This window comes from Diadema setosum, chromosome 4 (assembly GCF_964275005.1).
Source record: "Diadema setosum chromosome 4, eeDiaSeto1, whole genome shotgun sequence".
In the NCBI taxonomy this organism is placed as follows: Eukaryota; Metazoa; Echinodermata; class Echinoidea; order Diadematoida; family Diadematidae; genus Diadema; species Diadema setosum.
Window position 1 is genome coordinate 20,256,432 of NC_092688.1, and position 270,777 is coordinate 20,527,208.

At 37.2% G+C, this 270,777-nt stretch overlaps 6 protein-coding genes across 6 annotated transcripts; 2 read left to right on the plus strand and 4 right to left on the minus strand.

The window, feature by feature from the left end:
- The first annotated feature begins 55,247 nt into the window (after nt 1–55,247).
- On the plus strand, nt 55,248–78,982 carry LOC140227688 (estrogen-related receptor gamma-like). Its single transcript, XM_072308103.1, has 5 exons — nt 55,248–55,578; nt 68,022–68,279; nt 72,137–72,407; nt 74,527–74,711; nt 78,738–78,982. Exons 1-5 carry the CDS (start codon nt 55,248–55,250, stop codon nt 78,980–78,982), a joined length of 1,290 nt encoding a protein of 429 aa, XP_072164204.1.
- A 10,530-nt stretch (nt 78,983–89,512) lies between these two features.
- Nucleotides 89,513–127,922, minus strand: LOC140226992 (xanthine dehydrogenase/oxidase-like). Its single transcript, XM_072307429.1, has 33 exons — nt 127,848–127,922; nt 121,418–121,529; nt 120,464–120,521; nt 119,994–120,087; nt 119,290–119,398; nt 118,448–118,636; nt 117,659–117,692; nt 115,063–115,136; nt 113,629–113,770; nt 113,079–113,246; nt 111,033–111,109; nt 110,322–110,421; nt 109,325–109,431; nt 108,626–108,816; nt 107,997–108,162; nt 107,555–107,644; nt 106,135–106,252; nt 105,713–105,764; nt 104,671–104,800; nt 104,228–104,347; nt 103,285–103,506; nt 102,260–102,393; nt 101,147–101,321; nt 98,196–98,387; nt 97,397–97,542; nt 96,690–96,771; nt 94,858–95,082; nt 93,977–94,051; nt 93,177–93,229; nt 92,171–92,351; nt 91,773–91,961; nt 90,313–90,480; nt 89,513–89,771 (listed from the first exon to the last, which is right to left on the minus strand). Exons 2-33 carry the CDS (start codon nt 121,475–121,477, stop codon nt 89,721–89,723), a joined length of 3,972 nt encoding a protein of 1,323 aa, XP_072163530.1. The 5' UTR covers nt 121,478–121,529; nt 127,848–127,922; the 3' UTR covers nt 89,513–89,720.
- An 8,493-nt stretch (nt 127,923–136,415) lies between these two features.
- Nucleotides 136,416–152,556, plus strand: LOC140227689 (unconventional myosin-XIX-like). Its single transcript, XM_072308104.1, has 19 exons — nt 136,416–136,529; nt 137,138–137,246; nt 137,843–137,991; nt 138,959–139,072; nt 139,638–139,699; nt 140,591–140,664; nt 141,450–141,519; nt 142,118–142,220; nt 143,084–143,281; nt 143,867–143,948; nt 145,033–145,219; nt 146,906–147,095; nt 147,854–147,964; nt 148,831–149,007; nt 149,638–149,730; nt 150,418–150,477; nt 151,178–151,356; nt 151,976–152,174; nt 152,551–152,556. Exons 1-19 carry the CDS (start codon nt 136,416–136,418, stop codon nt 152,554–152,556), a joined length of 2,277 nt encoding a protein of 758 aa, XP_072164205.1.
- Nucleotides 152,557–165,814: 13,258 nt separating this feature from the next.
- Nucleotides 165,815–174,331, minus strand: LOC140227690 (cathepsin D-like). Its single transcript, XM_072308105.1, has 9 exons — nt 174,120–174,331; nt 173,557–173,698; nt 172,614–172,737; nt 171,719–171,837; nt 170,210–170,409; nt 169,624–169,746; nt 168,619–168,757; nt 167,545–167,643; nt 165,815–165,964 (listed from the first exon to the last, which is right to left on the minus strand). The coding sequence occupies exons 1-9, from the start codon at nt 174,329–174,331 to the stop codon at nt 165,815–165,817; spliced, it is 1,308 nt and encodes a 435-aa protein (XP_072164206.1).
- Nucleotides 174,332–180,130: 5,799 nt separating this feature from the next.
- LOC140227692 (renin-like) lies at nt 180,131–188,845 on the minus strand. The gene is made up of 8 exons (XM_072308106.1): nt 188,714–188,845; nt 187,305–187,428; nt 185,474–185,592; nt 184,549–184,748; nt 183,117–183,242; nt 182,436–182,574; nt 181,254–181,352; nt 180,131–180,280 (listed from the first exon to the last, which is right to left on the minus strand). The coding sequence occupies exons 1-8, from the start codon at nt 188,843–188,845 to the stop codon at nt 180,131–180,133; spliced, it is 1,089 nt and encodes a 362-aa protein (XP_072164207.1).
- A 7,314-nt stretch (nt 188,846–196,159) lies between these two features.
- LOC140227693 (uncharacterized) lies at nt 196,160–205,634 on the minus strand. The gene is made up of 5 exons (XM_072308107.1): nt 205,433–205,634; nt 199,989–200,099; nt 198,851–198,959; nt 197,264–198,380; nt 196,160–196,309 (listed from the first exon to the last, which is right to left on the minus strand). Exons 1-5 carry the CDS (start codon nt 205,632–205,634, stop codon nt 196,160–196,162), a joined length of 1,689 nt encoding a protein of 562 aa, XP_072164208.1.
- Nucleotides 205,635–270,777: the final 65,143 nt, after the last annotated feature.

Here is a 270,777-nt window from a genome sequence, read left to right on the forward strand (position 1 = left end):
AAACTGGCTTTGAAATGACTGTTTATCATAAAACAAACAAATCCTAACAAAAGTAGGGTACCCACCTCTGCAGGACCATGCACACTTTTACTTTGTTTACTTTGTTTTTGGATACTTATAGACATTTCAAAATCTTTATCAAATAAACTTTGAATTCCTCTTAGAATTGTATGCTCGTTAATACTTCATAAATGGTTTCTAATTATCTCAAAAAAAGTTAAAATCTGAAACCCCATCTCGACAAAATCTATACCATCCCTTTAAACTATAAGTTGGTTCAGGATTCTATACATGCATAACGGGTGACCTTTAGGAGTTTTTGTGCACGTATCTACATGCATAAAATTCTATCAATTTGAAATCAATCATTCTAACATCCCTCTAAATGTTATCAATAAAATCCCTTTTTTAAACAATGAATTTAACAGCTATAGGATCTGACAGAAATCAATTCTTTATGTATTTTTCAATTCATTATACCTGATTACATTGCATCCTTGAAAGTCCTACTGCTATAATAGGCCTACACATGTTTTTTTTTTTTTTTTTTTTTTTTTTAAGATGACAGTAATAACTATGAGCATCAATTCATTAAATAATTTAAGAGATATAACTCTAAATTAGATGGTCCCAATATATCGATGGCTATATAATTATGAGAAGAAAGTAAAAATAAAGAAATATCAAAAGTCCTAGGGATCAAAACTATCACACCTTTTGTATAGAGATTTGTATTCATAAGTCTTCTTATAGCATGAAACTCCAAGAAAGAAAGAAAGAAAGAAAGAAAGAAAGAAAGAAAGAAAGAAAAACGAACAAACTTCAAAAAACAGGGAAGTTAGATTTCCTAGTTCAGATTAAGTTTTAAAAGAGATTATCAGTTTGGAACCAGGGTTCATGAACTCATTAATAATGAATTATAACAATTCAATATTCCTAAAAAAGTGAAAGCAGTCACTCACACCCATACACACATCTATATAAGGCATACTAATAGCACATTCTAGATAAAGGGTTTTGAATGCACTCTACTTCAGTGTTTTTCAAAATCACAATCATTTTCCCCTAACTTTAGAATAGGTAGGAAATGTTGTCACCACCTCACAACTTTCCACTTTTTTTTTTCATATAGGTCATATTCGATTAATTTGCAGTTACAGTTGAGCACCTAAGGAGACTTTTGAGGCTGTGACATCATTATTATATTTCAGTTCTGTAATTTGTCCATGTGACTGTAACAGAATTGTTGTGAAATGGTAACATGCCACGACTATGATATATTATCTTCCCTATATACTTTTGTGGTTGTAATGAGACTTGATTCTGTTCACTATGAATGTATCACCAGTGGAAGATTTGATAACTTACTTTGGTTTTGGTCATGCAATCTATGCAGATGATACTCAACTCTATGCTACAGGAAAACAAGGGGATTGGCCAATGATTATTCCAAAACTGGAGAAATGTTTGCGTGCAATAGCTGATTGGTCTTCAGTAAACAGCCTTTCAATCAATGAAGAAAAAACTGAATTGCTTCATATATGTTCACGTTTCAGGAAAAGGAGTTTGCTTCCTCCGATAACTTTCAATGATTTTATTCTTCGTCCTACTAGATGTGCACGCAATTTAGGGGTTCTTTTTGATGATCAACTGACTTTGACTGATCATATCAACAGTATATGTCGTACAGCGTCATTTGGACTACATAGAATTGGTTCAATTAGACGCTATCTTGATCAATGTGCGACTGAACGACTTATACATGCTTTTGTAATGAGTAGAATTGATAATTGTAATGGATTGTTATATGGTTTGTCAGATTCAATGTTAGGTAGACTACAGCGAATTCAAAATTCACCTGCAAGATTGGTTACCCAAACTCACACATATGACTCTATTTCTTCGATATTACACAAGTTGCACTGGTTGCCAGTCAAAGATAGGTTAGTTTATAAGTTACTTGTAATTGCATATAAATGTCAACATCAGTTAGCTCCTCATTATTTGCAACAGCTCCTCCAAGAATATCAACCTTCCAGACAACTTCGCTCAAGCACCAAACAATTGTTAAAACCGGTTCATGTATCGACTAAGTCATACGGTCAACGATCATTTCAATATTCAATACCTCAACTTTGGAATCAGCTCCCCAATGATATCAGAGAATGTTCATCATTAGATCAGTTCAAGTCTTTATTGAAGTCTCATTTGTTTGTAAAGTAACCATTGCTCTAGCTGTAAATTGTTTAATGATGTGTTTTAAGTTGATATATATGTAATTTTCTACTTTGTATTGTGTGTTCTTACACATGTATAATCTGTCTTTTCTCATTTCTAAAAGCGCTTAGAGACTTGAATGTAATTTGCGCTCTATAAAAATGATTTATTATTATTATTATTATTGATCCTCACCAAAATTTTGCTTGATGTTACTTTATAGTCACGGTGAACGTGGTTTGGATTTTCACTTCAACAAGAGTTGATGACAAAAACAAAGAACTCAATACCTCCAGACTCTTCGTCAACAATTCATAACTCCTGTACAATTTTCTCCTGAAACGTAAGAGTGATGCCATCTCCTACAGAGATGAAAGAAACAGGTAACCGATTACTTCTGTGTCTAACTTTAATGAATGGACGCTCAACACATACACATTTTTTGTTTTCAAATGGTATATATATACCATTCAAAGGTAATATAAAAGTGGTTACTGTTGTATATAAAAGCAACATGATTTGGACACAAGTAATAAAAGAATTATATCCTTCCTGTGTACAATTTTTTCTTTCACATACAATTATGTAAGTGGAATCACACACAGGCAAACACATGCACACTCTATATAGCGCTCCTTCCCCTTTCACTGAAATATAATTTTGGAAGTGGAAGAAGTCACACGCTCTTCCGAGCTTGACGGAGAAATACTCTACTCTCGACCAGCTAGAAAATTACTCGATTTGATACTTAAATGAATGATGTGGATTTAAATGCAGACTAATGACATTCAATTCATAGTTTTTCATATTTCTCAAAATTAAGAAAACATCTGTAACAATGTAGGCTACAATATAGGACAACATGTCAGAGGGAAACACAAGACAAATTTATGTCTACTTTTCATAGTTTATTTAAATTCTCATCATGAGAAATAACATGCCCAATTCTCTTTCCTTTGTCTTTATAATATTATACAATTAAATTTGTCCCCTTTTTTTTCTGAGAGAGCTTGTATCATCTTTCCAGCGAATGTCCAATCACAATGCCATCGTTGGTCATGGGATTTTGCAGTAAATCTATTTCCAAGAAGGGGTGCTCTCACATACTTCTTACATCAATAAAACCCATTTTCCAGTTTGCTTTTCTTCACAGGAATAAAACAAATTTTGTTTGGCAATAAAAAGTAATACTGCTAAGAGTCTAATAGAGATTAAAAATTGAGCATAGTACATAGATTTGAAACTCCAAAGTTTATTGCTAAATTTTCATTTTGAGCATGTGAGCATTTGGATGATGGGAGGGGGCTTGTAAGCAAAGAGAGAAAAAGAAAGGACTTGAATAGCAACAAGTAAAAGAGGAAAAGTCTTATCAAGGTGCTTTACAAATAATTCAAAAAGTTCAGCAGAAGTACTCGTATGAAACATACCAACATACGAAAGTAAGGTGCAGCAAGTATATGTGTTTTCAAACGTTTAAAAAAAGTAACGTGGCACAAAATATGTTTGTAGTTGATACTAATTGGGACACATCTTGATCACAATTAGGATTGACGAATGTAGTTGATTAAATTGTATTGCAGCATCTTGGGATATAAACATACATATTGTATATAATAACAATTTCTCCTTGCACCAAATAAATAACATCTTGTCGACTTCTGTTTGTATGATCAAAATACAATATATACATTATACCATGTTTACATGCATTTTTTGCCTTTTTTCACCTTCCATTTTGTGATCAATTTCACCAACTGTTGTTCACCAAACACTGATTTATTGTTCAAGAAAGCAAGATAGTCCTCTATAAAGCAAGATAGTCCTATATAACAGGCACTTCGCATGTTCATACTTTGACTACCATGATGAATGTGAGTGACTGTTTTCAGCAAACATTTGTTGTTTGAGAAAGCACAATAGTCCGAAAAATTGCCACTGCAAATGTTCCACTATGACCGCACGTTTCTTGGAAGATAAATGCATGAGAACTTGACGACTTGAGTCAAAATCAACGTTCTATATGCCCTCTCCATTTATTACCTACTGTTTAAGAAGACAAGATATAGAAAAACCTATGGAAATAAAGTATAAAAATCCCTTTGCTCTATGGTATACACAAAGCATCAAACACATACCTTAGTAGATGTGTATATACCAAAAGAAATGGAAGTGCATTTCATTCTATTGGCACACAGTCATAAAATATACATGTACTGTCATATTCTTTTAGATTTTTTAATTTTTTTTTGTATTAAAGATTTGTACTGCTCTAAAAGGTTATGCTAAAATGAGTTACTGTAAGATCATATGGTAAAGTGTGTACAGGTACAAATCAAACTACATCTCTACAGCAATCTACAGGAATATTTGCACCAAGACAAAAAGAAATGCATTCTCAGGAATCATTACTACTAAAGTTTCAATCTACACATAAAAACATCAATGTATCAAGTGCCTTTACTTTCTGTATATAATGAGTGCATGCAATTTCATGTAAAAAGTACATTGGACAATAGATTTTGTACAATACATAAAAAACATGCGTACGTATTAAAAGGCCCAGCCGATACATATATTTACAACTACACTGTACACCCTGCGTCAGTCCATGGAAGAATGAATTCAATAACAGTACTGTAGTTTGCACATATAAAATCTATCGGCCTTCAATAGATTGCCATTATGTAAACTGTGAAAATATAAACAGGCACATACACTAGTATCAAATATGCTTTATATTATTGACGACAATAAATGCATCTGAGTGGTTATACATCATAATCTACTTCATTTCTCCCTGTGTGAAATCAAATTTGGTATCATATCCATATCACCATAAGTGAAAGACTATACTCGTTGCCAAGCAACTGCTTTGATCAAGAAGCAAGTGACTATAGTTCAAGCCATTTTACAGTAAGGCAGACATGCTATGAACTGAGCCACCCTGCCATCACATTTTAACCCTAACTTACCTGGGCTATTTGGCGAGCTTGAATTCCTGGGGGGGGGGGGGGGGGGCCATTATGGCCCCCCCCCTTCAGATCTCGGCCGTTGATCGCGCGATCGCCGCAAAATTTTGCATGAACATAAAGCCGGATGTAATCTACAAGACTGTTGAGTTAAATTTTCAAAAAATTTGCATTTTCTATTTTAAATCAATTAATTATGCAAATATATGCAAAAAATTCATTTTTGTCTGTAATTGGCGTATAAAAGCTTATGGAATGCTGATTTTTAGTGTAAATATTCCTAGTGACATTCCAAACATTTGTGCGTAAAAAATTTCAGTATCAAAATTAATTTCTTATGTTTTTTATTGTTTTATCAATTCTTTACGTATTTCTTTGTTTTTTCAAACTTTTGTTTTTGTTGTTTTTTCAGCAGAATTTGTCACACACATTTTTTGAAGCATAATTATACTAAAATTTCAGCAATTAAGATTAAAAATATGAATCTTTATATGAATTAATTGAAAAAACACAATTTGTATTGACTTTGTACACAAAATCACGTTTTTGAGCAATTTTGGGGTTGACGAAAGTTTTTTGAAGGGGTGAGGTTTCAGAACGGTATGCCTGGGCGCGACAAATTTGGTCTCAAAAGTTGCGCGAGACTTGAAATTAAAAAGTCAGCTAACGGCGCGGTCAAAAAGTTTTGCGCACCAGAATGGTCGCGGAATTCATCAAGGGGGGGGGGGGCATTATGGCCCCCCAGGTAAGTTAGGGTTAAGTGGGAGCACTTTACTGTCTCACTGCAGCTTCATTATTCAGCTATACATCACAATTCACGACCAAACATCCTTTGTGACATCACTATGAGGGGTGCACGAACTCTCCATAATGTTTATACTTGTCTTGTAAGATGATGAGAAATCGAACATGGAATTTCAGAGTGTGTGGTAGGTGGACAAGAATTTGGCTTGTTTGTTTGTTTGCACAGTAATGCAGACACATTTCTGCATTTATTTCAAAATGAATGTTTTCAACAATAACATGATATAAATGAAATATAATCAATGGACAAATTCAACAAACAAATAATACAGAGTACATGAATATATGATACACACTTTAAATGATATACAGCAAGATTTATTATTTTTTGGGGGGCATATGCCTGCTCCTTTTGAGGCGTTAGAAACTGAAAGTACATCACAAAATAATTTTTCCGAGTTAAATAATATTATCATGCCAAGGAATTTGGTTTCATCTTTCTTAGTAAGGATAATACCAACAATTACAAGAACATTATCATGGGCAAAATTTAATGGGCAGTGTTATATGATTTACAGATACAAAATTAATTTTGTCGACATTTGATGGTTCTCCACGCAGAACACTCATCTAACAAACACTGATACCTCAATAGCATAAAATGAAACAATCAAATTAACCATTCACAATCCTATAAGCCCCAATTAGGTAACAACATAAAATGCTACCATGATGTCTCTCTTGGGATTCATGTGGTGTGAAGTGCGCATGGTTCACAAAATGTACAGTGCACTCGATCCTGGAAGCGAACACCGTTATAACAAAATTTCAGATACAACAAAGTAAAATTCAGGATCCAAACATATCATCTAGATATCTTCATAAACTTAATTTGTTCAGATTTAATGAAATTTTGATGTGAACGAAAGAAAACTGCCAGTCCTGAGGACTTAGCTTCGTTATGATGGGAGTCACCGGCACGTACATCACACGTGCCCTGCATAGAAGTCTACAATGGACCAAAGGCGAGCAAGGAGATACGTAGATGGGTTGATGCCAGCAGACGTCTCCTCCTGCGCCTCGGGCGTGTCCATCATGGCGAGTACAAGCTGACGGAGGTGAGCTTTGAGACCTTCCATGTACCGACTCAGGTCCGCATACACCTCCCTGTCCCCCTGGAGGGTGTCACGTGATGGGAAGCTGTCAGTAAAGGCATTATTGAGCTGTTGACTAGAGGTTTGTCCTCCACCGGGTGTAGCTGAACTAGTTGATTTCCCAGCTGCCTGGAAGGAGGGCTGGTCATTAAATCAGATGGGTTAGACATTCTATGTCATCATTTCTCAGGATAACCAAACTTTTTAAGCTGATCATGATTTTTATATGCTACTTAATTAACACAGAACTCTGGCATTGTCAGTTTCAGGCTACATCACTCATTCCGTGACCCCAGTAGTACTGATGCAGAACATAGTTTGAATACATCCGTTCAGTTTTTATTGTTTGTGGCTACAGATACAAATAGTTATCAATATTCTTTTACTCTACTCATCTTTTTTTCAAACATAGCATCCACTAAATGTATCATCTAATGCAGGAAGAGGAACTGAATGATAATATGACAGGAAGTTATGACATTTTGAAGTTTTGCTAATTTCTGCAAAACAGTTCTTGTAGAGTGGATATAAATATGCAAACGAGCAGGCTAATTATATCATACTCTCACAATTTTCCATTTAACATGTAAAAAAAAAATTGACGGAAATTCAATGTTTCTGTAATTGAAGTCTGAGTCATGTTATTCCTGGTTGAATAACTTAATTCAGAAAAGTGACCAGCTTGATAAACCAGGATTTGAGCCTCATGCATAACTGCATTTGAATGAAAAATTGGATATTTCAAAACTTTATGTACAAACTATATATGGCAAGTTGTGAGGGGATGACATTTTGCCATTTGCATATTCATATATTGACTGTTCAAGAACTGTTTCCTGAAATATTATCGAAACTATGAAATGTCTTAACTTTCTTATTTTTTACCTGATTTTGATCATAATTTTACCATTGAACTCGTATATTTTACTCTTTCTCATCTGACTAACTTAAATCTGGACTGGATTTCCCCTTTAAAGGGATGGTACAGTATTGATGGAGATTAGAATTGGGCTTTTAACTTTTTGCGAGATACCAAGAAAACACAATATGAAATGGTACAGAGCATACCATTTTAAGAGGAATTCAAAGTTTATTTGATGAAAATAGATTTGGAATGATTGAAACATCCAAAAATAAAGTAAAACAAAGCGATCGTAATAAAATGTGGGTCCCACACATTATTAGAACCGCTCTATTCTGGATATCTCAGCCATTTCAAAACCAATTTTCACCAAATAAATGTTGAATTCCTCATGGAATCACATGCTCTTTCATATTTCATAAGAGGTTTCTCGTTATCTCGCCAAAAAATGTTGAAACCTGAAATTAGGTCTCAACCAAAACTATACGATCCCTTTAAGGGTTTAATAACTCACCTTGTTCTTCCTCATCTTAGGCTGTTCCAAGTTCATGGAGGGATCCACTCCACCTTGGACTCTAGTGTGGAGGTCTTGTGTCTTGATGTAGCTCTGCAACAAGAACATCAGAGTCACCACAAACGTCTCCAGCTCCTCCGGGGGGATGGACGAACCACTGTTGTTGCTGCTGCTGTCCCCAGGGGTACTAAAGAAGAGACAGTTGGAGTGATTCCCTTCACTGTTTACTGGTATGATGTAATTGCAGTCTGGAGCTGGCTGCGCTAATCTTGGTCTCTCACAGTCTGGAACAAGGTGTGCTGATGCTGGACAGACAAACAGACAAACAGACATAGTATATATACGTGTATATAATATATATAGTGGGATGATGCTGATACTCGTTCCACACGCCTCTCTGTCATCTTTGGAAGAATATAATCAAAACAATAATGAAGACAGAAGATGTTGCAGGATGCCGGCTGGTGGAAGTTTTCGACCTTGGGTCGATCTTCTTCAGCTTTATTGTCTGTTTATACGAAATGAAATACATGTTTTGAGCATGCCAGATCATATTATGGAGTAATGAGCATAATATATTGAGTACAATTTGTACTCAATGTATCATGTTCATTACAAACTGACAGAATCTTACCTTCTCCATTTTCCAGGTCGTGGAAAGGTGATCCAAGTCCCTCTAAAGCAATCTTCATTTCGTTTGTCAAAGAAGGAAAGTCCATCACAGATTTTCCCTCCTTGTTTTTCATTGACACCAGCCTCTGGCCTATATTGTGTGCAAGACATAAACATACTTGATTATGAAATATATGACCCGCTACAACAAAAAGGTCCTAAAGTCGCGCACGGTCGAAGCTGTGAAAATCGAGTTTTGAAGTCAGAGCATTAAAATTGGTCAAAACTTACGATTTTCTGATTTTGATACATCATTGGAGTCTAACATGCATTCTATCATCTGTCGAAATTTTGAAGCAAAATGATCAAAGGAAAGATAAAAAATAGCTTTTTTCTAAGCCATGTTTTTTGGCGTTTCAACGAAGCAGAACCTGGTTCGAAAAATACGATTGAGCGCCACAGATAGGTTCCGCCCCTAACAACGACCAAAGTGATCTCATTGGTCAGTTTGCTGCTTGCTGCTAACCGAAGCGTGAAGCTCGCACACTGCCCAGTCGACTGGTGCGTGCGGGCGGGGTGCGCTATGATCAGCCGCTTCTCACATCCTGGTCACTGATTGGTTGGTGAGGAGACCGCCGACGCTGATGTGCTTGAATGAACTGTTCGGGGGTTGCTAGGGCTTACCTTCTATTGTCCAGAGGTGAAAACTGACTTGCGTGTCCCTTGATCGCGATTGCGTCGAAAGGAAGACTTTTAGGGTGCTTTTCTCGAAACAGTGATTTTCCAGACGTCTCGACATGCTCTCTTTTAAACGTCGATATCTCCGCAGCCGATTATTTTTATAAAATGTGTTATATATCAATTTAAAGCAGAAAGATTAGGGGATTATATCATGCAATTTTCAAATAAACGACCTCGCCCGACTTTAGGATCATTTTGTTGTAGCGGGTCACATATGGTTTCATCCTTTTCTGGCTGTTGTGACTACAGATTATAAACAATATTATAAACACAAGAGTACTGGTCTCCACGAACAAATGGTACATTTGAATTCATTTCACACTGCTGTGAACAAACAAGGAGTTTGAAAAAACAGATTCTTATTACAATTCACCCTTAACCCGTTGAAGACTAGTCCCGAGTATACTTGGGCAGGTGTCCATAGGAAATGCATGTCTTGCAGCCCATCATTAGCCCATCTTCAATGGGTTTATAAGTGCCATTCACATATGACATTCCCAGATACGCCCTTTCCAGTTTAACCATACATAAGTCAATATCCTAATGTCATTTTATAGACCTATAATTAGCATCTTTTGGATGTGATATATGCATGAATCAATGCAACTCACCAGTGCAATTATCTGCAGTAAACTACCCACAAACTGGACAAGGCACTGTCAACAGATAAATGGTACATAGACTGTTTTGTACTATTTGAACTGGTCTGAAATCAAGACTAGATTTCAGTCAAACTTTCACTCACCTCCTACAGCAACTAGCAGCTTGACAACATCCACATGATTGTTGTCTACAGCATCATGGAGGACAGTGGTACCACATTCTGGACTGAGATAGAGATCTAACTTGGGAACATCGGTTTTTGATCCTGAAACAGAGAGATAATTTTTCCTCTTGATTTTCTTTGTTTTTTTAACACTTCAAAAAAAGCTTTATTACATATCCTGACTTAAAAATATTTTCCTCTCACATTCTTCTTTTTTAAAGATCAGTTAACATACAAGTTAAGAGCCACATCTAATTAAACAACTGTATTGTACAAACTGATTTTCCCTCAAAATTTTTATGCTGCATCACATTACAAATTCGAGTTATACCCTTCAAATTATATATGCAGTGATAGAGTGGATCTTCATTAATTGTGAAATTGAACAATATTTCATATGAAGGCTTTCCATCTTTATGACAAATTTGTACCAAATCAAAGGGATATAGTGCACTTAGCTTGTCTGTTTATGGAGAACTTTTATATATTCATAAATGTCATCACAGTAGGGCCTATTGTGTTCGAATCACAAGACAAATGTGGGTGAACAAGTGATTGTTACAAAAATGGGGAATGAATAATATTGTTATTTCTAAACTGCAGAAAATCTTTTCTCCAGTCACCTGATGTCAATATATCAGGACGGAAATTGAGCAGCTCCTGAACGCATTGGATGTTGCCATGGTTACATGCTTCATGAAGTGGAGTCCATCCAGCATGGTCCCGGGCATTGACATCGATGTTTGGAGATGTCAGGAGCTGACGTACTTTGTCCACATGATTCTTGATACAGGCTACATGGAGAGGAGTTTCACCTGATGGAATAGAAAGTTCAGCAAGTTTGGATATCAGACCACTTTACCAACTCAGGAAAAACAAATCCACTTATAAATATAAGTATGAGTGATCATATTTACTACAACTTTATATGCAGTAGAATCAATTGATAGTTGGACGTTAGCAAATAGAATGTCCATTATGCTTGATGATGCTCACCAGAAAACAAGGTTTTATCTCATTAAACATAAGGGAGAAATGACAATATCTAACCATATAGCTGTTCACATACTTTATTAAAACTATAAATATTATAATATTATATTTTATATTTGTGATACAAAATCTTACAGGAATGGATATAGAGAACTTATTCTATTAAGACATGATTATCATAACCTAAAAACTTACTTTGTTGTAGAGATTACCCAAGGTAAAAGTAAGAGAATCAAACTGATCATTGCATGGTCAAAATATTCATTGAAATATCAGAAACATTTATTGTATGACAATCTCAGCATAATGCTTATTGTGTCTTTTTCCCTACAATCCATTAGACTTGTTACAGAATCTCTAAATGTTGCTCACTAATCTACACAGTCGACAGACTTTGGTGAATAAGTCACTGTATACATCAATCCCCTCATAAATGCTTCAGTGTCTCCAATTCAGGTAGAGGCATTAGATTTTAGATTTAGATTTTATTTATTTCATATCCAGCAAAAGTGCAATTACAGTAAAATATTTACACATACAAGATTACATAAATTCAGTTTTGAGATTGGAATACAGGAAAATACTCTGAACCGAAGAAGAATAAATTAATGTTATGACTTTTAGAATCAATACTGTTAAAAATCATATGGAGGAGATTGCTAAAAAGCAGGGCTTGTAATTTGCATAAATAGCAGCTAATCACTGAACTAATGAAATAAAGCAAATTGCCAAAAATGGATGAGAAATGACAAAACACACGCACAAAAACACAAACACACACAAACATGAGGTAGCTCTCTTGTAAAAGAAGGGTAACCTTCAAAGAAATATATACAGGAAGAGGCATAAACAAGACTAGGAAGGAGGTGAAGGACAAGAAGTTGAAGGGTATCAATACACATGCACACGACACACAAGATGTATACCTGCCAACATTTCAAGATGAAATATCTTACTCCTGGATTACAAAAATCTTATTTTATATGCAAACTGAAGTTAAAAATCTTACTTTCGGTCAAATCTTCAGAAAACGCACATGAAAGGTATATCTAAATATTTAAAAAAAATCTGATTTCTCTGACAGAAAATCTGATTTTGCTATTTTTAACATAAAAAATATTACTGAATCTGATAAAATCTTACTAGTTGGCAAGTATGAAGATGAGAGGGCTGATGAAGTATTAAAGGAGCAATATAGACAGAGGACTGTGTTTTGAGACGATAAACGATTTTGATGAAGAGAAAAATAAAAGGACTTGATTTTAGGGATTACAAAAGTGTAACTCTTCTGCTATACAGGAATTTATTTTAAAAAAAATGAATTGTTGCGTTGAGGAAAGTAGTTTACTCCATAGCACACTACTTTGACCACCATTTTTATTTGTCAGTTACCGGTACTCACCTTTCATATTCTTACGATTGACATTCATCTTCTTCTTTGGTGTAGTCTCCAGTTTTTCTGGTTGCTGAGAGCTTACATTGACAAGAGTGAAATCATATCACTTTAATATCAGTCTGAGTGTTGGATATTTTGTCACACTTTTGGTATCAACTTTTACTGCAAAACAAGTAAACTGAATTGGTTTAATTAGGCCCCCACACTCTTTCATAATTTTTTACTGGGAAAAACTCTAAAGAATCCAGAAATTTCACTCTTTGCTCAAATTTCAATACGATAGCAGTTTAAATGATATAAAGAGAAATATATTCTTGTTCGTTGTTCATTACTAGCCTACAGGTTCATGAATGATGAAAATGGGTCATAAGAAAATTATTTTGGGTATTTGGGAACACACAGTCTTTCTACTTGTGTCAAAACATGTTACAGTGGATTGGAATTTGCAGTTGCATTATTGTTAGGAAGATTACTAATTATTAATGGGAGACTACTCATGACCATGTACTGCACAGCAATGCTTTTCTGTAGAAATATTCTGTTCAGCTATGTAATTACTTACATCTGTGCTCCATGCAAGTTGGTCAGGCTTGTTTGGATAACAAATAACCAGGGAAAAATAAGCCTACCTGGGTTGTTTTACAGGAGTTGGTACGAGGTCCATCTGTTCATCTTGTATGTCTAGTACTGACAAGAGATAATTAATTGGCCAAAATGATGTAATGTTGCTTTTAACTGAGAATCTACTGAATCTAAATAGTACTGTTTTAATGATACTGATTTAAGCATTGTTTATTTAATTCCTAGCCTTTTGTTGGAAGACAAATTATTCAATGATATCCAAAGCTCATGCTCTGAATTCCTTTTTTCTTCTCTTCTTTCTGTGTCAATAAGTGATGATCGTAGGATAAATAACATGAGAATGTGGATTCAATGTGAGAGTACAGAATGTTCTCAAGCTGATGAAATTTCAGGATCTGAACAAACAAACAAACAAACAAACAAACAAAAACAAACAAACAAACAAACAAAAACAAACAAACAAACAAGGAGGAATGATACCTCCCAATTTGATGCAACCTTTTAGCTCAAACAAATGTTGTTAAAGGGATGGAATAGTTTTGGTTGAGATGAGGGACGCAGATTTTAACTTTACACAAGATAATTAGAAACAACTTATAAAATTAAAGAGCAGACAATTCTAATAGGAATTCAAGGCTTATTTGATGAAAATGGGTTTTGAAATGGCTGAGAAATCCACAAACACAGTAAAACAAGGTGGTCTCAATAAAAGATGGGACCCACCTTTTATGATGACCTCTTTGTTTTTGAATATCTCAGCAAGATTTCAAAATCAATTTTAATCAAATAAATTTTGATTTCCTCTTAGAATATTATGCTCTTTCATGTTTTATAAGAGGCTTCTAATTTCTCACAAAAAGTTGGAATCTTGAAGCCCCATTACCACTAAAACTATACTGTCCCTTTCAGGGAGAATGATACCAAACATATCTGGATTGAGTGAATGTAGCAATATCAGTAAAACACATCAGCAAAATTTGAGGGAAATCTGACCATCCATTCAAAAGTTTGGAATTTTAAAGTTTTGGTACTGCCATCGCATTCTGCAGTGGCATAACTTAAACTTCCCTAATATATGTTCTACTCCTGTTGCGTGCATTCACTCAATCTACATACACTTTGTTGGTATCATTCCAATATAAGAATCAGATGTAGAGTGCTCTGTTACACAGAAGTTTTACCTGCTTCATTTTCTTGGTGACCCAAAGATGGTCCAGTTCCCTCTAAAGCAGACCTCATGTCAGCTGTCAAGGGGAAGTCCCAGACAGTCTCTCCCTCGCTGTTTTTCATTGACACTAACCTCTGACCTATGTACAGGACAGAAATTAGATCCAATCAAAATATTCTCTCTTCTGTGCAGGTTGAATTTGAATACCAAATAGTAACCCTGCAGAATAATGATCCTCATGTAAAGAAACAGTACATTTGGGTCTATTTCACATTGCTTGGAACAAGTAAAGTGAAACCCAGGTTTCCATTAATTCCATTCAATCATCAGTACTACACTTGCAGAAATCCCTAAAGTTTTCCAGCGTAGCTGCACAGCACTTAAAAGAAATCACTATCCTATTTTCACTGCGATTTATTAACATCCGTCACACTTTGATAGATACATGAATCATTCATATAGTGATAAGTTCAAATGAGGAACTACTTTTACTTAAAGACCTCAGAATCAAGGTGCCATACAGAAGATTGAAATAGAGAGTATTTTTTATCAGTATGACATGGCCTGAAATCAAGAAGAGATTTTTTAATCAAACTTTCACTCACCTCCTACAGCAACTAGCAACTTGACAACATCCACATGGTTGTTGTCTACAGCATCATGAAGGACAGTGGTACCACATCCTGGACTGAGATAGAGATCTAGCTTTGGAACATTGGTTTTTGATCCTGAAATAAAGAGGATTTCTCCTTTCAATTTCCTCCCTTTCACACTATCAGAGAGTTATATTAAAATTCTCGGTAAACTTAAAAAAATATCTTGAATACCTCTAATTCAAAAAATCAGCTATCACAGAGCTTTTATCATATCTTCTTTTTAACACTTTCAAAAAGCATAATTTGAAATCACAACCTGAAAATATTTTCCTCTTACATCTCTTATTTGTAGAAAAAAAAATCAGGTTGTATTCAAGCTTATCAACAAAATATATATGCATATCTGTCATCCCTAAATACATTCATAAAGAAGCATACTGCATCACAGTATCATCCGGGGTATGAAGAGCTATAGGCCCTACCCTAAATTCTGACACAACAGATCTTTATTAAATGAACACTTGAAAAATTCCCTGTTAATGCACAGTTTTTACCTTCACACCAAACTCTAACCAACATTGACAGGATGCACTGCACTCTGCTCATCTGTTTACTGAAAACCTAAACTTATGTTAGGGCATAAATGTCATGTATGCGTGATCTTGCGATTTTTTTCACAAAATAAAATAAGGTCGAGACTCTGAACTTGACAAAATTTTCTCTTCTCTCACCTGATGCCAGTGTATCAGGATGGAAATTGAGCAGCTCCTGTACACATTTGATGTTGCCATAGTTACATGCTTCATGAAGTGGGGTCCATCCAGCATAGTCCCGGGCATTGACATCGATGTTTGGAGATGTCAGGAGCTGACGTACTTTGTCCACATCATTCTTGATACAGGCTACATGCAGAGGAGTTTCACCTGATGGAATAGAAAGTTCAGCAAGTCTTGGTGATGATTAGGGAACAAGATTTTTGTTATTTTTTTTTACATAATTCAGGAAGGGCAATAATTAACCCACAGTTTTTCAAATAGTACAGCTAGTATTATAAAATTTCTTGAGAATGTTAGATAAAAACCTTTCATACATGGATTATTGCAAATGAGAAAAGTACTTTGGGAAAGAGATCTTATAAGGTAAAAGTTAGAGAATCAAAAGTAATCATTGGTCAAATCAATCATATCATAAACTTTTACTATATGAAAAAAAAAAATTCTTTTTTTGCACACCTTTTTTCGAAGAATCCATGAGACTTAATTGTTACAGAATCTGTGAATTTTGCTGATTGTTCTAAACAGTCAATGGACTTTGGTAAATACATGTCAGCTCAAACAAGGAAAATGCTGCGCTCTGTAATATATATTGGTATATCATCCATTCTTGGAGCATAATGGAATACAAAGTTCCTCTACAAATCAAATACCTAAAATGCTTCAGTTTCATCAAAGATGGAAGAGATATTATAATGTTGAAGAAAGCAGGTTGATCACTTCATTGCTTCATTATATTGAAAAGTCCCTTACCTTTCCTGTTCCTGCGCGTGACATTCATGTTCTTCTTTGGTGTAGTCTGGGATCTTTCTTTTTGCTGGCTGCTTATAGTGACAAAAAAATGAAATTGAGTTTATGAATATAAGAACGACCCAAGTCCAATTTTTGGCCAAATTCAGTTTGGCATGGGAAATTGTAGCTTAATATGCATGGATTCATCTTGTGTGTAAATGATAAGTCCTAATTACCCCCGGAAGTGCCTGAAATAAATGAGTTAAATCTTATATGAATGTAAGAATGAAGGACTTGGGTCATTCTTACATTCATATTATAGCGCCCTCTCTCGTCCTTCTCTCTTCTCTATAGCAGAATATCATGTATATGAATCAAAGAACGACCCAAGTCCATATGAATCAAAGAACGACCCACGTCCATCACACAAAATGGCGTCTCCACAATTAGTGTTAATGTTAATTGTCATAATAATATATGTTTTAATTTGTATATACAATGTTGCCTTCCCATCACAGTTAAATAGAATATTATTGGACAAACCAAAAAGATATGAAGTTTTTTTTAGTTTACTCGAAATGGTCTTCCATGGACTTGGGTCGTTCTTATATTCATATACTCAATTGTATCACTCAAACATATAAATGCTAATATAATGGCAGGTAATTCAAAATACAGAGAATTTGTTTTTTTTTTTTCTAGTTTGTTGCTTAGTTCTGGCTCTTATGTGCCGTGTCATGGATGATTGAAATGGGTCCTACAAAAAGATTTTGAGTATCTGGGAAAGCATCTCTTCCTACTCTTGACAAAAACAAATAATATAACTCAACTGGATATTGAAGACACACTACTGTAAGAGAAATCACTAAATTTATAAGTTGTTATCACAATATCAACTAATGTTTAAAGATATAGCATTGTCTTGATGGAAATATCTGAACAGCTGTGTAATCATTTACATCTCTGCCCCCACCCCCCAATAAAAAAAGGTTGATGAGGCATGTGCAAGTATTTCCTTGAGGTATGTTTAAATAACAAAAAGAAAAAACCACACAAACATGGAAACGCAAGCCTACCTGCACAGTTTTGGAGGAGCTGGTATGGGATCCATCTGTTCATCTTGTATGTCTAGCACTAAAGAGAGACAATTAATCAGATAGTATGATAAGCTATCATTTTTTTTTCTATCAAAATCAATGGAATTAAAGTGTACATTAAAATTCTTATGATATTGTTTAATTCCTCGCCTTCATTTTGAAAACAAGCTATTTCACCATTTCATTGGGTAACTATCAATTTCTCTTTCTCCTTTCTTCTAATACTCTAAGAGAAGAACAAAACTCAAATATATATGTGAATTGAAGGAATGCAGAAATATTAGCAGAATACATCAGCAAAGTTTGAGGAAAATTGGACAATTGCAAAATGTTATGAAAGTTTAGTTTAGATACAGCCATTGCTGCATGAGAAGACTAAAGCAGTACTTTGTGACAAGACATATGGACAATGCTATAAAGAAAATAAAATTCAACATATTTTCACTCTTTGACATAGAAAGGGACTTGACTTACATCTTTCACAAAATGGGGAACATTACCATAACATGTCATTAACGAGTTGAGGAATGTGCACTTTTCATAGTAAATAGAAATTTTATGGAATTCTCTTTATATTTACTTTATATTGTTACACAATGTGGTGTCTCAAGCTGTAGTAGTTTTCTCATCCAGCAATGGCTGCACCGAAACTTTAAAAATTCATAATCTTTCAAGAGATTGTGCGATTTCCTCAAACTTTGCTGATGTGTGTTACTACTCAATCAACATGTATATTTGGGTTTCATTCCCCTTTAAGTGATGTTTGGAGTATACAACATCATTATCACCTTGGATTTAATGTGAGAGTAAAGATGATCTAAAAATAATGGAGTTTTAAGATCTAAACTAGAAATGTCGCTAAGGCGACTGGTATGCCTCCGCCATAATGCATGATTCTCCTAATAGGTCTATAGTACATGTAGACAATGTGTGATTACATTTTCACAAAATTGGCAAAATATTAAAATGACAAGTTTGTCACAAATGTGTTGAATGTTCACCTTCCTTGACCTAGGTTTAATTGGATGAATAGGAGAGCATGTATTTGGGGATTTAAGGACTTTAACTTGACTTTGACCCATTCATAAGTTTCTGCATTGAGTAATTTTCAAGGTATGGAGAAAAAGTGCAATTTCTGTATTGAAAAGTTCATTGTTACCATTTTCATTTGGCCTTTGACCCTAAAATTCATAGGATAATCACTGTCAGACACAACATGCATAAATATGTAGTAAGTTTCAAGATAACTTGAGCCACTTCTGAGATATGGAGGAAAAGGTTAGTTCAGCACTTTCCCTTGATCTTTGACCTTTTGACCTTTGAGGCAAACAAAAAAAAAAAAAGAAGAAAAAAGAAAGCTTCCAGAGAATCTCTATTAGGTTATACATGCATACACCAACTGTAAAAAAATATAATAATCCTGCTGGCATTGCATAAATATGAGGGAAATAGTAAAATTTTGAAGTGTTGCCCTTGACCTTTGACCCCTGACCTTTGACCCATGAACCCTGAATTCTCTAGATAATCAGTGCCAGTCAGTACATGTAAATATACTATGTTCCATGAAGATACCTTGAACAATTTCCAAGATACGGAGAAAAAAGTGAAGTTTTCATATTTTTACTTGACCTTTTGACCTTTGACCTTTGACTTTATGACGCCAAACTTTCACCAGAGAATCTTAATTGGGTAATACTTGTATACACTAAGTTTCAAGAAAATATCTTCAGGCATTGCATGGATATGATGGAAATAGAGAAATTTTACGTATTTGACCTTGACCTTTTGACCTTTGAACTTGAGCATGTGCACCCAAAAGTTGATAGGCACAACTTCACCCCCTAATACACATACATGCCAAGTTTCATTAGGATACCTCAAAAGGTTTTTTAGTTACGCTGTCCACAAAATTCATTACGGACGGAAGGACGGATGGACGGACGGACTGACGGATGGACAACCCGAAAACATAATGCCTCCGGCACCACTTCGTGGCAGAGGCATAAAAACCTCAACAGCAATAACAACAAGGAGGAATGATTCCAGATAGGGTCCTTTATTGCGATTTCAAAGGTATTACTTCATCTGAAGTCGAGTGACAAGCTTTGACAAAAAAGAATGACAGGATTTACTTTCAAAAGTAAGAAAATGAACTTATCAAATCAACACCCTTTATTTCGCTACTGACCTGTAATTTGCTATTAAAATCAAGAGGACAGAATATTAACTTAATTATTCTCCAGACTACATAAGGATCGTCTTAAATGTACTTTGGCAATCTAGGGCAATATCAGTAAAGTTTTCAGATTACACACATTTAGTTCCCGCTTTAATATAATCTTCCAGCCCAAACAAAATAGGCCTACAGTCAAGGAAAACAGTCAGATGAGGAGTGCTTTCGACTGTTTCACAGAAGAAGAGACATTTCTTTACACAAAGTTTTTCAAAGCTTTACCTGCTTCATTTTCTTGGTTACCCGAAGATTGTCCAGTTCCCTCTAAAGCAGTCCTCACGTCTGCTGTCATGCAGAAGTCCCAGGCAGTCTTTCCCTCGCTGTTTTCCATTGACACCAACCTCTGACCTATGTACAGGACAGAAACAGATCCAAACCAAAACACTGGCCATTCAGACTGATCTGGTGCAGGTTGACTTGGCCGGAACACCAAATGGTAATACTGTAGCATAATGATCCCCATGAAGAAAAGGCATATTTGGGTTCATTTTATATAAATTGCCGGTAATGAGTAAAGTGAAATCCAAATTTGCATTCATTCAACCATCAGAACACCACTTGCAAAAATCCCCTAAGTTTTCCAGCTTAGCTGCACTATACTTAAAGAAAGCAATATCCTATTTTCACTGCGAATTATCAACATCTGTCAAACTTTGATTGATGCATGAATGATTAAGTAATAAGTTTTAATAAGGAAGTACTTTAACTTAAGACTTCAGAAGGTGCTATATACAGAAGATTGAAACAGAGAGTATTTTGTATCAGTATGACATGGCCTGAAATCAAGATGAGATTTTTGAATCAAACTTTCACTCACCTCCTACAGCAACCAGCAACTTGACAACATCCACATGGTTGTTGGCGACAGCATCATGAAGGACAGTAGTACCACATTTTGGACTGAGATAGAGATCTAGCTTTGGGACACTGGTTTTTGATCCTGAAACAGAAATTATATTTCCTTTCAATTTCCTTTTTTTAACACTTTCAAAGAGCTTAATTAAAAATCTCAACTTGCAAAACTAGAACTATCATTCCATGTGATTCCCCACCTAACACTGAGGGAGTTAGCTCAGCTAACAATGGTTACTTTGTATGCTTATTGAAAAACCAACAACAATTACCATGACAATGTATTGTTCAACATTGAATAAATGCATATTTTGCTCACTGATAATCACATGTGCCATATCTCAAGTCAAGTGCTCAAAACCTGAGTAAAGTAAATAAATCAACAATTTCTATGATTTTCATAAAAAAAATGCTGCTACCAGGCAACACAATGCTTGACAAAGTTTTCACAACTATATATCATAGCTGTCACATGTGCCAAATTTCAAGTCAAATGCTCAAAAGCTGAGGGAGTTAGGTGAGTTCACAATATCATTGTATGATTTTCATTCAAACTATGCTGTTACCATGGCAACACATTTTCCAACAATGACAAAAGGTCAATTTTGCAGAGCTCGGTAATATGGTGGTAATATGTGCCAAATTTGAAGCCAAATGCTAAAAAAAGAAAAGAAATGAGAGTTAACTGAATTCCAAATTTTTACGATTTCCAATCAAAATATACTGTTACCATCCCAACGCAACGTTCAACAATGACGAAAGATGAACTTTGCACATCTTTGTAATATAGCCATCACATGTGCCAAATTTCAAGCCAAATGCTGAAAGACTGAGGGAGTTAACAGAATCCACAGTATTTTTTTTTATGATTTTCATTGAAAATATGCTGTTACCATGGCAACACATTGTTCAACTATGACGGAAGAATAATTTGCACATGTATGTACTATAGCAGTCACATGTGCCAAATTTCAAGCCAAATGCTCAAAGACTCAGGGAGTTAGCTAATCCACAGTATTTTTGTATGATTTTCATTCAAAATATGCTGTTACCATGGCAACACATTCTTCACACCAATGACGAAAGATTAAGTTTGCACATCTTTGTACTATAGCGGTCACACGTGCCAAATTTCAAGCAAAATGCTCAAAGACTGAGGGAGCTAACTGAATCCATAGTATTTTTGTATGCTTTTTAGTGAAAAGATGCTGTTACCATGGCAACACATTGTTCAACAATGACGAAAGAATAAGTTTGCATACCTATGTACCATAGTAGTCACATGTGCCAAAATTCAAGGTAAATGCTGAAAGACTGAGGGTGTAAGCTGAGACCACAATGTTTCTGTATGCCTTTTAGTGAAAAAATGCTGTTACCATGACAACGCATTGTTCAATGATGACGAAAGATCATCACATCTACGTACTATAGCGGCCACATGAGCCAAATTTCAAGCCAAATGCTCACAGACTGAGGGAGATATCTGAATCCACAGTATTTTTGTATGATTTTCATTCAGAATATGCTGTTACCATGGCAACGCATTGTTCGACAATGACGGAAGAATAAATTTGCACATGTATGTCACATGTGCCAAATTTCAAGCCAAATGCTCAAAGACTCAGGGAGTTAGCTAATCCACAGTATTTTTGTATGATTTTTCATTCAAAATATGCTGGTACCATGGCAACACATTCTACACCAATGACGAAAGATTAAAAGCATGAATATATTTTTCCATTTACAGATGGAACAAAAACCCATCATTACTGCTTCAAAATAGTTCTAGAATGTGAGTTACGGAATACAACCAATGTAAAAATTTGAACCAGTATAATCGATGTTAAGTATTGTTAAATTTACGTAATGTGAACAATAGTTATAATAAAAATGTTTCCTGACTAAACCGTCTACAGTTACGGTTTAATGAGAAAAATAGTGATATCTCCTTATATTCTAGGCTTTATTGCGAAAATTTTATACAGTTTGATGTTTTGTGATACAACTGACCGACACACATGCATCAAAAGTGATATCTTGAACATCTTTTAAATTACTATTCCCAAAGGTAAACAAGACGTTTAAGTTTGCACATCTTTGTGCTATAGACCGATTCTGTGAGGCGATTTATGTATTATCGGCATGGGCAGCGCCATTACTGCTGTGTCCCCGCCTACCCCCCCCCCCCTCCCCCTCCCATCATTAGCATGCACACGGAATGAAAAACTGATGCATGGTTGTTTTAGCCAATAGGCGTCTCGTACTGAGTGCGCGAATGCTTGCTTAATGCGCGAACCTTTGTTACAAGTGCACATATACTCCTGTTACAAGTGCGTGATTAACATGTTGCCCGTGGGGTGGGGGAGAGGAGGGGGGTAGGCTGGGACACCGTAATTAGAGCTAATGGCTGCGCCCAGTTCCCACAAATTGTCTGCTGCCCTCAACGAACCCTAATCGGTTTATAGCGATCACATGTGCCAAATTTCAAGCAAAATGCTCAAAGACTGAGGGAGCTAACTGAATCCACAATATTTTTGTATGTTTTTTAGTGAAAAGATGCTGTTACCATGGCAACACATTGTTCAACAATGACAAAAGATTAAGTTTGCACATCTACGTACCATAGCAGTCACATGTGTCAAATTTCAAGCCATATGCTCAAAGACTGAGCGAGTTAGCTGAATCCACAATATTTTTGTATTCTTTTTAGTGAAAAAATGTTGTTACCATGGAAATGCATTGTTCAACATCGACAGAAGATGTGTTCTGCACATCTACATACTGTAGTGGTCACATGTGCTAAAATTCAAGTCAAATACTAAAAAAACTCAGGGAGTTAGGTCAATCCACACATTTTTGTATGATTGGTATAAAAAAAAACAAAAAAAAACTGCTGTTGCCATGGCAAGAGATTTATTCACAAACAAAAAAGGCATCCTGCACAACTACACATTACTCTGATCTTATATATGATCCCAAATTTCAATTGGATTGCTATAAAACTGAGAGTAGTTCGATCCACAATATTTTGTTAGATTTAAAAAAAAATTGCTGTTGCCATGGCAACAAATTATGCAATACTATTGACAAAGGTGTCTTGCACATCTACCTTTGATAGCGGTCACATATGCCAAATTTGGGGTCAATTGCTCAAAAAATGAGAGAGTAGCTCAATCCACAAGATTTTATTAAAATACACCGTTGCCATGGCATCGTATTGGCGATACTAACAAAAAGGTGTCTTGCACATCTATCTTTGATAGCAATCACATGTCCCAAATTTAGGGTCAATTGCTCAAAAAATAAGACAGAATTCGATCCACAACATTTTGTAAGATTTTTTTTTTAATTTGCCGTTGCCATGGCAACGCACTATGCAATACTAACGAAAAAGGTGTCTTGCACATCTTCCTTTGATAGTGGCCACACATGCCTTATTTGGGGTGATTTGCTAAAAAAATGAGAGAGTAATTTGATCCACAATTTTTAATGAAAATATGCCGTTGCCATGGCAACGCATTATGCAATACAAAAAAAAAAAGGCGTCTTGCACATCTACCTTCGATAGCGGTCACACATGCCAAATTTGGGGTCAATTGCTCAAAAAATAACAGAGTACTTCAATCCACAACATTTTGTAAGATTTTAAAAAAATGCAATACACTGTACTAACGAAAAAGGTGTCTTGCAAATCTTCCTTTGACAGTGGTCACACATGCCAAATTAGGAGTCAATTGCTCAAAAAATGAGAGAGTAGTTCGATCCACAAGTTTTTATGAAAATATGCCATTGCCATGGCAATGCATTATGCAATACCAACGAAAAAGGTGTCTTAATTGCACATCTACCTTTGATAGAGGTCACACATGCCAAATTTGGGGGTCAATTGCTCAAAAAATGAGAGAGTTTGATCCACAAGATTTTGCAATGGACCGACCGCCCGACCGCCCATCCGACCGACTGACCGGCCACCCGACCTCAGAGTGATTCCTATATCCCCCCATGTGTGGGTGGGGGTATGATTATGTTCACGTACAGTAAGATATTTTCTCTTTTTTGCCAGAAATTACATTACAGCAACAATTGAACTCTCATATAGAGAGTTTTTGAATTTTGAAGTAGAATTGCTGGGATGCAGCCAAACTTTATTAACTCTTTATGTGCCACGTTCGCATGTCCGACAACTTCGCATATTCTGCTCAACAAACAAAGCCGCCAAAACCGATTGATAAATCGCTAATCCCGCGGTACAATCAAAGCGTTTCTCGCGCTTTTGTTCCTCTCACACGGCTTGCATTCTATGTGGTGAATGACTATCAAGCGGTGTTCCCAACTAGATTTTGCATGTACACTTAAAGTTTCTGTCACTATTTTATGTGCAAAAGTCATTCTTTTACAGTAATGTAGCAACTGGTAATTCAAAGAAAAATTGAAAATAGAATTGTTATACATTGTATATGGAAGCAAAGTTTGGCATTCCTCTTTAACTTTGCTCACTATTATGTCCAGCTTAACAGAAATTTGTATAAGTTATACAGATTGGAAAAACAAAATTCTTTCTCTAAAGCATGACTATCTTCGTGTCTCAGAATAACGTGGCACACAGGGGGGTTTCCACCATGGCACATAAAGAGTTAATTGTAAAATTGAACTAGAAATGTCGATATGGCGATTGGTATGCCTCCGCCATAATGCATGATTCTCCTAATAGGTCTATAGCATGTATTTGGGGATTTGAGGATGTTTACTTGACTTTGACCCTTTTATAAGTTTATGCACTGAGTAATTTTCAAGGTATGGAGAAAAAGTGCAATTTCTGTATTGAATAGTAAACTGTTACCCATTTTCACACTGCCTTTGACCCTTAACCTTTGACCCTATGATCCTAAGATTCATAAGAGAAACACTGTCAGGCTGAACATGCATACAGTGTAAATACTGTATGTACTAAGTTTCAAGACAACTTGATCCATTTCTGAGAAATTGATTTTTGACCTTTTCTCCTTTGACCTTTTTGGCAAAAAAAAACCTCCCAGAGAATCTTTATTGGGTAATACATGTATACACCAAGTTTAAAAAAAATCCTGCAGGCATTGCATAAATATGATGGAAATAGTCAAATTTTGAAAAGCTGACCTGGCCTTTTACCCAATGACCCCCAAATTCCCTAGATAATCACTGCCAGTCAGTACTTGCATATATACTATGTTTCATGAAGATACCTTGAACCATTTCCAAGTGATAAAAGTGAAATGTTAACATTTTCACTTGACCTTTGACCTCATGACCCGAAACTCTCACCAGAGAATCTTAATTTGGTAGTACACGTATACACTAAGTTTCAAGAAAATATCTTCAGGCATTGCATGCATAGATATGGGGGAAATAGTGAAAAGTTGAGCATAATTGACCTTGAGCATGTGCACCCAAAAGTTGATAGGCACAACTTCACCCCCTCATACACATACATGCCAAGTTTCATTAAGATACCTCAAAAGGTTTTTTAGTTACGCTGTCCATAAAATTGATTACGGATGGATGACGGGCGGACAGACAGAAGAACAGACAACCTGAAACCATAATGCCTCTGGCACCACTTGGTGGCGGAGGCATAAACATTCCATATGTGGACTTTCATCATAATTCCCACCCACATTGAAAAGATGTAATGCACTTTGCTCATCTGTTTAAGAGATCTTCACTTACATTTTGTTCACAAATGTCAAGAAAGTATTGATTATCAAATGCAGTACAAACGTCGATGATCATGTGAGCTATAAGATCATAACATAAGAAACAAGGAAAAGCAGAAATTACGCGGTGCGTAATATATGTCCCCGCCGGAAGTAGCATTTAGTAGCAAAATGTACAATGTAGGTAAAAACTCAAGGTCAAAGGTCAAAGAAGTCAAAGGTCAAAATTCTGTGTAGAAGTTTTGAAGCCCTCACCTAGTGCCATCACATAAAGCAAACGGAAGTGAAATCAGGTTAGAAATGGCGAAGGAGTAGCATTTTGTAGCCAATGTACAATATAGGTAAAAAATCAAGGTCAAAGGTCAAAGAAGTCAAAGGTCAAAATTCTGTGTAGAGGTTTTGAAGCCCTCACCTAGTGCCATCACTTAAAGCAAACGGAATCGAAATCGGGTTAGAAATAGCGAAGGAGTAGCATCTTGAAGCAAAATGTACAGTATAGGTCAAAGGTCAAGGTCACAACTGAAATTCTGTGTAGAAGTTTCAAAGCTCCCATGTAGTGCTATCATATAAAGCAAACAGAATCAAAATTGGCTAATAAATGACAGTGAAGTAGCAAATTGAACATTTTGATCACATTCACACGGACGCACACACAGACAGACAGACGGACGGACGGACGGACACATGCACACACGTACGGAGCCCGTTTCATAGTCCCCTGCTCGAACTCGTTCGGCGGGGACAAAAAAATCTTTTCTTCTCTCACCTGATGCCAACAGGTCAGGACAGAAATTCAGCAGCTCCTGTACACATTCAATGTTGCCATAGTTACATGCTTCATGAAGTGGAGTCCATCCAGCATAGTCCCGGGCATTGACATCGATGTTTGGAGATGTCAGGAGCTGACGTACTTTGTCCACATCATTGTTGATACAGGCTACATGGAGAGGAGTTTCACCTGATGGAATAGAAAGTTCAGCAAGTCTTGGTGATGATTAGGGAACAAGATGTTTTTTTTTTTTTTAACATAATTCAGGAAGGGCAATAATTAACCCACAGTTTTTCAAACAGTAGAGTGATATGAAATTTCTTTAGAATGTTAGATAAAACCTTTTCATACATGATTATTGCAAATGAGAAAAGTACTTTGGGATAGAGATCTCATAGATCTCATAGGTAAAAGTTAGAGAATCAAAGGTAATCATTGGTCAAATCAATCATATCATAAACTTTTACTACATGATGAAAAACTTATTGTTGTTTCTCACACCTTCTTTCAAAGAATCCATGAGACTTTGCAACTGATTGAAAAACTGCCCTAATATATGACGAAAGAATTTCATGGATCCATGAGACTTGTTACAGAATCTGTCAAATTTGCTGATTGTTTGAAACAGTCAACGGACTTTGGTGAATACTAGGAAAATGCTGCGTTCTGTAATATATTGGTATATCATCCATTCTTGGAGCATAATGGAATACAGAGTTCCTCTATAAATCAAATACCTCTAATGCTTCACAGGGGCGGATCTAGCTTTTTATAAAGGAGGGGGGGGGGGGTGTCCCCCCTCCCACAGTAGGGAGAATTTTTGAAAATCTGTGTGTGAAAATGGCATTTTCTTGCATCTAAAACACCACTATTTTTGGTATAGAGGTCATTGCCATAAATAGAAAAAAAATAGAATTACAAGTTTTAAAAAAAAGATAAGATTAAAAAAACAAAATGGTCACCGGATTTTTTTTTTTTTTTTTTTTTGGGGGGGGGGGGGTTGCAACCCCCCAACGCCCCCTCTACATCCGCTTCTGCTTCAGTGTCAACTAAGGCAGATATATTGTAATGTTGAAGAAAGTAAGTTGATTACTTCATAGCTCAGAACATTGACTACTATTATATTGGTAGGTCCCTCACCTTTCCTATTCTTGCGCTTGACATTCATATTCTTCTTTGGTGTAGTCTGGGATCTTTCTGGTTGCTTGCTGCTTACAGTGACAAAAATAAAATCATATCACTCAAATATTTGTCTGAATATTGGATATTTAGCCTTAGTTTTGGTACCAATCTCTACAGTAAAACAAGGAAACTGCATTGGTATAATAAGGTCTATGCTCTCTCTTATCAAAGTTTTGTTTTGTTTAAATATCAAAAGAACTTTGCAATTTCAGGCTGTGCTCAAATTCTAATTCCATGACAGTGGATTCAAAACATTTACAGAGAAACATTTTCTAGTTTGTTGCTTAGTTTTGGCTTATAGGTTTATGGATGATGAAAATGTGTCCTAGATTATGATTTTGAGTATTTAAGAAAGTACTTTTTTTCTACTCTTTGCAGAAACAGATAATCGGCGAATCGGATATTGAAGATGAACTATTTTTAGGGAAATCACTAAATTTAAATAAAAGATTAAGAAGGACTTAATTATTATTACATTAATTAATGTCTAAATATTAAGGTACAGCATTGTCTCAATGGAAATATTTGTACCAACTGTGTAATCTTTTACATCTCTATTCCCCCCCCCCCTCTGCCCCCCACAAAAAAAAGAAGGTTGATCAGGCATGTGCTAGTATTTCCTAGAGGTATGTTTGGATAACAAAATATCATGGAAACACAAGCCTACCTGCATGGTTTTGGAGGAGTTGGTATGGGATCCATCAGTTCATCTTGTGTGTTTAGTACTGATGAGAGGCAATTGATCAGATAGTAAGATATTGCTTTTTTTCTAGCAAAATCTAATTTAAACAGTAAAGTTGTTATAATATTGCTTAATTAATTCCTCACCTTAATTTTGAAGACAAGCTATTTCATCATTTCATTAACTATCAATTTCAATTCCTCCCTTCTTCTTACACTCAAAGAGGAGAAAGAAACCCAAATATCATAAATTAACCCTAATCCCACCGGGTTTTTTGAGGGACTTGAAAACACCGGGGGGGCTTTTTGGCCCCCCCTTCAGATCTCGGATCGTGTGATCCTCGCGAAAATTTGCATTAAGGTAGAGGCTAATGTAATCTACAAGACTGTATAGTAAGATTTTTCAAATTTTAATTTATGTATTTCATATTAATTGAATTATGCTAATTTATGCAAAAATAATTTTTTTTTCCTATAAATAAAAAAATAAAGCTCCAAGACTTCTAATTTTTGGCGAACATATTCTTTTCAATATCCTCAACAATGATATTGAAGCAAAAATTCTGCTTCATAATTATTTCTTATGTATTTACTTGTTTCCTTACTTTTTGTTTTTGTTGGGTTTTTTCATCAAAATTTGTCGCAGAAACTTTTTACAGCATAATCAGGCTAAAATAAATCATTATCAGCCATTGAAAGTAAAAATATTTATTATTATATAAATTAATTGCAAAAACACAATTTACATTGGATTTGTACACAAAATCATGTTTTTGAGCAATTTTTGGGTCGACGAATTTTTAAAAGGGGCGTGGCTTCAAGACAGTATGCCCGGGAGCGACAAATTTGGTCTCAAAATTTGCGCGATACTTGAAAGAAAAAAGTCATAAAATGTTGCGGTGAGAGCATCACACGTTGCAAATAATCACGCGAAATGTCAAGGGGGGGGGGGGCCAAAATGCCCCCCGTGGGAATAGGGTTAAAGGAATGCAGCAATATCAGCAAAATACATCAGCAAAGTTTGAGGAAAATTGACAATTGACAAAAGTTATGAATGTTTGATGTTTTGATTCAGCCACTGCTGGATGAGAAGACTACATCAGTAGGCCTACTTTGTGACCCGTATGGAGAATGCTTTAAAAAAAAAAAAAAAAAAAAAAAAAAAAAAGTAAAGAACACATTTTCACTCTTCGACTTAGAAAGCCACTTGACTTACCTCTCTCAGAAAACGGGAAATTACCCTTTATGTCAGTAACAAGTTGATGGAATTCTTTTTATATTTTCTTTATCTCGTTCCACATATGTGGCATCTCAAACTGTAATGGTTTTCTCATCTAGCCATGGCTGCACTGAAACTTTAAAATTTAAAACCTTTCAAGAGATTCTGTGATTTCCTCAAAACTTGCAGATGTGTGTTACTACTCTTTCTGCATTCACTCAATCAACATGTATATTTGGGTTTCATTCCCCTTTAAGTGATGTTTGGAGTATACAACATCATTATCAGTTTGGATTCAATGTGAGAGTAAAGATGATCTAAAAATAATGGAGTTTTAAGATCTAAAGAACCTCAACAACAATAACAACAAGGAGGAACGATTCCAGATAGGGTCCTTTATTGCGATTCGAAAGTATTATTTCATCTGAAGTCAATTCACAAGCTTTGACAAAAAAAGAATCATGACAGGAATTACTTTCAATATTAAGAAAATGAACTAATCAAATTAACACCCTTTAATTCATTACTGACCTGTAATTTGCTAAATCAAGAGGACAGAATATCAACTTAATTTTTCTCCAGACTACATAAGGATCATTCTAAATGCACTTTGCAATCTAGAGTAATATCAGTAAAGTTTTCAGACTACACACATTTAGTTCCCGCTTTAATACAATCTTCCAGCCCAAACAAAGAAGGCCTACAGTCGAGGAAAACAGTCAGATGAGGAGTGCCTTCAGCTGCTTCACAGAAGAAGAGACATTTCTTTACACAAAGTTTTTCAAAGCTTTACCTGCTTCATTTTCTTGGTTACAGAAAGATGGTCCAGTTCCCTCTAAAGCAGACCTCATGTCAGCTCTCAAGAAGAAGTCCCAGACAGTCTCTCCCTTGCTGTTTTTCATTGACACTAACCTCTGACCTATGGATGTACAGGACAAAAATTAGATCCAAATTAAAATACTCTCCCTTCTGTGCAGGTTGAATTTGAATAAAAAATGGTAACACTGCAGAGTACACGTAATGATCCCCACAAAGAAACAGTTCATTTGGGTCTATTTCATATTGCTTGGAGCAAGTAAAGTGAGACCCAGATTTGCATTAATTCAATTCAGTCATCAGTAAAACACTTGCTGAAATCCCCAAAGTTTTCCAGCGTAGCTGCACAGCACTTAAAGGAAATCAATATCCTATTTTCACTGCAATTTATTAACATCTGTCACACTTTGAAAGATACATGAATGACTATATAGTGATAAGTTCAAATGAGGAACTACTTTTACTTAAGGACCTCAGAATTAAGGTGCCATACAGAAGATTGAAATAGAGAGCATTTTGTATCAGTATGACATGGCCTGAAATCAAGATGAGATTTTTTAATCAAACTTTCACTCACCTCCTACAGCAACCAGCAACTTGACAACATCAACATGGTTGTTGGCAACAGCATCATGGAGGACAGTGGTACCACATTTTGGACTGAGATAGAGATCTAACTTTGGGACACTGGTTTTTGATCCTGAAACAGAAATTATATTTCCTTTCAATTTCTTTCTTTTAACACTTTCAAAGAGCTTCACTAGAACTCTCCATTTGAAAAAAAAAAAATCATGATCATAAATTCCTGTCATTTAAAAAAATCAGCTATTGTACAGCTTATGAACTAAATCTACTTGTATATATCTGTCAATATCAAGCAAAATTATGTTCATGTACAGTGAGATATTCTCTCTTTTTTGCCAGAAATTACATTACAGCAACAATTTAACTCTCATATAAACAGTTTTTGAATTTTGAAGTAAAATTGCTGGGATACAGCCAATCTTTATAAATTGTAAAACTGAAACATTCCATATGTGGACTTTCATCATGATTACGAGCAATTCCCACCCACATTGAAAAGATGTCAAGAAAGTATTGATTATCAATGCAGGACAAACATAGATGATCATGTGAGCTATAAGATCGTGACTCTAAAGAAAAGAAAATCTTTTCTTCTCTCACCTGATGCCAACGTATCAGGACGGAAATTCAGCAGCTCCTGCACACATTCAATGTTGCCATAGTTACATGCTTTATGAAGTGGCGTCCATCCAGCATAGTCCCGGGCATTGACATCGATGTTTGGAGATGTCAAGAGCTGACATACTTTGGCCACATCATTGTTGATACAGGCTACATGTAGAGGAGTTTCACCTGATGAAATAGAAAGTTCAGCAAGTCTTGGTGATGATTAGGGAACAAGATTTTTTTAAAAACATAATTTAGGAAGGGCAATAATTAACCCCCAGTTTTTGAAACAGTAGAATAATATGAAATTTCTTGAGAATGTTAGATAAAACCTTTTCATACATGATTATTGCAAATGAGAAAAGTACTTTGGGATAGAGATCTCATAAGGTAAGAGTTAGAGAATCAAAAGTAATCATTGGTCAAATCAATCATATCATACACTTTTACTATATGAAAAAAAAAAAATTGTTTCTCACACCTTTCAAAGAATCCATGAGACTTTGCAACTGATTGCTAAACTTCCCTATGACGAAAGAATTTCATGAATCCATGAGACTTGTTACAGAATCTGTGAATTTTGCTGATTGTTCTAAACAGTCAATGGACTTTGGTGAATACATGTCAGCTCAAACAAGGAAAATGCTGCGTTCTGTAATATATTGGTATGTCATCCATTCTTGAAGCATGACGGAATACAGAGTTCCTCTATATATCAAATACCTATAATGCTAAGAGATATCATAATGTAATTTGAAGAGAGCAGGTTAATTGCTTCATAGCTCAGAACCTTGACTTTCATTATATTGAAAAGTTCCTTACCTTTCCTATTCTTGCAGCTGACATTCAAGTTCTTCTTTGGTGTAGTCTGGGATCTTTCTGGTTGCTTGCTGCTTACAGTGACAAAGATAAAATCATATCACTCAAATATTTGTCCGGATATTGGATATTTAGTCTCAAATTTGGTACCAATCTCTACAGTAAAACAAGGAAACTGCATTGGTATAATAAGGTCTATGCTCTCTCTCATCACAGTTTTGTTTTGTTGAAATATCCAAAGAATTTTGCAATTTCAGGCTGTGCTCAAATTGTAATTCCATGACAGCTGATTCAAAATATTTACAGAGAAATATTTTCTAGTTTGTTGCTTAGTTCTGGCTTATAGGTTCATGGATGATGAAAATGTGTCCAAGATTATGATTTTGAGTATTCATGAAAATATTTTTTTTTTCCTGCTCTTTGCAGAAACAGATAATATAGTGCATCAGATATTGAAGATGAACTATTTTTTTGGGAAATCACTACATTTCAAGGGAAGATTTGAAGCTTGACTTTCATGTTCCTCTTTGGAGTGGCTGAGAGGAGAAGAGGAGCATGTGATATGAAAATCTGATTCATTTATCACATCTGAGTAATTTGGAAACATGCTCTTTCAAGTTTTGAGCTCATTAGAATATAAGATGAATTAGAATATTCAGATCTTTTGGCATTCAATAAAGTCTTTTACCACTAGATTTTGTATGATGTCAATTGCTGTCATTTCCATTGACTTTTTTTTAAGGATATGTTACTAATTTCTACATGATAAGGCTAAGTTAGACTATATCTGTATATCCATATCTTTGTGCTGTGTAAAATAGGTGATGAATAATCATTCCCAAGTTATGAAATATTGTGTGAATGATAATAAAGGAAACCAAAACCCACAGAGAAATGTGGATTGAGAGAAAGCAGCAACATTAGTAGAACACATCAGTGAAAGCTTGAGGAAAATTGGACAATTGATGCAAAAGTTATGAATTTTTAAAGATTTGGTGTTGGAACCGCTGGATCAGGAGACTACAGAGTTCATGACGTCATGTGTGGACAATATAAAGAAAATATAAAGGGAATTCCACAAAAATCAATTTTTCATGAAAATTACACATTCCATTAACTTGATACTGATATATGATGATGATGATGATGAAACAGCATTTGTATGGCGCCATTTATCTGTTAGAAACATTCAAAGGCCCCCAGCTCCCAAAAAGTGTCACACATCATCCACAAAGTTGCCGGAAAAGATGAGTCTTCAGTGCAGACTTGAATGTATTGAGGCTGCTGCAATTCCGAAGCTGAACTGGTAGCGAGTTCCACAGACGTTATGTTAAATGTAGTATTATTTCCCCTGATTTCTGAAAGCGGTTAGTCAAGTGCTCTTTCATTATGCTAAAAAAGTGAAATCATGTTTAATTTTTTCTTTATATTTTCTTCATTGTCCACACATGATGCCATAAACTTAAGTAGTCTCCTCATCCAGTGGTTCCAATACCAAAACTTAAAAAATGCATAACTTTTGCATCGACTGTCCGATTTTCCTCAAACTTTCACTGATGTGTTCTACTATAAATGTTACTGCTTTCACTCAATCCACATTTCTCTTTGGATTTTGGTTTCCTTTAATATGAAGATAGATGAATGTAAGTAGTAAGGACTTGGTAAGATGTTGTTGAAAATGTGAAGAGTGCTGGAGCTACAACTACATCCATATGTGCTCCACTTTATACACACATAAGAAAAGTAAAGCATGAGCAAAAGTTTGGATGACTAGTTCCAGCAAACAAAACAGTCTTTCAGCAGACAACAGCATGCATTCAGGGGTCTCCTGGTGAAGGCTAACTGGGCTCTGATATTAAATTCACCCCAAAAATGAATAAACCTTATGAAAGAGAAAAACATTCCCTACAAAACAATACAAAAATGACAAAAATCAGCAAAAAAGATATGACATTTTAAAATTTCTTTTTTTTTTCAAAAAAACATTTCTTGACCAACACCGTCCTTATAAATAATTAAATCAGCAAGTTGATGATGTCATGCCCTCACAATTTCCTATTCATTTCATTTCATTTCATTTTCTTTTGAAGTTTTTTTTTTTAAGGTGGATCTCTTCTTTAAAGATTTTTAGTTGAAGGAATCAATGGATGCTGTGGAAGAGGAAGAATTAATACCTGATGGCCTTGGTTGCCAAACTTGCACCTGTCATTTCCTGTTCACTGATGGACTGAACAGGGTGTGGTGCAAAGTAGAAGTAGTAAGACACCTGGGGTTGTGCAGAATGGAATACAGAAAAAAATGCATTGGTTATTTTTTTCTTTTGAACTGCCTCCTCTGTCCTACTTTTAAAAGGCAATGTTATTTCTATGACTATTTAATTGTTCTAATGATGATAAATCCCTTTCTTTTATTATTATTTTTTCAACTGGGGTAATATTTTTTTCAACCCATATCGGGCCAACTACGGGATATTCCGTAGTTCGTCTGAACGCCAAAGGGGCCACATACAGAATATCCCGTAGTGAATAAAATGACATATGAATGACGTCATTCACTTCCGCTGAGTACTATGACTGTTCTATGCATTGAATGGCAGCATGTTATATACCATATTAAAGAGATTTTTTTTCTTCTTTCAGATGATATATAACTTGTCTATGTTTTTTTCATTGCTTGCTAATAAAGAGCGATTGTTTGGAGAGTTGTCTGTTTGTCGGCGTGTGTGCGCGAATGGCGCTGGGCCACTTGGGTGTTTGTATATACAGGTGCGTTGGCCCGATATGGGTTAACAATGTAGGGTTGAATAAAAAAAGAACAGGGTCTGGAAATAAGACATGTTAACTGTGAAAAGGCATGATAATTAATTTATGTACTTGTATGAAGTATGTATTCAATATCATTATTTATATTAATCAACAAAAAAAAAAACCCAACAACAAACAAACAAACAAACAAATAAACCCCAAATCTGGCATGATAAAAGATATGTCCAACTCTTAGTTGTTAAGCTCAAGTCAAAGAAAGAGGGCAGGCCACTATGTCATCCATCTAAAGAGTAACAGCTGAATTTCTTGATCTGAAGAAAAAAAAAAACCCCTACATTCTGAGTAGAGAGTAAACCAAATCTATACATAAGGAGTCAAACTCACATGATCAAGACAAACTTTAATTATAATTAATTAACTATATAAACACAGGACTTTATGTCAGTTATGAATTTATATTCAGACATTTATGCTTTTCAATGATTCATTTTGCTTGAATACACTTGAAAAGAAGCAGTAGAAAATCAAACAAGATACCCATTGCTTTGGTGTGAATTCTTCAAAAAATGCAAAGTGGGAGAAAACTCAGAACTTCAGAATGATAAGAAATAAAGACAATTTATTTCCAAATGTTCTCACAATCTACTGTATTTTACATAATATTATCACATTACAGATATTCCAGAACACACACACACACACACACAAACACACACAACAAAAGAAAACATGCTTGGGTCTTTAAGAGCAAAGTGTATCAATGTCTTGCATTTTCATGTCATGTTATATCAAGTATCTGCAGGACTCACAATCTTCTTCAAGGTGAGGGGCTGGTGAGCCCAAATGGCACTTGACTCTGCCACCAGCTGGTCACTGTAGGTCTGGAGGAAACTTTCGGCCACACCTTGGCACACCCAGCTGGGCTTCAGCAAGGACAGGAATGTCTCCAGGCACGCCTTGCTCTTAGGAATATCATCTGAAAACATAGAAAGAGAGTAAACTTTATATCAATCACAAGGTCTTGACCAAAGGCTAATGCGAGAACTTATATGTTACATAATGTTTGTGGTAGGTCGAAATCCTATAAAAATAAATACAATAAGAAGAGAAAGGAATGAGAACAAAGGTGAGGAAAGGAAGGGAAAATATAGTATATGAAAATGAAACTTAAAAGAGCAAAAAGAGTAATTCAGTAATCACTGAATGTTTGTGTAACAAAATACAATAGGCCCTAAATATCTTCAAATCACTCACTGGCCTTGAACATGGCATACTAATTTTTCTTGAATGAAAAATCTTTACACTAAAACAACAACATCATTTTATATGCAGTTTTGAGATGACAAGACAAAGGTTAAGAACAAATTTACTTTTATAAATCATACACACACCTACTCATGGGGATGATCCTGTTTCACTGACTGTAGTTTCAGGCCATATGTACAGTATAAGCCTACCAACTGGTGAAGAATTCATCCACATGGATGTGCTGAGTGGTGAAGAAAAAATCGGGAGTTTCATAGTGTCTTGTGTTAAGACTGGTACCATCTAGCCGATACCTGGAACCACCATTTATATAAATGCAACTGTTGTTAATTGTTTACTTTTTTTTTCACAAGACAGATGCTCTTTAACATAAATACTGTTACAATACCGGTACATCTGATGGATCTCAGTACTTTTCTTAATGAACCAGTGACTATCAGAGCTCGAACTTGAAAAGAAAATCTACACCCTCTGTTTTTTAAGGATACATCATGAACAGCAACTCACTCTGTTTGGCAATTGATGCCAATTTCTCAACGAAAGCCCTTTGATTTTCATCTCTCGTCTTGGTTGGATTACTGGCAGATCTCATTTCTCCAAGTCTCGAGAATATCTTGGCAGCCCTCTGGACAAGTGTGCCTATCAAATCAGCTACAGACATCTGCTTCAGGACAGAGAAACAAGCAACATTTCGAGCATTTTCCCATAGTTGAGGTGTTGAAGTCTAGTTTCTAGTAAAGCAAACAGTCGACTCTGCATAAGTGGATCTTGACGGGAGTGAGGAAAATGTATTGACTGAGGCAATATTCAACTTATGGGTATCCAGAGGAATAACATATTTAGTAGTATACTTGGGCGACTGTATCACACTACTTCTCAGGTGCTAACTGTTCAGGTAACCACTCACATATATGAATATTACTTGAAGGCATATAAAACACTTTGGACAATTTTCTTTCAGTGGACACTCTGAAATAGATCAGAGTTGTTCAAATGTTCATAATTGTGTTCTGCAAAGCAAAATGAAATACAACCATCTATTATATCAATATATTCAAATTTCATGTGAATTTCACACTTTCACATTCTTTTTTTAATAAGAAATTAAACTAGAATGAATTTAACTCTTGAAGTCAACATGTGTACCTTTGTTACACATTGAACAGATCTGTGATAAGACAAGGCAGCTGCTAAATTGTGTCTCGTACATCTAGGAAAGTACAAACTGCACATTTTACTGTGACACGGATGAGTACAATGCACTAATAAAGGGTATTTAGAAGAGTGACAAGGTAATAAAGGCAGTTTTGGGGTAATCAAGAAGCCAATGGCAATCTACATACAAAAAAAGAAAGATTAGTGCTTACCCAGTCCTGACACACGGCGGCCATTTGAACTGCATCCACAAAGAAACGTAGAAGCTCTTTCAGGTTGCTTGGAACATTGGAGGAAAACCTCTCTAAACCACAAGATGTCCACAGGACCTGGGTCAGGATACTTATGCAGGGATCATCAGTGGGTGCTGGACAAGCTGTATCATTATTCTCAGCCCTAAGAAGGATTCAGATTTCAAGCAACACAGAGTGTGATTAACATATCACAATATGCTTTGCGCATTAACCACTTGCAATCTTTAATACATTTTTTAGAGCATTCTTCTGTAAGGCTCAAGAAGTTGTCGACTTCTTTTCATTTTCTTTTTTTGGCACTATCTCTCTTGTGACATGATTTCTGCTTGACAGAAATAATGTGCTAACCTTTTTGGCAAATTTCAACCTTTCCCATTATTTTTTCCCCCCTGTTCTTTGCAAATTAGTGGCCCTGAACTTGCAATCTTACTTTAGGATCACCCATTTCCAGGATTTAACATCTCATAGCGATAACTCCATCAAATACATCTGTCTATAGTATATCTAGATCTGAATGTTACGATAATTATCAACATTTCTTGATATGAATGAGAATGCTAGGACAGACATAAATGCATAGTTCAGTCTTGAAGTCACAACAATCTATATTTCACACACACACACACACACTGTGTCTTACATAACATACCTACTAGAGCCGATTGCCAAGAAATTGTCCTCCATTACAGCAACCAGAAAGTGGAGAAGCTGCTCGGCCGTACTCTTGGCAACCATGACAGACTTTTCATTCTGGTTTCCAGGGGCTTCCTCTGTGATTTGGCTCCCTTCGAGTGCTTTCCTGGTAAAGCAAAAATAAAGGGGCTATAATTGTGAGCCAGATGCATCTTAGAATATCCACAACTATAAAAAGAATTCCACAAGTTTTATTCTTCTTTTTTTTTTTTGAAAAGTACACATTCCCTGGACTTGTTACTAATATATTTTACATGTATTAAAAGGGTTACAGTATTCCCCCTGCCTTCTGAAAGAGGCAAGTCAAGTATTCTTTTACTATGAAAAAGAACTTAAAATATTATGTATAATTTTCTTTATATTTTCTTTCAATCATTCTATGCATGTGACATCACACCTCAGGCTTCTAATCTAGCAATGATGGGTCTGAAAACATGAATTATTCATAACTTTAGAACGGATTGTCCGATTTTCCTCAAACTTTCACCGATATGTGTTCTACTAATATTGCTGCATTCACTCACTCCACAAACATATCAAAGTGAACTTGTTCTTTAATTCTCTCACCTTATTACACTGGCTAAGAATTCCCAGGGCTGGTTGCCACGTTTACCCTCACCAGAGGGCACCATAGCATTGAGATACAGTTTTTGCAGAGATGCGTGGCTGGCAGGTCTGTGCAGACACAAGACCTGATTCAAGGTGTGTACAGCCATGCCAGCGATAGTTTGATCATTACTCTGGGTGGAAGGAGGAGGAGCATAAAATATATGGGATATTAACCCTTTAGCAACTGAAGATTTGATCTATATATGATGGCCTGCTGTTCATTAAAAGGCACAGCAACATTACTCTTATCTTGACAACTTTCTAAATTATGTAAGATAGCTCAATGCATGTTTATTTTTGTCGATTATAAGTTATGCTTATCTGAAAGCCTATTAAGACTATACCAAGAGAATGACGTGTCACAGAAGTTAGTCTTACACACTTTCGTTGACTTTTGACATCTTTCTACTTATGTCATTATATATTCTATATGAAAACAATAAAAATGACAAAGCATAAAACTATTTAAAAAAAAGCAACCAGGTGGTTTTGGGCATTTTAGGGAATAATAAGACAGGTGGATTCGGGCGGTTCAGTTACTAATGGGTTAACTAAAGCTCATGCAGTTACACACTGCTTTGAACAGATAGTCTGTTGCTCTGTCTCTCTTGACAGATTTCTACTTCAGACTCATTATGGAGGTTCATCCTTGGCTACAAAGTATTTTTTTTTTCAAACCTCACCTGTAGGCCTACCTGCGTATCCATGTCATATACTGACTATGCTGCACTCTTCAGTGACAGTGTGACTGCACTGAATTATTAGAAGTTATAGGAAAATGATGCAGTATTGGTTGAGGAGTGTTTATGATAATTAAACCTAGATGCCTACAGTCATTTCTCATGTCAGGCACCCATCAAAGTCATTTCATGAAACAGATCACTTTCAAAAAATACAGTCTAGAATGAAAATAGTTCACAGAAATTGCCATTACCTCTGACGGAATAAGGTAAAAACATGTCCTCTCCTTGTTTCACAGGGAAAATGCTTCACATAATGTGATGACAAGGTAACAATTCTCAACAACCAAAAGCAGCACCCTTCAAAAAAAAAAAAGAAAAAAAAAGAAAAAGAAAAAAGAAAACTAGAAATGTCACTATGGTGACTGATGCCTCCGCCATAATGCATGATTCTCCCAATAGGTGTATAGTACAATGTCTTCACAATGTGTGATGACAGTTTCACATAACTGGCAAAATATTAATATGACAGGTTTGTCAGAAATGTCTTGAATGTTCACTTTCCTCAAACTGGGTTTGCTAATTGTCTGAGAGTGCAGGTACACATATTTGGGGAAATGAGGATTTTTACTTGACTTCTGACCGACCTGTTATAAGTTTATGCATTAAGTAATTTTCAAGGTATGAAGAAAGAGTGTAATTACAGTACAAAATAGATTAAAAAAAAAAATCTAAACCTGACCTTAGACCCTTAACCTTTGACCTTTGACCTTCTGGCTGGAAATTTCCCAGATAATCTTCATTAGGTAATACATGTATTTATTAAGTTTTAAAACTAATAATGCAAGCATTGCATATACTAGTATATGAGGGAAACAGTAAAATTTTGAGGAGTTGACCTTGACCTTTGACCCATGGCTATTGACCCATGACCCCTAAATTCCCTAGACAATCCCTGCCAGTCAGTACATGCATATGTACCAAGTTCCATGAAGATACATTGAACCATTTGCGAGAAAAGTGAAATTGCAACATTTTCACCTAACCTTGGACCAAGTTTGGTGAAAGCTGCTTCATCCAGTTTTGAGTTATCACATAAACAGACAAATAATTGCCCCATCATACTTTATACTTGGACCAAGTTTGGTAAAATTCCAGTCAATATTTCTCAAGTTATCGCGTAAATGAATGCGGACGGACAACCCGAAAACATAATGCCTCCGGCACCACTTCGTGGCGGAGGCATAAAAATACTCCTTAACTCCCTTTGAGCTCATGCTTGAATTCATTTCTCTCTTATCTATGCCGACACATTTCACTGCATCTATCGTTCTGTACTGTGGAAGAAATTGTCTGGTTTCCAGACCATCTGCCTGTACAAATTGCTTCCCAGAATATTAACACCTCAATTCTATCTACATAAGAAATAGTATTCTGAGCTGGATGGTCCTGCATACACTTCCAGCAAAGAACATGACCCATCAAGCACCTTTGCACAGCATGGGGCGTATTTTGTTAAAGGAACTTAAGTGGTGAAGGGTCTGGAAAACAAGGTACAGGCCGGGAAGAGACAGTCACAGAGTTCATACCTGGAGAACCTTCATCATGATGTGGTGGAGAATCTCTGGAGGAGGGTAAAACTCAGTGGAGATGGTGGAGGCAATGCAGGACAGGGCATCCTGCCACTGACTTTCCTCCAACACGCCCTCCACAAAGTTGTGGAGGTTGGAGTGATACGGCCTCGGGAAGACTTGAGGGTCAGTCCGCGAACACTATCAATGAAGAAAGACATCATCATTACAAAAGAAATGGGGAAAACTGTTTAATCCTTCAGGTCCAAGGAACCAAACTTCTGTACAACATACCATTATGATGATTTTACCACTTATTTGTACCGTTTCATGAGCTTGTAAGAAATAATATCGAATTCATTTCATTTAGTTAGACACTGCTTGTGCTCATATTCATGATTGCTTGTTTTGATTTCAGGATTTTAAAATGCCTCCTAACTCACAAATTTCTAACTGAATTTTAACCCGTTTAGGACGGTTTGATTTTGCTACAACACGCATTTCCCATAGACACCTGCCCGAGTATACTCGGGACTCGTCCTCAACGGTTTAAATGAGCCAGTACCCTTTTAAAAGAAATAAAGTTCTTGTTTTTCTTTCAATTAATTGAAAATGGCACATCTTTGTTAATCCTTTTCTGAATTTTGATTAGTCCCTTGTTATCTTCCTCTAGTTTGGAAGATAGATGAGGTAAAATTCAGATGTGTCAAAGAGTGAAACATTTATAATGTATGTGCATGTATGGGGAGGAGGGGGGGGGGGGGAAGAACTCACAGTCTTGTTTATTATGTGCAGTTTGATCATACACAGCAAACCTTTCTTTTCTTTGAGGCGGGAAGAATTCTTGTCAGCTGACAAGGGTAAGGGCATGCCTTTCTCTTGACTCCTCCCCCTTCAGGGTTACTGTAGGTCATTCCTCTGCTTGGACCATCATTCTCTGAGCGTGGAGTAACCATTTCTTGTGCGGGATTCACTGAAATGAATCATTTAATTAATTAAGAGTAATCATCCAAAACATGCAGAGCAACACATGACGGTTGAAACACTGGAAATACTGCTGCAATTTCAGTTTGGTCTTTACCCTGAAGGCCTTGTAATGTCATTATTATAGCCACGTGCCAGACATCAGAAATTTCCTCAAACATGAATAAAAGCAAACATTGTACAGGGGAAAAAAAATACATAAGACTAGATTAGATACAGCATGATAAAAAAAATCCTTTAATTTTTTTTTTTTTTACTTTCTAAACCTTAAATTGTGTAGTGAGTAATTGTTACAGATACAGTGGACAGCAACATGGCCGGTGGAACCGGGGTGGGGAGGCGTAGGGGCTTGGACCCCCATACTTTTTTTTGTGCACCATACAAAGGAATACATCTATAAGGTGTCATTACTTTGGGTCTCCACACTTTTTTTAACCCGGAAGTACGTAAGTGGCACTAAAAAGAAATAGAGATCTTGAAGTGTGAGCGCGGTAAGGTTATGTTTTTGCACTGAAGACCCTTTTTTTTTCTTTCCTTTTTTTTTTTTTTTTTTACTTGTCAGCCAAAGAAACCTGGAAGTGGAAGGGATCCCCGGAAGTGACCCCCCCCCCCCCCCCACACACACTTTTGAAAATGCTCCGCCAGCCCTGGCAAGCACACCTGACATTTAAGTTACTTATTGAAATACAATTTGTATTCATCATGTTTAGTTGATGAATTATGCTTCATCTTTTCCTGTCACACAAAGTTCCAAAAGGGCAGTGCAAGTTAACCCTCAAGTGACCCACCCAACCTTTAGCCAGAGTCCCAATTAAAAAAAAGAAACTCTTCTGAGGCCTATGTTAAAAATGCTGAATTATTATTCATCTTTTTATCCATTCATTTAAAATTCATTTTCGGTTATGGGCAAGTCCAAGATAAGGTCCCCTCAGAAGGCAAAATTTCATCTTTGCTCAATATTGACAAGTTTGGTATCATTTTGAAGCTTATGAGTTGAAGTTTTGATTTCCATGGAGGAAAAAATAATATTATGTAAATTTGTGCAAATTTCAAGGGCTTCATTTGCATAAATGTGAAATACAGCGTTACGTATGGGACATTCATTTAAAAATTCGTATTTATTCAAAGGAAAGCAAATGATATTTGATTAATATGTGGATATAAGAAGTTCATCAAATAGTTTAACTTGGTATGAAAATTTAGGGATTATGCAAATGATTATGCAAATTAGCTCGTGTCCTATCATGAGGGATGTCCCATATGTAACAAATTGAGGTCATTTTTTTTTAGGTTTTCTCTGAAATTCCTAAGGTTATTTGAATGCCCTTTTGGAAAGTTCTAATTTATTGTTTAGAGAAGTTAGATACCATAGAAAAAAGAAAAAACAGTAAAAGAAATATTTTTTATGAGGCAATTGAATAATGTTACGTATGGGACAAATGCGTTATGTATGGGACATCCTCATACATAATGCATGTGAATGCATGAAGCTAGCTGGGAGGGTCTCTCAGTACACAAATGGTCAATCATCCTGAAGAAAGCATCCCAACTTTGCAGCTACTTTTGAGTTATAGACACTTGAAACAATACATGTACTTGACTGAACAATTTTTAGAAAGGGGGAGGAGGAGATGGCAAAATACACAATGAAAATCAGCATTAAAGGGATGGTATAGTTTTTGTAGAAATGGGGATTCAGTTTTCAACATTTTACAAGATGATTGGAAACCAATTATAATGAATCATTAAAGAGCATACAATTCTAAGACTAGAGGAATTCAAAGTCTATTTGATGGAGATCCAATTTGAAATGGCTGAGATATCAAAAAAACAAACTTAAACAAACAAATAAAGTAAAATGAAGTGGTCCTAATAAAAAATGTGACCCACCTTTTGTTAGGACACCACGTTTCTGGATATCTCAGCCATTTCAAAACAGATTTTTGTCATGTTAACTTTGAATTCCTCTTAGAATTGTATGCTATTTAAATATGTCATAAAAGAAGTGCTAATTATCTTGTAAAAGTTAAAATCAGAATTCCCATCTGAACCAGAGAACTGTACAGTCCCTTTAAGTAGAGACCTCTGATAAAGGGTACTGAAACCAAATACACAAGCATATTGAAAAATTGCAGTTCAACTAAGAGTATATTGGGTGTTCATCACACAATGTACAGCTCTACATTGTAGCTGCATTGTATAACACATGTATGTGATGATAATGAAGATGTTAAACTACTTCAAATTAGTGTTTTTTGTATCATTTTTTTTTTCATTGCAAGTGATAAACAAATTGTCTTTACTAAGTTTTCAGTAGTAGCCATGACAAAAATCATGGGTATACGTACCGAGGTGTGACTCGAATCAATGACCTGATTGCTCAACAGACATCATATATCTACTCGATTACCGGGGTTCCACGCAGCAGGTATTACATATTTATTAAAATCAATATTTCTTGTGTCAAGTTGTCTTTTTATTGAAACTGAATGGCAAACTTCATCAATGGAAGCAAACACTTTGCTATTCTATTTTTTAGTAGTAACTATCCTGATAAAAATACAGGGCATACATACTCAGGTTGGTCATAAAAATATAGAATATGATTAAAGATTATGATGGTACAATGTAAATATTTGGGGAATATTGTGCCCTTGACAATCTGGATCAGTATTTGAGTAATTTCAACTGATTCTACCTCAATAATCATGCAAAAATTTGTTTATGGGTATTTTGCAAAATCACTTTGCAAAATACCCATAAACATGGTTCTCCACACACTAAACGAATGGGGGACAAAGGGCATGCATACTCAGGTTGGTCATAAAAATATAAAGATATGATTGAATATGATTATGATGGTAAACATTTGGGGAATATTGTTTCCTTGACAATCTGGATCAGGATTGAGTAGTTTCAACTAATTTTACTTCAATAACTATGCAAAATACCCATGAACATGGTTCTCCACACACTAAACGAATGGGGGACAAAGTGTCCCATACGTAACTGTCCATACGTAACACGTCATGTCTGTCTTTAATTAGAACCTGTAATTAGAGCTTTTTGCCTCATGACATGAAACTTACCTCTGATAATCTTGAGTGTTGTGACTTTCATCACAGTGAGTTACAAGTTGTAGAATGAAATACTTTCAGAGAGTTTTCAAGGTTGAAAAAAATGTTCAAAAAAACAAAATTTTTCTGGTCCCATAGTACCATACGTAACGGCACATATTTTCTCTTCTAGAATATAATTGTGAAGGTCATTTTTCTCAAATTTTTACATGATTATACTTCTCGTAGATATCAATCACCATGATAAAGTTCAATGTGATCAAAGGCCATTAACACTATTTTTCAGGTCATAAAAGTCTCTGAATGTCCCATACGTAACGCGCACGTTATCTTGGACTTGCCCTTACAACTTAAGTTAAACCAGTTTAGTTTCAACAGAGCAAGATGTGTATTCTAGTCTGAAGATGAACAAAATATACGGTTAATTCAAGAGCAAGTTGAAAAGACTTACCATGCACATCATGGGCTGAATCAGATGATGATTGGTTGGAGCAATCTGGTGGAAATGATACATTCTCTTCCTCCAGCCTGTCTGGGGTCATGTGGTCATCCTGGACATCTTGGTTATCCTGGACATCTTGGTCATCCTGGACATCTTGGTCATCTTGGACATCCCAGACACCTTGGTCATCCTGGACAACCCAGACACCTTGGTCATCCCGGACATCTTGGTCATACCAGACACCTTGGTCATCCCAGACATCTTGGTCATCCTGGACATCTTGGTCATCCCAGACACCTTGGTCATCCTGGACATCTTGGTCATCCTGAACAGCTTGGTCATCCGGAAGGGACATGGCGAATGATTCCTCTATGTACCTATTGTGCTGGCTACCCATTTCCTGGCTTTCTTCTTGAGTATCTGGCCGGTTATCTAACCAATCTTGCACTGTTGAGACTCCTCCATCTTGCACATTATGGTCAGCCGATATTTCCTGGTATTCGTAACTGCCATCTCCATGACTACTTGGGCTATCAGCATCTCCAACAGAAGTGTCTTCCTCACTGCTGTCTGATATTACAATACATTCTGGCTCGGGGAAATCATTACTCTGTGGAGCCAGACTTGGCAATGCTATACAATCATGATAATCATGCAAAGTCTTACTCTTATCCTCAGCATGTGATGTTGAAGCTCCTGCGTGGCAGATGTCCAGCCTTTCTTGGGAGTCTGATGCCTCAAAGAGTGGAGAGTATTCTAGTTTTACCTCCTCATTATATGATGGTCCATTACATGTGAAGTTATCTGGGTTGTAGCACAGATCCCCTTCATTATCTACATCCATCAGGGATTCTGGCTGTGACAAATTATTCATCCAGTCCTGTACTGTCTGTGGATCTTGATGCTGTGGTCCGTTGCCCTCTTCGCATCCAGGTGAAATCATATTTGAGCAGTTACCATAGTGAAAGTCATCATCTTCATTTGCTGCACCGTAACGTCCCGCACCATCATGATGATGCAAGTTCCCCCTCCTAGTTGGATCCATTTTCACTTCTCCACACGCAATTTGCACAACCATTCTAAGTAACGTTAACAGAAAAAGCTTCAGCTTCTGGCGGGGTTGCAAACCTTCTCAAAGAAAAACAACTTCAAAGAAGAAAAACATATCCCTGCATGCACATCAACAAACATGTTGTTATGACAACAATCACATTTTGGTTCAAAAATGGGAAAATTGCCTATCTATACCAAACATGATAAATTATGTTTCTGAAAAATAAATTTAAGTTGATAAAAATATACAAATAAATAATCTATATGAGACAAAGGTGCATTAAATCACAAAAACATGTTTATTGGCAGCTCTGATTAGAGAATGGGGAATCCCAAGACAATTCTCTATGTCACGTATGTCATACGTCAGATTGTAACTCACGAAGCGACCGCACCGAGACTCAACTCTGATCTGCTTATTAGATATTCCTCCGCTAAAGCCCGACCAGACGCCGTGCGAAGCACGGCGAGACACATACTAGTATTGAAATGCAGGAAACTTCCCTCGACTGGGAGCGGGGAATCCCCACACCATCAACTGTTTGGAGACGTTGAGGGCGGTTTTACAGAGCCGTTTACAGTGCTGTATAGAAAGAGTCTGGACAATTCGTAAATTTTTAGGTCTCACATTTGATCAAAAATTAACATGGAACACACACATAAACGATGTTGTTGACCGTTGCAAACCCCAAATGAATATCCTAAAGAGCCTGGCGGGAACTACACATCCAACTGGACCCCATGGAAGACCAGTTTAGTGTAGCTGAATATGGGCTATCCAGCCATCTTCACAGATGGAAAATGAACTACAACATGGGGTAACGCCTCTAAGACCCGTCTTACGGTGTATAGAGCACTGATTAGGTCTCTTCTCGACTATGGCTGTGAAGCCTATGAGTCCGCCTCAGAAAGCTCAAAAAACAAAACAAACAAAAAACACACACATATTGGATTCCATCCAATATCAGGCTCTTCGAGTATGTGCTGGTGCAGCTCCCGCCACATCTCTAGAATCCCTCCAAGTGGAAATGGGAGAACCCCCCTTATGCATCAGAAGAAAGATGCTGACTACAAAATACAATGCGTCTTTTACGAGAATCGCAAACCATCCGATATCCCAAAGCACACAGAACTGCTGGCAATACGAGTATATGATAGAGAAAAAAAATCATGTAAACCTTTTGGACTTAGACTTCAAAACGCAAATATCACAACAAAACTCGAACTCCTCACTCTCCCAGAAATCCCTTTCTGGCACTTAAGCGAAATCAAAATCTCCTTAGAGCTCACTGAGTGGCTCGATAAAGACGACAACCCCTTAACTCAAAAACAACGAAGCCTAGAACTGATCAATACCAAATGGAAACGGCAACTTCACATATTTACTGACGGATTCAAATTGCCAAATAAAGGCAATTCAGCTGCCGCCTCAGTCTACGTACCATCACTTCGCTATTCCCAATGCAAAAGATTACATGATCACACATCATCATATCGAGCAGAACTATCTGCTATCATCCTCGCCCTAACCTGGCTTGAGCAATTGGACCTTCACACAGGAGCTGTCATATTCAGCGATTAGCTGAGCTCACTTAAAGCCATCAAATCACAATCATACAACGACAACTTCATCACCGAAATCATGACAATTGCCACTCTTCTAGAATATAAAGGCAAGGACATCTCACTCGAATGGATTCCGTCACACTGTGGAATTCACGGCAATGAAGTCGCTGATTCCCGAGCTAATGAAGCCTTGAAGAAATCTATAGAAATTTACAATGATCTTAGTTTTTCTGAGATAAAGTCAGTTATTGCAACTAAGTATAAAACAGAATGGCAAAGTAAATAGAATAACTCAGCCTCCCTTTTAAAAACCATCTAACCATCCGTAAACTTTCAGCCATTCACAATAATGCCATCTTAGGCCTAGACAACATGAAATAATTATATATAGGCTGAGAATGGGCTGTCTCGGTCTGAACTCGGATTTAGGGAAAATAGAAAAACACCCCACAGGAAATTGCCCCTATTGCCCCACTTCTGAAACAGTTTAACATTTTCTAACAGAATGCCCAAAATATATAATAGAAAGAGCTATGTTAATGTTATTAATAACAATTAATTTGTGTAATCATAAGATTTGTATGGTTGGAAATAAAAAGTATACATATTATAATAAAATTTGAAATTGTTAATAAATATTGATAATTAAATCATAGGGAAAAAATAGAGATTATATAGTCTGGCAAAAATAGTCAAAAATTATGACTGATTGCCATTAAACCCAAAACAACAACAACAACAACAACAACAACAACTCGACGCCATGTCGTTGCCCAGCGTATTACGCGTTAGAGGGTTAGCGTGTACGCTCATACGTAATAATGAAACCCTACCAAATAAGGGGTAGTGAACAATGGGCACTGCGTATGAGCCATAGAGCTGTATTTACATATCGCTCTATTAGTCAGGTCGCTTAACGTCAAATTTTGAGATTACCGTTACACGGCGGATAAAAGCACCAAATTTGGAGAGATGACTCCTCAGGACCTACTCATTGACATTTGAGCAGGAGCCCTCTGCAAAATTTTTATTTTCATGGTATAAATGCTGAATTTCATTTTGCAGAAAATTTCGCGGAAATGAAACTTTCGCAAATTTCGCGAGGAGCTGATATCGCAAAATCAAAATGCGCGCGATTCTAAACAATGCATTTGATGCCAGTGGCAATTTGCGGAAGTTTCATGCTGCGAAAAAGACCGTCGGCTCCAAGTCACGAACATTTCATGTCGGGAAAATAACACCGTATTTATGTATCTGAGAGAGTAAAGTAACGAAAACGAGGTTCACATTTGTGGTACTTTTTTCATTTTTCATGGAGCTGGAAAACATGAACCCAATCTTGAATTCCATGATCAGCAAAGCATTTGAAACATTGAGGTGGTTGAATTAATTACCGATTTATGAAGAGAATAATGCTGTCGAGGTGTCACAGTGCACATGTAATGTACATTTGCCAGTTCAGAGTTATGTACATAAAGCATAGACCCGATATTAAAGGGGCTGCAGATCGTTTTCTAATGTTTTTTTTTTTTTTTTTGGGGGGGGGGGAGGGAAGGAGGGGGCTGCGGACCGTTGACGGGAGTGTTCAAGGGTCAGTGATCTCCCCCTCCCCTTACCATTAGAAAACGTTCTAAGCCCCTTTTATAAAGTAACTAAACTGGGAATAGGGACCTACACCACAATGTTACAACTCAACAGCATTTTCTCTTCATAAATCGGTAATTAATTCACCAACCTCCATGTTTCTAATGCTTTGTTGATTATGGAATTCAAGATAGAGTTCATGTTTTCCAGTTCCATGAAAATGAAAAAAGTACCACAAATGTGAACCTCGTTTTCGTTACTTTACTCTCTCAGATACATAAAAACGGTGTTATTTTTCCTGACATGAAATGTTCGTGACTTGGAGCCGACGACCTTTTTTCGCAGCATGAAACTTCCGCAAATTGCCACTGGCATCAAATGCATTGTTTAGAATCGCGCGCATTTTGATTTTGCGATATTAGCTCCTCTCGAAATTTACGAAAGTTTCATTCCCGCTAAATTTTCTGCAAAATGAAATTCAGCATTTATACCATGAAAATAAAAAATTTGCAGAGGGCTCCTACTCAAATATCAATGAGTAGGTCCTGAGGAGTCATCTCTCCAAATTTGGTGCTTTTATCCGCCGTGTAACGGTAATTTCACTAAGCGACCTGACTATTATGGTATGAGCGCACTTTGGTAACGACATGGCTCCGCAAATATCACGGGACCACTTTTGACCAATCACAGGCTTCAAAACGCGTAAGCCGAAAACCGAGTTGGCCAGACTCTCTTTATATACGGCACTGGCCGTTTACTTACGGCTCTGCCCTGCATGTATTGTCTTGAGATCAATGCAAATGAAAACGTATGTACCTGGTACCTCGTGTACCAGGTATGTACCTCAAATGGTTGCAGTTTTTGTGTGTATGTGTGTGTGTGTGTGTTTTCTAAAATGAGGCCCGACGCCGTGATGGGAACAATGACGTTGGTTCATTTTCAGGATGGGTGGGGGGGGGGGGGGCCTTTTATTGCCACTTCTCTACCAAAATGGGCTTAAAAGCAAAAACAATCAAACAAAAAACAAAAACAAAAAAGTCTTCACATTCTTGACAGTTTTGGCTGCCACTTCCCTCCCAAATTCGCCTGACAAGCAAAAAAACGAAATCAAACAGACAAACAAACAAGCAAACAAAAAGGGGCAACACAACAACAATACAAAAACACACAACCTCCCCCCCCCCCCAACAAACAAGCAATACCAGGGTCTTCACAGTTTTGGGTTCCATACACTTTTCTACCAAATCGGATTACAAATTAAACACACAAACAAACAAACAAATAAGTCATTTTCTGCAAAAAATGAGGGCGAGGCCCAAAAGGAAGACCCTATATTTTCTACAGAAGGGGGTGGGGGAGGGGCGGGCCCCCCGTGTGCCCCGGCCCTGCAGCAGTTTACTCTACATGTGAAAAATGTCATCATTCTTACTGATCAGACATCATCATCATCATCATCATCACCACCATCATCATCATCATCATCTTCTTTTTTCTTCTTTCCAACTCTCCTCCGCCCTAAAATATAATACTTTGATAGCATTTATACACTCGTCGCAGCAATAGTTATTGCTATCCGTGGCATTTCAAATATGTAAAAAAGAGCATTGGATAATAAAATATAAACATACCGATACAATATGTTACAAAATGAAAAATAATGAGACTATCATTGCGTCGAGTTTCTACTTACTTATGATTCACGTAATTGCATTCCAACACTCGTCACAACAATATTATTCAATAATGGAATTAATTATTACTGAATTATTGGTAAAGGGTCAAGCAAAATGCATTACATTTTGTATACCCATGGATACAAAATGCAAAGAATGCGGAACAAAGAAAAAATATGCTAGTACTTACATACAGTCTATTAGACATAATCAATGTCTGTACATAAGCCATACCTATAGAACATTACCCCCCCCCCCCCTCCCACCCAATCCTGTTTGGCACATGCTTCAAAATTTTTGAGCGGCGGGTTCGATCATCTAGCAAAGGAAATAAGACGGTTGTGACTCCATTCTCTTGAACCTCCTTGACCTCACTCAAGCACAGATACACAACAATGTCTGATTCGATACATTTTTTCATCAAAACATCATTATTAATTTTCTTTTTTGTTTTCGTTTTTATTTAGTGTTATCATTATTACTATTTATCGATTTTTCATCTCCCAGAAGATTTCATTTTCCTCTTTACGAAACGATTTTTGCGAAGAACACATTCATACTGGCCAACTTGTTGGAATTCTTTGAATTATGATATAGAATATGATTTAAACTGATATCAAAGTCCTAATTTCTATTGCAATTTTATGATCCTCTTTGCTTATTTTGTTACCCTTTCGAAGAACATGCGTACAGAATTCGGAATATATACTGTCACGTATTTTCTCATTTCTGTTGTCCTAAAACACTTACAGGGCTAGGACCGACTTTATTTATATCATTCTGCATCTGTTTTCTTATTCCCGTGTCCTTTAAACGCGTCCCATTATTTTTTCGATATACTTCTGTCGAAGATCGCTAGATCTGCTGTGCCTTTTTGTCCGTTGTGCTGTCTTCCTGTCATGTGAGTCTTGTTTCAATCTGTCTTGTCTCTTAGGTTTCCTTTATTAGTTTCATTTTTGTTCCAGTCTCGTTTAGTGATCATTTGCGCGTGCGTGTTTGTCTGTTTGTCACTCTGTCTTAGTGGGCTTTCAGACCTTTTTTTTTTCTTCAGATTTTTTTTGTTTTTTTTTTGTGCATTAACATTATTTCACTATTAACATTCTGTACCTGAGCGGCGCACATTCTACAAGCCTTGCCTTTTTGATAGTGGTTCCCTCCATTTTTTCGAAGTTATTAGCGTGTTGTTATTTCATATTTATTGCTTCAGTTTCGTGGTAACGCATAATTACTGCAAGATTCCACAGTTGTTTTACACTCCTCTCAGTTTACATTGTTTTACTTATGAAACCTTATTTTCTGTTACCAAAGAAAGTGAAATGTCTATGTTCTTTTCGAACGATGAAATAAAATTTGATTTGAATCTAATTGAACTGAAATATAGAGTGCGTGACAAAAAGTATTTTCTTGAAATTGAAGAATGAAAACTGCGTTAAGGTAATCAAACATGATTATAGAAGAAGAGAATTCGGACAAAGTAGCATTTTTCATTATTTCTACCTGCATTTAGTATCAAATAGGGGGAGATAATACGTTTCTGCTGGCATGCCAGTTACATTCAAAGCCTTAAAATCCTGAGTCCAGACTGACCTCCGTCAACCAGAATTCTGCATATACACGAAATAAGTATAAAAAGTAACAAACAACAAGCAAAGCCCTCATTTTTTTTTTTCACTGACGCGTATAACTGTGCACACATACTCACGAACTCCTGCGTTCTAAACGTTCACATGCACACACACATACACAAACTATCTGACCATACTCCAGTACTAACTGTAATCATCGAATAGATAATTTATTCTTTATTACTGCAACAATAAAGAATACACAATCTATTCGATAATTACAGTTAGTAATATAAGAGATATAACGTGTGTGTGTGTGTGTGTGTGGTGTGTGTGTGTGTGTGTGGTATTTGCGTATACTCTCATTGAGAAAATGTACTTAAATGAATATATATATATATATTGAAAGGGAAAAGTGATAGAAAAGAATGATTCATGATTGACAACTTTGAGCAAAGAAAAGATATATTTATGTACATACATACATATATATATATATATATATATATATATATATATATATATACAGATTGTATATATATATATATATATACATTATATATATATGCCTTGTAAGTATACATATCAATTCATGTTTCTATCTTTGTTATTCATTATAATTATATCGACAATATAGACCTAGTATTAATAATATCATAAGGTTATAATGTTTCCTCATTACATATAAACCTGTGCTGGACGCATGCGCGTTTACAAGGATTGTCGGGAGATGCGGGTTTGTGAGTGCCAAATAAGAATATTAGACGTCTCTGAGTACTTATTTTAATTCGAGACTCCGTGCGGTGAAGTTTACGAGTTTTACGCTGTCCATCAGTCGCGGTGAAATGGAAGCATCGGGAAATGGCAATGTTAATGAGGATTTGAGAGGAAGGGAAGTCAATGAAGATGCTGGCGGTTGCTCGATTTTAGGCAAGGATCATGAGGATGTCTCGATCCTTTCTGGCGCTGCACTGCCGCCAGTGCCGAATGTCGTTTCATCCGCAGGTAGTTCAGCCCAAGCCGCTGATGGCGGTCAGCATTGCCAGCCGTGTCTCGTATGCGGCGATCACGGCACGGGATTTCACTACAAAGCATTTTCCTGCGAGGCTTGCAAAGGTTTCTTCAAGAGAACCGTGCAAAAGAGTCTCACGTACACTTGCAAAGGATCGCCAAGTTCTGGCGAATCCTGTCTGGTCAATAAAGCGAACAGAAACAACTGTCAATTCTGACCGATTCCAGAAGTGCCTGTCCGTGGGCATGAGAACAGATGGTAAGGCATTGTCACTTTTTTATATTGTAGACTAAAATAAGAAAAAAAAATCAAACTCGGGATACTGTTATAAAGCTTACGTAACGAAAATTTTAGTTGCCCAAAAAGTTTAGTTCAATGCATTTCATAAATCGTCGAGGTTGTCCGTGGTCTGAGCCTGATGAAATCATGTAACGATTACTCAAACGCTCAAGTGTTTCATCAGTAGATTATAAAAGGCATTACAAACTAAGATATCGACAAAAGATGATCGAGATAAATGCAGGCGCCAAACATGAACTGAAAACAACCTTGACAAAGGACTATTTTAGATGGTAGAAATGTTAGTGCATTTTTTTAGCGAGATGACTTTTCCGTTATCTTGGTACAAATTTCCATCTTGTAAATGACAAAACACAGGATTGGATTATGACAGAATTTTTGATATTAAAAGAAAAACGCCAAATGATTTCTTGGACTAAACGAAATATTACGGTTTTTGAAAGAGTAACAGCTGTAAAATCATTACTGTTGCCACAGTTCAATCATATTTTTATAGCAATACTAGCTTTTTCAGCAAAGGTAAAGGAAATCCTATAAACTAAGTTTTCTTTCCAGTTTATATGGGAGAATAAGCCAGATAAAATTAGTAGAAACCAAGCCGGTTAGTACACGCGAGGGGGGGGGGGGGGTCTTAGGATGCAGATGTTGAGTATTTGAATAAGGGGTTAATATTTTTCAACTCATCCCATGAAATTGTAAATCCATTTTTGAAGTCCAATTCTGACTGGGCCTATGATATATTCATATCTAGGTTAACGGATTTATATGAGAAAATATACCGTTAGCCCTCACAAAAACAAATAGAAAAATTGAAAACCTTTGGTAACCAAAGGTATAACACAATCCATAAAAACTCGTAATAGATTATATAAATTAGCTTTGAAGAGTAAATCAGAATCTCAATATTCAAAATATCGTTTTATTGAAATAAGCTTACCTCAGTGATACGATTTCCAGAAATCTTTATTACTCACGGAAACTTGAACCACATTGATATAAATGCGCTTCGGAATGCAGTAAATATTTTATTAGGGAAAATTATCATAACGATAAAAGTAATTTATATGTTGATGATGAGCTGGTAAAAGATCCACTCAAAATCGCAGAAGAATTTAACACGTATTTTGTTGAGATGGGTCCTCCTCTTGCCTCTACCACAGATTCGGGAAATTATCTTTTTATTCGATACTTACCGTCAAATTCTCTCTTTCTTACGCCTACAAATCGTTATGAAATTACCAAAACAATCAAGGGACTTAAGACTAACCATTCTAAATGCTATGATGGGTTTAGTGTTAACCATGTTAAGCGGATAATAAACCACATAGCCGACCCATAATCTCATATTTTTAATTCATCGCTTTCTTCTGGTCAATTCCCAAACTCATTAAGGTTATGGCATTAAGTCAAGGTTATACCAATTCATAAGAAAGATGACTCATCTCAAATGAAGAATTCTTTGCTTCCTTCCCTATCAAAAGTTTTAGAAAAAATTGTATATACATAAAGACTTTATGGGTTTCTGAATGATAATGCATTATTAGTTCCTAATCACTTTGGTTTAGAAAAAGACATTCTACTGATTATGCAATTATTCAATTACATGATCAAATTATTGAATCGTTTTATGAAAAAAGGACATGCTATCGGGATTTTCATGGATCTGAGCAAGGTATTTGATACCATATAGATTATAATATTTATTGTACAAAATGCAGAAGTACGGTATAGGTGGCCAAGCTCTAAACTGCATGGTTTAAAGATTATTTACACAAGACAGCATATGTGTTTTATCAATCGACTGAATCCAACAAACAAAACGTCCTCTTGGTGTCCCACAAGGATCGATTTTAGGACCTTTGTTGTTTTTGGTATATATAAATTATTTAGTGCATTCATCTTCGTTTTTTTAACTTTATTTTGTTCGCAGATGACACGAGCATCTTCTTTTCTCATAAAAACCTAACACACACTGACTACATTTGTCAATTCAGAATTAATTAAATGTTTCAACAAATTATCACTGAATATTGAAAAAACGAATTCTGTTTTCTTTAGAAATAGCCATACACCAATGGATATGTTACACAGTTACACATTGATGATGAGCAATGTGGAATTGGATCAAAAGTCTTGTGTAAAATTTTTTTGGGTAACTATCGATTCTCACCTACCATGGTCCGATCATGGACACCGAGTTCATTCAACAATATCAACAAATATCGGGATCCTCTGGAAAGTAAGAAAATATCTTACCAACATACCCTGCAAATTCTTTATAATGCACTCATAATACCCCATATCACCTACTGTAATATTGTGTGGGGAAATTGCGGTGTTAACAAAATAAAATCGATATTGTTATTACAGAAACGTGCTGTAAGGCTAATTACCGGGTTCACACTACTTAGCACACACAGTAACTTTGTTTTATGATTTAAAGACTTGTAGAATTTCTGATATACATACATGGCAAACAGCAATATTTATGTATAGATATATTAATAATCAGCTCCCAGAATTGTTTAAAGACATGTATATTTCAAATTATAGTATTCATTCATATCCTACCCGTCATGCAAAAGATTATCATTTGGAAAACATAAACTCATTATAGCTCAAAATTCCATAAGACATCATGGTCCAGATGTATGGAACTCATTGAATGATCACCTTAAACTCAGTTCTTCTTTACAACGCTTTAAACCATCCTTGGCTGAAAGTGTTCTTCTCGCTATGTACCACTCGAATTAGAAATACGCTTTTGTTAGCTCCCAACTCCTGAACATTGTATCTCATCGTTTTCTTCTCTTCTCCTCTCTTCTCTTTTCTCTCTACTCTTCCTATTCGGGTCTCTTATTCTCGTTTTTTTTTCTTTTCGTCTTTATACATTCCACCTTGTGTTGTCCTTTTTGGTCAGAAGATCTATTGTTCTGCGTGTGTGTATTCCTTTCCTTTAGATTAAAAAAAAACAAACAAACAAAAAAACAAATTGCTACAAGCGCATGTATGTTCCGAGGCCGTTGTCCAAGTCAAGCGATTTGCTTATAGATAACGCTCTCCCCCCACTTCTACACTTAAAGATTAGTATAATGAGATTCATATATTATTTCACACGATAATATACGTGTAATGTTAAATCTTGTTTATATTTTCATGACTAGTCAAAAATATGTTTGATATTGTTATACTTATTTTCTGTTATGTACAAGCGGAGAAATAAAGCTTACTGGAACTGAAACTGAAAGATGTATTTTATGCCATGCCCCTGTTTTGTCGTGCAGAAGGATCTAATTCTGAGTTGTACTATGTTGACATTGAGACAATAAATATAATATTCCATGGAGGGCTAAAACATTTGGAAAGGAAAACCTTGATATGACACAGAGCTCAAAGGTCAATGTGGAAAGTCTTCGCATTTGAAATATACCTTATTTACAGGTATCCAATGAATGACATGGACGTGAAAGAAAATACTGTGATTGCATCTGACCTCGAAAAAATAACTTTTAGCAACGAGGAGGGAAATTTTAAGAGCCAATGGGATTTTCAGAAGCTTTTACATTGTCGATATTTTGAGCAAAATGTGGTCCACCAACTTCATCCTATTTGAAATCCCAATATAGATATAGACCATGTTCAGTGATGTTTTATATGTGTTTTCCTCATTTAGTCGGCATTGCTCAGTTATACTTACGAAAGAGCGTTACTTTGTTCAGAAAAGGATACAGTTTCCTTTTTTATTTATATGCCAAATCGCGGTAGAAATTACCGTTTCATGTTTCCAGCTGAATAATCAATACATTTTCTCGACAGATATGTTCATACCGTATCGTATTCGACTAATGTTGTTACTTTGATATCGGGGGGGGGGGGGAGGTGTTCAAAGTCTCTTTTAGATCGATTTTCTTTTCTTTTGCAAAACCGTGCAATTCGTTTGATTAGTAATAGACGTATCTTTCAGACATACAAGTCCAAACGTATACGTTTTGACTAATTTTGATGATGTGGACACACTTTTTTTTTTCCCTCGCTAGTTTTATATATTTATATATAAATAATATTTTGCCAAAGTTTCATGATATGCCCTACTTTCAAAATAAGAATGATACAATACAAAACAGATGTATAAATTGTATGTTTCCTAACTTTAAATCTCATCAGTGTTATGGAATGACATGCTGAATTAGATACAATATTGCCTAGAAGACTCTCAATATATACAAAAGGAACTATAGCTTCTTTCTTGTCCATAAGAAATGTATATCATAAATTTTCAGCTCCATTCAATGTAGGCCTGATATGTACCTTACTTCGACAACCCTCCTCCCTTCTTATAAGTCTTTTGTTCATTTTGCAGTTTTCTATCATTTGTATTCTATTAATGTAAAATGTAATGTAAATTTTTAGTTGTAAAGCTCGGGATCGGCTCAAGAAAGACGAACAGATAATCTCCCATGCACATACCACATACTAAAATTATTATTGTCATGATGTGTTTTGTCGCTTTTCAAAATGTTATAGTACTTTTGTCTCTATTGTTCCTATGTTTTATACCTGCTTTATAGTTCTGAAATTCTGTGTTTTATTATGATATATTTTTTTTAAATCAGATGTGCACATGAAATGAAATGAGATATTTCAACTAAGTCATGGTGTAGCTATGAGATTGCAAGCTTTGGTTCTCTCTGGTGATGTGTGTGGAGCGGAATCCTGGTCATTTGTAGCCGTTCATTATTTTATGCCTAAATCCCGACACGGGCAAAGAACAATTTACAAGATGAGATTACCAAAAATTCAAAAAGTAACGTCAAAACAAATATCCATTTTATTTTTTTATATTTTTTTTTTTATCTTGACAGTTGTTGATGACGCTTTTCTCTCCTTAATTTATTGACCTCCGTCCTCTGATGTTAAATTTTCATGCTAACATCATGAGTGAATTTCCGCCATTCATGTCTGTTATCAACATGGTCTCTCTAGTTGTGAAGGACATCAGCTCTCCTCAGAATGTCTTTGATTGTATCTTTGTATCTCAGATGAGGGCGTCCTGTACTGCGTGAGCCACCTTCAAGCTCTCCAAAAAAGAGTTCCTTGACAGGTCTGGCAGCTTCCATTCGCACAACATGACTAACCCATCGCAGTCGATTTTTAACGAGGGTGGTTTCAATGTCTAGTGTTTTGCCTGTTCCAATACTTCATCATTACTTTTTGTGACAAAGTGATCCCACTTGATGTGGAGAATAGACCTAATGTGACGTTGTTGAATGGTCCTGAGTTGCTTTATATGACGCCGATAAAGTGTCCATGTTTCACTCCCATATAGCAGTAAAGGGGTCACACACTGGTTATACACTTTAAGTTTTGTTTCGGAAGTCAAATCCCGGCACTGAAATACTCTCTGCCTTAATCTCCCCATTGCACATGATGCGGCTTGAATGCGTGCTTTGAGTTCTTCATCAACAAGCCAGAACAAATTGAATAGAGTCGGCAAAAAAGTTCACAAAAATTGTATACTACCATGGACTATGACCTCTGGAATAATTCCATCTGGGCCCGGACTCTTTCTCAGTTTTGTGTTCTTGAGTGCTGTTTCAAGTTCATCCATTGAAATAGGATCATCAAACTCATCAATGGTTGGAAGTTGATCTAACTTCACTGAGAATCTCCCAGTCGACATTTGTCGGTTGATTAAGTAGCTCGTCAAAGTGTTCAACCCATCTATCTTTGATGTCTTCAGGTGCAGACAGTAGCTCACCCTGCTTTGACTTGACCGGATGAACATTCTTCGATTTGGGACCATACACAGCATTAAGAGTTGCGTGAAACTCTCTGTGATTCTTTTCCTGAACATATCTCTCAGCCTCCTCTGCTTTCTGTTGAAACCACTTATTTTTCATTTTTCGAATTTCTTCTCTTAGTCCTTTTATGTCACCAGTTTTCCGTTTTCCTTTAAGAGTTTCTGATTCTCTTGCTCTTGATCATCAAACCAGTATTCACTCTTCCTCTTTTTCTTTTCAAAGATGCTATCTGCAGCATTCTGAAGTAGTAATTCTTTCAAATCATTCCAGGATGATTCACAGTCAGGGATTTTTTTCCTCTAAGAAGCTTTCTAACATAGATTTCTTTTTGTTATTTAGCTGGGTATCAGGTTTGCAGGAGGGTCTTGCATATTTCTTCCTTGACTTAATCACTATACTGCATTTACACAGCAATAGCCTGTGGTCTGTAAAGCAGTCTGCAGAAGGATTGACTTTGTCATCTGACACAGTCGTCTGACACCCGTTGTCCTGCAGAGCATTTGCACTGCAGACTAGTACTTCTGTGTGCACGTCTCTGGCTGTACACGTCTACGGCATTACGGTAGCAGTCTGCATGCATTAGGATCTTAGGAATACCTACGAAGCTTTCTAAGGGCCATTTTTGACAACCTAAAAAAGAAAAAAAAAATCCACGTACGTACGTAATAATACTGCGTATTATACGTAGTATTTATTACGTACGTACGCAGTATTATTAGGTACGTACGTATTATTTATTTTCCTGGAGAAGACCCAATGGATACACTCACATCCTGCGTTTTTTTTTTTTAACCAGAATACATTTTGTAGTTACTTTTCAATGTGAACTAGCCAAGCGAGTGAGCCCCCGCCCCCCAAGAATGCATTTCTTTCCTTTTCTATTTTTGTTTTCCTTCCCTTCCTTTTTTTTCTTTTTCTTATCCCTTCCCCCCCCCCTTTTTTGGGGGGGGGGGGGAGTAGAGGTTGAAGCATTTGCCGACAATTTTGAGGGGGAGCTACGTGGTGGTACCCCCTCTATAGCCACACCCCGATAAACAAGATTCCCGGGTTAGAACAATCCTGTTACTCGTCTTCATGAACGCGGATGCCCTATCGATACAGGCCTCATGTGATGAGACATACTCCTTCCCACCCCCGGGGGAGGGGGGGGGGGGTATTCATATATTACATGAAATGTATACACCAGAGCATATTTCATGAAGTCACAAGTTGAGACTGCTCTCAAAATATTACGGTTTCCAGGGGCGTAAACAGCGGGGGGATGGGTGCATCCCCCAAGAATTTCAGGTGTAAGGGGGGGGGGGGGTGGTGTGTACAATCATCCTCCAGGGTTTCACAATAGTTGGAATAATAATTGTTATATTTGATCATAATGAATTTGAATTCATTTTCCTGTAATTGTTATTCCTTATTCTCGTTCCTATTTGAATAAATCGTCACCTCATTATGATAATAAATACATATGCCCATTTTGTAATGTAACAGATCTATTTTAGGTGCGAAAGTGTTGCATAGTTTCTTTCCTGTATTTTCTGCTACGAAGATGTAAGTGGTAATCTCATTATCAATTATTGTATTTGGTAGTGTTTCCCGGAATATGCATTGGTTTCTAGATCCCAAGATGATGACTGGGAGGGGGATCACAATCATCATGCATCCCTTCACAATTTAAAAATACAATGGAAAATATTTTGCCGTTTCGGGGCGACAATATAAAGAATAGATCGATGTTTTAGCGAAAACTGTATTTATTTAGGAATAGCTGAAGTGTAAAAAGAGTCATACAAGAGTGTAAACCTATATATGGCAAAACGAATCGGTTATAACGAGTTCGGTTATAACGAGATTCCGGTTATAACGAGGACATTTTCGATGCATCAAGATAAAGAAAAACATAAGCAATTTAATCGGATACGACGAGATTCCATTTCTTGACCTGCCGCTTTCAAACACGCGACGAACGAAACATTGAAAAGTGAATTTACGCTATTCCCGTTTTACATTAGTCTGTGTATAGAACGCAGTAACACACTGCACAAGTGCCCGTCCTGCCTCGATCTCTACATAATCATGTACATCGTACCATCTGAAGCGGGAAGACTTGGAAACAAACGTGTTTCAGTCCCGCCGTTATCCTTCTTTACCGGCCATTATTAGTGACGAATAACGGGAGTACCGTTCCTTCCATGTTTCTTCTAAACCACATAACATAATCATAATCATTCCATCACTTCGCGAAGTTCCATTTCTTGACTTGGCGCTTTCAAACACGCGACAAACGGAACATTGAAAACCAAATTCACGCTATCCATGTCCCTCCCGTTTTGCAGAGAAGTTCATGTTTTCTTCTAAATCACGCGATAAGACACAGAAATAGGCCCTATACCATCCGATGTTCCTATTTAGTTATTGAATAAAATCATTTGATTTTGTTTTTCGCGAGATACGCGTGCGTGATATAAGGTCCGACCACAGGCTGCGCAACGAGAGAAAAAAAAAATACAACGCATTCAAGAACTTTTCATGTAGCGACACTCGTGGCCAAAATGGAAAATAATATTGGAATGCGTGTGCAACTCATCATTATAATTATCCTTTCCATTTTTAGTTCCGACTTCCAGTTGCTTTGCTGGCTAGTAACTATGAGTGTTGAAGATTAAAGCCGAAATTAGTAATGCAATCATAGCGATCTCCCCGGTTACAGTAGCGTAAAAATAGTTGAATAACGCATGTTAATCTACTTGAATCGGTGTATAGAAAAAGAAACAAACGCATTTAACAGTTTGAATAGATCTGGGATTGTTCATTATCATTGTAACAAAACATAATATAAATATGAGTGTGCATGATTAATGCCGAAATAATTAATGAAATCATCGCGATCCCGCCGGGTGACAGTATATAGCGTATAAAAATAGTTGAATAGCGCATGTTAATCGACTTAAATGAGTTGGTGTTCAGAGAAAGAAATAAACGCATTTAACAGTTTGAATAGATCTGGGTTTATTCATTATCATTTTCCACTGCATTTCACAATGAAGATTTTTCTTTCTTTCAGAATGGTCGACGAGGTACAGACTTGCTTAAAAGGATCACAACCTTCCAAATTCAACATTGTCGCATATTTTTCAAGAACGGTGTACAAAACGCGAAGAGATTTTCGGAAGAAAATAAAGAACGCATTTTGTAATCCCTTCGGGAGCAACGATCATACATTGTATTAATAGGATTGCAGCCGAAATGATTCATGAAATCATCCTATTCCCGCTGGGCACCAACAGCGTAACATACCTCGCAAGTTACGATAAACAACGCATGTATGTTACTCTATTTGCGCTGGTGTTTAGAAAAACTTAACAAGCGCATTTTTGATTATACAATCTGATTTTGTTCATTGTCAGTTTACACTGTACACTGTATTTCACAAACGAAAAAGCATTCATCTTGTGGAATGGTTCGATACAAGAGGAAGAGATAGGTGTAGAAAGAATCACGAATATGATCCTGCCGAGTAGACCTTCTTCTCAGGAACATAATGTGCAACTAGTATTATGCGAAGAGATTTTTGGAAGAAGAATAAAGAATTAAAGCATTTCAACACCTACTTTTTTCCGTCTTTTTTATGTATCAATTCACAAACAATTTCCCTTTATTGTCTCAATAATTACGATCCATAAACATAACAACGCAAAGGATGTTCTTGAGTTATGCGTACGGTTATAACGAGATACCGGTTATAACGAGGTAATATCGCCGGTCCCACGGACCTCGTTATAACGGTGTTTCACTGTATAATATTTTATTTTGGCTGAAACCTATATCGAAGTACAAACGTACTAGTCTGTCTCTCTCTGCTCTGTCTGCCGCCATTACTTAAATACTGCGTACGTACGTAATAAACAATAGGTACGTACGTAATGAACAATACGTACGTACGTAATAAATACTGCGTACGTACGTAATAAATACTACGTACGTACGTAATAATACTGCGTACGTACGCAATAAATACTACGTACTTACGTAATAATAATAGGTACGTACGTAATAATACTGCGTACGTACGCAATAATACTACGTACGTACGCAGTATTATTAGGTACGTACGTAGTATTTTTTTTTCTTTTTTTTTTTAGGTTGTCAAAAATGGCCCTTAGAAAGCTTCGTAGTATACAGACTGGCCTGATATAATTATATGCAGTATCTATATAACACGCACACACGTTGCTAAGGTAATCAGGGTTGTCTCCTCAAGAGTTGTGTTGATTTCCCATTTGATTGCTACCCACAATATCGAAGAGACGTGATCTTAAGTTACGCATCAAAAAAAAAAATAATAATATTGTCCTTGGACACAAGAAGATCGAGCGAAACCATTCAGTATGGTGAAATACTGCATTCACTTCAACAAAGCAGACAACAGATTCAAGAGGAATCCCTATAGAGCAAGGTCCGATGGACCAAAGATTTTAATGAATTTCATAGAACATGACATTGAGGATATTTGTGACAAAGACAAAACACCCAACATATCCAACACACACACACGCACGCGCGCGCGGGAGCATGGGCTCAAAATCTCAAAAGAATGTATTCTACGTCATGAGTAATTTGCCTCTGCGACAAGCGTACAAAGTTTAAAAAGCCCGTGTCGGGAAGTTGAGATGTTGTCCAGACGTAGTTGATGATAAGAACAAAATTAAAGCCCATACATGATTTGAAATAACATGTTAACAGTGTAGGCGCACTCGACTTCTGTATAATATACCAAAATACTAGTGCGCCTGCATATTATTTGTAATTATATCAGTAATGTAAGCGTGGAAGCAGTGTTATTTAGAAAGATATCTGCTTTGAACATGAAAGCTACGAATTTTGGGATGAACACCAAATACACAAAGAAACAGTATGCAAGCGGATTGGAGTAAGTCAACTTGAAAGTGAGCTGATAATTATTCCGGAATATAGTTGCAATCAATTTCTCATAAGCCATAATGACAGCCCCTTATACATAACCATTGCATAATTATAGGTACCAAGTAGACGACGTATTTCCGAGAAGTCGTATTGCGACGAATTTTCTGACTCCTGACACCATTGCGACGAATTTTCTGGGTGCGTTCGTGATGAGAGTTGTGGATGCATGTCATGGATGGCGAGAGTTCAAATTATGTTTTCACCCACACGCATATCTAATAGAATTCGTCGTAGAGGAGAGAAAATCAATTATTTTTAAGAGAAGAATCGAGTTCACTTTATTCGTATTTTTATTAAAAGAAGACATCACGTACTGATAAGACGAGCGTCAATACAACATCACACATGTAACTGCGAAACATTAAAAGGGCTAACACATCATGCGGTCTCGATCTACTAGCTCTTAGTCCAGTCAAGGAGGTACTAGGCGCCTAGTACCTCCTTGGTCCAATCTCGTAAAAGCAGAGCGTGAAGGGAATCCCTTTTCTCCTCTCGTAATTACAAAAACAGACGTTTATATACGATCTGGGATGTCGCGTGCCATAAAGCTGGGCGATCCAGTTATCATGCGAACGATGTGTAACTGGGTCATCCAGTTTCTCAAAGAAGGCAGAGGCGCGTGGATGTATAACTGGGTCATGACCGATATCTTTCTGAGATCAAGTCGGCCTGGTCTACATTCAAGCTTGGTAAAAGGAGGGCAATTTTAGAATCAAGGCGGACCGATCTAGTGAGTATGCAACTGGACCAGCTATTTGGTATCGGGCCGAACTAGTTCTATGGATAGAGAATCAGATCAGGGATGCATTATTAGATGAAACTGTAACAGTTCGAAACATGATGGTGCCAGCATTTAACAATCAAATCGAAGAGGTCAAACAGGGTTCGTAAATATACATGACGAAATATTCTAGGTGAATAGTGGTACACAACATACATTGTATGCAGCATTATTCTTCTTTCAAAAACCGTCACAATGCTTCCCTCTACAAAAAAAAAAAAAAAAATGATGGTCCCGATCATGGACAAAAATGAAAGAAATATCAAAGATAACTTTCGAACAGTTTTTTTTTTTCGTTGGATGTAGGTTCTGTGTTGAAAACTAAATAATATTAACATATTATTGACAATTAAGATGACCATGTCTGAATCGCAATTCGAGGTATGACTAGAATATCACAGAGGAATTTTTTTTTTCGACTTTTCGTTGACAATGCTGTAAGTTTTGTACACGCAAGGAGTACTTGCCTACCTAAATCAGTTCTCTCGAAACCAGCAACGAATCAATTGAGATCGGAAATAACATCATGGGGACTTAGCATGTTGTTATAAGATCCAAATCCTTGGGTAAAGAACTCACTCATTCTAGTATGAAATGCATGTGCTCTCCCTGTGGGCAGTTCATAATCTTGTAATAACTTAAGTCAAACCTGTCTTAGCGACTACCTGTCTATAGCGACCACTTGTCGTATACGACCACTAAAAACAATTCCCTCCGAGAGAAAAAGCATGTTAAAAAACTGTCTATAGCGGCCACTTGTCTATAATGGCCGCTTTTTCCCGTTTCTCTTGGGGTGGCCGCTATAGACGGATTTGACCTTATTACGATATATCTTAATACAGTTGTAAGGCCAGACAGAAGGCCCGGAGGCCAGAGAAAGACCAAGGAGCTTCACGTGGAGACACCATGTCCCGAAAAACCCTCCGCAAGCTCCTCTTGGCGCCAGCCCCGACCGGACGTGGAGCAGCCAGAAGTCGATACTGGCTCCAAGGGCGTTCTTTACTACCAGTCCCTGGATGCAGACGCGGCCGAGCCCTGGAAGCTTGCCATCCGCGAACTCATCCAAACGAGACCCGATTCCATTCCACAAGTCGGTAAAGGTATGTTTTGATACACAGGATGGTTTCGCTCGATTCTTTGGCAGTGGAGCTTTAGGGACTTTATACAGACGTTTAATGACGGCTTGTGCATAGCGTGGGGAGAATTAATGGCAAACGATTATAAAACAAATCCCTCGTTTTTCAGAGAAATCAAAACACAAGACTTCGTTATTGTATATGCTGTTGTTTGTTGTTTGTTTCTTTATTTTCTCATGATTTGCTTTGAAAGAAGAAACAAGAATCGAAAACGGATTCCCTTAAACTAAAACAAATCCCCCCAAGATTGGCATATGCATGATCATATATTTGGCTACGTGATTCGATGTCAGAACATATCGCAAACTAATTAGCTGAGAAGCGAAACATGAAGACCTCCTTACAACTGCAAGTTATAATTATGAATAAATTCTATTTCTCTCCATGTCTTCCATTGTTTTCCAATATGATTGTCATCAGGGATAAGTCTTTGTCTGCCCCATCTGGCTTTTGTTTTTGTTTTTGTTTTCATTTCTCATATTAAAGAAAAGAACATGTAGTACATTGTACTTTGCTTTGTGATTTACATCAAAGCTCGGGGTGGTTCTTGAAATCTTAAAACATATGCTTTTTGTGAGGAATTCAGTTCTTCATTATAGACGTGATGTGCCCATTACGTTTTCTCTTGGATCTCTCTGTGGCTAATGGAGCCTGGTTGGTCCTGCACAGTATGTTAAGTCAATGAAAATGTGAACATGTATAAAATGCATTGATTTTATATGTGCTGGCCACTTTTTTAATAGCTTAACTTAACTCTTAGCTTTACTCAGCTTACGAGATATTTCTCAGTAATCCACCCAAACTTGACCCAGTTGTACATTAGCAAGACCAATCAGGGTTAGCAATGTACCTCCGTAAAAAAAAAAAGAAAAAAGAAAAAAAAAAAGAAGTGGTGTCACGATAGGCAATGATATGGATTAGCGAGACTGGGTAATCTCTATTCATTGATAACTAGTGTCCAGGGCCCTGTTTCATACAGCTGTACGTAAAGTTACACATGACTTTACGAACAACTGGAATATGAAGTGCCAGTATGTGTGCCCATTTCGTTTTTCCTTACGTTTTAACAAAGTATGACTGTATGTCATTATTTCATCTACATTGGGGCGCAAATACACTTTCAACTAAAAATGTGTGTTAACATGTAAAGAATAATCATTACCATCTGCAAATTTCAACTTTAGCTATTGAAATTAACAATAATTAGTACACCCACTTGGCCTGCCATATTCAAGTCGTTAATAAAGTCGTAAAGTCGTGCGCAACGGCTTTATGAAACAGGGCCCAGGAATCTGTGCCAATCAACGTGGGGAAAAATAGCATGTGTGCCAATCGGCGAACAAAATACGGGAAAAACGTTAAGCTCGTTACTAGAAGCAAGCGTGTAAAATTACGGTTAACCATGACATTTGCTCCTGCGACAATTGCTCCCGTGAAATATCTGTAGGCTAAGCCCAACATAAAACCTACTCAAACACATAACCCTCACCCTAATCCTAATCCTCACATCAAAATAAACCGGAAACCCTATCACAACCCTAACCCTAACCCTAAGTCCTTGGAGAAAATAAGACCGGAGCAATTGTCGCAGGAGCAAATGTCGTGTCACCAAAATGACATATTTTTTTTTTTTTGTTAGAATAAAACATTTATGAATTGCAATTCGCCATGATCGAACCTAATTAGGCGCATATAATTAATTCTTAAATGTCGGATGAAAAGAGAGTAATGTGCAAGCGTATGACAAGGCACTACACTTGATGTGAACATCAGACACGTATTGCACGTTATACGTGTTATAGGTTCTATTCATTCGCTCTTTTGTAAATGCATTTTATGTGATTTACAAGTGGAGGGGATGTAACATAGGTCGACAATGTGCATTGTTATCCACTATTTTCTTCTTTATTTGGCGCAATATGTTTTGTACAGCGTCTGAGAACTAAAAATAGAAACGGCTTGATGCAAAACCTTTGCTTTACTGTCGGCGTCATAAAATGGTCGAAAAATTCCCTATGCCTTCTTTTTGCTTGCCGGTAAAGTATGCTGGCAGTGTCGATAACCAGCATCAATTATTTATGCAATGATATTTTTATGTGAATGGACCAGGGCTATGATCTCAGGGGCGGATCCAGGAATTCCGTATAAAAGGAGGGGGCACAAAAATAAATATTTCTGGTGCCACTTCCGGGATTAATCAGCTGACAACCCCAAAATAAAAAAAAAAAAAAATAAAAAGGCTCCCATTATTATCTTTTTTTTTTTTCATTTTCGTGCCATTTTCGGGTTTCATCGGCTGACAAGCAAAATGTTTTCTGGTGTCACTACAATCTTATATTATAGAGGAAGGGGCGCACGCGCGTCCTTTCATTTTTTTTTCTTTTTGTTTCTTTTATTTCTCAGAAAACTTAAAGGTGGGCGCACCCGGTGCGCCCCCGATCCGCCACTGTGATCTGGCATGCACGAGATCCTCAAGTGGCACATTCGTTGATTTTTTCTTTGTTGTTGTTCCTTTACTCGATCATATTTCTAACTTAGATATTGCACATCCTTTCAAAAAGTAAGTAGGCCTATGACGTTTTCAGTGTGACTTGCCTTAAGGCTCCGTCACAAACGCCTTTCCGAACTGCTAAGAACGCCGTGAGAACGATTTTTAGACTATTTCGTCAGATCTTCCGAATAAGGGTCTGTAGGAGACCAGCGTTCGTAGACCTTTCTTAAATCGTTCGTAAGTTCTTAGCCTGGTCGACGTTCATACGAACGACTCATAGCCTTCATTAAGAGGTTCGTAATCTGGTCGTAAGGAGTACGTATACAATTATTACAATTGTTGGCTATTAAGATAGGGAGCATGAAGCCAAACGCGCAAATTTCTAATCCTCATTCTGTTCATAGTGTAGGACGAAAGAAATATGGGACTTTCAACAGTCATACAACTGTCGACAGTACAAGGCAGTGCTGTTTTTTTCAATCGAAGAAAATATACAAAAAAAGTCGTAGGATCTTCTCACTAATGACCTGAGAAAGCCGTGAGCTGCACGCAATCTTGCGACAACAACAACAACAACAACAACGACAAAATCGTAAGATGGCCGCAAGCTTGACGTTATGACAACTCGAGGTATTCTTGTGAAAAAAAAACCTGTACGAACTCTAAGCCTTATGAATAACCAAAATCACTTCGTTTCTCAACTCCAGGTAAGTTGTTCTTACGAATTAAATGGTGTTAGTAGGCCTACGAACTTCTATGAACTCCTAAATTCGTACGAACAGGGAGATTTGTATACGAACCTTTGTGACCGTAGATTTAGTTACATAGATGTGTGGAAAGCGAGGAGAGGTCATCATAGCATTACATAGATCTTTTTGAAAGCGAGAATCGAGAGGTGAGCATTCATGCTAATTACAACTGCGCTTTTCCTCACTCTGTATGTAAGATCTTATTTCCAACCGAACACCCCTAATTCTCTTGCTTTGTGTTGTTTTTCATGTGTCTTGAGTTTTTTTCTTTATCATTACATAATTGTGATTCCTGTGTATAGTAATGTGATTGTGTGAGTATCAAAATCAGCATTAGTATACATGGCTGTCACTGTGATGTTTCATAGTACAAACAGTTGTATGTTTCAGTTGTTCCTGCGTGAAACTCGTGATTACACATTAGTCATAATGTTTGTTTGGGAAATTTTTGGTTGTGACAAAACGCACTTCCAGTGAAAGAGGTAGGATGCAAACGATGACACAACTTAAAACGATGATATAACTTGCTGGTACTATACTATTCACTTGCTTGCTTGTGAACACGTAATTGACCTCTTTAGATGACCCCGAAGCGTTGATATCCCGTACGTCGTCCGTAGCTGGAGCGGAGGAAGACTTCTTGGGCCCATCGACGGAACGCGCCGGCAGCCCGATGAAGTCCATCCGCGGTTTAAGTCAGCAGGACGTGATTCAGGCTGGATACAATGAGCTGATACTGATCATCGAGTGGGCTAAGGGCATCGGGAGGTTCCGCAGCCTCCTTCTGGAAGACCAAATGTGTCTACTAAAGTCCTCCTTCATGGACCTCCAGGTCATGAGGGTGGCATACAGGTACTACCGGGGTCGTTACGTCACAATGGAATAAAAGCAAATCAAAGTAGAGCACATTTTGTGAAAGTGTGTTCTTTGTTTTGCTTTGGTTTTTTTTTTCTTTTATAACGGACAATCAGTTGATTTGGTGGTGTTTTTTTTTTCTGGTTTGTTTTTGGATTTTTTTTCCGGTTTTGGTGCCACCATCGCTTGATGAGAAGATAACTTCACTTTGTAACGACACATGGAAAACGGCACAAGAAAATAATAAATTATAAGGACAGGTCAACAAAATTTCATTTTTTTTTTCAAAGGGGAAGTACATGACTTTGTTTCCTCGACTTCTAACTGACACACAGTATATTGCTAGTGTAAGAAAATAGCATAGTATTTTCGTTCTCTGCTTTCTGAAAGAGGTAAGTTGAATGTTCTTTTATTATACAACAAAAGTGAAGATATAATATGTTCGATTTTCTTTACTGATGTATTCTTGAAACTCACGTTACTTACGAAGTGGCATTTAATGCAATACATTATATAGCCTATATCATGAAATCCTTTCCCATTGTCTTGTGTGAAAGCTAAATTATTGAACGCATGGGCATTTTGAATTAACCTAATTTTGACTGTTTAACATGTATACAAATGCATATTCGCAGGCGTATAATGCCACGCCGAATTCTTCCTAACCACAATCTGAAACACTGTACATTCACATTGACAGAACATTACAATATCATATTATTCAAATACTCACCATTTGAGAACATGTGTATGTTATAGTTTTGTACACATATGCCTATTAGTAATAACATCGTTGCTGTGGTTTGAATTTTGTTTAATTTGTCTCCCGCTAACAAATGAAATTTGTAAGATCGCAACTGCTGATTTGTAATTTAACAAACATGTCGAAAAAAAAAAGAACCACGAAACTCGAACCTGTCATCTGCTGCTTTCTGGGCAGCGACACTACCACCTGGCTATATCCCTGGTTGCCGGCAGTGACACGATGAAATTGGAACATGTAACCACGCTCCAAAGACCGAGGAAAATTAAAGAAAATTCAAACCTCAATCTTCACCCCTCTACTTATTCCGTTTGTTTTGTTATCATTGTTATTTTTTTTTGGAGGGGCATCATCCAAATCAATGCCTCTCTATCCCTTTACTTATGACTGCAAAATGTAATGGTGACGATGTTGCGGAAAAGACTACACTATATATGGATTACTGATTGATCAAGGTCTACGTGTTTCCACACTTTGCATTGCCATGCACTTGTCGTTTGTTTTTTTCTTACTGCACCTACAGAAAACAGTGAACATATGCACCTATACATTACTGAGCAATGATTATCTCATGGAAAAAAAAGACAACTACAAGCTTAGAATGTTTACTCGAATGCGTTTTTGGGAATATTGCTTATTCTATATTATGCTGTACTTATGTAAACACATGATCCACTCTACAGTATGTTCTCCCCCCCCCCCCCAAAAAAAAAAAAATACAATCTGATTTTCACATTGCTAACACCCAATATGATTAAGCTGTCTAAACGCTACTTCAGGGTCTTGAAATATAACGTCTTAGCTCTATTTTGCAGAAAACCCTATCCAATTTGGTTAAGCGGACACAGAGTAATGTGAATTGTTGTAAAGCATGTCATAAGTCTGATTCTTTCAAGTTTAGCACTTGGATGCTCTTGGAAGTGCATATTAATGTGTGAACACAATAGAGAGAACTTGGAGAGAAGAGATTCTTGACATGCTCTAGAAAATTCCTCATTTCTCTTTGACTACTGAAGCAAATCGAATGGGGTTTTTTGTAAGATGTGGGCAATGATTTATAGTTTCATACCCTGAAATTGTATTTGGATTGATTCCCTATTTATAAAGTTATCGTTGAGGAGGGTACCGTTGTAATTTTTTTTTTCTGGGGGGGGGGGGACATACGGTACTGTCATTGCATGGAACGTAAGTTTAAACTTGAAGAGGAAAAATAAGCACACTAGATATTCGAGATATGATATCAGAACACTGATGATAATTTCAATATCTTTTCTACGTAACACCTGAAAATGAAAATAAAACATTGCTATCATAGTCGCAAAAAGCCTCCTTCCCTCTAAATTTCTCGTAAAGGTCAATAGACACATACCCGCTCATCCACTACACTGAGAAGTACACGCTGTCAGAGGCTGAAAGCAAGGAGCTGGGGTGGGGCGAGGCTTGCGAGGAAACCATCAGATTCTGCAGCACCCTCGTGGAACTGAAATTGGATCTTGTTGAATTCAGCATTTTGCAGGCATTGGTTCTCTGCTTTCCTGGTAAATGGATTTAAGTATCTCTATCATCCATGATCATCCGATATGAGAGGTTCAACTGTATATATATATATATATATATATATATGTGAATATATATATATATATATATATATATATATATATATATATGAATATGTGTGTATATATATATATATATATGAATATGTATATATATGAATATGTATATATATGAATATGTGTGTATATATATATATATATATATACACAGATCAGAACTATACTATAAAGTCTCTTGTGCCTACAATATCGATCCGTCACATATCGAAAGCGACGACATTGGCAGTGTTCTAAAATAATTATAAGTATTGATACACTATGATTTGGTTGTGTTTGGTACGTCAACATTACAGATTAAGTGGGCATTCTTGAAATGTGTGGACAGTGATGGATTCCTTGTATTAGTATGTTGTAAGCTAGATATATTATCAAAACATCATATGGAGCTAAAGATTTCTGCGACTGGGACGTTCAGAGGAAACAAATAAGCAAATAAACAAACCCCTGATCTGAGCATGAGCAAATTTGCTTATCAAAAGTGATCTATTTATATCTCGCGTCGTCTGAGTTTTCACTACGCGTTTTGGGCTATTTTTCAAAGAGCCGTGAGGAGGAGGAGAAAAAAGTCTGGCTATTTTTACGTCCGCTCATAAATCACGACGCAGAGAGCTACTTACTATTAATGCACTTATCATTTGAGGGCGCCATTTTATTTTTTTAAATGTTGCGTCCTCGCGTAATCTAAAGCTACTTTTTCAGCTCGACCCAGGGAAAAAGGAGAACGTCCAGCGCAATGGCATACGTCTTAAACGTCCGCGTCGTAAATCTAAAGCTCCCTAATAATGTTATGTCGACCGGTGTGTGGGGCTTTGCAAAGTATGCGAGTGTTTCATGCAGTGCTTGGCATTTTTTCAACGTTTAGTAGCTACTGGTCCTTTACTAACGTCTTTAGCGTAAGCTCAGGTCAAAGCTATGGCGACAGCTCATCATCAACTATGTGCAACAATATTGTTTGTATGCTCTTTCGCATTTCTGTTTGTGTATGTGCGTTTGGTAATAATAATAATAATAATAATGATAATAATAATAACGATAATAATGATAATAATAATAATAATAATAATAATAATAATAATAATAATAATAATAAAGAGAGAGGTGAAGCTATTGCCATCAAGCTGACTGAGCTGGTACAGCAGTTCTGGGAAGAAGGGTCAGTGCCGCATCACTTCAAGAATGTCAACATTGTGCATCTGTACCAGAACAAAGGGGACAGAGCTTTATGTGACAACCACAGTCAGAGGCATCTCACTGCTGAGCATCGCAGGAAATATCATGGCCCGTGTTGTTCTGAATCGCATTACACACCAACTGCTGGATGACGTGGTCTCTGAGAGCCAATGTGGATTTAGGAGCAACAGGGGACAATAGAGATGGTCTTCGCAGTATGGCAGCTACAAGAGAAGTGCCAAGAACAAAACCAGAGCCTCTACATCCTCTTCTTGGATCTGACGAAGGCTTTTTAACACTGTCAGCCGAGAGGGCCTGTGGGCTATCTTGGCCAAGGTAGGCTGCCCACCAAAGCTCGTCAGGATCATCCAGTCATTTCATGATATCCTTTCATGATGGCATGATGGCTCGCATTGTGGAAAACGGAGATCTCTCTGACCCATTCCCGGTCTCTAATGGCGTGAAGCACGGTTGTGTGATGGCTCCCACACTCTTCAGCCTTATGTTTGCTACCATGCTCTTCTGCGCCCTGTGCAGGTGTGACGCTAGTGTCACTATTCGCTACAGATTGCCGATTCTTTGACCTTCGACGTCTGAAGGCAAAAACGAAAGTCCTGAAGGCCCTTGTGAGACACTTCCTGTTTGCAGATGATTGTGCGCTTGCAGCACTGAATGAACCAGACCTGCAAGAACTTGCCACTTGTTTTGCAGAAGCAGCAAAAGCCTTCGGACTGACCATTAGCCTGCGAAAATCAGATGTGATGCTTCAGCCTGTACCTGGCCTGACACCTCCTGAGCCTCAGATCGAGATTGAGGGCACAACACTGAACGACGTGGAGAGCTTCACATACCTGGGAAGCTGCCTGTCTTCAAACTGTAGCGTGGAAAAGGAAGTCTCCAACAGGCTTGCAAAGCAGGAGCTTCGTTTGGCAGACTTTGGACACGTGTGTGGGGTGATCGAACTAGGCATCAGACTCTCTACCAAGCTGGCAGTCTACAAGGTAGTCGTCGTCACCTCTCTGCTCTGTGGCTGTGAGACGTGGACGCTGTACAGGAGGCAAATCCGTGCACTTGACCAGTTCTACCTCCGCTGCCTCCGACGAATCATGGGAATTTCCTGGCAGGACAGAGTCTCCAAAACCGAGGTGCTTCGCAGAGCCAAAAACGCCTGGGATCGAAGCCGTCATCATGAAGACCCAACTCCGGTGGTCGGACATGTAGTCCGAATGGATGATACGCGCCTACCAAAGACGATCTTCTTCTCCGAGCTGGCTTTTGGAGTAAGAAACCTTGAGAGGCCTCTGAAGCGGTACAAGGACAGCCTGAAAACTTCCCTTGATGCCTGCGGCATCTCCGCCCGTGGCTGGCAATCGCTTGCTTCCGACCGCACTGCCTGGCGTCCAGCTGTCCAAAAGGGTGTTAGCCTGTTCGAGAAAAAGCGCCTCAAGGGCCTGGACCAGAAGCGAAAAGCCCGTAAAGAGAGGATCCCGGACCCTACTTCTGCCGTGGCTTGCCCAACATGTGGCCGCGTCTGCGCGTCCGCCTTTGGGCTCCGTTCCCACCTCCGGCGTCACTGACGTCATTGTCAAACCCGACAGACTTCCATTATTATTATTATTATTATATGTTTGTGTATATGTGTTTGGTGATATACCTACCCTAGAGCATTGCAACCGTTAGGGACTTCAGAGCCACAAAGTGTCTCTTGAAGAGGCCTACCTATTGATGATATTTGGCAGCGACAACCGAGAAACATGCAGGTCTGTAATTATATCTGTTTTGAGGCAGGGAAACGTAGATAATGATTCTACTCATAACGTAAATATTTCGACTACAAAAATGTGATATTTAAGAAGTTTATTCACAGGGATGGAAGGTTGCGAATGCAGAGAAACGGCAAAATACAGGAAGCAAGTTATACTGTGAGCTTTGAAAATGACATTAATCAAGAACCTCAGTTACCACTGGTCCAGATCTCTTCTTGCTTCATGGCATGCTTATGTTAGCCTCGGATCCTTGTCAAAAATATGATGCCCGCAGATAAGCTTCACATGTAACCATGGCTGCTTACCATACACAAACCGTAGAATGATCCTTCCCCCGTTCGCACGATTCTTGGTTGACCTCGCCTTGTCTCGACTCATAGGCCTGAATTCACGAAGGTGGTACAAATGAAACCATGGTTTAAACCATGGACAAAAACCATGGAGCGCCAAGTGTCGCACGGAATATTTCGTTACGAAATTGGTCATTTTCGTCGACAAAATGACCGTTTCCTCAACGAAATTATCATTTCGTGGACGAAATGTTCATTTAGTTACAAAATGTTGTCATTTCGTTACAAAATAATCATTTCATCGACGAAATGACTGATTTCGTAACGAAATATTTCATGCGATACTTGGCGCTCCATGGTTTTTGTCCTTGGTTTAAACCATGGTTTCATTTTGTACCACCTTCGTGAATTCGGGCCATATAAAAGCAGTGTCGAGGCATGCGGGTTGCAAGTCCAAACTGATGGCATAAACAATCCAGAGGAGCAGCACTTTCAGGGACCTCGATTCAATACTTGGTTCCCACTGTAATGAATTGTGTGTGTGTGTTTAATTATAGAAATACGCTTGAAAATTGCAACAACGCGTTGCCGTGTAAGCTTGGAAAAACATGTTCATGAATGATGAATATCAACACACTGATGTTCATTTGTCATAAGTTTATGAATTCTCTTATTTGTTTCTTTATTCATGTAATTATTATTTTCATCTCTCTTTCATTCAGATGCCAACGGCCTAAAGGAGGTAGATCGCGTGAGGGCGCTGCAGAAATTTTACTTGGAATGCCTTCATAAGCATGAGCAATGTGCCTTCCCCGGGGATAACACGAGGTACGGCAAGCTGCTCATGCGCCTCCCAAGTCTCCGTAGAGTTAGCGCCAGATCCGTAGAGCAGTTCTTCCGCTTGAAGCTAGAAGGGAAGATCGACGTTTACGATTTGGTGAAGGAAATGATGAATTTTGGCATATAGATCAAGAAAAGGATTCCGCAATGCGAACTCCTGCTCGAATTGAATTTATTTGGCGTTCTAAATTTTTTTTTTTTTTTTTTTTCGGATTGCAAACATTATTTTGATCATGCGCAAAGTCACCTCAGATATCTTTTCGTAAAGTATGGCCCCACAATAATTCAAATTTCATGTCATTGCAAGACTTTACATCCAAACGTGTGTCATAAATGTAAAAATAATCATTCGTACAAAAAGAAACATTTAATGATAGAATTTTATGTCCGGGAAATGATTGGTATTCAGACTCTGAAATGTTTCTATTAATTATATTATATATATATATATATATATATATATATATATATATATATTATATTATTGAAATGCACGTTATTTGGCTACATAGTCTTACTTTAATTTACCTTTTGATCATTATGAACCCTTTATATGAAATATATATATATATATATATATATATATATGTATATATATATGTATATATATAGATGTATATATATATATATATATATATCCGAGAACCCTCGCGTAATTCTTGGTGTTGACTTTTTGTCTGTTTTTGTGTGGCATTGTAATTTAGCTTCATGTTATTTCCCTTGGAATTTGCATACCTGTACATGAATATGGCGTCATGACTAAACTTAGTTGAATTAAATTGAATTGAATTGAATTGAGTTTATTTCCACATGAAGCATTAAAACAACAGCATTATTCATAAAAAAGGAAATGCCGAACACACAAATGTAATGATAGTGGAGGCAAATCACAGAAAGCACACAATAGTCAATGAAATTCAAATAAAAACATAAAAAATATGAAGAGTACAGTAAAAGGAAAGGAAGGAAATATCTAACATCAATTTCATAGATTAAACTAAGTTTCAATTTCATCAAAAAATTGTGGTTTTTTTTAAATAAAGTCTCTTGAATTGATTTAAAGACTTACTACACATTATTACAAAGGAATGGACCATAAGAATAGAAAATTGGGACATTTTAATACGATTGAATGTGGCGGATGGATATAAAGGGCATTTTTAGTATTGCAATTATGAAATGATCAATTCCACACATGTACTCGTTAAATCAGGCAAACAATTATTGTTACATAATCTAATTTAGAAAGTAAGACCACTGGCAAATATTTGTACATATACACATGTGTATTATATATATTGAGTAGGTTGTCCACGTGTTGGCAAGATGATATATATATATATATATATATATATATATATATATATATATATATTCTATATACATATTATGTGTGTGTATTTTTTTTTTTGGTTGTTTTTTGCAAGTTGCTTTTTCCAGTGTCTAATTAGGTTGATAATTTCACTTTATTTGTTAGTTTGTATCTGTCTCTGTTCTGTAGCTTACCTTTTTAAAAAGAAAAAGAAAGTATTCCATAAGAGCTTTATTATTTCATTTATAGTTTTGTGGCTAAATACTGTTATGTCTTTTCTTTCTATTTACACCTTATGATTATATCTTTGATCATACCACTGTCGTAATCGCATACTTTTAGTTTGCACAAACATGAGATATTCGTTTTCTTTCATTTTGATCACCTTTTTAATAATCTGAAACGATAATGGACTACGATTTTAGCACTGGTATCAAAATGCTAGAAAACGGGTAATCAAATGATTAATGTCTTAGGCTGTTCAGATCTGTATCATTATGTTGTATGAGATAAGAATATCTGGATATCAAGTATGTAACACAATATGTGACTCGGATATTCATCGATCGCTATATTTGGACAAGTTTGAATCTTAATACATGTATTGTTGTCGTGTTTTTTTTAATTTGCTGATCCCCAACTGATCCGATTTAATTTGTATAAAGTGACCTATGAATTCACCGATTGTGAAACTATGACCTTGGCACTGATATTAAAATGTTAGGAAAACGGATAATCAAAAGAAGATGTCTTGAGCTGTTCAGTTCTTTATAATGATGCTATATGAGAGAAGAATATATGGATATTATCTTAACGTATAAACCACGACATGTGACACGGACATTCATGATCGCTAGTTGGACAAGTTTGAGTTCTAAACAGGATATTGATTTTTACTGCTCTTCAGTTGATCGAATATACCAGAGCTACCAAGTCTCCCTGATTCTGCAGGAGTCTCCATGAAAATGTCAAAATCTGTTCATGTCTAAATAAGAGAATATTAAAATCTCCCTGACTTTGGAATTATTTTCACCCATTGTAATACGTGTAACACACAGATATCTCCCTGATTGCTGTGTGGAATCTCCCTGATTTGGATGTTGGAATGTTGGCAGACCTGAATATATAGTGACACATAAATTCACCGATTGTGAACTCTGCAGCAAGATGTAATTCGATATGATTCCTGCACAGGAAATGGCAAAACAAAGTAATGCAGCAAGGTCGTTTGAAATTAGCACATTTAATTGAAAAAAGAAGAAAAAAAGATCTAAAGCGCTTTGGACAGGTTAACCTGTAGATCTGTTCAAAATATCAGCGAGATCAACTGAAACGAGCTTTTTTACACATTCTGTTGCAATTAATTATTTTGACTAGATACCTGATGATTTTCGGAAAGTAGTGATAACGATGTAAAAAACAACAGGTAAGACACTTGGAACGGGTGATACTTACGCTAAGAAATAAAAATAAAATGTTAATGTTGCTGTTATAATATACATATTGTGTATAATTTGTGGTTTTTGTGGTAAATGCAACTTCTGTCTCAGTGTCCATTCTGTATGTCCTGAACCTTTTGCGTTTGATGTGGGTGTACATCATTGTTCACATGAAGCTTACCATTTCATATTAGCGCTATTAATTACCCCCCCCCCCATGTCTTCGACTACATTCTGCAATCCGCAACACAGATGATGGCCAGGAGATAATTACTCCAAAGGCTAGTCTTTCTTTAGCGAAATTGCCTCTTGTCTATACGAAAGTAAGAGTGATGTAATATTATGCAACACGGACTCATTAACGTACATTTGCAAAAATAGGGCCTATCCTGCTGTGACCATCCATAAAGCCTGGGGTCTGAAAAGCATTACTGTCCATCAAATCTGGGAGTATTGTTCTGAGAAGAATCACCGGAAACAATTTGTACAAAACCTTAAAGGAACAGTTTACCATTGGGAGCAGTGATTTTAAAAATGATCAAGTTATCACATTTGATGCATGATTATGTGTAGGTCAGTTGTATCACAAAACATCATACCATATAAAAATTTCGCAATAAAACCTAAAATATAAGGAGATATTACTATTTTTCTCACTAAACCATAACTGTAGACGGTTCAGTCTAGAAAAACTGTTTTTTTTTTCAACAATAATAGTTCACATTTTGTATATTTGGCGATACTTAACTTTCATTATTCTGATTACTATTTTTACATTTGGTTGTTTCTACCCCTAACCCATATTTTAGAACTATTTTGAAGCACTAAAGCTGGGTTTTTGTTTCATCTGCAAATGGTAAATAGTGCCTTTAAGCGGCGTGATGCAGATAAAGTTTAAGAAGAAAAAAAATCTCTACTACGCTATGTGTAAAAGGAAAACAAGATAACACCTTGAAATAAATTTGCACAATGTCATGTGCGCACTCGATTGTCGTACGTGATTTTGTTCCACTGGCTTTTGATATTACCGAAGTTATCAGAGTTGAGACGTTATGGTAGATGTTAGTCAGGTATATAATCTATAACGTTGTGGGTAATATGAAAGTGAGTGAGCATCAATAAGGCGGGTGTAATGTGGATTTGAATAAAAATTTTTTTTAATGCAATTTACACAAAGGTTACCATAACGTTTAAACTAGAAATGTCGCTATGGCGACTGGTATGCCTCCGCCATAATGCATGATTCTCCTAATAGGTCTGCAGTACATGTGGACAATGTGTGATTACATTTTCACAAAATTGGAAAAATATCAAAATGACATGTCTGTCACAAATGTGTTGAATGTTCACCTTCCTTGACCTCGGCTTAATTGGATGAATGGGAGAGCATGTATTTGGGGACTTTAGGACTTTTACTTGACTTTGACCCTTTCATAAGTTTATGCATTGAGCAATTTTCAAGGTACGGAGAAAAAGTGCAATTTCTGTATTGAAATGGTAAATTGTTACTATTTTCATCCTTTGAGCCTAAAATTCTTAAGAGAATCACTGCCAGGCAGAACATGCATTAATATGTACTAAGTTTCAAGATAACTTGAGCCACTTCCGAGATAAGGAGGAAGAAGTAAAGTTCAGCACTTTCACTTGATCTTTGACCTTCGACCTTTTTGGCAAAAAACCAAAAACAAAACAAAAAAACAAAAAACACCATCCCAGAGAATCTCTGTTGGGTTATACATGCATACACCAAGTTAAAAAAAAAAAATAATCCTGCAGGCAGTGCATAAATATGAGAGAAATAGTAAAATTTTAAAGTGTAGCCCTTGACCTTTGACCCCTGACCTTTGACCCCATGAACCCAAAATTTCCTAGATAATCACTGCCAGTCAGTACATGCATATATAGTATGTTCCATGAAGATACCTTGAACCATTTCCAAGATATGGAGAAAAAAGTAAAATTTTAACATTTTTACTTGACCTTTTGACCTTTCACCTTTGACTTCAGGACCCTAAACTTTCACCAGAGAATCTTAATTGGGTAATACATGTATACACGAAGTTTCAAGAAAATATCTTCAGGCATTGCATAGATACAGGGGAAATAGTGAAATTTTGAGCATTTGACCTTGACCTTTTGACCTTTGACCTTGAGCATGTGCACCCAAAAGTTGATAGGCACAACTTCACCCCCTCATACATATACATGCCCAGTTTCATGAGGATACCTCCAAAGGTTTTTTAGTTACGCTGTCCACAAAATTCATTACGGACGGAAGGACGGACGGAAGGACGGACGGACGGACGGACGGACGGACGGACGGAAGGACGGACAACCCGAAAACATAATGCCTCCGGCACCACTTCGTGGCGGAGGCATAAAAAGATGAATGCAATCATCACTTTACGCATGTTCATGATTTTCACTCACCCTCCACCACAAACGCACACACACGTGAACACACACACATAGATATTCATTTGTATCATGACTGGATAGGCCCTATCTGATGATAAGATGATGCAACGAAGTATTGCCAACGTAAATACACACTCAAAAGCCGTGCTTTGGAAAAAAAGCAATAGTTCAGTGGTAATACACATCTTTCAATTAAAAATATAAAGCAAAACCAGCCTACGTCGTTTCATTGCTAATTTCCTTTCCTCTCCTCGACTTTTCAACATTTTTTCCTTTATTTCCCTTATCAATCGTATGTGGGCATGTTCTTTTTTCTTCAAAAATACAAATATCGTTCATTTGATCAATATTACCCAATGGTTTATTAGTTGTTCTTTTCCAATATCCTGTATTTTGATATATGTGAACAGATTGCCAATCTTAATAATTGTGCATTTGAAGTTAAACAAAAACTTGACAAGGCAAATTCCAAAGATTATTAACTTTTTCGCAAGAAAAAAATGTTCATAAGTTTACACCTCTAAAACGTAGTGACAAAACTTACATTGATTTTCTCCTGTAAACCAAAGAGAAATAACTTATCTTTTGTGTATATTAAATCATAAAATATTTTATATTGAAATTCGTGACGTAACTTGCAATCGACAGTAGACTTCCGCGGCCTAAGAAAAATCAATCTTATGTCTATTTCCTTTAAGTTATATTTAAAAAAAAAAAAACTTTTTTTTTTAAAAATGCTGATGTTTCAATTCAATCCGTCATCATGCGTTATACAACAGTTTTGAAGATATACCCTTTATATGATATTCTGCAAAGAAAATGTGTTGTTCTTTAATTGCGTTATCCCATATTCAGGTTTCGTTTCTTATTTGGCTGATCGACTGACGTGATTGTTAACAATGAATTATTGATTGATTGGCTGAAAAGGGAATGTAATGCCCACAAGTGTACAGTACAAGTCACGTGACAGTAGTGCATTAGTATGGTCATAAAAGTCTCATGTAGTGAATCACGTTAACAAGTCTTAATGTCCAACTTCCTAATGTACATGGCAGAAAAGAGTCCGAAAACGTACGTGTACATACATAACTGATACACAAGGCCGGCTGAGGGTTTCCTTTTTAAATCTATCTGGGAAGTAGTTCAGTAAGGTGTATCAATCTTTCTTGTCACAGCCGGAATCTCCCTTTACATTCTTCGTAAACTAAAAAAAATAAACACTGGGAAAAACCATATAATCACAAGATTCGAATTTGAGTCGCAAAAACTATCCTCGTATTGATACGCGCAGTGTCAGAGAAGAAACATCGGTTACCGGTTACTGTCACTGACTGTTAGGCCATCGTTGTTGTTTGACAGTTAAAACGGTCTATATTATGAATGAATACATCTATCTATTTATTCAACTATCTATATATACGATATTGTTTACACACCTCACAAAAAGTAATTAACCACATTGTCTTTTGATCATAGCTGAAATATGGGATGTTGTATTGAAAACTTTGAACAGAGTTTGGAAGAAAATTTAATTTCAAACATTTTAACACTTATTTATTGAAATCGAATAAAGAATGTGAACATACAGTAATGTAGATTCATATGCAAACACCCGAAAATAAAAGTTTCAGCAATGCCTTTAAGCTACTCACGTGCTCAGTGGTAGAAGTTAATGGCCTTTCTTTTTGTTCTCAGTTGGTTAAACACTTTACTCGTTTTCAAAGCGACATTTATACTAACGTTCACCTGAACTAATTGTAAATTGGCTTTTAGGGCTCGCTGCAACTTTTCTTTTTGGGGTATTTGTATACAAATCGCCATTTTTCTTCGATATGATAGCGCGCACACACAGACGTACACACATATATTTATATCGTTTGTCAAAAAGGGGTGACAACAAGACATGATCGCACTTTGTATAGTCTAATTGATATGAAAATACCGCTTATTGAAATACCGTTTACACATTTTATTTTGCTCGCAGTCGACTACATTATCATACATGACTGTGTGTAGGCCTATATCAGTTACAATGAATGTATCTTTTCGTGCACGTACCGTGTATGCGTTGATATGTAAACGCATTCAATGCGATTAAATTCAATTCTACTTTATTACCATCCAACAAAAGGTACATGGGATTACATGATACAAAGTGAGTACACATAACAATTCATATTGTTTAACAATATTTTTAAGAAGCACAATTTATAAAGTACTATACAAGATATTAATATGGTTATAGTTAAAGTTAGTTATATACAACTCTAATGAGAGAAACAATGCATACTTAGCAATACCATATACATGCAAGATTTATCTACAGTAGTAAATGGTAAGATTATTTGATAACTATACAAATGAAATAAAAGCCTATGGCAAATAAATTGTAAACACACTGCAAACGTGTTTTTATGATCCACGCGTATATTCCCAAGTCTTTAGAAGTGTTTACAAGATGAAAGGATGTAAAGGTAGCAATTATGTTCATGGTTGTGTAAAGCATACATGATTATATACCGCATACTTAATGATTGTCATATCTTCTTTCAAAATATTTAAACTGTTAACCCTAATCAGGCTGGGCTTTTTTGGCTATGCTATATCTGGGGGGGGGGGGGGGCGGATTCCGCCCCCCCCCTTCAGATCTCGCCTATGGAATGCGCGATTGCGCCGAAAATCGGCACACGCGACGCCCGCGACGTATTCTATCAAAATGTATGGTTGCTTTCTCCGAAAAATTGTTCTTGTATTTTATATTTATTAATTATTGTAATTTATGCATAAAATCAGTTTTGGGCTCTAAATCACTTATTCATGCTCCAATTAAGCTAATTTCTTTTTAAAAAATGTTTCTTGTATCATTCTTCTGAGACATAGGATAAAAAAAAATCTGTATCGAAATTAATTTCTTATGTATTTTATTGTTTTTTGAATTTCTTATGTATTTCTCTGTTTTTTGACGTTTTGTTTTTGTTTGTTTTTTGGCCAAAATTTGTCACAGACATTTTTCGAAGCATTATTATGCTAAAATAAATTAATTTAAGCCATTCTAAGTGAAGATATGAATTTTTATGTGAATTAATTGAAAAAACACAATTTGCATTGGATTTGTACACAAAATCACGTTTTGGAGCACTTTTGGGGTTGACAAATTTTTTTCGAACGGGCGTCGCGTCAAAACGGTACACGCGGGCGCAACAATTTTGGTCTCAAAAGTTGCGCGATACTTGAAAGAAAAAAGTCATGAAACATCGCGGTGGGAGCTTATCGCGTTGCGAAGATATTGCGCGAAACGTCGGGGGGGGGGGGGGGCGGATTCCGCCCCCCCCCCCCCCCAGCCTGATTAGGGTTAATGCAACATATATCATGCAGATATAAGTATCCAGGCAGTGACGTACCAGATCAAATACATATATATACATATACATACATATAATTATAATGATGTTTGTAGTCCGCGTGTTGGTACCAGTACAGAAAAGATGACGAAGTAGGGTAGTAATGCATTTCAGTCCAACAGTGCTATTTATTCAGACCAAATTTTCGACGCATACATACGTCTCCCTCAGGGTCGACATGAACAATTATATATCTATATCTATATATATATATATATATATATATATATATATGAATCTATGAAAAAAAATGGAAGATGAATATTGATGATGGAATCTATACATGAAATGACGGCACTGTAGTACACTGTGCATGTCTAGAATCACCCAGGAACATTTTACAATACCACTATAACAAAATTAGTAACATACTAAATGACTACATTTCCTATGTATATTTCATGATTGATCTGTTCGTGTAATATTTCAGTTCTTCCCAGCAGTAACAGTATTGAATTCTATTCACTTTAGATGATAGGAATTACACAAACAATTCAAAACGATATCTTATATTTCTTCATTATTTTGTACACGCTTATTGAAAGTGCACCTGTATCAAATACTAGTATATTCATAAAACATAATACATTCAAAATGATTTCATTTGCAGGAATGATAGATAAAGTGATGGAAAATACTGAATAACAACTATTTGAATAGCGGTTTTTTTTTTTTCGATTTCATATGTTGGTATTGGAAGAAAGAAAGTATTTTCGAATGACTAGTATGCTAGACTTGCCAGAGTTTAAATGCATCAATGAACACAAACGAGAAAAGTAATAGGGGCTACTGATTAGAAAACTGCAGCTACGTAATTATAGCGATAACAAGCGTCAAGATGAAATAAGATTATACACAAATCATTAACTACTTTGCATTAATTTTGTGAATAAGTATGAGATCAAAAGATCTTGACATCATACACTATTCAGGCTTTCTCGTATACCATCTTACCACCTAGCTAGCTTTAACCGCCTTTACAATTGTTAGAGACCATATTACTTATCACGCAACTCACAAGAAGTCTTGTGCCGCGGACATTGTTTTCTTTGTCTTTTCTTTTGTCTTTTTTATTCTTCGACGTTTTATTTCCCCAATTCACTAATTGTCATTCCTTCAATTGTATATGTCAAGTAAGAATTGATCTCACATCCGCATCTGGGAATCTACACCCTACAAGCAATGCTTCTATGTAGATTCCTCATATTTCACATGTTAAATTGTCTTATAAGCTGTATTTGACAATTCATCCATGCTTTTGTATTGTTATGTTTATGGTTTATGTATTTGTTGAAATGTGGAATATGGAACAAACAAACAAACTTAGCAATGTTTTCCTCTTCTTGTGTTCCTATAACAGTACTGGTCCCTTAAAAATCGACTTTGTGATATATTTCTATTATATCTTTCCAGTCATATAAACTCAATTCAGAACACGACACTTAATATGTTAATATGTTAGTTCAAATAAAGTCGAAATTTTCAACGAGGCCGAAGATTGTTATATTATAACGTAACACCTGCTGTGCATAATTCAAAAGATTTTTTTTTTTTTTTTGAAAACAGTATATCTTTATAACACCAAACTACCAGTATAGGAAAATGAAGAATAATACATCCGCGAAAGCCGAAATTAGAATTATAAAAAAGATTTATACCGTTGCCTAGCTTTCTGTCATGTCTATATGGAGGAAATTTACGGTGCACAATCTTGCGTTTCTTTCCTGTGAATACTAAAATTCCAAGCATGTCAAGTTATATTGATGACGTCATATCGAACAACTGTATTTCGGAAATCATCCTTTACAATTTCTATTATTCATGTTTTTTTTTAATGAAATACTTATAAATGCAAAAAAAATCACAAAGCAGGTGGATAATTGCAGCACAACTATTCAACATCCTTTCAAATTCGTTATACTTGAATGCAGCAAACACCTTGCGATTGATTCACTTTGTGATATCCACGTGTAGTTTCCCACAATCATCGCAGATGTCTTTTTTCCTCCGCGCATCAGAGGACTTTTCCATGTGGGGAAAAGCGTTGATGCGAATGCGGAGAAGTGCACAGAATACTGTAGTAGATGATTAATTTTCACATGAACTTAATAGAATGTGCCGACACCAAGGCACGCTACTAAAGGCCAGAACGCCCGCCTTGGGGTCAGACAAAGAAAGAAGAAAACCGAAACACCACTACCAACAACAAACTTCCCTAAAATCCGACAAACACAAAACGACGAATTAATAACACGCTGAATGATAACACTTTCCACGATGCATGGACCTCCCAGTTTAGGGCCGGACAAAGAATGGTTGAAAAGTGGCAGGTTCAGGTTCAGGAAACTATGGGGAAATACGAGACAACACCAGTCACATTTTTGGTCCTGTAAAGCATATACAAAATGTATAACTAAAGGATTCTCACAGATTTGCATCTTTTGTCGCATTCGACGAGATAATTTTAGTGAAGTAGAAGATAAAAGAACATAAGCGCATTGTTAATCGTTTTCAGTAGTTGATAGACGCCTAAAAGCTATATGTAGGTCTACAGGCTATTAAACAGGGAGGTGAGACTCACCTCTCTGCTATTATATAAGGATACAGACGACCTTCTTGAAAGGAAAGGGTTTATCTGAAGTTCTGAGACATAATGTGGATTGATGGCTGATGTAGTTTCCACAATGTTAATTCATGATACTGCTACTGTAATTCAAGGGGCAAAGACTGCTTCTTCATCACACAAACACATATTTCATTAATCACGATACAGTAATCTAACAAGTTTGTTTACATCAGTTGCTATGTGATAAGAATACCTCACGTCATCTCTACAAATGAGTAGCGGATGCAAATAAGGATAAAGCACAGTCATGTATGGACTCACCCTCTTGGTGAACTTGTCCTCGCACGCTAGCCTGATTCGTTCCGCTACGGCTGGTGAGTCGAGCCGGAAATTTCCCGTCAGCCCTTCCTCTGCTCTGGCTGCCTTGATGGCGTCTTTGATGGCGAAAAACACCGTGGATCCCAGGAAGAGAGGCGGCTCCCCAATGGCCTTGGGTGAGATTTTCAATCGTAACATCAAACGATATTTTGAAATATGTCTGTATCATTTTAATCCAAACAATAGGTCACAGGGCCGCCGGAGTTCAGGTACTTAATTTAGCTTGATTGTTTATCTGTGTTCCTTTGATTTTAAGAAGCACCAATATCAAGAACATCTTTTTTTTTTTTTTTTTTTTGGTGATGTCTAATGTTTGGAAGAAATTTAATTTGTATTCGGTTTGTATAACATCACAATAACATGATTGTGTGTTCATTTTGTATTTCCAGAAAAGACGCGTTAGTTCAATCAATTGCCACTTCTCTCTTTTTTACGATGTCAATTTTGTACAAATTCAGATTTTATTGACTAATGAGGTATTGTCTTACGCTACATTCTCTATATTGAAGGCGTAGGTAAAAAGTTTAGTGTTCCTACGTGATAATTTTTGATTTATCCAATGATTCTTGTAATCGAATGATTGTCAGGCTATTTTCAGTTCTCGTCTCATTCTCTACTTACCTCTTTCACGTATGCACGTGTCAAGATAGTGATGCAATAAAGAAGTAAAGGAAGCGTGCACATAACATAATATTCCGCCATGTTTTCAATAATTATTGAGAGAGAACACATTTAAAAAAAAATTCTTTCAGAATATTATGGTAAAATCGCCAAATTCCAGAGTTACAGCCTTTTCTGTGGTACATTGAATTAATACAAGACTTGCAAAATTACAGCCAAAACAAAGCACGTAACTGCAATGAAAACAGCAAATCAGTGTTCAGGATTTTCGCTTATTACCAAGTTTATGTGCAAACAATGTCAGCAATGCTACAGTAAGTTTGCAAGCCATGCCCTGAGGGCACCCTTACAGTTTCCACATGATAATGCCATGTAGAGATTGAAACATGCAGGCATCAGTCTACTATTCATGCTAAATGCATATCACATTCTCTTTCCATTAGGTCATTTGACAATGTTTGATGCGAAATCGTGCCGTCGCAGATTTCCTATAATGGCTTTTGGAATTAACGATTCCACACCCTGGATTGTCAGAGACGAATTGTAAGAAATTCGCTTGAATGACCAGTTTCATTTCAATTCGACGCTTGTTCGAAATGCAGATCTGGGGGGCACTTCATGAAGCATTGTTTGCTGTCAGCCAATCAGATGCAAGGATTTCAGTAACTTCATTAAATGCCCCTGAATATTCGGCAAGTTTCAAATTATGAATGTACATTAGAACTGAGAGACCGGTTGAACTCAAGAGTGTAGGAGTTATAAGTTCGACGTCATATGCTTACTTTGGAGGAGCAAATATTTGCCGGATTCGGCACGCCCTTGAGGAGTGTCACGTTGAACTCGGCAGGAATACTCCCAAAACCCGGAATCTTGTAATAACCAGGTCCAGTGGTCAGCAGCTTCCCCTGTGGCGTCCAGCGGAGATCCTCCAGTACGAAGAGACCGTAACCTTGCATAAAGCCACCTTCAATCTGAGAAAATATACCAAAATAATTTCTGGCAGCAACATACAGGCCTGAACAAGGCATGAAGGCATGCTTAGGAGAATATTCATACCAATATAAATTCTCGAATTAATTCTTGAAGTGAAAGCTGAATGAGAACAAATGCGAAACACATGAATAGATTCATCAATTTACAAAGACAGGGGAAATAACAAACAAAATTTATATTTCATTACCTGACCGATGTCGACGGCAGGGTTGATGCTCTGTCCAACGTCGAAAACGATGTCGGTCTTCAGCACGCGATGGTCTCCTGTCAGGCAGTCGATCTCGACTTCCGACACGCCGGCACCGTAGCAGACGTAGAGCCACTTCTTTCCTTTCTGTGTCGACAGGTCGTATGAAACCTCGGGGGTCCTGGTAAAGGAAAGTAATGAGCCTCTGAATCCATTTATATTGCCCCGTTTCTTATATTCAGTTAAGACTCATAAAACATTATCACTTCAATTATCGTCCACACAATAATGGTATAAGAAGAAGACAGAGCCAAACAAAGATAAGACCAATTAAAGCAGAAAGGGTTGCCATACATAGCGAATAATATAGTCATCAAAAACTTCATTCCACAATTAGCGGGGAGGTAGGAGAGTCACTCTCCACCACCTCTCTGGTCAAAGTGACTAAGATGAAAGTGGTATACACATCAGAATGGCCTGATTATATCCTGAATGTCCTACAAAAAAAAAAAAAAAAAAAAAAAAACGAATCGAGGATCAGGTCTCCTAAATTTCCCCTTGAAAACGGAAACCAGACAAATACTATAATGATCATCATGATGACCATTGTGTTCAAAATAAAGCAATGAAGCGCCATCCAAAGATAAACAAGATAATCAATACGTCAGTCAAGAGTCATCAATAATCAATAATCAATACAATGACTAGATAAGGAACTTTAGACAAGGAAAATTGCGAAGAAATCTTTTAAGGCTTCCGTGGCGGTAGAACGTTGGGTGGTAGAAGGCCTACTGATACACCACGTATTCTTTCTTGGGTATTTATGTGGCACTAAAAAGGGCCTACCCAGTTCCGACGTTTCGACAAGCATGTCCTCTTGGAAACGGCAGGAACATGCTGCAATGGAATGAAATTAATGTCTAATATCTATCATAGTCTATGCTTACTGCTGTAACAGTATACGGTTGCATGTTTATAACGTTCAGATCAACATGGTTCCACTCACTTGTAATAGCCAGTCGAAGAAAGACTGACTCTGTTAGTGTAAGCCTCAGCAACCTTTAATGACAAACAAAAGACTTGTAGCAATCATGGCAATTGAGGATTATATAGACAATACAGCCTTTGCGTTCTTATCTCTAAAGTGATTTGCTTAACTATCAAGTCTTGAAGAATTTTCTTCTACTATCATTGTCCTCTTGTCATCAATATATTTCCACCTTTTGATTTCTTTGCATTTTTTTTTTATACTGGAGACCGCTTCGATGCTTGAGTGATGGTCACTAAATCTGTACAAAGAACAAACTTACATCAACATTTACGAGAGAAAACATGACTGTTATAATATCTTCCAATAACAAATTTAGCAAGCGATCTAGAGTGTATTGACAAATTTGCCATGGGAACATAAACAAAAATCATATTTGAACACTTAAGAGCTCAAATGAACATGGATTCCACAAAACACCATCGATGAAAAGCAATTACATTATAGTCATCAACAGCACCGCTCCAGATTGACAGAGATACATATTGACCATTCTCCAGGTCTTGGGATTTGATGGACTAAATGTTTTAGACATTGCTCAAAGCTGTGGCCCAGAGGATCGTTTCGTTTTGCATGCAATAACAAAGAACAGACATATACAATGTGAGAAATGGGTATTAATATATTTCAACAGTAACACCAGAATTATACTTCAAGTGAGTTTAAACTGAACATATGGAAACATTTTGCTTGTATGCTCATAGAATATTCGCGAGATTATAGTCAAACCCAGACTAAGACTCGTATAATACGCTCACCCATTCGTCCCATGTTCCTTTTGGGTTAGAATACATGAAAGGTTCCAACCTCTGTCGAAGAATCTGACAGGCATTCTGAAAAAATAGCGAAATAAAGATCTGAAATTAACTGCCCGATCATTATTGTACCGTCTTCAGACGATGTAGGCACACACATTCTTAATATAAAATCAAATTATATCACACGATACTACTCTATGGACTGTCCGATCGTTTTAACACGATCGTGACGATAGGTATTTCATCCAAGTTAGGCAGTTTGTTAGGAGAGGAATGTTTAACTAAGTGCCAATAAGACAACTTGACACCTCATCACACGTTACTATGTCCCGCGAAAACATTTCAGACACGTTGAATGGGTCAAATGATGATCATTCTTTTCATTTTGATAAAGCGCATCAACATATTTCGAAATATATATCACGCTGTGTGAGAATGATAATGATGAGATAAAGGGTATCAACCAGGGATGGGATTTTCGTCAGATGTAAGAAAGTTGTCCCGCTCTCTTCGTACTTCCTCCACTTTTCAGTTTCACTTGCGACATCATCATAAAGTTCTATGTCAAAACACTGCAACCTGCAAAGTGTATATCACCGCACATGTGTCAGTTATTCCGATTGGGCTTGTGTGTATCAGCAGTTTCCCTTTATTTGGTCGTTTGTCAGCTTGAATATTTATATATCTATGTTTGTTAGAGTTCGCATTTCTATATAGATTTATATGCTATTACATGATTATCCATGTCTTGGGGCAATTACCCCCCCCCCCCCCAGGGTTCATGGTTACAGAGTTTGGGTTAGGGTTAGGATTAGGTTCACGATTAGGATTAGGGTTAGGACCAGGGGGTAATTGCCCTAGAACCGATTATCAACACTCACCTGTACGGCGCCACCATTGAGATCGGAGCCCAAGCTGCCCGCGGTCGCTAGGGTATTGGGTGTGGTCCCTGTACTGGTCTCCGACAGGTGGATCCGGTTCTCGGGAACGCCCAGAGTTCTGGCAGCAACCTGGACCATCTTGGTGTGCAGGCCCTGTCCCATCTCCACCCCACCATGGGTCACCAACACTGACCCGTCCGTGTAGATATGCACCAGGGCTGCTCCCTTCAAACAAAATGTGGGTCATTGTAGTGTACAGTATACTTCATAAATTATTCAGCGCCGGTAGATTTTATATTTTCTGTGATTCTACTACTACACAGTTTGAATCTGTTATGATGGCTGTAGAACAGGCTTATGATTTTTTATCATTACATAAATTATTATCATTTCCTTTGGCAGTTGACTTAAACATATGGATAGATGAAATGATGAATCTGCGTGCAGATAGAAAAACAAAGACACAATAAAGACACAACAAAGATATGACCAGACAAATCAATCACCAAATCAGTTTTTTTTTTTTTCAGGCAATCCTTGTTCAATCTGTGGATCAACTGCTGATAAAGTTGAAGAAAAACGAAGTTGTTTTAACGAAGTGGTTTTCTTTTTTCTTTTTTCTTTTTTTGTGTTAGATTGTTTTTTACTACAGATCTTTTTTTTTTTAAATTTAATTCTATGTTTCCACGAAATCAATGTTTTCATGATTATCCTACTAGGCGGTATAATGAGTTTCATCTACTCCTTTTCAGAACCTTATTAGCTCAGAATACATTTACATGTATATACACCGGCCCAAAATATTGGAATTCATTAAGTTCTGAAATGAAAAATTCGCCATCGTTATATTCTTTTAAGCATAAACTGAAATCTTTTTTTGTTAAATTCTGGCTGAGATATTTATGTTCATTACCTATATAGATTACAGCAAACGTAATGTTCATCATCAGTTATTGAATTCATCTTTTCACAATGAAAAACGGCATTACAAAGTAATGAAATTCGGCATTTTATATCCTCAACTTTTCCACAGCTGCGTGCAGTCACCAGCTGTCCGAAATACTTCCACAATCCTCTTTTCCGTTTCTCTGTCCAGCGTGTAGGCACTGTCTCTATCTCTTTCTTTCTTTCCCTTCTTCCCTTAAATTTGTTTTTTTGCTCTATTCCTTTCACTCGTATCCCCCTCAGTTTTGTCATGTCATGTGGTTGTGTCTCTCTTGTTTGTTTCATTTTGTCTTATTTTCTGTATTATGTATTATGTACATGTACTTGTAATTATAATAAGTATTTTTGAATATATTTTAGAGTGGTCCACAATCTACAAGCAATGCTTTTTAGTGGACCTCTCAGTTCTCTTTTTTTTATCCTTCAAACATAACTTTGTCATTCCAGTATGTGTGCATATCTTTGTAAGTTTGTTGATTACCATTGATTGTCATGCTTTGTAATGTATATATGCTTATGATTGAATTTGTGATTTACTTTGTGTTATGTCTTGTTGAAAAAAAAAATGAAAATGAAAATGAGAATGAAATAAATAAATGAATGAATGAATCTTCATCTTTAATGTTCGAGACTTGTTCATGTCTTGTAAAATACAGATTTTACATATTATTTGCTCTTAAAAGAGACCACAGTACAAGCCAAACGTTACACAATGACGCTTTCATCTGCGTTCTTCAGCTCGGAACATTCATTTCTATCGAGATATAGGCCTACATTCACTCACATCATTTCATAATTTGAAAATAAACTATACCCTAAAACGTAAAATACCGTAGACGAACAATAACCTAGGTCTTCAAAAACAGAGCACAATATCCTACTCGTACCTGATTCATGTGTAGTAGGGGGAATCCCACACCAAACTTTACTGGGATGATTGCTAATCCTCGCTTCTTCCATCGGTTTTCTCTGTGTTTATTGAGAAGAAGAGGAGACACACTCGATGGTAATATCAACACAGTGTGAGAAACCGAAGTGCTTTGTCACGGCAGTTAATATTCAGTCGTTTATGCAGTGACAAACGATCGGAAATATTTTTTGCAAAGATAAACAAGCAAGTCCTTGCTGATCGTCAAGGAGCAATGTGAGCATAATTATATTGCACGTGAAATGACCGAATGAAATTCGTCACTTCTACTCCATATTATTGTATTTCATATAGCCCTACCGAAAATGATATAAAATGATTATGACAAAAGCAGTTCACTACTGTAAAATAAGATTAATGGTGATAAAGTAGTCAGAATAGCATGAAACATCATCAATACTTCATAATTTATGATAGTATCAGTGACGATAAAACACCAACGCAAATTAAGGCATATCACATGAATGCCTCAACTTTAATCGTCAGTATCATCGATTACATACTCAAAATTCAATTCAATTCAATTCAAAATGATTTTATTTCCACATAAAGTAATACAAAGTAATATACATAACGCTTACATGAGTACATAACATCAAAAGGAACTTTGAATCACTTTGAAAATGATAATTTAGATGATAAACAAGACCACTGCATAAATCTCACCTGTTGAATAAATCCACATTAGCTCTCCGTATGTAAAAGTCGCTGTTCTCAAGACACTGCTCCCAACACTGTCTGACGGTGCACTTCTCGATTTTCTGGTTCGCTGGCGTCATGTCGCCATCTTGGTAGAAGTTCAACTCGCGCACCTGGAACGATTTGAATGCCAAGACGTAATCACAGTTTAGTCTATACGTTGACCCTTTCTTCAAGAGCATCATAGGGCAATTAAAATCATAATAATCTTTCTCTCTATCTGCTTCTCTTATAGCACTTCACCAACTACACTGCACATGCTGAAAACATTGGTAAACGAGAGAATAACAGTGGAAATATTAGCCGCGGTTATCAAACAGGCAAGATTATACACTGTTCGATGTGCATTATAACCTTTGCTATGAATAGTTTTTCATTTGGTGTAACGATGAATACATATTTGCCAGGGATTGCGAAACGTTTTTATCATGTTTGAGCATATCATATGCGTGGGTGGGTGGGCAGGGGGAGGCTGTCAGAGAAAATAAAAGGGAACCTAAAGGTTGGGTCAAATGGGGAATGGTCACGTGGGGGGGGGGGGGGGTGCAGAGAGTCCGCCAATGGGAGGGGGCCAGAGAGTTCCGCCCGGAAATAGTCATCATTTTCGTTGGAGTGGGGGAAGGTTGTCTTTTTGTTTTCCTATTGCTTTTTCTTAACCAAAGAGACGAAAGTGTGTATATGGGTGTGCGTGGGATGGCGGTTGGGGTGTAGTCCCCTGGTGGGTATGGGTGTGGGTGTGGGTGGGAAATCCCCCCGTGGGACAAACCTTTTCCTGCGAGATTCCGCACGTGTACGCCACATGGGTTATCATGGACTCCGTTATCAGCATGGCCTGCGGACCACCGACGCCCCGGAAGGCTGTGCTCGAAACGAGGTTGGTGCGACAGACATGCCCCTCCACGCGAACCACGGGCATCAAGTAGCAATTGTCGAACAAGTGCATCGCCATGTGACAAACCTGACATAAAAGAAATTTCGGTTCAGAAGGATTGCAAATATTCAGGGTAGTTTAACGCTAGAAATTGTATTATTTTGCAACAAATCACAAATTGATCACTGGGATAACCAAAATTTTAAAGACTTCGTCACAGCAACATCCAATAGCGTAAACATTTTCATGCAGTCAGTTTGTGTGTGTGTGTGTGTGTGTGTGTGTGTGTGTGTTTAACTTACTTTAACCTGAAAATGTTATGGTAGGTCAATTGTGTGAAAGCAGAAACTGATTAGCATTACACATGGAGTACATAGATATCTGGGGACAGATCAAATTTTTGCAGCCACGTATCTTTATGAGCCTGTGCGTTTCCTTTGCGGAAATATTACGGAGCTTTAGATTTCAGTGCAGCGCGGACCTTTGAGACGACGCTTGAGCTGGACGGTTCTCCTCTTCTCTGCGACGTGCGGAAAAGTAGCTTTATTATGGATTACGCTGGGGGTATAAAAAACATAAATGATGGGTGCATGAAGTAGCTCTCTACGTCGTGAATTGAGCGGAAGTAAAAATAGTCCAGAACGCGTAGTGAAAAACTTAGACGACGCGAGCTAAAAATAGATCGACTTGATGCGCGCTTTTGCGCATGCTCAGAATTGTTTTTTTTCCCTCTGAACATCCACGTCGCGAAAATCTAAAGCTTCCAAAGAGATTTTAAAATCTCTTTGAAAGCTCCCTCGTGTGAGCGTTCCCAGCTCTCATGACCAGAAAACCTTGTGTATGTGTGCGTGTATGGGGGCGTGTGTGTGTGTGTGTGCGTGCGCGCGCGTGTGTTTGTGTGTGTATGTGTTCATAAAAATAAAACTTTGTCCGTTGCGTCCTGGAATATCCTGATATCCTCTCAATCTGTGCTACCGTGACTATTTCTTTTATTTACGTGATTACACTCGCTTACACAATTTACGAAAATGGAGTGACTGTGAGCAGGGAGGTGGCCCACCTGCATGCTGTGAGTGCGTAGTTGTTGTATATTATGCACATTGATTGGAACCTCCAAATTTCACGTCATGTTCAGCTCTGCGAGAGTATAAAAGGAAAAGGTAAACTAGAGATTGTAATTTGTCATTACTGACAAATTAAGGTGATCAGGGGGGCGTTTCATCAACGAGTTCGTCGGAGGTTTTCACCGACAAATTTGCTATCAGCCAATCAGACGCAAGGATTTACACTGACAACTGTTAAAAGCTAATGAAATCCTTGCGTCTGATTGGCTGATAGCAAATTTGTCGGTGAAAACTCCGACGAACTCGTTGATGAAACGCCCCCCTGGTTTTTTTTAATCAATGATTCGACTGCTGATCGCAATAGGCATGACCATACAGGTTTCATCTGTGTTTAGAGACATTGGCCGTGTGATGTTTGGATTCTCATTTAGAAAAGGGAGTCATATCTGCCATCTTTGGTACCAAATTCTGTACACACTAAATAACGAAGATACAGCAACAAATATATATGACCTTTGACCCACCTTTACACTCCCAAGATGGCATCTGAGGAAAAAGTGGTTATTTTGTGAAATGATTCTTGCGACATCGTTTATACGTGTGCAAAATATGGGAAAGATACAACAGGTATTCGACAAGATACACGATGAAACATTTATGACCTTTGACCCTAATTTACATACCCAAGGTGTTGTCCGATCAAGTAGTTGTTATTTTATGAAATAATGTACCTGACATAAACTAAACATGGGCTAAGTATGGGGGTGATAGGGGCTGTTTTTCTTGATTTATTGCAAAGAAAGTTGCAGAAAGAAAGAAATATCTCAATACATCGAAGATAAGCTTTAATTTCAACCAAGTTTTTCGATGTGATTTCGACATTGTATGAAATAAGAAAGGGCATTTGACGATAGTGCAAAGTCTCAGCTACAACATATTAAAATCTGGGAGAAATTCACCGAAGGGTAAGTGAGCTAGTGCTCGATAAATACAGTCATGTCAATTTTCACATCTAGAAAAATTCCCTCCCATAGAGATAACACGTCATAACGAAGATAAAGAAAGAAGTACATATGACCTTTGGCATAGTTGCACTGTCTATCGCCATTGACGCGCGCGCGGAATTTCAACTTTGACGGGCCCGTATGACGTCATATTGAGTCGGATTGACTTGAAACTTGGTAGAAATATTCCTTGACATTTCAGACATCCGATCAAAGTGAAAAAAACGGGACATTTCTATTGCATATGAGCTGTGCGTGCGTATATGCGCGCGCGCGTACGCGTCCGTCCGATTTTTTCAATTTTTCAAAAAATGCTCGAAATGGTCTGAAACGTGTGCAAAAAATTTTTGAGCTCGCTTGGAGCATACAAATATTTTAACGCGCGCGTACGCGCACGTTTTAAGGTATAGATGCATTTTGAGAATATGAATAGAATGCGCTTGACTTGAAATATATGTGACGTAAATTTCATTGAAAAATTCCATTTCATTAATGAGATATGATTGAGAATGTGTTTTCATATAATGACGTCATAGTGACGTCACGGTCGACTGATCACTATGATTTTACTAGATCTGTCGTCTTTGGGACACGATACATACATGGCATAAGTTTGAACTTGATAGGCATAGCACTTTCTGAGCTAACCTCTGCACAACTTTTGGAGAGAAATAAAGAAAGAAGAAAGAAGAAGCAGAAGAAGAAAGAATCCGTACAGATAAAGAAGGTGATCCGAGATGATACTCGGATCACCTAATAATGGCAGACAAGAATGTACCACTGGGGACATGTCGACGCTAAAGCCTGCATTCAGGTAGAGTTGAAGGTTGACAGCCTGCAGCTTGCCATCCCCGGTGAAGCCAGCCCGATAACGACCGAGGAAAGGATGCCTAGTTCCCGTAGTCTGAATGTCGTCTTCTCGCTCCAGCATGAATCGAACTGGTCGCTGCAGTCTGGATAGTCAAACAAATGACGAATAAAGTAACCGTCGGATTGGATGATAATAGTCTTTACTCAATCAGTAGGCATATTAGGTCATAAGGAGACTTTAGAATTCAATGCCGTTTATTGTCAATTTGAGTAAAAATTAGAAAAAAAGGCACTATGTTTTCCAAGTTGAATGGCGAGAGTTATGACTGAAAGCAAACACTGGACATACTATTTGGCTAAAAGCAGTAAAGTTGAATCTAATATAGTTTTTCCTCCATGGCTTTCCTTACTTGAATGTAGGGCGCTTCTATATATCTCTTTCTACAACAAATGTTTTGACTGTACTTTTTAGGATCAGTCAATGATGACAGTGGCGGCATTACCTTACTGTACGTTCCAAGATTATGTTTCCACTACCCGATATCGACATTGTAATAATCACTGTAATTGGAAGTATAAGTTCTATCATCATCATGATCACTGCATTATTTATGATGGAATGATAGCTATGATGATACAAAAAACGAGATATCGATGTATGTAGTCATTGTAGGCATCAGTGCTATCATGATGATGATGATTATACATTATCAACGATAGAATACAGCTATCGTCTTCTCTGCTACAGGGCCGGCGCACAGGGGAGGGGGCACTTTTTTTTTTGTAAAATATATAGGACTGCACAGGGTCTAACCCCCCTTTCTTTTTTCCTGGGAAGTGGCACCAGAGAAATATGGTTAATTTTTTGCTTTCAAGCCAACTAACCCCGGAAGTTGTACCATAAAAATTCCGCTGTAGGTCTGTCTTTGTTTTTGTTTTTGTCTTTGTCTTTGCTAAATGCGGGTGAGGCCTTTTTTTTTCTGCTTGTTAGGTGATGAAACCCGGAAGTGGCACCAGAATGAATATAAACTGGGTGCCGCCAAACCACTTTCACAAACACGGAGCTGGACCTGTCCCATACTTGTTAGCTGCCACGGCACAGGCTGACGCGGCGATAGACGCCTTGATTTCTTTGCCCCCGAAGCCGCCTCCTAGTCGCTTCACTCGACAAGTGATGCGATTTCTCGGCACGTCCAGAACACCAGCCACCATTTTCTGAAGAGACAACGTAAATCATAATGACGTCAAAACCCAGGGCTTGTCACATTCTGCCACTATACGTTCACGTCATGCTCTTTTTCTTTTTTACATTTGTTGATTAGACATCTTCTACTGTCATGACTGCGAAAACGTCAGGTACGTTGTTTTTTTTGTTTTTTTTTTTTTTTCGAACCTGACCCATAACCATGTACATATTGACTGGTGTTTGTATGTTCCAGATCAAATACAGTATGTAGATGAGTGACACAGTTTACCGGTCTGTGCCACATTCATTATACTTAGTCATACTTTCAAAGCAGCCTACTTGAACTAAACATTTGAGCTTAAATGATAACGCGTACCTTGTAACTTTGTCTCAAAAAAGGATTGGCTGCTTGAATAAGCTTCAGTTGCTATCATGAAATTCTGTGCCAGCTCTCAATAGATACGCAAAAAGACCTTCTGTGCTGTTCTCGAGTGTGTTTATGGTTTGTTTGTTTTGTTTTGTATTTTTCCAGGGAGAAATATTATCAGGCTGTCACCTGTACAAGATGTTAACACACAGATTACCTTAAAACTTGGGTGAATTTAGGAATGTTGCATTTTATCAAGTAGTTACCCTGCTGGAAAGAACACAGTGTCTCACGGTGTGCTCACAATGTGTTCACACAGTCGACTGTGTGTAAACGCTCGAATCTAACAGTGTGAAGATGTTTTCACACTGTGGTGTGGTTTTTCACAGAGAGTTAACACAGTATAATGTCCTGTTTTACTTTTACCCTGTGAATTTATGATTTACAATGTGTTCACATAATCAAAACGCTCGAAGAGATTTCACACTGTGTTCTATGTTATGCTTCACACTGTGCGACACTGTGTTCTTTCCAGCAGGGTATGGCCATTTACCTGCACTGCGGTGGGATCTTGGGCTGCCGCGAAGACCTCCAGCTCGCTATCCTCCCCTTTAGGGACGACGAGGGCACACTGTGTCTCCAGATAGAAATGCTCTTGACCACCGATGCTGAGTTCACCCTCGATCACGTGATCGCAGGTGCTGAGGATCTCATCAGGATCGCCCCGCTGGAGGACGGCTGCATCGCCGAAGAAGGACTGCTTCTCTATGGCTTCCTGAAACATGAAGTAATGATGGAATCGTGTGATGTACGGTGGACTCTCGTTATAACGAAGTCCTCGGGACCGGCAGTTTTCTTTCGTTATATCGAAATGTCGTTATAACCGAACAAATAAACAATAATGAAAACAAAACAAAACAAAGAGCGGATAGTGTTGTGGCCTGAATTTTTACTTTGTTGTTACCGGAATTTCGTCGTAACCGTGTTCGTTATAACGGGAGTGCACTGTAGTATGATTGTTTGGAAATGAAAATAAAAAAAATAGAGAGAAATGAATGAATGAATGGATGTTGTGTACAATGTTAATTTTCTGTCTTAAATCTTGTTTCTTTATCTCCCAAAGATTTTGTAGAAGGAGAGTTGGACTTGAGCAAGAATTTAGAAATGAGTCGGGGGGGGGGGGGGGACTTCAGAAAGAAAGAAAACAAGCAAGAAACGTGTGTTTAAGAGGCTATCAAAAGCATAGCGAGTAGTGATATCATAATGTCACGTGTATAGAAAGCATAAATAGATAATCATCAAACCGAAACAAACAAATAAGAATAAAACTAACAAATGGGGCAAAATCACACTAAATTCGTCTATTTCATGTGCTTGAAATAAGTAATGGATTCTTCAAGAGGACATGTTAACTCTTTTTATGCCGAATTCTGAAATTCCCATAGAGTTAATATACAGGCCGCCAGGTTCCCGTAGGGAATGGGTTTACTGTTTACCTGAATTGTGATGATGGATTCGAGGTCTTCGTACTCCACATTGACAAGTGTAGCGGCTCTTTGTGCAAGAACCTGAGTCTCAGCGAGAACAACTCCAATCCGCTGTCCAACGTGAAAAACCTAGCAGTCGTTCCAAGATAGATTGCATTAAATGTAACCGTCTCTTTTATTTTTCAGAGCGAATTCAACAATCATTAGCCCAGGCAAACCAAGATACTTTGAAATTGGACAAAGATATTGTCGAAGGGTACACGTGGCTAAAGATTGTCTGCAAAAAGCACATAAACTTTGCGACTGATGAGAAAGATTTCCCATAGAAGCAGTCAGAAGAGTACAGACATTCTAAAATTAAAACCTCAAAATTGATGGTATGCATTATTAATCATCACGAAACAAGACTCTCAATGCACTGATGCAATTTGCATCTGATAGAGCATTTTCACCTCTTCAGTGGCAAACAGCTCCTCATCAGCTACTATCGGCCCGCCCACTTTCTTGATACCCGGAATGTCATTGGCTGACACAAAATCAAGGACGCCATCTAGCGCCAAGGCCGGCGAAGCATCTACAGAGCTGTTGAAACGACAAACCCATGAGAACGAGAATACATTATCTCCTGTATACTTCCATGCGCAGGAAACCATCAAGACACGAACACTACAAGCAAAATCCCGAATGCGATAAAGACGTATACCTAGTACCTTGCACAATGCGTGCCTCAGCGTGATATCGTCATTTGATATCAGTTGGCGTCGCGGTACTGTCACGCGCATTTAAACTCAAAATTATCATAATTGATAATCTATCCCTGAAATCCCCAATCAGTATAAAGTGGGTATGACACCCAAAGATTATCACATTGAATGTTATAAATTCACATTCAAACGCGCACAAAGAGAGAATCAACAGTATGCCTCATATTCCTCAAAAACTCTAAATTGTTGTCATGACAATGAATTGAGTAGTAAACAACGCTAGCTTCCATTAGCGTGTTATCTTTATTCTCAGCAATAAGATTGATACAAAAAGCGCAACAATACCTATTGAGTTATTTGTTTTTAGTTTGTACAGACACTTAAGAAGGCGTTTGAACTTTTGACGATGACTAAATCTTAGAGATAGTTCAGACTGGCCTACCCTTGGTTTTTAAAGTCCCTTTACCCGTCGTATTTACCCCTTCGAAAATGAAGAGTACCTTTCCAAAGACGATATAGCATCAGTGGAGTTTATGTATTTAGATTAAAATCACTGTGTTACATTGAAAATGCTCCAAACTGCAGTCGAGAGCATGTCGGTGAGGGTAGGTGGCCATTATGTTGGAAAGCACCAAACGAAGATTATGAAAGAGGGCAAATAACAGGAACAAATCAAGGAATACTTTTTTTCATAAATGATTTTCTGTAAATAAAGTAGCTTTAGCTTTATGCTCCTCCCCGTAATTTGTATATCGTCTTTATCAGAATAAAAGAACCTATAGGTACTTACATTATTTTCGCATGGGCTCGCTGACTCAAGACAAAGGACATGTAGAGTTCCCCTAAAAAGGGTAAGAGAGTAAAAGAAAATATCGTTATCGAGAATGTTATAAGTGAGTTGCAGGTTGAGAACTTCAGAAAGACCAGTGTCGACAATAGGACTTCCGGTACAGTACGGCAAATACACATGCCTTGGTTTGGGCCACAATGTTCATTGGCTACAGGCGTCATACCACCGTATTCAACCTGACTTCAGTAGCCTTGCAGCTGGTTGATATCAATTTAAGCATCAGTCTTTCTGTCATTGCAATTTCAGCAGATGTATCCATGATACTTTCGTAAAGATAATGGAATTCAATAACGTAAGAGCACTTGAATTTCAGACGAAATTTCCTTGTTTATTGATGGAGTCAGTCGCATTGTTTAGCCTACCGACCACGCTTGGCATGTCGTCGACATAGACGGCTTCTCCCGTGGCGTGTTGGAGAGAGGCCTTGTGAGGTATGGGTCGGCCTACTGGGTCTCGGCTCGGTTGACCGGAAGGAACTCTCTAGGTGTGAGAATCATGGGACACAACACTGTCAAGACATTTCAGTCAACAGGCATGGTCAAAATCAACATTGAAATATTGGTACACTGCAAAAAGTCCGGTGTTAAATAGTGAACACCGAGCTGGTGTTAAATTTTCGGTGCTCATTTATGGTGTTAAATTAACACCCCCGGGTGTCATTTCCAAATTTTAAACTGTTTTTTGAAGAGTTTCTTAGTAACTGCACTTCTTGTTGATTTTTAATTTAAACAAGACGATCAAGAATTTTACATTAAAATACTAGATTTTTGAAAAAATGTGAAAATAATTTTACACCAAAGTAACACCAGCTGGTGTGGTCCCTTATTGAAGCTGGACGGGTGTTAAACCATTGATATTAACACCAACAAGTATCAAATCAACACCATGTGGTGTCATTTTTTAATTAACACCAGTACAGTGTCAAAATAACACCAGGTACAGTGTCAAATTAACACCACGAAGTGTCAGGTGAACACTTTTCAACACCATCACAGTGCATTTTTAACACCTGTGGGTGTGGTCCTTTATTGAAGTTTGATCGGTGTTAGATTTAACACCCGTGGTGTTAAATCTAACACCCACGTTTTTACAGTGTAGAGATGGTCGATCGGGACTTTCAAGGCTTTAAGACATACTTTCTTAGATGCTTTCGGTATCATGCAAGGTTATGTGATCATGAAATCGTGCACGAAAAAAAAAAAGGACGATGAAGAATAAAGGAATTCAATGCCTGATAGTGTGTGAATGTGTTTGTATGTGTGTATGTGTGTGTTTGTGCGAATATGTATGACGTGAGTAGGATTATTTTCACTTAAAAAGGTGTGGGCATATGAAATTCAGGTAGTCCAATGAGCAGAAGGCATGGACATTTGAAACAGTGTTTGCAAGTTGTTTACTTTGTGTGCGGAATGTAGGCTCATAAAGTTTTTGCCCGAGGCGGCATTTACAAAATCTGGGCAATGCGCACTTTACAACATCATGTAGCAAAATCGTGTATAGCTACGAAATGTTGTATATAATTTATACTGACAATAGCATACTCTTCGGTGGTGCAGTGGATAAGACTCTTGATTTTGAAAAGGATGTCTCTAATTCGAATCCTGCCAAGCGCTTCATCCTTCAAATTGGGACAGAAGTTTTTATCCTCCCTCCCTCTCGACTCAGATTTAAACATATCTTACTTGCAATGCTGACATTGATAAAAGTGGCAGAGCCCTGAAAGCAGGAACAGTGCTACCATTGGTAATTAAGGTCGTGTTATTACAATAATATAAAATATACCTCATACACTTGGGCACCGCGGACAGGCAGAAGTTGATACAAGGAAGCGGCACTCTTTTCGCGAGATGACACAGAAACGTTGAGGTCAGGCTGTTGTGACAAAAAAAGTAATGAAGACAACCATTAAAAATTAGGTGTATTAGTATTAGCAAAGCGGTACTATCAAAGTTCAAAGTTCAAATTTATTTTAATTTCCATCAAATAAACAGTGAGAATTATATACAATGTATAAGAAGAGCATACTGCAAAAACGTAAATCAACCCCCCAAAAATGTGGTAATGAGTAACAAAATGAAGAAAACATAATTGTATTTTTTGAAGATACATTGAATTATACATACAAATATATTATATTCATATCACGCAATAATCAAATGACAAAGCAATCCGATGTCCCTACTGAGCGATAGCGGCTGTTCACTGTCATTTCAATCGGGCCCACCTGACGCATGCTAAGCTGGTCCAAGACCATGAGGTAAAACTTGAAGAAAAAGCTCAGAGTCAGGGACTTTCTGTACGTCTCCATTCCCCCTGGGGCGCCCGCTGGGAGAGGTAGATCTCTCTCTAGGCCTGACAGAGCGCTCTCTAGCGTGCTACTGTCCCATGATCTGAAAAAAAAAATGAATACCTATATGACGACCTGACATTTGCTCGGGTCTTATTTTCTCCTAGGACCTGGGAGAGTGTTAGGGTTGTGATTAGGGTTTTTTGGTCTACTTTGATGTGAGGCATCGGAGCAATCGTCGCAAGAGCAAAATGTCATAGAACCATACATATGACAAGAAGAATGTATCAGCTGGAACATTAAGAATTTTACAGGACTTTATCTAACACACTTTATTCTGTTAAACTTCACTTACGTCAAAAAATGTGACAATAAAGTCTCACTTATACGATTTCTGTTCTTAAATGTGTACAAGAGGGCTCAAATATAAAAACCTGAAATATAAGAATAAGTGGTCACTTGTTCGTTTGCTTCGCCCTATTTCGACATGGTTTGACCATAACAATGTGTGGAAGCATCGGTCATAGACCAAGAGGAATGAATGTCTATACGAGGAATTAACTCACTTTCCTTTCAAGCTAGCCATAGTCTGGAGAGCCATCACTGTGGTAGCGGCCATTCCACCGAACGCCAAGGTGACGTCTTCGATGACTGGGGTGTCAGCCTCCACTCCGAAGAGAACCCTCATCCCGGCATTGACCACTGCGATGTCGTCCTCTCGACGAGGCGACTGCTTGAAGGCGAAGACGTACTCGTTCTGAGAATGGAAGAAAGGAAGGAAGGAAGGAAGGAAAGAAGGAAGGGGCACTTCACTCGTTAGATCCTAAAGTATGATCAATTTTGCAGTCACACCACCTGCGAGAACATAAGATTTAATGTTCAATATTCACATCAAAATTAACATCATTTGAAAACACCTCTGACCATGTGACGCAGCAGAAGGCACAAGAAGCTGGCAATATTGTCTGGATGGGAAAATATTACACTTGTACTACCCATATCTTCAACACTTTCATATCAATGTTAGATGACCAAACTCCCAAATGATGTGGCAGAAATACCCACATTCTAATTATCTACATTTCTGAAAATTTTCTCGGATCTAATTTGTGAATCCCCCTCCTAAACTGACAGGAAACCACAATCATATTTCGAGCATAGGGCATAGACCAAGTTAGTAAAGGCTTTATAATGCAGCAGGATTTTGTGGAAATAAAGTTGTTGTTGTGTGTGTGCGTTTTAAGTGACCTGAGACCAAGTCACACCTGGCGAGTGAAGGGGATGGTAATGCTCCGGAGAATCTCGTCCGGCATCAAGATGTTCTTGCGGTAGCCCGTGAAGAAATCCTCGTCCATCGTCACAAATCGAGAACCTGTCAGAAGAAGTAAAATATCGTATTTATTCCTTTCTTGATAAGTCCCTGACATGAACGGAGCTAACAACTCATGGACGTGACCTGTCCGGACGACGGACAATCACCCTGTATAGAGCCGTTGATAGTTCCTTGTGCAATTCTTCAGGTTAGCAGTTTGGCTGGATAACTCAACAATCCTCACATTTTCATGTTTCAACACAGAACGTTTACAGCCATATCATTTCGTCATTCTGGCAGTCTTACATCACACACTATACACATATTGCAGGTGCTATACTCTTCAAACCAGCGATTGGGAGAATTATTCCTTAAAACTCGTCCGACTAAATGTCTGACATATTCTCGCTCAGTTATTTGTTTCTTTGTATTGTTTAGTCTGCGCAGTCGTGGGAGCGCGTGTTTCATTTGGTTGCTTAAAAAATCCATTGATTCAATTTAGCTTGACATGTAACATCATCCTTTATATTATTCCATGTGGGGGTCCCTGGGATTGGGCCCTTTTAAACACACAGATAAGACTTGTACTTCCCAACAACAACAACCAAAAAAAATGCATGATGTAATTCATCATAAAACATAAACACAATAAACTTAATAAACTTGTTATTTCGTAGAATGTTTCCCTCAGTATATAAAATTGCAAACAATATTTATTATACAGTATCTCGCTTACCTTTATACTTGACAAGAGTGGCGCAGACACGTGTGAGCGTGACTATTGGCTCATAAATTTATGTTTTCAATGTTTTGCAAAGCAAGTAATACATAATTTACATGAATGAAGCACGCAACAGAACTTTTTCATTCATCACGTGTCTTTCTGGCTTCTCTCCCGATACATGTCACATCTTTCTTACATCTTTCTTACGTCACATGATCTTTCTCACCGTTGGACTGTGATACCAGCTCCACAGTGCACTTTGCAGCCATGAAGATTGGATTGAGGTCGGACACTGGACTCCCAGTCACAATATTCCCACCGACAGCCTTTCACACAGTAAAACATTTGGATAGAGAACGTGACAACCTTTGAAATGCTGACAACACTATATTTTGGAGCAATTTAAAAAAGTGGCGTCTTCAAGAGCTATAGCAAGTATCAGGCACGTGCATAGGTAAAAGAGCTGACTTAACATTGACCTATCCCTTTTGGCATATTGGGATATAAAACTGTAGCAGGTTTGGGTCCAATTCTGAACTGTTTTCCTCCTCGAAAACACGTCATTGTCTAGAAGGAATAATCAAAGGGCAATTTAATCTAAAATTAACCATAGCACCTAAATCTACAAAACATGACTATCATGAAATGACATCATCATAAGCAACAGCAGCAGCAACATAAAACAAATAACCCCCTCCCCCCCCCCAAAAAAAAACACCAAACAAAACAAAAACCGGTTGGCCCCACTAACAAAACGTAATGATATAGTATTCATGTCGAAATCAGCTGCAACATATGACATCTGACAGCATTTAGCGTCTTTATCACTAATATTCAAGGACAAATTATTTTAATGACATTAAGTATTCACGGGTAAAATATCCTCTGTAGAAATAAAATGTCAATATAATGACTGCGAGATGAAACTCAAACTCACCGCCATGTTTCTGATCTGGGCACCAGCAAACCATCGGAGCATTTCCACGATAGCTGAGAAAACCCGGGTTTTGTGTTCTACGCAAAGAACTTTACTTTCAAATTGCTGAAGTAACAAATATTTAGGGTATCGGGACCAGGATTTCAAGAGGGCGTTATTGAAGGACGCATTAGGCATCTGCTATATCCCAAACGTCCGAAGAAACTCGTTTTGTACGCTGAATATTCGAAATTGATCACAATAACCTCAATATCAGTTCTTCTCTTGATTCGGCCGTTGTTTCTGTCTGGTTTGAACAGCGTATAGCACATTTGCAATCTTTACAACAGAATGTTCACGCAATACGCGCCTGCGACCCATATTTGATTCATGATTAACTAGATTCACATTGTCTTATTTTCGTACTGATGATGTTAGACATTATCACGCCATCCAACAGCGCATATTGAATTCCGGGTCCGTCTGTCCGTGGGTCTTTAAAGAACAAGTCTACCTTCATATACATGTGGACTGAGTGAATGCAACGATATTAGCAGAAAACATCAGTGAAAGTTTGGGAAAAATCGGACAATCCGTTCAAAAGTTATACATTTTTAAAGTATCTGCGCAGTCACTGCTGTATGAGAAGACTACATAGTGTATGATGTTATATGCGTACAACGATATAAAGAAAATAAAAAAAGAGAATTTCACAAAACTTCACTTTTTGAATAAAGTGCACATTTCTTCGACTTGTTACTGACATATGTTAAGGGTAATATTCATCCCCCTGCCTTCTGAAAGAGAGAAGTCAAGTGTTCTTTTGTTATGCGAGAAAAGTGAAAATATGTTGAATTTTCTTCATTCTTTTTTTATATCGTTGCACACAGTCATGTGACATCACAAGCTATAGTAGTCTTCTCATCCAGCCTTGAGTGAGCAGAAACTTCAAAAATTCATAACTTTTGAACGGATTGTCCGATTTTCCTCAAACTCTCACTGATGTGTTCTACTAATATTGCTGCATTCACCCAACCCTCATATCTATGAAGGTGAACTTGTCCTTTAACGCCTGATCAGCTGATAGGCAAACTGCGGGCAAGGCAATTCACGTCGCCACAAAATACCTGTCTGTATAACTACTCCTCTCAGGAACTACTACTATCATCATTACTACACTATCGCTATTTGAACACCATTACCGTGCTTACTTTCTTAGGGCCTATTACAGTTTATGTACATTGTATTCTATATATTCATACCTTTTTCTGTCTCCTCTGTCTATAGTAGAACTACTAGTACCAGTTGTTTTTTATGCACTTGTAAAGCTGTTTAGTTTCTTCTGCCACTCTTTGTCAGCAGATGACGTGTAAGCTGTATTGAAGGCAAAGCGAGTTTATGTTGCGATGCAATCATACATTTGATTTCACACTGATCCTATCCTTAGACTCCCGATGCGATTATATAAAGAAACGTACAAGTAGAACAAGGGCAAGAAAGTGTAGGTGAAGGAGACCTTTGCCTATGAGGAATTCACCCCCAAATTTATTGCAAGAACTACAAGCTGCAAGTGTTTCAGAAAAATGGTGTCTGAACTATGGTGTCTGTTCAGACACCTCTTCTCTTGATACGTGTGATATGATGGTCTGAATCACGATATTTCATTTCCTGTTTTTCAAAATACTTTGTTTGAAACATTATGATGTATCAAGTGAATATATTATGTTTGATGTAGAATAATAAATATCCCAGTGGGAAAAAAATTGCACCCTACAAACAAAACAAAACAAAAAACAAAACAAGACAAATCAAAACAAAAACAAATCAAAAAACAAAACAAAACGAAACAAAATCCCATTTTCAGGTGCGAGTTTCTTCACTTTGTCTCCCTCTACAAATTAAATTTGTTAATTTACAGATCAGCAGTTGCGATCTTAACAAGTTTAATTTGTAGAGGGAGACAAAGTGAAGAAACTCGCACCTGAACCTTCACCCCTCTGAAAAATATCTTTCTTTCAAAAAATCCCATTTTGTTTGTAGGGAGAATGACTATATCGCATAAAGAACCTGGAAGGTCTGAGGTGAGGGTCTTGAGGAATTGCTCCAGCCTAGAAAGGATGACCGACGACCCCACCACGATCCCGTCATCGGTGACCTCCATAGCAGTCAGCTCCGGTACGTGGGTCACGCAGATTAGGACTGGGTACAGTTGATTGCCGAACCTCATCTCAATACCTGTCGAAGGAGATTTCAGTAGCAACACATGTGCGTCTGCTGCCAGAAAACTGATAGATTCATGGGTAGATTGTTTTGTGCTCACGAATGTAAGATGTAATCGCTGTTATATATGCATACCATAATAAATACGTATTGATATGAAATGAGTGAGAACCCCCCCCCCCAGGTTTCTCCATGATGGATGTAACAGATCTGTGTGCATTTTCTCTTCATCTCTTTTTCTGCAAATACGATGTAACTCCAATCCAGTAGTCTTAGTAATTCTGCTACGAACATGGCCTGTAAAAATCGTGAATATGCCCTAATCCAGTAGTATTCGTAGTTAGGCTACCAACATGGTCTATGCAAATTGTGTAACTATATCAAAGTGAAGGGGTACCAATCTCAGTGTTTCCCGCCACAAGACGAGCATCTGGGAACCTGGCCTTCAAGGCTAGTACTTCGGCGAGGCTGGTTGGTCGGTACCACGTGACGCGCTCACCCCGGAACGTCAGAGATTGCGGAGGTTGGCTCGAAGCGAGCTGAAAAGACAAAATCATCCCGGACCAATATTGATTATACTAAATTTGGGAAGCACCTAGTAATATTCAATGGGTATTCATGTCAACAGTACCACAGCTTTCCCTTAAACGTTTTCCCTTCAAATTGATATTTTTGTCTGCTTTATATATGAAAGGATGTCGATATTTCTGTTAAAATTGATGGATTCAAAATACTCAATTCAAATATGCCAGCCAAAACACTAACTTCATCGTTTCCGAACAACAATTCAAAGCGCGACAGGCACGACAGGGGTCCACACTATCAAGATTATGTAATGAATATACATTGTACTAGGGCACTCCGATGTATCTTCTGCAACACAATCTAACCTCTTCAATGGGAATAATTTCGTATCAACTGATTCATGCTCTTAAGTAGAGGCTTCCGATGTTCCCTTCGATGTTGAGCTACAGTGATGCAACTTAAGGTGTCATTATAGTGTTCACTTATCAGCTTTTGTATGTAAAATCATCTTGTTCGTACGTCAGGAAAAATTCATGATATTGCCATGTAACATTTTTTACATTACTTTTTTTTTTTTTTTTTTTTTTTACAAGAGCTGTGGGAATTCAAGCATAAACGATTTTCATACAAACCCCCAAAACATTCTTGCTGATGTGGTTCAGTTTAATGTCTACATAATTATATGGAATAGAGTATTTCTACAAAGAGATAGTGATTCAGCTTCCCATCCAAGTGACGGCATGCTGGGTTCCATGATAGCATAGCGATTACAAAAGGGGTTATGTTCGTTATTCCGAAGGTTCATTAACCCGAAATGAAATCAGGAACACACAAATTCCGTATAACACCCATAGATTTTCGTTAATTCGAAATTGAAAAGGGGTTCGTTAATCCAAACAATTGTCAACGGATTTGTGGCATTATTTCCAAGGCTCGCAATTCCGAAAACGATATAAAGTTCGTTATTCCGAAGTTTCGTTAATCCGGAAATGAAGACAGGTTTGTTATACCGAGGGTTCATTATTCCGAAGGTTTGTAAATCCGAAAAATAAATCAGATTCTTTAATCCGAAAATGAAGAGAAGTTGCGTTCTAATGAACCTTCAGAATTACGAACCTTATTTTTTTTCGGATTAACAAACCTTTTTTCATATTAGGAAGTAGGCACCTTTGGAATAGCAAACTTCGAAATAACGAACTGTAACATAAAAAATATTATATATATATATATATATATATATATATATATATATATATATATATATATATATATATATATATCTTTATCTCCATAGAACGGTCCTTACCATTAGTTCTGGCGGGAAGATGATATCTTGGGTTGGTTCATACTCCACAAACTCACTCGCATCAAAGAGCACAGCTGCCTGTTCAGAAGGATTACATAAAAAAGACAAACGCCTATCAGATATCACTGAATTCTTCGTACAGTAATTGCTCAGTTGTCTCTTGTCCCCCCCCCCCCCCCCGAAAAAATAGGATGAAAAAGGGATGAAAAAAGCTACCCCGGTACAGGTTTCATTTTGTTTTTACAGTCGCGGGTTAATATACTTTCAAAGCTATTGCAACTCCTTCTATACCGTAATTAGCACTGGGCCGTTCCATAACGAACATTTTGTGTGCACTTATATCTACATTTCACTTGAAACAGCCTTTATACTTGTGATTCTTTGCCACCATGTTAAAAAAATGCTCTGGATTCATGCTTTGCACCTATAAAGGATTTGATGCCTCAAGGGTTACAGTTGAAATTCCTAACACTGGGAGATTATTTTTTTATGATCTTACCGCAACGGTGACCCCAAATCATGTCTTTTCTTATCGCGGCCGTTTGCATGTGTATTGATAGCAACAATCAACGATAGTCATGTTATAAAACGATAGACGAACGATGAATAGTATAATTAGTGTATCTCTAGTAACACTCATAAATGAATGGATTTGGTGAATCGTGTTTTAACGAATTCTGTTTAGATCACTACACTTGCACTGGTATACAGGGCCCACTTACGAGCCCTGTTTCATGAAGCTGTTAGTAAAGTTACGCACGACCTTACGAACGACTTATAAATATGGCAAGCCAAGTGGGTTTTCCTAGTCATTGTTAATTTCGATAGCTGAAGTTGAAATTTGTAGATAATTTATAATGATTATTTCTACATGTTAACACACATTTTCAGTTGAAAGTGTATTTTTGCCACAATGTGGACGAAAATTGACATACAGTCGTACTTTTCTAAAAACGTAAGGAAAAGAAAATGGGACACAAATTGGCACCTTATATTCCAGTCGTTCGTAAAGTCAAGCATAACTTTATGAACAGCCTTGTGAAACATGGCCCTGGACCTTGTAGATCATAGAGATATTTCGTAGTGGCTCCATGTTCTGACCAGAAAGATATCTACAGCAACATTAATATACAATCTATGATATGCCACGACTGTCTGAATAATAGACTAGCAAACACGCACACTGAAAGATATGGAGGCAGAATCCCCCGAACCCACGAAAGTAACGGGCTTTCATAGTTGTTTCTTTCTTTTTTCTTCTTGTTGTGTATATTCTTTTGCCAAATATTTTTATTCAGCTTTATCTACTGCTTATTGTTGTTGTTGTTTTGTGTGTTGTCTCGGGTAAACGACTGCGCCAACCGGCAAACATGGTTGCTCAAAGTTCATTCAGAGTCTCTTTGCACTGAATAAACACATACAATTCCCAAAGAAACGTTGCGTATAAGGTAGGTCATTATTTTCATGTCCTCTAGCGGATAGCGTGATTTCAATACGACTCCACCAATCTGTGTTATCAATGGCGATGAGTTATCAAACGTTGCTCGTATAGAGTATGTGATCCCTGCAAGAGTTCAGATGCAATCAATTATTCATCTCACTATGCATGCTATGTACGTATGTCCTATTCATAATCCACATTATAATGTTTTGACGCCTCGGAGACCTTCAAGATAGGGACAATGGTTATATCCCATACCAAAAGCAAAATGTTTGTTTTGTGTAGAGGAGATCCTTATGTTAGTTCTTTCTGCGGCAGAAAATGCAAGAACTGGTACTTTATAGTTTGTCAGCATACAAAGGCGGTAGTTGAAACAGTACGTCTACTGTTAGAATAACAAGTTCCTGGTAGCCATGTTCCTGTGAACTGAGTGGTGCCAGATAGTTCACGGCCGTAGAACACTCTGCCGGCCCTGAGAAATTACCTTAAATTAAATGAAAAACTAGACCCTTAGATTATTTAACAGGTATCTGTAAATATTTTGCACTTTTTTTCTCTCTTTGCACATTGACAAACTCGCCAGAATTTTAAGAAAGGTTAAACTCCCAGGCTACTCCCCAGTGCCTGTGGTCTACAGGCCTACCGACGTGTGTGGGTGTATAATGCGCGTGAACGTATCTTCGTGCTTTATGGTATGGGTATAGTCATTGTGAAAGTGATTCAATTTTACCTTGAAATCTTCAGAGAAGAATGATATTGCTTATTCTTTTCATGTAAACCATGTTAACTGAACTTTAAGGCCTTTAGTACGTCTATAGTACGCAATGTATTTTAGTCTTGATATTCAGAATAAATCACTGAATTCGCTGAGTAGTACAGTAGTATGGAAAGTATCTTGATTATTTACACACACTCTAATCATTATACAGTTGAAGAAAAACAAAGAAATCATGTGAAACATGTCTTCCTTCATGTATGTTCTCGTATGAGTGTGTATGTCTACTTCAACGCAGTGATATTTCATTGAAAAGCAGCATTTCTCATTACACTCGAACATGACTCATATCTTGCACACTCATTTTACTCGTGCACTGAATTTATGTCGACATACCGTATTTTCATCCTCTCTGGCCTGGTCTCCGTTTAGGATATTGCTATCTGTCATACACTTTCCTCCGCAGCAGCCATCCTTTGAAACGATAACACGAAAACAGCAAACAACACAACAATTATTGACCAATATTGAACAATATGAAATTTTGTCTCATGAAGTATGTGAGCAATTTTCCAAAATATCAGTACATGATGCTATGCAGTCATTATGTGGTAACTACGCGTTACGTGATCTTGTAACATTGTTTCTTTTAGGTTACCTTCTAATTTGATTCAGGTCTCTCTAATATTCAACATAACTCATGCAATTCTAAAACTTGTAAGCTATTCTTGTATTTCACTGATTTGTATCAAAGGAAGTAGCCATATCTCTCGTAAATCTCAAAAGTAACCATAATCTCTTTTTGTTCATGAAGAAGGTTATTTAAACCCTGTTGAAAACGATGTATCTGAGTACAAGTTGCGATTTACTGCTAAGTTGAATTGTGCCAACTTCATATATAAACGTTGACAGGATAACCACTTTATAAGTCAATCACCAACGATATTTCTGCAAGAATTCTTGTATCTCCACAACCTATACAGACTATTAAAAGTAACTGCTATTACAAAGTGTTTCTTGCTTCTGGTTTTATCTACCTTAGCATGAGTGCATAATTTGAACAATTTAATCATTAAAAGAAAATGATTCTGGCAGCGTACTGTATGTGTACCTTGTATCAAGTTTAATGTATCGTCAGCTTGTATACTAAATGTCTGCTTTGTGTTTCCATTCTAATACCGTGTACGTTGATGATGAGATACAATCACCACCATCACGGAATTCCCTACCCTAGTGAATGTCTTGAAACCCTGCAGTATGGGTCGGTAACCCGTGCAGCGGCACAGGTTTCCCTCTAGTGCGCTGCTTATATCTTCCATCGTCGGCTGGTGGTTGTTTCTCAGAAGGGCGTACATGGACATCACCATACCAGGGGTGCAGAAGCCACACTGGGATCCGTGCGCCTTGGCGATGCGCTCCTGGGTATCATAGGGTCAAAGTTCATAAAGGAGGGGCACATATCAACATGATTATGTCATGAATGACTACGAAGAAGATGCATCTTATAGAGTCTAACGTAAAAAAAAAACACCAAACATAATGCTAGTAGGTATAGAAAACACAATATGATTCAGTAAAATGTGGGCAAGCATTTTTCCTTCAGGGCTCTTTTTCAGATGTCGGACTCCACGTAAAGATGAAAAAAAAAATGGAGTAAAATACAACAAAACGTTGATAACTTAACATAACAACGAATCAGAATAAGCATCAACGATCATAATACCAAGAACTTTATTTCTGTTCTCTTAACTCTCTTTTCTCTTCGAGTTCCCCCATCCATCATTCATGGGGTAACAGAGCTTTCACCCAGTCTGGCTCTTCTCTCTGGAACTCATCGCCTTTGAAACTCAGAATGGAGACCTCTTTCCCTCTGTTCAAGAAAGAACTCAAAGTTTTTTTGTTGTTCCAGTAACTGTGTGCTTTCTTTCGATATTCTAGCCTTTTCCTGAATGAAGCAAAGTGAGAGGAGGTCTCACCTTTCTGCGCCAGTATAGTGTCACTGTGTGACAGACATTGGCGCATTAAAAGACTCCATTGCTATCATTTACTGTTGTCATCTTTTCTTGCTAACCTGCACAGGATGTAGCTTCGTTGTGACGCTCCCCATACCTTCCACCGTCGTGACGGCAGCCCCGTGAACCGAACAGACGGGGACAAGACAGGCGTTCACCGCTCGATGACTGCATGTAAATGCAACAAGCTTTTACATCACAACTCATATCATATCTCTTTCTCTATCTATCTTTCTATCTATCTATTTGAATTATATAGATTGCTTATCCATAGTTGGACTATAAGGACATGGTGATTATGTTACACAAGCGTCCGATTTGATTTCATTACAATGTTTCTATAATAGTATTTTTTCTCACTATTGTTGATTACTCTCTGCAATTCAAAAATGCATCGTCTAAATCATTACATTGTACTTTGTTACAAAAAAAAACACGGTGAATTTTATGATTTTATGTTTTGTTGAAAAATTAATAGACTTTGGAATTTAATTGAATTAAATAACAAGTTTTCACTTCATATTATGGATTGGCGTCTTAAATACGCTGTTGACAACAAAGCTGAAGGGAAGGAGAGAGAGAGAGAGATGGAGAGAGCAAGGGAGTGAGGGAGACGGGGGAAGAGGGTTGGGATGGAGTATAATTTTGAGTGTGTGTTAAGTGTTTATTGGAATACCTCCTGGTTTCAACTATTGCATCGCGTGGCTAGTAGCTGCTAGACATGAATATATCATATAGGGTCTTTATAGTGAATGTTTCCTACCTGACATGTCCAGTGGTGGAAGAAGAGGAGACCATCACAGTACACGCCCCGCAGCCTCCCTCGGAACAGCTCAGCTTACTTCCGGTCAGTCGTACTGATGGTATACATATCGCCGTCAAGGATCGAGAGTTTTAATCTTCTCTGCTACTCTTTTCTTGAGTGGTGATCTATAGATGGTTATAGTTATTTACAGTTATTCCGATGGTTCGTTAGTACTTTGTTACTTCTGTTTTCTCTCAACTGTATACTCACTATACCTATATAGACCCTGTAAATTAAAACATGCATGCAGTGCTGGACATTGATATATCTTTTATAGACATGAATTTCGTGTTAACGTCTCCATTGTTTTCCCCAATTTGAATATAAAGACAATTTATCATCATACACGGTTTATTTTAAACGGCTTTTTTCCCCATTAAGTTTTAGTGCTGTTGTAAATGGAATCTTGAGAACATGGAAAAGGATACAGTGTTTCCGCAGGTAGTAAAGGAGGTTCATTTCTGGATCCGGATCACTTTCAACCACCTGTATAGGAGGAAGAGTTGTAACGTGCTTCGATTTCGTAATTATTCCTTTAGTCAATGTATTGTTAGTAGCTGCCGATAAAACACTTTAAGACAGACACAACGTCGTTTTACATAGGCCTACTAAAATATTACTGTGCTAGCTGTGGAGAACATCACAGGATAATCAGATTTACATCCACATGTTATGTATAATTGTCATGTAAACTACGACCTAAAGTGGCTGCATCAGCAGGGCTAATTAACGGGAGAGTATCAATGATCAAACGAATATTAAGTATCAATCATTTTCATTTCTCTGTGCAAAACAGTCAGATGCCTTTGACAAAGAGAATATCAATGATCAAACGCATATCAAGTAGCAGTCTTTTTCATTTCTCTGTGCAAAACAGTCAGATGCCTTTGACAAAGACTTATCAAAGCCATAACCGAGACACTATTCGAAAGGTTGGCGAGTTCATCGCGAAAAAGACCTATTGTAATATGAGACAGACATACCGAGAGAAAGAGAGGGAGAGAGAGAGAGAGAGAGAGAGACAGACAGAGAGACAGACAAACAGACAAACAGACAGACAGAACCTTTTGTTAAAAATCACACTGTGGGGAAAGAGAATAGTTAGTCTCAAATCTGGTACATCTGCAAGCACACATCTACCAAGCGAACTGTAAACAAATGGGGAGATATTATTTAAATAATTCAATTACAATAGGCATTGACAAATGGGTAGGGCCGGCACGGGTGTTAGGCAGCAACAATCAGTCGCCAGAGTATCTCAAAATGAAGTTAAGATGGTTTGCGATTGGCATGCTATCATGCACTTAAAGGATAAGATAGTGATCTGTAAGCTGCGATCAACCACTGTAATCATGGTAATACGATGAATGTAATATTCCTACCCGCTTTCCGTTGCAGAAGAAGACAAGGTTATCCTTCGTCTCATTCATCACGATGACCATGCAGTTGTGCGGTCTGAAGAGGAGACTAGCTTGACTCAAAGTTTCCCTGATTCTGAAGTCAAAACGTATGATAATGATGTGTTATCAACAAAACTTATGTTCATATTATACGACGTTTCTAATCTCTAAGATTAAAGGGATTGTATTGTATTGGTTGAGATGAGGATTGAGCCTTGAAACTTTTTGCAAGATACTGAAAAGTCATTTATGAAATGTTACAGAGCATACAATTCTAATAGAATTTCAAAGTTCATTTGATGAATATCGGATTTGAAATGGCTGAGATGTAAAAAAAAACACAGAAAGTAAAACAAATCGATCTTATAAAAGCTAGGTTCCGCCTTTTATTATAGGATCATTTGTTTTGGATATCTCAGCCATTTCAAAGCCAATTCTTATCAAATACACATTGAATCCTTCTTAGAATTACATGCTCTTTCATAACTATTTCACAAGAGGTTTCTCATTATCTCACAGAAAAGTTGGAAACCTGAAGCCCCATATCAACCAAAACTTATATCATAAGGCAATCCATTAAACCTGATTTCAACATCTACTGCTAGCTAAATAAGAAATATTGATACACACGGAATTATTTCAAATAATTGCGCAAAGGTTAGTCATACATGCTTAGGCCCAACGTCGGCCAACGATGTTCACGACAAGAGACATTTAAGGCATATTTTGAATACACAAAAATGAAACAATTACTAGTCTGCAGGTAATCTTTTAATGCTAATAAACTTTTAAATCTAATGATCTCTTTAATTTTTACTTATGAAACATTTCAATTTGAGGTAAATTCTCGTAGTCCCAATCCACACAACCATTCAACACAATCGGAACCACAAGGACATTAACAGTTCACACTGCTCATCAACTTGTAAAGTTAACTTACGAGCTTTGCTCTTCAAGTTAAATATCACAACTCAGTGGGATTGATTAATTTCTTCTCTGAAAAACTTTGAAAACGAAAAGACCATAAAAATACAAGCAAATACTCCAAGGTAACTGTAATCATAAATAACTCTATTGGGTAGGCCCTACCTACGAACTCGAAACTCCGCCTGCTTCATAAATCTCTTTGCTCAAATCTTAAAAAAAGACCATCGAAACAAAAAAAAAAAAAAAAAAAAACCTAAAGGTACCTTTACGAAATCGACGACTAGAAACCACTTTGGTTTTGTTTGTATTAACAAAGAGTTTCCACATACATGTATCAAAATATTGATGAACAAGTGATAAAGCAGCCTGAAGTTTCTTAGCAGATTTAGCTACTTAAAATCACAGCATAAATCGGCATAGATGAAACGAGTATAACCGAGAAACGAAGAATATTTTAACATCACTATAAGCAGCTGATAAGGCTTTCCCTTATCGTGGAAGAAAACGCATTCACTTTTTTTTTTGGTTTAGTTTTATTGCTGTCTTTTTTTTCAAATAACTCATAACAGAATAATGCATACATTTAGAAAATAACATTACACGACGCGTAAGCTAAGCATACTGTATGTCTTACAAATTGATTCAAAGTACATACATTCAGACATGACAGTATTCGATGTATAAGACGTATAGCATAATATCACCAAAAAAAAAAAAAGTTCAGAAGGAAATCGTGAAAATAACAGTTGTACATTATCTAAATGATGATTGATTGTTTATTCAGAATATGTCATGTCGTTACGATTAGCGAAATTTAGAAAAAAGGGGGGATTTAAAGGAATTGATTCTAGAATTGTGCATTTCTAGACATTGTGATATCAGAAAAGCACGGGACCGCGATAATAAGCAGGAGCCTATCACATGGATCGAGGCCTGGGGCAAAATTCGAAACTTAAATTCGACTTACATAAGTGTATAGCAGCCGTGTCTACAAAATAAAATCAGTAATCAACTCCAAAATATCGTTGTAATTTGTAAGATAAAAATAATAAAGGGGAAAACTCAAACATAGTTATCATTCTATTTTATATATGTTTAAATAGCTTTCTTTATATAATACTGTGCTGTGCTATTGCTGTGCATGGCGTGAAATACAATTTTGTTAATTTAACGATTGGGCATAAGGTTTTTTTTTTTGTGTATTTGTGTATCTAACCCTGTTATACAGAATTCGTGTTGTGAGATCCCGCGTCTTCGCGCCATCTCCCTATCATGACGATGATTATGACGTCATTGCGACTATAAAATCATCAATGAGGAGATACAGATTCATTCATTTAGCTGAATCATTAAATACTTCATTAGTATCTCGTCTAATGGTATATTATGATTTCATATCACATTTTTTTAAAAAAGTCGTTATTTCATTTTCTTTTCACAAATCACGACGGGGTCATCCCACTAGACCGACACCCATGAGTCATACAGCCAACGAGTTCGACATTGAAAACAGGTCCACGAGTCATACAGCTCACGAGTCATAGAGCCCATGAGTTCCACACCAGGCAAATGAAGCCCATGAGTTCGACACTAGATACAAAGAGCCCACGAGTTCGACAGATATAACACGAGACTTAATGTGTCGGTCTTGTGGGTCTTAATTGTTAACTTAGTGTCGAACTAATGGGCTGTATGACTCGTGAGCTGTATGACTCATGGGCTGTATGACTTGTGAGCTGTATGACTCGTGGGCTGTATGACTCGTGAGCTGTATGACTCGTAGGTGTCGGTCTCTTGACGTGCAACCGTCACGACGCACTGTGACTTCTTGCTTACTATTATCAATATAACTGATTGATGTATGGGACAATTCTGAGATTAGTTTAAAAAAGTTCTGGTGTAAAATATCATGGGATAGACGACCATTTTGGGATATGTTGAAACAGAGAGAGAGAGAGACAGACAGACAGACAGACAAACAGACAGACAGAAAGGAAAAAAGAGAGAAATGATAAGAATGCGAATTTCAAAAATATAGTAAGAGATCGAGAGATCTTCCCTTGGACGATTTTTTTTTTTCACAGAATGTATATGTTTGTATAAATGATACCTCATTTTGTAATGTCTATAGACAAGAACATGTTATTCCTTGCTATTACCTGTGTATCATTCCTTAAAATACATGCCAAATTTACGTATTTTTTGGTACATTCTGTTGAAAGAAGTGAAAAAGAAAGTTTGAATTTAACTTGAAATTTCGATTTTTACTGCCCGCTATAATCATGTACCAGGTCCCTTTATCATAGAAGGGCTGTAATGTTACTGGTCATTTTTTTTAATAGGAAGTTAATGGCTGAGTGTACTTAAGAAAAAAAAAACAAAAACTCCCGAAACATTATAGCTTTGTAAACATAGACGTGGTCTATTAAAGAATTACCAGAATTTTAAGCTACGCATACCCAATGTGTGCCTTTAATGAGGTGCAGGTCTCGCTGAAAAGAGGCGCGCTGTGTTGCACGAAATTCTCGCCTGCTTGAGCACACCATTATCATTCTCAATTTTGCCATTATTTTCTTAACGTGGATTCTTTCATCATTGTCCTGCTGAGCAACTGTCTGCCATAAGGACCGTTCCCAGAATGGCTTCTGAGCATTGGACTGTGATGTGGAATGATGTGCAGGGAGGCCATAAAAGCTTTTTGTGTTTTCTCGGAGACATACAATGTACCTTTATTTTGGAGGAATGAAACGGAGCTGAGAAGGACGAGGCATTGAGGATAAACTGGGGATTATCAAAGAATGTTGTTGGAATGGTGTACACATTTAAGCTCTCTATTTTTCCCCCACAAACAGTCGTATATTACAGTCCCTCGCGTCGCGTAATGTCAGTACATGTATCAGTTTTCGTTCCGTGTTTATATCTAGTGTTCCTTTTTATTCCCTCCCTCCTTTAGCTTCTGTATTTCTTGTTATCATTTCTGTCTTCTTCGTCATTGTTGATTTTCCCCAAATTCTACAGTAATTGTACTTCAGGAATTCTACAACGATGGAAACATTCTCAATTCATCGTTGTTGGCAAAGGCCTTTTTATAATATTATTCAACCAGGCCGGTGGAAGGGCTCCTCCACCCCCTTGGGTTGACGGAGTGCCATAGACGCTGTATAATGCGTCATTAGCTGTCCCCTTTCAGTGATGAGCATCACCTATCGACAGCATGGGAGGAAAGAATCAAGGGAGTTTAGCCGAAAGGGGAGGGGCCAATTATTGAAGGGATGGTATAGTATTGGTTGAGGTGAGGAATCAGCTTTAACGTTTTGCAGATATCTAGAAGCCACTCTGCCAAATGCAATTAAAGAGCATACAATTCTAATGGGAATTTAAAGTTTATTTGATGAAAATCGGTTTTGAAATGAATGAGATATCCAATAAAAGGGGTAAAAGACCAATTTTCATCAAATAAATTGAATTCCTCGAAGAATTACATGTTCTTTCATATTTCATAAGATTTTTGTTTTTGTTTTTGTTTTTGTCAGTTTTTTATTTTCCTTTTTTCATATAAACAATATACAAATAAATTCTGGACAGGATAACACAAATTTCATTGTTATTACATAAATTCCACATTGTCAGTATTACGAATGAAAAAGAAAGAATTTCGTATGTAAAAAAGGAAAAGAAACAACCACATAAAACAGAAGGGAGCAAGACATCCCCCCCCCACACACCCAACCTCATATAAGGTGAACCCGTTCACAATCTTACTTATACTCAAATGCTTAAATTACAAAATTACAGTGCTGATACTGCCAGGGAAGCATTAACTATGGGTGTGTAAGAAAGTAGAAAAAAGCATACAAACAACAACAAAAACCCAAACAACTACATCCTACAGCCTGCCAGACAGAATAATAAAAAAGTTCAATAAAAACAAAGTACTACAAATAAATTCCCTAAATATTTAACTCTTCCCATTTCAATAAATGTAGCCCTATTTGAACAACCCCTTTCTTTAATAAATCCACATCAAATTATCGTTCTATTTCTAATACAAATATGTCTACTATTAAAAAGAATGGTTATTTTTATTATCTTCAAAATGTCTACATTTATTCATTTCAGGCGTACTGCCTCCTATATATATTTATATTTTGAATATATCCTACTTAATCATTTTTTTTTTGGAGAACTTCTTTAATCCTCTTACCTAACACTTTAGACAAAATCTTATAATCTACATTTAAAAGTATTATTGGTCTATAATTCTTTATCTGAAAATTATCTTTACCTTCCTTTTCAATAAGTGTTATTACCCCTTGCTTCTGTGAACTTGATAACTCCCCCATAATATATCAAAAGCCTCATTCAAAGCATCTACCAATATTCAAAGCATATACCAATATATCATTTTACACACACACACACACGCACACACCCTCACACACACACACACACACACACACACACACAAACACACACTTACAGCTGGAAACCTGCAGCCCCTTCTAAACCAATTTACTGTACCATTATTATCTATTAAGAATTCATATTCTTCAAATTCAAATTCTTTATTCCCATCATCAAAGAAAAGGCGATCAAAGTACAAGGTATTCAAGCACAAAGTAAAGTACAAATGTTTACACACTATAAAGAATAGTATTATCTAAATTGAATAGTATAATCATTATCCAAGATATCTAAGTTGCTTCCTCTTACAGATAAGTACCAAATCTTCATGTCTATAATATATCAAAATGAAAAATGACAACATAAACAAAATTACTAAGCTTAAGATTACAACGATATCTAAAATGTGGAATATTAACGAATGGCAGCCAATCTGTGCCATGGTGTTGCCAGTTGGCAAAGACGATAGCTATTTCCACTTTGATTGTTATGTTGTTTATCTATAACGGTCACAGTGGAACATAATCATGATAACCGCCATTGTGCTATGTACAATCAAAACGATTGTCGACGCCAGCCATCAATAGCGGAAGGCCTTCTAGAAATGCTATGGAATCTCTGGCTGAACACCATGTGTCATCAATTGAACGTAGGAAAGAGAATAAACAGATTAAAGTGGCCAGGTATCAGTAAGATAGCTGCTTCAGAAACATCTACACTGCAATCAACATTTTGTTGACATAACGCCTCCCCTCCCCCATTCCTCGAACTGAGCAGTGCATCAATCCACTCTTGTGTATACCCTTATTTACTTGGTTAACAGTAATTTCTCCTGTGTATGGACCTAGTAGTAAAATTAAGCAGTTGAATATACATGCCTCAGGGAAAAGATGTACAAGAATCCAGCCAGTCACACATAAAGTAATCTCAGCACTATAGCTACTTCAAGTCGGAATAACCCATAGATCATTATAACTTTGAATGTGAATTAATGAGTAGGTCTATATTGTTTGGCGTTTATAGGTTACAAATTTAGTTAGAGACGGTCTACTCAAGGACAAGAAACCCTTATCTCTCTTACCCCAATTCTTTCCTTTCAGTTTCAGAGCACTTGTCAACCTGTGTACTACGAGCCGTATGCGCAGCTGCGTGAGTGCCAGTGGCGTCAGGTTAAAATTCTAATGTGTATAAATGTGGGTGCAACTCGTGCCCACACATTGTACGAGCAAGGAGGTACTAGGCGAGCCTAGTACCTCCTTGGTACGAGGTCCCCTGTGTGTTCATGAGAGTTCATGAGTGTACGGCGGCGGGTACAAAGTATCAAATTCCGACCGTTCGAGACTGACGTTTTTGCCTTTCATATCATACTTCGCCTTCCCTATCTAGATTATGTTCAATTTGAACGATCGTGGCGATCAACATGACTATGCCCCTACAAACTGGAATTTTCCCCTAATGTTATTGTGGGATATCAAAAGAGCATATAGGCCGGAAACACGTGGCTGGAGAGGGGAAAATCAAAGTCAAACGGGAGACCGGGAGATTTTGAGAAAATTAACCTAAGATAGGTAATTCGTTCTTCATCTACTTTTTGGACGCATAATACAAGGCGGCGATAGACCAGCGCAATCGACCGTGCGAACAGTGTAATACACACTGTAATGACGCAGAGAATCCGCGTAGAAAACGTCCCTGAGGTGACATTATTTTTGTTTGACAAGGATTATAGACGGTAGGGAAAAGAACTTTCGTAGCCTGCGCAACTTAATCTGTTGAAGATGACACTTTCCATGTCGACAAGAGAGTGGAGCAACGAGTAGCTACTATAGATACAATATTTTTCGGCAAGTTGTTGATTTCAATAACATTATGTGATGGGGGATGTCACTGGCATCAGCCATCACATTCACCGATCTCTTATCCATTATTCACGGCGTTCGGTTACACATGACTTTTCATAATGAGAACCGAAATGTATATCACTTTGTTTACTCGTATTTTTATTTTTTTTTTGTGGGGGGGGGGGGGGTGATTACCTCATTTTGCTGCAAGTTAGAGGTGAATTTTTGCCCGATGTTCTATGAAATCTCGTGTCACGATGTGCGTGTGAATGATTTTCCCATGTGCTTTTATGTGTGTTAGGGCTTCAATCGCGCTGTACCGTTTGTTACATGCTTGTCATTTAATTTCTATCTTTTGTCTGTATTATCTTTTTGGTTCAGACCCTCTTTTTTGGTGTTACTTCAACATTTTCCTCTTCATGTTGAAGTACAGTCGTTTTGTCAAATGTGTAATATATTCAGATTATTTTTGTGTCGTAATTTCGCGTCGTTTTTCCTAATTGCAGTATTAAGAGGTATATAATCATCATTTTTGTTTTTATTATATATTATATATATACATATGTATATATATTACATATCATATATATATATATTATATATATGTATATATACATTTTTTGTTGTTGTTGCTTTCTACTTGTCTACGCTATTTGTAGTATACGCTTGTCTCCAAGCCACTCAGCTGGCGCAGTGTGATTTGCTTGCTAAGGCGCTTTTCTCTAATGATGAGTGGTGTCAATGTTCAGCTATCAGAGGACAGCATGATTTAAATTGTGATGGCAATTAATGGATGTTTAGTACTGATTTAAAAGCAAACCGCATACTGATTACACGATTCCTTGTATTACTTCCTTTTCTTGTCTGTAATTTTTCTTTTTTTTCTCCCCCTCTATAATGATGAACAAAAACACCCTTGTATAGGTCCTTCTGTCACACGAAAGACAGTATGCACGACAACAAGCAATATCTACGTCCAGGAATTGAAGCGACATGCTCGTAGTGATGAAAGATAAGAACATTAACGATACTGAACACTTGACAATGACTTTGATGGAAAGCGACGCCATTCACCGCAGACTTACGGGGGGGGGGGGGGGGCGGGAGAGAGACCTTTGAACAAGAGAATATCTCACAGTCGCAAACCTTTAGTTCTAAACAAAACTTCTTCAGATTATGGTGTGATGAAACAGTTGCCATGACCAGCCTCTGCAGGCTTGATACATGAACTACATGAACTACAAGATTATTATCACCCATTATGGATGCCTTAGGACGAGCCATCCCAGTGTGAAATTGCCATTCCTCCTTATACTGCTGTGCAGAAGTTGGCAGACGCTCTGTCTGATGAGGGGAGAATGAGATGGGTTGCCAGGTGACGTCAGCATATTACGTGGCGTCCGCATGTCCCGATTCTATAGCCAGGGACAGACATACTAGGCCTATACTCGCTGTGAGTGATTGGGTACTAACAAAGAATTACACTGTGATGGTAACTGATCCATGAAATCACTTCGTAAAATATATATATATATATATATATATATATATATATATATATATATATATATATATATATATATATATATTGAAATTTACAAGAGATCAAAAGAAAATGTATCATGATTCCTACGACTGACTTTTGTCGTCATGGCCGTTTTACGCCCAATACACCAACTAGAATTATTGGAGCTATAGTTAATAAAAGTCACTGTCAAAATGTGCGTAAGAGACAGATTAATTAAGTAGCTGTATCCGCCATATGTATATACTGTGCACTGGTTGAACTGCATGTGACAACACTGAAGAGACTATTCCCTTGAGAAAGAAGAATATATCATTACTTTTAAGGTTATTGTAACTTTAATTGATAGGCCTATAAAGATGCTACTCTAGTGAAAAAAAAAAGAGTTGACAAAGAGAGAACAAAACAAAACAAAACACCCACATTACCTGCAATAATTATGATGTATTCAAAGAATGTAAACTCATAAAACCCGTTATTCTTTGGCATATAAAGAGAGAAGGGGTTTCCCTCGATTCCACCAGAAGAAGTTAATAAGATCCCCCCGAGGCCCCCCCCCCCCTCCAGCGTCAGGCCTCAGCTTTTTTTTTTTTCACGTCGAGCAAGTGTTACAAAAAAACATTTCCCACTTTTGATCCTTAAAAAGCTATATATCAGACAACTCTGAAATTGATGTGAGCAATAGTGTGAGCAATAGCCGAATAGTGTACAATTTTGTTGAAGGTAATTTCAAAATAAAAGCTTAATCCAGTTTCATTAGATTCAAGGTATATTTTGAAGTTAGGGTTCAGATTTTGCCCCATTTTCAACCCTCTGTGTACAAAACTTTAACTTTTCACAGGGGTCAATTGATGTGTATGGGATCATGTACCTGATGTATACAATACAAGGACATTCATCGTATCGTTAATTAATTCATGCACCTTTACATCTCAAAAGCGCCACAAAGACATAGCATGCTTCACTGCTTTGATCCCATGATCGTTACCGCCGCCAGCAAGCTGGGAGAAGAACAAGACGGAGATTCGAGAAAATAATCTAAAGTATAATGCGCAGAAGAAAATAACTCACAAAAATCAAGTAAAGTGAATGTGCAGTTGCGGTGTATGTTAGGAAATCATGCCTCAAACAATGTCAAAAAAATTTGCTTGGGAGAAGCAGGCAGATTTTAAAAGAAAGCTAACATTTTGGCAGAGTGATTGTCATTTGTGATCTCAATATTTCACTTTTCCGCTGCTTATTCCAGAGCAAAAAGGGACGATAATGGTAGAGAACAGGACATGTCTTGCCATTAGACAAGGTCTTATGCGTGTGCGAAAATGTGCGAATCAGCAATTACCCATCTTTTGACACAATATTTGTCATGATATCAGGTTTTGCTGCTCCTCATCATCTGTATTATTCCGTCTAGAAAAAAAAGGCACATCAGCGAAACAAGACTGAAATGAGGGAAACGATTTTTTTTTGTTAGTGACGATTTATTATGATCACACAGTCGTTATTGTCCAGACACCTGACTGTACTCATTAAGATGCACTACATTGTGTCGGCGACGACGATTACATCAAAGAAAGACTGCCGTGAACAGTCCAAGGAGATTCAAGAGATGGAGTGACAACAGTGTCACTATCTTTGATCCCATGTTTGATGCCGCCACTAAGAAATATTTGAAGTATGTGCTAAACTAGAGCTGCCTCACAGATATAGGAAGACAATTGATTCATGTGGCATTGCATCATGACTCATCACTCTCAATGGAAGATATGTCTTTATGATGGTAATTACTTTTCGCTGTCCCTTGCTTATGAAACATGAGCGGTACATAAAGGTACAGACACAGGGATGTGCGAATAAAAAATCCACAAAAATTGATGAAATAAGAATTGAAATTACCCAACTTTACATGTTTTTACACTAATCTAACATATAAATGAATAAAGAACTACACTTGAAGATTATACCATATCAGTTTCATTTGTCGAAATGATCGGAAAGATGATAATCGATTTTCCAGTAAGGGTGCAGTTCAAATATTTTCACAATGTACGTCTCGGATTTACACTTTTTGACATAATCCTAGACAGGGGTTACTGCGTACTTTCTTTTATGTATGCCTTACCATCAGAATTTAATATCCTTAAATGCAAAATCAAACAAAATATAGCCGACTTTATGTTCATGATGTTAGCGTTCCAAATGAATCGTCTCTTTGCTCTGAAAGACGGCGGCATCGAACCCCGATCATCAAAGTCACAAATGCACCTGTGGAATTCTTTTGTACGTCAAAAGAAAACTGACAGCTGTTTGAATGTTTACAGCTAGTTGGGAACTCCATTTCTCAAACCTCCTTCAACAGTCCATGTATATTAGATCCATGATGGGAGTGTGTGGTTAGAAACACCCAGACAACTATAGGCCTATATATAGTCCTGAACAATGGCCAGGGTTTTAATGCTCTATTGTATATTCATGAGAAATGCTACTATCCCAGCAAGTCTTTATTCATCCTAAAATGTAGTGTATGCAAGCACGAAAAACGCCAGGTGCTTATCTTCTTTTTATGTGCATGCATTTTACCCTTTACCATGAATTCAGACTAGCAGTGCCCAGGGCAGTCCATCACGAATTATTAATAAAGCATTCATGTGCCTTGGAGCAAGAGACCAGAAGCCTATATACAGTAGTCAGCAGAGCTATATGAAAAGGTGGTATTCGTGGTATTCATGTCTATTCTTCTGGGTCATTGTAGCACACACTCACATAAACATCATTGGTTCCTGTGTAAAGTTCAATGTTGTACAGAGGGTTCAAATTTGACCAAAATCAGGAACAATCATGGATTTAATGAAAATGATTCATGCTTTCATATTCAAATCATCTCCAATTAAATCAAATTAAATTGAAAACTATTCAGCTATTACTCATAATTGCCGGCGGAACCATTTTGGGTCCCCACTTTTTTCTGTTTCTTTTTTCTTTTTTTTTTTTTTTTTTTGCTTGTCATCGCCCCCCCCCCACTTCTGAAAACGTTCCGCCGGCGGTGCTCATATCAATAACAGTGTTATCTCTGTAGGTGCCTACTATAGTTAAAATGGGTAAAATGTTTTTCCAACACTACTAGTACTAGTAGTACAAACGGCTCTGCGGTTACTCTGTACGCGTCGCTGGGGTGACAAGACCTTGTATCTCAAATTTTGGTGAAAATGACTTTTTTGCATTAGTGGTCGTCCAAATCCCAGCTGTCTTACCCCAAAAATGAAGCCACCACGGCATGTCAAAGGAACGGCTATCCCATTCAGTATAGTGCTTTGGCCGCCATGTTTTTTGGCTATCCTGAACATTTGACATTTTTGAGATACGAGGTCTTGTCGCCCCAGCGACGGTACGGCTTCTAGTCACAGAACTCTTGTGTAGTTCTGTGTTTCTAGTAGCTGTGGCGCCCTCTGTGGGCATTACTCAGTACAGTATATTGACGATCGATCGATCTCGCCGAATGAAAAGAAACGTCACGGATCAAAGAGCGAAATTCAAACTCGTTTACAATCAAGGATTTATCCACGTAGGCCTACCATCTCTATGTGTTTTGTAGAAGATCTTTCAACGCAATGGCAAGCATTTTGAGGGAGTTACAACCAGATGATGCAAATAAAAGGGTTAATGCAAGCTCTCACAATAACAAGGTTAGTCGAATTCGTATGATTTACAAAGTGGGCTGCAGACACATGCAGGGATGTGGTACCGGTATTGTACTCATCACTTCTGCACTGTCCTAGTCTAACATAATAGTCCCTGACGTTTGATTACGTGTGTGTGACATGACCAATTTAACGTTAGACATCGCACTCACTCCGAATGAGCTTATTTTATCAAGTACGGCCCCTAATATGAAAATAGAAATATGTATCAATTGTACAGTCACTGCTATGTTGCTATATGTATCTAATTTATATAGGCCTAGAGCTAAGGCAATATACTTGACTTAGGTAGATCTAGGCCTAATCTGAATTGATTAACATTGGTCATTGTTACAATCATGACAATACTCAGATTTGATTTTGTTTCTAATTAATTAGGCCCTAACCCCGGCGCGGGGCGCTCTGCGGTTAATTAGGCCCTAGAATCTAGTATTCCTGGCCATATTAATAAAGTCGACGACCGGTCGGTCTAACCGTCGTTAGATTTAATGGGTTAGGTCCTAGATCTAACATTAGAATCTAGACCTAGCTCTAGAGCGTTAAACGGTTAGAAGTAGAAACTAAACAGAATTGGTTTAATGTAAACAAACCTGCACTGGCCATTCAATGCAATACTAAACCTATCCATACTCTTACGTACTAGTAGTAGTAGAGCTACAATTTGTAGTGATGTAGTGTTTTTCATCTTCTTTTTGGACTTGGTTTGGCAAGAGTTCCTTTTGAGACAGCCACCCAAGAGTGAGTGCGTGCATCCATGTGTATCGCAAGCAAGGTTAGGCTAGGTAGAGTTGTATAGTCGGCATCTGCACTTACATTGTATTTAGTGCTACTGCTAGTGTGATTGGGGTTGGCTGTCTCAAAAGGAAGTCTTTCCCTTGGTTTGTTTGGAGGTGGAAGTCGGTGCGCGGCATGGTTGGTAAGTGTCCGTAATTGTCAGTCTGTCTGCTTCCTTCATTCAACCTTGTTCCTTGAAGATTCTTACTTCTGGCATGATGATGATGATGATGATAATGATGATGGTATCATTGTCTAATTGGACACTTGGCACTTGCTACACGTTATAAGCACGATGAGTGATAATCCGAAGTTGTGTAACGTACAAGAAAGGTGATTCTCGACTTAACGGATACTGGGGACTGGGCGGGCCCTGGCCTAGACTAGAAATCTAACTGTAATAGATCTACCTTATTTTTTGGTTTGTTTTGTTTTACTTTTGTTTAATTTTTAATCCCGTGTTCTATTGTAATGGTTATTATTATCGTTATCGTTACTCATTTTAAACAACTAATCTACTTATATTTAAATTTGCCTTTGGCAATCACAGAATGCAAATCACAGTAAAGCACACTGTACACAAAATGAAATGAAATAGCAAATGAAATGAGGGTTTAATATTGCACCCGACTGGCCCAATTCCCCATCAAGAGTAAGTTGTGTAGTCAAAAAGTATAGAGTCTAGACTAGACTCTATAGACTCTGTCTAGATCTCTCATGGAAATAAAGCTGAAACTTGTTCTGAGCAGATGAGTCATCAGATCTATTATTTAAAAATAAAGCTGAATCTTGTTCTGAGCTGATGATCATCTTGTGACAAGTGTTTGTTTTGGTTTTGATTTTTGCTCTTTAAAGTTTGCACTTAAATTAGACATTTTGATTTTACCTTTACATTGATCAGACTTTGTACAAACTTGTGTGTTGCTCTGGCAATGCATAATTCTTGAATCTAGTAGTAGACGCAACTTCATGCTCTAGGTCTAGTAGTAGATACTCTCCTACATTGGTGGAATCTACTCTAGTAAAATTATAGTTCTTGTAGTAGGATCTAGGCCTATATTCGTAATGTTATAGAGAACTCTAGTACTCGGTGCCTGACATACATTACACTGTATGTATATTTGTACGTTTTCCTACAGGTCCAGAAAAATGGGCAGAAAGCAGTACCTCGCAAGCCTCCAGTGACAAAACCCAAAAGGTGTTTCCAGAAGGTAACCTCTATCCTCCTTCCCATTAAACCTCACTTGCATATACACAGAGAAGTGGACCAATGAGGAAAGGGACTTCATATCTTGTACAAATATGTTAATTTTGCTTTCTATAATAATGTTGTCATTCAACATCACTTGATAATAGAGATGTATCCATCTCTCTTTATACAAAGAAAAAAGACCCCAAAAACCTTTAGAAGCACAAAGTTACTGTGAAACCCTTTGAAAGTCATCTCAAAGAATTTATTCATGGAGTGTAATCAGAAAAGACAACTCTACCCTGACCCTTTTGTTGAAGAAAAGTTTGCAAACTTATGAAGATGCAGTAAATTCTATTCACTGCAGAGGGTGGACTTTGCAAGAGACATGCCATAAAAACAATTCTGTTATTTCAATCTTCAGGAATCGCTGGGAGAGGGTTTGGTGTCAAGTGGAAGTTTCCAACAATCCAATAAAAAAATTATGAATTGTATGATGAATGAACAAAATGGCTAATGTTGAATCAATGCTGATTGATGCAGTCAAAATGATGAGCCAAAAATCTCAGAGGAATATTGTGCATGGTGTCTGTTAAAAAGATAAATAAATCTATCCACACAGGGCATGAGAGTTTGGTTGGCTGATACCGGGACAGACTCTCAGGAAGCCTGGCAAGGTGCAGCTGTTGCGGGACCAGCGAAAAATGGGAAAGTTCCAGTCTGCTTGGAAAATGGAGAGGTAAGTGTACTACATGTAATGCAGTACTTAAAGGGGTAGCTGATGCAGGTATGAAGGAAAGCAAACTTTAATCTATGCTGTGGCAAAGCATCCTTTCCATCATGATATTCAGGTATGAATTAGCCTTTTCTGTTTTATCAATTTTCCATGTGCCTTCCTTGTAATTTGTGTATTTACTGGTCAGCTAGTAAGTAGCGTGTTTTGAAAGCATGTTTAGTGCAGTATCATGACTACGTTTATCGGGTACCAAAAAGCAATCTTAGGAAAACCAATGTACATGTTATGCAGGTGTATTTTTTTTTTCTTGAAATGTCCTTCTCAATAGCTTTTAATGATAGTATCTAGTGTGAAAGATTGGTATTAATGGCACTTCCTACAACTTGTTGCTGTTAATGTATGGTAACATAATAACTAATAATGGTATAATTTAGCTCATTTTCAGGCATGCATGAACAAAGTATATTAGGAGAATTTCCTATCTCCAGCCCTACCCCTATTTGGGCAAGTGTTTGACTTGCATTAACAGTGTCTTAATGCGGTAGGAATCCTTTATCGATGGATGTCACAGAGCTGTGATTGATTGAAATGTCTGTCTGGTGTTAATGCAGGTGCGGGACGTTCCCATTATTAAAGAGGATGTGCTTTTGCTTCGTGGTAGTAACAACTACTTGGAGGTCGACGACCTGACCCAGCTGTCACCTCTGAATGAAGCAGAAGGTGAGATCTTGATTTGGACGAGGTCGCAACATTGACTGTCAGTGTCATGGTTTCATTCTTCAAACTGAAAAGCCTTAGACAGCACCAACAATCTCTTTTGACTCTCTCTCTCTCTCTCTCTCTCGAGCACTCAAATTACTCCTGGTGAATATGGCTATAAACCTAGGGACATTTTAAAAATTACAATCATTGTGAGTCCTAACTGAAGCACCAGCTCACAAAGAGTGCATTGCATCAAATTATCCCAGTGAAGAAGCGAGAATGCCTATTATGCTCCAGGCACACTGCAAAGGCCAGAATGAGAAGTTCTCATTGAACCATGTTGTTGCCTCTCAATAGTTCTTGTGTCACTGTGAGCTTCTACTCATTCTTTAGTAATGCCTGTCATGTTGTCAAATGCTTAGGTTGAGTGGAAGTTTGACCTGTTTTAAAGGAGTAGTAAAGATGTTGGTTTAGAAGTGCTACTCATTGAAATGAACTGTTAATCGTAACATGGTTTCATGGTCATTTCTCCATGAGCTCATATCGAACTTCTTTAAAGCAACCAGTCACTAGTCCTCAGATTAAAGATATTGCTGTACTTTGTTCTTCCTCAGTTCTCGAGAGCCTCAGACACCGGTTCCTGAACTCTCACGTCTGCAGCAAGGCAGGCATCACCCTGGTCTCACTGAACCCCTTCAAGGAGATTCCTGGCCTCTATGAAGATGAGGTCATCCAGAGCTATCACCAGCAAAGCAACTCACAGGTGGGCAGACAAACAAGTCAAATAATGCATATTAAAGGGACTGTACAGTACTGGTTGAGGTGAGGATTCAGCTTGTAACGTTTTGCGAGATATTTAGAAACCACTCAATAAAATGTTAAAAAGCATACAATTCTAAGGGGAATCAAAAGTTTGTTTGCTGAAAATCGGTTTTGAAATGACTGAGATATCCAAAAAGAAGGTAAAACAAAGAGATCCTAATAAAAGCTGTGGCCTGTCAATTTTATTAGGATTGCTCTTTTTGATATCTCGGCCATTTCAAGACCAATTTTCATCAAATAAATGTTGAATCCTTCTTGAAATTACATGCTCTTTCATATTTCGTTAGAGGTTGCTCATTATCTCACCAAAAAATGTTATAAACCTGAAGATAAAGTCACATCCAAAAACTATACTTTCCCTTTAAATAGCAGTCAATCACTTAACAACATGCACAAAAGGAAGAAAAGAAACTTGAACTGGGGAAACTGACTAAACACAAATTTGACACAGATTTGTTGAATTCGTTTTAAATTTTTACCATACTTTATCCCCATTGCCATTATGGACAAGTAGTATTTATGTGCAAAAGCTTCAAAGTTCCATGAGTAACATTCTGTTTATTTCTCACCCAATGCCTGCAATCACAGACATGTTTTTATTTCAAAAGACAGTGGACAAAATGATCATGTGTCCCAAATAGGCAAGAATAATCATGACCTGTAATCCTTTCTCCGGGGTGAAATAAGGCACAGAACATTCATTATCCACTTCTAATAGGCTAATTGTATGTTTCTTTGTAGGACTAATTGTTGTGTTCATGCAGATTGATCGTTCTTTTGTCCAGCTTTCCATTGTTTTGTTTTCCTTTGCCTATTTTCCCTGGTAAAAGGAAAAAAATTATCAAAGATTATGGAGAAATGACATGATACAGGTTTGACTGCAACAGACACATTGTCTTCTCTCACAGAATGGTAGCCCTCATGTTTTTGCCATTGCTGAGAAGGCCTTCTCCAGTTTGCGCTATGCCCTCGACTGTCCAAATCAGTCCATTGTGGTCAGTGGAGAGAGTGGTGCTGGAAAGGTTGGTCTCCATTCGTTTTCTCTAGCTGTCATTTGCCAAATGGATTTCATTCATGTACATTGTGCTGAGCCACCCTTAAAGATGAATACTGCAAGTCCTTCTCTTGTTAATGCAATAGCAGATGCTAGCTTCACATTTTTACATATGCACTCAAGCAATATTTCGTTTCTTTATGATTCAAGAGTATATTCAACATCAAAATCAATTTGGAACTCATATTTAAACACATGCAAGTGTACATGCAATATTGTGGAATGCCTTCTTCGAGTTTGCAGTGTGTACTATGCAAGCATAGCCTCTCCAAATTTTTACCCATTTTGTATGTGGAAAACACAGATATGTATCTGGATTTACTAATTTCGCATGCCAGACAAAAGTTCTTTAGGTGAACCACAGTAGTCGCTCCTTTCATTGTTTCCAAAATTAAATTTTCTAATAATGACATTGCTGAATTTAATATATCAAACATTATCAAATATTATCAAACCTAATGCTCCACTGGCCTAAAGATACATAAACATGATTATGATCTTGATTATGATTCTCTTCCATTCTGCACATGTAGACATGGAACACCAGATGTCTCATGAAATACCTCACATCGGTAGCACTCTACAAGAACCCAGGGTGAGTTTGATTATGAAGTCACCATGCCTGAAACAGGAACTCCCCAGAAATAAATGATGGTCTGGATCTATACTTGTAAAAAATTATGTGAATTGAAATAACTTTTGTTCCTATGTTTTTACTTTTTTGTGACATTCATAGCATTGCATAAATTAAGGGTATACTGACAGCGCAGTTTACTGTGCATAGTGTTCAGTTCAGTAAGTTTTTTTTATCTCCACTTGTGTAGAACAAAACTAAGTATTACAATATCAAACATATTCGTAAATCATGGACATATAAACAGGAGTACTCAGTACATAATCACGTAAGTAATACATGTACATATATTTCATTAAGTATACAGATGGAGGAGACTGTTTGTCAGTAAACAAATAATCTCATGTTATTGTTGGTGTACAAACAAATTCCATTATTTTAAAAACAAAGGCAGCACTTCAATTCAGTATCTCCCCCACTCCTTTTACCCTTTATGAACCCACATACATTTACCTAGCCTAACTTGCCAAGCTTTTCATCAGCATTCAGTAATCTGTCCAAAGTTGACCTACTGTAAAAGTGGATATTTTCGCATGAGTTATTTGTTGCACACGGCTGCGTAAGATGAGTTTCGCATGTTTTTAATTTCATGGCATCAAGACATCAACTGGAGAGACATATACCAAACAAAAATATTTGTGTGCTTTTATCTTCGCACTAGTTCCTGGTTGCGCGAAATGAGTCAAAATTCCAACACTGCAAAAATTTCCACTTTTACAGTAGTTGTAGAGTTTAGTATAGCAAACCCACTAAGGTGTCAAAACATTCTACAGTCCAAGAGGTAGGCCATGGTGACATTGAACTGATTAAGGGGATTAGGTAATCTCTTATCATTATGAATTTTGTATCCAGGGGATTTTCTCCACCACCTGTCAAGTGCATTGAGAGGAGGATCCTGGATTCAAACCCCATCTTGGAAGCCTTCGGTGAGTCAATTCTTTGCTGAGGATTTCATATTTCTTTGAATCTGAATGGAGGCACAACATGCCATAATGTTTTGTTTTATATAGAAAAACAAGGTTTATAAAGCTGCTTGAGGCAATAGTCATTAGTTTTGAAGGAGACAAGAGGACTGCTACCTTGGGTGACAGCCTTACTGTTTATGCAGTCAAATAACTTGATGACTCAAAGAGTTTGATCCTTGGTCTTTAATTTGGTACTGTGAAATTGTAAGACCTGTGAAAGTAATGCCCATGCTCTTACTGGAGCCAATTCCATTGGAATCAAGAACAGGCACTGACTGCCACAAGTTCTTTAATAATCCTGACTCGCAAAAGTTCATCTTTTTTTTTACCGTCTTTCCTACATAAGGAAGCGCTCAATCCGTCTCCCTGACTACCATTTTTAGACTTGCACAGGGTGGATGAGGACAAGATTTTCTAATTTTCAAGTGGCATCATGAAAGTTACATAATAACATTTGTGAAAAGTACTCTGATACATCTCGAGAGTTGAATTTCTTTCATCATGCATTAACTGGGCATCAACTCTGTTGACTGTCAAAAAGATATCAAAATTCAATTGACGTCCTATGTAAACCCTTTTAATGAAAATACAGTCCATCAAAATAAGGTACAGTTTGAATTAGCATAGGATATGTTTTGCAAGGAAATTTGACCAAAGTGGGATTTGTATGAAGCACACACCTACCTGTGTGGACAACTTGGCACAGTAGTTAATTTGTCAGAATATTTTGGTCCTTTATTCCTCAGGTAATGCTGGAACCCCAAGGAATCATAACAGCAGCAGATTTGGGAAGTACATTCAACTCCAGTTTGACAGGTGAGATTTTCTTATTGTTTAATTTGTATCTCTGTCAAATGAGTACTGGCATTGGCTTTTTCAGGAGGAAAGATTCTGTATTTTTCTCTTCATGTAGAAGTTTGTATTCTTTATCCACCTCTTTGCAGTCAATCATTCATTCAGTTATTTCTCTTCATCCAGCCTGCTGCCCAGTTCCTTTATACATCATAAATCCATTTTCTCTCTTTGCATCTATTATTTTTATTCTGTCTGTCTATCCGCCTATCTTTCTAACGTTATTTAGTTAACTGTAATCATATCTACATGTTGTATACATACACCATACAGATTTTATTCACATACGTGTAGCTCCTATAAGCATTGATGATGCATGATATAGATATAAGGAAAAGAGTATTTGAAGTGCATTATTGTACTTTTTGTATTTCCATTAATGGATTACAGTAGTTAAAGCTACGAGATCAGATAAATGAATTCCGAAAATGTCTTTCATTGGCTTTGATTATACTCTCTTGCAATCAATCTCATATGTGTCAAATTTGGTCTTGCTTTGGAAATGGTGTCCTGCAATGTGTATCACAATTTGGTTTACATGATTGGTGCATCTTCTTCACAGAGGTTCCCATGTTATTGGAGCTTCCATCCAAACCTACCTCCTGGAGAAGACGAGGGTGGTCCACCAAGCCACAGGAGAGACCAACTTTCACATCTTTTATCAGGTGAGATCGACATAGAAATGATGACCTATGAAAGCCCTATGAAATATCTGATCACTCCGGGAGTATCCTAGCTTGTGAAAGAGTTGTGTGTTAAGTACAGTCAAACCTGCCTTGGGCCTCCTGTGTATGTCGGCCACCTGTCATTTATGGCCACTGAAGAAATCCCCCCTGAGAGAAAATTCATGTTGAAGACCCTGTGTATAGTGGCCACCTGTCTGACTTGGCCAGCTGAGGGGTCGCCAAGTTTGTATCTTGCAAAAGATTTTAACCTGTGTTTATCAGCCATAGACCCATACAAAGCGCGGCCAAGTTGATAATTCAGCATATATTTCTGTTTTGCAGCTGTGTTGATCATGCTTGTTGAACAGTTCAACGATCATTCAGGCAGAGTAATAAACCTGTGAATAGCTCGCCTGCCATATTCACACTAGGGTGCAATAACGTTTTCAATAATTGCATTGTTCAGTTCATGAAATATCACATACATGTACATGTAAGTACTTATAGATGTAAATTATGATAATATATGTACATGTATGTGAGTGATACACATGACAGAATGGAGAACCTGCCTATAGTGGCAGCCACCCGTCTATAACAACAACTCTTTATCTCTGTGCTGGATGGCCGCTATAGACAGGGCTGTACTCACATGTAATCCACCCAACTCTGAGCAATTCTTGCTCTGTAATACTTTCACATTCTTGTCTTTTGAGATAACATGAGAAATCCTGAGGTAAGTCTTTTGAGATGACATGAGAAATACTGTGGTATGCTGTACTCGTACATGTGCATTCACACATGGCATTGTCTTGAAACAGTATTATCCCCCAAGTATCCCCCCCCCCCTCTCTCTGTTCCAGCTCATCAATGATTCAACGAGTGACCAGAAATCAGACTGGGGTTTGACCACACCCACTGGGGATGATGTCACGTTCGCCTACCTCCCAGTTGAAGAGATGGAGCATGGAGTAACCAATGAGAACCAAGTGTTTGGCAAGACCCAGTCCGCCATGAAGAGTGTTGGCTTGAACCACTTACATCAAGACAACATATTTCAGGTGAGATATTCCAGGAGTTTTCTTCTCTCTTTCAACATGTTTAGTAAATAGTTGCACTGGTGGAAAGATTCATAAAGAGTACTTGTACAATAACCTGATATAAAAATGATTTTTTTTTCTTTGCTTCTAAAACTTTAAAGAAATGGACTGTCATCTACCTTGTTTGAGCAATACGTATTAGGCCATTAGATAAACCAACTGCATAACCAAAATCAAGATAGCTGTCTGTAAGAAAACGATGTCAGTCATTTGATACTTGGAGAAGTGATCTTGAATCATTCAAGTTTTAGGTGTGAAAAGATTGCTCATTTCTCACGGATGCACTTTTCAACTCCTCATCATTTCATAGATGTTTCTGAGTCAACTGTAAATCAGTGCTTCGACACATGTCAAGTCTGTGATATCGGATATGTGGAAAACAATATTATATTGAATCTAGTTTGGCACCATAACATGTCATTACATTTTTATGTCATTTTTTGTGTGATTAGTCCATTATTGCTATATTTAAAAAAATGGTTTCATAACTGTTCTGACTGTACAATGTGACATATATCTCAAATAAGTGTATCCCTCCTCCAACAGGTACTGAGTGGTATTCTTCACTTGGGCAATCTTGAGTTTACGTGTGAGGAGGAGTGTGATCCATGTGAGCTCAATGAAGAAGGTATGTCCGTCTATTACCTCGGCGTTTCATACAAAGAATTATAACCTGTGTCAAATTGTATTTTCCTAAGAAGAGTTCTTCTGAGGTAACTGTCGTAAAGTTTCAGTCCTTGCACATTACTAGCTAACTTTGCAAGTAGGTCAAGTTTTAATGGATCACTGACAGCAGATGAAAAAGCTTTAAAATCATGTAAAGCTCAGTGCTTAAGCACATCAACTGTTGAGTAAGATATACAAGTTTCTTTGGACTATCATGTAGATGTATGATCCTAGGTTGCCAAGATAACACGCCCTCCCCACTGAAAAACATGCTTATAAATCAGCACCACTTGCTCAAAAAGCCAGTTCAGAATTCCAGTTTGAACATGAGCAGAAAAGGTAATTTGTACTGACAGGCATAATGGTTTTTAAATCCAACGAGATAAGCCTTTATGAATTATTATATAGTTAGTATAAATAGATGTGCTTATTCAAGTAATCCTTACAAATAGTGCTTGCCAACATTCACCTGACAGCAAAAGTGGTATTTTGCAATATCAATAGAAAAGATTGCAATACATTCAATTCAAAATAATGAAATGGATGCTTTCCCAAGTGTTAGCTGATGAACCATTCTGCTCACCTTGTCTATGCATGGTCATCCATTGGATGAACATGACTGATGAATTCCATAAATTGTAATGTCAGGCAAGCTTATGCATTTTGTTGCTTTGAAAATGAATGAAGTGCCTAACCAACTGAGAAAACAAAGAGGCTATCGTTGCTGGTGCTACAAGTCTTTGTATCGACAAAATTTTAAATGTTCAGGAGAGTAAAAACAATCCCAAAACATGGCAGCCAAAGCGTGTTATCAAATGCGATAGACGTCCCTTTGACATGCCGTAGGGGCTTCATTTTGGGGGGTGAGACAGCTAGGATTTGGACAAGACATCACTTAACTGATTATCTGACATTAACCCCAAAAAGTGATTTTCACCAAAATTTGAAATACAAGGTCTTGTCACCCCAGCGACGATATAGCCATGTGCACATAAGCTAAACTTCAAACTGGCTTTAATATTGCTCTGGCTGTGTGTTCTCTGTAGAGTGTGGTCACGCCTTGGAGCAGGCCTGCCATCTGCTGGGGCTGGACCGGGACGGTCTGCTGACAGCGCTCACCTTCCGCCGCATCACAGCCTCGCACAGCAAGAGACAGAGTGTCTTCATGAAACCATGCTCCGTGGAGGAGGCTGGGGTTAGGAGGGACTGTATGTCAAAGGTCATCTATGCCAGGTGGGTTACATAGTACAGTAGAAACTCATTATAACGAGATCATTGGGACCAAGACAATTTGTTCTTTATATTAGATATTTTGTTATATCAGTAGTCAATAAACAATATAAAACAAAGGAAATAAATTCATTAGGACTGCAGGGTGCTACATAGCTTTTTTTTAACCACTTGCCCAGTCGGGCAAGCAGATCTTTAAATTGTAGCAGAACACTTGCCCGAACATGAATCTTACTTGCCCAAACAGAAAGTACAAAAATATCAGAAAATAAAATTAAGAAAATCACTTGTACATCATGTAAGCCAAGGGCTTGACACATTGGAGAAACAAACTCGGTTCAGTCGAGTGTTGGTAATGCTTGCAAAATGTTGGATAGTTGGAGAAACAAACTCGGTTCAATCGAGTGTTGGTATTGCTTTCAAAATGTTGGATAGTTGGAGAAACAAACTCGGTTCAATTGAGTGTTGGTAATGCTTGCAAAATGTTGGATAGTTGCTGAAATGAAATTTCAGTGCTTTGTATTGATCACTAAACAGTCATTATCCTTGGGCTTCTGTTGGACTAGCTTTGTGGGTTTGAAAGGTGGAAAAATGAAAAAAAAAAAGCTGGCTTCAAAACATTCTGCTTGCCCTATTTGGGCAAGCATTTTTCTCATTGTTCCAAAACACTTGCTCAACTTTGATTTTCACTTGGCCCGGGCAATCGGGCAAGTGCTTATGTAGCACCCTGGACCGGAGAAATTAGTTTGTTATATCAGATATTTTGTTACAGCAGATCTCTTTATATCGAGTTTCCACTGTAGTGCGATGGATACAGTCAGTCATGTGAACTGCACTTTTTGTTTCAAGACCCGGTAGTGTGAGGATTCATGGGTGGTCTGATTGAATTGATCTTCATTCAATACCCACCAGAGGCACGTTCGAAATACCCATCAGCTAATGAATGATTGTGTACAATGATTCATACTCTCATCTGTATCTTTTGACTCCAATCGATATTATTCAGATTTGTGTGTACTTGCATTTAGAGATAAATGATAAAGCTGTACGCAATAAGTTATTATAGGAATTCTCAAATATACCTGAGCCAGGCCAGCCTTCCCACTCCAAGGTGTCCCCACGTTACCGAGACTTATGTAAGAGTTGCTTGTTTTAGGTCTTAATGTATTTGCAGCAGACAATTGATATATGTGTTGATTATGTATGTACATGCTTTTTTGTTCTATTTTGTATCTAAACTATTTGTGCACGTTGTGTTGCTAAGGAAAAATAAATGTGTTGTAATGTGTTCCTATGATGCAATGATTAAGAATGATTTAAGGGAAAGTCAACGGATTAATTGAAATCCCTTGCATAGAAAAATTTTAGCATGTATAGGCCAACCACCTTTCTATATTTCTTAATACAAACTTTTCCACTTCTGCCCATAAGACGCTTTACAAATCAAATAACAATATTACTGGAAAAGAGACGCTGATGATTATATTGGCTTGCTGATAATTGAGAGTGTTAGTTCCTCGGGCTGTCAAAGGAATACTGATTTGTGAAATCAAATGTCATGATCCTGATAAGTTACATTATAAACTATCAGGTAACACATAAGCTGTTTTAACTTCAAACTTTAAACAATTTGAAATTGACTGATTTTAATTGTCTTTGTGGTTTGATTTTGTGGTTGTTTTCTTCCAGACTCTTTGATTGGCTCGTTGCCTTCCTGAACAAGCACACCTCAGCCAATCAGTGGCATTCTTTCATCGGCCTGCTCGACATCTACGGATTTGAGAGTTTCCAGAGCAACAGCCTGGAGCAGCTCTGCATAAATTATGCAAATGAGAAGCTTCAGCAGCACTTTGTCACCCACTTCCTTCGTTCAGCACAGGTGAGCAAAGATTTGTCTCAGCTACATGTATGGTCTCACTGTAGGTATTCCTGCAGTCTGTGAATGTAGCCTTGTTTATTTATGAAACTGGGGTATTTGCCACCTTTGGGGAGAAACTATAGTTTGGTTTTGGCATTGATGTGAACTCATTTTTAAGATGATTTGACAATTTGGAGTGGTATACAGTAGTATTCATAGCACATTACACCAAGAAATAAAGCTGCGTTCTTGCTGTGTGTGATTATTCTTTGTACCGGTACTTCTTAACCCGTTGAGGACGAGTCCCGAGTATACTCAGGCAGGTGTCTATGGGAATTGCGTGTTGTAGCGAAATCAGTCTGTCCTCAACTGGTTAAAAACAATTTGTCTGATATACAATCGTGAGTGATGCTGTCCCAAGACTATACATATTCAAACATTACTTTGCTGCAAGTTTGTTTGTTTGTATTTTTTTTTCCATATCATTGTAAACCAAAATTCATGCAGGCTTCTTGCATGAAGTCTTATGGTGTATGTCAAGATCATAGTCATGAAGAAGCACTGTAAAGAATAGATGTATGAGTTCAATAGGAGTTGTGTTCTTTTCTTTTGAACAGAGAGGAAATACGCACTGAGACAAACAGTTTGAAATGGCATAGGAAGGTTTTATGAATGTGAATAGTGCTTGCGAACTCAATGATTGCACCTCTAAGTGATGAATGTCCAGATTTTGCATGTTCTGGAGTATGATTTGCTATGATATCGTTTTGTTTGTGTAGGAGGAATATGAAAAGGAGGGCATTTCATGGACCTTCTGCAACTTTAGTGACAATCAGCCGTGCGTGGAGACTATCGAAGGAAAGCTGAGCGTCTTTTCTCTCATGAATGAGGTAGGGAAAACAAATTGTAGTAGTTTTTTTTTCTTTGAACTGCCTTGATGTCAATTGGTTTGATACTGTTGGTCTTCATCAGTGAGAAAATGGCTTCCAGTCTTTTCCTTCTCTCTTTGATCTTTTTATGTCATCAGTTTTGTGAAATGTCAAGTCACAAATGAGCTCAAATAAGAATATAGTACCAGACAGAAATCAATTTAGATTTCTACCAAGAACTGAACTAATATCTGACTGTATTCCAGCTTTTCCAGCATTGTTTGCCTATCATTGCTGTGCTGCATTATTTTTGTTTTGTATGAGTTTGGGAGTAGCACATGGTGGTGGACTGTCTTTTGCTTCTTGTTGAATGTTTTGTACAAAGTATTTCTGCTTTTAAAGACACATGAATAAGCCTGGTGGTTCCTTAATAACTTTCTTCGTGTATTAAAGAATATCAATATTCAAAACTGTGCAGTTTTGCACCATTTTCAAAGTAAATAAAATACTGTCTGGTGCGTGCCAGGTTTTCTGGACAGCACAACCGACCTCCTGCAAGAATAAAGACAACATTTTCTTGAGTATATCACATTTCTACACATCTGAAATAAGTCATGTTTTCAGTTCAAATTCAGTTATATCTGTGTTTCTGTTACACTGTGTATATCTTGAAAATCACCAACAGGTTTCTGTTCAAGTTTGGTTGTGATGACAGACCTCCTACATACTTTACTTTTATTTTGTTTTGAGTTTGTGTTGTTCATCCGTGCACTTGAAAATGAAATAAATGAAACATGGAACATTAAACATGAAACTTGAATGAGAATTCTTTGCGGCATGTTCAGACCATCTGTGACTTGTGTCCCTCATCATTGTTGCTCCCCCAGGAGTGCAGGTTAAACCGACAGTCAGACATGACTTCCTTTGAGACCAAGCTGCTGGCTGCTGTGGAGAGTCCCTACCTCTCCAAGGCTCCCCTGGGCCACCCCCATCCAGCCTTCACCATCCGCCACTATGCTGGCAACGTTACCTACAACGTCTACGGACTCATTGAAAAGACCAAGGTCAGACGAAGTACTATCCCAGAGATGCCAACACTCACTTTTTTCTTTTTTTTTAACAGTATTTTGTACTGTGTCTTTTTTCTAAACAAAAATGCTGCAGGTTTCATGGTAAATACTACTTTTCTCAAATTGTAGTTCTACATATCTCCCATGTCTATATACGCTGTATGTCTATTAGGGGAAAGGTAAAAATACTGTTCTTCCACCAAAAATATGCCTTTTCAGCCCTCAAAATACTGCAATGCTGTTCACAAGGTTGGCATCCCTGCTGTCTGGTAGCCATTTTTTACCCTCCAATTGCATCATAGTACTGTAGTAATTTGTAGGACATATTATACTATTGGGCAGAGCTCTGGTCAATACACTTGGTGAAAGTTTTTGCAATCCAGGAGATATTCAGGTTAGATTAGATTAGATTAGATATTTGTGAGAGTGATACACAGGGAGATAAAGATTAATGATTCTGATTAGAAATGTTAGTGGTGATTGCAACAAATTAGATAATATTAATGTTGATGGAGTGATATCTTTCACCATCTAGAAAGGTGAGGATGCATGTGGAGATTCTGAGGAAAATATTGTAATTTTAAAGGTAATATGGATTTCCAATTTGTGTTCATCGTGGTGTAGGATCCTATCCCTCTGGAGCTGGTGGAAGTCCTCCAAGCCAGCACCAGTCCTTTCCTATCCAAGATCATGGGGCCAGAGCTAGCCAGGATCCAGGTGAGGTTCTGATAAAGATGTTCAGGAGGATTCGCCTCTTCTGTGAGGGCAGAATCCAGATTGATTTGCTCTGAAATCAAGTTAGAGCGGCCAACCTTTTTTAATACACTATCGTCCAGAGAGAGACAAGTTGAAATCGCTATATGATAGTGTGCATCGATAGCCCTTCTCATGCATCAGTTTGCACGTGAGAATGAACATGAGCATCTCCTTGGAGTTACTAGTTATCTCAAAGACCCTCTTCGTTGGCTCAGTGATGGCAATGATTCTACTACCAGCCTTGAGCACCCTGCAAGCATTCACTCTTCATCTGCCAACAACAACAAATACATACACACTTCTACAACAGATCGTATTGATTCCAAAGCGATGAAATGAAAAGATGGCAGATCCTAAAATTCTGAATTTTTAAAGTCTCCTGTCGATCCTTGAAATTTTGAATTTTCATAGTCTCTTTCCACTGAATACCACTGATTACTTGGTGAACAGAGGATCAAAGGGAGTGAAACAAAACATATAAAAAAACCCAAACAAATCGCAAAGTTTATGGAACTCACTGATAGATTACAGGATCTTTTATGAAGTAAAGTTATATTTTCACAGTTTTAAGGGCAAGAAATTGTGTTCAGATAAATGTATAAGTACTTTTGTTTAAATTGTGCATCGTATCATTCTCTTACATTTCAGGATCTCCAGAACAAGAGCAATAAGTCCAGTATGAGCAAGACAGTGGTGTCACGTTTCAAAGTAAGAACCTTGGATGGTAAAATACACACTAATGTTTGTCTCTGGATTCTTGAGGGCTTGTTTCTTGCCGACAACAAGTCAGTAGAGAGTAAGACATTGATACTTCCCCCCCCCCCCCATTCATCTGTTTATTCAATTGTTGTAATACAGTTGTACCAGGTTACTCAGTGTAAAGTTAATAACCTTTTTGTGCATGCACTATCAGATAAAGCAACCCAAGTCCTGGTCGTGTAGCTGTGTGTGATAAAAAAACACACACAAAGTTTTTCTCTGATATACTTTTACACTTAAACAGCGGGGGAATTGTGAAGAATGCATTTCATTCTTTGGGATAGTATGTTCAGCTGGCTGCAGTATGTTGTCGTATTTGATTGTGATATCCTTGTAGCCTGGCAGAAAGAAATGAGATACATTGGAACCATCATTAATGTTATAGAGGTATAATGGAGCCAATGAGGGCAAGAAAGTCATGTAATCAATGTGTTTTTTATCTTGTGCTTGAATCGACCAGAAAGTTGACTAGTCTAACAAACAGGGGAATGTTACAAAAATCACAATTTTAGGGAAAGTATCAGACCATTGTGTCATTGCATCATTACCATCAAAACTTAAGCAGCAGTTACAACCGATTCCAATCCTATTAGGTTACAAAGAAGCTTTGGTATGACCTTTGACCCATGACTCCTCACTTGGAATGCAGGAATCACTGAGTGAGCTGATGAAGACGCTGACAGCGACGAGTCCTCATTACATCCGATGCATCAAGCCCAACAGGCAGTGCCAGCCGGATTCCTTTGACAGTCGCTTTGTGGCGTCCCAGCTGAGGGCCTGTGGTGTACTGGAGACTGTCGCCATCAGTGCTGCAGGCTTCCCCGCCAAGTGAGTGGACAAGCTTTTCTCTGCTACAAAATGATGTCATGGATATTAAAAAAAAGTGATTGGACTAGAGCTGTCATGTGACCAGTGTTTTAATATGCCTAATGAAGGCCCAACTTTGTACCAGCCAGCAGGAATCTACGGTAGAGAAACATTAGAAAGGATTCATCATTGGGAAGTAAGGCCATTTTCAGCACATTATGTGTGTATGGGTGGAAATGAGCTGCTTGGCAATGGTCTGTACTCTCTAGTGCTTTTCTAGTTTCTATCCTTTTTTTTTTCCAGGTTGACAGCGAACCCACATGTTGTTCTCATCTTTGTCCACTTGCAAGTTACCAAATGTTGATTGACATTTTTGTATTTCAAACAAAACAAACAAAAAACCATATTGTGTTTAACTTTTCATGAATATACTGGCCTTGAAAGCATGCATTTGCCTCAGCAATTTTCAGTGTATGGAAGCAGTCTTAAAAAAAAAGGATGCTGTTTGTTATGGTATGAACAGTATACTACATGAAAGAAGATGTTCTGTGGATTATAAGAAAAGACAGCTGCATAAGGCTTTTCTTACTAGTTTGTTTAATAGAAATCATTACCCATATCGTCCTGTTGTCATATGTAGATTGACTCATGCTAGCTTCTGGGAGAGGTACAGAATGCTGGTACCACACTGTGATCTGGACAGCACTATTCTGTCACTGAGGGAGAGGTGTAGACTCTTTCACAGGATCTTGTTCGGTGAGGAGAACAAGGAAAATGAGTCAGATGGTGTAAGGGGAGCACACCTTGGAAAGACCAAGATTTTCCTGAGAGAGGGACAGGTAAATGTAATCAAAAGAATTTTTTTAAAGGCAATGCATTACAAGTAAGAGCTGGTATCATTGATACTTTTGTACTCTATTTTGATTGTTTCAAATGCAAAACCAAATGATATGATTTGCATATAAATTCATTAGAATTTGAAGATTCCTAAGATGTCTAGATTGTGCAAATGTAAAGTGATTTATATAGTTTTTGTAGGCTATCAAAGGAGGATCAGTTTAATCTGTAGTGGCTTCCAAGACTTGAAGCATACTAACCCTTGGCCTTTAATGAGTGCCACTGAAATCAGTGTATGTTCTGTCCGCCAAAACTTGAATGAGGCTAACCCTTGACCTCTGAGTAACATTGCAGTCTGCGTATGCGCTGTCTGCCAAGGCTTGAAGGAGGCTAAATCCTTAACCTTTTTAATAGTGACACTGAAGTCAGTGTATGTTCCATCTTTGTAGCTTGAGTATCTGGAAAGCTGTCGTCTGAAGCAGCTGAACCACTGTGCTGCAGTCATCCAGAGGAGCTGGAGGCTACACCGAGCACTCCTGCAGGGCCAGAGGGAGTGGGCCGCTACCATACTGCAGGCTGGTAGGTCGTGGGTTCAAATCCCCATCACATAATAATAATAATAGTCAGTTCTTAGAAACGCATAATACCATACAAATAGTCTCTATGCGTGTACAAAATAATGAAACAAAATCTATCACATATTTCTCTAATTCAAACATGTAATCAACAATTGTCAAAAAGGTGGGTTTTTAACACAGATTTGAATTTATCAAAATCTGTAATGCATCTAACACTGAGAGGGAGATTATTCCATAATGAGGGTGCCATTTTTCCAAAAGACCTATCACCATATGTCTTAGATTTGACACTTATTTCAGAGAGGAGATTTTTTGATTTTGAGCGCAGATTACGACCAGGATGATATGGCTTGATGAGTTCACTGAGATATGCAGGGGCATTTCCATGAAAACATTTGAATGCAAGGGTCAAAATCTTAAACCTGATACGAGCTCTTATGGGCAACCAATGAAGACTACGAAGAATGGGAGTTATATGATCAAATTTCCTTTTGCGTGTCACAAGCCTTGCGGCTGAATTTTGTATCCGTTGGAGTCCTTTCAGGTGAGAGTCTGGAACTCCAATGAGCAAACCATTATTATTATCCAAATGACTAAAAATAAACGCATGAACCAGTTTTTCTGTAGTTGCTTTATCGAGAAAGTGTCTCAATTTTCCAATCCTGTGTAGACCTATGGCTGCAGATTTGCATATGTTATTGATGTGAGTTTTCATACTAAGATCATCTTGGATAATGACAGCAAGGTCACGTGCCTTAGAAATTGGCAGCACAGGAGTATCGCAAACATTGACGGACACATGACGCAAATCTCTCGTTTGAAGAGGCTACACCCCAGTAAATAATGCCAGTGCATATCTTGGCAATCAATGACTTAAAGTCAAAGATATAAAACACCTGTTTCTTGACCCTGGCCTAATCTAAACATCAGTCATCGCCACAGCGCCACAGGAGGGGGGGGGGGGGGGGCACCGCGAGAGGAGGAGATTGTTTTGGTTTTGGCATGGGCCATGTAGCTCCATGGTGCGTGTGTGTGTGTGTGTACGTGTGTGTGTGTGAGTGTAGACATTCAGCGTATGCAGACAGAGCATGCCTGTACTGTAGAACTATTGTCATTCCATTTTGCTCTCCCTTTCTCCCTCCCCCATCTCTCCCCCCTCTCCCTCCCTCTCTCTCTCTCTCGCTCTCCCTCTCTCTCTCTCTCTCTCTCTCTCTCCCTCTCTCTCTCTTTCTCAATGATCCAGTCAGCAGGCTGATTGTAACCAGGGAGGTAGTCTCACCTCCCCGTTGTAACTCACTGCCAAATAGCACATTGTCAGCACCGGCAAACTGGCAATGCTCTCCTTCTTATTCCTGTATTTTCGTTATTTACGGGTCGATTTTTTTCGTTCGAAATGTAAAATGGATGACCATAGAATTTCTCAATAGAATATAAAATTGAAAACTTTAGATAGGATAGAGAAAATTGAGTTCACTTTGAATGGTCTGCCACAGGCAGATATCCTTATCATGCTCTTACGTAATACGACAGCTGCTTTAGATCCAGTCAGCAGGCTGATTGTAACCAGGGAGGTAGTCTCACCTCCCCGTTGTAACTCACTGCCAAATAGCACATTGTCAGCACCGGCAAACTGGCAATGCTCTCCTTCTTATTCCTGTATTTTCGTTATTTACGGGTCGATTTTTTTCGTTCGAAATGTAAAATGGATGACCATAGAATTTCTCAATAGAATATAAAATTGAAAACTTTAGATAGGATAGAGAAAATTGAGTTCACTTTGAATGGTCTGCCACAGGCAGATATCCTTATCATGCTCTTACGTAATACGACAGCTGCTTTCTCAATGATCCAGTCAGCAGGCTGACTAGGCGTGTCTTCATCAGCCCGAAGTTCAAACTAGCGGGACATTTTGCGGTCTTAGAAAATAGCCCGATACAGCGAATGTGCGTCTTCATCAGCTCGAACAGCCTGCTTCGGGAAATTAGTCCGAAAATTGACGCATGCGCACTTTGCAATATTACTCTGCCTGGCTCGCGGTTCGAAAGTGGATTTCCCCGCTCAAAATCTCCTATATCACCGTATGTACGATTCTACAACCTGGGAGGTGAGCAGTACAGCAAATTCTCTCCAAAGGGATATTAATAACGCTGCTCTTTCTTCTGTCCAGTGAGGCATCTTATATGAAATCAACGAATTGCAATGTTTAAACAAATCCAAAATGCACACAATCTGCAAGAATCTTCAGCTAAGGTAGAGTGGACCAGAAGAAGAAGTTTACAAAAGAACAGCTAGCATGCACGGCACTGAGTTTTAATAGGGAGGTGAGAGAAATCACCTCCTGGTTTTAAAGATGACAACAACAGGCCTATATAGTACACACATGTGATCCTTGAATACACCGTGCGTGTAATGTACTATACACAATCACTAGCTGCTTGTACATGCGCTTTCCATTGCCAGCTGGCTAACCAGAAGCGTGGAGGGATCGAGAAAATTTCGGGCTGATGGAGACGCACCCAAGATAGCGCGCTATTTCACGAATTAGCGCTCTAGTTGACGAACTAGACCAAGATTTTGGGGGAAATTTTCCCGATCAAATAGCGCGCTATCTGCGTCTTCACTACACAGATAGCGCGCTATTTTGACATCGGACTAGTTTGGTAACCGCAAGATAGCGCGCTATTTTGAAACTTCGGGCTGATGAAGACACGCCTATTGTAACCAGGGAGGTAGTCTCACCTCCCCGTTGTAACTCACTGCCAAATAGCACATTGTCAGCACCGGCAAACTGGCAATGCTCTCCTTCTTATTCCTGTATTTTCGTTATTTACGGGTCAATTTTTTTCGTTCGAAATGTAAAATGGATGACCATAGAATTTCTCAATAGAATATAAAATTGAAAACTTTAAAAAGGATAGAGAAAATTGAGTTCACTTTGAATGGTCTGCCACAGGCAGATATCCTTATCATGCTCTTACGTAATACGACAGCTGCTGGAGTCATCAAACCCTGGCTTGGCCTCCAGGTTTGTCACGCTGAGCTTGCAATGGACAAGTACTTCGACTCCCAACTCTCAAACGACAAATAAACGCACCCCACTTTGGAAAAATTCGGCTGGGGTCTCGCTTCAAACGAGAGATTGACGGCATGAAATTGTTGAGGACTTGTTACGAGATCTTACATGCACAACTTCAGTTTTCTCAAGATTCAATTTCAAACCATTTTGCAAAGACCAATCTTGAATTTTACCTAAGCATGATTCAATCTGACCAACTGCTACATCAGAATTAGTGCTTTTTGGCAATGAAAGATAGATCTGAGTATCATCAGCATATGTAATTTTACTTATGCCACATTTGTCAATTACATCCTCTAAGGGAGCTGTGTACATTATGAAACACAGTGGTCCTAAGACAGAACCCTGAGGAACCCCTTGTTTGAGAACATAAGGGGCAGATGCAATACCATTGATTGAGACACTCTGTGTTCGGTTGCTAAAATAAGACTGAAACACATCTTCCCCTAGTTATGTTTTTCACGTAGGTGTTTCATCTATTGTACAGATGACTGTGACAATGCTTAGCAGTTTTCTGTAAATCACCTCCAGTGATAGTAACTGTGACTGTGATTTATATCACGTTGATTGCATATTTTCATAAAGATATTTTTCATTTCAGTATATGGCATATTCATGTTGCAAGAGGTTGGTGTCTGTATATTAGAATTGTTACTCGTTTCTGCAAAAATAAGCATACTGTATTTCCTAATAATCTAATTGCTGCTTTTTTGTTTGGAAATATTTGCAAGAAAGACTGATTAATTTTGGTTTAGAGTTTATTTTCTTTTCTGATGTACACTCTCATGGCTGATATGAGGCTTTACTTCACTTCATTTAAAGTAATGACAAAGAAATTGCAAATGAAAGCCTCCCGCTGTTTTCTTCATGATGGAATGAAGATGGTGCCTATTTACTGCATGCTGCTTGCAGGTTACCGAGGTTGGCGTGTCAGGCAAGCCATCCAGGTCATGAATGATGCAGCCAGAGTCATCCAACACGCCATGTTGGTCTACATGATTCAACGGAAGAAGGAGAGACTGCAAGAGAGAGATGATCACGTGACACAGGCAAGCATACAAGCACACAGACAAACAGACATGACACAAGCAAACATACAAGTACACAGATAAACATTTGTAACATAGTCAAACATACAAGCACACAGACAAACAGACATGACACAAGTAAACATATGAGTACACAGATAAACATTTGTAACATAGGCAGACATACAAGCACACAGACAAACAGGCATAACACAGGCAAACATACAAGTACACAGATAAACATTTCTAACATAGACAGACATACAAGCACAAAGACAAACAGTCGTGATAGAGGCAATCATACAATACACAGACAAATAGACGTGACGTGGGAGGCCAGATTCAATAAGCCAGTTCAAAGTTACAATCTGAGCATATTATGCACATACAGTGCACTCCCGTTATCATGAACATGGTTATAACGAAATTACGGTTACGATGAAGTAAAAATTCAGGACGCACCGTTATCCACTCTAGGTATTTTTATTGTTTATTTGTTTGGTTATAACAAAATTTCAATATAGCAAAAGAAAACTGCCGGTCCCAAGGACCTCCTTATAACGGGAGTCCACTGTAATATTCCTTTATGAAGTGCAACATGTTGGTTCATATCATAATAGGCAGGTGAATCTGTGTTCTTTTCTGCCAAACTAACAAAATGCTATTCACCCAGCACATACTTGTAACTTGTCACTGTCTGCATGGCTGCTTTTAACTGCTCTTCTGAATAAAAGATGAGTCCATGTTTAGAAAAGTCTGTGGTTCATAGGTCGTTGCAGACCATTGCCGACTGTGAACTGACTTTGATATGGACTAGATGTTTATTCAAGTTCAAGTTCAAGTTCAAGTTTTATTTAACCAATTCATTAAACATTTGACACTTTACAAAAGGATACAGCATTAAGAATAATGAATGGTTTGGGACCCCAAAAGAAGCAGAGCTTGTAAAAAAGGGGTCCCGGATAAACATATAAAACAAAACATACAAAAGTTTTAAACATATTAACAAGAAGTATAATAGTAACATATTTACATAGGACAGATGCAACACAAGCACACACACACACACACGCACACACACACACACATTCAATCACACAAACACGTGTCACAAAAACGCTCATGCACATACATGTAGTTCACATGAAATTGCAAAAAGATACTTTCTATTTTACTATACTTTATGCACTGTGTCAGGTCACCAAAATCTGGAATTCATGGATTTTAACCCGTTGAGGATGAGTCCTGAGTATACTCAGGCAAGTGTCTGTGGGAAATGTGTGTTGTAGCAAAATCAGCACATTCTCAATGGGTTAATAAGCTGATCGGAAATGAGTTTTCATGTGCAGGACTCTGCATCGGTGGCCTGGGACCACAAAAGTTTGCACACCCTATTAAAGTTTGATGTGAGAGTCTGCATGTTATATACTTTTAGACTTGAATTTGTTATTGCTGACAAACTGTGGACCTTCATTTTCATTTAGCACTATGATGAGAAATCCTCAAGATTGTCATCTTCATCTTTCAAGTGCCTTCTTAAAAAGACCAGTTGGAAGCTTACCAGATAATATCTCATAGATTTGTCCTCCCCCCCCCCCCCCCTCAGGACTTGGACCCCATTGTGTCACCTATGCGAAACAGGAAGTCGGTCCATTTTGCTGCAGACCTCACCACTGTCTACTCCCTGAGTCCCGCCCAGACCCCGTCTCCAGATTCCCCAGTGTGCCCCGCCCAAGACTCGACCAGGCCACAACCATCTGCCCAGCCCCGCCCACCTGCCCTGGTCCTCAACAACCTCATCTTCACAGAGAACTCGCCCGACTTTGGATCCCTGTCTCCCATCGGTGACTGCGACCAGGACATTCTGGGCTTCACGGCCGGTGATATGCAGGAGGAAGGGAAGGATGAGGAGGAGATGGCGACCGATGAGAGGGATGAAGGAGGAGTGGTTTCCATGGTTACTGGTCTTCTCAAGAAACCTGCCGTGGATATTGCCCTGATTGGGGCAGTGACAGCCCTCTTGATGACTGGACCGCTTAGGTGGACTTAAAACACGTCATGCTAGGTCTGATCCAAATGTTAGGAGAACGAGAATTATGTGGCGCTTAAACTTTTAGAATTTTACACAACTATAATAAAAAAAAAAAAGAGTCATTATATGATGCTCTGAAGATAAAGTCTACTGCATCAGCTTGCTTTGATCAGATCTGTGCTGATCTATTGTAGCTTTGAAAGATGCGTACACTCAAGGGTGATTTATGTCAACTTCATGGTTGTCATTTTTACAGCTTCCATAAGTTTAACCATGGAAGGACAAGGAAGGAAATCACTCAAGTTGTATGTAATTCCTTGCTAGAGAGAATAGCCAGTGATATGATATATGTTTGCAGAATTTTGTTTTTCTGCATTGCAGAAGATGAAATGATTGTATTATATGTAGTGTATATTGGTTTTGAATTGGGGATAAGAGATAGGAGATAGGATATACTGTTAAACTCGCATAAGTCGATCTTCTCGGGACTGAGCAAAACACAGCGACTTAGGCGATTTTCGACTTGTGCGTAAGTCGAAAAAAAAATCGACTTACAGTTTCACCACAGATACATACACGTATGTATGTTTAATGTACATGTATGTTGTCTACTCTGGAGCCGAGAGCTTGAGCGGCACGGGTCGCCCAGCACGGGTCGCCCAGCAGGGCCGCGGCTAACTTTGCATGGACAGTGCATTAGTATTGGCACAGGTCCGATTACTTTACACCCTTGTTAAACCTTGGGGAAGTGAATATGAACGATATTTGAGCAGTGATTGATTCCAGTTTACCATACCGTGGCTTGAAATGCGTGTAGAGGTGCAATTCTGATTTATCCGTGCCCGTAACTTTCCCCCTACTTTCCGCTTTGAAAACTCAGCAGCTTCATCCATTATACCACTCCACTGCACAGCGCTGCAAATGCCAAGCTACATGTACACTGCAAGCTCAATACTGTACATGTAAATGAACGCTTGTGTATTGTACGAACGCTGTACGTACGTAGCGCGACAGCTGACAGGGCTGTACCATCGGACCTCCAAATACGAAGAGAGTTAAACGATTCCATGCGATCGCTTTGAATTTTGATTTTAGATCATTTTTTTTTATGCCTCCGCCAACGAAGTGGCCGGAGGCATTATGTTTTCGGGTCGTCCGTCCGTCCGTACTTCCGTACGTCCGTACGTCCGTACGTCCGTCCGTCCCGTTTTGTTTTTGTCGATATCTCAAGAACCGTGTGGTGGTTTTGCATCAAACTTGGTATGAGGGTATATCCTTGGGGGATGATACTTTGTGTGGATTTTAGGGTCACAGGGTCAAAGGTCAAAGGTCACAGGTTATTTTGTGAAAAAAAAATTGAAATTTCATGTTTTTCTCCATATCTCGCAAATGGTTCAAGGTTTCTTCATGGAACTTAGTATATATGCTTGTACCGATGGGCAGTGATTATCTAGGGAAGTTGGGGGTCATGGGTCAAAGGTCAGGGGTCAAAGGTCAAGGTCAACTCCTCAAAATATAACTACTTTCCTTATATTTATGCAGTGCCTGAAGGATTTTTTTAAAACTTGATGTATGCATGTATAACCCAATATATATTCTGTGGGAAGTTTCTTGCCAAAAGGTCAAAGGTCAAAAGGTCAAAGGTCAAGTGAAAGTGCTAAATTGCACTTTTTCCTCCATATCTCAAAAATAACTCAAGGTATTGTCATGAAACTTACATATTTATGCATGTTCTACCTAACAGTGATTCTCTTTGGAACTGTGGGGTCAAAGGTCAAAGGCCAGGTTTCGATAATACTATTTTACCATTTGATACTGAAATTATACTTTTTCTCAATACCTTGAAAATTACTCAATGCATAAACTTGTAAAAGGGTCAAAAGTCAAGTGAAAATCATCAGTTCCCCCAAATACCTGCACTCTTGATGTTTTAATCATTCATCCAATTGAACCTAGTTCTAGGAAAGTGAACATTCAGCACATTTGTGGCAAACCTGTCATTTTAATATTTTGCCAATTGTGTGAAACTGTCATTACACATTGTCAAGACATTGTACTATAGACCTATTAGGAGAACCATGTATTATGGCGGAGGCATACACCAGTCGCCGTAGCGACATTTCTAGTTGTCACCTCAAACTCATCTGACAAACAAAATAATTGATGAGTAATAAATAATGAATAATAAATGACAGTGATTTATTACACAATAAAATCTTATTCGACTTGGGCACAGTGAATTCAGTGGTTTTTCCGTGAAAGTGTTCTTGAAATTTCATCGACTTAGGCGAGTATTCGACTTACAAAATTCGACTTGTGAGTGAATTAATACACGTACTTCAATGGGGAAAAATCGGGACTTTTTAAAATCATCGACTTACGCGATTATTCGACATATGCGACGTCGACTTAGGCGAGTTTAACTGTATGACTAGAGTATTGATTGATATGTGGAATCATAAGTGCAATCTGCCACCAACTATTTGCTCTGTACAAATGCCTCAGAAAAGAATGATTGTCCATTATTATTCGTTGGTGCATCATATTTGCTTTTAAATTTTAATACAAATGCTTTTATATTAAGGGTATCTAGGTTTCAGTTTCAGTTTTTAATGTCACGGCTTTAACACTCGGGTTTATAGAGATATATGTAACACGAGGGACAATGGAGATCAAATCTAGAACAGTATAGAAATTCAACAAATTTGCCAACTTTTTCGTTTCAGAAGTAGTTTATATTAGACATGTTCATGATGGTTGCATGTCAATACCAAATGCTAGATTTTTGGTTTTCTTTTCTGTTCATTTTCCATTATTTGTCACTTTTTAGACATTACATTTTCATCTTTCTCATGTTACACTGTAATAAAATCTCCCATTCCCCCAAAGGGGCCTATGATTTGTTTTTGTGTAAACTGAAAGTATGGAGGCTATGTCAAAGGCATTGGACCTTACCAATTGTGGCATCAAATATCCAGCAATGACACAGATGCAGTGTTTCCGATCTTGTGCCAAGAAGGAAGCCAAAGTTGAATGATGTAACAAGAAATGTGTAGACGTTACCAAGCATGGTTGTAATGCGCCAGATTAATACACAGTAGTTTACTCAGATTTATGCTTTGCACTCATGTGCTCAAAAGTTCAATATGCATGCAGCACCTCAAACATTCCTAGGCCATCGTATACACAGTAAATCTAGCATAGTGGGCCTTTCAAACATCAGGTCCTGCTTTCTTGGTTATTTCAGGTGATCAGTCAAAAGTGAAAAACTTACAAGAAATCTCAGATTGTGTAGAAAAGTTTGTTCAATTCTTGTTGGCTATCTCGATAAGATAATGTTAGGAATGTCTTGCCTCATACCTCAAATGCAAAGATAAGTGCACTTTAATAATGCCATTATCTCTTAATTTGATTAGAAACGTTTTTTCAGCTTGAGTGAAAAAAATGCTCAAATGATATACAGTATAGGAAATATGCATAGAGTAAGCCAGAAAAATTGAATTACACAACCTTCCCGAATTTGAAAATTTTGCAGGATTTGCTTAACAATCCTGCAGGAATATTTTTAAGATCTCAGCTTCATGTTCATGTTATGAATGAGTCTTACTCCTACATGTATCAATTTCTCCCTGTGCCACCGAGAATGTCAGGTGTGCTACCCTGGTAACTATTCTTCCATGTTTGCTTTTCATGTCACTTTGAAAGGATGTTAGAGATCCTGAATTATATATGCTCATTACTGTACAAAGTGTATTGAATTTGACTGCACAGTTTACAGAGATTCTGTTACAACACTAAGAAAAGTGTATCAACTGGATATAGAGTCGACTCCACTTAAGACGATCAAGATAGGACTGAGAAAAGCACATCAACTACGTAAAGCGATATTCAACTTCTGCATGTTCAGGGAAAGACATGTAGGCCTGTGAAAGTAAATTGGGACTTCTTATTTTCATTAACTTAGCCACTTATTTGACATGTGTGTCGATGACTTGCGTGGAGTTGGCTGTAGCTACAGTGTAGGGCCACCATGTATGTCATGTGTATTCATTTCAGTTGTGTTCCATCTAAAGAATTGAGGTTTTCCTTGAAGATTCTTATTGATATGACTGTATTCAAAAGTGGATATCAACCTTTGAAGTCTTAGATAGGATTTTAATTACAAAGTTAGAGAAATCATGACTTTTTTATGGGTGTAGATTGAGTTAGTGTACACATTTGTGCTAAACTGTTGTGGAGAAAAGGGATACATTGATACATAAATTGTTCCTTTTTTATTTGAGACACTGTGGAATACATATATACAATGTTTTGACCTTGTGGATAACCACATTGATAAGATCAGTGCGTATTCCATTTGGCAAAATCATGTTTGAATAGGAATGTAAGTGTAAAATTTTTGATTATGGTGCTTGAAGTGTATGATGTGCTGAAATGAACATGATTTAAACCTCCATGTTGTGCACAGCTATATATAAACGGCAATATTGAATAGGAAATGTACTTACATATAGTATCCTGGTACAGTTGTAATAAGGATACTACATGTACTACTATAACAAATCTATTACAAATATTGTTCATATACTGTTGTTTTTACTGATTAACACTCAAGGATAAACATAACATTGTTTGCAGTGATACATGAGGACCCAAAAGAGATTGTACTACACAGTACATTTATTACCATTACTATAATTGTTACTACATGTATTCCATGTGATGCTTTTGAAACGAAGCAATAAAAAGCAACTAAACTCACATTTTGTTTCTGCACATATTTCCTTGTACTAACCTATGGTCAATTCATCATTAGAGCTAATGGAAAAAAACATGAAGTCTGTGGAATCAAAGAAAGCAAGCACATTATTTTCACATATACAACTGTACAGTCAACCTTGCTTAAGTCGACCTTGCATAAGTCGAATAAAAGCCTAAGTCGAAGGTTTTCTCAAGTCCTCTCTGTATTCTATTGATTTTTATCCCTCATAAGGCAAAGCTATTTCTTCAGTCCAAATTGATCCAACTTAGGTAAGGTTGACTGTACTAAGTATTTGAATAGTCACAGAATACAGTAAAATTCAGCGAGGAGTTGAACTCAACATAAACTACAGATACATGTTTATCATTAAAGACAGTTACAAACAGTACATGTACTATACCTCCACCTAACACTTCTATTCTGATACACTGCCGAGCATAATTAACAGTAACTTAAACACATACAACATACTGTAAAATAATGAGTACAATATGACTACACAGACATGGATGTTAACTTTCCAAAATGTTATGACGAATCGTTTCTAACATTCAACTTAAAATAACAGCTAGATAAAAAAGGAAATAATAGAATATGACATTTCATTTGAAGTAGAAGTAAAAGTAATGCACACTGCAAAAATTTATTCCTAATTGTAGGGCCATAATGAACTGTTACCATGGCAACTCTCTTTTATGTCGCTTGTGGGCTAAATTTGTTTTAATTAAAAAATATGTTTTACTTTGCATTACAATCTCCATGTGCCAAATTTCTTCTCAGTCGCTTGCAAATTGAAAAATTTCAATCTACTAGGCTTTTTCCTGATTGGCGGGCCGTAATGCACTGTTACCATGGCAATGCACTTCTCCCATACTTCAAAATTTGTCCTGCACAACTTTATATCACAGTCACTACATACCCCAAATTTCTTTTAAATTGCATAAAATCTGGAGAAATTCAACACAAAGTGTGGAATTCTTTTTCCTGATTTTGAGACCAAACGCATTGTTACCATGGCAATGAGCTTTCCAGTACTGTTAAAAAGAAGGACGAAGAGGTACATGTATTGGTGTCAGGGAGATAGTGTCAGGTTGTCCACGAAGGCATCTTGAAAAGTATTACGTGTACTTGCTCTTCATCGCAATACTAACACTTATGCATTTAGATATCACAAAATGAAACATTAAGAGTTTCACTATCTGGTATGCAACATGAAATTTGACAAAAAATTGTAAGTGCACAAAGTTAATGTGCACCAACACTCTAGAATTCTCTTCCTCCCCAACTCCGAGATGCATCAACTGTCAACAGCTTCAAGAACTCACGAAATACTTACCTTTTCGCACTGTTATGCTCTATAATTTTTCTGTAGATAGTTTTGTTTGTTTTTCTGTTTGTGCATAATATTATGAATGTGAAACGCTTATAGGTACTTATGCTTGTATTATGCGCTATATAAGATGTTATCATTATTATTGTGATTAAGTACCTATGGTTTCTTGCGGCAATATTTCTACCCCTTATAAATCTCTCGTTGCGTAAAGGAATTATGCCGTCACACAAATAATAGTACACAAGTAAGAATCTCTTCTTTCCTTTAGCCTAGGCAACCAGTTATGTGAGGCTCTATCGTGCTGCTGATAACCATGCTATATACAGTACTGCGCCTTATGACAGAAATGATTGTTGATTGTAGATGAGCCTGTGATAAGGTTTTACCGTGATATTTGAGAAATTTAGCTCCCATCATAAGTGTGAGACATTAAGTTTCAGGATTATTTAGCTTGCATCTCGGCAGCTATCGATCAGTGACTCATTGTTGTCTAAAAAAGGGAATAATGATTAGGGTCTATGTAATTACAATGATAACAAAGACTGCTTCTCATTAGTACGATTGTATTGTTGTCATAATTAATACCCCATTACCACTCATCACTACTGCTATCATTATTACTATCGTAAGCGCTATTTTCTATGATTATAAATTGACATTACCTTTTCTTTTTGTAGGGATATACATAGTGCTACTGCCACTCCAGGACATCCCCAAAACAAAACAAAACAAAAAATAAAAAAAGCAACAACAACAAACTCCTCTTCATCATAGATATCAGAGAATTTTTTTCCCATGATTCATCGTTTTCCATGATGAACCGGTACTAATACCTAGACAAGCGCAGCGAACCCGACTCGGTTGTTTCCACGGTCGAACATTGTGTATACACTGCGAAGAAAGGGCTGTCCCAAATACCAGATCGTATGGTCACCAAGATCGACGAATGTAGCGAGACATACGGCTTCACGACCTCGCGTGAGCTATATCAAACACAAAGATGCAAGAAGGAGAAAAACACATACACAACTGTACGTACGATTATACACCAACACGTATCGGAGATAAGTAAGGAAGTAAAATAGCTAAAGAATTAAACAAAGAAACAAAAATAAAACACACGCACACACACACACACACACACACACACACACACACAATTTTACTTTAATTTTGTGGCTCAACACAGGAATCTCGTGGATCGAAAAGATAAAGAAAAACACACTCTGTACAAAGAAAAAAGCATATGATACAACATGAAACTGACAAAAAAAAAAAAAAGAAAGAAGAAGAGATAATTCTTTGAAATTTGCCAGGTATGACAAAGTGCTTTAAAGACCATTATGTAGGCTTACTGTGACGTAAGATGAAAGAAAAAAAAAATCTCGAAATTTAAACATTCAACACAACGTTAAGATTATTATAAACAAGGACAATTATGTCCTTGTTTTAAGTTCACTAATAAGTTCACTAATTCTAACATGTTTGATACTTAACTAGGGCATAAATATGATTTCCCAAGACATCACACATTCATGAAATTACAACGGGTTATATTTCATCATAGGGGCTCATCACACGGGGACTCACTTGAGTCTTTGACTCAGGTGAGATTAAAATGCGTGCAGTTATCAGGTTCTGTCTGAGTCGAGAGTTATTCCCCATTTTCTGGATAAGAAGAGCACATGTTTTAAACAATGTACCCATGCACTCAATGATTTTGACGGCCCATCAAAATACATTTATTTTTCTTTTTAAAAGATAATCACCCAACATCTGATATTCTGGAAGGCCCGGGCCAAGGGCTATCGCTAATGTGAAGCCTTAATCTATTATAATTATATTATAGAGTATTATATAGTGTAAAGAAACGCACACAATATGCCGTCTTATCTTCTAAGACCAAAGCATAAAATGAATAAAAAGAGGTGAAGAATATAATTAACAGAAATTAATTATGTAGCATTAACAAACACTGACACATAGAACTGATCCATCTTTTATATTGTCTGCTCGGCAACATCTTCACATACCAGTATAAGTGTGGGCTAAATTTTTTGAAATAACCTTTGCCTTTGTGTAGGCCTACTGAGTGCCGATTGGTACAGAAAATCCCACAGTGTTGTACACATCACTTTCCAAATTCCCTGGGACAGAAAAGGTTAACTTTTCCCCAGAAATCCATATTCTCCTTCTAATCTTCCTTGTCCAAGCAACGTAAACCTACCGAATGATAATTATCCTGAAGACCATAATTTATAGAACAAAAATGTAAAGAAAATGTGTAGTCACCATTATGTGATTTCTACTGAAATGTCGACCTACGGATTTGTCAAATTCGCCAAAACTCCAAGGTAATTTTTGTCGCTTTCTTCTTAACGTACTTATCGGATTTAGGTGATTTATAGAAAGCCTTCGGTGATTACAAGAGTAGTAACAAATCACCTTTCCTCTTCCTTGCCTTCTTTGTATTTGTTTTTCGGCATGAAGGCGAATGGACGAGTTTCAATGAGTCTCCCTGTTTTTGCATAACATGAAGACTTCCTTATACCTGCCCACTTACCTTGTTAACATAGTCCCGCCCGGTTAAGACGTATGCCATGCCGTTCAGGGTGAAGGTAAGGTCAGGTAGAGCGTCAACGTCACTGCAGGGAACGATGTACTGTCGAAGAACATAACCACAAAGATTGCATAACCATAGAATTGTAAACTAATACAGTTTGACATAACGACACACTGTTATAGAGTGCAATTGCATATATCATTGTATGTTAGATGCATGAGCATGACTTGCATCGTAAATCAACGAAGTGCCAGCAGGTCAGATTTTTTTTCTCTCTCTTTTTTTCAAATGATTAGAAACAAAATAATGAAAAAAAGTTTGCTAGCTATAGCTGTAAGAATATGCAAATCTCTAAATCATTCAAATTTGATATGCCTGACCCGTTAACGGTAACCCATTAATAACATGTTGATGATGAAAGTAGATATGCCACTAAACATTCTAAATAATCAAAATGAACCATGTGGTTTAGGGTTCATTCGACGACACTTAAGTCACCCATTACTATAGGTGTGGGAGATAAAAGGGGGATTTTAAACTCATCATAGCGTCAAAGTCGGCCTTGTGACTCCACTGGTCAAAGCATCGAAGCTACAGGCCTACTAATGGCTTTATCTTAATAGCTCGTATATGCGCAGTATATGATTTATTTATTTATTTATTTATTTATTTATTTATTTATTTACTTATTTATTTATTTGTTGTTTTGTTTATTCATGTACGTATGTATTTATTTATTTATTTTTTCATCTATACATTTATTTGTTTTATTTATATATCTATGATTTTTTTTAGATTCATTTATTCATTTCATTTCAATTCCATTGAAGTGGGGCAAATTACCTATCGATCTACAGCTTGGCATTTGGAGAATTTATATCAACCCCACCCCCACCCGTCCCCGACCCCCCCCCCCCACCACAAAAATATATATATGTATATATATATATACATATATATATATATATATATATATATATATATATATATATATATATATATTCTGCTCCTTCGTATGGATATCATGGAAATGCATATCAAAAGTCAAAATAAATATTGTTGTGCTCCACGTACCTCCCCGTATGTTACTTCAATAGCGCCGAGTTTCTCCATGAAGCCGTCGATAAGGCGAGAAGGCACACCGATTGAAGAGCAACCAGTGTCAACTACTGCCTGGTAGTTTACAGATATTACACTCGACCCGAGGGTTACACTGTAAAAGAATATAAACACAAGTGCACCAACATCAAAATGACACATGGAGAAATAAAGGAAATGCATTTAGATATCACCAATTCAATGCAGCAGTATTCAAAACATCGAAGGAGAAATATTTGTTTTGTAGTAACCCTAAACTAAACGCTTACCCCTTACTTTATTGATATGTACTGCTGTGACATACATTTTTGTCAGTTTTTTTTTTATTAGAACAAATTTCTCAATTAAAAAAAAATGAGAAGGCAAACAGAGTTGACAAAACTCTCTGCAATAGCGAAACTTTTGTGAGCCTTTATTATTGTCAGCAAGCATTCAGAGTTACTTTTTGGTTTCTCCGGGGGTTTTTTTTCTCCATTTTCAAATCTAATAATATTCACGACTCTGGTTTTGGCCCTTCACGGCCCATTTCGGGTCTCCCTATCTCTCTTATGACATTCTGGAAGATCAAAATATTAAACGGCAAGTTCAGCTTGATATATGAGTGGATTGAGTGAATGCAGCGATACTTGAAGAAGACACAAGAGAAATTTGAAGAAAATCGGACAATCCGTATGTTAAAAGGTAACATCATTCCCTCCTTCTTTGTGCGCATTCATTATGAGAGAAAATGTGAAAATATTTTGACTCTTCTTTCTTGTTATCGTTGTACATACGTGGCATCAATGTAAATATAGATTCGAATATAATATGTAAATTAAAACATAAATTCGTATCTTTCGAAAGTAATTCTTCGCTTTTCCTCAGACTTTTACTGATGTGATTTACTAATATTCCTTCATTCACTCAATCTACATAATTATTTGAGTGAAGCGTCCTTGACCATGTTGACAAACGACTTTCATATGTACCATCGATTCTTACCTCTCCACGTTGATCTGCCACAGTCCTTGATGAGACACATTTACGTAGTGGAAGTCTCCAGTGTAGCGTAGAGGATCTGCTCCGCCAAAGACAATCTCACCTGCAGGCTGATCTAGGTGGTTCCTAGACAGTGAACACGAAGAAAAAGAGACAGAAATAAGCTAGCCGTTCCCACTCTCCTCTTAAAATTCCTGCGCAGAGCGACGATCGTTTTTTTTTTTTTTTTTTTTTTTTTACTGGGGATCCATCTTGATATTTTTGTAGTTTTTGTTATACATACCATTTGTGTGTGTGTGCGTGTGTGCGTGCGTGTGTGTGTGTGTGTGTGTGTGTGTTGAACAATTGCTTTGGTTCAAATGCAATAATATACAGTCTTCTGCATGCCAATTTCAAGTACATAATCACAACAATCGCGTTTTTATTCGGAGAACATGACTGTATTGAAATGAAAACTTGGTCACAGTCATGGGTTTCGTTTTAATATATCACATAGGTGTCTTTTTTCTTTTTGTTTGATATGATTCCTTGACCCGATCTAAACCTTCTAATCCACTTTCCGTACAAGAACGAGTTCTTGACGACTCACCTGCCGAGGTAGACTGAAAAGACGGGCTCCTGAATGAGTCCCTGTTTGACGAGGTTGTCGAAGACGGGCACATTGCTAACTTGGGCGACGTTCGGATACGCCAACCCCAAAATGCCGTCGAACCTCGAAGTGAGCAAAGGGAACCCAGACACTGCGGTGGCTTCCCCGAAGAACTGGGCTTTCAGGGTTACGTCACCTATCTAAAGATAGAAACGATTGAAACGTGTAACAAGCTTTGGATTTTGGCAATGGATAAAAGTGCGGTTTAGACATATCAAGATGGTATAGTTCAGGTTTATATAGGCTGCTTTTTTTTTTTTCAAGAGAACAGAACATGATATCCCTGGGGTACAAATACACGTACTTAGGATGATCTTTAGCTGAATGTTTGTATTAGTCGTTCATAAATTATGTTGTTGCTGATTTGAAAGATATCTACAGAGGTAACCGAGACGCCTCAACAGTGGAAGAGTGATTGGACGCGAAGTGAATGTCTTGTTTTTGTGATGGCATGTAAATGCATGGACTCTCAAGAATTTAGAGGATTTTTAAGAAAAAAAAAACAAGTAAAAGTGAAAGACAGATGTTTTCAGAAGACAAGAAAAACGCTATTTGCTATAACTTTTTTTTTTTTTTTTTAACCACGGTGTTTTTTCTTTTCATCAGTGTTATTTACCGTAAAAATGGTCATGTGCTCGATTTGTATTACTATGAACACCAAGTGCAAAGAAGGAACTATATGTATAGCTTGGAATCTGAACCCATTCCACCGGTCGATATTCGTTATTCCGCTTGTTCGTTTATCCGAAAATGAAATAGGGTTCGCTTTCTTACGAAGCACACGAATTCCCTGTAACTTGATGTTCCTTAATGTGAAAATGAAATAGGGTTCGTTAATTTTTCATTATTCCGAATGTTTGTTTTGGATTGATAATCCGAAGTAGAAATAAGGTTCGTTATTCCGAAGGTTCATTAATTATTTCCGAGGTTTGTTTTCGCAGTAGTAATCCGATTTGAAATAATGTTCGTTGATCCGATAAATAGAAATAAGGTGCCGTTTTTGGACTGACGAGCCTTCAGAATGAATCCTCTTTTTTCATTTTCCGATTAACGAAACTACGAAATAACGAACCATACTTTATACTTTATTTTCGGGTAACAAACCTTCGGAACCGACCCTTATTTCATTTTGGGATTAACGAACCTGAGGAATGAAGCCACGTAATCGCTACACCTGCTGCACTATATACCACTGAGCTGAGGCCACTTCGTGGTGGTGATACAATGTATGATAATGTTAAAAAACAGATGGAAAGAAAACCGCGGTATTGATACTTTCTCTCTCAAAAAAAAAATCTCTTCTTTCAATTCTAAGAACTTTCTTATATCTTTACACTAAATGGTATTACACGAGACATTGAGTTTTTTATTTACTGTCATTACCATACCACAAAGAGAACATTTCTTAATCTAGGAGGAGAAAAATATTCAAATATAGTTTTTTCTCACCGTGACAACATCTTGGCTCACAAAACCTTCGGCGTAACAGTTAGCGTAGACAATTGACCACTTGGTGCCATTTGCAACGTACGACGAGGACTTGGAACTGTTATAAGCGTGGTGGTGTCCTGTAGAACGAAATTTTTAAGTCTCTCAGCTGGTCTCGACAAAGCCATGTCTCTTGGTTCATGATATAACAACATATTTTTATCAGTCCAATAACAAAAGTGGTGACACCCCTACAGTTAACTAATTCAGTCATTTCACGCATATGTTGTTATATCGTGAAAAATCACGTTAATATACTCCAATTCAACATTGAATATGTTCGACTTTATGGAACTTAGTAATAGAATACATGTCATTCGAAGCCATTTAACATAGCTGTCGATTTGCACATGATTACCAAAATTTATGATCATTTTTATGTTTTATGGAAGTATTTTATTCCAAACTGTTTTCTTTCTTGGTTCTTAGCTAGTTTCAGTTTAGCTAGTGTCAGTTTTTAACATCGTATAGTTCACATAGTTTATCACATCATTTTAATCTTTCAAACATGTATGTTTTCCTTTTTAATTTTGGGTATCGACTTTCATTGTCGGGCAAAAAACAACAAAGACAACAACGAAAAGGTGTCGAGCCTTGTTTATAGCACTTTTCCTTTCAGCAGCGCCAAGAACCGTATCAGGGCAATTACCCGCGGAGGACAATATTACCAAACGGCTAAATACTGGTTAGAGATAAGGTTATAGTAAATACTGTTAGGTTTAAGGTTAAAGTTAGGATTAGGGTTAGGGGAAAGGGAAGGGTTTAGGTTAATTGTCCAGGAGGTAATTGCCTTAGACCGGCACAGAACAAAGAGAGATAAAACTCCTGTAAGCTGAGAGAAGACAGGATCACTTACTGATCCAGCCAGATTCTGGAGAAAACGAAGACGAAGCAATCCAAAGGTCAGTGCAGCCTGTATCAAATAGAACGCTGAAGGTCTGTGGCGGTGTTCCAAGTGAGAGAGATCCATAGTACTGGGCCTTTCGGTGGACCATGCAACCATAAGAGAAAGAGAAATAATATTAAAAGAAAAAAATAGTAAAGCGTTATAGGTTACCTTTACAAGCGAGTACACTAATTGGTCGTGGGTTCTGCAGGTGTGGATATTGTTTTTTAAGTTCCAGTGCCATGGTTTTCTTGAATTATTCATGCCAAGATGTTTTAAGTAAATGTATCGTGAGTTGAATATTTTGATGAACAAAATGACTAAAACTATGTAACAAGTTACTTTAAAACCATTTTTAACCGACAAGTTTTAAAGGAAATAAACATGTGTATAATTTTAAGTTGCCGGGGCTACCGCTAATTCAAGCCCTATGCATGCATATATATATATATATATATATATATATATATATATATATATATATATATATATCGAGAGAGGAAAAAAAAGAAACACATACACATAACATATTATATATGTATATGATATTATGCATAATGTAAATTGGTAGGTGCCTGTACTACTTGTGCATACCAGGAATCTACATCCCAAAATTGGCATTTCCATGGTGACTACGCACAAAAATGGTCACGCACGCGGGGAAATGTTTGAAATGCTCATAATGTCTGAAAGCGATACTCATAATTGATAAAAGATCATGTCGAACATTTGAAAAAGAAATAGAAGTATACAAAAAAAAAAAAAATCCATCAATTGAAGATGGTAATACGCTTGTATTCCTCTGCGTATCTCTTGATTACTTAATACCGGAAAATGTCGATTTACACAGATAAGAAATCATCGTTCTATTCCTTATAAAACCTGTCGCATTGTTTGGTTTTGCTAAACGTACATCAAGATAGTCGCTCATGTTGACAGCGAAGGAGGAGGCACGGCGACTGCGGCCTGGCGTCATGTTGGCTCTGGCAGTGGGATTTAGGAGTCTCTTGTTGGCAATTTGCCGTCGATCAGAGTCCATCTTGTGGAGGGGAATCCTATAACAGAGGGGTTAGGGTAAAAGATGAGCTCATGCCAGCTTCTTAGACAGAAAATCATAAATGCAAGTGGAAGAAGTCCTGGTTTTACGTCATGTGGTTTGCCCCGGGTGACCAGCAATCGACAGCAAACAGTATCAACCGGGGCAATTTTACGAAAATTTTATATTGCGATATCTGTTGTGTATACAATATTCTCTACCCCCAAGCAGGTAATCATATTTCTGTATGATGTTTTTTTAGCTTCTATACAAATCACACGAGCGTGCACTTACCGCTGTAGACAATTAACTATTGATATGTCAATATCTGATGTTTCTGATAATAAAATAATTAATCATGAACAAAAATTTATTAAAAACATCAGTTATTTCATGTCACAAGACTTTACCTCAAGCGTAATGAAGTATTACAATCATACCTGAAAAGTTTCCCATTTATCACTCCGATCAACATCAGCAGAGTCACAAACGTCTTCATCTTCTTTAATACAACGCCAGAACATGCAGCTCCGCAGAAGAACGAGGACCTGAGTTTCAGTCGGAGAGACAGGAAATGTAGGTAATGACCGGTGTGAAAGAGGTTTGCTAATCTATCTTTGGACTCCAGTGTCAGCTCTCGTACAAAAATCATACCACGAGGACTGGATCTCTCATTTCACCAAACGCAGATGGAGGGCAGGCCCATAGGCCTATTGTGGACAAGCGGACGAAGGGTCAGTTTGGACAATCAAGAGGCTTTATTCGAAAGTAGAAAAGCGCAAAAGCGCATGGGAGGGAACGGTCACGGGCACATTAGCATCAGATACAAGCATCAGTGTCTGCCCTTCCTTTCAAATTTAGGTATTATGTTGCAGTTTCTGTAAAAATAGAAAATAATATTTGTACACGTGTGTGTGTGTGTGTGTGTGTGTGTGTGTGTGTGTGTGTGTGTGTGTGTATGTATGTGTGGGGTGATGTGTATGTGTAAATGTAAATATCTGTGCGTCGAATGGCACCAAAATGGATGTAAAAAATGCAGATGATGAGAATCGCACTTTAACTGGGGGTGGGGGGGGGGGGGGTGTGGCATTGGTCTCTGTCCGTCATATTCTTCGTGCATAGTAATCTACAGAGTGCCCTTCTACTCGTCACGCACTGATTTTTATCCTTACTCATCAATGGCAGTCAGACTCCTCCAAATCTAACAAAGTCATCTTCCGAGATGATCTTCATTCGACTCCAAATATACGATGTATATTTCTTTCTTGCTGAATCACGGCTTGTATTCATCAATTCTTTATTATATATCACATTTTATATTACATTGCATATCCACATTCATGCATATATACATACATATATATATATATATATATATATATATATATATATATGTATATATATATATATATATGTATATATATATATATATATATATATATATATATATATATATATATGTATATGAATTTGTGTGCAGAAATATATATATATATATATATATATATATATATATATATATATATGTATGTAATAATAATAATAATAATAGTAATAATAATAATAATTAAAAAAACAAAACTAAAACCAAGTTCATGCTGAATTCACCAACAGTTTATTTCGGCACGCTCTTTCTGAAGTGTTGATACTCAGAGACAAATAACAATTAAGTCATAACAATATTGCAACCCGTCGCAATATTCGAATTGCTCGAAAACTTGTGTGCCGAAATACTGTAATCTGTTGGTGAATACAGCATGAACTTGGTTTTAGTTTTGTTGTCGATGATATTATCACGCCAACACGTGGACAACTCACTCAATATAAAGATAATTACATTGTATAATAATAATAATAATGATAATAGTAATAATACTAAAAATAATTATATATATATATATATATATATATATATATATACATATAAGTTGAGATTTCACGTATTGGCTCCACGAAGAAATGAAGAAACAAACTGGTAATGCATTTTCGGCCAATAAAGCATGAATTTATTCGACTAAAATTTTTGGCGTCCTACGCCTTCTTCAGGAGTCTTGACAATGACGGTATCAAAACAAAGCAAAACAAAAAATTTGTAAATATTTTTTGTATATATATCTATATATATATATATATATATATATATATATATATATATATATATATCTTTATATATATATATATATATATATATATATATATATATATGTATATATATGATATATATATGTGTATATATATATATATATATATATATATACAGAAGTAAATTTTTTGGTTCACTCCTGAAATCTCCTTGAATTCAAACGTTTTGATCAATGCGTCGGATCTCATCATTGTCTAAGTTGTTTAGAGGCAGGTAAACTGTGCATGTGTGAAGTAAATCCTTATACAGGATCACAACCTAACGAGATTTGTCCGAATGTAGACCTATCAGCACTGATCAGGATCCGCGGTGCGTTTCTTTTATAAATCGTGTATGTGTATTTGTGTTTGTGTGTGCTGGGAGGGGTCATCCGACGGCTTGACTTAATAGCCAAAATCACAATGAATATTGTCAAAGTAAATTTCTATCATCAAAATCATCCACAAGCTCAACTATTTACCAGGAAGAGGTGGCACATCATGCCACGAACTGACCATTGACCCATGACTGCTATCAATCTACTGACCCACGACAACTCTCAGTCCCCACAAAACAGATCCTTGATTTGCGGTTGCGCGAGATTTCTACATTACAATACCTCTCAGTTTAAATGTGTCCCAAATCATTGTCTTTCCTCCCAGGGTCTGGATAGGTCAAACTCGTGAAAAGAACTAGGGGCCTGTCCGCTGCATTATATGGCACCCTGTTAAACCAGGGAGGTGGAAAAGACTTCTCACGGTACCCTGGTTGAACAACGCCGATGTATACCAACAACACTTAATTAAGAAAGTTTCGATTTGTATTGACTTATGGGATAAAATGACGATAGAAAATAACCAATGGTGATGAAGATTAATTTTTTGATAAGAAGAAGAGAAGAAGTAAAATAAAGAAGAACATAAAAAGACGGGGGATAATAAGGAAAGACAACTGATAAGAGTGTGGTGATAAGCGATAGGTAATGACGATTGACAAGCTGATTTGGAGTTACAAAAAGAGCTCAAATAACATACTCCTTCTAAACTTTCTATATCCACGGGTATACCCTCAATCAACTAAACGTAATACTTGCACCGTCCTTTAAAAAAATTTCGTTAAGAACTACATGACTGAATAGTGATCACAATGATTTCTGCTGTTTCGGGACAACACATGGACGTCATTTTTTATTTCATCATGAGATCAGTTTTGACGTGCTAGCATGATAGCAGGGATAAAATATGATCAACACCAAACGTCTTTTGCCAGGGTCGTGCTAGCGACGTACGTAAGAATTTTGATCTTGATTTATTGTTGATCCACATCTCAAACAGGAATATAATAATACAATCAAGAGAATATAAGATGTAATGTTGCCATCAAGAGAAAAGACAATTTTACAATCATGAAAAGTGATGAATCTACTACTTGTAAAAAGCAAAGCTTGTATTGTATAGATCCCTAGACGTGACGACTAAACAATATTCAATAGTGATGAAGTTTCGATATTCTCGCTGTCAAGAAAGCGATAAAAGCGATAAATTTACTTTGACAGATTTCAAAGGTACAGCTACCGTGTAGTTTAGAACTATTCAAAGGACTGATCTGTGAAAGAATAAGGTCAGTGGCGTATCTAGGGAAAACGGCGCCCGGGGCAAGCACGAAAATTGCGTCCCTAATTTCTGAAAAAGTGTTCAACCCCAACACCATCCCGGTAGGGACTTTAAACAAAGTTTACATGATGCTTTTTCAAGCACTTAAAAGGGATCTTTTGAGGGTGATTTAAATGTAATGAATTTTGATAGATTTTGGCGAGCGAGCCGAAAATTTTTATATTTCAGCTTACAAAACATGGAATTCTTGTCATTTTTTGCTTACCAAATCTTACAATTCTAATCAAGATAATATCGGTAGTGATGGCCTTATAGATAACGATTTATACCAAAAAACTGAGGACTTTAAAAAATACTCTAAATTAGTGAGCTGAAATTTGTATATGTCCTCGTCATCATCACGTATCGTTCTTATCTTTTTTTATACAAATTTTGGCGAGCGAGCGCAGCGAGCGAGCTGAAAATTTGTGTATTTCAGCTTACAAACATGGAATTCTTGTCATTTTTTGCTTATTAAATCTCACAATTTTAGTGACGACCTTATAGATAACGATTTATACCAACAAACTGAGGACTTGAAAAAAAAAATACTCTAAATAAGTACGAGCGAGTGAACCGAAATTTGTTTATTTCTGCGTCATCATTACGTTTTTTTCTTATCTTTTTTGATTTTTTTTGCGCCCCCCTCCGCCGTATGTTCGAAACCGTTGGCGTCCTCTTTTGATCCAATCGGCGATCGCTTCAGAACGAATGAAATTGCAGTCGCTGCTCCGTGTAACATTTTTCCCGAAAATTGTTGTATTTCAGCTTACAAATCATGAAACTCTTGTCATTCTTTGCTTATTAAATCTTACAATTCTAATCAAGATATAGTGACAGCCTTATAGATAACGATTTATACCAACAAACTGAGGACTTGAAAAAAATACTCTAAATTAGTACGAGCGAGTGAGCAGAAATTTGTATATTTCCGCGTCATCATTACGTTTTGTTGTTATCTTGTTTGATTCGGGTTTTTTTTTTTTGCGCCCCCCCCCCCCCGCCCGTATGTTCGAAACCGTTGGCGCCTTCTTTTGATCCAATTGGCGATCGCTTCAGAACGAAAGAAATTGCAGCCGCTGCTCCGTGAAACATTTTGCCTGCTAAATATAAAATGACATGTGTGAACACAATAGACACTGTCATTTTGTCATCATCATGTTTTGTTCTTACCGTTTGGTCTTACCTTCTCTTTTATATAAATTTTGGCTAGCGAGCGCAGCGAGCGAGCCGAAAATTTTTGTATTTCAGCTCACAGAACATGGAATTTTTGTGTGAACACAATAAACATTGTCCTTTTGTCCGCGTCATCATGTTTTGTTTTTATCTTGTTTGATTTGGTTTTCTGCCCCCCCCCCACTCTCCCTCCCCCCTTCCAGGCGAGTTTTTTTTTTCCTTCTTCTTCTCCTTTTCTTTTTTTTCTTTTTCTTCTTCGTTTTTTTCCCCCTTTTTTTCTTCTTTTTTTTTCTTTTTTTTCTTTTTTTTTTTTTTTTTTGCGCCCCCAAGGAGTGGCGCCCGGGGCACGTGCCCCCCTTGCCCCTCCCTAGATACGCCACTGCTGCGGGGTAAACGCTGCTTTATTTTCTGGATACACGACAGCCGGGTAGTGAAAAGGCTTTGACAACCCATACTCCAGTCCCGCTCTGCATGATTGTATTCTCGCAGATATTGATGAAACTGCCAAAAATGATGTCGCATTCATTGAAAGGGCTTATGGACTTTCGAAAATAAAAATTCAATTCAACGATGAGAAAATCTAGACTAGTTATAATCTGCTCTCAGAAAATTGATTTGCGAAAGCAGCTACAGAGTATTTGGCCGTGAAAACATTGCCATAAACATGATCGGATGATTAAATGGTTACGCATGTTAACGATCGGCGCAATATTGTAACTTCTCAAACAGTTCGATATAGGCGCCTTAACATCTAGTATCAACTTTGTGAGGCATGATGACATCATATCAAAAGAAATACTTTCAATTCAATTCATTTGTTTTCATTCCTCCCCCCCCCCCAACAAGTCATGATCAACAAATCACGATATGAATATATTCTCTATTGGTATAACAAATTGGTGCTGTCGTTGTTATGTTTCCAGTGTTCCACGTGTTACAAGCTTGGCTTTTAAGTGGAACACTGTTTTCCATCGTTATTATTTACTCTTTTTTTTGTTACCATGACAGAGTGCATTGTTTCTTTTTATGACATCATTCGTGCATATATTTCATATTGTATTTGAAAAAAAAAAGAACTGCCCTTATCAGACGAATGAAAAATATATCGACAACTTGTACCGCTTTGAATCATGTTCTCTTTTTCTTTTTTGATGATGGAAATAATTAAACTATTGAATTGAATTGAATTGAATTGAGTATCGAGAATCACCCTTGACTTATCCGTAATAGAATGGTGATATCTACAATACTAATGATTACCGAGTCTCTGCATGATTATACAGTTATCATGAATAATCTCCTATTATTACCGTCATTATTGTTAACGTTGTTTCTATTTCAATTGCTACATTTTTATTTTGTTTTCGATGTTACTTTTTTTTTAGTATTTTACACTGTTAAACTGCTACTCCAGAATATCTGCTTAAAATGCTCTTCATAGATGTAAGAGAAAACGTTGAGCAAAGATTAATTATTTTCCATAATGTACCGGTACTGATACCTAGACCAGCGCAGCGAACCCAATTCGATTGTTTCCACGGTCGAACTTGGTGTATACACTGCGAAGGAAAGGCTCCCCTAAAACCCAGAGTGCCTGGTCGCCAAAATCTTGGAATGCAGCGATGCATAAGGACTCGTGACCTTGCGTGATCTATCAAGCATAGAGATGCAAAAGACAACGGAAAACACAGACATGACTCTATAACCCGATAACCGTCTTGTATAGAATATTTTATGTATTGAACATAAACACACACACACGAGCACACACGCACACACACATACACAATATGCCATCTTATCAAACAAGACCACAACACAAAGTGAATGTAAAAATATAAAGAATTAAAAGTTCAGTTCAATTCAGTCTATTTCATTTTTCTCTTTTTCTACAGAACATAACGTAATATACGAAAATTTCAAGTGATCTAGAATACACAAGCGTGGAATGTACAATGAAAATCAGAGGCATGAACGAATTCCAAGCATATAATTGAAATGAGCGTGGAACTTCCAAAAACTGCTATAGATCTGATTCATAACTTGTGTTTTATCCATTATGCCATTTCTTTACAAACCAGTGTTTATGATGTAGGCTAAATTCATCTACCTCCGCAAAGCCATTTCAATTCCCTGCAATTCGCCCCGATCAGGGACCTCTGTCACACCTCCCTGCCCTGATCACTCATTTTCGAATCTTCCTTGTTCAAACGACGTAAACCCAGTCTATCATGTTAACTTGAAGGCTAGATTAAAAAGGAAATTAAAAAACTAGGCTCTGTGAGTCGCCATGACAGTGATCTATACATAATTTTAAATGTGAGGGGAGAAATCGCCAAAGTTCCAAGGCAGCTTTTGTCGCCTTCACGTCTCGTTATTCTAAAAAAATGTCTAGAGATCTATAGGAGAGTTTAAAAAAAAAACAAAAACAAAAACAAACATCAAAATGTCTTCAAACTAAAGTGGCACCTCGGAGAGTTTTAACATGTCGCCTTTCCTCTTCCTTGCCTTCTTCGCATTAATTGTCAGCCTAATTTACAATGTAGGCGGCTAGGCGAGTGTCAGTGAGTTGTGTTTTTGTTGCTTATAATTCCATGAAGACTTCTTCATACCTGCCCACTCACCTTGTTAACATAGTCCCGCCCGGTCAAGACGTATGCCATGCCGTTCAGGGTGAAGGTAAGGTCAGGAAGAGCATCAATGTTACTGCAGGGAATGACGTACTATCGAAGAAAATAACCATAGAGATAACATGTTCAAGAACATAGAATAGCAAAATAAAACAATATGACATGTGGTTTTAATTTGCCATTAATGCCACATGTCAGTGCATTAAGTACGCCCAGCATCACAAAACCAATGAGACAGGAGCAGCGGTTTTTTATTTTGTCGATAGAAAACAAATTCACAAAGAGATTACTAGCTTTCAGATTAGAAAGGTATATGACTCATTCAAATTTCATACTTCTAACCCGCCAAAGTATAGATGACGGAAAGTTACAAGATTTTATTAATTAAATATTAAGCAAAGGGGGGGGGGGCTTGAGGGATAGGAGTCATTCGAGAGCACTTAGTCACGTTTTATTGTGCGTGGATCGAGTGAGAAACAAAACGGGGATTTGAAACTCGATAGTAACCACTGTGAAGGGCTCGTTGATTCAGCCACAACTTGGTACACTTCATAACGACATCCATGATTACGTTAGGTACCAAAGTTACTGCTAGCTGTATTTAAGTTTTTCTGTCACATATATTCTGTGTGCAGAACGGAGAAAAGCATCTTGAGGAAGAGAAAACGAGGAATTTCAGTTAAAATGAAGCAGATTCAGCAGAAGTAGATGTGATACACGTCAACAAATCTTGAAGACTGTAAATATGGAGTTTGAATATACAGCGACGACTATTAACTCTCATCAATGGAATAAAACACAATGCTTAAAAACCCCTTTCAGGAATCGATGTAGTGTTGCTCATAAAACAGAAGAGAATTTAAAGAATTTATTTACTTTCGTTAAGACACTTAATAAGTATGCTTTAAACATAACGGGAAAATGCGTTTACATTACATTTTTTTTTTTTTTTTTTTTTTTTTTTATGTCACACCTGTATTTACGCGGGGTGCAGGGCCGGGGCAATAATTGGTGACAACCCCTCCCACATTATAGACGGAAAGAATATAAGAAGGAAAATTTTTGGAAATTCATAGGTGTTGTGATTTTTGTTCCTTTTTTTTTTACTATCTTTTTTTTTAAATAATTCCCTACATCCCCTTCCCGATGCCCCCGATATTGTTGTGTTCCAAGTACCTCCCCGTATTGGGTTTCGATAGCGCCGAGTTTCTCCATGAAGCCGTCGATGAGGGGGCTAGGCACACCGATTGATGAGCAGCCAGTGTCAACTGCTGCCTGGTAATGTGGGCAGAATTTGCTCTCCCCGAGGGTTACGCTGTAGATAGAATGACAACACAATATAGTGTGCAAACACTAAAATAATTGTGTAATAAAGTAAAAGATTCCAATTATTCCTTAAAGAATCAGAGAAGAAATAATCTTAAGTAATGATACACTCGGGGTTTTGAAGTAACTACTAATAACTAGTGAATTTCTACCTATTGCTATGTACTTCTCGACATCATACGGTTTTAAGTAAGAGAACAAAGTTTACAATAAAACATGAAATAACGCACAAAGATTAGGAAAATGTAAGCAGTATCGCAAAAATAAATGAGCCGTAATCATTGTCAGTCAGTATTCACAATCAACTTTTGTATTCTGTGGGCTATTCTCGCCATTCTCCAATCCAATAATATTCACGACTGATTTTTGGTCTCTCTACATATTGGCAGGCTTTAGAAGTGCGACGCTTATTAGGCAAAAAAGAAAAAAGAAAAAAAAAGATGGTGTTCCCCAAGTCGTCATGCGCGTCGCAGATCTAAAGCTTACTCTTATGTAGGTGAAACGAGAGGTGTATATACCATCGTTTCTCACCTCTCCACTTTGATCTGCCACTGTCCTTGACGAGACACATCTACGTAGTGGAAGTCTCCAGTGTATCGAAGAGGGTCTGCTCCGCCGAAGACAACCTCACCTCCAGGATGATCTGTATGAGGGTTCCTAGACAGTAGACATGGAGTGAAAGAGAAAGATTATATGCCCGTTATCTACATACTCGAGTTGAAACGGGGTTGAAATGCCTGTCTGGAGTGACTAAAGGTCCATCTAGACATTTGTATTATACAAGTGTATATAGTTACAGGTTCATTAGTTACTCAAAGACCAAATAAGTAGGGATTGAGTTTAAGCAGTAATATCAGAAAAATATATAAGTAAAAATGATGAAAATGGGCCAATCCATTCAAAATTATGATTTTTTTTCAAGTTTCGGTGCCTTCATTGCTGGATAATGAGATTACAGCACTTTATGCAGTGTCCCCCTTCTAAATCTATCAAACGAGCAATCCAAGCGCATAAATGTCATTCACATCCGCTCAAGATTTCAATGGGGCCATTTCATTTCTCCAAAAGGAATTCATATTCATAACTAGTGTATTCATTTTAGCACTGTATCAACATGTATACACTTTAATATGTTTTTATGTCTTTACAGTTGTTTCCCTTCATGATCCGATCTCAAGATGTAATGATACGTACTACTACTATACTACTACTACTACTACTACTGCTACTCAATGATACCGGTATCAATTATCCAGGGTAGCCTCTTCCACGCCATATCTTTTTTTTTTTTTTTTTTTTTTTTTTTTTACATCATTGCCTCGGTACCTATTAACAATACACCTAGCTAGAGAGGGACAACCCAGATGAGATATGTTATTTTGTCCAATTGTAAGCATTTTACAGGACACAAGCTTGGGACCTCCGTTTGATACTAAAGAATCCAAAATCGACTCCATCACAGTAGTAGCTATGTAGAGTAAAGAAAGAGCCTAACTATAGTTTACTGTATGATAAAACTGTATTCAAAATTCTATGCAAAGCCATACGACGAAGATTGATCTGGTAACCATAGAAACCCAAAGCCCGAGGCTCTAAGAGCAACTACTTGGTTGCATTATGTCCTGGCACTAACTAGGAATTCGTACAATATCGTGCAGGCCTACGCCGATTGGCGACTTTGGTTGCCCTATTCTTATATAGCGAATCAATTTCATTGACGATTGCTGATTTTGACTGCCCTATCTAAGAAATTAAATGACCTATTAATACTTTCTCATGCACTATGCACGCGAAATTGAGTGACCTATCTTTACTTATTGCCTTTACAAAGTGAACGGGAAAACCAACATAATACTGGCTTTTCGATGGGATTTCACACATCGCGCATAATATCCTTTGTGCGGGGGAAGCACTTCCATGATTGGAGTGGGAACAGTACAAGGAAACGTTCTTGGCAACTCACCTGGCGAGGTAGACTGAAAAAACGGGATCGTGAATAAGTCCCTGTTTGACGAGGTTGTCGAAGACGGGCACATTGCTGACTTCGGCGGAGCTCGGATACCCCAACCCCAAAATTCCGTCGTACCTCGCATTGAGAAAGGGGAGACACGCCATGGTGGTGGTTTCTCCAAAGAGCTGGTTTTTTAAGGTCACGCCACCTATCTAAAAATTTATGAAATTATTAAAACACGTGTGCCTGTCATAAGTAATTGGAATTTTGACAATTAATCATAGCGTGGTTTAAGGTTTGTAGGCTTGTTTGTTGGAAGACAACATAATCATGATATCGGTGACGCAATAAAGAGTGTTTGCCAGGGCTTATGATCTACAGTCTTCGTAGCCAGTATCATTTTGAATCAATATTGCATACTGTTTTGTTATCAATGACGCATCACAATAGTGAGAGACATCGCATCACTTCTACGCGAAGTGACATTTCCCCTGAATATGAATAAAGAATAGAATTTGAAACAAGCATCACAACAAAAGAATATTAAAGATGCAACACTATTTTTCTATGATTCTCAAACATTTATATCATATATAGATGATATCATTCCACAGATGGGGAGATGACCATTACCGTACCATGAAGAGAATAAGTCTTATTCTGGGAGCAATATTTTGGCATATCTTTGTATAAATATTTCTTCCAATTCAGTCAGTTATAATTTCCACAAACTATATATCTACAGAGCAAACAATACTAACGATAGGGTAATAAGATTCCATGCAGGGCTACACAGAATACCCTTACATCATAGGTAATTAAGTTACAGGTTACGCTATAATCAGTCTGTACAGTATGTCACATTCATATTTGGAATTAAAGTAATATGAGGGTAAGCCTACAGGAGAGCAGATCTCTGCTCGTTGGGGTTGCTCACCATGACAGTATCTTGGCTCACGAAGCCTTCGCAGTAACAGATGATGTATGATACAGACCACTTGGTGCCGTTTGCAACGTACGTTGACGACTTGGAACTGTTATACGTGTGATGTCGTCCTATGAAAAAATTACAAATATCTAATTGATAAAAGAGACCATGTCTTCTTGTTCATTCAATAAAAGTGTTTGTTTGACTGATAGGAGTGGGTAAATGTTTGTAGAGGAGTATAAGACTTTTTGATGGTGTCTCTTAAAAGGTGTCTTTCCCTTTATGGAAAGATGCTAAAAAGTTCTATTAACCTTGCATGTATTTAAGTTTGATTTATAAAAAAAATCAGGTAACATGCCCTGCTGGATGTGGGCATAAGGAGACGTATAAAAGTCACACATGGAAATATTGAATAACATTGGAAGCTTACCATAAAATCATACTAAATTCTAGAAAAATAGGTTCAATTTTGCACCTTTACCAGTGTCACACTGGGTGCACCTTTAAAGGTAGGGGATACCTTTTACAGACCTCCCAAAATGCAGCAAAACATTAAATATGAACCTCAGGGGACTTGTTTAGTCCACTGCTGAGAAATTTGGAAGTCAACAGTTATCTACAATTTGAATAATGCACAAAACTCAACTACTCAGTAGTTCTGTGTGTCAGCCACACTTAAGCCTTTTTGTTGCAGTCTTCTGTATTTTTTTTTAATCTATAAACACAAATCTAAAAGTATAAGAGCTGATGTAATAACATATAGAGTGTGTGGCAAGAATGTATATAGAAATGTCTGTAAGTTTTGATGAACTTTCTTCACAAAATATACATGATGGACACACATGCAGTGTATGGGTCTGCAAAGGTAGCCTAGTAATGTACTGGAATTTACGGTGAGCCCCGTTCATCCCCAGACAGCCCCGTTCGTAATTCAATTCAAAATCTAACGGTCAATAAAAATGTACTAAATGTTACCTTCCACTTTCAATACTTTATGGGAGTTTCTAAAATGATACTCTCTTCAACATACCTTTGTATTTATACAACTCCTCATTTAAGGCATGCAAATGGGATTCCCTACCTTCAAGGGTGCGAATTTGCACCGTTCAGACGAGAAAGGTGCAAAGTTTCACCTCTAGAGGTGCGCCCATTGTACCATTCTGGTCTGGAAGGTGCAAAATTGCACCCAAAAGGTGCTCCCAGTGTTATACCGGTAAAGGTGCAATGTTAAATTTTTTTTTTTCAGCGTACTTTTCATTGCAAACTCCTTTAAAACTTTGACAGTGAAATGCAATTTTCCAAGTGAGAACTGTCCTGTGAACCAATTCATATTTGGAACATCTGCGCGGGAGCTACGCGCTGGTGATATCCGTTATTGTGAAGGTTTGTTCATCCCAAAATGAAGTACGGTTCCTTTTTTGAAGGTGTGTTTATCCAAAATTGGAAAAAGGCCTTGTAATTGTAATAATGTTCGTAATCAGAAAATGGAATAATTTTCGTTAATTCGAAAATAAAAAGACGGTGGTACTAACGTACATGTACCATCGGAATAACGAACTTTCGGAAAAAAACAACAACCCACTGTGACTCATTTATAGGCCTATGCAATGTATGCCATTGTACAATTGTCCCATATTTACATAATCATCAAGCCATGACTACAATATCATGAAATTAGAAAATAGGAATGTTCAGGTGACAACCGTACCATTGAAATCTTTATGACTGCATAATTGAAATCATGTCATTCAGCGATTTATGCCACTTTTCCTCTCTGCAGTGCCCAGCACTTCATTCTACAAACGTTTTATTAGCAGTGAGCAGGAGTACAGACACTTACTGATCCAGCCGGATTCTTGAGAAAACGAGGACGAAGCAACCCAAAGATCACTGCTGCCCGTATCAAATACAACGTTGAACATCTGTGGCGGTGTTCCAATTGATATAGATCCATAGTACTGGATCTTTGAGTGAATCCCCAGTGATCATGTGACAGAAAAAAGTGGTAAAGTACTAGGTTAACTATACAAGCGACAAGACCTGCACAGAGCGTAAGTTGAGGATGTTAATAGGGAGTTTTCGATTGGGTGAACGAGAAGGAAGTGCCGCCGAGCGCAACCGTACGTCAAGGCGTCACGTCTGTACGTTTAGCCGCTGCTAAAACACATTTCGATTTCGGGCGTCACGTCTCGTGTAAGCGTGGCGCGTGCAGGAGGCAACCTGTGCCTTGGGTGCATATATGCGGAAATTGTGACTTGTTTCTGTACTTGTAATATTTATTTTGTCTTTGACGATGCCGAATAAGTATCCTGGGATGGATTTTGTGGATTTTAAAACATGATACATGGTAAGACTACAAGGTACTTGCACTGCACCAGCCTAAGCACCGAGATGTGATTGCGTACGTACAGCATTACGTGTAAATGCATGTGTGGGACTACGGTATGCAGTTGCAAAGTGCGAAACAGTGAAAGCGGGCAAATAAATTGGGTAGCAGAGGCTGTAGTTTGTATGTCAGCGCTGCTGATGTGACGTATCAAGATCATAAGCTTTCATGTAATTAGAATATCAATATTCTCTCGAAAGAAAAAGGAAAACAGGTGAACTGAGCACGGAATTCCCGAGAGTCATCGTGCTCTTTCGCATGATTTTCGTATATCGCGAGAGGAGTATGACGTCATAGATTAGGTGGGTTGAGCGCGGCGCAACCGATTAGGGTGGACGGTGATAACCGGGGTAACGCATTCGAAATTTGTACGATGAGCCGTGGGTCGACACTCGCGCATGCGCAGTACGTAAAATCTACGTCATAACAGGGTGACGCCTGGCTCAAACGTGCAAATCGAAAAGTCCCTATTGTGAACGAAACAAAACTAAGCCTCCATAGATACTTTATAAGCTACGTTCACCTTCAAATTTAGCTTTTTATGAAAATAATTCACTCGACTTCATTTAAAAACTGACGTCAAAATGACTTAGATGACCAAACCCAATGAAAAGTAAGGTCGATTGTCATGTGATCATGGAAAAGTTCATGTGAGCTGGTCATGTCAACTTATGATCAAGTAACTCAATTTAGAAACTGAAAAGAAAAAAGATTTATGCTAGAATAAAGAAAAAAATGATAATGCAAAATGTGGATTCGCTTGTATACTACATCGTAAGATCTCTAATGAGGTATTACCGAAAAATGAAGATAATATCTATACAATGATAAACAATAGTAGTATTTGGTTTTGATGAACGAACATCACGATAGTCGGTAAGGGTGACAGCCACGGAAGAGGTAGAACGACTGTGGCCTGACGTCATGTTGGCTCTAGCAGTGGGAGTCTGGTTTAGGAGCCTCTTTCTGGCCATATGCCGTCGATCCGAGTCCATCTTGTGGAGGGGAATCCTATAAAAGATGAGGTAGGAGATGAGCTTATGCTACTATTGATTCCAGGAAACCACCTGCACGATAATAACGTTGAAGAAGTCTTGGTTGCACGGACACACTTTTAGGTACTTAATGTTTAAGGAACAAGCGGATGATTTAGGCTACGCCGATTAAACGTAGTTTTTCTCCTCTTTTTACTGAAGAGTCAGACAATTAAGAAGAGACGAGATCAATTACCACGTCGTGTAGACCCGGCTATCGAGGCATACAAAATTGTATCACTTGACGGTATTGACTGATCGAATAACGATTGAAAAAAAAAATGATTTGAATAATCATCGTGCAATCGCGAACGCAGAAATATCAGTTAAACAATCTGTTATGTTTGAAGAAAGAACGGGACCCATGAAGTTTAAAAGTTTGGGTTGTTTCTGTATTCCGCTTTCGTCACCTATATGTTCGTGAAACCATTTGAAATGTCAGCAATGTGACGATAATATACAACGAATTTTACCATAAAGTCTAGAGCACTTTACAAATTCCTTCAAAAGTCTTGCAGAATAAATTTTCCCCCTCAAAATGCCTTGGGTAAAGGGAATGTATAAATGTCATTAAAAATGCCTCGAATTGCAATTCTATGTGCTCTTAGAACTATGCTCTTTGACAATTGAATTAAAAACAAAACAAGCAAAGCTCATAAAACTCTGAAACAGAAAGGAACTGAAATACGCTTGTATCATATTTCTGAGAGATGTATTTTAGTTTCTATTCAAATCACACGAGCGAGCACTTACCGCTGTCGACAAATAACTCTTGATATATGAATACAATGTGTCTGATACTAAGATCATAAATCATAAACCAAAAAATCATTCAAAGCAGCACTTATTTCATGTCACAAGCCTTTCCCTCATATGTAATGAAGTGTTACAATCATACCTGAAAAGATTCCCATTTATCACTCCGATCAACATCAGCAGAGTCACAAACGACTTCATCTTCTTACAACGCCAGATACATGCAGATAACACCGAAGAAGGAGGGTTTAGGTTACAGTCGGAAAGACAGAAAATATAGGCATGACCGGTGTGAAAGAGGTTCGTTAACTTAGCTTTGGACTCCTATGTCAGCTCTCGTACAAATATCATACCACGAGTACTGGAACTCTCATTTCACAAAACGGAGATCGAGTGCACGCGCGCCCATAGGCCTATTGTCTACAAACGGACGAAGGGTCAGTTTGGACAATCAAGCGGCATTACTCGAAAGCAGAAAAGCGCAAAAGCGCATGGGAACGGTCATTAGCACATTGGCATCAGATAGAAGCATCAATGTCTGTCGTTCCTTTGAAATTTATATATCACAGTTTATGGAATATTGAAAAGAATATGTGTACAAGTGTGTGTGTGTGTGTGTGTGTGTACGCGTGTATGTGTATGTGTGTATGTACTGTAAATAACATCTGTGCGTCGAATGGCACCAAAATGGATGTAAAAATGCAGATGATGAGAATCGCACTTTAAGGGGGGGGGGGGCATTGGTCTCTGTCCGTCAAATTCTTGTAATTGATGTCCCCTGGGGGATTCTCATTCTCCTTCATCATGTATAGAAGCCTACAGAGTGCCCTTCTACTCATCACCCACTGATTTCATCCGTATACTCATTAATAGCAGTCAGATTCCTCTCCAAATATAACAAAGTCACCTTCGGAGATTATCCTTATTCGACTCCGAATAAATGATGAATCTTCCTTTGTTGCTGAATCATGGCTTGTATTTATCATGTGAATCGGAGAAAATTTTCTCTCAAACATTATATTTTATACTATATTATACACACACATACATATAATACATATAGGACCCATATATATATATATATATATATGCATATATGTATATGTATATATATATATATATATATATGCATATATGTATATGTATATGTATATATATATATATATATATATATATATATTTGATTTTGAGTTTATTCATTTATTCAACCACGGTAAAAAGCTTGCTATCAGGTATGAGGCGTTTTTCAGCAAGGCCGTGAAATAATAACAAATCATAGGAATCATGCAATAACGAGAATGCAAATAAAAGCACGAAATAATCATTACAAACAAATGCCAAAAAAAAAAATAAAAAAGTCACAAAGTATGCAATGTGTAATATGAAAAGTTTAACATGAAAAGTATATACAATGAACAAAAGAAAGGAAAATAAGAATACAGAGATATAAAAGGTTTTGTAAAAAAAGAAAGAAAATATTTTTTGTATATGTATATACATATGATATATATATATATATATATATATATATATATATATATATATATATATATATATATGCATTATGTTGTCTGACAACTGACAATCAGGGATCCCCTTAATTGGTAGAGGGTCTTCCACTGATTTGCTGTGAGTTTCATGCTGAATGCCGCAGCAGTAAATCTAAATTTTTTGGTTCACTTCTGAAATCTCGTTGAATTCAAACGTCTTGAAAAATGCGTCGGATCTCATCATTGTCTATGTCGTTTAGAGGCAGATAAACTGTGCATGTGTAAACTAAATCCTTATACAGGATCACAACCTGTTCTAACGAGATTTGCCCGAAATCATGATCCGCGGAGAGTTTCTTTTATTTATTGTGTGTGCGTATTTGTGTTTGTGTGTGTTAAGAAAGAGGGGATCATCCGACGGCTTGACTTGATAGTCAAAATCACAATGAATATTGCAAAAGTAAATTATTTGTCGTTAAACCATACACACGCTCAACTATTCACCAGGAGAGATAGCACACCATGCCACGAACTAACCATTGAACCATGTCTTTTATCAAACTACTGACCCATGACAACCCTCAGTTCCCACAAAACAGACCATTGACAAATGCTTGATTTGCGGTTGAGAGACATTGGAACTTGACAATATACCTCTCAGTTTTAATGTCTCCCAAATTATTGTCTTTTCTCCCAGGGTTTGGATAGGTCAAAAACGTGATAAGAACGAGGCAGTTGGTGGAAGACCTCTCCCGGGTAACCATGGTTGAACAACGCCGGTTATACCAACAATGCTAAATTGAAATAGTTTGTACTTGTATCGACTTATGAAATGAAATTACGAGAGAAATAACCAATGGTAATGAAGATGGATTTTATGATCAGATATATTTAGATATATTCAGATTAATGACAGAATGAGAAATAACCAATGGTAATGAAGATGGATTTTATGATCAGATATATTTAGATATATTCAGATTAATGACAATCTCATTTGCTCAAAAGAAATTAGTGCACTTCGTTACAACCCAACTTATATCAGTAACTTTGGTTTGCTATCTCTTGAATTAATCACAGTACTAAATTTTTTTGAATTTTGTGAGTGTTGTATGTTGATTGTACAGCGCTGTGATCAGGTCCCTGTAAAAGCGCTCTATAAGAAATAGTTACAATAACTATAATTATAACTATAATTAGAATTTCTTTTTTAACTTCTTTTTTAACCGTCAATTTTACTTTTTCATTGTTTTGACAAACATCGAATCTCTTGATTTATAAACCCAACAGGAATAACACACTGACAAATGTCCTCGGTAATATCAAAAGCCTTCTTTCAATAAAGTGATTGTACATCCAATAATTCACTCTAGAATTTGCGCAGTCATAGTTTGACATCATATAAGATACACAGCAAAGATGACTGAGATACAATTAGGCAAATTTCATATCATTTTAACGACAATGTTTTAAAGCTTTAACCAAAATTTCTTTTTAGTCTTCTAAACAAGAAAATAAATAGTACGAAAGTGTGAAATACAAAGCGAGGCAAGTTTGTGAAACGCAGTAAATTATTCCATTGAATGATGCATAAACGTCTAATCTTTCGATTTAACCAGTTTGCTCAACTTGGCTTTGCTGTTACATCGTAATGGTGTACAATACAAATGTAAAAGTTCATGCTTACAACTGTAAGAGAAAGTCAGGTATACATGAATATACATGAAAATATACACTCCAGGACACGTCACTTTTGCGAGCGTGAATTTACAAACTCAAAACATAACCATAACTTTGAATGTCCGTGACATTTCCGACGAGTTTTTTTTTTTTCCTTGCAGAACCACGCACAGCTAAAAATGCGATTCTTCTTAGCTCCATTTATATTATATTAAATCTTCACAACAAAAGATAGATCCCATATGCAGGTGTTAGGTGTGCATTATATACAATCTGGGCCCTGTTGCATAAAACCCTTACCGCTGGACTTACCGCTCCTTTCTAGCGGTAAGTCTTCAAATCAGCGGTAAATTTTAGAATCCTTGATGCTGATTGGCTGTGATGCCTAATTTTGACGGTAGTTACCATTGAAATTCAATGGTAAGTTTTAAGCAACGGGCCCCTAGTTCTCAAAATTCCTTTGGTAATGTAAGTAAAATTACATGATCGAAGTATCACAGAGGAAATGTATGCAGAAACATGCACTTTTGATGTAACTGTACCCTCATGTACCCTCTGTATTGAAGGCGTTATTCTTTTCCACAACAAAAATGACTAAGATATCATAAAACACTGTAATATAATAGAAAAGCCGTCAATATCGTACGGAAGAATGAAAAGTATTTGCAATTAACAACTGAACTTGTGTCCATGAAATGATATCAGACTGACAAACATTAATATGTAAATTAATTCAGGACATGGTGTCGCCATTTCAAAATTGCCCCTCTAACCTTCACTCATATCTTTAGACTAGTCCTTGTTGAATAGAATTAAAAGAAAGACCATTCTTGAAGACTAGACAGCAAAACAGCTACTTAAATTTTAGTTTGTGTTTCTTTCTCTTCTTAAGGTCTTTAATTGTTATAAAAATACCGTTCATACGTGGTTATGAAAGAGATTAACAACGTCCAAAACAAAAGGAAGATTACAATTTGAAATTGTTAAGTGAAAGCAATAAAGAAGTATGTGATAATATATGAAGTCGTCGTAACACTGAGCATTATGCATAATATACTACTTGAGGTAAATGCTGGTAAAAGAGAGAGAACTTATGAAGTAATTAAGGAAACAGAGATATATGGATATTGGTGGACGGATGAATGACTAGAATTGTTGATTAATTGATAGAGGGTATACAGTAGCGTCGAAAGTGAGACTGCCGTAGGGACACTCACATAACGTTGTAATGAGGAGAAACAAACACGGAAGTACCATACACTCAGACAAGTACACTTCTAAAGAAAAATGGCTACTTCACGATGAGTTTATCGGAATTGTAAATTTAGATTATGACATCAACGATTGTTATGAAATTTAGTTTCCTTTACTTCCTTTCCGAATCGTAGATATGTTCATTTTACTGCTCAACAAAATATCTAGATAATCCCCCAAAATTTATAGGGCTAAGTGCAAATGAGAAAGCATGTTCAGTCTTTTAAAAAAAAGCATAATAACCATTTACCGACACGTTGAAACTACATTAAAGAATTCTAAATCATCTAGTCAGGTTTTCATCATGTGCTACCGCAACCTTCAATATCCACCAACAAAAGTAAGACTTCCTCCCCTTATGATGCCATTCTAACATCATCTCAAATTCGGTAGTCTTCTTCCTCCTCTTCTCTTTGTAGTGTCCAGTTGAATATATATCCAGGAAAAGGTAATCAGCATTAAATATCAATCCATGCAAAATTATAGCTTCTTCCTCTGAAATATACAAAGGCAAAGTGCAAATAATTTTGTATCTCCGATATTATGTAACATCACATTGTCTCCAAGGTCTTGAAGGTGGTAACCAAGAATCTAATTTCTTATCCTGAGTTCTTCATACAGTGCAGTCTCTTCAGAAAAAAAAAAAACCAAAACTGCTTTACAAGCGAGCCCTGCATAATCATAATAAAGCAGTCGAAATACAGTTTATAATAAAAAAAACAATGAACCTTGCAATGTCAAAATCCATCACAATACACTGCAAAAGTGAGGATAAGTTAAAACAGCAGAAAAAAGGCATAACATTAAAAAACACTATTGAACATAGTATTGTGTAAAAAGATGAAATTAAATAAACGTCTTACATATAAAATAAACGCTTATTAAAACCAGTGAAATATCACAAAGTGTTTGATGTTGAAGGATCAATTTGTGATCCATTCATGAGTTGCCTTTTTTCGTGCATGTCATTGTCTCAAAACATTCTGTCAACAGCTTAGCCTCACGTGCTGATGGTGGAAAGCATTAGAAAGCGGGATGACCATCATTTCACTCGTAAAAATAATCGACATCTGCGAAGCAGCTCTGTTGATTTACACTATTGATATATTCGATATTTACACATATTTACGACATTTCGTCTTTGATATAGAGTAATGTACAGTGGATATTGTCTTTTGTGAGCAAAAGCTTAAATCACATTCGTTATACAAATTAAGAGTTCGCTACTCTCAGAGTAATGACTAAGAAAATATCACGAGAAGATCCTGTCTGTTTACTCTCCTGGCCAATATTACTTTGAAACCAAGTGTTTTACTACCGGTAGTTAAGAACAAATATGACAATAGAAAATATCGATTGCCGCGCGACGAAAGTGTATCACCGGTTAAGTACAAGTATTAAATGGGAATGATGTAGATACATGGATCAAGTGAATGCAGTTATATCAAAAGTAGAACACATCAGTGAAATTTGGAGCAAAAATCGGAAAATCCATTCTTATACATTGTAATATGATTCTTTAAAGTTTCGATCCCGCCATTGCCGGATGAGGACGCTACCACAGTTCGTGAGGTCACTGCAGGACAACGGTATTTAGGAAAATACAAAGAGAATTCCACAAAACTTCACTGAAGACTCACACATTTCCCTGACTCGACTTCCATCATCTGACAAATATTAAAGTTGATATAATTCTCCCTGCCTTCTGAAAGAGATTAGATAAGTACTCTTTCATTATACTACAAAAATGAAAATGTGTTGAATTGACTTCAGATCTATGTGTATGGTTGATTTTGAAGAGAGCTCATCATAACATTTTTTTTTTTCGTCCTGTAGTACCTACTAAAATATAGTCATTGACCATTTTTGTCCATTTCGTATTTTATGCTCTAGTAATCAGTTGCTAATCATACATTGTACATCAAATCTATTTTGTTATATCTGATGTATGTTCCACTGAAAAATTTGAAAGTGAATTGAAACTGAAATACGGAAAAAGAATGAAATGAAATGAAATATAAATCCTGTGACTATACAACCGTATACAACAGAAGAGTACTGTCAGCACATTCACTGTGATCCTTCAAATAAGCATTCACATGTCAGAAACATTCATGTACAGTCCCTCTTGCCATGCTATATTTGAGTCGCCACTACAGGCCCTACTTGGTTTGTCAACCTCAGCGTACAATGATTCCTTACAAGGAGGTGGTGCAGCGGACGACGTACCTCTTTCTTTGTTCACCTCAGCATATAACTCTTGACGAGGTACTGGTGGTGCAGCGGACAATTCATATCTTTCTTTGTCCACCTCATCATACAACACCTGACAAGGAGGTGGTGCAGCAGACGACGTTCCTCTTTCTTTGTCCACCTTTGCATACAGCTCCTCACGAGATGATGGTGCAGTCGACGACGCTCCTCTTGCTCTGTCCACCTCAGCATACAACTCATGATAAGGAGGTGGCGCAGCGGACGACAATCTTCTTGCTTTGTCCACCTCATCACACAACACCTGACAAGGACGTTGTGCAGCGGTGTACGACGCTCCTCTTTCTTTGTCTAGCTTTGCATAAAGCTCCTCATAAGGTGACTGTGCAGTCGACGAAGCTTCTCTTGCTTTGTTCACCTCAACATACAACTCATGACAAGGAGGTGGTGCAGCGGACGACAGTCTTCTTTCTTTGTTCACCTCATCATACAACACCTGGCAAGGAGGTGGTGCAGCGGACGACGCTCCTCTTTCTTTGTCCACCTTTGCATACAGCTCCTCACAAGGTGACTGTGCAGTCGACGACGCTTCTCTTGCTTTGTCCACCTCATCATACAACACCTGACATGGAGGTGGTGCAGCGGACGACGCTCCTCTTTCTTTGTCCTCCTTTGCATACAGCTCCTCACAAGGTGACTGTGCAGTCGACGACGCTCCTCTTGCTTTGTCCACCCCATCATACAACACCTGACAAGGAGGTGGTGCAGCGGTGTACGACGCTCCTCTCTCTTTATCCACCTTTGCATAAAGTACCTCACAAGGTGATGGTGCAGTCGACGACGCTCCTTTTGCTTTGTCCACCTCAGCATACAACTGCTGACAAGAAGGCAGCGCAGAGGGCGACGCTCTCCTTGTTTGGTCTACGTTTGCATACAGCTCCTCACGAGGAGGCGGTGCAGCAGACGACGTTCTTCTTGCTTTATCCACCTTTGCATACAGTTCCTCACAAGGTGGTGAAGCAGTCGACGACGCTCCTACTGGTTTGTCTACCTTTGCGTACAATTCCTCACAGGTTTTAGGTTCTGAAGCAAAACAAACAGAATTATCAGCTCCATTGTAGTCATGACGGTAGCTTTGTCCCACTATGGGTAGGGAAATGTCAGTGGCATCATCTTGAGGATTCAGTTCACTGTATTCTTCGGAATCGAAGGCGTCAGAGTAATGCGATTCGTTGCTAGCATCAACTATATTACGTTCTTCGGGTTCTAGTTGATAGTAGAGGATGTCTTTAGGAGGTTCGGCTGGTAAGAAACCCTTAATGGTACGGGACGTTGTGTTTTCTCTATCAGAGTAAACTTGTCTCTTTGAATTGGAACCGGAACCTGGGAGTGCAGGCTTGTAATTTTGCCCTCTGTCGTCGTGAGGGGGATGATTAATATGATTGTACTCGTGGCCGTCACAGATAATCTGAGCGTGCTCGTTTATAGAGTCGACACCTCTGGATTCTTGGACAGACGTGTTGCAGGGGCGGGTATTCCGTCTTCGAGGACATACACGGTCAGACTGGTTACCGAAGTTCAGCGAATTGTAACACTTATCATCAAACAAGCGCGCTACACGTGGGGATTCTACGTCATCCGTAGACGTGTCATTTAAACACGTGTCTACATCTTGGTATTCCCAGTCCTCACTCCCATCCAGTGTTTGATCCAGCGATGTTTCCTGTAGGCCGCAGTTTTCAGAACAACCAGGCATACAAGTCAGCGAAGTGCTGACAGCGGACTTGACGCTCCTCTGTATGGGAAGTGTACAAGTGGAGATTTGCTCTACCTCCGCGATCTGAGAACACCCCTTGTCTACCACCCTTGTGTCTTCGAAAATGTGGTACGTGTTTTCCTGATGATCTGCGACGTGTCCGTCTCTCATGTCCGGATAATCACGGAAATAATGGCCTACTGCCCCAGCTTCAGGACTGGCAGCGGACTGTGAAACAACATGATCCATCGTGTATGGATTGTGGCTTGAAGTCCCAACAGGATACAAGTCTATATGCCCATCACTTGACTGTTCATTCGTCTGATTTGAGATTTCTGAAGGCCTACGTCTGAATGGAAGATGGGGGAAAATTTTCAGTCATTAGTCCTTATCGTTAGGTTATATTACTCGGCAAGATTTTTTTTTTTCGGTCAAGCATAGAGAATACCGTTATTTGTAGAAAAGATATCCAATTCAAATTTACATACAGGAAAATTCACTTATTTGAAAATTGAATACAATACTAAGTGTTTGTGTGTGTGTGTGTGTGGTTTTATGTGGTATGAATGCTGCGTTTTTGTATGTGTGATCTCAATTGCTCATGCAGGAAAATATCTATCATCTAAATGTATGCACATACACATACACGCAAACATATATATCTAAAGATATATGATATATATATCCAATACACACTACTGCCATGCAACTTCTGTATGCACACGTCATATACGTATTTAGTAATAAGATCGCAGATCACTAGACTGATCTCTCCTACTGAATCGTGTGCTTGTGTGTGTTATTTAATAATAGGCTCACCTCTTTGGCTGTCTCTTGCACCGAACTACACGTATGACAAACACTGCGAGAACGATGCACAGCAAGGTCCCCAGGCTGTATGTAATACTTTTTGTCACAACATCGCCCTCTTCGAAGAAATCACACACACAAAAAGATTGCATCAAACTCTATTAAATTTACTCCTATTATGTTATCGCGACAACCAAGAGAAAATGAAGGAATATCAGAATCTTATGAATGGCATCCTCAGTGTGATATAAAAATTTTTTGGCCATGGTTGTCACGTTTTCCTTGTGTTAGTGCATTTTCTGAATGATTACATGTAGATTTAACATATATCTCACCGCCTCTACTCTGTTTGGTTAATGTTTCATCGTGATGAATACATGTTCGTTTGGACCTCTTTAATGGTAGATTCAGTATGAAAGTTAACACCTTTCGTCCCCCCACTGAAAAAAAGAGGAAAGAATATGCTGATACTCGGACAATGATTGTACATAACTTCATAACCTCAAATATTATAACTCAGTCTGTATGAGAAGATAGACTTCCGACTTTGGGAGAAGGAAAGAATATTATCTTCTTAAATCCTTTAAGTGTGCACGCTAATGATGTTTAGTTACCTCAATCATGTCAATATGAGTGTCATATTAAGGCGGAGACTCACAATCTTGTTTTGGCGCAGTAGGCATATAGTCATTTAAGCTACTATGTGCCGTTTGTGTCGTATCATCCCGGATTTACTTTTTTACCTTTGATCATTCCTTTTGCAGACGCCAGACTGCAAAATCATAAGTCTTTTAAAAAGTCCGGGACTTGGCGATAGCGCCTTGGCACTGGCTGAAAAGTCATGGGGAATAACACGGTCTTGCCAAATTCCAGTAAATGAAGGTGCAGATTCCCACTTCTCTATGCACAATTTGCATGGTCAGAAACACACAGTTTCTCCCCTTTCCTGATTAACAGTTATGTAAAAGTCCTTAACATTTGAGAGATGTTTCAATTGATTGTACAGGATACACATTAATGTATAGCAAGAAGGGTACACTCAAAAGAATGAACATAATAGCGTTCTGAAGAAATCGTCATCACATGCTAAAACACGGACGAGTTTATTTGTTTTCATACCACACACAGAGCATGTACTTATACTCACCAGACGTTTTGCCTGTACTTGGAGTAGGCGTTTTGCCTGTACTTGGAGTACGCGTTTTGCCTGCACTTAGAGTAGACGTTGCGCTGACTTTATCATCCTGCCACACATTATCTGTGAAGAAAATATACACATAAACAGAAACCTCTACAAATGAGAAATTAAACATGAAAATGCACTGTCATCTCTGCTGGGGCATGTAATACTGAAGAGGAGGAATCTCTGCAGTTTACTTTAAAGGGATCGTATAAGTTTTGATTGAGACCAAACTTGAGGTTTCTACCATTTTCTGGGAGATAATGAGAAATCCTTTATGAATTATGAAAGAAGATGTAATTTCAAGAAGAATTCAAAGTTTATTTGATGAAAATCGGTTTTGAAATGTCTGAGATATCCGAAACAGAGCGATCCTAATAAAAGGTGGGACGCACCTTTCATTACGATTGCTTTGTTTTACTTACTGCTAAGTTACTGGAGTTTTTGGATGCCTCAGCCATTCCAAATCCGATTTTCATCAAATAAATTTGAATTCCTCTAAGAATGGTATGGTCTGTACTATTTAATAAGTGGTTTCTTGGTAACACACAAAACTTTATAAGCCCAATTCTCATCTCCACCAATATATATACCCTCCCTTATTTAACATTGATTAAATATCTGTTTTTATCTCTTTGAGAAGAACTTATGTTGGGGATGACTATTTAAATGGGTAGCATTGTGGTGAACATTTCTGTCGCATATTTTCCGCTGACAAAACAAGGTCGGCACTAGGCAACGTAAGACAAATGTCCAAATACCTGTCTCTAGTAATATCTAGCGGAAATCTTACGGAATATCTTGGAGATAAACAACGAAGACTTTATGTTGCCGTCCATGGCAGAGTGACGAAAGTGGTTTTGACATTTGAAATGAAGATGTAAGATTACAGATGTAATGATATGTCGCATTTAGTGTAATATGTCATCAGACGAATTTAAACTCTGAATTTGAACTTGGCCTAGAAAAGGTTAACCAATTTGAGACTTGAGCCTGTCCTAATGGTTCAATTTTAAGAGAAATATTTAACCGTTACTTGTGATTCTACGCTACATTACAGAGCTTAAATATTTCAACTAAACATACTATAAACCATGCTTTATTTTATGAATGTAAACGACTGACCGATTGCTGTTTGTTCGACTGGCTGGCAAGATGGTACCGAAGCGTTCCAAACCGGGAAGTAAGTCGACCATCCGGGTCGTCCCACACACTGAAGTGTCGCGCTGCCATTGATGACGAAGCCTTCTCGACAGGTGAGAGTTATCACTGACCCGAACCTAGTGATATTGGAGTTCCAATTACCATCAGGTACACGGCTAGGATGACTGCATACCCCGAACGCAACTGTTGATGAGAAGGAAAGACAGGCATTTCTCGGAAAGTATATCAAAATTACAAAGAGAAATCAAGAAAATTACTTGAAATACTGAAAAAAAAAACATAATTTACTCTATCGATTTCTTTATGAAGCAAAAATGTATGTTGATATGTGTGATGTTATTTAATCTTAATTTCTTAACATAATATTTTTTAAATCGGGATAATGATCTTCTTCTTCGTGATTTCTGCCTAGAACATTATCTGAAAATGGTTACTATAATCAGACTAATTTACGTCAAGGTTGAACCTGTAAACATGAGTTTTGTTTTCAAGCAGCATATTTTATTTCTTATGAAACGAGTAATATGTGTACATGTATAAATCAACCAAGCACGATGGGTATGTTTCGAAGATCTTCAACTAAGACAATTTCACTGCTCTTATAAATATGTGTTGAATAATAATAATAATAAAACCAAACCACCATGACACATGAATACAAAGATATACTGTCGGACGTATATATCTTGTCAAAGTTTAAAGCGATATAGATTAAATTCACATCAAACCTTATTTCAGGTATTGCGTAAACTTTGACGAAAATAAATCTTAAAAAAACCCCACAGAACCTCAACCATCACTTCTGTTTCTATGAGAGCATATGCTTTGAGAAAACGCCATGGTTTTAACAACAACGTTTAATATGCAAAATTTGTATTTAGGAATAACGTGCTATCACACGAACTCAAACTGACAGCAAATCAGCAATTGAAGACATGACAAAATCTTGAATAGCTGTTCGAGATTTTGGTATTATTATGTATCATACGCTCTACGTATTTCGCATAAAATGGTTTAACCATGGCCTCTTTCAATAATGTGCACTGCACTGGCAATGAAAGTGAAGATTCCGAGATTTCATTTTCGGGCTTAGATTCATCCGACAAACGAGCGGTTGAATAAATTAAGCTACCGATGTTATATCCCTACAGTACCAAGAAGTCGAGGGGGGAGATAATGCCCCGGGCATCATGTCGGGGGCTTGCGTAGTACTAGCATGGAGCTACTTAGTAGGTCCATGGTACTAGTAGGCCGAGTTAGCTTTCGCGGGCCCATTTTAGAAACAACATTAGTCCTTCCATAGACGCGACTGCCTAGACGTTATTTTGTAATTGGCCGTTTAGGTAATCTCTGATTGACCCGTTAAAAGAATTTGCGTGACATTCATTACAAACACTAATGTACATTTTTGGGCTATTAATGTAAATCATGTCGGATATGAGGTAACCATGCTCTTGCCCATCTGTATCGAGTGTTCTGTCGATGACGTCACACCAATAGGGCAGCATATAGTAACCGATTTTGCTGATTGTAAAGCCTGGGCGTTTCCAGAGCAATCATATGTACTAATCGTAGATTTAATACTCGGTAAACAGGTGATACTGGTTTCATGTTCTCTATACTTAATTTAAAGCTATCGTATCTGGCGCTTAATTTCGCTCATGTTCTAGATCACATACAAAATTGTTAATATAATGCAAAGTTTCTTGGTTTTACAGGGGTGTGTTCAGCATGTGCCAAAAACTTCCCAGGTTGTGTGCTGTTTTGAGCCACACAATGATAGCTGTTATAGAACTTAGCACTTATCTAAGGTGAAAATAAGGGATCAAAAATTTGATTCTACCTATTCCAACTGTACTAATTTCAAGAAGAAGTCCTGAAACACCAAAGAGAATTCCGTTTGTATCTCTCAAGGTGTCTTTTTATTCTTTTGTTAATACCCTTTTATGTCACAATTGACACTCTCGTTAGTGTTGATGATTACTATCATAATCAAAATTTATCGGACGATTCAATATATCAAAGATTGTCAAAATTTATAATGATAACAGTAATGAGTATCAGAATGAGCAGGAGAGAAAGAGTGGACGAAGGTATCATATACCATCTCCAGTAGTTATTGGTACTCACGGTTTACAGAATAGTAGATATTTCTGAGAGTTTCAAGGTCTGCAAATCCTGAACACTTCCAATCGTGAGAACAAGTTCCGCAGCTAGAGACGAAGCTATTGTATTCTTCTGTTGGAAAACATATACACTTTCCGAGATGCATAGAAACAATGCTGTTGTTACTGCCTTGACTCGTACAGCTTATCACACACTCTTCTAAAGAACGAACGTCAAATCCAAGGTGAGTGAAAAACTGAAATACCTCGCCCGTGTAGCATCCAAGAAATCCAGGTCCTGTTTGGAAACAAAATGTGATAGTGGTAATCTGGTTATCCTCCACGGAATATCCCGACCAGTTACCAGACTGACTTTGACAGCTACAGATATTCCATGAACGAAAAAAAAAAAAAACCTATCTCGCTAATTTAAATGAATGAATTCTTACGTCGAGTTGTTTTTACTAAAACTCATTGACAAATTGCCCTCCATAATAGAAAAAATAAGCATTGAGCGTTCAGCGTGTTAGTAGCAATTAAGTCAGCAAAACAATTCATGGGCACATTAATACTCGGGTTAAGACTAGAGCCAACGATCTTACCTGTGTTGACATGTAAAAAAAAAAAAAAAAGCTCAAAACCCATTTATTTCAAGAACAGAGCCAATGGTTATGCAAATGTGGATTATTTGTACTCATAGTCGATTTACATGTTTGTCCCTTCTTTTTTTAAGTTGTAAAGTGCTTGACAACATTTTCGTCTTAAACGCTATGTAAATATTTCATTAACATTACTATTATTATTATCACTATTAAACAATGGTACTAGGTTACAACTGGAGAGTCGCATGTTTTCGAATAATGCACTTGCAAAATAGAACTAGTACATAAAGTATGTTACTGTTTACGAAATATAGTAAAATTGCTCTTGGTGATCTGGCCAAATAGTCCACAATCATAATTAGAAATATGCCCTACATAAATAACGCTTTGACTACCAAGTGTCATTTGATATTTGTCATAAAACAATAGGTAACGGGGTATTTGATTTTCGTTGTCATCATAGGAAAACAAAAATAACTGACTATGAATGTAAACATGAATGTGCACGCAAGGCAGGAGGTCACGTCCGATTGATATCAAATGATGTCATTGTTCAAAAATAGATGCTCTGCTCGATCGTCATAGTGATTGGTGGAATTGTTGAAATTGTTGAAATATGTGCTTTATATGGATGACGCATTGTTTGTGTTCTTTCTGCCTGATGTAGCATGTATATCAAATATTGCACCAGTGTATAATGAACGCAAGTCTAGTCTGGAATCCATTTACCCCTGGAAGTGCAATCCAAAACTGAAGAAAATATATGTAGGCCTAACTAGGCCTAACTGGGCACAAGCCTGCTCACCTTCTATTCATTTAGGAAAACAAAATGTACAAATTCCAATAGGTATTATCAATGTTATGTAACATTCATTTTTGAAGTTCAGGCAATCAGTAATGCCTTTCAAAATACAACTTCCAATTTTATTTTCCATGCCGTTCACACCTTTCGCTGGAATCGACCATTACAGGCCTACAGCGTATTCAAAATCTCACCTCGACATTTGAGTCTGATATGTCTATTCGAGGAGCACTCTGTAGTTGTCACTGAACAATCCATTAAACGTCGAGAATCTGCGGATTGATATTGTGAAAATTTGTTTCAGTTTGAGGGCAAAGAAGGTTTGATTAAATCTCTGCTGATAAAAAGACGCCATTGTAAACACTGTCATGCCACGTCAGGTTGAAAAACAAAGTCATAAAGAGATAGATGTTGCACAAAATATAGTCGAAGGAAAATGAAAAGAATCGAAAGCAGATTTTGAAATAATGAAATCGAATATCGACGCTATCCTGCAATTTCAACTTTTTTTTTTCCGACAATGCCTGGCATCACACAAACATTTCAGGACACAAACTTAAAAATCTATCGTATTCAAAATGTACGTGTCTTAACCTTCCCTAAGGCTCATAATGCATGTGTCATGCATAATAGAATCTAGAATAGAACAGAACATTATGCTCCTTGTTGCTGAGCATTGCATCATCTGTACGACATGTTCAATACAAGAATTACTGGCAGAACAGGATAGCCGCTGACTTCTGTTGCGTGCTGCTGTAGTAGGAACCGTCTGATCCGAATACTCCCGTGCCGCTGGGAAACCGAGCTCTCCGCAGACCGCTTCGGCAGCTGCGGCGCCGAATCCATCGGAACAGACATACCTGTCTGGTTCGAGGAGCACCAAGCCTTCCAGTGGAGAGGGTCTACCAACCAGTTTTACAGATGGTTTTCCTTCGGTCATATTGATGATGTAACAAAGAAGGGTTTGGTAGTTGCATCAATGTGTGTTGTATCAATATCATTACACGTTAATTGCAAACTTTCAAACAAGTTCTATATATATGTTGATGATTCCACTGTCTTTTACATTTTATCTAATATTCTCCTTGCTAACATCAATAGTTATCTTACCTCTTTCCCTTCTTCAATCTACCTAAAGTCGTATGAAATCACGTTGCTTTTACGGTGTTCATATGGTTGATCGATGATGATTATCATTCCACACAAAACATAAAAACGAAAATAAAACGTCTTCGTTAGTTGTTATTTGTTGCAGGCCTCCAAGAAAATTAGTGTATAAACCATGGATTGAGCTACCCTGAGTGAAGAATACTGAATAAAAATGTATGTATATATATATATATATATATATATATATATATATATACCTCTATATAAAGGAAATGACATACAGCTTACCACTCCCTAATGATAAATGCACTTATGTGAAAAGAAACAGTAGTAATAGAAAATGATAGGTTATCTTCTTTATGTGTAGTCTCAAAGAATGATGATGAATAAGTTTTTTTTTTCTTTTTTTCTGGCATACATTGTACATATAACTTTCGTCAGGTAGTAGTTTTTATGACCGATTCGGGAAGGATTTTATAGCCTGAAAGATCAGATATAATTCGTAGCCTACAACCACTAATAATGTAGTATAGGAATGACATTTTACAAGCTGAGAATAATTATACCATTACACAACATCCACAAGACAACATCCTCATGTCTCATGAAATGACCTTGCAAATTTAGAATGCATTTTAGTACAATGTAAAGATGATTAACCAGTCCCTCATCCCTCTCCCCCCGCCTACGTCCGATTTGTTTCGGGTTAATGAATCTTAATTATTTCACCTTTGGACTGTAAAAGGAACCAAGTTCAGATTAACGATTTTTATCATGGACTTACAATGTTTCATTTTCAGTTTACAGGACCTTCAGTTTGGATTATTGCGATACCTTGAATTAGAAACCTATTTGGTATTCAGACTAATGAACCATTTATTATTTCGCTGCTAGCTTTCGGAATGATGACCATCACCTACTCGAACATACATCAAAGAAGATGATGTACATCAGCATAACATTTTTAAGTTGGCCTACAAGTGTATTACATATTGTTATCTTCTGACACAGAATGCGAATGATGTACAATGAAAACAAACAAACAAAACAAACAATGAATACAACAAAAAGAAAGAAAAAGCAATATCATGCAACAAAATTTTGTCAAGGCCTTTTCAAATGTTTGTTCTAATCTTATCAGGATAATGCGCACCTGTGATTGCGTGTTCTTTTTATTTTGTGTCTAGAAAGCCTAGGAAGTTATGAAATTGCGAAGATTTGCTGATTTTTGCAAAAGAGTTCTCGACGAGTTGAAATGAATGAGCAATCTAATAACCTTACAATGAAATTGCCTCCTAATTTTGAAATTGATCGTATACAAAAAAGTGACGAATATTTACTCTTCTGCTTTGAAAGAGTGAAACAGAATAATATTCTTTCCTGACTAACCTCAAAAAGATTATCAGTCAGATAATATAATAATTTGAAATTAGGACGTTGAAAGCGTTTGACATCTGTTTGAAGAAAAAAAAAAAAAGAACCCGGAAGATTTCAAATTTTATGTATACTTTATGACACGTGAGGCAATGATATTATCAACTCTATATCATACAAATTTCAACTGTTCGAGGGGCACGCTTAAAACCCTTCGCTCAGAGATGATTTCTCAACAGTGCTATGTCCCACGATTTCTTCTCGGAGCACAGCACTGTTGAGAAATACCCGAGGGCATTGTGTTAGCCGTAACCCGAAAAGGAGAATTAATGCTAAATTAAGCTTCTGGACAACAAGGTTACATCAAGGAGAAACAGCACAGCGCGCAAGAAGTATATGTACTGTATGCAGAGGTGAAATTATCCTTAGTCACTATTTCGCTATATTGTTAATGCAGTCAGCTATTACGGTTCCCATAACTGTACCATGAGTGTACCATTCAGAATCGAGGATTCGTCAAATGAGGTATACAAAATATTGAAATTGACTATTCAAGAACTGTGTTGTGAAAATTTGCGAAGCTGCACAAGGTCTAGCATTCCTTATTCTTATTTTTTCCAACTTTGATCCAATTTGCTTTTCTTAGTCTTTCTTATCGGACTACCTTCTAAATTCTAAGAAATTTCCCTTTAAAGTCAGGTGGGTTTGTCATGCGAGGTTTCATGAAAGATTTAAAATGTATCGAGTATGATAATCAGGAACAGCAAATTGTTTTTAATTTGTGTAATGTAATGAAGGCATTTTGTGACGATCCTAAATTCTATGAAGACAGACTTAATCATTGTTTTCGTTCACAGGGATTTCAAACACGAAGTTTTCCTAAGTTAAAGAAACTGTAGTCACCCTACCCCTCTCTCCATGCTCTCCGACGATGTATCTGCCCGCCGGCATAAGCTTCTTGTTTTGTCTTGCCGATCTCGGCACCAAAATCTTGATTTTTATTTTTTTTTTATTTCGGTGATACTCCCGACAAGGCTTTTTCGTCCTAGGACGTGAAAGCCTGGTACAGTTGAAATTTTATTGCATCATATTTGTTTAAAAATTTTGTTATATGAATTTATGAAAGAATCTGTTCAAAGCTTAGCAATTGAGCCGGCATCTCTGTAAGCATGGTAAGACGTCGCTTTGTTAAATCTGCGTCTTTCTCATTACAGTTTAGCATTATGTCAACTACGGGTAATGTTTGCATAAGTTAAACAGAATTGTGGTGCTCTTCTGCCTATATTTCAAGGAGTTTTGATAACCATAACATTGTTAGGTAATGATAAAATGATTACATTGTCAAAACTTTGCTTTTCTTTCCCCAACTCAACTGGTTATTAATGCTTGTCTAGACGAACTCTTGCCATGCCTAACACACATTACGAATTCTTCAATGTCTTCTTGTAATTTATCCGAACTCTGCAAGCATCCCACGTCAACGGATCACTCTTCTAATGAAAAAGTGTAACCTCAATCGAAATGAGTTGAAAAATTACAGACCTGTAACTAGTCAGATGTTCCTTACTAAAAAATACATGAGAAATGGTCTTTTCTTAACTTTGTGCATATCTAGATGAATAAAACTTGCTTCTTGAAAAGCAGTATAAAGCATATCGGCAATTTCACTCCACAGAAATAGCATTGATGAAAGTTTTCAGTGATATTCTTCTTGCTGTTGTATAGAGGGTCTTCGAGAACTTCGAGGAATTGAACTTCTTTGGAGGTTTCGCAGGGGACTGTAATGGGTCCATTATAGTATCACGTTGGTTCGTTTTTATGATATTATTCTGCCCATGTAGATATTTATCATGCCATGTATGCAGACCAAACCCGATCGTATGTAAACACGAGTCCCAGGAAGCATTAAAAAAATCTGCAGAAAGTTGCAAAATTATTAAAATAGACTTTTCACAACTGCGCTTGTTTAAGCGTTGTCTTGCATGAATACTAACGTACTGTATGTACATACTGTATTTTAATATTGTAATCAAAGCTACCTATCTATGTAGGATTTGTAATATACTTAGAAACTTCTGTAATACGGGGAAATGAAAACGAAATGAATATGTGGATTGAGTGAATGCAGAAATGTGAGTAAAACACATCCGTGAGGTTTTAGGAAAAAACGGACTATCCTTTCAGAAGTTATGAATTTTCTAAGTGTCGTATTATGTATCGCAATTGCCGGAAAAAAACAACACTACAATTCGTTATGTAACAGTGTTACAACAATATAAAAAATAAAAAGAATTCCATGTACATTTTTTTTTTCATTTTCGTAGCATAATCACAGAGAACTTAGCGTACCTAGGTGGATCAGAGTTCCGGGGGAATGATATTACCTTCAATACTATGTTAGTAACAAATGGAAGGAATTCGTACTTTTTACCAAACAAAATTATTCTCTTTATGTGATTTTCCTTATCATCGGCCAAGAAGAAGAAAAATCAAGAGGGAAATTGCATTTGTTTATGCTGGAACATGTAGTCATAATCATAATAGTGCTATTTATACTTACCTTCGAAGCACTTCATCATCATCTTGAATTTCAATGGGTATTCATATAGACCATATCCGTAGCTTCATCTGGTGGGTCAGTGATACGACTGGAGAAGACAACGTGAGATTCTCAATCACAGTGCGAAAAGCCTTGTTAGCTATTTCATCCTGAATATGAAATTCCATCCTTTGGTTGTTAAAAGGTGTAATTTCCAAAAGGATTCGTCGTCCACGAGGTGCCTGTATAACCCAACTTCGGCCATTTACGCAGTCCTCATTACAAGACAGGTTTCGACGAAGCGGACCCCCAGAACAGTTCAGAGGGATGTCTGCGGTAGAGGAGGTTGGCATAAATTCATAGTAGGTTCCGAACTTGATATACCATACGAGAGAATTGTTAGGTTTGTACTCACTTGATTAACTAAGGAAGACAAACCAGATAAAAAGTCTACGTTCTTACTACACGGTCTGTATGATAATCAGGTCACATCCTAGCAGCTGAAATCGTACTGATCAGTTCAAACAGACATGATACATATTGTTATCTATTTATTTAATTGTTTAGTTTAACGGAGAGGATAAAATACTTCAACTCTGTATTGATTATTTCTAACTCAATGTGTATTTTACAGATGATTTGCAGCTTAACTTCAATATCGCCTATACTGACCCGAGTTATGCATGCCAAATCAAATAGTGGACTAAAAGATCGGAACAAAAAGAGTAGGAAAAGTCTTGGTAAAACTAGAATGCTTTTCTCTAGAGCTATGAGGGCTGTAAGCACTGCAATTACCAGAGTGACATGAATAAGATTGAATATGTACCTGGTTTAGTTTTTTTTTTCTACTTAGAACACATGAATGTTATCACATTACCAGTCCAAACTATAACCACTGATAACGGCATCGATTATGCTGCTTGGTTTTTGACAGAATCTTGGGAATACAATATTTCTATTCCCTGTTAATTTGTGTTTATGCCGTTGATTGATCCCCCTGAATGTTTCGGATGGCCAAGGAAATGACTCTGACCTCATCCCCATCAATGCTGGTAGTACCTGTTCAGTACCGCCTTACTAACCCTGTCTGCGAATGTCACATAAAGCGCTGTCCTGAACACTTCTGAAAGTTTGGAACAAAATGAAGATGGGTGACAAGCAACAGGGTGTGATTCTCCCCCTGTTTAGGATAAGTATATCAAATAAATATAAATAATTACAGAATACGTACACATCGTATTTATCTCCAGCGTCGAAGAAGACAGGACCGTACTGTAAGAGATGACACCAGCAAATAGCCATAGGAAGAAAGCCATTCTTTCTTCGATTGCCGAGTATCAATGTCTTATCTAAATCTTTATTTCGAGGAAAATCCGGACCCGTGCAGATTATCCCTGCGCAAGCAAAGGCTCTTCAATCGTATTAAGGTAGAAGAGGTGAAAACAGATCTATGCAAGATGAATCCGGCAAGCAACAATGCAAGCAAAACACTGTTCTCTCTATAGCAAAATATAGAATAACGATCAATATGGAAATTGTTGACGGATTCAGCTTCGTATGCAGAATATCCCTGTATAATATTGAGGCTAAACTCTAATTCCACGCTATATCATAAAGACTCAACCTGAACTCTTTTACGAGCTGTGGAAATAATGTGATCAATAGGCACTGCCGATGATTCTGCGGAGCCTTCGTTTGTTCCCGTCTTGAGAGAAAAGGACCCGAGTGCGCCGTACATGAGACTGCGCAACTACTCGACCACTCCCTACTTGTGCATCTAGCGTGTCACAATGAAAGTTGAGAAGTGATATCTCATTAAATGTCCTCGGCACTCAACGAAGAAAATGAATACGAATGTAAGCAACCGCTGGAAAATTACACTCACATCTTCTCTTTGTATTTTAGAACAAAAACAAGAAGTCTCCCATCCACTTTCATATCCGTGATCGTGGGACCGTTCGAGGCAGTATGAGGTCTTTGCGTTTGTACGAGTTGTGAATGAAAATATTAATGTCAGTACTTTTTTTCACCGGAGAGTCTGGTAAACATCTACTGTTACCATTTAAGCATCAGATGTCAGCCAATATTGTCATTAGAGCATAATTTGAGAATCTAGTAACAACAGTAAAGCTGATGTCATTAATAAAAGCTTTCGGTTTCTAACACGTAAAAATACGGCATTAAAAAAGGAAAAAATCGATTGTCCTAGCGAAGTTCAGGTAGACTATGGGTTTCAAACCTCCTAGAAAACTTTTCAAATTCAATCATCCAACTTTTGATTTTGATTAATGTGACATTAATAGTTTTTTGTTTTTTGTTTTTTTAAAGATTATTTTCAAAGCTTGCATATCACTTCTTGCGCGCATCGTTAACTAGCCCGAAACTTCCTCTGTGACAAGTTCAACTGCTATTTCTCTCACAGAACTTCATAGAATGAAGGGTTATGGATAGTGAAATCTTGTTTGTTTTACGATTTTACGAGTCATCGAATTTTAAATGAGCCAACCTTAGGTAACTGTTGAAGTTGAATATGCGTCGGCATGGAATTCAAAATATGCTTGCCTCTTCTGTTTCTGAAAACGAATGAACAAATTAAGACAACACAATGATGTCGAAAACAACTGGAAATGAATTAGGATACCTTTGGTAAAGATGAATGTTTCTAGCATTTGAATGACCCTTGTACAGCATTAACTACACTAGTTTGAATCAAATTTAGCTCCGGAATGATCCCACGCAAAGACTACACACCGAATTGAATTGAATGATTCGATTTCACAACTATTGAATATTGAAAATAACACAAAATTTGTGATTTATAATAATTACGGCGAAAAGCGTTCATTTTGTGTATCGTATTAACGTTGCCGGCCGTCGCATACGGATTTCTTTCTATGTCTATATGTATACTGTCATCCCATTTGCTCCTATGGAGATTATCTAACAATGTCAACGATTCGTTGATTCAATTCAATAAATCACCAAATTCTATTCTTAACATGTTTTTGACGTTGTTGCCTCACTTTGGTTTCTGGCTTCGATTTCAGTGTATATATGTATAAGGTGTCTTGCATGCGACATCCGTCTTTACTCGTACCTTCATTGATTGAATGATTGAAAACATGTGCATAGAAATAAAAATCATCCCGCCTGGAAGCCGAATAGCTACAAATATCTTTATGAAAATGACATTGATCCATAGACAACGTAAAAATCAAATGTACTCTTTAATCATACTCAAATTATGTTAGTACATGAAGCACTACATTTTCAAGTAGTTTTAGCACTGTCATCTCGATACATCACATCTGCAGTGCGGGGCACGCAATTAGAGAATACCTCGCACATCAGTATCTATACGATAAAGACATTTAGGAATGAGCTATCTACATATCAACACTTACACACACACACACACACAAACACACACACACACACACACACACAAACACACCCACAAAAATGCGATGTAAAAATGAACGCCATACAAACTGCATCAAACAAGTTGATATCCTTTAGTGATATCAAAAAATACTAGTAAATGTTTCATGGCCATGGTGACATTTGTTGATAAAGACTGACAGCAACATCTTCAAATCTTTATACCAGGAGTTACAAGAAACATTTTCCACTTTTTATCTTCGTTAGTTCAAAAACTATTATCAGCTAACACTGTCATTGATATTAGTAATAGCCGAGTAGTCTACAATTTAGTTGGAGGCGATTTGGATATGCAAGCATACAACAGTTTCATTAAATCCATGATTAGTTTGAAAGTTTGGTTCCAGATTTTGGTCAAATTTGAACCCTCTGTTCAAAACTTGAACTTTACACCAGACCCAATGATGTGTATGGAGTGTGTGCTTACAATGACCCTGAAGAAGTGACATGGATACCACCTTTTTAGAGTTCTGCCGACGTTTCCACGTTTTTGCATACAGTACAGTTCTGGATGAATAAAGACTAGCTGTGATAGAGGAATTCCTCATAAATAAATAATAAAGCACTCAAACTATGGTCATTGTCTAGGTGTTAACCACACACTCCCATACACACCAATCGACCCCTGTGCAAAGTTAAAATTTTGTACAGAGGGTTGAAAATATAGTAAAATCCGAACCCTAACATAAAATTAATCTCGAATTTAATGAAACTGATTTATGCGTTAATTTTCAGATGACTTCCAACAAAATTGTACACAATTCAGCTATTGCTCAAATTACTGTCAGTGCTATCTGATATGTATTTTTTTAACTACTAAGAAAAAAAGGGAAATGTTATTGTAACACCTATATAGTACCTTATTGAGCGTCTTTATTTTTTTTTCCTTATACAGCTCGGTCCCCAGTACATTTCAAAAGTACTTAATATACAAAAATATTTTTCAGATATTGATACTGCATAGATCGTATTTTCAACGTGGTTTTGGAATGTCCTGAAACTGACGTAATATTTCCAAGTAACGACACGAACAGGCCTTTTGTTACCTTGTGTACGCAATGACACGCGAGATAACAATCCCTCTCCATATGTTGCACTTGACCATGTAGGGCAAAGCGATACTCATAGTGTTCTGCAGCAGTCACACTGCAGTCAGATGTGGCTCACAGTCAAAAGTTAGATTGAAAATGATTGGGCGAGAATGATGTAACATTAAGGCCAAAATGTTCTATTATTGATGATTGTTATTTCAAAATAGAGGTGTACAGTACGAAAGAGAATATGATGTGTTGTTAATATGAAATGGTCCACAACTTGGTCTACATAAATACTAATGGTTGGTCATATTGCAATCACATGCAGCGAAGATTGAAATCCTTAGCAGTGAGGAAATATAATTCCAGAAACTGAATCGCTGCCGACGTGGCTAGAATCATCTGTGATTCATGTAGACCAAATAATAAAACAAATAATTGGGAGTTTTTATATTCCCCTCTAGACAGTAAGCAAATAATCAACGTTGGTGAAGGTGATGGGACAAACTACCACTTCCGAGGCGATCTGGATGTAGCTATCTTTCCGAAACGCAGCTGAGGAAAGATAGCGTACACATTCAGATCGCCGAGGAAGTGATAGTTTGTCTCATTGCCTGAAACTAAAAGTTGATTATTTGCTTTATATTCCACATCTAGGGTCCTATATTCCCATTTCATTCCACATATGAAACAGTTTTAGCTGTCTTAGGGTATCCTCAGGGCTTAGGCTACGTAGTTTACTTTGTGACGTATGCACGTAGATGACAAAACAACAAATTTGCTCCGCGCCCCGCGCGTGGCACCGAAATAAAAGTGCGTTGCACTGTGGTCTATCACTTGACCCAGGTCAAATGATAGACCACAGTGCAACGCACTTTCATTTCGCGCGTACTCAAAATTGTAAGTTATTTCACGCGTTAGGACTGTGTGGACTACAAAGAGATTTTCCCCAGTGACTGCTAGAGTGCGGAGTCTTCATACGCCCTGTACTATTGTTTTGTGAGCGCAAGGGGAGCATTGGATGACAACGAGGCGGTACAACGGTACACTCACCCCTCGTGCTAACACGCTAGCAAACGAGCAACCGAGGAGCAGCCAAAATCAAGTGCGTACTCGCGTAAAAGTTCAGAAGTTCGCGTAATACGCGCTGTAGAAATGTATACATAGTACGCAAAGTCCGCCATTGTTAAGTTCAATTCAATTCAATTCAATTCAAACTTTATTTTAGTGGAGCGGCATAGCTTGAAAAATTAGAGGAATTGTGCATTTTATGATAAAAGCACCAAATTTCGCACACATGAAAAAAAAATTCAGATATTGGGCCATCGTAAATAGCGCCCTCAACGGCCATGGCAGCCATTTTTCAAAATGGCTGCCATAAATGCCCTTTTTTGTAAAATTTTACAAATTTCAGAAGGGAAAATCAATAAGATTTTGCAAACGATTGGCAAATAACATTCAAACTAAATTCAGATATTGGGCCATCGCAAATTGCGCCCTCAACGGCCATAGCAGCCATTTTTCAAAATGGCCGCCATAAATGCCATTTTTCGCAAAAAAATATAAATTTCAGAAGGGAAAATCAGTAAGATTTGGCAAACGAGTGGGAAATAACATTCAAAATAAATTCAGATAGTGGGTCATCGTAAATAGTGCCCTCAACGGCCATGGCAGTCATTTTTTAAAATGGTCGCCATAAGTGCCATTTTTCGCGAAAATTTACAAATTTCGGAAAGGAAAATCAATAAGATTTTGCAAACGAGTGGGAAATAAAATTTTATGTAAATTTAGATATTGGCCCATCGAAAATTGCGCCCTCAACGGCCATGGCAGCCATTTTTCAAAATGACCGCCGTAAATGCTAGTTTTCGTAAAATTTACAAATTTCAGGATTGAAAATCAATAAGATTTTGCAAACGAGTGGGATATAACATTTAAAATAAAGTTAGATATAGCGCCATCACAAATTGCGCCCTTATTGGTCATGGCAGCCATTTTTTTCCAAGTGGTCGCCATAAATGCCATTTTTCACAAAAAATTAAAATTTCAGAAAGGAAAATCAATAAGACTTTGCAAACGAGTGGGAAATGAGATTCAAAATAAATTTAGATGTTGGGCCGTCGCAAAATCTTGCCCTGAACGCCAATGGCGGCCATGTTTAAAATTGGCTGCCATAAATACATGGTTTGGCTGTAATACACTCTTCTTTTCTTGTGTCTTAAAAATTTGCTTACCTTCAAAGGAGAAGGCAAAAGAATACTCACAGAGACATTATATAATCTGAAATATGGTGTTAAAGAAATCATTTGAGGAACAACTGAAATAAACAAGGCAAATGCACCAATGATGAATGCATATTTTAGGTGGCAAATATGAACAATTTCCGAAAAAGAGTAATATGAATATCGAGGGATAATGGCGCCATGTATTTACTTTGACAGTAACACCATATCATTGAATATATGTGACTATATGACGTGTATCTATTCTAAAATGTAACTTTCTAAATATACGAAAAAATGGCCTTTCAATTTATGAAAAAAAATTACTTGCTATGCTTCCATAAAAACACATACCTTTTATAGTCATACTGTTAGCCGTCACACGCACGCGAAATACTGCAATAAGAACTTACTGAAAACATGAATTTAGAACTAACCCATCAATAATTTTTTTTTTTTTTAAATTTTGATTTCTTTGAACATCAGATTGCATTACATACAATGGCTGTTTAGCAGTATTCTATTGCTTTCTCCTTCTGGAATAAGCAAATTATAAAAAGAAGTGTGTGGAAGCCATTTTGACAAAGAGCTACCATAGCCGTTGGGGACGATGTTTAAATGGTGGCTCAATATCTTCATTTCAAATTTAAATTCGAATTCAAATTCAAACTTGAATTTATTTGAATGTCTTTTGTCAATTTGCACAGGAAATGTTTTTGTCTTCTTATGGCATTATCATATTTTCAAGAAATAATTAGCATCTAAAGTGGCCATCAGGAAAATGACTGCCTTCATGGTCGTTAATGGTGCCATTTGTAATGACTTGATATATTATTTTCTTTTGAATGTGATTTTCAACTAATGTACAAATTTCATTGATTTTCTCTCTGAAATTAGCAAATCTTTCCATAAAAAAAGCAGACATCCATGGCGGTCAGCACGGCCCTCGAGGGCGCCTTACAAGAAGACCTTATACTTAGATTTATACTTGAGCATAATTTTCAACTTGTTTGCAAAGTCTAATTGACTTTTCCTTCTGACATCAGCAAATTTTTGCAAAAAAAAAGGGGGGCATCCATGGCAGCTTTTTTTTTTAAACTTGGCTGCTATGGCTGTTGAGGGTGCACTTTTGGATGGCCTATTATCAAATTCAGTTTGAAAGTAATTTTCTACCTTTGTGGAAATTCTGATTGACGTCTGCAACACTTTACGAAAAATGACATTCATGGTGGCCATTTTGAAAAATGGCTGGAATGGCCATTGAGGGGGCAATTTGCAATGGCCCAAAAAGTTTATTCTTGAATGTAATTTCCCACCTGTTTGCAAAATCTCGTTGGCTTTCCTTCTGATTTTAGTAAATCTTTTCGAAAATATAGCATTTATGACGGCCATTTTGAAAAATGGCTGCCATGACCGTTGAGAGCGCAATTTCCGATGGCCCAATATCGAGAATAATTTCAAATGTCATTTCCCATTATAAAGCAAAATTTAATTGACTTCTCCTTTTGAAATTAGCATTTCTTTTTAATGAAAAAGTGGCACTTATGGTGCACATTAACAAACAATGGCTGCCATAGCTGTTGAGAGCATAATTTTCAATAGCCCAATATCTGGATTTATTTTGGATGTAATTTCCCGCTGTTTGCAAAAACCAAAAATAGAAAATAAGAAAACAAAATGGCTTTCCCTTCTGATATTTGCATTTTTTTTTTGAAAATGACATTTATTGCGGCCATTTTAAAAAAATGGCTACCATGGCCGTTGAGGGCGCAATTTCCGATGGCCCAATATCTAGATTTATTCTGAATGTATAATTAACATTATTGGCAAAATCTTATTAACTTTTCCCTTCTGAAATTTGCAAAATCATCGAAAAAGTGGCACATTAAGCAGCCATTTTGAAGAATGGCTGTCATGGACGTTGAGGGCGCAGTTAACAATGCCAAATATTTGAATTCATTTTAAATGTAATTTCCCACTTGTTTGCAAAATCTAAATGGCTTTCTTTTTGGAAGTTAGCAAATATTTTGGAAAAAATTACATTTATGGCGGCCATTTTGAAAAATGGCTTGCATGGCCGTTGAGGGCGCTATTTCCGAAGGCCCGATATCTAGATTTATTTTGAATGTAACTTCCCATTTGTAACCAAAAACTTTTCTCCCCTAAAATTAGCAAATTTTACGAAAACATGGCATTTATGGCAGACATTTTGAAATATGGCTGCCATGGACGTTGAGGGCGCTATTTACGATGGCCCAATATCTGAATTTATTTTGAAAGTAATTTCCCACTTGTTGCAAAATCTTTCTGCCTTTCCCTTTTGAAGTTAGCAAATATTTTGAAAAAATTACATTTATGGTGGCCATTTTGAAAAATGGCTGGCATGGCCGTTGAGGGCGCTATTTCCGAAGGCGCGATATCTAGATTTATTTTGAATGTAACTTCCCATTTGTAACCAAAATCTTATTGACTTTTCTCCCCTAAAATTAGCAAATTTTACGAAAACATGGCATTTATGGCAGACATTTTGAAATATGGCTGCCATGGACGTTGAGGGCGCTATTTACGATGGCCCAATATCTGAATTTATTTTGAAAGTAATTTCCTACTTGTTGCAAAATCTTTCTGCCTTTCCTTTTTGAAGTTAGCAAATATTTTGAAAAAATTACATTTATGGTGGCCATTTTGAAATATGGCTGCCATGGCCGTTAAGGGCGCTATTTCCGATGGCCCGATATCTAGATTTACTTTGAATGTAATTTCCCATTTGTAACCAAAATTTCATTTACTTTTCTTCCCTAAAATTAGCAAATTTTATGAAAACATGGCATTTATGGCAGCCATTTTGAAAAATGGCTGCCATGGACGTTGAGGGCGCTATTTACGATGGCCCAATATCTAAATTTAATCTGAACGTGATTGTCAACCTGTGTACGAAATTTGGTGCTTTTATCACAAAATGCACAATTGTTCGGCTATGCCCCTCCACTATTTTCACTTTCTTCCTTCAACAGAATGTACAAGAAACATTATTGTGAATTTGACATGCGAATCGTTGAAAATGTATATAACCAAACAGGATTAACAACATGTTCATGTCTACATGATCAGTATAATAAAGATACATACACTCTATATACACCCTGAGAAAAAAAAAAGTGGAGGTACCCACTCAAAAGACTAGGCTTGTAACATGTGGATACCTCTGAGGGAAAGGGGGAAAATGGGGTGAAAACTATGGCGGCCCCCATGAAATCACTGACTCCATTGTAGAGTCCGCCCTCTAGTGGTGGGGAGGAGAAAAATCTCTCTGGTGGACTAAGAGATCAGCGAAACAAAATGATTATCATCATAGAGTGTAACGAACTTTTCTTCTCACGTGATGTGATGGGCAAAACTACGCTTTATCATGTGATCAGCTCTTGACCAATCCTATAGCAAGATTCTTAGTATGTGGAATATAATATTTTCTATCAGCGAAGAACCTATTTAAGAAATATAATTCCGCGAGGATGTCAAGTGTTATTCTACACGTCTAAAAATGCAATATCTGTAATAATACGCGAATTACTTTTCGGGTCAAGATGGCGGGGAGAAGATAAGAAATGTAAGTGTGATGTAAGGTAACATAGGATTGGAGGCAAAATTGCATGATGTACGATGTTATGGCAACTCCTCCATATTTTAAAACTTTAAAATGCTTTGATAATGTAGTATTATCTTAAGAACAATTGAATAAGTTTTTTTTAATAACTCTCATTTGACATGGAACGACCATGTACAAAACAAATTGACCTTTGTGTCTAAAGCAACTGGTGTGCCTGAAAAATTTAATGAATAAGTTATATAATGCTTTATGATTATCATTCATATTATATTGTAATATTGGGGAAATGAGGTCATCCCATGAGACCGACACCCACGAGTCATACAACCTATGAGCTCAACACCTGACAAATAAGACCCACGAGTTCGACATTAGGCAAATCAGGTCCATGAGTCAGAAACTAGGCAAACAAGGCCCACGCGTTCGACACTAGGCAAAAAAAAAAAGAAAAAAAAAAGAAGAAGAAAAGGCCCACGAGATCGACACTGCGTACATTGAGCCCTGTGATCTATGCAGTGTGATTGCTGTCACCAACTGACATATAGGCCTACTTTCATTTTCTATGCCTGTTTTATCTTCAAACATTGTGTTGTACCCACAAATGATGTTATTGTCCTTCATCCTATCAAGTCTTTCAACATTATCTGGGATTGAGGATAATCACCTTGGCACAGGCTGGAAAACTCATTGGTCATGACTTGAAGATCTTGGTTTTTTTTTTCAATTTCAATTTCATTTTTTTTTCGTATATCTCGATGGAAAATACATAAAATATACCAAAATGTAATAATACAGAATGTCCAGCTTGGATATATGCAAAAAGAAATACAAACATAGTACATAGCGGTCGATATGTCATTTTCAATCAAAGTAAAAAGAATGCTAATGATAAATACGATGGAACCTACTAAAAAGCAAAGCTTGTTGAGTGTAGGCCCCAACAAGCCTAGTAAGCCTAGTAATTATAGGTTTCTCTTCTCATACATGTCAAGCATTAGCAATAGATTTCGACATGTACGTACCTGGTATTATAAGAGATCCTGTTGCTATACAGGACAATGAGCTGAAAGCACTCTCAACAGCTTTCGGTTTCATTCAAGGAGTAAAAACCATTAATTTTTATGTTATATAACCCACTGAGTGTGGGAAACTGAGGTTTCCCTCGGAATGTCCTTACATCACATCAAAACAGACATCATTTGTTATATTCCACATACTAAGAATCTTGCTATAGGATTGGTCAAGAGCTGATCACGTGATAAAGCGTAGTTTTGCCCATCACATCACCTGAGAAGAAAAGTTCGTTACACTCTATGTTGATAGTCCCTTTTGTTTCCCTGATCTCTTCAGTCCAGACAGTCCTAGCGCGAGATGAGTACGCGCGAAATAAAAGTGCGTTGCACTGTGGACTATCAAAACTAGGTCACTTGATAGTCCACAGTGCAACGCACTTTCACTTCGGTGCCGCGCGGTGCGCGCAGCAAATTCATTGTTTAACCTCTTTGTTGTTTTGTCATAAGTACGCGCACACGTCTAAAGTAAACTATTAGTACGTAGCCTAAGCCCTGAGGATACCTTTTAAAGTGAAAACTAAGTTCTGGTAAGGGCTTGAGAACCCGTCTGGCACCATTTCATATTTGCTTGCAATATATCGAAAGAGTCTACAAAGAAACTTACCTGGCTGACGCGGTTTGCCGGAATGATGAGTCGTTTTGGAGTATTTTGAGAAAAATAGTAAAAGTCGGTAAACCGACTTTTATTCCAGAAGGCTCCAGACTAACTCGGTCTCAGGGAAAACTCGACCCTATTTCAGACAATTTACACACAGTTCGTGATCGCCATGTTCATCAGTACTCTAAATACTATGGGCACCGGCCAAACGAGGCCTTACTGAGCAGACAGGAAAGTGCGTGCTAATCCTGTACAAAACAAATGGACAGCGCGCGGTCCTCAAGCCTACTAGCAAAGACGCTTTATAATACGCACATCACCTCAGTTGCTGAGACGCGCGGTCTTTGAAGTTTTTGTTGTTGTTTATCAATTGTCTTTGATTGTTTTTAGAGGTGCTTGAGAGGCGCACACTAATTTTGCATGCGCGCCAAAGAGGTTTTTGATGCGCGTGTTGTAACAACTCGGACCATTACTGCGAGTAGCCAGAACGCTACAATGTAGTTTATACAGGCCGCTCCCGTATGCATACTAGTACTGTACAATCAAGAGGGAAAACCAGTAGCAGTACAACTCATCATCCCGCCGTCAAGCAAAGCGAGGCCGAGTTATCCCCGAGTCCGAGTCTAGCCTGACCCCGTTCGGGTAAGTTCCGAGACTGAATGTTTTTGGTTAATATATCCCATTTTCGTCCTTACCCATCGAATATCTTGTTATTACAGTGTTATTCCGCACATTTCCTAGGCATACGTTCACATTTTGGAGCAAAATTTGACAACTTTTGCAGGCATACCAGAACTTTGTTTGGGCTTTAAAGACAGCTAAAACGATTTCAGATGTGGAATAAAATGGGAATCTCTAGGACCCTAGATTTGGAATATAAAGCAAATAATCAACTTTTAGTTTCAGGCAATGAGACAAACTATCACTTCCTCGGCGATCTGAATGTCTTTCCTCAGCTGCACTTCGGAAAGATAGCTACATCCAGATCGCCTCGGAAGTGATAGTTTGTCCCATCATCTTCACCAACGTTGATCATTTGCTTACTATTCCTATGTCTAGCACAGTGAATCTCCTTTTCCTAAATATTTAATACATCCAATCCTGTCAAGTCATCTTCATAATTTTCATACTTAATGAAGCATGATAAAAATGCACTAGCAGCATAGCAAGTGAATTGAATGGCTAAACAACAACACCTGATCAAACAGTGAAGTATCTGGATCAAATAGGTCTCCACAACTCTTCACAACACTGCGATCGGTAAATGTTAAAGTGGCAGGAATGAAGTGCATTCGTTCCTCCCCCATCACAGAGAGACTGGTAAGCATTTACACGTTTGGAAGTCAGTTTCTATCTTATGTCTATGTGAATACTAGGCTCCCCATTCCGCAAAGCGAATACTGTTTAGACACCACTGTGAGACCCCAAATTGGCAAGAATCTTCAGCAGTCTCCAAGACCAGGTGAAAATGATGTCAAAGTGGAATGGTTTTAAAAATAGCCATTGAAAGGTATTCCAAAGACCAAAAAGTAATTTCCAGCGGATTCAATTCTCAACAGATCTCTTTGGGACCTTTAAGACTTATATGCACCAAACGTTCACTGCGAGACCAATAACACCATAACAGCGATCAATGAAATATTGTAACGGCGACTTGTATTTGTCGAAGATGGGCAGAATATATTTCCTATTCTGTGAAAGTCCCAAAATAATGTCCCGTTGTATGTTGAAGTATATTGCCAACGGATGCCGACAGTCAGTAGAAATTACAGTCATCAGGCAGAAATCACGGTTACGAAGTTTATCATGACGAATCACTTGAACACTTTTACAGCTAGAGATGGATATTGAGAATGTCTCGCCTGGCTGGCATGAGAGGTGCGATGCGGTGAAGGAATTATAACTGGCTAATACATTAAGCTAATGTGACTGGAGACCGTTTCTGGACTGGTTGACTCTCTATCCTAGCTCTTTCATTGGTTACTCTCTCGCTGTTCAAACACGGGTTTCGCTCTTAGGTGACAAATTCTTCACTCCATCTCCTCTTGATAACTTCTTCCAAGCAAGTGAACTCCATGATAAGCATAAAGTGTATCTTATATGTTATATACCCTTTTCAACAAGCTCCTCTTGTTCGAGAAAGATAGAGAGGACCAGTCATGAAGGTCACGAGAAAGACGTCTATCGCGCTGCGGAGTACATAGGAGAAGGACGTCTTTGAGCACTCAGATAGGGAGCTCAAAGTCATAGGGAAGGAGAGAACACAAGGACAGGAGAAAGTTAAGATAAGAAGCAAGCAGAAAGGGCTGAAGGACAGTGAGAGTTAAGGGCGAAGGGAGCAACCTGAAAAGGCTGAAGTACAGTGAGAGGTAAGGGCGAAGAGCAAGGACACTGAAAGTCAGGACAAAGATGAACTTAGGAGAGCAAGGCAAGAGTTCTGAAAGAGCAAGGCAAGAGTTCTGAAAGACCAAGCAAAGTCAAAGTGAGAAGGGACAGAGCGAAAGTTCTGAAGTGAGAGCAAGGTTAAGGCGAGGGAAGCACAAATGGACATGTGAAGGTCAAAAGAACAAGTGAGCACAAGGTTAGTTAAAGTGGTGAGAGCATAGAATAGACTTGTGAAGGCCAGAAGAACAAAGTAAGATGGACAAAGAGAGAACTCCGCTGAATGCAAAGCAATTGAGATGAGCTAGCTACTCCAGTAAACTAGTAATTTGCAATAGCGTTAGCGAGACATCCTTTACATAGACTACTACGATAAACATGGAAGCAATGAAAATCATGTAATGCTATATATAATGTTAATGTTAATGTCACATCAAACATATAACCAAAATGCGTGACAATATCTTCTGGCATACTCAATGATATCTTCAAGAGATCAATCAAGATCTCTGAGAGACTGATTTTTAATGATCCGTTGTGCTAGATCTTTCAATAATCTTTCAGTGATCTTCTCCAAAATGCAGCAATTTTTGAGACTGTCTAAAGATAAGTGAAAGACTAAGACCCTTCCACTCACCCAGTCACTGTAAACGGTTACCGGCACCGGTTACCGGAAGAATGAGATAAAATGTTCATAGCAAACTTGTTGAGAACTACTACAAAACACTAGAACTCGGCATACCAACAAAGTGAATTTTATGCATGCTTTTTCCAAAGTACCACTGTTGCTTCTGTTTTTTTTCCCCTAAAGTTTTAGTATGGTTTTCATGTATACTCTTCGTTGCTGAGACGAGATGACTTAAGCAAACAACGCCAGACAGGAGAAAAATGTGTCAAAAAATAACTAAAATCAATTACATCATATGTGTGTGTGTGTGTGTGTGTGTGTGTATATAGAGAACTTTTTTCTTTTTTTTTCTAGTAAATCAAGGGTTTGCTTTTATTTCACTCAATTCTATGTTTCCATTCCATGAGTTCTTCCATTACTTTTAAGATAACCATAGGTAAACAAATATAAAAAAACTCCTTCAAATGTCTCGAGTTTTATATGATGTTCTATATCAATCATTTTGTTAGTCTGTGGTCCCTTTGAAAGCAAAAGATTGAAGGGCAATCAGTACACACATTTCAAAATGGTTTATAATGAAAACGAAAACTGCCTCTCTTACTGTATCCCCTACCCTTCCTTCGTCACTCAATCTGCTTAAATCGTTCACTCGGCTACTAGGAACCAGTAGAAATTAGTAGCCATTGATACCTTAGCGAGGTCGTTTATCGCCATTACCTTATCAACATTCATCACCATATTACCAGAAAGCATGCTTTCCCTTCATATCAGTAATCTCTACCAAGTACAATACATTAAACAATAAGTATGCCTTTTACCGTTCCTTTTCCATAATTAACAGCTTTATTCTTCACTATCGTCATCATCATTACCGTCACCATCATTACCACCGTTGTCATCATCTCCACCACTTCATCACTATCATTATCACCATCATCTTTGACGAGGTTGATTTAGTCATTTCATAACACTCTTCAAGCAAATTATTTTGCTCAACTGGTTGTGTGTTCATTTCTTCTTGGTCAGGAGTACCAACGGTGGCTTCGCTTTAGCCAGTCAAGACACGGGATTAATAAGATGTGGATATATGCCTTCTTGAAAGAAAAGCGTTTTGGATTTACGCCCTTTTGAAAGAAAACAAAAATTACATAAGAATTTTATACAAAATTTCTGAAACTTTTTGGAATTTAAATAAAGTCGGTTTGGTGCATGTCTAGTTTGGCATGCGAAGAACTAGATCTATATAAAGAGCGTGCGACCAAAAGGCACTAAATCCATTGAAAAAATGATGGATATGAGTAGCGCCTTTTGGAGCAAGCTCTTCATATACATTTCTACATAGGAATGTATATATATATATATATATATATATTTATTTATTTAATTTATATTTAATATACATATAGTGAGAAAGAGAGAGAGAGAGAGTCAGAGAGAGAGGGTATTGATCATTCTTTTGCAACCCTACGAAAACGTAGTCATTAAGAAGAAAAAAAGAAGATATACAGAATTGCCTTCGACTTGTTTCACTTTTTAGGGATGCTTCACAGCAGAAACAATAAATTTTAAACCATTTATACAAATTTGACAGTGTCACTATAGATCAACATTTCAATTACTCTGTAATCTTATAGCATTTGCGATTGTTACAGCATTGGTATAACCAACATCGAAGATAAGTTATTCTTTCTTGTTCCTCTGTATTTCTTTAATTTGCCCGTGCGTGAATGGTGCGTGGTTGTTTTTTTTAATAGATTTTTGTATTCTATAGAAGTAAATAATTTTGTTGCTAACTACAAACAGTCGTAATAGATCTATACGATGCAAATACATGTTCACTTGTGTTGATTTATACCATCCTGACCGTCACTTATGAAGCCAAATAGATACGTGACTTATATGTTATCATTTTATCGTCAGATTACTTTGATACGGAATAAAAAATTTTCCCCAACCAAGATTCTCTGGATGACTTTATCTGTAAATCATGGCTATTTGATACTTTTTTGATTAACAGAAGACAATGGAATGCAAATCCCCCAGGCCGAGTATAGCTTGGATTCTGTTTTCCATATTACTTATTTGATGTAATTAACATTATATGGATTTACTTATTGTAATCAGTAATATTTATATTATTTGTATGTACTTATTTATAGGAAATATGATTTCTTTTAAATACAGCTGAGCTTTCGTAATTTTAGTGTAATATTCTTCAACTTGCCAAGTTATATTTTGACTTGGTCATATGTGATAAATCCCACATGAATTAATCCTCACTCCTTTAATAGTGAATATTTTCACTCGATTTTTTTAGAGTACCTTTTTTTTTTGTAGTATATAAGCGTATTTATATTTCTTACATCCTTAGCTACTCCAGCACTACCGTTTCATTAATCATTATCTGTTCCTTCGTTAGTACATGCTCAGTAAAATGCAATTGTATTTGGTTATCTGTGCGTTACTTAATTTGCAAAAATATGAAAATACATCAAATGAATTAACCGAATGAAGTGAACATAAACGTAATAACCGCAGACAACGGTTGTGGCGTGTACAGCATACCGCAGTATGCATTGCCATCATTCAAGTATCAAAGCATTCACATGTCGGTAACATTCATGTACACTTCCTCTTGCCAAGTTGGTTTTGAGTCTCCACTGCAGGCCCCTCTTGTTTTGTCCACCTTTGCATACAGTTCCTCACAGGGTGGCGGTGCAGCAGCCGATTCCCCACCTGTTTTCTTCACCCCTGCGTACAAGTCCTCATGGGTTGCAGCTAGTCCTATGGCGAAACTGGAATTTTCAGTCTCGTGGCGGTCATGGAAGTTGTCCCCTCTCATCATAGGTAGGCAAATATCCCTTGCGTCCTTTTGAGGATTCAGCACACTGTACTCGTCGGAATCGAAAGCGTCACGATATGCTGGTTCGTTGCTGGTTTCAACTTCTCTAGGATCTTCTCCTGGATCTAGTTGATAGTAGAAAACGTTTTCAAGCGGTTCGGCCAGTGACGTACCCATACCGGAACACGCCACAGCGTTTCCTCTGTCAGAGTAAACCTTACTCTTCGAAGTTTGACCAGTGAATGGGTGGTAATTTTGTGCTCTGTCGTCTTGAGAGGCATGATTCACGTGACCGTATTTGCTGTGTCCAAAAATTGACTGGGCATGTTCAGCATACTCACTTGTCTTGGCATAGTCGTCAGCTTGTGCCCTGTTTACATCAGCAGACGTATCGACAACTTTGTCTCGATGGACGTGTGTGTTGCAGGGGCTAATCGTATTCTGTCTTTGATTAAAGACATCGTCCGATCGTTTTCCAAAGTTCAGCGAATTGTAACAACTGTCATCAAACAAGCGTGCTCGACCACGAGGTCTTAATGCTGCACCATTACTATTCCTGTCGTTTCTCATAACGTCTACATTTTGGTAATCCTCGTCCTCACAGCCGCCCAATCCTTTGTCCAACGATGTTTCCTGTAATCCATAGTATTCAGAACAACTCGGCATTACTATTGAAGTCAGTGAAGTGCTGACAGCTGACTTGACGCTGCTCAGCATGTGAAGTGTACAAGGGGAGATATGTTCCATGTCTGCGCTCTGAGATCCAACCTTGGCTGCCTCCGAAGCGTCTTGGTAGATATGAGACTGGTCTTCCTGATGAGCTGTGGCGTCTCCGAATCTGTTGTTCTGATGGTCAAGGAAACCGTGACCTACTGTCCCAGCATCAGCACTCGAAGCGTTCAGTGAATTGTCTCTCGTGCTCGGATTCTGGCTTGAAATGCCAAAAGGATGCATGTGTATTTGATCTTCGTCAGAGCGATCATTCATCTGGTTCAAAGTTTCTAACCGCCTGCGTCTGAACGAACGGAGGGAAAGACATTTAACCATTTACGTTATTGCATATCATGAGAGTATGTGATGGTTAGGAACATTTTCTGCCTAATTAGAAGTTTTGTGATATCAGACTTGCAGATTAACGTCGTAGGAAAATTCACGAATAAAAATCGAGAGGAAGACCTAGTATTCTCTTGTTTGTTTGTTACACTGTTGAGTTTGTGTATGTATGGGTGTTCGGGATTAGCCACAAATCTCTCATCTGAATGCACAAACATTCACATTTATATTGACGTTTATCACAAAATATCTCATTCGTACATTTTTTTTTATTCAAGTTCCATATTCCACATTCCATATTCAGGTTTCATATTCCATTTGATTTCGGAGTAAAATACGTATAACACAACATTAAATTTTAGACATAATTTCACAAATGTATAAGGACATGTAATATAATGATGTGTAAATATGAGGAACCTACTAAAAAGCAATGCTTGTAGGGTGTAGGTTCCAAAGAAATAATATAAGCATTTAGAGCAATATATACTTTATATTCGCACAATTTAGACTTATTTGTTTATGAGTATTGGACAGTTATACAAATCTCAAGTCCCACTTAACATGCATATGTATTTGTGTGTGTGTGTGTTTGTGTGTTTAAAGACTCACGTTTTTTGCTGATTCTTGCACCGCGTCATGACAAGTATGAGAAGCAGCGCCAGAGAGACACACAGGAGGGTCCCAATGGTGTATATGACAACTTTCGTCTCAGATGTCAAGTCAATAACTGGAAGATATTTGATAGAATTGGAGCATAGTCATTTACATAAGAAATCACATAGGGATTTCGTCAAAAATTTGACGATATTTACAAACATGTCAGTAAGGTGCGTTGTATTTTTAGGTTTGTTTATACCACAACATTAATAAGTCAAATGGGCCATGGGTATAAAGGATATCTTCCAGGTTTGCAAAGATTGTTATTTAAGCCGATTACTAAATTTCAGCAGTTTGAATATCAGCCTATGATCTTACATTTACCTGGCAAGTTGAAAACAACTGCCGAGACAACAAATTTTGATACATCACTCCTAGGAAGGTCTTTCAGTTTTACTTTATGCTTATGTTCATTTTTCTTTTTGTTATGTACAAGGAGAAGGGCAAAACGAAGAGCTGAAATAAAACTACGGACTGACTGTTGTGGACTTCTTTAAGTCGCAACTCACTTGAAGAAGACGTTGGGCTTGACATCGCTGATGTTGTCCATTCTGGAATATATTTTCTATCGCCTGTTGACAAAAAGAACACAAGGGCAGTGGTAGTACTAGACAAAGTAAAATCATAAACAAACCACTCTGTTGAGGACCGAATTTAGTAAGGCCTATACAAAATTTCTATACATACCTATTCATAGCATTATGTTAGGGTAAACATGGATGCACCTTCAATATTGCCATCTTTTGACTAGGATTGTCGGGGACAAGTTCCTGTACGGTAATCTAAAAACATGCTATACTTTTATAAGCTGATATGGCAGGGCGAACGGCGGATCGAATTTAGTTTTGGCCTTTTTGTGTGAGTTTTTTTTTTTGCCTTTTTTCTTTTTGTTTTTGTACAAGGAGAAAGCAAAACGAAGAGCTAAAGTAAAAATACAGACTGCATGCTGTGGACTTCTTTGGGTCGCAACTCACTTGAAGAAGACGTTATCGCTGATGTCGTTAATTCAAGAATATGTTTTCTATCGCCTGTTGACAAAAAGAAGATCTAATTATCAAAGTTTTGGCCCTTTTCAGTAATATTTGCAAATCTATCAACGTTAGCACACAAATTGACATGGTGCTCTCGCAATACACACACACACACACACACACAAACCCACACACACAAACACACACACATATATATATGTATACATAGTGCGAGAAGATAAGGGCATTCACGGACGTAGCTAGTTCAACGTATATGTAGTTTATTCCCACGCTTTCGATCTTTTAAGACCTTCATCAGGGCTGTGAAATGATACATAAAATGACTCACTGGTATTAACATGGCTGCACTCGTTAGCAGTATAAGTCTAATTCACATGAGTCTATAATGACCATGTCATCAATGGGTTCGTAGTTGTGTAACAAAATACAATAATAATTTATATAAATAATTTCATATCATTGGGTACATTTCATTAAAAAATTATAATCATATCAGACTGCACATTCCCGTGTTATTGGTTATAATAAGGGTATACAACAATAGCGTCGATTTCATATCCTTGTGTTGTATGTTATATAACATAAGACTATAGTCAGCTGATAGTAATATATAGAGCTAAATAGTTTCATATTGTTGACAATAATACAGAACATAAGTAATGTGATAGCAGTGCAAGACGGACGTTGTGGTATTCTACGTGTAAATGGCTATATATAACGCAGAGCCGCAGTGCAACATTCACGCGTCGTCTTCGAATAAACTACATATACGTTGAAGTAGCTACGTCCGTGAATGACCTTATCTTCTCGCACTGAATAGATAATGAAGGAGCTACACTGGTTCTGTACACGATCGGGACCCCTTCTCGCTCTCTCTCTCTCCCCCCTCTCTCTCTATGTAATATATATATATATATATATATATATATATATATATATGTGACCATGCACCTCAAAACAAACAAAAAGTCGCCAGACATTAATTTTTAGTTAAGACCATATTCTGAAAAAGCAGACTTTAAGCTTTAAAATGATGTATAACTCAAATCAAATGGACTCTCGTAACGTATCTAAATATTGGAAAGAAAGCACAAACTCAGGAAAAGTGTGAACTGAGAAAAAGGCTCTGAAGTACAGTGTCTATTCAAGCGCTTAATCTTTACCAAACCATGCTGGCTGTGCGATGAATGGGACAAAAAACAGGAAGTAAACCACCAGAGTAACAACAATGAAGGGATTATCAGATTAAACTGAAATTAAGCATGCCTCATTAACACATTCTGTCCATAATTAATGCCAACTTTAAACGCAGTAGCACTATCCTTTCAAAAGTTATTAGAGTTGAAAGTGAAGAGTGTGGACAAGGTTTTTCAAAAATGAAAAAGGGATTCTAAAGACACACCTAATCACACTATTCTACCAAAAATGTTCGAGATAAACTGCTAAAAAATACACTTTCCTGCCCGTTTTATGATACCAAATTTTAGCATAATGTAAAAGAAGACCCGCTCTTTCAGAAAATATGAAAAAGTCAAGTTCGGCTAGGTTGACCCATTTCACTTATTTTCAGTCCTCACGCAAAATCAGTGTGTGCGACTTTATGTTCGTTTTGAGGTGCACGGTCACATATATACATACATATACACATACAGAAGTGCAATTACCCATTCACAGCGCAATCATGTCATCTTATTTTATTTTGTAAAATACTAGACGCTCAGCTCCATCTTCGTAATACTCACTAGAACTCTTGTTTCTATCACGTGTGTGCGTTGTGCTAATTTTACCAGCTTCCCACTTATTGCCTATAAAAAAAGAAATAGACAAACAAATAAAAAGTGCACTTTCATCTTTCCTTTGGACACTTTGCTCATTAGGAAAATGATGTTTTGTATATGTTTAAAAAAAGTGTCATTGAAAGTCGTCTTTTCAAATATTGTACATAATGTCGAGAAAGTTAATTTGGATGGGATTTAACAATTTCAGTTGCATATTTCTTACGAACATGAATTCGGGTTTGTTTTTTTCTGCTAGTCACCATAGTCATACCACATCTTGGGATTATTTACAATTGTCGGTGTAAGTTTTACTCTGGTAACTGGTGTGTTGCGCTAGTCCTTTTGCTTTTAACAATACAGAATATCATATTTATTGTAATCTACATTAAATTGGCACAATACTGTGTTAGGTAGTAGCCGTACCTTAGAAGACAAAAATATTCTCTCGATTCGGTACACACTGCTTTTTGGATCACGATATACTATGCTACATGATGTGAGCATACCGATAGTTGTTTGTTCGACTGCTTGACAAGATGGCACTGAAGCGTTCCAAACCGGGAAGTAAGTCGACCATCCGGGTCGTCCAACACACTGAAGAGTAGAGCTGCCATTGATGACGTAGCCTTCTCTACAGGCGAGAGTTATCATGGACCCGAACCTCGTGATGTTGGAGTTCCAATTACCCTTAGATACATGCCTAGGATCATCACAAACTCCCACTGAAACTATTATTGAAAGAGAAAGCCAGGGATTTCAAACGAAAACGGAATCACGAAAGAGAATTAAAATGAAAGCACTTAGTCAAGTATTACAGAATCAATTTGGCTAGTTTTGATATGGTGCAAAGCGTTTAATGACTGTTAATCAGAGGTTTTGTTTTTGACACACAAACAAATTATCTTTTAAAGGTATAGTTTTGGTTGAGACCTAATTTCAGGCTTCTAACATTTTTGGATGGGATAATGAGAAACCTCTTATAAAACATGAAATAGCTTGTAATTCTATGAGGAATTCAACGTTTATTTGATGAAAATTGGTTTTGAAATGGCTGAGATATCCAAAAAAGAGCGATTCTAATGAAGTGTGGGACCTATAACACACTTTATTACGATCGCTTTGCTTTACTTTGTTTTTAGATGTTTCAGTCATTCCAAACCCGATTTTCATCAAATAAATTTGAATTCCTCTTAAAATGGTATGCTCTGTACTATATCATAAGTGTTTTCTTGGTATCTCGCAAAAAGTTAAAAGCCCATTCTCATCTCCTCCAATGCTGTACCATCCCTTTAAGAAAGGTACGATCGTTATTTCTCTCATTTGTCTTTCCGAGTCGTATGCCAATTGCTTAACGTCGTCAGGAATGATGAAAATGAAAACTACTTCAATGAAAATCAATAATTGTAGTCAGGGCTCAAGATTGTGAAGAATGTAATACCGATTCTAGAAGTTGTAACAGTTTTAGCTTAAATGATATACAGCAGTTCAATACGACACTACAACGGCGTTACTCGGATAGGACATAAAATGGAGGTCCCGTGTGTGAGAGAGTAACAACTCATGCACGTAAAAGATCCCGCTTCATTCATTCATCGCAAAGAGCAGGGTGTTTAACCCGGTAAAGTGGTCCCCCAACTCATATCCAACTAGACCCCATGGAAGACCAGCTAAACGTAGCTGAATATGGGCTATCCAGCCATCTTCTCAGATGGAAATGAACAAACATACAAACAAACAAACAAACAAACAAACAAACAAACAAACAAAACTGACAGCTGTCACAAGAAAGAGGTTTTGTTGTAATAATTATCTCCAAGATATGCAGTAGAGATGTAGACTGATATTGATGGTCACAATGAGACGGAGCTTTGACCTAATACTGTCGCCGAATCTCTGCTTCTAATACTCACGGGAAAAGGAATAATAAACATTTTGTATGGTCGCTAGGCTTGTCTCCTTAGGGCATCTCCAGGCGTGAGTGCAAACTGAAGATCTGCAGAAGGTGTTGTAATCTTCTGGTTGAATACATGTACACTTTCCTTGATACATCACGGCAATGTCATTGTGTATAGGCTTTCTCATACAGTTTGAAAAACATTCTCCCGAGGAGGGAATAGCAAATCCACGGTGAGAGAAAGCCTGAAATACCACATCGTCGTCTTGGTAGCATCCTAGAAATCCTGGGTCTACGTAAAACGTGGACACACTGGTTATTCTGTACGAAATTTCTTAGTGTAAACACTTATCAAACAAACTGCAAAATAATTATATTTTAAACAATAAGAACTCAAACGTTGGAAAGAAAAATAAAAGAGCGTTTGAACTCTGGCAGCAGTTCTTAATGAATTTCTACGTGCATTAGGCCCTAAATCACGTTATCACGTGGTTATGGCGATATATTGTATATGACTTCTGAAGTATATCGAATTAGAATGTAAGTGGCATTATAGGGAACGACGTTTTGTTTTTAATACAAACTAATACAATAACATTGTCAATGATGAAAAATGTTGTTTCCAAATGCATGTACGGTTGGTTGGTTGATTTGGGTTTACTGCAACGTATTGTTTGCATACGTACATCAGAAAGTCAGGCTTTGATCTATGGCTAATGTTGATATTTATGCACCCTCAAGACATATGTGACCCGCTATAACAAAAGGATCCGAAAGTCGGGGGTGAACAATTTTCTGAAGATGACATGGCATTATTCCCTTACTCTTCCACTTTAATTTCATAGAACACGACTCATAAAAGTGAGAAAACCACCTTCAAAGTTTTCCTTCCCACACTATCATGATCAAGGGGAGGCAAGACCGTTTTTTCACTGCTTGACAATAGAAGGTATGCTCCTAGCAACCTCCGCAATTTTCATTCAAGCTTAGCGCCAGCAGTCTAGCACGACCAATCAGTAACCAGGATGCCACTCACTGACAAATAAGATCACTTCCTCGTAGCTAGGGGCGGGGTCTAGCTGCGGCGCTAAATCCAAATCTTCGGACACATTTCTGTTCCGTTGAAAGTTGGAAAAATCATGGCCCAGAAAAACGCTATTTTCTTGCTTTTTCTTCCGTCATTTAGCTTCGAAATTTCGGCAGATGTTAGACGATACATTAGACTACAAAATTATGCCAAAAACAAAAATCCGATCGTTTTGACCGATTTTGATGATCTGACTTCAAACTCGATTTTCTTGGCTCGGCAGTAAGCGACTTTAGGATCCTTTTGTTGTAGCGGGTCACATATTCATATGTTTGTATGCACATCTAAACATATTGTATATATTTAATCTCACCTCTGCATTTGAGTCTGACATGCTTATTCGACGGACACTCAGTGGTTTCCAGTGAACAATCCATTAAGCGGAGAGAACCTGTGAATCGATATGAAAATTGCTGGTAGATTTGTTATTCGAAAGATTATCTCGTCACTAGCAAAAGTTATCATAATGATGCTGCATTATATTTGGTTATGCCAAATATCTCATGTTTCCCTCAAAGTATGAGTTTTAAACTTTTCCTAAAATTCTCAGGGCACATGTGGATGTATCATGCTTACTGCACACTGTGGTATACCGTAGAAGGGTTTGTACTTTTTAAGATGAATTTCTGATTTCGATTCCTGAAGGTGCGTTAATCCTTGGAAAGATATTAAGATATCTTAGTATCAGGGCTGCACTCTACTCATGCTGGTGTATGTTTTTAATGCTTAAATCCACTATTTCGGCGCTATTCTGAAATATTTATGTTGCTGACTATTCTGCCCGCCTCTTATAGAAATTAAATAGTGCAGCACATGATGCTTGCATCTCATCTTTTCAATGGCTTAGTACAGTCTCAAATTTCAAAACAACCTTTAACTTTGCAACTTGCAGTTGTAGTCGTCGTTAAAACTGAGATATCAAAATTTTGTAAAGTCAAGTTTTCCTTGCAAAAATATCCTTTTTTTTGGGGGGGGGGGGAGGTGACTTTTGAAGAATCACAAACAATTAATGTGCACACATAATATTACTGTAATATTACGATATTTATCATTATGTTTCGTAACATTCTGCGACTCAGATGATCTGAGCGTTCAATACTGTTTAATAACTTTACAATACGTAGAATGGAATAGAACACTATCTCAATCATTTGCCAGATGCAAAGTATGTTCTACCCCAATGTAATATACATATATTCGCGTAATTTGTCACCCGAACACACGGGGCCTACGTTTTCCCTGCTAAAGCTGTTTGTGCTTTGTAGTTATAATCAGATAGTAAAGAATGGCAATGCACACAACATATCCATATGATATATAAGTTGCATTAGGCATCGTCTCATGGATTTCCCTTTTTTTTTATTCTGCTAACTAATACACGAAATTTTCGTAACATACTGCAGGAATCTTCCTGGACCTCTCTAAGGCCTTCGACACGATTAGCCACGACATTCTTCTTTATAAACTTAATCATTATGGCATACGTGGGAAGGCCTTGGAATGGTTCAGAAGCCATTTGAAAGACAGAAAACAATTTGTTTGTATAAACAATGAAAAATCTTCTTTGCTTTCAGTTGATTGTGGAGTTCCACAAGGAAGTATACTAGGGCCGTTAGTTTTTATCATCTACATCAATGATTTTCCAAAATCTTCAAATGTTCTTTCTTTTATATTATATATTTGCAGATGATTCTAATCCTTTCTTTTCCCATTCAAATCCTCATACATGAGTTGATATTATGACTGTAGAATTGAACAAGATAATGCAATGGCTAAGAGCAAATAGATTATCGCAGAAAACAAATGTGATGTTATTTAGTAATACTCTTGATAAATTGCTACATGATATAATTTTTGAAAAGAAGTGATAAAACAGGTTCATTCTGTTAGATTTCTTGGTGTAACTGTAGACAGTAAGCTTTCTTGAAAACAACATTATAGACTGTATATGCCGCACAATTTCCAGTAACATAGATGTAATTAATAAAGTAAAGTTTTGTTTTCCTGTTAAAACGTTGTTAATGTTATATTCAACGTTAATTTTACCTTATTTAATGTATGGAATTCTAGTATGGGGAAATACACATTCAACTTATTTGGATGGATTATTTTTGTTTTAAAAAAGTACTTCGAGTAATATCTAATACCTGCAAATATTCCCATACTGACGGATTATTTATGGAGAATAAGTTTTTGAAAGTAAGGGATTTGTATTATTATTACCTTGGTCAATTCATGTACAGTTTGCATAATAATTCACTCCTTTAGTTTTTGAAAATATGTTTAATAGGAATAAAAATATTCATAAATACCCCACTCGTCAAACAGATGAGTATCATTTGCCCCTCACCCGAACTTTACTTACAAATTCCACGTTTATTTACAGTGGCCCAAAAGTTTGGAATTCCCTGAAGAAAAATATAAAAGATTCTATTAGTTTGAAATCATTCTCTAGTAATCTAAAGAAATATTTGATTAGCTCATATGTACCCCATAATTAGTTTGACTGTTTGGAATTGTTCTTTTTTCTTCACCTTGCATCGAGAATGCTGACCTTCCCTTCGCTCTCTCTACTCCCCCCTCCCTCACTCTCTCTCTTTCCCTACTCTCTTCTGTGTTTGCACAATGTATGTGGATGCATACATGTGTGTGTACGTGCGTGTGTGTGCGTATGTGTGTATGTGTGAAAGCGTATGCTTCATGTTACCATCCGATTCGATTGAATGAAAACTGTATACACTGTACTTCCAATGATTAGCTTGTACGGTACATGTATCGTTGTATTGTGTTATAAAGCCATGTATAATTAATGTATTGCAGTAATGTAACGTAAGTGAGGGGACTGCACTATACAAGTTCGCTTTTTAGCAGCCCCTCAATTTTCAATTCCATGAAGTTCTTTTAATAACCAATGTGTATTATTATGTTCTAAGATATGTAATCATTTGAAGTGTATTACTTGTGTATATTGATTGGAAATGAAAATAAAAAAAAACATGCATGTGTGAAATGAAATAGAATGAAATGTTGAGTACGGTATTTGATACATGCATAGCAGATTTACTTAGTACTCAAACCGACATGGATAATACCGTAGGGACATGAGAGCCAGATCCTGTTCCGTGATTCCGTGTTTCGCATAGTCTCATTCGAATACCTTTCTACCGCTGGAAAACCGATTTCTTCGCAGATCAATTCAGCAATTCTGGCCGTGAATCCATCAAGGCAAACATATCTGTCTGGTTTGAAGACTACTACACCTTCTGTGGGGGAGGGTCCATCAACCAGCTTCACTGATGATCCTTGAAAATCATCAAGATCCAAAGAGGAAATCGGGTTCACTGATGATGATAATAATGAGTGATGGATGCATGTCGCTCTATACCTGATTGATCAATCTGCGCGATGTGTTTGATTTGCCGAGGATTTCTGTTTCTTTGGCAAGAGAGCGAGTAGTCTCGTTACTAGTATAGACAATAAATTAATTAAATCCAGCATATTTTCTGTAAATTAACCCCCTCTCCAAGGGGAAAAAGTAAAGAATAAAACAAAGAATGCAATTAAGCTATGCCATTAAAAATTTCCGGATGAAAAAAAAAAGAAGAAGATATTTTCCGATCTACTGTTATCTGACTGTATCATCACAAAGGCTAGATGTGGGCTAATTGGTCTCCATGATAAAACGACGATTTAATTACCGAATATGGAATGTGAGATATTCTCACAGGTGCTGAATTATGCAATTGTAGGATTAAAGAGTTGTAGGGTTAAACGGTCGTATGATTAATAGGGTTCCGGAAAACGAATATAAACAAAACCGCGAATCAAAGCCTATATCAAATACAACACATTGCAAATGAATGAAGGAAACAAACAATCAGTCAAAGAAAGAAACGGAAATTAAAGAGATAGAAGGTGAATTGGAACATTAACCTCATGATTATGATTAGTCAATGCTATTGAAGGGGCTCTCCGTGGGCACAGAACGTATATGAAAAGCAAAAACGAGAAACACGAACAATATACATGTAAGTGGGAAAATACGATACCTGAGATGATACTAAGAGGAAGAAGAGTGAAAGATAGGTAAAAGAGAGAACAGTGGGTATAATATCATTGAAAATATGAAAACAAAAAATGTTAATAATCTTTTTGTGTGACTGATCCTTTTATTAAAAATTTCTCTTAAAACTCGATAAACTTTGTGGCTCCTTAAAATTTGAGCAAGAAACTTCCATACTTCGCTCAAATGATTTATGATAGATCTCTTTCCAAAGTTTAGGTCAATGACAGAAAGAATATTATTCTGCTTGTCTTTTTGTTAAGGGTTCGGGAACAAAATTTTAAAAGTTGTCCGAATAGTGTAGGGTATTTGTGCATTGTCATATTCTTCATAATATTATATATATTATAGAATAGGTATTGAGGTAATTGATTTGTATCTTATTTGTTTATGAACTGACATAAAATGTAATCTTATATTTCATACCTAACCATTAGCAATGTTGTTAAAGAGTGAAAACATGGGCGAAATTTGGTGCTAAAAACTTCATACTCATAGCTTTCTTTAGTATTATAGGGTGTGACGAAAGCTATAGCTCTGTTCGAGTTAACTTGTTTCGTCGCAGTACAAAGAGATGCCACTCCAAAACGCTCTCACCATTAAGCCCATAGGCACAGAGAATAAAGTACACGCAAAATCCATTCATGATTTTAGGTGCCCATTCCTGCAGGATTTATTGAGAGAGTTCTTTCGACATGGACATTATTGCGAGAAGAGTTATCACACAGAGGTGCCTAGCAGCTCTTAGGTCTGCACTCAGCGACGTCTAGATATCTTCTGAAGACTGAAGACAATATTTCTATTTCTTGTCCCCTACAAAATTGCTGATCTATGAAAAACCACTATGAATAAAGGGAGAGTAAAATAGTCCTATTTGGACAAGTCAGCCGTTTACGAAAGGGGAAGGGTACATTAAGGCAAACAACAAGAATACTACCTTGGTCAAGTCAGCACATTGCTGCTACTAACTTTTGTTTTGTCTCGATTCCACACAAAGACATAACATGGAAAATAACTCCTGACCAATCACACCACTGCCCCTTCTTACATAACTTATGTTACCTCTTGTCTGGAATAAGAAATAAAGAGTTATATAGTATCTTCACTCTTGACCAATCATAAAGAAGGTCATTCTTACATAACTTATGTTATTCATTGTCTGAAAACCTATTCAAAGAAACACAAAAGAAAATTACTTTTAACCAATCATCTCTCTGTCTGGGCCAGCAATGTATCTCTCTATTTCCTGCTAGCCTCCTACCCTAAGGGTTAAGACCAACTGACCTTTGAGATGTTTGTCCCTGGACAGGGGATTTATCTTACATCAGGCTCCTGGGGACTGCCACCTGTTGTGGTCTGGAGATGGGGGTGTACTATACAGTGCTATACATTTAAATGTGAAATGGACACTACTATACGCATGGGGTATTTCCCACAAAATAATTGGGCTGACATGTGTGCATGTCACAAAGGGCTTACATGAAAGTTTTCCACAGATATTCCCCTAAACAACAATGTAATAATTATTAAAGACCAAAAGATAAGGACAGCATGACTAGAGCTAATGCGAATTTAACTGTCGAATATTACACTAGTTCAAATGTGTTTTGACTTTCTCTATCAATGTCTACATTAGGAGATAATTTCTTATCATGTCAACAGATATGAGAGACAGAGAGAAAAAAGAGGAAACAAGGCAACACCAAGAATGACAAAAGTTGTACAGCAAAAAGCTCAGTCCATTGCCATTGCCAAGTTAAAGAAATGCGTTTTAAAGACTCTTAAAATCATCAACTGTATCGGACTGCTTGAAATGTGTGGGTAATTTGTTTTATAACTCAGCAGCTGTCAGTTTCAAAGACCTCGCACCATAAAAAGTTGTTGATATCACAGGGGCCGGACGAAAGAAGTTTTGACTAAGACTGAAGGTTTCTTGCCGGACGACATTTTGTTTTCAACTGTTGTAGATGGTGGGGTCTACTACCATGGTTAAAATCTTGAGGCTAATTCGTTGAGAAACTGGCATCAATGCAATTGCTTTAAAATTGATATTAAATGCACATTAGGTCAACCACGAGTAACCAATCTAGCCGCAGACTTTTGTATTCATTACAACTTTTGGATTTCATTGTTCGTTGGAACGTATAGAATACCATTACAAAACTCAAGGCGAGACATTATGAAAGCATGAAATCTCTGTGTCAACTTCCTGCTCGCTGGCACTATACCCGACGTAATACAAAGTGAAAGGGTTATAAACAAGTGGATTTCCAATTTGAGTGATGACGCTTATCAATACGATATCATTAGTAGCAAATGTGCCCAATAAATTCTCATTCATTTCTTGTTTATTTATTGCTAATTCTAATTAGTTCGCCATTGTAAATTGGAAATAAAGCAGTGGAATATTATATACATTTTATTTCAAAAACTCATTTAACGGGGTAAGGATTGTGGGCATATGTTGGGCTAGTTGCATACCAATTTTAGGAAAAAAAAACAGATATAACATTAAATAACATTTGATAGTGTTGATATAGCGAAAGTTCACCTGATATCAAAAGTACAGGTGAGTATATTGATGTAATCATCATATTAATGTAATCATCCTGCAAGCATGTTCAGGCAAGGCAGATGGAAAAGACAACTTCATCGTCGACAAAAAATACGTGATAATAATTCAGAGAGAATAAGATGTTGCCTGATTGTTGTTTTATCTAAGTCTTTATACTTGTCAAAACAGATATATATATATATATATACATATATATATATATATATATATATATATATAAGATTATATATATATATATATATATATATATATACATATATATGTATATATATTATATATAGTATATTTACGTAAATAATTTAGCGCATAATTTACAAATAAAGTGGAGGGAAGCTTGGGAGAGCGTAGCCAGCTAACTTTCATATAACGAAGTGAAAGGCTAATTCTGCGTATTATGTCAAATTTTGATCATTGTAGAGACTTATCGAGCGTGTTCAATAAAGCCGTTGATAACAGTCAATAACATTGTTCTGCGAAAATTTTGCAAAGGAAGAAATTAGGAGTATTTACATATACCCACGGACCGTATCAAAATAAGATACCTGCATTAGATTACTTTTTGTACCTAAAAATGTTTCATAAAGGGTACTTGCCTCCATGTCCGTTATGTGGCCCATTAAAATATTTCTATTAATTTTTTATCAACTCATATTTATGAGTAATTTGAAAAAAAAATCGAAGTCATGAAGTTTAAACATTTCATGTTGGTGCCATTGTAACATGAGAATTTATATCTACAGATTGACTTAAAGTGAAATTTCTGACATCTTATTTTCCTTATATCTGTCATTTTCTCCTTTTTGGGGCCTATCGCTCCTCCTTGACAAAAAGATACGTTTCACCCTCTGCGTACTAGAACAATATCGCAAAGTAAACAACAATCTTTTTACAGGGCGGAGAGGATGTTTGAGAATACCTGTTTTCCGAAATTGTCGTTTTGTTCACTTTACTTGTTCTCAGACACAGATAACAGATATTTCAGTGAGAGAATACTCTACAAAAATGGTTCTATATAACCCTATATCGTGCATTCCTCTTCGTATTTTTCATCTGTTTTCTCCTTGTTCGGGCAAAGTAGAGGTATTGTCGAGCCTACATAATCATCTTGAGGCTTCTCCTACACATTTTTTTTTTTGTATGTATATACGTATTTTTCTTTAAATCAAAGGTTTTGTTTACTCTCATACATATTTTTTTTTTTCGCTTTGATAACTGTAGCTGTGCTGTGTAGCTTCGGTCAAGTATTCTTCAAATGTAACAATACGTAAAGATAGAAAAAAGTATTTCATGATTACTATACAACTATATATGCTCATATTTTTTAAGTGTATTGGTTACCTCTGGTCCGTCCGATATCAGGAAATTAATATCAAAGATTTCAGGGAACTGCAAATAAACAAGCTTGCGTTGATAAACACATCATGCACGCTCATTCTCTATTTTCCATTCTTGCTGTATCACTGATAATTTTGTTCATGGCACCTATGTTCAGGGAAAATTTATTCCTCTGAGTTAATATGAAAATAAACAAATTTGAAAAGTGAATTACCATGCCAAAGAAGAGTTTGAAAAAGTAAGGCTCTTACAACAGCAATGACCATCGGAGAAAATAATATGAAACAACAAGAATGTAATTACTTGAAATTTTGAGTGGCAATGAATGTAGAATGCATGAAAATATAAATTCTACAAATGTATATTACATCAGAAATTTCACATTCGGTGAGGGGTCTGTAAAAAAACCCCAATAGAAAATGATACGATAGTGAATCATATTCTTGCTTTCGTCTGTGCTCATGTAATATACGCTAAAAGCAAAAACTATTTTACCATTACAATCAGTGACTGATCATCATCGTTATGCATTAGTAATATTATTGCTTCAACGATATCATCATCATCGTCGTAATCTCATCATCTTCATCATCATCATCGTCATCATCATCATCATCATCATCAATGTAATCATCATGATCATTATCATCACCATTATCGTTATCTTGTCACGATTATCATCATTACGGTACAGCAAAGCCAATGTCAATTGACTCGTCACTTTCCACAGTAACTACTGTCAGTATTTTCTCCACTCATCTCCTGGCTCTTTAAATTCTTTATCCATTGAAACACCGATAATAATAATGTGGTAAGTACATTGTAAGTCACGTCCTTACGACTCATTTATTTATTCCTGCAACCGTTAATACAAAAGTCTAACTCCGGGAAAAATCTAAACACCGCCTGCTAAATACAATCTAAATTCTAATCTTGTGGATGGCCACTGGGTTAGAGGTATCAGGTTAAGTTTAATGTACTTATCTGCTTTGACAAAGCATTTTATGAATCTAAGTGGCTCGGAGTTGCTCCTCGGTTTGAATGCGAATATAACATAGTGATTATTGCCAATTTGAACTAAATGCATATTACTTTGAAGGAGAAATTATGCGCTACCTTTTTTCTTTTCGAAAACTGTGTAAGTATACATGTTTGCACATGTTGAGTCTTGAAATGACCTGCATGATCTTCACAAGTGTTTTATACCCTAGGTATATCTGTATTCATATTTGTGGTTTCATGACGAAAAAGTATGCTTATAAGCAAAAATGGAAAAACCCATGTACACATTTGACCTCTGTTCCAGGTTCCAGGAAAAATGACACACTTATAGACCCATTTATACTCGAGATAAAGTCATCATACTCACCGTTGAAACACTGCAACATCAACCTGAATATCACTGGGTAGTTATATATACTGTAACCGTATCTTCGTCTGATGGGTCAGTGACAGGAGGGTAGAAGACAGCGTGTAATTCTTAATCAGAATTTTGGATGATTTCTTAGATATTTCATCCAGAACATCAATTGCCATTACTTTGTTGTTGGTAGACTCAATTTTTGAAAGGATTCGCCGTCCACGGGGTGCCCGTATTACCCAGCTATGACCCTTTGTGACGCAGTCTGCATCACACGACAGATTTAGGGACAGTGGATCATCGGAACAGTTCAGAGAGAAATCTGCAAAGAAAAAAAATCGGGACGTGGAAGTAAATCTTTGACCATTTCTTCCGAGCCTTTGCGAAATCCCCACTAAAGAGTAATCACTGCGGTTAGCGCTTGGACAAATGAGTATAAAACAGACGTATAAATTAGGAAAAAAAAAAACAACCCTCCAACTATTTATCAATACTCTCTGATCAAGTCTAAGTTAACAGTTTTACTGTTCACTTTGACAGAATAATTTTCGAAAAGAGAATACGATATCTCTATCTTCTGTATGTATGCCTTTTGTTGTTTAGCATCTATACAATCTATCTTTATTTTTTTTTTTTTTTTTAGCTTCGCACTGCCAATCTGGAAAACGACTTTGATTAGCCTCATCTGCTCTCAATGATAGCAGTTTAACTGCTGTACCGCTATACTGGATATCAAAAGTGAATATAAAATCAAGCAGTGGCTTAAAAGTCGGGAAAACTATAAGATAATTGTGTTAAACTAACTCTACTAGGTTTTCTTGTTATAGAAATGCAGACAATCCAAGGGATGAATAACTATGTGAAATACGTATTCATAGAAACAAAATACTTACACTCTGTAGTTGTTTCCGGCGTTGACGACGTAGTGAACGGATTGTAAAAAATGAGACCAGCAAACACCCATACAAATGAAGCCATTCTGTCTTCGATTGAAAAAAAAAAAACCCAAACAAACAACACTGTATAGCCAACCAATCGCCTAATATATAGTAGCCCTGCCCAACCCGGTACAATGCAAATGTAGTTGCGTTGAGGTAGCAAAGAACGGATTATGAAGGACGAAACCAAAGCATGATACTATTTAAGCATCTTCTTCAGATTGTTAAATAACATTTAAACCAACTGCAATTCAACACTAGGTACGCTGGGAAGTTCAGTCCACAGTATCCCTACACACGGCTAGACAGCAAAATGAACGCATTGGCTATAACTGCAGTATATTCAACTCAGTCAGGATATTCTCCTTTAAGCCAGGTGTCATGCGCTGAACAGTATGATTCAACAATATTGTGTTCAATATTCTTCTGTGTATGCTGGATGAGAAGAGGAGCCCTAAGGGTGCGCGTGATGTCAATGCGCAACAATTCGGCCACTCCCTGCATGAGTGTTCTTGTGCCATGAAAGTTCAAAGTTGACGTCTCGATAAAGTGCCTGGTCTTTCAAGGAAACAATGGATGTAATAGCATGAGAAACCACTTAAGCATGTCATGCAATTCTTCTCCTCGTAGCAACAAGGTGTTCATTCTTGATTCTTTTGGATACCTTTGTATCCGTGATGGTTAATGGGGTAGTAAGAAATTATTACCTACGCAATAGCTTTCGCTTTCAATGATATAAATTATATAAATGATAGGTTTAAATAAATGTTCTCGTGAGAGAATCTTTCAAGCATCAATATTCTGATGGGTAAGTTGATATCGTAAAGAAACTGCTTTCAGTTTCATGGATTTCAATCTGATTCACAGTCTTTAACCCATTGCTTACTGGAAACTGATTCTTGGTGGTTTTATTTTCTTTACATGGTCAAGAAATCAGAAAATCGTACGAAAGATTGCTAAAATGAATTCACTTGATTATGATTCATATAACGTTCTTATCTCATCTTTCACGGGAAAGACGGAGAGCTGAAAACTGGGTGATGAATATGTACAGTCCTAGCCTTATACTATACGAAATACCATATCAGTGTATCCTGAAAGACAAACGTACACTCGATCCCTTGAAACAATTAATGGTCTGGGCTTGAATATCATATCTATCATATCTCATTGTAATTATACTCTACGATTCCAATTGCTTTATAATTTTTTTTTATTGATCAAGCAATGTGATTGTTTTATGCACGATTTTTATGCTGCTTCACTTTTTTTTTGGGTGGAAATTAAAAATGAAATTGAATTGAATTGAATTGAATGTAAGGGCATATCAAATTTGAAAAAAAAAATCATCTGGAGCTCACGAACCCTTTTTGTAACGCTTCATATCATGGAACCCTTCTTATCTGGAGTGTGTCACGTGGTAGCATCAATATTCACAATGAATTTAGTTATGCAGACTTTGAATAATTCATAAGTCACGCTTCAGGATAATCCGATAATTCATTCATCAGTTTCTCGATATAATGAGAGAATTCCGTATCACATCCAATTACATCAAGAATTGTGATCAAGCAACGCCACATTACACAGGCATGAAATAACCAATAAAGGCAATAACTGTATTTCAAAATGCCCGTCCTTCCAAATTTTATGAAGTTTCAGTTTCAGTTAGTAAAATGACGGTACAAAAGACCAAAAGGGAGAGTAGTAGTGATCATGCTTGTCCTCACGCATATACACCCACGTACATCCATACAAGCATACATAAAACGTGCACTCTTTTTATCACATCCTATTTCTTTGTGAATTTATTTCCTGGAGTTCTGCTTTGATAACTACATTTGTCTGCCAACACAATGTAATCGATATCTTTTCGTTTTACTTTTCGTTATTCATTGCGAAGTCATTATTTTTTCTATAACCATAGTACAAAAGATTTTGTCATGGTTTGTTGTACTATTCAACCGTAACTCACTACATATAATTTACTTCGAATGCAATATGTTGAATTGAATGGAATAAGAGAGAAAAAACAACAACTTGATTTGTAATCTATGGTTGGGTATTTTCGAATCGGTGATGAAATTAAGATACAGAATAAACCTTTGCACAGAAGGCAAATGGTATGATGTCGAAATAAATTCATACGGGAGGGGATGCTCTACATTTATCAATGATTGATATGGACATGAATTGGAACATGATAAGGACGTTTTGATATGAGCATAGTTGTTGAGGGCAAGATGGCCGGGCGAAGATTAAAAAAGCTACTGTGATTATTATGTTTTTAGTGACTGGCCGGGGTAGACAAAAAAAAAATGAAGTGAAAAAATATCTATAAAATTGAAAACAAATTTTAATTGAATTGAACTGAATTATTTTGTTCCTCAGCACCAGACCACAGTCTTTAAAAGGCAAAATGGACTTCTTTGATTTTCATCCAGTGCTATGTAGTTCACCAGCTCTCTGTGACATCATAAACGAAAGTTGGAAGACCACGCCGTAATCAAGAACACGAAAGCACAAACCGACCATGCCAACGATTACTGTGAACAAGGAAATCTGAAGGACTAAAGATTTCCTAAAAATCTTTACAAAGATTTCCTCAAAATCTTTACAAAGAAGACATGTATAGTTATGGTTACCTGCTTTCTCATGTCAGTAACCTCGATGTTAGTAGACATCAAGCTCACGCCAGTAACGTGACAAGCTAGACTGGGACATTGACTTTGTCCAACCCTATTCTTGCACGCTTTAAATGTGCCTCTGTTCATCAATTACCAGGTTGAAAATGAATCTCGGTTGATCCAGGAATAACATTCCTTAATACATGAAATAAAATTCGTGTTTATAAATTCATAATAAATAAATAAATAAATAAATAAATAAATAAATAAATAAATACATTAATAAATAAATCTAAATACATATATATATATATATAGACATATATATATACAGTTATTCTATTACCTATTATTTGTTATTTATTTATTTATTTATCATACAGTTATTTATTATAATTTTCATCATGATATAATTACTGACAAAGCTTAATTACATAAATATATCAATAAATTCAATGCATTCTCGCGATTCCCCTTCAAAGAAAATCTTTGTCAATGTTTACTACAAATTTACTATGCAGAAGAGGAATCATTATCTTACGTCTCATATGTCGTGCAAAAAAAGTAAACAATTCATTTCGAATATATTATGGGGCCTACGTGCCAACCGAAAGGAGATTTTTCTTCAATGAAAGGACAGACATAATATTATCTACGTTGGAGACGATCCAAACGATTGCATTTTGTATCTCGTTACCCTCTACGAAACCAAGCTGAAACTTTATATCCAAGTCTATTCAATGAAGAAAGCGTTATTACACATAATGGATCGAACGATGTGACCCTTCACAACTCAGCGAGAATAATCTTGGGAGTGCAGCGACTTCCAAATTTTGGATTTTAAAGTAAAGGTTATATGTACATAAAAATTAAGATTTTGAATAAATTGTTTGTCTTTTCCTCTCTTTTTTTTTCTCTGAAGGAATGTCATGGTCACTTTTAGAAATACCATGCCTCTATAAGCTCATTATGGGATATAATATGTAATACATATTCAAGTATAGCGACACTTTTTACAAAATCAAATCAATTAAAACGCCACACATATCACATGATATGCCAGAAACCCTCTAAGAAAGTTGGACAAGCATGACAAGAAAGGAAAGATTTGGTAACACGTGAACGTTTTGTATTAATACAAAGCCTACACAGTTACTTTGTCGAATGCACCAGATGTTTAAAACTTACAATAAAGCCATGAAATTGATAGACACAGGGAATTGGAGGTCATAGATAATCAGATAGACGCAAAAGATTATTGATAGACTGAGAGAGGGAAGTGACATAGATAATGATAGCGAAACAGTAGGGCCCTACATGAGAAATATGACTCAGAATAAGATCACATTATGGTGGGTTTATTACATAATATCAAAAGGACAACAACATTCTGTATGCAATCAGATCTTATGTCCCCTCATTTCATACATCCACTTTATCTCAACACAGAAGTCTGTAGACAAATGACTGCAAGGCGGATTGAGCGCTGCAGTGGTAACAATCAAAGCCATGCCATCATTACTGTAAATCATATAGCGTCTATCGATTACATCTTCATCACCCAGTAACGGGATATTTGTTTGATGTTTGATGGGAATGTGTGCGCAGTGATGCACATCATGACGATGGAGCGAATATGAAGGCAAAACTCAAATGAATTGTTATATGGAATAAATCGTTCATATTCACTACTGCAATATGGGCGAGATTATTCTGAAACTGTAAAAGTTACCAACTGACACTGCACCATTAAGTTTTCTTAAAACCAGTATACCTATACTATGAAACATTCAAGATTTATCATGAATATTATTGCAAAAATAATCAATAATTATACAAATACGAAAACACATAGAATCATTGTCAATGATATGGTCATTGTCAATGATATTTCATTTAATTTCATTTCAGTATATTTTCATATTTTCTCACATATATCACAATAAAGTATATAGATACGAAATTTATACAAAACATAATTTAGATGAGACTTCATTGGAATGTACAGAAGTTTGATTTGGTATAAACACAAGGTCTGTATGCATGCGAATTAAACTGTGGTCATAATGCGAAAAAAAATATGATGGGGCCTGCGTAAAAGCATTAGCTTGTACAGCCGCAGGTCCCGTGAGTAATCAGATTAGGGGAAGTTTAAAATACGGATGTTTTTTTAAGACCAACTATAACTGGGAAAACCGATTAAAACAAACAAAACAAAAAATCCAATTAAATATATGTCAATAAATAAAAATACAGAAAGGTCACATGTTGCAGCAGTATAACCTACTACTTAGTAAGAACATTGGTAGAACAACCACTGCAGAGATTCAAGGGGTGTGTTGCAGAGTATAGAAGATGGCGTAACTGTATGACATAAATACATAAGTAGAAGGTGGAATAATGAGATTTGTCGTGAATGCAAACAATACCGAAAGCTCATGAGTAACATTCCAGCATGGGTCCTAAAACCAAGCATTCCGTGTGACCATAGTAACGGGCAGCTGTCACGCGCGAGAATTTCGATAACCGAGTGGAACAATAGGTGCATGAAGAGCGCAACAGGCAGACTGATCAATAATAGTGTTCATGGTTAGGATCCCGCCGGACTAAGGTGGGATAGACAAGGGGTAACATGTAAAGAGCAACAAGAATTATACACTATGCACGCCGCACAATGTAGCTGCTAAGAAGATATTGCTTCAGTTTTCGTTTGAATGAGGTTACAGTGGTACAACTTACAAGTTCCATAGGGAGTTCGTTCCAATATTTGGGCCCAGCGAACATAATGGTTTTTTTCGCGAAAATTGTTCGGGTACGTGGAAGGTGATATGCGTAACGTTGACGAGTTGGATAATCATGAACTGTATAATTTCTTGTAAACATTTGGGAAAATACGTCTGGTAATTGGCCAGTTGAAAATTGAAACATAAACAGGCCAACGTTGTAATAAAATAACTCGGGAATTTTCAAAATTTTATTACTAACAAAAAGTTCGTTCGTGTGGGATAAATATCCAGTGTGGTTAACAATTCTAACAGCGCGTTTTTGTATAAGAAATAACGAATCGATAAGGATTTTAGAAGCATTTCCCCACGCCAGAATCCCATAGTTGAGATAGGGAGATATCAAAGTTGAATATATGCTCTGTAGAATATTACATGGAAAATAATAGCTAAGTTTGTTAAGAACCCCGGTATTTCTAGCAATAATTCTGCTTACATAATTAACATGGGTTCTCCAAGATAAATCACTATCGATATGAAGACCCAAAAATGTTGTACTGTTGACCTGTGACAGATCAATGTTGTTTATCTTGACAGAGAGAGGTAACAAAGGTGGCGAATTACTGAATAACATACTGAGTTTTATCAATGTTTAAGGATAATTTGTTCGCAAAAATCCAAGATTGAACAGAAACAAGTTCTTTATTTATTATGTTTATAAGCGCATCAGGATTTTGATGAGAGAAGAACAAATTTGTATCATCTGCAAAACAAACGAAGGAAAGAATCTTAGAGGAGTTCTGGATATCGTTAGTATATAAAATAAAGAGAAGTGGGCCTAACAAGGAACCCTGTGGAACACCACAAGAAATCAGTTTTGGTTGGGAGCCGTGACCGTGAATACTTACAAATTGTTTTCTATTCGTTAAATAATCAGTGAACCATTCTAGCGCCCTTCCCCGAATTATGTAATGATTTAACTTATAAAGCAAAATGTCATGGTCTATTGTATCAAACGCCTTGGAGAAGTCAAGGAAAAACCGACAGTGTGAGAAACATCATCTTTAGCATGAGCTATCTTATCAATAAACTTGAGTAATGCGTGAGTTGTACTATGTTTTTTCCGAAATCCAAATTGAGATTCAGTAAATATTTTTGCCTGAAGAAAAAAATTAAGGGTGCGTTTATACACAAGTCTTTCGAGTATCTTTGAAAAGGAAGTTAAAAGAGAAATGGGGCGATATAGTTTTTAATAGATTTTTGAGATTTTTGAATAGTTTTTTTTTTGAAAGATTTGTTTGTGCCTTGGTATTTTGTAGTCGTGCATGCAAACATTTTTATTCCAGGATATGAATGATGTACTCTTTACTTTTTGTCCATTTGTAATTTTATGCTCAAGTATTCGGTTGTATTTGGTATCCTGTGCATCATCTTAAAAGAAATATAAAAAGTGAATGAAAATAGACTACAATGTAAAAAACAAACAAACAAACAAACAAACAAATTCTGGGTTTAAGCAGTATACAACATACGAGCACATCATCTGCATGTCATTTTCAAGTACGCATTCATGTGTTTTTATCAAACATTCATGTACAGTTCCTCTTGCCATGCTGGTTTTGAGTCACCACCGCAAGTCCCACTTGTTTTGTTCACCGTAGCATACAACTCCTCACAAAGTGGTGGTGGCGTTGACGACGCTCCTACCTGTTTTGTCCACTTTTGCGTACAATCCCTCACAATTTTTAGATTCCGAATTTGCGGCGTCATGGCGGTCATGGAAGTCACTTTCTCTCGTTGTGGAAATAGAGACATCGTTGGTAGCATTTTGAGGATTCAGCACACTGTATTCTTCGGAATCAAAAGCCTCTGAAAATTGCGACTCGTTGCTAGTATCTACTTTATTTTGTTCCTCGCGTTCTAGTTGATAGAAAACGTCTCCAGAAGGTTCGGTTAACAAGAAACCCATACTTGTACAGGACGTAGTGTTTCCTTTATTAGAGTAAACTTTTCTCTTTGACTTGAAACCAGAAGCTGAGAGTTTAGGCATGTCAGGGTTGTAACTTTGTGCTATGTAGTCGTGAGGAGTATGTCCGGTAGAATCTCTGAATTCAACATACTCATTTCGGCCTGTCATTGTCCTGTCGATCTCAGACGCGTCGACAACTTCGGCTTCATGAATGTGAGTGTTGCTAGGACCTGCATTCTGTCTCCGAGTGCAAACATCGTCGGGCCGGTTGCCGAAGTTGAGCGACTTGTAACAACTGTCATCAAACAAGTGCGTTTCACACGGGGATCTTACGTCATCCTTAGATATCCTGTCAATTCTACAAAAGTCTCCATCCTGGTAATCCTCGTCCTCACAGCCGCCCGCTGGTTGACCCAGTGATGTTACATGTAGACCACAGCATTCAGAAATAGGCATAGAAGTCTGCGAAGTGTTGATGGTGGACTGGACGCTGCTCTGTATGGGAAGTGTACAAGGGGCGATTTGCTCTCCGTCTGGAATCTGAAAACGCCCCATTTCTACCTCCGCATTGTCTTGGCAGATGTGATACGAGTCTTCCTGATGAATTGTAAAGTGTCCGGACATGTTGTCTGGATTATAACCTACAGCTCCAGCATCAGAACTGATGGCATGCAGTGAATCAACATTATCGGGCATGCTATGACCATGACTATGACTATGACTTGAATTTCCAACAGGGTGCATGTTTATTCGTCCGTCATTATAGCGATCATTCATCTGGTTTAAGGTCTCAGAAGGCCTGCGTCTGTATGAACGGAGGGAAATAGGATTTTAACCATAAGTGCACATCATGAGGAAATCAGGCCCTATACGTTGGTCAATGATTATCATTCTGTGTTTTTGTGAAGGCAAAGTTAACATATTACCATCTTTGTAAGAAAAATTCCTTGATACGTAAAAATGTAGTATGGAAATAATAGTATGTAGTATTCTGTTATATGTTTGTTAACCTGGGGCCCGTTTCATAAAACTTGTCATCAGTGACAACTGCCACATTTCTATGACAAATTTGCTCTCAGCCAATCAGATGCAAGGATTTCAGTAGCTTGTCACATCTATGACAACTTGTCACTGATGACAAGCTTTATGAAACGGGCCCCTGGTGACTTTATATATGTATGAGCGTTTGGTATTAGCCATAAATTTCTTATCTGAGCGCACACGGACCAATCATTTATGTATTTTGAGCAACATAACATATCACGGACACAATATACACTTATATGTTTACGGGTAATGTAGAATTTATCCTAAATTTTCAACTGTCCTTAGCGTTATCTTTATTTGTGTTTAGTTGTTATTTATAAATATTCCAAAAAAAAAAAAAACCCTCACGATTTTTGCTTATTCTTGCGCCGAGTCATTGCTACTATAGCAAGCAATGCGAGAGCGACACACAGGAAGGCCCCAGTAAGACTATATATCATAATTTTCGTCCCTGATGTCCCGTCAATCACTGAAAGATATTTAATAGAATTAGGACATAATCATCTAAAGAAGAAATTACAACAGCGTGTAAATGAATTCTGTTCGACTGGAATTGTCCACTCATTGAGACAAGGTCGTGACACCGCCTGACTCGTCCGAGTCACTTCGTCACTTCTATCTGACTGGCGAGATGGATGAATGGGCGATGTTACTGCTTTATAATTGGTACTTCGAGGAATTTTCCGAATTACCAAATTGTATGTTGGTGAAAGGTTGTATCGGAGTCCCCCTGTTCTGTTCAGTGAAAGATTTTCCGCATTCACATACACAGCTTCACGGAATTCTCTTTCAAACCAGCTGGTTTCCTTGTCAATGGTGTCGACTCCTTTGTCCTCAAAAGTGGTGCCTCGTGTTCTTCAGATGGGCGAACTTAGCCGACTCTTTCCCAGCTGATCTGCATCTGCGATGATGGTCAGATGATAGAGACGTTTTTGGAGAGGCTGTTTACAAGTCGGTGATTCGGAAAATTCGAACATTGCCCATTGACCCATCACGGGTGAATGATCGCCAGCCAGCCAGAGCTGAAGATGTGACTTACTTACGCTTTTATCATACTATCCGAATGAATCAAAATCTACATCGATATGAGAAATCACAAAGTATTCTGTCACGAAAACGACCATTTAAGATAAAAATGAAAGGAACATTTTATTGCTAAATTTGTTTCTACCACAAACAAGTAGTAACGAATACGAATCGACCATGAACATAATGTAACAAAATGAGAGACCCGGGGGGTCTCGTGCTTACCCGAGTATTATATCGCAAGTTCAGCTTCTACGCATCCTACAAGTTCTTACCTAAAGAACATTGCAAACTAGGGGGGGGGGGCGGTGGCAGCTATGAGAGCTCTTATTGCGACCTAGTGTCCATTTGCATATCCCATGACCCTGGTGAAAATATCCGCCAAGTACACAGTACTTAGAAAGACTATGCATGTTAAAAAAAGACTTAATGTAGAAACTGCCCCCCCCAAAAAAAACCAACAACCAATAACAACAAACAAACAAACAAACAAACAAACAAACAAACACCACCGCGCAACCCCTGGAGCTACTGTGAATAATTTGTTCATGTTATTTTAATTGCATGAACTTTTGGTTGTTGTTTTTATATGAGAATAGTTCATTGTAAATTGTTTTCAGAATTTGAGTGTTCATGTGTAATATTGCTATCTACAATGTACATGGTTTTCTGGACCCCTCGGTAGAACAGAAGTGTCTTGTAGGCTCAGATGAGCAGGACAATCCAGCCGTATCCTAGTAATGCTTGATTACCATTTGAGTATCTTTAAAAAATGAATACTATCCAACATTTAAAGTGTAGTCAGTAATGTATTTACTCATAATATTTCTGGTTTTAGAAAACTTTTTCCCCTTTTAATAAGAGGTTCTTGGGTCTTTGTATAAGTAATTAGATTGTCATCCTTGTGATAACGCATTGTTATTTGTGACAAATTTGATCATGTGTTTTCATAAAGAAGAAGAAAATATGTAAGTTCTCCCGGCCCCCACTGCCCACACACCCCTGGATCTGCCATGAAGAAAGAAGAAATTACAGTCACCATCTAGCTACTCATAGCACTAAATTAGCTTATCTTTCCTGTTTCTATAGATAGAAGATTCATATAGATTTCGTAAATATGGCGGCTTTGCCCCCCACCCCTTCCCCCGGCATTGTGTCCCAGGTTGGGAATTGTACCAATTTGCTCAGATGGAACCCTGGCCATAACCCTTGCTTAATTTGGTTAAAAAAAAGTCTGATGACGCGTTTTCAAGAAGAACATGTATTTGAATATATTTGAAAACTATGTAACAGTCATCAGTGAACTACCTCATGGTATAAACTGTGCTCAATAAATTCTGGTACAAGAGAAGAAGATTTGTAATTTCAAAGATTCTTTTTTTTTTTGGGGGGGGGGGATGGTTGGGCCCCCTGGGGGCCCCCAGGTCGTGTTAGGTGCCTATTTGAACAAACTAAGATTCTATCCCCCTATAAGGATGCTACCTTCCAAGTTTGGTGAAAATCGGCCCTGGTTGTTTTCAAGAAGATGAAAATGTAAAATGTTTCCGCACGACGCACAACGTATGCAGACGAAGAGTGATTGCAATAGCGAAGGCTCATGTGAGGTAGAACAAATGTTGTTTAGTTTGGGAAATATTGCTCACAAGGATGATCACCACACTCGCTCTATGGTTTTGCCTGTCAAAAGTCAAGTTGGACACAACTGCTTGAATACATTGCCTTGAGGTAGATCTTTGTCTCAATTTAGGGTAATTACTAGTTAACATTTCTTGTTCTATAACCATTTGTACAAGAGGAAGGGCACAGGATGAGCTAAGATAAAAATAGAATCGAAATTTGGACTACTTTAGGTCGCAACTCACGTGAAGAAAAGGAAGGGCTTGACATCGCTGATGTCGTCAATAAAATGTTTTTCCTATCGCCTGTAAATAGAAAAAGAAGACAACAAGAACACCTTTCAGAGATGCACTGGAATGAGTGAGACCCTATAAACCTGCTGAGAACCAAACTTAAAGTAGGCCCTAAGCAAAATTTCCATACTAGTCGAGTAGATACTTTTCAGACATGGGCCCTGTTTTATGAAGAGTTAAATGTAGTTGATTTCTATCTTAAGTCTGTGGCAGGCTGTGTGGTAAGGAAATGTATAATCGTTAATATCTTTTGATAAAGCGGGGCACCGGAGGAGTTGTTAAGTATAGGCTTGTTGTTGTTGTTGATTTGTGTGCTAGAAGGGTATTGAAGAAAATGTACTTTACAATAATTTCTATAGCCCTCATACCATATTCAGCTTTTTAGTCAAATATGTAAAATGTTAATTTCATCGTAGGAGCCCCAGAACAGAAATAATACAATTTTCAAGGGTTTCCTATGACCAGGAATCGATTTATGGCTCCAGCGTGTGCTTCCAAACTATAGAAATGTTTTATATCATCACCTCTGAGCTAATTAGAATATCATGTATGTACAGTGTACAATAGTCCAGTATAGCTGGTACCATTTTCCATGTACATTACATGGAAATGTATGAGAATGTATGAGGCTTTTTTGTTTGTTTGTAGATTCTTGTGTTAGATAGGTACTAGCACTGTAGTAATCTAAGCTTGGTTACCACCTTATCAGCCTTGAGCAATTAACTTTGATTAGCCTCATTAGCATATCTAGCTTATAAGGGCAATATATGATATGCATGTTTCTAATCTTTGTTCAGGGATCCTTGAGTATACAGATAAAATTACTTTTCAAGGTTTTCATCAACGAGGAATACAACATCAGTTTTTTTTTTTCAAATGATGCAAGTGTGATGATTAAAAAATTGAGAATAATTATCATTTTCAAATCATTTGCTAATATCTAAACGATAATGAAATACATAGCACCATAGACCATGTATATACCCTCAAAAAATTGTAGTTCAATTTGCTGTTGTTGTGGACTATGGTGAGATGGGTATGTAAGTTTAGATGAGGCTCGTTTACCACCTGGGATTTACAATTTAGATCTACAATATACAAATCTACAATTTAGTCGCCTTAATTAGTATAATCCTCTAATCTGAACGTGCATGTGTAATCTGGGAAAAAAGTTTGTAAATAGATAAAAATGAATGATGTGTAAGCACATTGATGGGCATTGAAGTATTTCAGCTGTATGATTGCTTATAAACACTAAATTTGTTGTTCTAAAGTGTGACCATAGGTGTATGGGTGTATTCGATATGACTGATGATGAAGGTTCGTTGTCCAAGTAATAATGCTATATGATATGAACGACTTCGACGCACCAACTGTTGTTTGCTCGAACACTTGACAAGATGGTACTGAATCATTCCAGACAGGGAAGTAAGTCGACTATCCGGGTCTTCCAACACACTGAAGTGTCGCGCCTCCTTCGGTGAAGTAACCTTCTTTACAGGTGAGAGTTACCATAGATCCGAACCTCGTGATGTTGGAGCTCCAATCACCATTAGGTACATGAATAGGGTGATCACAAACTCCGACTGAAACTTTCAATGAAACAGAAAGGCAGGGATTTGTAAGAAACCCGGGATCACGGAAAAAAAAAAAGCTGTTGAAATGAAAATACTTTAATGAATTGCTTTTGCGAGTTTTGATATGGCGCAAAATGTCTGTTAATCTAGGGTTTTGTTCTTTTTTGACATGTGAAATGATAAGAAGATAATACAAAGTAGCTGCAATTTACACTGCGCAGTTACCATAAGTAACCTAGAATCTGTTGATCGAACTAGTACGTTCGAAGCATTATGTAGAGAGGAAAAACCTTGTACACACTAAGACAAAGTGAAATTATAAATATTATACTCTAAGAAAGGATATTATATCTTTATTCATATTTCTTGTTTATCTTTCCAAGCCGTAATGAAATTGCTGAAGATCATGAAGATGATAGCTGAATACTAATTGGAAGTTGTAGCAGTTTTACTTTAAAAAGAAGAAGTAGTAATGAAATCATCACACACTATCGACGTTGTTACTGACAACTGTCCACAAGAATCTTTGCTGGAGTAATTATCTGTAAATTTAAAATAAGCTATTGTAGATTGATAGTGAGGATAGTCAAAATGAGAGGGAGCTTTGACTGGCTACCATCGAATTTCTGCTTCTAATACTTACGGGAAAAAGAATAATGGAAATTCTTTAGCTTTGAGAGACGTGTCTCGTTAGGACATCTCCAGTCGTGAGTGCAGACTGAAGAGCTGCAGAAGGTGTTGTAATCTTCTGGTTGAAAACATGTACACTTTCCTTGATACATTACAGCAGTGCCATTGTGTGTAGGCTTTCTCGAACAGTTTAACACACATTTTCCAGAGGAGGAAATAGCAAAGCATAGGTGAGAGAAAGCCTTAAACACAGTATCGTCGCCGTGGTAGCATCCAAGAAATCCTGGGTCTACGTAGAAAGGGGTATGAGTATGATATACTCATTATTCTACATGGAATATGTAAGCACTTATCACACCAATATGAAAAATATTTACAATTTCAACAATCAGAACTAAAATGTTGGAAACAGAGATAAAAGAGCTTTTGAACACTGACATTACATAGGTATCCGCTAGCTTCTAGAGTATAGCGAATAAATGCGTAATTGGCATCATAGTGTAAAAGGACTTATTTGACTGTTTGAAGTACAAGCCAATACACTGATGTTTAATTGTCAATAATGCAAAATTTTGCTTCCAAATGCGTTTATTGTTTGGTAAAATCTACGACAATTTTTGATGGTTGGAATGTATTGCTAGGACACGTACAGTAGCTCAGAAACTCAGGAACATATTACGGCTGATATTGATACAACAAATATTCGTATGTTTGTATGCATATTTAAACGTGTCAATTGTATATACTTAGTCTTACCTCGGCATTTGATTCTGACATTGCTATTCGACGGACATTCAATGGTTTCCAGTACACAATCCACTAAACGGAGAGAACCTGGAATTTGATACGAATGTTGCATACATCATATATCTATTGTTGAATTCTTCAAAAGATTGATCATATCTTTGCCAATAGAATCATTATCATAATACCGCTCGTATAATGGTTTTACCAAATACTTCATGTATCCCAAAAAGTATAATGAGTTTAAGTAATACTTATTACTTCATTTACTTCACAGAAATCAAGATAACTATACAGTCAATTACATTAGCACAGTTAAAGGAGAATATTTTCCGACACGTACTAAAAGGACTTGCATGGTTAAAAACATTTTATGCAACATACGTTACATTGTTTAATGATATTCCAGAAAAGCCTAATGTACTAGACCTTACTTTATTCTTAGGTGCTGACCTGTATAATTTTAGAAGGTAACCCACAGTGAAACAAAATAACCCAAACAATATAACCATATCTAATAAATAAATGAAAGCTCTATACTGGGATATATGGCATTGAAAAAAATATTTTGTTACTATTAAACATTAAACTTTGGTAATATAGGTTACCGATTTGGTAATATTCTTTCCAGTGCTTAAAAGGCCACAAATAGTTATGACCACCTGAAAATGACACTATCCCAGGCTACAGCCACGTGCGTGTGGCTGTACCTTGTGTGGTATCATTCTGTGTAGAATATACTCTAAACATTTGAAATCTTGAAATTTACTGACAATATCACCGAGATGGTTAGTGGTACTTCATTAAGATAAGATTTGTTAAGTAAGTAATGTTATAATTACACAAAAATGATTCCACCAATTGCAGTGTTTTTCTAACTCCATCAAAAGATACCAGACCCAGGCCACGTCGAGATAAAAACGGCTAGTAGGGCAACTAAGAACAATTGATCATTTAGAAAATACCAGATTAGCAAGCTTTATGCAAACCCAATAGTCTTATATTTCGAAACGACCTTCGCGGTATGTAAGTTTTACTTGTGCTTATGGAAAATAATAAGACATTAAACTTTGAAAAATCAAGGCTTCCGTGTAAATTCCATCTAAATTTTCAGTTCTCCAGGTATTCCTGTCTGTAACTTTTTTTTTTTTTAAGACATTGGTAATTCTCTCTCAGTTCAATTCAATTTAATTCAAACTTTATTTTCCCTTTTTTTCAACTGACTGTAAAAAGAAATATATAAAATTTATAATATCGAATTGTACACAGACAGCCAGATGTTTATGTCTATGCTCAGTACCAGAAGAGCGTATAATGCATTCTGCGAAAAAAACTGGAGGTACTCGTGGAAAAGACTATGCATGTAGGTAATGTTTAGATAGATCACAAACAACATGCAGGTATAATGTTACTGTTATGACGATTATAAGTATTATTACCTTCTGTAATATTCTGAGAACGGCATGAAGTGCCTATACTGTTTAGACATTTCACATATATATGCTTTATCTCAACCCATCGCCAGATGGAAAGCAAGTTTTTCTACTTTTGGAGAAGTAAAGATGTTTGTGTCGAGCACACTCATTGACACTGGGCCTATGTTTTCAGTGTTTTTTACGACTTCTTTATAATTAGTTGATACACGAAATGACATAATATATACGACTGTGCCAAATATAAGAAAAAAAAAATTCCAAAAGTTTCAATAGGCATGTTAGGCATCGACCCGGGGACTTCTATTTTATATTCTACTAAATGACACTAAAACGTTTTAGTACAGTTTGCGAACATGCGTAAGAGATGTACCTAAACCGACATGAACATAATGCACAATACAACAGTTACCGTCAGAGCATGAGAGCCGGGTATAACTGTTCTTTAACGCCGTATTTCGCCTAGATTCATCCAAATACCCTTCTGCCGCTGGGAAACCGAGCTCTTCGCAGATCATGTCAGCAGTTTTGGCGGTGAATCCATCAAAGCAGACATATTTATCTGATTTGTAGATTACTAAACCTTCAGCTGGAGAGAGTCCATCCACCAGCTTGACAGATGATCCTTGAAAATCGATAATGTCTCATGAGCATTTGGGGTTCAGTTCAGTGCCATTGAGATTTACTTCCATTTCTTCACCAAAAAACCGTAATGAAATAGAAAGTATACCTCACACATATCATTACCAGAAAATGCATAACGAAAGTTTTAAAAAGGAGAATAAACTATACATACAAATTCATAAGATAAAAATTTTCAATGTCCCCCTCCCCCCCCCAAAAAAAAATATTATAATGAAACAAAAAAAAAGTGGCCAACTGAAAAGCAGAGGTACACAATACGTTTTTGGACTTTCGCAATAGAGCCAGAAGTCTCGTCAGTGATATAGTCAATGACTTAATCAAATTCAGCATAATACTCTCTGAATCCCCCCATAAAAAGAAAGAGTGGAAAATTAATCTGATCGAGCGATGCAATTAAAAAAAATTACCATTAAACACACTTGTAAAATGATGCCTACCGATCTACTGGCACTTGACTGCATCATCTCAACAGCTAAATGTGAGTTGATGGGTCTTCGTAATGAAACGAAGGTTTAACAACCGAATATGGAATAAGGGATACTGCCATCACTGCTTATAAGGGTTGTTTAGACAAAGTGGAACTGGACAATTACTATTTCCTGGCAATGAAACAATTATATGTAAGAGCTGATTTCCTTTTTATTGACTGAATTGCAATGCTCAACCATTAATGCTTATAAAAAGATATTCACGTATGAATACTCTTAAAAAAATACAGCAACAACACACACGTTGAGACATACTTGTGATAGAGTATACAAAGAGTATATTCGTCTCTTTATGATAAAACTCTGATGTTCACATATTTATTCCTGTTTATCTGAATTGTGCACCAAGCATTGCTGCTTCGTTTCATATATTCTGGACAACATATTGATCTCCTTTCCTGAAGAAAAGGTTTGAGAATTGTATGTCACCCTTTCTGCTGTGAAATGTGAAAAAAAAAACCAACAATAGAGAACAAAGACTCTCAAAATCCAAACTAAGCCTCACTCGCACCTGCAGATCCATCAGACACATCAAAAAGCATAGTTATTTTCAACTTTAAACACATGTCTCGACAGGGTTCTTTTTTTTTTCTCAACCTCCACCCTACAGGAGATACATGTAGGCAAGCGGTCGAGCAGGTAACATCATGAACTTTTATTTAGAACCACTTTTCAAGTAAAATTTTATTCGCTATTGTGACTCCTTTAAACCAGCTAATTCCTGATTTAGATCTACTACTGAAAGAGTCCTTTTTGTAAATAACGTTCTTGTTTTTCCTGAAATGAACAGAATTTGATAGTTTGAGCATTCGGGTAGTTATTGATTGTTCTATTCTTTATACATAATACTAGAAAATGCATTAGTCAATTGATTTGCACTGGATTGGAAGTGATTTGACATGAAATGTAGAACCGTGTAAATCGTGAACTTTGCAAATATTATATGCATGACACAGTGAGTGAGAATATATTAAAACGTGTATATATATCTATATATATATAATACAAAAGACCAGAGTAGTTTCCCGTTCAGCAATTCCATATCTTAGCTCCTATAGGCGGACGAACTTTCATCATTCATGTTTACGCATTTGTTCGTATTAGACATATAAATCTTGAAGCATATCAAGGCCCTTAAAACTCAAAACTCCTCATACAGTAAGAAATACATGTAACATGTGAAGTATAGAATATAGTGATTTGCGTCAAAGGCCTCAGAGTTCTGGAAAATACCAAAAGAGTTGCAATAATCATTGATTCTAGTTGCCCCTTTGTATGAAAAAGCTGGAACAGCATACATTAATTGTCTTACGCTTTTCTTTAACAAAAAAAATATATATATATATATACTAGCAGTAAATAAAGAAATAAATGTCAGAAAAAACACGTTCTTTTATGAACAGTCACTCATAAAATGTTTATAAACATGTTAAGAAGTACATTAGTCTTGATTTTGTTTTTACCTCTTTTTACGTATCTATCACTCTCTTTATGTATCTATCTGTCTCTATTGGTACTCTACCTGAGGTGAGTCTATGAACACTTTGATTTGCAGTTTGGGAGATGTATTTTTTTTTGTTTCAGTAAAATGATATGCACATACCATATCAATTCGCTCATTTCTTTTTCTTTTGTTCTTTTTTTTTTTTTTTTTTTTTACATTTAATCACCATTGTTAATTTGAAATAAAGACAAGGTATCCGGTTTAAATTGTTCAAAAATTTCAATGCCGGGGTAATGGCCGTGTGCCTTATACACTGTAGTAAAAAACAAAACAAAACAAAACAAAACAATGAAAAACGCTGGATATTCTTAATATCAAGAGAACACTCTCGATACCAAAAGTGCAGCTCAGTGTACCGATATTCCTACTGCCATTTTGTATTATTGTAATCGATATCATAATGGATTACTTGCAGTAATATCCGCAATTATTTCTTTTTTGTCATGAAACCTTCTTAACGTAAGACGATAATTCTGTCATGGACAGCTGACAATCAAGATTAATTAACGGGAATGGGATGTTGCCAAATTGCTGGTGAATCAAATGCCTAATCCTATCCTAATTTCGTCCATCATTTACGTACAAAGGGAAAGGAAGCACCTGGGCAAAACTTCATGAAAAAGAGAAATTCCACCACTGATAGAATATAATATTATAACTACTTTTGGTGTTTCTTGAGGAATATCCGGAGTTCTTTTTTTTTTTCAATGAACCCGCTCACTGTTTTGCTGAAATTCTGCCAACACAAAGAATCAGCATTTCTGCTCATGCTTCAGAAACAATAAACATCGCAGAAAAGATTTGCCCAATTGAGGATATATGCACTGAGGCGTTTAAATTCCATTTTGCCGGCACTTTGCATTGCTGATATACTACCTAGCAACGGAATTCTACCGAAAAATAACCCCGAGAGAAAACACACGCCAACGTATAACCTTGTATTTAACTCTAGATATCAAATTCCAATATGAAAGTCTTGAAAATCTGGAAAATCAGTTTATGTAATTGCCCTGTGTTCACGGAAAAAGACACACACACACTTGTAGCTAAAATCGAGAGAAAGTCACTATTACTTACCATTGAGACACTGGAACTTCAACCTTAATATCACTGGGTACTTATAAGAATGTCCTATAATCCGTAGCTTCGTCTGATGGGTCAGTGATAGGAATGTAGAAGACAGAGTGTAATTCTCAATCAGAATGTAAGATGATTTCTTGGATATTTCATCCAGAATATCGATTTCCATTCTTTTGTTATTGGTAGACTCGATTTCAGAAAGGATTCGCTGTCCACGGGATGCCCGTATAAACCAACTATGACCGTTTTCTACACAGTCTTTGTCACAAGACAGTTCAAGGTCTAGTGGATTCCCGAAACAGTTCAGATGGAAATCTGCAGAAATAAGGAAGTCAAGTTTTGGTAGTAAATAATTGAATAATATTGTCTAATGACATGTATGAGTTTTTCAAATCTTGCGCAAGAATAATATTACTGCTGCATAAAGCACTTGGATAAGAAACTAAGCCACACAAGAAGAAGATTATATGCAATTAGATGAAGTCACACTTTAATATTATACTGCTCAAGTCAGGATTACACTTGTCAACTTGACAGAATGATTTGGGAAACGAGAATACAACACTAGTTTTTTAATCCACTGTATGTTTTGTTTTAAAATACCTTTTTTGTTTCTGCTTCTGACCGATAATCTGAATAATTACTGTAGATTCATCATCAAGTAATGGTAGCAGTTTTGCTGCAATACTGCTATTGTGGATATCAACAGTAAATATTAAATCAATTAGTGGCCTAAGAGTCTGAAAAAAAATGACACGGTGGTGTTTACTGACTGGTATGAGGTTTTCTATTTATAAAAATGCAGACAATCTGAAAGAAGAACAACTATGTGAACTACGTGTTTATTAAAAAGAAAATAAAAAATACGTACACTTTTTGGTCGTTTCCGGCGTTGACGAAGTAAGGAACGGACTGTAAAAAATGAAACTAGCAATCAACAGTACAATGGAAGCCATTCTATCTTTGATTTGCTAAAAACCAGTAATGTGTAGCCAATCACCCGCTGTTTTGCTGTTTAAACTGGAGACCAATGTTCGCCTACCGAAGAGTGGAATTGAACAAGCTCTCGCACTGCAAATGCACCTGTATAGTAGCGCTGAGGTACCGAAGAACGCATCATAAAAGACGAAAAAAAAAATCTACTACTGAAACATTTTAACCAAATGCAAGCAGATATTATATGACGTACGCTGACAAATTCAGGTTCAATCAAGACTATCCCTACACACGGCTAGACAGCAAAGTAAGAGCATAGGCTATGACTGCAGTGGAGTTTATACGCGACTGATTCAGCATATTCTCCTTCATGGAAGATGTTATGCACTGCCCAGAAATTATCGTGTTACAGCGTTACAGCGTTGTTTTTGATGATCTTCTTCAGTGCATGTTGGGGGAGAAGAGGACCCTTAAAGTGCGCAACCATTTGACCACTACCTGCATGAGTGTTCTTGTGTCATTAAAGTTCAAAGTTGACGTCCCGATGAATTTACTAGTCATTCGAGGAAACAATGTACAAGAGCATAAAAAAAACCCACTTAACCATGCAATTCTTCTTCTTGAAGTAACAAAGTGTTCACTATCTATCATTCTTTTTGACTACTTTCATATCTGTGTTGGTGAATGGGGTAGGAACAAATTGTTACCTTTGCAATAGCTTTCATGCATATCAATAATAAATGGTAGATTTAAATAAATGTTGTCATTATAGAATCTTGAAACCATCGATTTTTGAATAGGTAGGCTGATATCATAACCAAACTCCTTTCAGTTTCAGTGATTTCAAAGTGTTTCACAGTCTTTAACCCACTGCATACAGGAAACTGATTCTTGGTACTTTTTTTTTCTTTTCAAGGTCTAGAAATCTGAATATCACAGACAGCCTGCTAAAATGAATCCCCTTGATTATGATCAATATAACGTAGGTTTCTTATCTTACAGAGAGAAAACCAGATGTAATCAGAAACACTGAGCGTTCGAAACTGGGTGATTAATAATATAATATCAATAATTATAACATTAATATATAATAAAAGAAATATACACTCCCCTCAAATACTTAAGGCCAAGCTTTTGATTTAAAGGCATGAAATCTGAGAAAATCATCTTTGGAACTGACGAACGCTTTTTGTAAGGATTCATTTTGTAGGACCCTTATTAATCAGGCTGTGTCACCTGATGGTATCGATATTAATCATGAGTAATGATTATAATTATGCAGAATGTAAATGATTCGTACGTCACGTTTCAGGATAGTCCGATAATTCCTTTGTTTCTCCTTTTGTTAAATAAAGGTGCAACATGTAAACACAACATATTACATATGTATGTAATTTTGTTTATATAACGAGAGCACTCCTTATCAAATCCAATTACACACACACACACACACACACACTATATATATATATATATATATATATATATATATATATATATATATATATATATTGTAACGGCGACCTATATTTGTCGAAGATGGGCAGAATATAATTCCAATTCTGTAAATGTCGCAAAATAAAGTCCCGCTATATGTTGAAGTTCATTGTCGAAGGATGCCGAGGGACACATAGAAATTACAGTTGTCAGGCACAAATCACGGTTAAAGAAGTTTATTGTGGAGAATCACTCGAATACATTTACAAGGATGGATTGTGAGGATGTCTCGCCAGGCATGAGGGATGCGATGCGGTGAAAGACTTAGACTAATTAATACGGAAAGCTAACAAGACTGAAGACCGTTTCTGGACTGGTTGACTCTTTATCTCTCTCGTAGCTTACTCTCTCGCTGTTCAAACACGGGTTTCACTCTTAGCGGACACACTCTCCTCTAGGTCAATTCTCTCGAGATAAGCGCAAAGTCTGTCTTATATACCGCTGTCAAACAAGCTCCTCTTGTTCGAGAGAGATAGAGAGGAAAAGTCATGAAAGTCACGAGAAAGACGTTTATCGCGCTGCGGAGAATATAGGAGAAGGGCGTCTTTGAGCGCATAGATGAAGAGCTGAAAGTCATAGGCAAGGAGAGGATACAAGGACAGGAGAAAGTCAAGATAGGAAGCAAGCACAACGGGCTGAAGGACAGTGAAAGTCAGAGGGACAGGGAGCAAGCTGAAAAAGGCTGAAGGACAGTGAGTGGCAAGGGCGAAGGGTAAGGGCAGGGACTCTGAAAGTCAGGGCAAGGTTGGACTGCGGAGAGCAAGGCAAGAGTTCTGAAAGACAAGGCAAAGTCAAGTGAGAAGGGACAAAGCGAAAGTACTGAAGGTGAAAGCAAAGTCAGAGCGAGGGAGGCACAGAATGACATGTGAAGGTCAGAAGAACAAAGAAGATGGCCAAAGAGAGTACTCCGCTGTATGCAAAGCAATTGGGATTGGGCTTGCTAACTAGTAATTTGCAATAGCGCTAGCGAGACATCCTTTACATAGGCTTGTACAATAATCATGAAAACAATGAAAAACAAGTAATGCTATACATAATATTACATCAAGCATCTTAACTAAAATGCGTGACACTATATATATATATATGAAGGGTTTGTTTGCAAAAACCGATAAGTCCATTTTTGAAGATTTTGAAGTACGATCTCTGTCATAAAGTACAAAATAATACCTTTTAAATGATATATTGGCCATTACATATAAAGGTATATTTTTGAAGTTATGGTCAAAAGAAGCAAAAATTTTCTTATTATTCTCTTTATTTTTCTTGACCTTTAATCGCAAATATCTCCGTTTGGCAAATATGGACTTATCGGTTTTTGCAAACAAACTCTTCATATATATATATATATATATATATATATATATATGTATTAACTAGCAAATTTCTATGGCACTGGCAAGAAATGATCAATGACAGCAAACTCTGATGAAGGCTATTATTTCACTCTACCCGTCCAAAAGCTTATGAACTTTCCTGTCAGTATTAAAGTGTCTAAGGAACAAAAGTGAAAGTGATGATGATCATGCCGGTCATCACACAAACACCCACGTACATCCGCACAAGCATACATCAAAAAGTACCGCCACACCCGGATGATTTATTTGTGATTTTATTTTCTGGAGTTCTGGTTTTTAACCACATTTGTCTGCCAACACTATGTAAATCGACATCTTTTCGTTTTACTTTAGAATTATTTCGCGTCAACGTACACATTTTACGTATTTTTTGTTTTGTCTTTTACAAGAAAGCCTAAAATGTTGAGGGCAAGATGGCCGGGCAAAAATGAGAAACACTAAGGCGATAAGATAAGCTTTCAGTGACTAGGTAGATGAGATAGATATCTTGATTACGTGATTGAACTGCGCTGTAGATATTTTGAATTTTAAAATTCTAATCTATAAGTGAATAACACGGTTTACTTTCAAAATTTCACCTTATTTTCACACTTTTGAGGGATGTCTCTTCGAATAAAACTGTCCAATTCTCTTTGGATTCTGATCACTTCAGTTTTCAGTCCAATATATAATCGCTATGGATACATGTTGTATACTCTCTTCATTCCATGTTGCCTTGCTTACCTTATTCTCTGTTATTAAAGAAAGTGAAATGTATATGTTTTTGTCGAAAAATAAAATGAAATGAAATTTAAATTGAATTTAATTGTATTCTTCTGTTTCTCAGTACAAGACGACAGTCTGCAAGGGGCAACATAGACTTCCTTTATGATCATCCAGTGCTTTAGTTCACCAGCTCTCCGTGACACTACAAAGGAAGTTAGATAATAAAAGCGAAACAGCACAGGAGAAATTTGACTCAGAATATAGATCGCATTACGGTGGGTTTATTACAATCTCAAGAGGACAGCAACGTCGTAGTGTATGAAATCAGATTTTATGTCACATCATTTCATACGCTCACATTATCTCAACACAGAAATCTATAGATAAATAACTGCAAGGCTGATTGAGCCCTGCAATTGTAACCAAGTCATGCCATTATGAATTTAAATCTTAAAAGGTCTTCATCTTCATCACCCAGTTCCATCTTTAATTCTATCATCGAAAGTATGAAATTCTTACCCTTTTGAAGCCGCCATGTACCATTTTTTATATAGATTAATCTACCTTAATTCGACTCCCAACCCTTTTCTCTGATGGTACACCCTACTACCAAAGATTATTTTTGGCACAGGGAAATGAGAAAAAAAAGTATAACAAGAAGTGTATCCAAAGGTAACTCAGTACTTGTAAATTTGACTGCATTGTCCAAAGAATGACACAACATCATACCCCACCCCCCCCCCCCACACACACACGATAATAACCTCCAATTCTGTCTTGACAAGCAATCACGACAAAGTGAGCAAATGATGCACATTCTTCATTACATAAACTTGCACTTAAGGGAACATTTGTTTGATGTTTGATCAGACCATGTGCGTAATGATGCACATGAAGACAAATCTTAAATGGATTATAACTGTGGAATACCTCGTTCATATTACACTAATACATGGTTGGAATTATCCTGAAAATGTGTGATTTACCAACTGACACTGCACCATTAATTTTCTTAAAACTATTACTCTTAGACATCTAGGATATATCATAAATGTTCTTCAAAAAAGTAATCAATAGTTATATACAAATACGAAACACATAGAAACATTGTCAATGATATGGCCATGTTTATCAAATGTATCAATTTGGGTGTTCATACTAGAAAAGTGAAATCACATTCCATGCTACGTCAGGACTGTCTTGGAAATTGGATTAAAATAGTGTTTAATGTCTGAATAAAGATCACTATATATAAACTGTGAAAACACATTCATAAATAAAGATAGAACGCGAGTCCTGCCATTAGCAACCAGTCTTTATTAGATTTGTCACTGTTTTCTACAAACTTGTGAGGCCTTACCCCTTACCCATGTCTTCACTCTTTGTGCATACCAATTTACTATTTAAATAGGTAGTTTGAGGTTTACGTTAACTATTCGTAAGTCGCTATGTTTAAATACATCTTTACAGTGCAGTTTGAATGCAATCACTTTTCTGGAACTTGAATTCAACACGGTGTTTAAAAAATGTAGAAAAAATGTTGTTGAAAGATTAGAATGGATTGGCGAGCATATTTCTTTCGGTCTTATAACAAAAGGA

What these genes read in the sequence shown, in the direction of transcription:
- LOC140227689 (XM_072308104.1), top strand. Translation starts at nt 136,416, where the DNA reads ATGAGAGTTTGGTTGGCTGATACCGGGACAGACTCTCAGGAAGCCTGG. An exon ending in TCAAAGGTCATCTATGCCAG is followed by an intron (nt 145,220 to 146,905) that starts GTGGGTTACATA and finishes GTTTTCTTCCAG; the next exon opens with ACTCTTTGATTGGCTCGTTG. An exon ending in TCTTTTCTCTCATGAATGAG is followed by an intron (nt 147,965 to 148,830) that starts GTAGGGAAAACA and finishes TTGCTCCCCCAG; the next exon opens with GAGTGCAGGTTAAACCGACA.
- LOC140227688 (XM_072308103.1), top strand. Translation starts at nt 55,248, where the DNA reads ATGAGGATGTCTCGATCCTTTCTGGCGCTGCACTGCCGCCAGTGCCGA. An exon ending in CGTGGGCATGAGAACAGATG is followed by an intron (nt 55,579 to 68,021) that starts GTAAGGCATTGT and finishes ATCTTAATACAG; the next exon opens with TTGTAAGGCCAGACAGAAGG. An exon ending in CATTCCACAAGTCGGTAAAG is followed by an intron (nt 68,280 to 72,136) that starts GTATGTTTTGAT and finishes TGACCTCTTTAG; the next exon opens with ATGACCCCGAAGCGTTGATA.
- LOC140227692 (XM_072308106.1), bottom strand. Translation starts at nt 188,845, where the DNA reads ATGGACTCGGATCGACGGCATATGGCCAGAAAGAGGCTCCTAAACCAG. An exon ending in CCCTTACCGACTATCGTGAT is followed by an intron (nt 187,429 to 188,713) that starts GTTCGTTCATCA and finishes ATTCACTCAAAG; the next exon opens with ATCCAGTACTATGGATCTAT. An exon ending in TTTTCAGTCTACCTCGCCAG is followed by an intron (nt 183,243 to 184,548) that starts GTGAGTTGCCAA and finishes TCTACTGTCTAG; the next exon opens with GAACCCTCATACAGATCATC.
- LOC140226992 (XM_072307429.1), bottom strand. Translation starts at nt 121,477, where the DNA reads ATGGTCATCGTGATGAATGAGACGAAGGATAACCTTGTCTTCTTCTGC. An exon ending in TCTTCGACTGGCTATTACAA is followed by an intron (nt 92,352 to 93,176) that starts GTGAGTGGAACC and finishes TTCCTTTACCAG; the next exon opens with GACCCCCGAGGTTTCATACG. An exon ending in AGGACAAGTTCACCAAGAGG is followed by an intron (nt 89,772 to 90,312) that starts GTGAGTCCATAC and finishes ATTTCCCCATAG; the next exon opens with TTTCCTGAACCTGAACCTGC.
- LOC140227693 (XM_072308107.1), bottom strand. Translation starts at nt 205,634, where the DNA reads ATGACCGAAGGAAAACCATCTGTAAAACTGGTTGGTAGACCCTCTCCA. An exon ending in TGCAAGAGACAGCCAAAGAG is followed by an intron (nt 198,381 to 198,850) that starts GTGAGCCTATTA and finishes TCTTCCATTCAG; the next exon opens with ACGTAGGCCTTCAGAAATCT. An exon ending in GTGAGGAACTGTATGCAAAG is followed by an intron (nt 196,310 to 197,263) that starts GTGGATAAAGCA and finishes TTATATGCTGAG; the next exon opens with GTGAACAAAGAAAGAGGTAC.
- LOC140227690 (XM_072308105.1), bottom strand. Translation starts at nt 174,331, where the DNA reads ATGATTTTTGTACGAGAGCTGACACTGGAGTCCAAAGATAGATTAGCA. An exon ending in TCCAGAATCTGGCTGGATCA is followed by an intron (nt 171,838 to 172,613) that starts GTAAGTGATCCT and finishes TTCGTTCTACAG; the next exon opens with GACACCACCACGCTTATAAC. An exon ending in TGAGCCAAGATGTTGTCACG is followed by an intron (nt 170,410 to 171,718) that starts GTGAGAAAAAAC and finishes TTCTATCTTTAG; the next exon opens with ATAGGTGACGTAACCCTGAA.